Source organism: Scyliorhinus canicula, chromosome 5 (assembly GCF_902713615.1).
Source record: "Scyliorhinus canicula chromosome 5, sScyCan1.1, whole genome shotgun sequence".
NCBI classification, from domain to species: domain Eukaryota; kingdom Metazoa; phylum Chordata; class Chondrichthyes; order Carcharhiniformes; family Scyliorhinidae; genus Scyliorhinus; species Scyliorhinus canicula.
In genome coordinates, this window is record NC_052150.1 from 14066480 (window position 1) to 14354837 (window position 288358).

The window sequence follows — 288358 nt, forward strand, 5'->3', positions numbered from 1 at the left end:
GCGATTGGTAAATGTCTGCCGTCGGTGCCATTCTGCACCAGGGGGATGTCCACTATCCTGACAAAGCCGAGCGTTTATTCTGTCTATTTCTCTCTGGCAACTGAGCATGAAATAACAATGCATTCAGCTGTTCTTGAATATTGAGGCTCAGTGATCTCTCTTAAACAATAGTGGTTGACAAACTGTGGAAGGTTAGAGGTATTATCTTCTCCAGCCTGAAAGGAGTCTGCATGAAATGGTTCAGTGCCTTTACTTGGAATGCCGTGCTTCCCCTGTGCTGATAGGCTACAAATCTGTAACAGATTACAGTGAGTGCCTCCTTAGGAAAATAGAGAGGTTGCCTACACTGTTGCTCACTGGGACTCAGTACGGAAAATTGCTGCCTGACGATCCTGAGTAGATATGGCCTCTTGCCCTTCTCCGCACCCTCCTCCTCCCTCTTCGAACAGCTTGTCCTTCTTTGTGTTGCCTCTGCTCGTTTCCCCCTGACCTGCAGTGGGCTGGGGGAGATGGAAACTACAGCATCCATGACTGGGAGCAAGTGATCTGAGCAGAAACCAGCCTCACCTCTCCATGGAGACTCCAACAATTCTGAGTGCCTGTGGAACCCTCCAAAGACCACTACTAAGTCAGAAACAGCTTGGAGAAATTAACAAATCAGCAATCTTAGAATTTACAGTGCTGAAGGAGGCCATTCAGCCCATTGAATATGCACCGGCCCTTGGAAAGAGCACTCTACTTAAGCCCATGCCTCCACCCCATCCCCGTAACCTCACCTACCTTTTCGACACGAAGGACTATTTAGCATTCCGAATCCACCGAACCTGCACATCTTTTTGGACCGTGGGAGGAATCCGGAGCACCGGGAGAAAACTCACGCAGGCACAGGGAGAACGTGCAGACTCAACATAGACAGTCACCTGAGGCCAGAATTGAACCCGGGACCCTGGAGCTGTGAGGCAGCAGTGCTACCCATTTTGCCACCGTGCTGCCCTGTAGGTAACCTGAAAGGTCAGAAACAGCCTATGTAAAACCAAACCAATCTTACACACTGACGCCCATCACGATCTGCCTACTCTGCAGATGTGCAGTGCACAGCCCCAACACCCCAGTTATATAATGACCTATCAAAAATGGACTCTAGTGCATCTGCAATGATAGCAAATACACTCGACACTGCCACTATTTGGCACCGGAAATGGCACCCAGAGCTCTGAGAAAAGCTCTGGAACCTCGGTTTATTCAACAAGGCTGCATCTCATCAATTGGTAAACAACTTTTTTGCATCGATCTGCAGCCTAATCGGTGTTGTGAAATTGCAGGCTGCACAGAACCAAGAGGCTCCGATGAGGTTAACGGAAAGGCAGCAATTAACAAATGAACCAGCATAGCAGCTCTACGTTCTCAATCTTCGGATTGCGAGATTTTGACACTTTCTGACAAATAATGTTTATAATGTTTTTATAAATTTAGAATACCCAATTCATTTTTTCCAATTAAGGGGCAATTTAGCGTGGCCAATCCACCTAACCTGCACATCTTTGGGTTGTGGGGGCGAAACCCACGCAGACACGGGGAGAATGTGCAAACTCCACACGGACAGTGACTCAGAGCCGGGATCGAACCTGGGACCTCGGCGCCGTGAGGCAGCAGGGCTAACCCACTGCGCCAGCGTGCTGCCCTATAATGTTGCATTTTACTGCCATTGCAATGAAACCATTTGCCAGATTGGGGGCATTAATTACACCTCCTGCTTCCAGTTATTTTCCACATTTCTGTAGCTTCAATCTGATTTGACAATTTATTTTGTTTAAAATACTGACGAAATGGCAGCGTACCTCCGATCTGGAACACTATTGTCGTAACAAGGTCAACAGCCGCAGTAGCTGTTTGTGCGACAGCCCAATAGAGGCTGCACTGCCTGAACATCCCCCAGTGCCGGTGGCCCAGTTTTACAGGGAGACAATTATTCATTTTGTCACTTAGCTGCGAAGTTACAGAGACCTGTGATTGAATTTCCAGGATAAATAACAGCAACCAGACGCTTATAATGATAGGGAGAGACAGGGAGTTACTGGAATGTATGTGTGAAAAGAGAGGCAGAGAGAGAGAGAGTTAATGATAGTAAAAGGAATCTTTAGATAAAGGGGTGGAAATTTGCCTGGGCTGTTTATGAGCCTTTCGTGAGCCAACGTCAAAGACCTTCCAATCCTGTGCACTCGACCACCTAGAAGAACAAGGGCAGCAGACACATGGGAACGTCCCCACCTACAACCCTCCAACTCACGAACATAAGAACTAAGAGCAGGAGAAGGACATTGAGCCCCTCCAGCCTGCACCTCTATGCAATAAGATCATAGCTGATCTGATTGAGACCTCAACACTTTCCTGCTTGTAGTGATCTCTGTATATTAATAGACATGATCAATGTATGTCAATGTAGTACAGTCAATTCGACACTAGATGTCTCACTATCAGATGGTATAAGAAAGACTTTCCCGCTCTGAGAGAGTGAACAGACAAGACATAGAGAACCTAGAGAGAGAAAAGTTACGTTATTTCATTATTACATTGTGTAGTTAGTTAGTTATCTTTACCGTATTTCATTTCTTTTACCAGTTCAGTATTAAGTACAAAGGACTCACAAAATATTATTTATATTACTCATTAAATTAGCTCATCTTTAAAAGACTATTCTTTATTTAATCAACTCGGTTGTTTCAAAGAGTAATATATGTATTACATGAGGTAAATAACACTGCCCAGCCCCATAACACTTGACTCCCTTGTCGATCAAAAGTCTCTCTCTCTCAGCCTGGATTATATTGAATGACCCAGCCTGCACTGCTCTCTGTGGTCTGCATCGGCCACACATTCAGGGAGACTTCCTGTTGGTGTTCTCGATGGGGAGAAGACAGGACTGCCAATGATGCCGTGCCCTTGAGGAAAACCCAGCGATGTGGACAAATGCGAGTGTTCTCTCCCTAACAGCCCTGCGTCAAGAAGGAGAAGGGAGGCTCCCCCTCTTTAGAGAGTATCTGCTTGATGGCTGTTTGGGCAGCAAACTGACTGATGTTGTGGAGATCGCCTGGAATGCATCTGTAGCATCCCAATTGAGAGCCACCTTCACTTTCCCAGCGAGCGCCAATGCTGCGGGCACCATAATGTTTCGTTCCGATTTCTGAGAGTTGGTACAGGTCAAAGACAGACAACCTGATGGAGCGGAATCTCCTCATGCACTGTTCCTGTATTATATTCCAGTGTGGCCGACCCAGCACTGGTAAAAGCCATTGTACCCTCTTCTTCGAGCCTCCACAGGCCTGAGCTGGAATGCATTGTGGTGGCGTTGCTCCCCCTGGTGTTGAGGCCTCAATTGCAATCTCAGAAACATCCCCGTTTTGTTGCAGCACACCTGCAGTCCATGAAGTGGAAACAATGCAGCTGAGACCTGCAGCGTTAGAAAATGCCCAAATTCCACCAAAACAGTCAAAACATCGGGCAAAGGTCCCAGCTGCTTAAAACCACTATTGAGAGATGGAAGTTAGGGTGATAATCCCGTTAAATGGAGCTGCTGCCGTCTGTGTCCTGAGATCTCTTGCCCTGTTTTGCTGGGTGGGTTTAAAAATTAGCACGAGTTCCCTAAAAGGGTCCAAATGCAAGTTCAGGACCCCCATCTACAAGTTCAGGACCCCCATCTACATAATTTAATGAGAACCGAGATTTAATTTCAGACAGCACCTGGGACACTAATCGTGGACCTTAACCAAATGGCCACCAAATTTTGATGCTCTTCCAATCTGCTAATGGCCCACTGCGAAATTGGCACAGCTGACTAACTCCTAAAACGTGGACAACGTGCTGTTATCTACATTACCGGGTAAAACTGTTACTCAATGTACTGAATTCTCCCAGGTGCAGTGTAAATTCAGCCGGTTTCCTGTATTTTGTAGACTGCAAATGAGTCCGGGTCGAGTAGAACATAAAGTTTGGTCTATTGCAAAGCAAAGCTAATTATAATATACATCACAACCCAGCCGGGTCTGTCCTGTCAGTTCCAGACTTGGCCGATTTTACACTGAACTTAACTGCGAATGATCTTGCGTTCTCCGGAGCTTGTATTCAGCGAGATTCTTGGGGAGACTGATTGCTCAAACTCCAAGTCTCGTGCAGATTATAACATCCCTACCCCACACCCCTCCCAAGTCTAAAGACTCTTCTGAAGACTGTGCCTCCAAGGCATTGTTTAAGTCCCTCCAAGGCATCGGCCCAACAATCAAAGCTGAGGAAGAGTAAGTTTAGACTCAATAGGTTAACTCTGTTTCTCTCCCCATTGATGCTGCCAGACCTGCTGCTTTTTTTCCCATCAGCACTTTCTATTTCATATCAGCATGATCTCTGGGTTACTTTAACAAAAGCAAAATATTGCAGGTCATGGACTAAAAAACCGACAGTGCTGGAGAAACTCAACAGGTCTGGCAGCATCTGTGGAGAGCGGAGGAGAGCTTTTTTTTTATAAATTTAGAGTACCCAATTCACTTTTTCCAATTAAGGGGCAATTTAGCGTGTTCAATCCACCTCCCCTGCACAACCTTGTGTTGTGGCGGCGAAACCCACACAAACATGGGGAGAGTGTGCAAACTCCACACGGACAGTGACCCAGGGTCGGGATTGAACCTGGGACCTCAGCGCCGTGAGGCAGCAGTGCTAACCCACTGCGCCACCGTGCTGCCCTGAGGGAGGAGAGTTAACGTTTCGAGGCCAACGACCTCAGCGCCGTGAGGCAGCAGTGCTAACCCACTGCGCCACCGTGCTGCCCTGAGGGAGGAGAGTTAACGTTTCGAGGCCAACGTGACTCTTCTTGGGACTCTGGATGGTGACTCCGGTGAACCGCGGACCATCTCCCCAAATCTTCCTTTGAAGACAGGGAATGTTCTCTGAGCTTTCCCCACTCCCCCACCGTAACCCTGCGGGGGTGGGTGGGGGGGGGGGGCAGAAGCTCAGTTTATGCAAAATAACACATTCGCCTAAGTAAAAAGAGAGTATCCCAGAGGAAATTCGAGGCTGATGTTCCTGCCCAGTAGTGAGTCAATATTGCTTATTGATACCGTCTTTCCTCGGCGATTGCATCTTGTCAGGTGTACAGCTCCCGGGTAGCATAAATATGCCCCCTTGGCTTTTATTGATCGTGTCCTCTATGTGCTGTTTGATTACAAGACGCTGCCGATTTGTAATTCCACGATTGATATTCTGTCATTCCAACATGTGGAGATATGCACATGCTAATGAATATGGATCAAATCTCTGCCTTGACGCTACGATAGTTCATTGCCATGCTTAGGCTTGTACGTCTTAGTGTTTTGCTTAATGAAGCAAATCTCCATCATTTTAGATGTTATGTTTGAATTTGTGTTCTCCAAATTATGCATTCAGAAGAACTCATTAGAAAATATGCTGAGTCTGTGATTAAATGCTATTTTTGCAATAGTTTATTGCAGCTATTTTTGCACGGAATATTACCCTTTGATGATTTCATAGCCAGGAATATATTGGAATATTTCAGCAACTGTTTTTTTTCTGAACGCTCGTCAGTCTGTGATGGGAAACGCTTTCGAATTCTCTGCACTATAATCACCTTCTTTCCCTCTTCCCTTTCCCGATCCCAGGAACTGCACACTGTTTGGGGTTTTGAGGATATAATGACGGCGAACCTTTTAGCATTCGGCATCATTATTTCTCCGAAACAAATAGCAGCAACAACACGGAGTCCACACATGTGCATGGTAACACAGAAATCCAGATGTGATTCTGCACTTCTCCAGAGGGTGCTCCGCAGAGTGCAATAAATGGGAATCTGTTGAAGGGAGCCTCCAGTTCTGTGTCAGTTGCAGCTTGGTTGGTCGCATTCTTATCTCAGAGCTGCAAGTTTCCAGGTTCAAATCCCACTCCGGGACTTGAGCACAGAAATCGAGGCTGACGCTCCGGTGAGAGAGTGCTATATTGTTAGAGGTGCCACCTTTTTTGAATGCGATGGTAAACTGAGGCCCCATCTGCTTACTCAGGTGGATATAAAGGACGCAGCCTACCGGCAGTTCACGCTGGTGAGATACTCCGGTCCCAAACCGGTGCAGGGATTTCCCAGCGACGGGGTGAAGTCACCGGGAAATCCCACTGACAACGACGGGGTCGGTCAATCCCGCTGGCAGGCTGCCTCCGCCGTGGGTTGGTCGGTAAGTCCAGCCCATAAGATCGCTGGCAGCATTTTGATGAAGAGCAAGGGTGATATCACCAATCTGCTGGCCAATACTCACCCTTCAACCAACATCACAAAAACAGGGTATCTGGTCATTGCCACGCTTGCTGTTTGCCGGAGCGTGCTGTGCACAAATTGGCTGCCACATTTGTTACATTACAACAGTGACCACACTTCAAAAAGTATTTCATTGGCCATAAAGCGCTTTGAGACTCCAGGTGGTTGTGAGCAGTGGTTTATAAATACAGGTCTTTTGTTCTGTCTTCTTATGCTGTTCATCTCACTGCAAAAAAACCCAGAAAAAGTATCACCCTGTTTCCTGAGGTGCTGTGGGATGTTAATGATGAATTAGCACTGTCGTTAACTCGTTTGATTGTACTAGAGCCTGGGATTTGCTGAAGAAATACATTTTATCAAAGCTTTTCAGCTTGCACTTATCAGGACAACCAGTGTCAGGAGGATAACAATGTTATACTGTGTGATAAGAGAGTGCTGATTAGTTGGCAAGTGGACTCGAATTGGTCGAGGCATTGCTCTTTCTACATGTACACATTGCGCCTGCTTTAGATAAGGAAAATAAGTGATAGCCATTTGAAATTAAATGAAAATCACTTATTGTCACGAGTAGGCTTCAAATTAAGTTACTGTGAAAAGCCCCTAGTCGCCACATTCCGGCGCCTGTTCGGGGAGGCTGTTACGGGAATCGAACCGTGCTGCTGGCCTGCTTGGTCTGTTTTCAAAGCCAGCGATTTAGCCCTGTGCTAAACAGCCCCTAGCTGGTTCATTCCTCAGGGCAATGCCTTGACCAATCAAAATCAAGTTGCCTGGCTTAAATTTTCAAACAATGCTTGGCAGTCAACTGGCAGTAATCACTAATTGGTGCATTCTCCTTGGCACCAGCTCTGTCAATCAGCACTCTCTTCACATGCTGTATAAAGTTGTTGTTTCCCTTCACATTGGTAATTTCATGGTTGTCCTGATGAGTGCAAGATGAAAAGCTTTGACAAAATGTATTTTTTCAGCAATAATCATCATTGCTGCAAAATAGCCTCACTGATCCTGAAAAGGCCATTTTATTTTTATGGAATATCAGAATTCTCAGTTGTGCGGTATTTCCAATATATTCTTTTGAACTTTGCATGTCTTTATTTTACCTTCCTATCTTAATCCAATGAATCATTTATTTTCCTGTCTGAAATTTTAAATGAAGAGTTAAGGATATTGTGGTAGCGTGGCCCCTTTAAGGGGCGTGTCCTCACAGTCATGTGATTGGCTCGGGGCCCATTGTGCGGGCGCTCGCAAACCCCGACCAATGAGGGAAAAGCGCGGGGCCCGGGAGTGGGGTCTGAGTCAGAGTGTTAACACCTACATTAGAGACTCTGGACTTGTACATAAGTTCTCCTTGTTAGTTGCCAATAAACACTTTGTTCTTCATGACTACTACCATCAACCTGGTATTGCCTCCAGCCGCCACATTGAAGATGATAATGAACCGGATCGATTGCAAACCCGCGGACGTCAAATTCAAGAGAGGAAGGAAAAGCTTCCAATGTGAACACAGAGTCAGAAAGTACTGAGAACAGTAATTTGGGGAGTTAGACCCATGATTGGGGAGTTAGACCCATTTGATCAGGGGGTCGAAGACTGGAGCCAGTATATTCAGCGGTTCCGTTGCTTCCTCACAGCAAATTAAATCATGGGGGAGGGTAAAGAGAAAGTTATCCTATTAACAGTTTGTTGGCAACAACCCACAACCTGGTAAGAAATTTTACCTCCCCAGGGGCTCCTGACACAGAATCATTTGACCAGTTGATGAAGCTGATCAGAGAGCATTTCAACCCCAGACCTTTAATCATACTACAGTGATACCTCTGATGGACCCAGGAGAGATTATCTCCGCCTTGGATGGCAGGATCAGGAAAATGGCTGAGCACCGCTAGTTTGGTGCAGCACTGGACGACGTGCTTCGTGGTCGTTTAGTATGCGGTATTAACAACATCACTGTGTGAAAGAAGCTTCTGCCTGAAATGAAGATTCCTCCAGACAGGGCAATTGGGATCACCCAGGTGACCGAGTGCGCTGAGAGGGGCGCATCAGAGCTTCGAAGCATGCAAGAGGGCGAGTTGAACCAGCTGTAGGTTGGTATGGCTGGAGGGCGCTCAGCCAGATCGGCAGGCACAGTGGAGGTTCAGCCAAGGTCCCAGGAACAAGATTGTAGTCAGTGACCAGGAAAGAAATTGCGTCCTCAGCCCAGGAGTCAGGATGACTGTTATCAGTGCATCCCCAGGAATCGTGCCACTGTACAGAGTATTGGTTTTGGGTGCAATAGGAAGAGCCATAGCCAGGCATGCTGCTTTGCCCATCAGAACGTGCCAATACTGAAATAAAAGCAGCAAACCACAGCACCGATGAACAAAGTGCACACAAATTCAGATATAGAGCCTGAAACATACAGCTTAAACGTGGTGAGAGTGAGCAGAACATCCTCTATTGAGATAGTCCTCACAGTAAATGGAAGACTACAAGATGGAGGTTGAGACCGGGGCGTTGGCTACAGTTGTGGGCGAACAAACGTTTCAATATCTTCGAGGAGGTATTCAGTCTTTGGACTTCAGTGAGACTACAGCCAAGTTGGTGACATTTATGGGGAGACCCTGAAAATTTTGGGAATAACCATGACCCCAATGTCATATCAGCAACAAGATGCCCAGTTACCAATGATCATTGTGGTGATATGCATCACTGTAAATACACAAGGGGTTAATGTAAATACACTATGACTAAGTAAACACTAGAGGGAGCACCAGAGACGTCATGACATGCAGACATACAGCTAATGAACACATAGAATAGGACACAACCAATGGGCAGTCAAGACACCCAGAGGTGACACTACCACATGGGGGCATGACACAACCCATATATAAGGAGAGGGCACACATGCTCTGTCTCTTTCCACAGGTGACACTTAGAGAGTAGGACAGGAGCAGATCAGAAGCATCACACCCACCACTTGGCATAGAGCAGACTGGTTAGTTGGACTGAGTTACTATAGCAAGATTAGCAGGAGAGTCAAACTCATAGAGAACTGTGCTAATGCGTCAATAAATCACATTGAACTTACTTCAAAGTCTGGAGCATCTTTTGGTCAAAGCTGCATTGAGTTACATAGAATTTTACAGTGCAGAAGGAGGCCATTCGGCCCATCGAGTTGCAGCCTGTGTTATCCCAGAGTACATAACACATCAATCATTGTCGAGGGACATTGACCAAGCCGGATGTGACGAGGTTGGTTACATTCAATCAAGTTGAACTGGTTGAAATTTTTAAATCCTCGGTCAGCATCTTTCAGAAAGTCTTGAACGGATACAAAGGCTTGTTTCAGAATGAGTTGAGTCGGACACTGGTACCCCTTTCACTGGTGAGGACTTCCAGCATTTTGTTAGAATGAATGGCATTCACCATACCAGGACAGCCTCCTATCACCTGGCTTCAAACAGGTTAGCAGAGAGAGATGCACAAACATTCAAGGCGGCTATAAAGAATCAATCTGGATGACCACTACAGCTTAGGTTGGCCAACTTTATTTTGTCCTACATTATGACCCCCCCCCCCCCCCCCCCCACCCCCATGCTACTACGGGCAGAACACTAGCAGAATTGCTGATGAGCCGTTGTTTAAGGACCCGGTTAGATTTGATCTTCCCTAATTTGGCGGGGAGGATGGAGGTACGGAACAATCATCCCCTTCGCGAAATGAGGACAGACCTTTCCGAGGAGGTGACCTGCCCATTGTCAGAACGTTTGCCTCAGGCTCACTATTGTTACCAAGCCAGATCGTGTCCAAGCCAGGGCCAGTTTCATATGCAGTCGGTGGTAAGACAGTAAGGAAACAATTAGACCGTGGGAGAAGCCGGGAGGCCACGACCCCAATCTCGGAGCGGTTGGAGCTGGCGATAGCACCACTGTTGCTGTGGTGGAGCCGGAACAAAGGGGATTGCAGCAGACTGGTTTGTCAGTCTGAGTAGCTATAGAAGGATTAACAGTAGAGGAGAATCCGAGTAGGAGAATTGTAAATAGTTCAATAAACGTGTTGAAGTTATCTCCACGTCTGAACCTTCCTTTGTCAGAGTGAACATCAAGGAAGCCGCTTATGCTACGCCAAGAGCATAACAAGACAACGCTTAGTCATGATATTCGTCTGGAGAGCCGGTGCAGACAGGATGGGGCAAATGGCCACCTTCTGCAGTGTAACAATTCTGTGATTCTGTGATCAAAGAGGTCATTTTCAAATTTCCTTTTGACATCAGGGGAACCCAGTCCATTCCAATAATGGACGGCCAATTTCAGCAGTAGCTCGAAAGTTATTTCCTCTTTTCCCTTCACAAAATTGTGACCATTGCAACGTCATTTCCTGATGCGCCAAAGGAAACAGGGGAAGGGGGACGGAGGTTGGGGGTGGATGTACCTGAAACAGCTCCTGCTCCACCACCATAACTTAGTCGGCACCCTGACATGGGGAGTGAATCCAGATCCCAGCCACACCCCCGTGACACTATCTGGAGCCTGGCGCGAATTTTAAGGAGTTAGCTGGCCAGTGACCAGAGGGCGTTCCGACCATCCGACAGGAGGCTCTTCCTGTTGATAGAGAGGCATCCACATTGTGAGGGGTGGGCACTGCCAGTGTGGGTAGGGGAGGGCACCTCAAGCTGGATGTGTCCTGAGCGGCTCTCACCATTTCTCAAAACAAAAAAGTGCCCATGTCCGCCAGATTGCTAGCGTGGCGAGGGAGACCCTCCGCAGCACAGCCTGCGGGCCTGGTTCTGACCATTGTAGCTACAGGAGAATGGGTTTAAAACATTGCTGGAGAGTTGCTCTCGTTTCTCCACTGCACCCAAACACCCCACCAAGTCGGCCTCGTAGCTTTGGCCTCAATATGGCCCTTGAGTTGCTGTAATAGGTTACCCACCACTTCTGGGCGGGTATCAACCAGTCACAACCCGCCACCCCCTGTGACCACCTCTATTAAAATGGGCCAGAGGGCAGGAAGGTGCCAGCAAACTGACTCACCGCTTTTCCGATGCCATAGGAATCATCGCAGGAGGGAAGGAAACGTGGGGCCGGGTTTCTCCCGGAATTGGCGGGGCGGCCAAAGAGTGGCGTGAACCACTCCGGCATCAGGCTGCCTGGAAGTTGCAGAATGCTCCTGGAGGATGGGGGCTGGAGGGATTGGCGCTGCGCCAACCGGCGCCGAAGGGCCTCCACCGGCCGGCACGAGTTGGCGCATGCGCAGGACCGCCAGGTGTTTCCTGCGCATGCGCAGTGGGTTTCTTCTCTGCGCCGGCCATGGACGAGCCTTATAGAGGCCGGCGCGGAGGGAAAGAGTGGGCCCCGATCGCGGGTCAGGCCAACGTGGGGGCCGAATCCCCCTACGCCCCCCCCCCCGAGGACCGCGCTAACCGCCCTCCAAGCCAGGTCCCGCGGTGTGGACCATGTCTAATCCACGCCGGCAGGACTGGCCGAAAACGGGCAGCCGCTCGGCCCATTGGGGCCCGGAGAATTGCCGGGGGGTGGGGGGGCAGCTGCCAACGGCCCCCGACTGGCGCGATCCCCGCCCCACCCGAAAACCGGTGCCGGAGAATTCAGCAGCCGGCGTCAGAGCGGAGGGGTGGGATTCACGCAATTCTCTGACGCGGCGGGGGGTCGGAGTATCCCATGGACCGGCTAACGGTCCTTTGACTGAGGGCAGGAAAATCACACCCTCGGTGTGTGTGGACATTGTGAATTCTCCCTCCGCGTATCCGAACAGGCGCCAGAGTGTGGCGACTAAGAGATTTTCACAGTAACTTCATTGCAGTGTTAATGTAAGCCTACTCGTGACACTAATAACAATTATTATTATTATTATTATTATTATTAATTGTGCAATGCCAAATTACCACCAAAACTCGAGCAGCTGTGAGGAAATTTGCAGTCATTGCATTTAGAATTTAATGGTTCGTTACACCTATCAGAACAAGCAAGAAACCACCAATTTATTATCACATTAACCAGAATGCGTTCTTAATGTTAATGCACTGATATCATAATATAAGTGGCATTATGGTTCAAAACAATGAGCATAAATGAGCATACGGCTGATCAGAGCACAGTTGCTGATTCCATTGTGTTTAAAAATGATCGAGGAAATTGAAATCAATAATAATAATATTCAGTGGTGCAGAATAGATACCTGAAGGATATAGAGCTTGCAAAGCGTTCAGTAGATGATATCCATAGAACCGGAGCACCCCTACAGTGCAGAAAGAGGCCATTCGGCCCATCGATTCTGCACCGCCCCTCTGACTAGGCCCACTTCCCCACCCCATACCCGTAACCCCACCTGACCTGCACATCTTTGGACACTAAGGGACAATTTAAGCATGGCCAATCCACCTAATCTGCACAGCCTTGGGCTGTAATATTATGTATTACGCATAATATATATATATAATATATAGTTTGTTAAATGCTTTACAACATATAATTTATAATAGTATATACAATATTTATAATAGTACATACAATACTTATAACATTACATACAATTATATTGTACATATATGGTCTATTATAAAATAACATTTTCATGTTTAACATTTAATAAATTCATCAAGGCTTACCTTTGTCAGTCACGTATGCTATTACATTCACCACTGTACTGTGTTGTATTATGTTGATGCCCCTGTGGGCTCCGCCTGTGGCTCCGCCCCCTCGGAGGTGGTATATAAACCTGCAGCCTGTAGGCGGCACTCAGTACAGAGCAGTCGCAGGCAGGCACAGGTCTAGCTGATTAAAACCACTGTTCACTTCTACTCTTCGTCTCGTGTGAATTGATGGTCGCATCACTGAGATGACCAAGTTTTCAATGCAGCAGGGAGAGTGCTTACAAATTTGTATGTGCCTGCTGGATACAATGAATGACCAAATCAATGCCCAATGCTCAATTTTGTCCCTCCCCACGGAGGCTGCCAGACCCGCTGCGTTTATCCAACACTTTCTGTTTTTATTTCAGATTTCCAGCATCCGACAGTATTTTGCTTTTATTTGATAGGCCCCGTGCCTCGTGTCCATGAGACCAATGAGGACCAAATTGTAAGACGAGAAGATCAGGCAACTGTAAGGACTCCAAGGTGGGTCTTCGGCACGACAGTGGGCCTGCAGGCAGAGCAGGCCTGCTCCTGCCATTTCCACCTTCAGGCAAGTTTTCTTTTATTCAGAAGCTTACCTTTTTGGGATAGCCTCCAAAGAACACTTTAAAATAAACCCCATTTTTTTCAATGCAGCCCAATTAGGCAAAGGGGGACTTCAAACAGGCAAAGGGATCTGCATAAACTAAGGGGTTATTCAGGCACAGGGCTGGACGTCTCTTTCTCTGCTTTCGTCAAGATGGCGGTGTATGTGTGTATGAATGCTTGTGCCCTGCCCACCACATTTGAATGCCTAAGTACCTGAAAAACGTGTCATCAATTCCAGGCAGGTGTATCTCAAAGCACAAAACACAGTTATACTGAATCTGATCCTATCCTCTGCTGTGTTGTAGCACCTTCCTTCCTTCCTCTCGTTCACTAAGCAGGTTCTTTGCCTCCTCAAAGACCTCACGTAGCTTCGGCTTATCATGAGCAACTTACTTACGGGACTCGAGAGCAAACTGTCAAGGTCTTGCCAGCTAAGTCAGAAGGTAGGAGCAAACGGCATCCACTCTCTCACCCGCCGATGGCCTGTTTTCAGGGTGTGACCGAGAAACCCTATAAGAGGATCTGCAGCTGAATCTTCAAAGTAACGATAATGTCAGAGAAAGAAAAATGATGATTTCTGCCGTAAGGATATTTCTGCCATGTTGAGAAATTGTGACCCCTGGCCCTCTCTCAATTGAGATGTTTAACTGAGGCACCATCTCCCTGCTCAGGTAGATGTAAATGGCACTATTCCAAAAGAGAGCAGGGAAATTCTCCCTGGCGTCCTTGCCAAAATTTATCCATCAATCAACTTCACTAAAAAACAGGTTATCCGGTCACTATCACTTCGCTGTTTGCGGCAGCTTGCTGGGCAAAAATTAGTGGCCACCCCTTTCATTCCAACAGTGACTGCACTTCAAAAAGTCATTCATTGGTTGTAAAGCACTTTGAGACATCCTGTGATTATGAAAGACATTGTAGAAATGCAAGCCTCTCTTTTGTTGTTAAACCATTGGAACTATTGACCATAAGGACTGTCATATCTATACATCTATGTATATAATGAAGTGCAGACAGGCAGTGATTGACACACAGGATGACCAGTAAACACACAGAACACAGCAGCCAATCACCAGACAGGACACGGCCACTGTAAAGCCAGAGGGCACCAGCTTTCCTGCTCTTTCGGGATCCAGCCTCTGGGATAGTCAGAGCTGGTAAACATAGTCAAGGCACACACCATGTGGCAGTCAGCAAGTCTGATCAGGCTAGCCTCAGGTCTCCAGTCAAGTCAGCATAGTGTCAACCCACAGTCGGATATGTAAATAGTTAGCTATCTAATAAAATCGTGTTGCATTTCATCGAGCGTTGGAAGTCTGTCTCTTGCTACACTGCACCAAGCGCAGTCCATCCAGACCCAGCCTACACAACACATCAAGGACCATAAGGCGTTGGAGCAGAAGAAGGCCATTCGGCCCATCAAGCCTGCTCCGCCATTAAACAAAATCACGTCTGATTTGATATGATAATCTCCAACTCCACTTTCCCACTTTATCCTCATAACCCTCAATTTCCTTACTGATTAAAAATCTGTCTGTCTCCGCCATGGACATACTTAACGACCCAGCCTCTACAACGTTCTGCGGTAAAGAATTCCACAGATTCATGACCCTCTGAGAGAAGATCCTCCTCATCTCTGTCCTGGTCAACATTTGCAATCAAACTGATGGAAAAGGGCCTGCAATGTCATTGGTGACAGCACTCTTCAAGTCTTCGTCAATCATACCTCCCAGTGAAAGATTTCTCCCTCAATTCTGACAAGTACAAAATCCTGAAGGGCAGCCTGGTTATTGACACAGTGAGGGCTTTCTGAACCAGAGAAAACATGGGGTGGGATTCTCCCGTACACGGCGGGGGGTCCCGGCGGGACGGAGTGACAAGAACCACTCTGACGTCGGGCCGCCCCAAAGGTGTGGAATCCTCCGCACCTTCAGGGGCTAGGCCCGACCTGGAGTAGTTGGCGCCCCGCCGGCCGGCGGGATAGGGGCTTGGTGCCACGCCAACCGGCGCCAAAGGGCCTCCGCCAGCCGGCGCGTGTCGGCGCTTGCACGTGAGTACCAGTGCGTGCTGGCGTCATCCCGCACATGCGCGGGAGGGTTCATCTCCGCATCGGCCATCGTGGAGGACCACAGCGGCCGATGCGGAGGAATAGAGTGCCCCCATGGCACAGGCCCGCCCGCGGATCGGTGGGCCCCGACCGCGGGCCAAGCCACCGTGGGGGCACCTCCCGGAGCCATATTTCCCCGCGACCCCCCAGGAACCCCGGAGCCCGCCCGCGCCGCCAGGTCCCGCCGGTAAGGGACCTACTCTAAATTACGCCGGCAGGGCCGGCTACAGGCGGGTGGGACTTCGGCCCACCACGGGCCGGAGAAGTCGGTCGGCCCCGGCGCCCATTGAGTCGTGCCGGACCCCGCTATTCTCCGAGGCAGGCGGCACGACTAACGGCAGGCCGGTTTTTGGGGGGCGGGAGAATTGGGAGGACGGCGGGATTCACGCCGACCCCCGGCGATTCTCCCACCCGGCGGGGGGTGGGAGAATCCCGCCCCAGATTACCAAACTAGATCAGTGAAGACAACCCTTTAATTCATTGGAAGAGGTCCAACAGCACACTGTGCAATGGAAACCCTGTTATGAGTTTGAGAATTTATCCTGATTGAGTGCTAATTTTCTTTAATTGTTCTATTTATTCAAACAGCCGCTTAGTGATGTTATTCACAGACATGGAAAGGACAGCTTCATAGCACAGGTGTTAGCTAAATGGTGACAAAATCATATTTAACTCCAGCAGTGGTGTAACAAATAGGATTTACTTGCCCAACATGCTCGGAAAAGAGCTTCTCTATGTCAGAGGGGCAGTGACTTTCTCCGAAACCCCTGGAGATTTATGTTTCAAACAGATAGCAGCCATGGGGAGAGATTGGGTAGGCTAGGGTTGTTTAACTTGGGATAGAGGAGGCTGATTAATAAGGGAGTGAAAGGTTATCGTAAGGAATGAGGGGTTGCGGTTACAATCTGATCGGCATTGATTTTATTGAAGGCTCGAGGGGCCGAGTGGCCTACCCCTGCTCCTCATTCGTATGTACGTAAGAGGCTAAGGGGGTGACCTAACTGAGGTGTATAAAATTATGAGGGGACTAGACGTAGTAGACAGGAAAGACTTGTTTCCCCGAGCTGAGGGGTCAATCGCCAGATTTAGGTGTTTAAGAAAGACTAGGAGGGAGAACATGAGGAAAATGCGTGAGTCTGGAATTCAATACTTAAGTTGGTGGTTGAGGCCAAAATGCTCAAATCATTTAAAAGGTACCTGGATCTGCATCTGAAGTGCTGTAACCTACGGGGCTGCGGCCCAAGTGCTGGAAAGTGGGATTAAACAGCAGGCTACTTTTTTTTGTTTTAAGGGAAAAGCAAATTACTGCGGATGCTGGAACAAAAACAGAAAATGCTGGACAATCTCAGCAGGTCTGACAGCATCTGTGGAGAAGGGAGATGTTTCGAGTCTGGCTGATTCTTTGTCAATGCTGGCACGGCGGGCTGAATGGCCTCTTTCTGCACCGCAATGGTTCAACCGACCTGTTTTCTAGTTTATCCAGCAGCTTACCAATATGCCTCCCGACATCAATCCCATATAAAACTGGGAGGTTTGAGAGTTCCTCTTTGACCAAATTCCCAAGCTCAAGCACGTGGTATAACTGATTAAAAGAAAGGCCAGGAAGGGACTGCATGTTAATCACGTGATTAATGATTTCTCTGCTCATGTTAAACCACATTGATCTTCAGGTTACACCTCAATCTGTCTGTGAGCAGAGTTTGGGATGGTTGAGATTTAAAATGTCCAGATTAACTCCTCATGCTTTTCAAATTTTCGCCAACATTTGGATGCCAAACCCAAACCTCCTCAAGGACAATCAAAGATGGGAAATAAATGCTGACCTTGCTAGTGATGTTAATATCCCATGGATGAATATAAAACAAAATACATTTGTTCAATAAAACATGCGTAAACTCCTGAGAAAATTTCCTTAGCAGCAATAGTTCAACCAAACTCAGAATGTCTTCTGCTGCGAGATTCGGTTAAATGGCTATGCACCTGTTACACGGCTTCTCTCTTTCGGCCTCCTGCAACTGGTATGCTTTCAGAGACTCCAAAACTCATTTCCAAAAAGAATTTGCCAGGACCTTATGAGATGGAAATCTATCCTACTCGAGCTCCTGTTGGAGGGCAATCTCTCAAGTTGGAGATTGAACCCAGACTCTCATACATGTGAAGCACAAACTCGTGCATGTGAAGCACACACTCATGCATGTGAAGCACACTCATGCAGGTGAAGCACACACTCATGCATGCGAAGCACACTCTCACGCAGGTGAAGCACACACACATGCATGTGAAGCACACACTCATGCAGGTGAAGCACACACATGCATGTGAAGCACACTCATGCAGGTGAAGCACACACTCATGCAGGTGAAGCACACACTCATGCATGTGAAGCAGACACTTACGCATGTGAAGCACAAACTCATGCATGTGAAGCGCACACTCATGAATGTGAAGCACTCACTCATGCATGTGAAGCGCACACATACATGCATGTGAAGCACACACTCATGCAGGTGAAGCGCACACTCATGCATGTGAAGTGCACACACATGCAGGTGAAGCACTCATGCATGTGAAGCACACACGCATGCATGCGAAGCACACTCATGCATGTGAAGCATACACTCATGCATGTGAAGCACACATGCATGCATGTGAAGCACACACTCATGCAGGTGAAGCACACACTCATGCATGTGAAGCACACACACATGCATGTGAAGCACACTCATGCAGGTGAAGCACACACTCATGCACGTGAAGCACACACTCATGCATGTGAAGCACACACTCGTGCAGCTGACGCACACACTCATGCATGTGAAGCGCACACTCATGAATGTGAAGCACACACTAATGAATGTGAAGCGCACACACACATGCATGTGAAGCACACACTCATGCAGGTGAAGCACACACTCATGCATGTGAAATGCACACACATGCAGGTGAAGCACTCATGCATGTGAAGCACACACTCATGCATGAGAAGCACACACTCATGCATGTGGCGCATACACTCATGCATGTGAAGCATACATTCATGCATGTGAAGCACACAATCATGCATGTGATGCACACACTCATACATGTGAAGCACACACACATGAATCTGAAGCACACACTCATGCAGGTGAAGCACACATTCATGCAGGTGAAGCACTCATGCATGTGAAGCACACACTCATGCAGGTGAAGTACACACTCGTGCATGTGAAGCACACACTCATGCAGGTGAAGCACACACTCATGCATGTGAAGCACACACTCATGCAGGTGAAGCACACACTCATGCAGGTGAAGCACACACTCATACATCTGAGGCGCAACCTTCGATTATCTGCTGAAGGAGAAAATGACTCCACAAACCCCACAACAGGAACAGATCCAAAGAGTCAATAATGATGAGTCCTAGAGCTTCCTTTGCCATTGGATTCCTTGCCCATCCTGCACCTCCTCTGACAATGACATGGTGCAGCTTCATTGATGGATCAGGGACCCCTTCGTGATCTTTTGTGGTTATTTGCTTTCTTGCTTCCTCTGGTAGCTCTGCGGCACAAACAAGCTGTTTAATCGCTGCTGCCATGCATCACTTCTTCCCCTGTCGCCCCAAGGGTAGCCAGAAACACTGTGTGGATCTGTCTCATTATCTGAAGTCGCTACTAAATCCAATATTCTGGTCTGGCCACAATTGGAGAAAGAAACCATATGTCCCATCAATTAAATTAAACTGGAACTGAGCATTCTTTTGCAAAATAAAAAGCCACATCCTAATCAGTTAGGAACGAAGAGCCTGCTAAGAACTTTTATATTGATTTCAATAAGTTGTTTGCACAAGGTAATTTGAGAACTATTTCAAGAAAAAGGGGATGCACACATGAATGGTTTGCTCTTAACCAGAAGCTGAAGATTTAAAACGATAATTGAGATTCATCGAGTGTTGGTTCCACACTCATCCAAGCAATTCAGGAGTTTGATGAAATATTCTCCACTTGCCTGGATTAGTGGAGGACCAACAACACTCAAGAAGCTCAAGACCATCCAGTACAAAGGAGCCCACTTGATTGCTGCACCATCCACCAGCTTAAACATTCACTCCCTCCACCTCCGACGCATGGTGGCAGCTGTGTGTACCATCTACAAGAAGCACCGCAACATTTCACCAAGGCTCCTTGACAGCACCCTCCGGACCTGGAACCTCTACTACCTCGAAGAACAAGGGAAGCAGACTCATCGGAACATCACCGCCTGCAAGTCGCCATCCTGACTTGGAATTATGTCATCGTTCCTTCGCTGTCGCTAAATCAAAATGCAGGAACCCCCGAAAGATAACTGGCAGGGATACAGGAGGCAGCTCACCTCACATTCCCAAGGGTAGATAAATGTTGGCCTAGCCAGCAACGCTGACACACCGAGAAATAATAAAAAAATTAAAACATGGGTGACACGGTGACACAGTGGTTAACGCCGCTGCCTCATAGCATCAGGGTCCCAGGTTTAGTTCGAACCTCGAGTGACCGTGTGGAGTTTTTAACATTCTCCCCGTGTCTGCGTGGGTCTCCTCCCACAATCCATCGATGTGTGGATTAGGTGGATTGGCCACGCTAAATTGCCCCCTCGAGTCCAAAATGTTAGGTGGGGTTCCGGAGTTTGGACGGGGGAGTGGGCCTGGGTGGGCTGCTCTTTTGGAGGGTCTGTGAAGACATGATCAGCCGAATGGCCTCCTTCTGCAGTGTACGGATTCTATGATTCGATGAAGAATTTAGATTCACTTAATTCTACATTTAGACTTGAAAGAACAAAAGTACTTTGTAAATGTTGACGGGAGGGGAGCATGACTTAATTAAAAGGTAAGATTGCAGGACTGCATTAGACGCTTTTGTCTACTTTTGGCTGAACCGATAAAGTGTTAACCCCTTCCCTGCCACCAACACTGCCTCCACGCCACGCCACCCCCCCCCCCCCGCCCCTTCTTCCTCCTCCTCCCCCCCGCCCCCTTCCGCCCCCCCCCCCCCCCCCCCCCCCCCAGTGCCTCGGTGTCAAATGTTATTTGACAAGCCTCGAGTGAAAAGCCTTGAAACATTGTACCATGTTGAAGGTACTGTATTAACGAGTGATCTTATTCTTCTGGTATTTATCCTACTTGACGTGGCCTGAAATATGTCAGAGTACATTCTATCAAAAGCTGAGTGCCATTTCTTGTCAACTTTCTTTTCTTTTGATGCAATTCTGTAATCTTACATTTTGGTTAAATCAACCCCCCCCATCAACACTGACAAAGTAGGAGCCATTAAGGAGTGGGGCAATTTAAAATCAATTCATTACTGTTCTTTTTCCTTTAGGTTTAAAGCAAACTCACACAAGCTCCACCCGATGTTACTGTGACTCCAATGTTATTGGAAGCAATACAAGCTGCCGGTACCAATTCAGCACTTCACAGTTGATAGCTCAGTCTCTCGAAGGGTTTCTGACAAGCGCTGGTTGATATTAGCCCACAATTGTAATTCTTTGCAGCGATCTTCAGGAATTCCCACACGGAAAGATATATTTGGTCCAGGATTCATGGCCTACCCTCCAATATCAACCCAGATATGTTGACCCTCAGTTTTAATGAATTCACTTGGAAATGGAGGAGCTGTGGACCCACGATTGCCTGATCCTTGTGAGTGCTGCATTGGCTGAAATCAGGGAATCTGTCTTGTGTGGGTCTGCTCACTAATATCATCAACAGGACTTCCTGATCCAAAGTGCTGAAGGTGGTGCAAACTGTGGCGTTTCCGGCTTGTTATCCATCAACGTTCCTCCCCAGACTGTAACATTCTTGCCTCGTTTTTCTCTACCTGCCTTTGTGTGATTCCACAGGAAATGCCTGAAGAGTATTATGAAAAGAAGACCATGATAGTGAAATGGCAACAAGAGGACACATGTTTAAAACCGTTACACATGCATGTAAGGTGGGTCAGACAGCAACTTTTCACAGATAAAACGTGGAAATCTCCGATATTAAACCGTGGTGGAGACAGAACCCATGAATCCAGTTAAGTAGAGAAATTAATCAAAACATGAAAGGGTAAAGGATAAATGGAGTAAACAGGAGTGTGGGTTTGGAGGAGCTGCCTCAAGTGGTGCAGGTTTTATGTAGGAAATCACCAGGTGCCACTGGGAAGTTTTATGTAGCATGCATGGAAAGTAAATCAGTTATAAACTCAAGGATAATATCAGGAATTGGTTGCATGTCAATGTTTGATTTTGTATATTAATTATGCTTGATTGTATGCAAGTCATGAGTTTTAACTGGGGATTCACTTGAGCTCCAATATATAGACAAGGCCGAAATTACAATCATAGAATTCACAGTGTAGAAGAAGGCCATTCAGCCCATCGAGTCTGCACCGGCCCTTGGAAAGAACTCCCAACTTAAGCCCACACCTCCATTCTATCCCCGTATCCCAGTCTAATCTTTTTGGACACCGAGGGCAATTTAGCGTGGCCAATCCATCTAACCTGCACATCTTTGGACTGTGGGAGGAAACTGGAGAACCCGGAGGAAACGCACGCAGACACGGGGAGGACATTCCTGACCTCGCTGAAGACTTCAGAGCAGAGGCAGTCTTACACTTTGGGGGGCATGCACACTGTAGCCATCTGAAATGGCCACCTGCAAAGGACCATGGGAATTATGGCCAACCCAGGACTCAGACAGATACAGAGCTTGTGTGTGTATTTGCAACCCAGATAGCTCTGATCGAAACCGCCGCTTGTTTGCATTTTAATGGCCCATTTCCCCAGAACAATAGGCCTGACCTCAAGAAACTGGTGCAGCCACAGACTGATCGGCGCCACTCCCTTTACTCAGAGAGCCCAACTGCCAAGGTCAATGACCGCTAAGGACCCGCCCAGCCACCAAGGCACCCGCCCCTTTATTGGCCGAAATCGAAGGCAGTGATCGAATTATTGGGTCCAAGATTAAGGACCACCCCAAAGAGCGCGAAACCCAAGAGGGATAAAAGAGGACACAGCCATGTGTTCTGCCTCCTTTGAATCCGGCCTGTGCCAGCCTCCTTTGAACCCGGCCTGTGCCAGCCCAACTGCAGCATAACGATCAGACAGCCAAGTTCAAGACCAACGATCGCTACCTGACGGATGAGCCCAGCAGAGACAGAGCTATTTCTTCAAACCAGCCAGGTGATCAAGATAAAGGCCTTATCCACTTGCACAGTGCCGGTCGCCTGAAGTTAAGAATAGGTTATTGTAGTTGATAGGTGTAGTTTAACCTGTAGTATATTGTGCTTGCATGTCGAAGTAACCCTTGTGTGTAAATAAACCATTTTAAAACTTGAACTGACTAACTGGTTGTGTGGTTATTTGACTGTTCTACGGGAAAGCCTTGTGGTTCAATAAGAGAAATAGAAACACCCACAATATTGGCGACGCTGTTGGGACATAACATCATATCATAAAAAGAGCCTCAGTATCATATTGGCGACTCTAAAGAGCAACATTATTATAGTGTTCCATTAAATTGGCAACAACACCCACTCTCTGTATGGGCCCCCCCACCATTGGTCGCGGCCCACGCTGCAACGCTGTGTATTTCATTGTAAGTCCGCCTCTGTGGGGAGGTGTAAAGCGAGTCTCAATCTGCCTCTGGCCCACGCTAAATCTAAGCTGAAAATGTATGACTTCCCTTCACTTAAACGTTCAATTGTACGAGCAAAGTTGTACAAACTTCCTTTCAGAGTGACGTCCCTTGGCTCACACTTGTGAGAATTCTGCCCAGTTGATCTTGTAGTCGCTCCTTGTGCACGAGACCCACACTGAAGGAGCAGGAGACCCTGAATGCGATCTGAAGTGACGTGCACACTGACCATTTCTTAACTCTGTGTTTGCCATGTTCTCAACACAAAGCGATCAGAGGCCAACCTCTCGCTGCAGAGTTGAAAAACAAGAACCACGGTACTCCACACTGATGAGCGTAATGGTACACGTAACCGCTCACTTTTCCTTAGAGAAGATAAGCGCTGATTGCCTACCCTCTGCTCTACAGGATAGCATTATATCCGAGGCCTAATTTTACGATGCCTGCCTACGACACTGAGGCTTCACCTGTCCAGACATCACAGCCACAGAGCTGATAAGCCTCTGCCATCATAGTATATTGAATTCCGAATCAGTATGGATATAATATCACAAAGATTTGTATCATCTGTGAGTATTAAATATCATCAGCTCATTTCCATCTGTTTGCCCTTCTCACACCCACATTAATGCAGGTAAATTAGAGTTACAACATGGATTTAGAGCCGATTTTGTAAAGTTACGGATTGCACACGGTTCTACACTGTAATGAGTTTGCATTGCGAGCTCAATCCAGCCAAGGTGATAGTCCCCGAGATAGCAGGCTGGTTATAAATCCTGTCAAGCCAGTCTCTTATCACATGAATTACTAGGCACTCGATAAATGGAGCTGCCAGTAGCCAAAGTAATTAAACGGAGAGAGGTGAGCCACTGCTGACAGCAGCGGCGTTCTGAGCAGCCGCTAACAGGTCACATCCCCCCAAACACAAATCCAGCTGCCACAGCTAAAGGAAACGCAGTGGAGGAGAATAGGAAAGGCAAGAGAGTGGAAGGTGGAGATAATAAATATCCATGCAGAAAATTCAATTCGCAATCAAAAGAAAAGGACAGGGTGGGGGGGATTCTCCGGCCTCGCTCGCACACCCGCAAATCACGTTATGGCCGGAGACTCTCGCAAGAGGGTCATGACACGATTGCAGCCGGGAGATCTCGTTTTGAGATTCTCCCCGCCCCCAGCTGGCAACATGATCTGGTTCACTCCGAGCGAGGGCCGTGACCCAGATTAGTAGATTGTCACGACAACCTGGGTTAGCGCGCGGTCAATTCCAGCCCCACTTGACCCAGCGGCGCAACATAGGTGAAGTTAGATTTTACTGAAAATAGCCGAGATCCTTGGTTGAGCCCATTGAACCCATGGGAACCGATGCAGGAAGTTGGAAGGTAGTAAAACAGGGACAGAAGCAAAAGGAAGTAAGGGGAAAAGTGCAAGGCAGAGAAGACATAGTCAGAAATCTAAAAGGGCGACAGTACAAGGTACAGTGACTGAAGGGAGCACAGTGAATAGGTCCAGTAATAACAAAAGGAATAAAACTGGAGATGTTAAGATTCAAAACAGAGGTAAAAAAACCAACATAAGTGTACTTTACCTGAATGCTCGTAGTATTCGGAATAAAGTAAATGAGTTGATGGCACAAATCATCGTAAATGACTATGATTTAGTGGCCATTACTGAAACATGGTTAAAGGATGGTCACGACTGGGAGTTAAATATCCGAGGGTATCAAACTATTCGGAAGGACAGAGTGGATGGTAAGGGAGGTGGTGTTGCTCTGTTATTTAAGGATGACATCCGGGCAATAGTAAGGGATGACATCGGTGCTATGGAGGATAAGGTTGAATCCATTTGGGTGGAAATCAGGAATAGTAAGGCGAAAAAGTCACTGATAGGAGTAGTCTATTGGCCACCAAATAGTAACGATATGGTGGGGCAGGCAATAAACAAAGAAATAACTGATGCATGTAGAAATGGTACAGCAGTTATCATGGGGGATTTTAATCTACATGTCGATTGGTTTAACCAGGTCGGTCAAGGCAACCTTGAGGAGGAGTTTATAGAATGTATCCACGATAGTTTCCTAGAACAGTATATAATGGAACCTACGAGGGAACAAGCGGTCCTAGATCTTGTCCTGTGTAATGAGACAGGATTGATTCATGATCTCATAGTTAGGGATCCTCTCGGAAGGAGCGATCACAATATGGTGGAATTTAAAATACAGATGGAGGGTGAGAAAGTAAAATCAAATACTAGTGTTTTGTGTTTAAACAAAGGAGATTACAAGGGGATGAGAGAAGAACTAGCTAAGGTAGACTGGGAGCTAAGACTTTATGGTGGAACAGTTGAGGAACAGTGGAGAACCTTCCAAGCAATTTTTCACAGTGCTCAGCAAAGGTTTATACCAACAAAAAGGAAGGACGGAAGAAAGAGGGAAAATCGACCGTGGATATCTAAGGAAATAAGGGAGAGTATCAAATTGAAGGAAAAAGCATATAAAGTGGCAAAGATTGCTGGGAGATTAGAGGACTGGGAAATCTTTAGGGGGCAACAGAAAGCTACTAAAAAAGCTATAAAGAAGAGTAAGATAGAGTATGAGAGTAAACTTGCTCAGAATATAAAAACAGACAGTAAAAGTTTTTACAAATATATAAGACAAAAAAGAGTGGCTAAGGTAAATATTGGTCCTTTAGAGGATGAGAAGGGAGTTTTAATAATGGGAGATGAAGAAATGGCTGAGGAACTGAACAGGTTTTTTGTGTCGGTCTTCACAGTGGAAGACACAAATAACATGCCAGCGACTGATAGAAATGAGGCTATGACAGGTGAGGACCTTGAGAGGATTGTTATCACTAAGGAGGGAGTGATGGGCAAGCTAATGGGGCTAAAGGTAGACAAGTCTCCTGGCCCTGATGGAATGCATCCCAGAGTGCTAAAAGAGATGGCTAGGGAAATTGCAGATGCACTAGTGATAATTTACCGAAATTCACTAGACTCTGGGGTGGTCCCAGTGGATTGGAAATTAGCAAACGTGACGCCACTGTTTAAAAAAGGAGGTAGGCAGAAAGCAGGAAATTATAGGCCAGTGAGCTTAACTTCGGTAGTAGGGAAGATGCTGGAATCTATCATCAAGGAAGAAATTGCGAGGCATCTGGATAGAAATTGTCCCATTGGGCAGACGCAGCATGGGTTTGTAAAAGGCAGGTCATGCCTAACTAATTTAGTGGAATTTTTTGAGGACATTACCAGTGCAGTAGATAACGGGGAGCCGATGGATGTGGTATATCTGGATTTCCAGAAAGCCTTTGACAAGGTGCCACACAAAAGGTTGCTGCACAAGATAAAGATACATGGCATTAAGGGTAAAGTAGTAGCATGGATAGAGGATTGGTTAATTAATAGAAAGCAAAGAGTTGGGATAAATGGGTGTTTCTCTGGTTGGCAATCAGTAGCTAGTGGTGTCCCTCAGGGATCCGTGTTGGGCCCACAATTGTTCACAATTTACATAGATGATTTGGAGTTGGGGACCAAGGGCAATGTGTCCAAGTTTGCAGATAACACTAAGATGAGTGGTAAAGTAGATTTAGGACTGAGTTTAGGAGGAACTTCTTCACCCAAAGGGTTGTGAATCTATGGAATTCCTTGCCCAGTGAAGCAGTTGAGGCTCCTTCATTACATGTTTTTAAGGTAAAGATAGATAGTTTTTTGAAGAATAAAGGGATTAAGGGTTATGGTGTTCGGGCCGGAAAGTGGAGCTGAGTCCACAAAAGATCAGCCATAATCTAATTGAATGGCGGAGCAGGCTCGAGGGGCCAGATGGCCTACTCCTGCTCCTAGTTCTTATGTTCTTATGAACTAGTCACCAGGTTTGTAACTTTAAAACACAAGTTACTTTTTATTAGGTATGGTCTTGTAATTAAACAGAAAATTCAACTGACTATCTACTACCCCTTCCCAACCTCCCCCTTCGTAACTTGTCCCACTCTTTACACACACACACAAACAACATAGAGGGGAAAGGATGGTGGAAAGGGAAAGAAAATACCAATAAAAATCAAAGGATCAGGATCTTTGAAGTTCAGGATTTTGTTTTAGTGCTTCTTCCTTCTAGGTTTGAGATGGTTTTCTCTGGCAAGGTTGTCTACTTTCTCAGCAGACTCAGCATCATTTCAGGGTTACAGCAAAGGATGCGTTAGGCACTCACTGCTTTCAGAACAATGGAACAAAGGAGAGAGAGTGTGAGAGAAACAGAGAGTGAGAGAGAAACACCTCTGCCAAGTTCTCTCAGAAAGCATCAGACAGGAACCAATCACTGACCATTGTCAGGCAGAACAGAGGCCGGGATTCTCCGATCCCACGGCCAAGTTCTGTCGCCGGCGTCAAAAGCGGCGCGAGCCACTCGGGCGTCAACAGGCCGGAGTGGTGTCCGCTACTCCGGCACTCAGAAGCCGGCAGGCCACAGCCGGCACGGGTCCGCGCATGCCGCCATGGCCGGCGCTAATCCGCGCATCCACGTGGATTCCCGTCTCTGCGCCGGCCCCCCGGGCAATATGGCAGAGCCCTACAGGGACCCGGCGCAGAGGAACATAGGCCCCCCACGGAACTAGCCCGCCCGCCGATCGGTAGCCCCCGATCGTGGGCCAGGCCACCATGGAGGCGCCCCCCCCAGAGTCAGATTCCCCCCCCCCCACCAGGACAGCCTCCGCAACCAGGACCGCGAGGTCTTGCCGGGTAGGACCGTACGTAACCCACGCCGGCGGGATTCAGCCGAACTCGGCCGGCACTCAGCCCGTCAACGCGCGGCGAATCGCCAGGGGTGGGGGGGTGCTTTCAATGGCCCCCGACTGGCGCGGCGGCAATACCGCGGGCGCCCGAGAATCGGTGCCGGAGAATCGGAGGGCCGGCGTCGGAGCAGCGTAGCGCAATTTCGCACCACCCCCCCCCCCCCCCCCCCCTGGCCCCCCGGCGATTCTCCGGCCCGGCATGGGGTCGGAGAATCCCGCAAACTATCCCTGGCCAAACCACTGGTTTCCATTTAACCAATCGAACCGACTCCCTCCAAATCTACCTGGTGTCGAAGAGTCATAGAATCGTAGAATTTACAGTGTGGAAGGAGGCCATTCGTCCCATCGAGTCTGCACCGGCCCTTCGATAGAGCACCCCACTTAAGCCCACACCTCCACCCTATCCCCGTAACTCAGTAACCCCAGCTAACCTTTTGGACACTAAGGGCAATTTAACACGGCCAATCTACCTAAACCTGCACACCTTTGGACTGTGGGAGGAAACCGGAGCACCCGGAGGAAACCCACGCAGACACGGGGAGAACGTGCAGACTCCGCACAGACGGTGACCCAGCGGGGAATCGAACCTGGGACCCTGGAGCTGTGAAGTAACCGTGCTAACCTCTGTGCTACCGTGCCGCCCAAGACTTCTCCTCTCCCAAAGACAAAGCCTTGGAACACCGTGTTCTGGCGCACAGGCTGTTTCAACTGTGGAGTCTTCTGCTTAAAGGGACATCCTGATTATGGGTTCATGGACCAGAACCATAAAACTAAATAAATGGGAACGAAGAAAATAAGCAGGAAGGACTCTTACAGTATTTAAATCTCCATTAACATATGGAAATTCATCATTAGCCAAATTTACCGGGTCCCTTCAATTCTCCCAGCTGCCAATGCAAGTTGAAGCCACCTGAAATCACTACTGCTCTCCATGCCGGGGGGACTCGGGGGCCATTGAAGCCCCTGGGTGGTCAATGGGAGCCTGCCAGGATGCCAGGGGCAGTACACAGTTGGCACTAACAAGGGGTGGGGCCTGAAAGGGGTACTGGGATGGTAGGCCTGAGAGGGGTGTCATAATGTAGACCAGTATATCATGGTGCTGACACACACTGATGGACACACACAGGGACCAATCAACATGTACAAACACCGCAGCCAATCACCAGTTAGAATACACACACTATAAAGGCAGAGGTCACCCCGGTTCCCGCTCATTCTGGGTGCTGCCTCTGAGTATAACAAGAACTCATCCAGCCCAACACTGACTCACAACACGTGCTGAGAGAATCAACTGGTTCGGACAAGGCTTAGGTCTCTAGTTTAAGTTAGCATCAATTAGACCCACAGTCATCGTGTGTTAGTTAGTTAGAAGTAGTTAATAAAATTGAGTTGAACCTTCATCAGTGTTGGAAGTGTCTGTTCATCTCTCAAGTTTACACTAGCCAACACTTCAAGGGGGACCCTGAAGGGGGTGAACTTACGCGGCCCCATAGCATGGTGTCGCTCACTCGGGGGAGGGGGGAGGTGCCTGATGACAGTAGCCATGCCGGAGGGGGTGCTTCTGTACGATTGTCCTAAGATCGCAATACCCTTTATAAATGGTGAGCTGATGGTGAGGAGAAGCTGGCTTGCCAACACCTTGAGGTCCTGCATGACACAAATCACCCCATCCTCCAAATAAATGTGGAAGTGTGGGTGGATCCCGATCTGGATCCCGCCCACTCGCCCGGCAGGAATCTCACCACACTTCCCGCCAGAGGCTACGCTTAAAAACATTTTTGGGAGAATTGCACCCAGGATGTTTCAAATAAACATTGAGACGCATGATACAGAATTAAGTTTTAAAAGTCTAGGAGTAAGAACCGATGAGGCCGCTGGATTATTTAGGAATCAGGCGTCCTTACCATAGTCTGGCCTATTTGTGACTCCAGTCCAACACCAGCACCATTGACTGAAGCTGCTCTTAGCGCTGAGCAAACAGTGGCAAAGGCGGGATTGAAGAAGGACAGTATGGAAAGGGGTGGCAAAGGCAGGAGAAAGACAAATTCACATTTGGGGCCGGTTGCTAAGACCCACTATCCATTAGCGTATCCCAAATCGAGGCTCATATGGGCCTGGATTCTCCCATTCTGCGGCTACGTCCACAGTATCGCTCTGGTCTTATGACCAGAAAGGCGGAGCCGGCGCCACCCCAGAACCAATCCTCTGTCCGGTGGGGGGGGCTAGCAGCCGTGCAGCATAAAGCCCCCGGCTTCGCCTGCAATATGTGGCCGGAGAATGGCCGGGTCCGTGGCCGCGCATGCGCAAGGTGGCAGCCGCACACGGACAGGGCCTGTCAAAACCTGCCCCGTGACCAGCCTTGCCACCCCAGGACCACACCCCACCAGTCCCCCAGCCCGCGATGAAGAGCCCCCCGCCAGTGGAACGGCTCCCCCCCCCCCCCCGATATGGCGGCGCTGGACACAGTCCGGAGCCACCATGCGAGGTCCCCGAACGGTGTGAGCACACGTGAGCGACGCCGTCGAGGACTTGGCCCATCGGGGGCAGAGCATTGGGGGGGGGGGGGGGGGGGGGGGGGGGGGCTCAGATATATTGCTATTTTTGAGGGGGCGGTGGCGGGCGGAGGGGGGGGGGGGTTGCGACACGGGCAGTAGGGTTTTGGATGACCTCAATTTTTTGAAAGGTAGAATGTGGGAGAGTAGCCAGATGTGCAAATAGAAAATAATAGATACAGAAAAATGAAGTTTGTAGTGATCAGCGGACTATTAGAATCCAGTCTGTATCTGTTCATGGGCTGATGTACAAGAGGTGGCGCTATTTGACTGTCTATATAACCTCTATGTTTTGGGGCTAATATTGCACAGTCACTGACTGTTACACTGAGCTCTGCTACCTCAGATCTGACTGCTACACACCTGTTCGTATTTGTAACACTGCCGTCTGCTTACACACACATGGATCTCAAGCAGCCAAAGGCAATTCCTAAGTAAACTGGCAGATTCCCTATGACTGACAGCCAGAAACACAAACAGGTCTCCTCAGTCGACAGGCTCCAGATAACTGGAACTCCGAGGTAGTTCTGGCTGTGGGAGATTTGGAGTGTTAGTTGCCAGCAGTGTTAGCAGAGTCTGAAATCCAAGGTGAAAGTAGTTCTCATTTGTTCTCACGGGCTGCGGCTCCATGGTCAACTTCCCAGCATTGGGAACGGCAATGAATCCTTCTTAATATTGTTTTCTATTCATGAGATGTGGACGTCGATGGCTAGTCCTGCATTTGCTGTCCATCCCTAATTGCCCTTGAGCAGATGGGGAGATCAGGTATGATTCTGACAGTTCAGACCCGGTTGTAATTAACCACGGCGGTATTCCCCCCCCCCCACCTCCACGCCGGGTGGGAGAATCGCCGGGGCGCCGTGCGAGTAGCGCCATGCCGCCCTGACAACCGCACGCGATCCTCCCACCCCCCCCCCCCACCCCCCCGAAACCAGCACCGCGAGAATCGCCGCTCGGAGAATCGCCGCACGCTGTTTGCGGCGATTCTCCCGGATGGACCAGGTGGCTGGCGAAGAAAATGACAGTCACGCCAGCGCCGTTCACCCCTGATCGATGCCAGCGGAAACTGTGTGGGAACCGATGGGGTCTGGCTTGCGATCGGGGCCCACCGATCGGCAGGCCGGCCTCTCCCCCCCCCCCCCCCCCCCCCCCACTCCCACAGGGCCTAGTTCCTTCCGCAGTCGGCCCCAGAACCCCGGCGCCATGTTGGTGAGGGGCCGGCTCAGGTAAGAAGTTCCCCGCGCATGCGCAGGATGGCGCGGCCCAACTACACATGCGCACGAATGAGCAGCCTCAACTGCACATACGCGGGTTGGCGCGGCGCCCATTTGCCGTTGCGTAAGGGGGCTGGAGTGGCGTGAACCACTCCAGCGCCGTGCTGGCCCCCTATGGGGGCCCGAATAGGTTGTGCCCGGGCCCTGTTCGTGCCGTGGTGAAATGCGACGGCGTTCACGACGGCGCGGACACTTAGTCCCGGGAGCGGAGAGTCCCACCCCTTTAATCTACTTGATCGGGGCTCAATTGCGGTCAACAAAAGAGGGCGTTCCAGGCTCGTGACCCAGTGACACTGAAGCAACGGCCGACATATTTCCAAGTCAGGCTGGTGAGTGGCTTGGATGATGTTACATATTGTAACCCAATACGTAACCCAATGCATCGCTGTGTAGTGTGTCACATGATTACGTGGTGACATTATCAGAGGCACTTGGGAATATTCCCTCTCTTTCACCTCAGACTGTGAGCAAACAACACCTCTGTAAGTAATAAAGTCTGACTAACAGGTAAAGTAACCTACGGTGCGGCAATATTTCCATCCTTCCTCTGTACTGTGAAGAAGAGCAAAACCCCTAAAAACATAAAATTAAAGACAAAGCTGGCGACGAAGATGGTTTTCCAGTTAAACATCCAGAAGAAACAATTCCGAACTGGACCTTGAGGCAAGGAATGATTTTAGGGAGACTCCTCCACCAGCGATTGAAGGGCAGTAAATCTGGCTGTTGGACATGGGGTTTTACTAAGGGTGTGCATTAATTTTTAAATTGACAGAAAACACTCCGGACCATCCCTTAATTTTTTTCTCCTCGACCGTGACCCCCGGGAGCGCTCGGCGAGTCAGAGGGGAGGAAGGAAACATTTTTCTAAGCCAGCGCATCGACGGTATTAGTGGCCGATTAAATAATCGATGGGCTCAAAACCCGCTGGAGAAGAAGAAGCAAAAGAAAACATCGGACCCCGAATCTCAGTGAGAGAGGGAGACCTGCTTTTGGACAAACACATGCTCAGAGTGGAGAAAGAAATAATAATAACCAAGATGAAGCAAAATTAAAGCTGAAACCTTCCCGTACTAAAACAAATTGGTGTTTGAAAAAAATATACTTTTTTTCGAAAGCCACAGCCTAGCTAAGAAAATAAATTAGAGGGGGGAGAAGTTAAAGGAAGTAATACGACTTAAGGACAAGGTAGCGCAATGGAGCCATTCGTTGAGAATGCTTGGAGCTCCGATGAAGTGGTGGTCCCTCATCTTATCAGCGCATAATTACGGGATTAAATACAGAAGATGTGAGCAACATGCGAACGCCATTGCTCCATTACATTTACCAATGCAAGACAAGCTGAACCACAGGAGAACTATATCTACTTTTCCTAGGTTGATACCTTTTACTGCATCTCTAGTGCAAAGGTACATGAGGTCAGATCCGCCGATGGAGAAGGTCATGGACATGATCTTGAAAGGAGGAATGTGAAATGGAAGCCGAACCGAACAAGGGGACTTGAATTAACGGTACAAAAAGGAGGACTTCTATGTGGGATCAGGGTCATCATTCCTCCATGCTTGCAGAAGCATACACTGGATAAGCTCCCGGAAGGACATCCAGGAATCGTACAGATGAAAGATCTAGCAAGGAGTTAATTTGGTGGCCAGGACCAGACTCACAGAATGAAGAAAATGTAGGTCAGTGTCAGTCTTGTGCTAGGATACAAGATACTCCAGCTCTTCAACCACTTCATCCTTGGAATCGGCCAAAGCAACTGCGGCAGAGGGTACATATCGATTTTGCTGGACCAATTGAAGGATATCTTATAGAATTTACAGTGAAGAAGGAGGCCATTTGCTCCATCGAGTCTGCACCGGCTCTTGGAAAGAGAACCCTACCCAATGTCAACACCTCCACCCTATCCCCATAATCCAGTAACCCCACCCACCACAAAGGGCAATTTTGGACACTAAGGGCAATTTAGCGTGGCCAATCCACCTAACCTGCACATCTTTGGACTGTGGGAGGAAACCGGAGCACCCGGAGGAAACCCACGCAGATACGGGGAGAACGTGCAGTCTCCGCACAGACAGTGACCCAAGCCGGGAATCGAACCTGGGACCTTGGAGCTGTGAAACAATTGTGCTAACCACCATGCTACCGTGCTGCCCATAAATCTTTCTTGTCCTGGTGGACACACATTCCAAGTGGTCTGAAATAATGATAATGAAGTTGATGACTACGGAAAAGACAATCGAACCACTGGACAAAGTGTTTGCACAGTTTGGCAAACTGGAACAATTAATTAGTGATACCGGAACCCAGTTCACATCAAAGGAATTTATGGATAACTGAGAAGTTATGGCATACAGCAAATAAAAACTGTGCCTTATCATTCTTCACCCAATGGATTGTCGGAGAGGTTGGTACAGTCATTGAAGAATGCCAGCAAGGCTTCAAATGACGAAGGATCATTGGGTAAATAAATTTGGGTAAGTAAATAAATTTCTCATATCGTACAGAAACACTACCGGCAAAGAAAGCTGAGATCCAAGTTTGATTTGCTTGTACTGCCTGACATTTGCACCGGTGTAGACTGACAACAACAAAACCAAGTTATTCACCGTGAACAAGCAGCAAAACCAAGATGTTTTGATCACGAGAAAGAGTTGGGCAGAAACAACTTGTCAAGTGAGAAGTGGGGACCTGTCACAATACTCGTAATATTTCATATATGGTGCAAACTGATGACCATAATACATAGGAGCAGAATTAAGCCATTCGGCCCATCGAGTCTGCTCTGCCATTCAATCATGGCTGATATGTTTCTCATCCCCATTCTCCTGCCTTCTCCCCATAACCCCTGATCCCCTTATTAACCATGAACCTATCTATCTCTGTCTTAAAGACACTCAGTGATTTGGCCTCCACAGCCTTCTGCGGCAAAGAGTTCCACAGATTCACCACCCTCTGTCTGAAGAAATTCTTCCTCATCTCTGTTTTAAAGGATCGTCCCTTCAGTCTGAGGCTCTGCCCTCGGGTTCTAGGTTCTCCTATTCATGGAAACATCCTCTCCACGTCCATTCTATCCTCGCAGTATTCTGTAAGTTTCAATGAGATCCCCCCTCATCCTCCTAAACTCCACCGAGTACAGACCCAGAGACCTCAATTGCTCTTCATATGACATGCCCCTCATTCATAGAACATAGAACAGTACAGCGCAGAACAGGCCCTTTGGCCCTCGATGTTGTGCCGAGCAATGATCACCATACTCAAACCCACGTATCCACCCTATACCCGGGTAACCCAACAACCCCCCTTAACCTTACTTTTTAGGACACTACGGGCAATTTATCATGGCTAATCCACCTAACCCGCACATCTTTGGACTGTGGGAGGAAACCGGAGCACCCGGAGGAAACCCACGCACACAGGGGGAGGACGTGCAGACTCCACACAGACAGTGACCCAGCCGGGAATCGAACCTGGGACCCTGGAGCTGTGAAGCATTGATGCTAACCACCATGCTACCCTGCTGCCCCAGGGTAGCATGGGATCGTGGGATCATTCCTGTGAACCTCCTCTGGACCATCTCCAAGGCCAGCTCATCCTTCCCTACGGGACCCAAAACTGCTCACAATATTCCAAATGGGGTCTGAACAGAGCCTCATATAGCCTGAACAGTACATCCCTGCTCTTTTATTCTAGACAAGAGAGTTTGGAGGAGACACACTGATCAAAACCTCTCTTCCCGTACCAGCCTCCCCGGACAGGCGCCGGAATGTGGCGACTAGGGGCTTTTCACAGTAACTTCATTGAAGCCTACTCGTGACAATAAGCGATTTTCATTTCATTTCATTTTCATTTCATTTCAAAAGTAGAATTAGCAGAGTCAGTATCCAAAATCGTAGAATTATACAATTTACAGTGCAGAAAGAAGCCATTCGGCCCATCATGTCTGCACCAACCCTTGGAAAGAGCGCCCCACTTAATCCCACACCTCCACCCTATCCCCATAACCCAGTAATCCCACCGAATCTTTTGGACACTAAGGGGCAATTTATCATGGCCAATCCACCTGCACATCTTTGGACTGTGGGAGAAAACCGGAGCACCCGGAGGAAACCCATGCAGACACGGGGAGAACGTGCAAACTACACACAGACACCCGAGGCCAGAATTGAACCAAGTCTCCTGGAGCTGTAAGGCAGCAGTGCTAACCACTGTGCCACCACGCCGCCCAACACCTGACACTCAAGGTTTGGAAATCCCTGAACCTATGATTACAACTGAGTCGAATTCAGATTCTACACCAGTAGAACCAACAACATCGGTAGAAGCTGAAGAAGAATCAACTTTATCAGATGATGTGCTGGAGCAAAGTGTGGAACAGACCACCGAGAGTGTGAAAACAAAGGTTCCTGAGTGACAGATTCTGCCTAAGTGAAACAGACACCCACCTAAAAGACTCTCATACTGATTGTGTGTGTGTGTGTGCGCGGGTATATATATTATATAAAAACTGTGCGCAATAATACTTGGTAAAATAATCACTGTGCATAGTGAGAAAGAGTTAAAAGTTTTTTTTATAAATTTAGATTACCCAATTATTTTTTTTCCAATTAAGGGGCAATTTAGCGTGGCCAATCCACCTACCCTGCACATCTTTTTGAGTTGTGGGGGTGAGACCCACGCAGACACGGGGAGAATGTGTAAACTCCACACGACAGTGACCCTAATGTTAGTTATTGTACTACAGGAGTAAAGGGAGAGGGATGGTATGTATTGTAAACCAATGCATCGCTGTGTAGTGCCACATGATTATGTGGTGACATCATCAGAGGCATATGGGAGATTTTCCCTCTCTTACACCTTAGACTGTGAGCAAGCAACACCTGTGTAATAACATCTGACTAACTGGTGAAGTAACTGGGGTGCGGCAACCTTTCCATCCTTTGCCTCTGTTGTAAAGAAGATGAGAACCCTTAAAAATTTAACAGAGGGGAACTTGCAAGTGTCGGTGTTCCCATGCATCTGCTGCCTTTGTCCTTCTAGATGGTTTGGAAAGTGCTGTCTCAGGGATCAAGGATTAAGCTGTGAGCATGATCCAATGCTAGCATTATCCCAAGACCCAACTATTCCAATGCTCTCCTGTCTGGCGATCTACCTATAATTACCTTTCCAACTCGTGATTAAATATCTCCCTGGAGGTTTCACCACAGGCCTTTGCCCCCCACGCTCCAGCCATTATTCGGCCAACCCATCCATCCTTGTGACGTACTGCTTTTCTACACCAATCGGAAAGCAAGGCGACTCATTACCCAACTGGACGTCACTTGACTGTCAGTCGAACAGCCTTTTGAACTTCCCATTTTCAAGATTTTTCTATCTAGAGCACAATCCTTTTTAACGTGCTGATGATTTGTCCCCAGGGCAGTGTCCTGGAGATTGACCCTCAATTCCTGAAGACTCTGGGCCAATCCCGGCGGGTTGGCCGCCACATCCACGATCCCAGCTGCTTTACGTTTAGAAATAAAGGGGCTGGTTTAGCACAGGGCTAAATCGCTGGCTTTGAAAGCAGACCAAGGCAGCACGGTTCAATTCCCGTACCGGCCTCCCCGAACAGGCGCCGGAATGTGGCGACTAGGGGCTTTTCACAGTGACTTCATTTGAAGCCTACTCGTGACAATAAGCGATTTTCATTTCATTTTTCATTTCAAATACTCTGATCTTCCGAAGATCCAATGACGGCGACCTCATATTTCCTGACACTGAAGTTCATCTGCCACAGTTTCACCCACTCTCTCAATGTACCTTTCTGCTTTCACCTACATTGTTTACCGCCCCACCAGATTCAGTGTCACGTTGATGATGTTGTGGTGGCGGCTCTGGCTTTGGTGGACGTATATGGAATTGAATCGACCGAAGAACTGACAGCACTCTTTCTGTTTCACCGTGACTGTTGCAACACCATTCATGGTGTATGTGTGTCCTCTAATCTCCCATTGACAATGCACCTCTTTCCGCCTGCCTGCCTTACATTTCATTTGCCACTGTTCTGCCCACTCGCCTAAATTGTGCTTCTGTAAGAGATCTGTATTTTCACCGTCTGAAGCAAAATTCCATAAAAATGCATCAAACGGTTGCAAAATGAAGCAAAATGGAAGCCCACTTACCTTGTGAATCTCTCACATATCTGACAGTTTCTTCCTCCCCTGCGACCTTCGGCCACTTTAATGCAGCCGGCTCTGCCGTTGATGTTCAGGGAGAATCATCCTCATCTCTTAAATAAAAGAATAACCCTTCTCTTTGGGACCCCTGGAAGCGAGTTCTGTTGGTGCAGCTGCTCCGCTTGTTTGCCTTAATTGATGTAGCCACCGTCCACCCTGATAAACAAGACAGCTTTAAGGGCAACCAACGACCCTTCAAAGGCTGCTGGCACTTTTTTAATAGAATTTACATTGCAGAAGGAGGCCATTCGGCCCATCGAGCCTGCACCGGCTCTTGGAAAGAGCACCCTACCCAAGGTCAACACCTCCACCGTATCATAGAATTTTTACAGTGCAGAAGGAGGCCATTTGGCCCATCAAGTCTGCACCGGCTCTTGGAAAGAGCACCCTACCCAAGGTCAACACCTCTACCCCATCCCCATAACTCAGTAACCCCAGCCAACACCAAGGGCAATTTTGGACACTAAGGGCAATTTATCGTGGCCAATCCACCTAACCTGCAGATCTTTGGACTGTGGGAGGAAACCGGAGCACCCGGAGGAAACCCACGCACACACGGGGAAGATGTGCATAAATGAGCTGGCTTTCTACCAAAAGTGTAAGGCGTAGGGTGCAACCCTGCATCATGGTGTTGGGGCTACATTAGGAGCTCCATAATGCTTCCTAAACTTTGTCATACCTGTGATGATATGCATGTACACATCAATGTATATAGTTAACTATCTATGTATACAGTTATCGATATGACCTCTGACCAGCAGGTAGCGAGAGATCCACCAAGTGACTTGAGAGATCGGCACTTGGTAGTAAGTTGTACCAGATGAGAGTCGCACTAGAAATAGCTCCAGGAGAATTCACTGAATTCAATTATTTATATTAAAGATGGTTAGTTAGCTTTCCACATGTTCACCTTGCTAATAAACTATCTAACTCGTCAAAGAACTAGATGTTCTGTGTAGATCTTTACCTCTGCCATAACATAACCGTTGGCCATAAATAGATTAATTTATTGTGGCACATAATTTGTTGTTGTCCAGGTCTGCACGGAAAACAGCATCTGCGATTATTTATCCCAAATTGCAGTCCTCCATTATCAAACGGTATCCACGTTGTGATCAGAGCAGAAATTCACAGCATGTTTCACTTAGCCAGATGACTAACATCAGCCAGGAGAATTTAAAGTGATGTTGCTGATGGCTTCCCTTTTGCACTCGTGGTATCCTGTCTGATTTTGACAGGGTGATGTGCTTCCTTTAGCAGTTTCTGCTCTGCTAACTTTGACAGCTGTCATTGTGACAACTCTTCCTTCTCCTTCAACCTCCTTTCTTACATCATTTGTACAGTGTTTCAGGACAACATTAATTCAGTGGATATAATTAAATCTCTCAAGATTGGGTAACTGGGAAGGACGGAATGAGCTGGTCGCTAATTAAAGAAAAGAGAGCGATTGTGATTCACTATCAGCAGGCAGCAAGGAAAACAGAAAAGACAAATTGGGCGAGAGTGGGAAAATAATTGCAGGGAATGAAAAATGGAGCAAGGCTGGCAGTAATTGCTGACTGCAGAAACATGTAGAGGAATCACTGACAGAGATCATGAGGAAACAACACAGCTACGATCTGCCAAATGGATAACAATTTAGAAAGCACAGATGCATTAGCATTCCTATATTCAGTGAGTTCCAACACTGAATCGAGTCTCCTTCATGACAGTCTTGGTAGAAGATGATAGATGAACAGTCAGTTTCCATCCCTTATATCGAGAGCGCACACTCAGCCAATATCATAAACAGGCTTTGCAGCGCTATCAAACAGCAGCAATCATTTAGAGGTGCCTGAGCATAAACTTGCTCAGCAACGGCAACAATAATCATGCTAAGCCCTTCACACTCAGAAACAGTGATCCCAATAGTTTGACTGCTGAGTCCTTAGCAAACTAGAAATGAGAAGTTTTAACAAAGTGCATGGCAGCTTGTAGTCTCACACTATCTCATCACAACGAGACAAACATCGTCCACGCTTGCTGCATGAAGAAACTGTGCCATAAACCACCTGTTTTCAAAGCACAGCATGGGCCGAAAAATCTATTAGACTCTTCCACGATTGGGCGAGTTGTCTTCCGAGAAAAGGTTGGGGAGGTTAGGTTTTTATCTATTGGAGTTTAGAAGAGTAAGAGGAGACTTGATCAAAGCTTTTAAGGTCCTGAGGGGTGATTGACAGGGTGGACATGGAGAGGATATTTCCTCTTGTCAGAGAATCTACAACTGGAATCATTGGGCGGGATTCTCCGGCCACGTGCGCCCGGCGACAGAACCTCGCCCGAGTTCAACGGGCGTCTCCGTTGTCCACGTCTCAACCAGTGGCGTTCTTGCGACGGGTGGACAGAAGAATCCAGCCCACTGTTTAAAAATAAGGGATCGCGCATTTAAGACGGAGGCGAGAAGAAATGTTTTCTCTCAGAGAACCGTGAGTCTCTGGAACTCTCCTCCTCAAAAGGCAGCGGAAGCAGAACCTTTGCATAATTTTAGGGAAGAGCTTGATAGATTCTTGATTAACAAGGGGGCGAAGGGTTTTCGGGAGCTGGGCAGGAGTGTGGGGTTGATACGACAATCAGATCAGCCATGATCTTATTGAATGGCGGAGCAGGGTGGAGTGGCCGCGTCCAGCTCCTAAGTTTGTGTGTAAGTAAACGTTTGCTATACACACTGATATGAACAGAGGTACTCATTTTCCCTTCTGTTGTTCAATAAGAATCGTGACAGCACTGCCCTTAGCCTGACTGTCAATTAGGTGAACAGATGAAGGGGTCACCACAGCAACCCATCTACTTATTGCAAGAATGAGTTAGTGTGTGCATATGGGCCAAATGACCATATCCCGCCCCTTCATCAGAGCTGGTGAAGGAACCATAGCTAAAACATTAACTTCTCCTCCCTGACTAACCTGCTATATCTTACCAACATTTTCAGATTTATTTCAGGCATTACGCTGTTTTTTCCTCTTCATTTTCTAGGCTTGTACTGCGCTTATCTTAAAATGATGCCCATTGAGCACAAACCATCAATTAGTCCAAACTCCAAATTATTGAACCGTTTCGTATTTGTCACAATATGTCGATTTTGTAAGGAACATAAGCGGTTAATGTAATGTTATACTCGAGTCACTAGATGGTGCTACAGGGCAACCATATAAATATCACGGGCACAGTTCCCCCAAAGGGAGACAAACAGCCGACGCCGGAGTGAAACCCGGAGTGTTTCACTCCGGCATTGGAGGCCGCTCCTCACCCCGTTCTCCCCCCCGGGGGCAAGGAGCGGCGGCGCATGAATTCCGAGCGCCCGGCCTTGACGCTTGCGTCAAAGTGGTGCACCAGGAATGACGTGGCCGGTGGCGCTTAAGTGACGTCAGCAGCACGCGAAGGTTGGCCGGCGCCAACCCGCGCATGCACGGTTGCCGTCTTCCCCTCTGCTGCCCCGCAAGACATGGTGGCTTGATCTTGCGGGGCGGCGGAGGGAAAAGAATGCGTCTTTTAGAAACACCGGCCCGACGATCGGTGGGCACCGATCGCGGGCCAGACACCTCTTGAGCACGCCCGTGGTGCTTGATCCTCCCTCGGCCCCCCACAGGCCCCACACACACCGGTCGCGTGCTGTTCACGCCGGCAGCGACCAGGTGTGGTTGGCGCCGGCGTGAACCGGTCGGGTTCAGGTAACCTCTCCAACCCAATACGCTTTTCCCATTACCAGTTCCAACATAAGCACCATGATAAGCTCGGCCCATCCGGGCCGGAGAATCGCCGGTCACCGTGAGAAACGGCGAGCGGCGATTCTCCAAGCAGCCTGTCGCAAAACGCGACACGCCATTTTGGCGGGGGTGGGAGAATCGGGGGGGGTACCAGGTCGGCGTGGCGTGAATCTCCCGGCCCTCCCGCGATTCTCCCACCCGGCGTGGGGGACGGAGAATCGCGCCCCACATGCCTCCTTGACTTCTGGGAGGGAGACGAGAGAGAGAGACAAGAGAGTGGAAGGGAGCCAGACTCAATGTTGTGAGATAGTTTAGCTGACAGCATAGTTTAGTATTGTAGAAGTGTGGTGTATTCTTTACTTATCTATTAGAGCTTTGCCCCTGTCCACCCTCTGCTGTTGCTGCTGAAAAGAAAAAGTGAAGAAACAGGAAGAATCTGAAGAGTCTGACGATGACTTGGGCTTTGGTCTCCTTGATTAAACATGCCGTGCAACAACATTGTTACAATTTACAAAAATGAATAAAAATGGTATATAAAAGCCGGCTGCTGCAGCTGAAGACCATGAATTTGCGCAATCGGAGACGCAGAAGATGATAATTTTTTAATTCTACGGAATCTTCCTGTCTGAGGGAGGCAGAGAGCAGGTCGCGCCCCCCCAAACGTCGCCATCACGTGCTTTGGGCGCGATTGTGATTCCTCCATTTTGTCAGCAGCAAACAATGTAAGAGAAAATGGTGGGTCGCAAAGGTCGGCCGGCGTGGGTGGCGAAGGTCAGCCAGCGTGGGTCGCAAAGGTCGGCCAGCGTGGGTCGCGAAGGTCGGCCAGCGTGGGTCGCAAAGGTCAGCCAGCGTGGGCCGCGAAGGTCGGCCGGGTTGGGTCCCGAAGGTTGGCCGACGTGGGTCGCAAAGGTCGGCCAGCGTGGGTCGCGAAGGTCGGCTAGCATGGGTGGCGAAGGTCGGCCGGCGTGGGTCGCGAAGGTCGGCCGGGTTGGGTCCCGAAGGTTGTCCGACGTGGGTCGCAAAGGTCGGCCAGCGTGGGTCGCGAAGGTCGGCCGGCGTGGGTCGCAAAGGTCGGCCGGCGTGGGTCCTGAAGGTTGGCCAGTTGGTAAAAATGGGTCCCGGAAACAAAGTTTGAAAAGCACTGCTCTAGGGGGTGGCAGAGGTAAGTATAGCCCCGGGGGGGAGGGAGAAGAGGAACAACCTGTGCCAGGGGCAGACCCTTGTGGAATGACCCATGGGGGATGGAATCCTTGGAGGTGGGTGGGGGAGGGGGGGTGCGTGGGCAGTGAGGGGGGAACTTGCAGGCATGGAGGGGAAGTAGACATTGTGAGGAGGGAGGGGGTGGATGCTGACGATGCTTCTACGTTGGTGGCGACCGATGATTGCCCCAGGGAGTGTCGATGTTCCCGGGGGCGCGGGGCTGCAATACCTCCGTGGTCAGGGCTGGGGACTGGTGATCAGATACTCTGGGCACAAAGGTTCAAATCCCACCACGGCAGCTGGTGGAATTGAAATTCAATTAATTAGCCGGGAATGTAAAGCTCGTCTCAGGCAGTGACCATGAAACTATTGTCACTGCTTGTAGAACCCGTCTAGTTCACAAATATCCTTTCAGGAAGGAAATCTGTTTTCTGCCCACAACCCATGAAAAACAAAAGAAAGATAGGACTTGCATTTGAAAGTGCCCTTCACATCCTCAGGATATGCCGAAGCATTTTGAAATCAATCAGTTACTTTTGGAAATGCTGGTAAATACTTATGTCAATCTGCAGTCAGCAAAATCCAACAAACTGTGGAACAATATGAATGGGGATGAGAAAGTATCAGCCATGATTGAATGGCGGAGCAGACTCAATGGGCCAAGTGGCCTAATTCTGCTCCTATGTCTTATGGCGTTATGGTCTTGCAACACATGACAGGTTCCATCCACAGAGCAGCATGTTAAATTGATTTTGATGCCAAGTCAATTGACTTTTTAAAAATTCGCTCATGGGATGTGGGCCTCGTTGGCTAGGCCAGCATTTATTGCCCATCCCTAATTGACCTTCACAAGGTGGTGGTGAGCTGCCTTCTTGAACCGCTGCAGTCCCTGTGTTGTAGGAACATCCACAACACTGTTAGGAAATTCTTCCAGGATTTTAACCCAGCAATGGTGTAGGTGCTGCGATTTATTTCCAGCTCAAAATGGCGTGTGGGGAAGTTTGCGACCAATGTCCCTCTGTGCGACAAGAGGTCACGGGTTTCGAAGTTGCTGTCAACGGAGCCTTGGTGAGTTCCTGTAGATGGTACACACAGCTGCCACTGAACATCAGTGGTGGAGGGGGTAAATGTTGAGGGTGGTGGACAGGGTGCCAACCAAGCTTTGTGCTGGATGGTGTGGAGCTGCGCGAGTGTTGTTGGAGCTGCACTCATCCAAGCAAGTGGAGCCTATTCCACCGCACATCTGACTTGGTGGACAGGCTTTTGGAAATCAGGAAGCGAGTTACTCGCGACAGAAATCCCAGCATCTGATCTGCTCTTGTAGCCGCAGCATTCATACGGCTTATCCAGTTCAATTTCTGGTCATTGAGAACCCCCAAGATGAGAGGGTTTCAGTGATGCTAACGTCATTGAACTTCATGGAAAGATCATTAGATTCTCTTCTGTTGGCACTTGTGTAGTGTGAATGTAACTTGCCACATATCAGCCCACACCTGGATATTGTCCAGGTCTTGCTGCATATGAACATGGACTGCTTCAGTGTCTGAGGGGTTGCAAACGGTGCTGCACATTGTGCAAACATCCCCACTTCTCACCTTATGATGAAGATAAGATAATTGATGAAGCAGCTAAAGATAGTTGGGCCTAGGACACTATCCTGAGGAACACCTGCAGCGATATGCCAGGATTTGAGTTGATTGCACAAAGAAAATACAGCTACAGGAACAGGCCCTTCGGCCCTCCAAGCCTGCACCGACCATGCTGCCCGTCTAAACTAAAATCTTCTACACTTCCGATGGTCCTCCAAGAACCACAACCATCTTCCTTTGCGCCAGATATGACTCCGACTAGTGGAGAGGTTTCCTCGATTCCAATTGGCTCCAGTTTTCTTTGGACTCCTTGATGCCACAATTGGGCAAATGCAGTCCTGATGTCAAGGGCAGTCACTCTCACCCCACTTCCTGAGTTGTAATGAGATCAGGAGCTGAGTGGCTTGGGCGGAAGCCAAACTGGATGCTAGTGAGCAGTTTATTGTTGAGTAAGTGCCGCTTGGCAGCACTGTCGATGATACTTTCCATCACTTTGCTGATAATGGCGAGTCAACTAATGGAGTGGTAATTAGCTTTTTTGTGGACAGGACCTATCTGGGCAATTTTCCACATTGCCGGGTAGTTGCCAGTGTTGTAGCTGGAACAGCTTGGCAAAGAGCGCGATTCTGGAGCACAAGTCTTCAGTACTATTGCCGGAATATTGCCAGGCCCCACAGCCTTTGCAGTGCCTTCAGCCGTTTCCTGGTATCAGGTGAAGTGAATCAAATTGGCTGAAGACTGACACCTGCAATGCTGGGGACCTCAGGGGAGGCCAGGATGGACCTTCCACTCGGCACTTCAGGCTGAAGATGGCTGTGAATGCTTCAGCTTTGTCTTTTGCACCGATGAGCTGGCCCCCTGCATCGTTGAGGATTGGGATAAAAACAGAAAATGTTGGAAATACACAGCCGGTCTGACAGCGTCTGTGGAGAAAGAAACATTTGAGGTCTGAATGAATTTGTCTTCAGAGCTTGGAACTAACCGTTTGTGGTCACCATTAGACTAGTTTTTAATTCCAGATGCATGAATTGAAATTAAATTGCATCAGCTGCTGTGGTGATATTTGAACCCATGTCCCCAGAGCAATAGCATGGCCTCTGGATTACTAGCAAACTGTGCCATTATCTCCCCCATTGATATCCCTGTAATGTCTCAAGCAATTAACATAAGAAAGGTTAAGCAAAATATGCCAGATTAATGCCCCCAATTACACAGAATGCGTATAATTGAGATATTCCACTCAGGCAAAATCCTCCATGGCTTTGGTCATCTCTATCTCTGCAACCTTCTCCATCTCTACAACCTCGCCAAATCTCAATGTTCTTCCAATTCTAGCCTTGTGAGCATTCCCAATTTTCATTGTTGGCCGCACCTACAGATACCGAGGCACAAAGCTCTGGAATTTCCTCACTTAACCTCACCACCTCCGTGACGGCCTCCTGGTCAAGGGTCACTTGGAGCCCAGGTGTAGACCGACGCGCAAGCGTGTGGTGGCCAATCCAGGCCCACAGCGCACCAATACAGCGCCTCACTGAACTCTCCGGATAAAATGTGTGTTTGGCATTTTACTCCGTGAAAATTGACGCATGCCACATTCTGAAAGATGAAGGCTTTTGCCCAACTCTGGTTTTCGGACACCGGGATTTTGCCCCTCCTCTCGCCCGGGGTGTGTTTTGCGGTGGCAGCAGCAGCGTGCCACTTGCGGGCGGTGGGACCACACCCTCCCCTGCCTGCGGGGGACCTGCGGCCGGGGGGGGGGGAATCGCCAGAGGGGCCAGAAGCTCCCGCCGTCGAGAGCAGCCGGGAAATTCCTGCCTGTATCTCTATCGCCTTGTGAGGCTCAAAGCCAGGTACAGTATTGTTCGATGAATTTCCAAGTGGAGTATCTTTGGAGGCTTTACTGTACTGAAGGCCCTATAATAAATGCAAATTCCTGCTGTTAATATAATCAAATCCGCTTCGTTTTCGGGAAAGCATTGACGAAGCCTCCACCAATTTGGATTCCGTGTTCGTCCTGAATTAGTTACAGCGAAACAAAACATGAAAAATAGCAGGGATATATATAAGGGAACATGGGATTTGATTACCTTCCCTGTCATGTCATATTTTACTGACAGTGATTTTATTATGCAAATCTGCACCACAGTTATCATTTCATTACTGCATTATGCCAATAGGTTTTGTTTTCGCCAACACAAATAAGCTCTAAACACAAAGAGATAAATCGCTCAACTTCTGCATGAATGGTTATTATTTCCAATTTATACCACAGTGACGCTTGGGGGGGTCTGAAAGAGAGATGTAATTGGGATACAGATGCTGCTGTAATACGTTGGGTGATTCATTCTCCATGTGTAATATTTCCGGTAATTGATGATTCCATCAATCATCACGTCGAAAAGCAGGAGGCCAACATTGCATCACCTTTCTCAGCTGGTTGTCTGAGGTAGCAGCCTCTGTTTGCTCTTGCAGACAGGTACTTATAGCTTAGCCATGGAGTTTTTAAACTGATCCCTCAGCTCCAGTTTTGCTATCGCGGAGAGGTGCACCTCATCCGGCCCGTCAGCAATGCGTAAGCTGCGTACCATCGAGTACCTGAAAGACACCACAACTTGGTGGTAGTAAATAATAAACAGGGAGGGTGCCGACCAGCATCTGTGGAGGGAGTAACAGAGTTAACATCTCAAGTCCAATTTGACGCGTCGGGCTCGTCCGAGGTCTTGGGCCGGGGGGGTTTCGGTAGATTAGGAAGAGGCGCACTGGTGGGGGGAGGGTTGGATTTAAGGAAGGTAGCGGGTAGGGAGGAAAGGAGGGGTTCAACCTAAGCACTCCTCCCCCCCACCTCCCCATCCCCCTCCTCCCCCCCACCTCCCCTTCCCACCTTCCCCTCCCCCTCCACCTCCCCCCACCTCCCTCTCCACCTCCCACCTTCCCCCCTCCCGCCACATCCCCCCACCTCCTTTCCCCACCTTCCCTCCCCTCTTCACCTCCCCTCCACCTCCCCCTCCACCTCCCTTTCCCCCTCCACCTCCCCTTCCCCCCTCCCCTTCCCCCCTCCCCCTCCCCTTCCCCCCTCCCCCTCCCCTTCCCCCTCCCCTTCCTCCCTCCCCCCTCCACCTCCCCTTCCCCCCTCCACCTCCCCTTCCCCCCTCCACCTCCCCTTCCCCCCTCAACCCCTCCACCTCCCCCTCCCCCTCCCCCTCCCACCTCCCCACTCCACCTCCCCCCTCCACCTCCCCCTCCCCCCTCCACTTCCCCCCTCCACCCCCCCTCCACCTCCCTCCACCTCCCCCCTCCACCCCCTTTCCCCTCCACCTCCCTTTCCCCTCCACCTCCCCCTTCCCCCCTCCCCTTCCCCCTCCCCTTCCCCCCTTCCCCCCTCCCCCCTTCCCCCCTCCCCTTCCTCCCTCCCCCCTCCACCTCCCCTTCCCACCTCCACCTCCCCTTCCCCTCCACCTCCCCTTCCCCCCTCCACCCCTCCACCTCCCCCTCCCCCTCCCCCCTCCACCTCCCCCTCCTCCCTCCACCTCCCCCTCCCCCCTCCACTTCCCCCCTCCCCCCTCCACTTCCCCCCTCCCCCCTCCACTTCCCCCCTCCCCCCTCCACCTCCCCCCTCCACCTCCCCCCTCCACCCTCCTCCACCTCCCCCCCTCCCTCCCCCTCCATCCCCCCTCCACCCCCCCTCCCCCCTCCCCCTCCCCCTCCACCTCCCCCCCCTCCACCTCCCCCTCCCCCACCTCCACCTCCCTCCCCACCTCCACCTCCCCCTCCCCCCACCCTCCCCCCTCCACCTCCCCCCTCCACCTCCCCCCTCCACTTCCCCACCTCCCCCCTCCCCCCTCCACCTACCCCCTCCTCCCCCTCCCCCCTCCACCTCCCCCCTCCTCCCCCTCCCCCTCCACCTCCCCCTCCCCCTCCCCCTCCCTCCCCCCCTCCACCTCCCCCCCACCACCACCTCCCCCCCCCCACCTCCCCCCTCCACCTCCCCCCCTCCCTCCCTCTCCCCTCCACCTCCCCCCCGCAACCTCCCCACCTCCCCCTCCCCCTCCACCTCCCCCCTCCACCTCCCCCCTCCACCTCCCCCTCCCCCCTCCCCCCTTCCCCTCCCCCCTCCCTCCCCCTTCCCCCTCCCCCTCCCTCCCTCCCCCTCCACCTCCCCCATCCACCCCTCCCCCCCACCTCCACCTCCCCCCCTCCACCTCCCCCGCACCTCCCCCCTCCACCTACCCCCCTCCCCCCTCCACCTTCCCCTCCTCCCCCTCCACCTCCCCTCCCCCTCCCCTCTGTGTTTGCCTTCTGTTGGGAACAAGGGCATCAAACGTATCCTTTCTGGCTGACCCAATGTGTGCTCCTCATACTTTGCCTCACATCTTTGCCGTTTGCGCATTTGTTTTCTTTTTCTAATGATTACATTAACTTGCCGCAGCTAAACTAGCCCCCCCCAGCAGAACTATTCCACTCGGAGACTCAGAGGGTGCTCCGTGACTCATCCTTTTTCCATCTCCCCCACCCTCCTCTTTCCAACACGCGGCCCTCTCATCGCACGGACCAAACACGTAGGAAAGGGGCATTTGATTGTGGAAAAGGAGCTGACAAACCCCAAATGAACTTTTTGCTCTGCACTGCTGGGGAAAGACTTCTCACATGCGGGCAAGCAGAGGGAATGTAAAAACAAGCAAATGTTTTGGAGCAGAGTCGGCTGATTTAAGGGAAACCATGCCCGGGGCATCACCACTCCAGCAATAAAGATGTCTGTGCGTGCGAGAGGGCAGGGAGTGTACTAGAAACCTTGTCCTCACATCTGTCCTGCTCAAGGCTGTATTCATCCTCAGCCCTTTATCTCGGGAAGAGAAAGGAGGCACCAGCACCCCTGCCGTGCAAATGGAGGAAAATATTATTTCTCTGGTCTTCAGTACGTTATCAAATCTCTGGCCGGATCTTAAAAGTGATTAAAAGCCAAATCAGCCTACGCCGTCACGATATTATCATATATAATTTACAGTGCAGAAGGAGGCCATTCGGCCCATCGAGTCTGCACCAGCTCTTGGAAAGAGCACCCCACCAAGGTCAACACCTCCACCCTATCCCCATAACCCAGTAACCCCACCCAACACTAAGGGCAATTTTGGACACTAATGAGAATTTATCATGGCCAATCCACCTAACCTGCACATCTTTGGACTGTGGGAGGAAACCGGAGCACCCGGAGGAAACCCACGCTCACACGAGGAGGATGTGCAGACAGTGACCCAAGCCGGAATCGAACCTGGGACCCTGGAGCTGTGAAGCGATTGTGCTACCCACAATGCTACCGTGCTACCCTTGCATTGATATATTGCATTGCGCAAATGTCACAACGCCATCCAGGAGCTTCAACAGCAACTCGTGGTGATTGGAAGGATTCCTCTCACCTGCTCTTTGATACTCACATATGTGCGAGGGGGAAATCCTCAGAGACGCCACCTCCTCCGTGAACCTGGATGGCACAGTCCACCACTTTACAGGCCATCCGTGGAGCCACCACCTTGATCATGGCGATCTGAGGCGAGACAAACAGCGGAATCAGACAAACCCACACCGGTTCCTAAGGCACAGTAATCGGCCTTTGGGCCCATCATGTCTATGCCGGCCCTTTGATATTGTATATTAATTATGCTGAACTGAATGCAGCTGCTGGCCAATAATTGGGCTTTCACTTGAGCACGTATAAAAAGGCCATTTAATGGAATTGTGGTTAGGAACCTTATGCTTGTAAAGTTTCACTCCACAAATAAGACAGAATAAAGGTTGGCTCTGGTATTAACCTCACAAACTGCCTTCCAAAATAGTATTACCCTGCTCTTTCCTCGTAAATGTTTCTTTTTCAATATCCATTCAATTCTCTTTTGATGGTTATTACTGAATCTGCCCCCCTTTCAGACAGGGATCGACTGGCAGAAGGCAGAGAGTGGGGATAACGGGATCTTTTTCAGGATGGCAGCCGGTGACTAGTGGTATTCCGCAGTGGTGTTGAGACCATAACTATTCACAATGTACATTATGGAAGAAGGAACTGAAGACACTGTTGCTAAGTTTGCAGATGACACAAAGATCTCGAGAGGTACAGGTAGTATTGAGGACGCGGGGAGGTCACAGATGGACTTGGACGGATAGGGGAGTGGGTAAAGAAGTGGCAGATGGAATACAATGTGGAATAAATGTGAGGTTATGCACTTTCAAAGGAAGAATAGAGGCATAGACTATTTTCTAAATGGGGAAAGGCTTCAGAAATCTGAAGCACAAAGGGACTTAGGAGTCCTAGTTCAGGATTCCCTGAAGGTTAACATGCAGGTTCAGTTGGCAGTTATGAGGGCAAATGCAACGCTAGCATTCATGTCACGAGGGCTAGATTACAAGACCAGTGATGTACTTCTGAGGCTGTAAAGCCCTATTTGGAGTATTCTGAGGTGTTTAAGGCCCCATTTCTAAGGAAAGATAATCTGGCCTTGGATGGGTCCAGAGGCGGTTCACAGTGATAATTCGGGGCTTGTCGTATGAGGAGCTGTTGAGAACTCTGGGTCTGTACTCGTTGGAGTTCAGAAGGATGAGGGGGGGGGAATCTTGTTGAAACTTACAGAATACTGAGAGGCTGAGATAAAGTGAACATGGAGAGGATGTTTCCACGAGTCAGAGAAACTAGAACCCAAGGGCAGAGCCTCAGACTAAAGGGACGATCCTTTAAAACAGAGATGAGGAGGAATTTCTTCAGCCAGGGGGTGGTGAATCTGTGGTGGAACTCATTGCTGCAGAAGGCTGTGGAGGTCAAGTTACTGAGTGTCTCTAAGGCAGTGATAGATAGGTTCTTGATTAATAAGGGGATCAGGGGTTATGGGGAAAAGGCAGGAGAATGGGGCTGAGAAACGGCAGCATGGTAGCATGGTGGTTAGCGTAAATGCTTCACAGCTCCAGGGTCCCAGGTTCTGTTCCCGGCTGGGTCACTGTCTGTGCGGAGTCTGCACGTCCTCCCCGTGTGTGCGTGGGTTTTCTCCGGGTGCTCCGGTTTCCTCCCACAGTCCAAAGATGTGCGGGTTAGGTGGATTGGCCATGCTAAATTGCCCGTAGTGTCCTAAAAAGTAATGTTAGGGGGGGTTGTTGGGTTACAGGTATAGGGTGGATACGTGGGTTTGAGTAGAGTGATCATTGCTCGGCACAACATCGAGGGCTGAAGGGCCTGTTCTGTGCTGTACTGTTCTATGATCTAGAAACATATCAGCCATGATCAAATGGCGGAGCAGACTCGATAGGCCAAATGGCCTAATTCCGCTTATATATCTTATGGTCTAAGTCCCACATTCTAATCCCTCCGTGGGTAAAACTTGCTGATGTGCTTGAATAAAAACAGTGGAATCACAGCTGGCCATGTATTCTTTTCCACTCTGTACATTAGCTCAAGTAATTTGTGTTGCCTTAATGATGCATTTAATGCAATCTTCATTCATTCCACACTTAGTTAAAGGCAAGTGTGAGAATGTTCCGCACTAATCCCTGTGAACCTCGTCTTAGTCAGAAAGTAAAGATCCTGCTAGCGTCCGGTCTGTGCACCAATGTTTCCTCCTGGCAACAGCGTAAGGAGTCGGAACCAAATTAGTAATTGTTCCATTCATGCCAGCTCACTTTAAAGCACAGTGGGTTTGCACACTGGCTCTCGCTCACAGACGGGTTTCTCCTCTAGAGAGTGAGAAACCTTAATCCAATTTTACTGGTTCTGGACGGTCGCTCAGTGCTTCTCCGACGGTCAATTTCTTTTTAAAAGTTATTTTAGAGTGCCCAATTCATTTCTTCCAATTAAGGGGCAATTTAGCGTGATCCTGCGCATCTTTGGGGTGTGGGGGCAAAACCCACGCAAACCCGGGGAGAATGTGCAAACTCCACACGGACAACGACCCGGGGCTGGGATCGAACCTGGGATCTCAATTCCATGAGGCAGCAGTGCTAACCCACTGCGCCACCGTGCTGCCCTAACAGTCAATTTCTGAGCTCTAAATTGGCAAAAGAAACTGCTGAGCAGAGGCTGGGAGGCTGCTCAGTTGGAGCCACTGTTCATCGTGATCCTACTTTCTGGTTATGGACGGTCTTTCGCCTGGTTTACAATCCCCAGAACAGTGAGAGATCATAGTAGGAGTGTCGCTCCAACAGCTGGATTGTGAACCCATTCAGGGCTTATTCCAGTTTGACAGATTTGGGTGGACCGGAGGACTTGCCGTGAAGCAACATTAGAGTAGGAATGACGACTCTCTGCAACACTCGGAACAGCAGGATGGGCCAATTTATAACTGGCTGAGATTGCTTCATAGAAGATCAGTGGATTAACAGATAATGTAAACACACTCAAATGCGATCACCTGGCCAAGAGTCAAATGCCTGAGGGAAATTTTCCAGTTCTGTTTTTACCACATTGCTCTCATTTTGTTCCTTTCCTTCTGCCTCTCCAGGGAGATTACATGGCTGCTGGGGTGGGTGAGGGGTTGGGGAGGCGGGGGGGGGGGGGGGGGGGGGGGGGAGCTAGGCCAGGGGAAGGAAGTGTCTAGCTCTGATGCTCCAGCCATCAGGAGCGTGGGCAAGGCTCAATGCACAATGTCTTGTCGATTTCCTGTCCTGCTGGTTAGCTCCTTATGTTCATAAAATTAAGAGGTGAGGCTGGAAAGGTAACCATGATTCACAACAACATTTTGTTAATGGTTGAAAATAGAGACATGTTGCCAAAGTTTTTCATCTTGTACTCATCAGGACAAACACAAGAACACCAAATTTCAAACGCTGACAATTTATACTACACGATAAAAGGGCGCTGATTGGTCAGCAAGCTGACACTGATTGGCTGAGGCACTGACATGGAGAAAGCAATGGGGAACCAGCTTCCCGGGTAATTCAGTAAATGCGCAAGGCTTGAACATATTCCTTTTGTTTGCTGAGAGCCAGCCCCTGTGTATGGAGGCAGGATCCAATGGCTACGGTAAACCGGAAAGTCAGCCCGCGCAAGTGCAGAGTGGCCGATAAAAACCGGGAGACGCTGCGATGTAAATCCTGCCTATTGTGGGCAGATTACATTTTGGCAAATCTGCATATTAGAGTGAGACAGCTAGCCTCACTCTAATGTGTATATTCCTGGGGTACCTGAGGCTTTGGGATTCATCCCTTTGCCTCACAGACCTCAGGCAAGTATCTTTCAACACAAACAGGGACCAGATGGAATGCAACTCATGGGGGTCTTCCACGAGATCGGAGGCCCCCAGCTGCATGTGCTGTGGGCAGGGTAGTGCCCTGGCAGTGCTGCCTTGATGCAACCTGGCAATGCCAAGGTACCCAGATGGCACTGCCAGCTAGCATGGGTTGTACCAGGTTGGCACTGCCAAGGTGCCATGCTGGAATTTCTTGCACGGGTGCAATCAGAATAGGAGTGCCTGGCATGGGTGCTGGGGGTTGCGGTGGAGGATACAGGACCCTCTCATCGTGCGTTCATGATGGGGGGGAGGTCGGGCATCGTTTTGGCAGCCTCAGAGTTCGGATGCCATTTTATCTCTTGCTACAGCAGGGTAGCATGGTGGTTAGCATAAATGCTTCACAGCTCCAGGGTCCCAAGTTCGATTCCCGGCTGGGTCACTGTCTGTGTGGAGTCTGCACGTCCTCCCCCTGTGTGCGTGGGTTTCCTCCGGGTGCTCCGGTTTCCTCCCACAGTCCAAAGATGTACGGGTTAGGTGGATTGGCCATGCTAAATTGCCCGTAGTGTCCTAATAAAAGTAAGGTTAAGTGGGGGGGGGGGGTTGTTGGGTTACTGGTATAGGGTGGATACGTGAGTTTGAGTAGGGTGATCATGGCTCGGCACAACATTGAGGGCCGAAGGGCCTGTTCTGTGCTGTACTGTTCTATGTTCTACTGTTCTACACTGGGGAGTTCCGGCGTGCAGAGCTTTTCCCGTACAGGCCCCATATACAACACACGGGTCGCGTTGAATAGCCATGTGTTTCTTGGCACTGCAAGCGCAGGGAAACACCTGGCTAAACGCGCTCGCTGGGGGACTTTGTTCCCTTTTGGGAGAATCGCGCCCTGAATATATCTAGTTCCCATGAAGCGTATGGAGGCATGCCATGTTATGAGCTCAACTGATGATCTTAAATTGGTTGTGAGTGTAGATGTTAGCGCACTCAGGATTGCTCAGCAAGTGCTGCCCGATCGCAGAATCACATCTCTAGCAGCGGACGTTTTGTTTTGGGATTTTGCCAGCCGGGGCTGGTTCTGTTTTTTACCTCCTTTCTGGCCGCTGCAGTTCCCAAAGTATCGACTGCTCTGGCTGCTTCAAGTGTGAGAAGCCGGGCTTGCTCGATGGCAATGCGACACTCCGCTATCCAATGCGCAACTACTTCCTGCGGACAGGGGAAAGTGAAAAATCCTGAGTGACAAACTGTGATATTCGGCCTTCGCACATTCTGACCTGGCGTGATAAACCCAGCAAAACGGGTGGAACATCTGTCTCAACATGAACTTAGTCAACCAGTTCCAGCACTAGATTGGAGTGGGGGGGGTGGGGGGGGGGGGGTTAGGGCACATCGGTGTCGACACGTCGGAACTAAAATTCCTTCAACTTTTTCCAATTGGCCACAGAATTCAGTGATTCCTCCCTGCCCGCCCAGCCCCGCGTCTCCCACATACTGTCACGCTCCACCCATTTCATCTCCTCAAACGAGTAGGTGGTGTCAGGAGTGGAGGGGAGGGGAGGTTAAAGTCATTATTGTGCCTGGTTAACGATGTTGACACGTGTGAAAACCTGTCGGGTAATTCTGACGGGAGGTCACAGACCTGAAACATTGAGCGGGATTTTCCAGCCCTATGTGGAATCATCCACTCCCGCCAAATCCAGCCCATTAGCTCCCTTTGTCCCTCCGCAGATGCTGCCTGTCCTGCCATCATTCCCCAGCACGTTCTGTTTTTACGCCAATCACTCTGCACCAACCCCGCCAGCAGCGATGGCTCTGTGACTGTGGGTGGAAAATGTTAATCAGGTCCAGCTGAGCTCCCATCTGTCCCCAATTTTCCCCTTACACAGCTTCAAAAGAAAAGCAGAACGACGACCTTTAATCGTTTAAACACACGTTATTCTGTCCTCAGCACGCCAGGAACATGTTTGTACAGCCAGAGCTTCACCTGGCACGCACCTCAGGCTGAAATATCTCTTCCACCCCTTCACCTTAGTCGTACTCGCACCCCCCCCCCCCCCCCCCCCCCCCCCCGACCTGATCAGCTCACTGACCAACGGGAGACCCAGCCAGTTTGGCAGCATCTGGCGGTGTAAATCAGCCCAAGCACCCTGCTCCCCTTCTCTGAACTCCTTTTCTTTAGAATTTCACGGGATGTGGGCGTCGCTGGCTGAGCCAGCAGTTATTGCCCATCCCTAATTGCCCTTGAACTGAGTGGCTTGCCCGGCCATTTCAGAGGGCAGTTAAGAATCAAGTGGGCAGCACAACAGCACAGTGGTTAGCACGGTTGCTTCACAGCTCCAGGGTCCCAGGTTCGATACCCGGCTTGGGTCACTGTCTGTGCGGAGTCTGCACGTCCTCTCCGTGTCTGCGTGGGTTTCCTCCGGGTGCTCCGGTTTCCTCCCACAGTCCAAAAATGTGCAGATTAGGTGTATTGGCCATGCTAAATTGCCCTTAGTGTCCAAAAAAGGTTAGGTGGGGTTATTGGGTTACAAGGACAGGGTGGAGGTGTGGCCTTAAATAGGGTGCTCTTTCCAAGGGCCAGTGCAGACTCGATGGGCCGAATAGCCTCCTTATACACTGTAAATTCTATGATTCAACCACTTTGCTGCAGGTCTGAAGTCACATTACCGCGGCCATTACTGAGGCACCATTACTGAGATCAGCTTTATTTTCACCATTTATTAATCAAACTTAAATTCTACGGCTGTCCTGGTGGGACTTGAACCATTGGCCCAAGCCTCGGGATTACTAGTCCAGTTACTAGCCCAGTGATACTACCACTACCACTCGTCTCCCTATCGCTCACATCCTGTGACTAATACACTCCACAGGCCCTTCGTTCTTGCCGTTCATTCCCAATGCTAGTAGCCCCATTCTGGTGAACAGAGTGGGGAACTCTTAGAAGGACTAGAGGACACAGGCTTGATTTTTAGCCCCTGCCAGGTCGGAGAGCAGAGACACGGGCGATAGGCTAGTATTTTATTTCAAAGGGATAGCAAGGGCTTGGGACCCCAGAGGGAAGGTCCGACCCTCCCATCTCAAATGGGACCATTGGGGTGATGAGTGTGTGGAGCAGTGGCCTGTCCAATGCATTAGCCATTGGGGTGATGAGTGTGTGGAGCAGTGGCCTGTCCAATGCATTAGCCATTGGGGTGATGAGTGTGTGGAGCAGTGGCCTGTCCAATGCATTAGTCATTTGACTTGGATACGAGCAGGCGGGGAGAAGGGTGAATGCAAGGGAAGAGCAAGGGAAGTGGGGGAGGGTTAGAAATTCAAGAATGAATATGTGGGGAAAGAATTAAAGGAGAGGGAAGAATATAAAGGTAAAATAAGAATACATGAGGTTGGAGAGGAGAAGGTAACAGGAGATATATCATTATCCACTGTGGGGGATTACAGTTCAGAAAAAGGGAAGAGAGAGGCCAAAGTGAACGATGAGATAATGAGGCTGGGGAAATAATAATGGGGAACCAGGAAATGGCAGGGGAGTTGAACAAATGCTTTGGGCGCGATGTACTGGTCGAATCCCACCGGAATCAGGACGGGACGTGGCCTGTAGATCCCGCAAGTGGCTTCTTCAGGGATTCCCGACGGTCGTTACGCCTCGTGAGACCTCACGAGAGCTTGTTAGGTCCACAATGCGCTGGACCGAAATCTGCAGAGGGATGTCAGATCTAACCGGCCCCCGGGAACTACCATCCCCACCAAGGTGGTCCCAATCGGGCACCATCTAGCACAGGTCCCCACAAGCAAGGATCAGGTGAAACAACACTTGGGGGGGGGGGGTTCCAGGCAATCGGAGGCCCCCGGGTGGTTGCTTTCTCGGTAGGGTGGCATCCGGGCACTGTGGATGCCACCTGGGCACCTTGGACGTGCCACCTGGGTACTCTGGCAGTGCCACCCGGGTGCCAACTCGATACTGCCATGGTGCCAATGTGGCACTGCCAGGCTGACTGGGGCACATCCAGGGTGCCAGGCTGGCAGTGCCAAGGTGGCATTTTGTCCATGCCAGTATCAGGCCCAGGGGTGCCCTGTCCATATGAGGTGGGGTGCAGGGAGGCTCGAGGACCCCCCCCAACAGATGATTTCTGGAATTGTGGGTCGAGGGGTCGCGATGGGGGGGAGGGGTCGCAAGATCAAGGCACCATTTAAAAATACCACCCCGGTCTCTTCCTGCCAGTGGATCTCCTCAGTGCAGGAAATGTGACTGAGTGCGGTCTCGGTGGAGCGTTCCCCACTGAGGTGTGAAAAGAAGAGTGACATTAGATAGCAGGGTTGTTCCCACCCCTCTGATCCCGGTCAGGGCGGAGTCTGATTGATTTTAGTCAATTTCGGCCTTTATGTCAGTCTTCACGGTAAAAGACACTAATAACATTCCAAAAATACTAAATAATTAAGGGACAAAAGGTGGGGAGAAAATAAGTGCAGTAACTATCACTAGAGGAACAGAACTAGGGAAACTAATGAGGCTAAAGGGCCACCGGACCTAGTGGATGCACTGGTCGTAATTTCCAAGAATCATTCATTTCTAGAAAACCCCTCGAGGGCTAGAGACATAAATACGAGACTACAGGCCTGGGGGCTTAACATCGGTCAATGGGAAAATCTTAGAGTCCATTATAAAGGAAGTAACAGCAGAGCGTTTAAAAACACATTATATAATCAAGCAGAGTCAGCAAGGCTTCATGAAGGGGAAATCATGTCTGACAGATTTATTAGAATTCTTTGAGGTGGTAATGAGCAGGATAGATGAAGGGGAACCAATAGATGTAATATACTTGGATTTTCAAAAAGTGTTCGATAAGGTGCCTCACAAATGGCTACTTAATAAGAACCCATAATGTGTAAGGTAGTATATTAGCATGGAAAGAGGATTGGTTAACTAATAGAAGACAGAGAGTTTGGATAAGAGGTGCATTTTCAGGATGGCAATCTATAACCAGTGGAGCGCCACAGGGGTCAGTGAATGCAGCCACAATTATCTACAATATATATTAGTGGCTTGGACGAGGAATGTGAATTGTATGTTTGCGATGACACAAAAATAGGTGATAAGGCAAGTGGTGAGGGTGACACAAGGAGCGTACAGGGGGATATAGGCAGGTTAAGAGAGTGGGCAAACATTTGGCAGACGAAATAAAATGGAGAAAAATGTGAAGTTATGCACTTTGGTCGGAAGAATAAAGGAGTTGAATACTTTTTAAATAGAGAAAGACTGCAGAAAGCTGTGGCACAGAAGGATTTGCATTAATCACAAAAAGTTAGCATGCAAGTTCAGCAGGTAGTTGGGAAGGTAAATTGAATTTTGGCCTTTATTTCAATAGGAATGGAGTACAAAAATAGAGAAGTTGCGATAAAACTATACACGGCACAAGTTAGACCACACTGGGAATACTGTGAACAGTTCTAATCCCCTTATTTAAGGAACAATGGCATTGGAGACCGTCCAGAGAAGGTTCACGAGGTTGATCCCGGGTTTGGAGGGATTTCTTATGAGGACTAGGTGAGTAGGTTGGGCCTGTACTCATTGGAGTTCAGAAGAATGAGAGGTGACCTTATTGAGACACATCGGATTCTCAGGGGCTTGACAGGGTGTAGATGCTGAGAGGTTATTTCCCCTTGTGGGAGAGCACAGGACCAAACGCAATAATCGCAGAGTAAGCGCCATTTCAGACAGAGATGAGCAGGAATTTCTTCTCTCAAAGGGTAGTAAATGTGTGAAATGCTTTACCGCAGAGAGCTGTAGAGGCTGGGCCGTTAAGTACGTTCAAGGCTGAGACAGACAGATTTTTAATCAGTCAGGGAATCAAGGGATATGGGGATAAGGTGGGAAAGTGGGCTTGAGGATTATCATATCAGATCAGTCATGATCTAACCGAATGGCAGAACAGACTCGATGGGCCGAATGGCCTAATTTTGCTTCCTTCTGCGTCTTATGCTCCTATGGTCCAAGCAACATGGGGGGGGGGGGGGGGGGATGGGGGAGAGGATGGGGGGATGGGGGGGGGGGGGATGGGGGGATTCCCCGTTGCGGCTGATGTGGATCTGGGTGCAACGAGTGAATTGTGTGAGATCCTCAAACCGTGTTCCGTGCTGGACGCTGGGCCAATTGCAAATCATCGGACTCGCTCTGCCCGGCGCAATATTAATCTCCCCCTGTCACCTGGGCACCAGCGGTATTGCCATGGTGTCTGGATGGCACTGCCAGGGTGCCAGACATGCAGTGCCAGGCTGGCACTGCTATGAGTCGGGCCCAGGGGGGGGGGTTGGGCGGCCTTACCAATTGGGAGGGGGGTGGGGGTTGATGGGGGGGGGGGGGGTGACAGGCGGTTCCCAGGGGCCTCAACAAGATTGAGGGTTGGGGGGCAGGGGGCTAGAAAGCAGGGGTGGGGGGCCTGAAGGCGGGGGTGGATTTAGAGCCGCCGCTCAAAATGGTGCCCCGATCTGGTGTCATTGCTGCTGGCGAGCTGATCTCATCAGCAGGAAATCGTCGACTGTGGTCTGGGCGGGGAGAAACTCTCCAGGGCCAAAAAAAGCTGCCAAGTGCCATTGGGTAGCGAAGTGATTCCTGGCAGTGCAGCCACCGAGAAACATCCCTCCAAATGGCCCTAAAGCTGACTTGGCTTTAAGTCTGCTGAATCCTCCCACCCCCATTGTGTGTGTGCAGGCTTCAAACACTTTACAATTCCTCATCTTTTGGCAATAAACATCGAGTTATTGACAATAGAGATTGCAGCAAGGGTGAGATATTCCCGCCACTTAAAGACGTCAATGAAGGAAAGTCAACATTTCTCTCTCGTTGTCAAAACATCTCCGACTGAGTTGATCCTTTAGAGCCTCAGCTCAGCTCTCAGCCACACGTGCAGGGTCGGTGCCTGCGAATGCTCTGGGATCAACTCCAGCAGCTCAGGATGAACAAAGCTATCGGACTGGATTCTCGGTCGGCGGAATCCTCCGTTTCGCCGACAGCGCACTCACGCCCGCAGATTTCCCGACGGCGTGGGGGGGGGGGGGGGGGGGGGGGGGGGGTGCCCACAATGGGAAACTCCATTGGTTGGCTGCCCAGACGGAGGGTCCCGCTGCTGGCGGGGGCGCGCCGCACCAGGTTGTTTGACGAGAAGTTTTAAGCCAAGGTCATTGGCACCATCTACCGGAATGGGGACAGAATTCCGTAACACACACGATTAGCCGGATGTTTCCCGGCCCTCGGTCCCCTCACCTAAATTCCTCAGTGCAGTGCGACTCTCCCCCCCCCCCCCCCCACACCCATGCAGGGCACCACTGGCCCGATCCCCACCACGTGGAAAGTGCCAGCTTGGCACCTTAGCAGTGCCAGCCTGGAATCCTGATAGTGCCCCTGCCTGCTGGCAGTGCCACCTGGGCACCTTGGCAGTGGTGCACAGGTGTCAGGTGGCACTGCCAGGGTGCCAGGCTGGCAGTGTCAGGGGGCAGGCACCTGGGGGCCTCCGATCCCCTGGGCGATCCCCACCAGTGCCGTTCCGTCTGGTCCCCGTTGGTAGATATAAACACTGAACGGCGCTCGCCCGAGGTCTCCAAGGCCAGCGGGTCAGATCCCACCCCTTGGTTAGATCTCGGGAACAAATATTGGAGCGAGACTAGCTGTCTCACTCTAATATGCAGATTTGCCAGAAAGTGTTCCCATCCACAAGGGGCGGGATTCACATTGTGATGTTTTACGAGGATGTGTTGGATCTCGTGAGGCGTGGCAAGCCGGGTAGACCCCGGGAGTGGGGTCTCCCAGCATCTACCACCGCGTCGCGCTGCTTTTCCGGCGCAATGCGACCAGTAGATCTCGCCCCATGCGCGGCCTCGTGAGCATCAGGGTCCCGGTGAGCGAATGCGCAGCCAAGTGCCTCCCCCTAGTCACTCAGAGGAAGACCCATCAGGTTGGGTGGGTGACCATGGCCATGAGAAACAAGTGGCCCGCCAAAGAATAGGACCCTCACTGGATGAAGCCAAAGTGCTCAGCAAGGACCGGGGTCTCCAAATGCGAAGGCTGAGCCTTATCGTGAGGTTCCCAGTGGGAGGAATATGGTGGTCTTCATGTGGTTAGTGTTACTGACAGGATTGTGTGTGATAATACGTATGCTCTCAACACTGGTGGAAAACAATCAGATCCCAGAAGGTAGGGGATGCCCACATCTATTGTTTCACTTTGTCAATTGTTGTACCTGGCTGAGGAACAACTTGAAGACCCCCCCCCCCCCCCCCCCCCCCCCCCCCCCCCAATGTCCACACTGTACCTAGTACTGTGTTGTGCACTTGGAGTTGGTAAAACCCAGTCACGTTTCTACACTGGAGAGCGCCCATTAATGGCCAAGTTCATTCACTGGTTAAAATAGCAGTCAGGCCCCATGGAGGCCCAATTGGCACCTTTAAAGAAGGACCCCAGTAGGTGCCCTTGCTGCCTGTTCAGAACAGCAGGTGAAAACAAATGGCGGCCGCAAGTCAGTGGGGAAATCAGGCAAGGTTAAAATCACATCTAACACACCCTGAACTCGTGAACTCGGACAACCCAGTCCTCCCTCACAGAAAATATGAGTGTTTGGTCACGTCCGTCTGCCAGAGGGCACTCATTCAAAAGCTTTGGCTCAGCTGTCATCCATTCCAGAACAGCCATCTGCAAAGAATAACCACTGCATATTCTGGTTGGAAATGTTGCTCTCTCCCCCCCCCACGGCAACTGCAAATATTTCACATTCCTTCCATCTGACCGGCTTGGAGGCACCAAGGAAAAACCCACATTTCCAGGAAAACAGAACAGCGCCGTGCAAATGCATCATCTTCTGTTCCAATAGCAGCTTTGTGAATGGATAGAGCAGAAGGAAACTCTGCAGGCCTGCCAGAGAACACCCCAGCCAACATGTCAAAGCGTGGCCCTATTGCTGACTGCATCCACCAAGGCCTCACCATATAGAGGCTCGTCTGATACGGCAATATAGCCAGAACGGAGGACGTAGCTCAATCCTGACCGCCCCACCTCTCAAATGTTGCAGGTTTCCTGTGGTTGCCCCGCCTCCCGCTCCGCCTTTGAGTATTTCCTCAAGTGACTTAAACATAATCGTTTCATTTTTGACTCCTGATTCAGATACTTCTGAAGATAACGGGCTGGATATTTCCACCCCGCCAGCCGCAAGAACGGCACGGGCGGGACGCGGACAATGGAGTCTATTGACCTCAGGCGGGATTCTCCAGTCCCCAGGCGGACGCCACCGGAGATTCCCGCCCAAAAAGCTGGAACTGAAAGGGGCATATATGTCCAAGGGAAGGTGGCAGATCAGGTTAAGCAAGTGGTTAAAAGACACACGGGATTTCAGGTTTTAGAGAAGAGTACAAAGCATGGAAGCTTTGATGAACCTTTATAAAACACTGATTCGGCCGCAACTGGAATACTGGCTGGGATTCTCTCAAAACGCGGCTAAGTGTTGACGCCGGCGTAAACGGAGTGTTTCACGCCGGCCCCAATGGGCCCCTTGGCCCAGCGATTCTGTAGCCCACAGGGGCCCGGCACGGCGCCAGAGTGCTCCGCGCTGCTCCAGCTGCCGTATGCGGCCATGCACTGCTCGCCGCGGGTCCACGCATGTGTACGGCGGCCACTTCCATGCCGGCGCCACGCAACATGGTGGAGCCACACAGCGGGCCGGCGCAGAAGAAGGTAGGCTCCGTCAGATCGCGCGTGTCCGCCTATCGGTGGCCCCCGATGTTGGGCCCCCCCCCCCAGAGACTGATCCCACGCCCCCCACCAGGATGGCCACCGCAGCCGTGACGCCGAGCTCCCGCCGGGTGAAACCATACGTGAACCACGCCGGCGGGAACTCAGCTGGTCGACCACAGAGAATCGCCGTGGGGGCCTCTTTCAACGGCCCCCGACTGGCGCCGCATCGACCACGTGCGTGCGACTGCCGCCGATCCTCCGGTCACCGCAGGTTCGCATCCCGGCGTCGGACCCAATCGCGGGTCTGAGGCCCCATTCTCCGACCCCGCGCCGAACGCGCCATTTCGGCATGGAGGCTCGGAGAATCCCGCCCAGCGTCACACTTCAGGGAAGCGGTCAAGGCTTCCGAGAGGGTGCAGAGAGAATGTAGAAGAATGGTTTTAGGAAAGAGGGACCTCGGCTTTGTGGATAGATTGGTGTAACTGAAGCTACACTCCTTGGAGAAGTTTGAGAGGTGCAAAATCATGAGGAGCCTGGATAGTGGATAGGGAGAAACCGTTCCCATTGGCGGAAAGGTTGAGAATCAGAAGGTATTGATTTAAGGTGATTGGCAAAAGAACCAATGACGTCATGAGGAAAAGGTGTTCAGGAGGTGAGTGATTAGGATCAGGAAGGCACTGCCCAAGAGTGTGGGAGAGGCAGATAATGTGGCTCCGAAAAGGGGACTGGATAAGCCCCTGAATGGAAACAATTTGTCGGGCAACAAGGAAAAGGGGGGAGTGTGGTATCGACTGAGTTGCTCTTTCAGAGAGCCAGTACAGACACGATGGGCCAAATGGTCTCCTTGTGTGCTGTAAGTATTCTACAATTCTATCAGGTAGGTAGAGAGAAACTACTTCTGCAAGTCTAGGACTCAGGGATATATGCTAAAAATGGGAGCCATGCTTTTCAGGAGTGTAAATGGAATTGCTAAATGATGACATCGCCAAGATATGAAATTGATATATCTATGGGTTAGGGTATTAAAAGTTGCCAGGGATGGCTGAAAAATGGTACCACCCAATATTAGGCTGGAGACCAATCAGGTATACTTTGGGCACAGTGTGTACTAACGTCTGGGCGGGTTGTTGAGAAATCCGTGGGATCTGTCTTGGTTGCAACTGCAATTTATTGTGGAGTGTAGTGTGTTCGACCACAGCTTGCCTGTTAATCCACATGTGCAACTAGGCTATTGTACTCATTTTATGCCCATACAACTGGCACAAGGCAGTCCATGCCTACCCTTTGATACTCGTCTCGTTATGATGGAAGAGGAAAACTAGGCAGTTAATGTTAATGCTGGTAGACGTCTTGCGTAGGAGTTGAAAGCTGCATTTGCACGACCCCTGAAATGCTACAACACAGTAGTTCACTTTACGCCAATACACTAAATGCAGCCTGAATCTAGGACACCAAGTGATTCTGGAACAGAGCAAAGTGAAGGAATCAGGGCGAGTCTTAAAGCGACAGACACACTAAATAATTGTGATGTCAATATAGAGTGAGAACACTCGTCAAAGACATTAAACTCATGGCTCCATATAGAGTGATACCACAATTTCCAGTTCATACAGAAATTAGGTCATTCTCCAGATATAGGTATGTTATGGTGATAATTTGTCATCTAAAGCTCTCCCTCACTCGCTATAATTTTCTGGCGGAATAATCAATTTGCATTGGTGACACGGTAGCACAGTGGTTAGCACAGTTGCTTCACAACTCCAGGATCCCAGGTTCGATTCCCGGCTTGGGTTACTGTCTGTGTTCTCCCCGTCTCCCTGTCTCTGCGTGGGTTTCCTCCTGGGGGCTCCGGTTTCCTCCCATAGTCCAAAGAAATGCAGGTTAGGTGGAATGGCCGTGCTAAATTGCCCTTAAGTGTCCAAAAAAGGTTAGGTGGGGTTACGGGGATAGGGTGGAGGTGTGGGCTTAGGTAGGGTGCTCTTTCCCAGGGTCGGTGCAGACTCGATGGGCCGAACGGCCTCCCTCTGCACTGTAAATTCTATGATCTATGCATAACTTCAATATTCCTTCACTCGTTGCATTTTATTGGAGAAACCCTCTGCTTTTCCTGGGAGACGGTGCAGCAGTTTCTGTTTGTTGTACGTCGGCGAGAGTCTTTTTAAATCAACTGAGTCGATGTTCCTATGAAGTAGGCTGCTGGTTGTGAGCTCTGCCACAAGTCCGTCCCCATGTCCAATTGATTGGCTGACAGATTGGTGCTAGTATTTGGGGTAGAAATTTAAGGATGACCAGCATGCCATCCTAAGAGTCGGCATGTAACACGCGACTCCCACCAACGCTCAGATGCCCTTGACCACTTAACACTCATTTGAGCATTGACCGGGTGTGACTTCTTTTCATCCAGTATAAATTGTTCTTTCCGGGGCAGCACTGTGGCGCGGTGGTTAGCACCGCTGCCTCACGGCGCTGAGGATCGGGGTTCAATCCCGGACCCGGGTCACTGTCCATGTGGAGTTTGCACATTCTCCCCATGTCTGCATGGGTCTCACCCCCACAACCCAAAGATCTGCAGGGTCGTTGGACTGGCCACGCTAAATTGCCCCTCAACTGGAAATTTTTTTAAAAAATAGATAAATAAATTGCTCTTCCCTTTGAAATTTGGTATTCTTAAATTTGTCCTGATGAGTACAAGACAAAAAGCTTCAATAGCAATAATTCAATTTAACTTGCCTGCCGCAGGAATAGAGTGCGGCCAATAAAATGGTGAAACACTTCCTTTTATGATGAGGTTTAAGGAAATATTATGACTTATCTGTGAATTATCCATGGACAATTCTTCATTATTCAAGAGAAAAGTTAAAAACAGAATTGCTTGCGCGGCAAGATTGTTCATCACTGACTATTAGCTTCACTGCTCTTGTTTTTAATAGCCAGATATTCCATTTAATGGAGACAGTTTGTCACTGCAGAAACATAAACATCATCTGTTCTTCCTCCATCAAACTCTGAAATTATACTCACCAAGCTGTAGCATCTGTTAAAATAATTATCATTTGAACAGATGCTGCAAAATGATGTATGTCTGTTCTACCTGATCATTAGCAGCCTGCTAAGAGACCTACTTCCTCATTCGGTATCTTTGGAGAGCATTGCGGTTACGGCCTTAACAGCTGTGGCACCATAAATTCTTCAGAAGCTTGCTCGGAAGTCCCTCCATTCCGTCAAGACTGACCTTGAAAGTTGTCAGCAACCAGTGTGCAAATTAGCTGTTTGTTACAAGCTCCGACTAGATGGCAGATGTGCACCAAGTTGCGCATACACCTAACTGTTCACATAACATCATGAAACTCTATTTTAGTTCACTTATAATACCTCGTAGCTGTCCTACCGACACCCAGGGTCCAACAGGATCATTGACAACTGTAAAAGAATTACAGATAAGGGAAAGTTTCCTGTTGTTGATCTTTTAGGCCCGAGTTCTACGTCCCCCCTCTCCCCCCCCCCCCCCCCAACCCGCCCCGCCTCAGAACCCACCAGGGGTAAGGGGGGAGAGGGAGAGCCAGCCCTAATATCAGGACGGAGTGAGCAGGGCCTTGGGCGGGACTGAACTGTTAGATTGGCGAGCACCTGTCAGAGCAGGGTGGGGAACTGAAAATGTTACAATCCATCTCGGTCGGGAAGCCTCAATCTGAAGGCCCTTTCGATTTGGGGGGCCCGCCCCTTGGGGACCTTGGAGCTCCGGCCCTCTGCCGCCTTCCCTCCCCTCCAACCTAATTAACCACCCAAACACTGAGATCACACCCCCCCCCCCCCCCCCCCCAGCGCCCCAGGGCATCCACTACCTTCCGCCTCTGGGACCACCGGTACTTACCTGAAGGGTAGCCCCGGTTCAGGCTCAGGCACTGGGCTGCTGTACCTCCCTGGCCACTGCACCACTGTGCCTGAAGGGGCTGGAGAACTGTCAGCCAATCCGATTGGCCGAAGGCTCTCCAAGGCAGGACTTTCTTTCCAAGGGTGGACAGAAGCCCCATCTGCTGTCAATCAACGCTCTATTGAAGGTGAAATGGCAGCAGGCCTGTTGGGGTCTGTCGGGGCCTGTCAGGGATGAGTGTGGGCCTGTTGGGGTCTGTCGGGGCCTGTTGGGGTGAGTGTGGGCCTGTCAGGGCCTGTTGGGGATGGGTGTGGGCCTGTCAGGGCCGGTCGGGGTTGGCGGGGCCTTATGGGGCCGGCGGGCCTGTCGGGGATGAGTGTGGGCCTGTCAGGGCTGGCGGGGCCTGTTGGGGATGAGTGTGGGCCTGTCGGGGCCAGCGGGGCCTGTTGGGGATGAGTGTGGGCCTATCGGGGCCAGCGGGTCCTGTTGGGGATGAGTGTGGGCCTATCGGGGCCAGCGGGTCCTGTTGGGGATGAGTGTGGGCCTGGCGGGGCCAGCGGGGCCTGTTGGGGATGAGTGTGGGCCTGTCAGGGCTGGCGGGGCCTGTTGGGGATGAGTGTGGGTCTGTCGGGGCCAGCGGGGCCTGTTGGGGATGAGTGTGGGTCTGTCGGGGCCAGCGGGGCCTGTTGGGGATGAGTGTGGGCCTGTCGGGGCCGGCGGGGCCTGTTGGGGATGAGTGTGGGCCTGGCGGGGCCAGTGGGGCCTGTTGGGGATGAGTGTGGGCCTGTCGGGGCCGGCGGGGCCTGTTGGGGATGAGTGTGGGTCTGTCGGGGCCAGCGGGGCCTGTTGGGGATGAGTGTGGGCCTGTCGGGGCCGGCGGGGCCTGTTGGGGATGAGTGTGGGCCTGGCGGGGCCAGCGGGGCCTGTTGGGGCCAGCGGGGCCTGTTGGGGCCGACGGGGCCTGTTGGGGCCTGTCGGGGCCGACGGGGATGAGTGTGGGCCTTAGTCCCAAATGGCCACCCAATTTTGAGACGGACATATTTTCAGCAGTCATCAAATCTTGCCATTCCATTAGGGTGCCGATCGAATTAACAGAGGCACTCATAGCAGGGATTTCAGCCTAAAGCCCTCAGACACAAATATAAACAGGATTCTCAGTTGTGTCCATTCCATATTTCACACACTTGTGCGCTCACCCCTTCCTCTCTCTCTCAATAGCATGGTAGGGTTGCTCCTGTCTTCACCTTCCACACTCAGTGGATGGTCCCCACCATTTCCCCACCTCCCCCGCGAGACCATCTCGGAGGAGAATTCCGGGGATGCCACCGTCGATGCGTCACAGCTGCAATCCCCACCCTCCACCAGCACAGATACACGTACCTGGGTGGGAAAGGTTAGTGGGCAGGCTTCTGGGGCACAATCTGGTGAGTACCGCACATCAGGTGGGGGCAGGAACCCCCAGGCGAGAGAGCAGTCGGAGGTCTGCTGGATCCCAGGACCCAGCTGGGTCCCAGTCAGATGCTGAGCCTCTGGAACAGGGTTCCCCGGAGCTGGTGGAGACATTACAGAGCGGTCGGGATACTCAGAGGGAAATGTCAGTGACACTCCAGCAGGTCCATAGCCGATTGGAGGAGTCCCAGATGCTACGGGCACAGGAGATCTCGCCCGCAATGCGTGGCACCGAGGGCAACACTGCTTGGGTGGCTACCGCAGTGGAGAGCCTGGTGCACAACGTCGGCACCATTAGTGAAGGGGTCCAAGGCGTGGCGCAGTCGGTGACTGCCATGGCTGAGGGCCTTGGCAGAATGTCCGACGCGATGGGCACGTGACCCAGTACCAGGCTGACCTTGAGGTGATGTGGGACATCTCCCACTCTCAGATGGGAATGGACGAGGCACTGCGGGGTTTGTCCTGGTTGCAGGTGGGCATTGCCGAATTACTGCAGAGCATGTCCCAGTCACTGAGGAGCATCGCTGAGGAGCATCGACATCTTGGTGCCGGCATCGGGGAGCTGCCAGGACTGGCAGAGCCAAAAGCTGCAAGAGCAGCCGGGACTCAAACTAGCTGCCCCTCCATTCCGAGGTGAAACTCAGGGCCCTATTGGTACCGACCGGGAGGAGGGGACGCCGGGTGGCAACCCAGACACGTCCTTTGGACTAGCGACGATGGTTACTAGCTGCCCCGAGTTCCACCCCTCTGATCAGGCCGTGTCTCGCAGTCAGCACCCGGAATAGGGCGGCATGGCTGTGCACCGGGGCCCTCCGGCCCCTGAGGACGCTCGCCAGGGGCATCAAAGGTCACAGGTCAAGGTAAGCAACTGGCTGCCCCCACATCTGATGTGCATCTTGGGGACACACCTAGACGTAGTGGTAGAGATAGGAAGGCCAAGCACATCGAGCATCACTGAGGGTACTGAGGGGGGAAGACGAGGGCAGGTGGGGGTAAGGAGTGGTGTGTGCGAAGGGGGGAGGGGGTGGTTGGTGATAGTGGGGCAGCACCATTCGGATAGTGGGGCACTGATGGACACAGGTACAGGGAACATTAAAATACCATCCACACAACCAGTATGACTCCTCTGGCTCTTTGTTCCACAATGCGGGCCAACCACTAATCCCATGCGCCCCCCCCCCCCCCCCCCCCACCCCCCCACCCCCCCACCCCCTCCGGTAACGCCCTGCCCATGCACACCCAGCTGTGGACATGTGACAGGGCTGGGGCCCATCTCCTGGGTTATTCAGAGGTTGACTGCTGCGTGTGTGGTGTTGCCTCCCGCAATGTCCAGGCATCAAGGTGTGATTGGGATGCTGGGCAATGACTCCCACATGCTACATGGCCCGCCCACCCACTTTGGTTGTGTGAAGTGCTCACTTAACCATGATTGCCACTTCCTTATTAGCAATAGCCTTCAGCCACACGGCCATAGGCTTTGGCAGTCAGTGGGAGTTCAGGGTGGTCGTTGGGGCAGACAGGCAGGGGCTAGGGTTGACCCCGGCATGGGAACACACGGTACAAGGGTTGGCATGGCGGACACACGCACATCTCCCCAGCCCCAGCCCCCATGGTGGCCCACCCCTCGGTTGCTCCCCCCTCCCCCCCCCTCCCGAGCACAGGGGCAGCAAGCCCAGTGCCCCGCGTTCATTACCTGTGAGGAGAGATGGCCACACCTCCTCGGCTCCCCGCAGCAGCCCATCTTCCAGGTTCAAAAGGAGTACAACTCGGCGCCAGCGTGACCACTTGCTGGGGAGGCCGCTGAATTACAGGAGGCCATTGGATATGGGGTGGCTCTCATTAATTGTATGGAAATAGGGCTCAAGTGGTGATAATCGGTTTCTCGCCACGCTACGGCGAGATCCCTATTTCGCCCACGGACGCCAGCCGGTTGTATCGCAGTTCTCATTTTCCGCCTCTCCAGTTACTCACCGGCTTAATCCCGCTCGAGCAAGAACACAACGAGGCCGGAGAATCGTGCCCCAGATGTTTCTTGGCCGAGGATAAATGGACTGATTTTTTTTTTTTTAAAGCAAGACCTGCATTTATTTGGCCTCTTTCCTAACCCCCAAATGACCCAAAGCACTTGACAGGCAGTGTGATGCTTTTTGAAGTGTAGTCACTGTGGAAGCACAGCAGCCCAATTTGCACACAGGAAGCTCTCACACACAGCAATGTGATAGTGACCAGATCATCTGTTTTTCTTGCTGCATCGAGGGACCAAGGTTGGTCAGGACACCGGGGATAACTCGTCTAATCTTCAAAACAATGCCATGGGATCTTTATGTTCACTTGAAGGAGCAGACCAGGCCTTGGCTTAAGATTTGATCATGGAATCATAGAATTTACAGTTCAGAAAGAGGCCATTCGGCCCATCGAGTCTGCACTGGCCCTTGGAACGAGCACCCGACCCAAGCCCACACATCCACCCTATCCCTGTAACCCAATAACCCCACCCAACCTTTTTGGACACTAAGGGCAATTTAGCATGGCCAATCCACCTAACCTGCACATCTTTGGACTGTGGGAGGAAACCGGAGCACCCGGAGAAAACCCACGCACACACGGGGAGGACGTGCAGACTCCGCACAGACAGTGACCCAAGCCGGGAATCGAACCTGGGACCCTGGAGCTGTGAAGCAACTGTGCTGACCACTGTGCTACTGTGCCCCCCACCCCCCCATAAGTCATGATCCAAAAGACATTAAAGCAAATTATAGAACTACACATAAAGCAGGTTTGTACTTCTGAGAAAGTATGTCACCAATAGTGAATAAGCCCAGGAGCTCTGATTAGAATAATCAGTATCCCGATCCAAACGGAGGAGACCCACAGAAGAAATGGGTGGTTCAGCCCTTTTTGTGTTTCCAAGTGGCTTTGCTTTTTGGACTTATTTCAATGACTCATTTGTTTCCTGCTGTAAGTAGCTGCATCTGTGAATCGCAGATGGTGGTTTAGTGTCTGGATGGGAATGATATTAATCATTCTATGGAAGGACATGTTGCACAGTGGGGGAATGCTGTGGAAATCCAGAGCTGGCTCCATTGTTTGGCCAGAACGTGTTATCTACAATTCCTTCGCGCCACATGGTTTATTTTCGCTTTGGAGGAAGTAAACGCTTATCCAAACATTTGCTGAAACTATTGTTTGTTATCACCCTTTGAGGAGGGCAGTTCCATTCTATGCAAGGTTTTTATCCAGATTTAGAATTTCACCTTGTACTTAAAAACAGATTGCTAACAGAAGCCCAGGTTTAAATCGGTCACGATTTGATCCACAAAGTTAAAAAGACGCCATTAATTTGGGCCTCCGATAGTTTCAGGATGGCCTGAAGAATTTTGCTGCGAACAACTAGCTTTGGAAGTGGAGTTACAGAGTCATTATGACTCTGAAGGAGGCCATTTGGCCTGTCAAGTCCCTGCTGGCTCTCTGTGGTGGGTCTGGTCAGTCCCATTCCCCCATTCTAAACCCGTAGCCCTGCACGTTTACTTCCCTCAAGTGCCCATCCAAGTGCTTTTTGAAATCACAGATCATCTCTGCTTCCGCCACCTTCGTAGGTAGCGGGTTCCAGCTTCACTATCGCCCACTGAGTCAGGTTCTCTTTCAGAAATCCCCTCCCTACATCTCTTGCCCGAATCTGTGTTCCCCTCCCCCACCCCAGCCCACCCAAAGTCCGTGTGCAGTCAGCTGATGGGAACAGCTTGACCTTGTCCCTGTAAATCTGTCTTAATCTTGTTCACCTCTATCAAATCTCCCCTCAATCTCCTCGCTGTCGTAATGTAGGGATGAAGGCAGCCAATTTATTGCCCAACAGGATCCCACAGAAAGGAGATAAATAACCATCTGTTTTAATGGTGTTGGTAGAAGGATTGATCACCTGTTTGAACGGCGTTGATCATGGCACTTTGTCCACCATAGATTCATATCAAACAATTTCCTCTTCCGATTTGAAATTAAATTGATCCTTGGGTTCGTCGCACTGTTTCCCTGCAGGATTTTAGCTTTATTCCTCGTTGAGTACAGTTCCTCGTCATAATTTTAAAAATTAATTGTACTCTGTTTTTTTTTGCTAATCATAAAAATTAATTGGGCTCTTCCTTTTGACTGGAGCGGTGCAGTCCAAACGAGCAGTGTTGGCATCGACTCAGCCCGAGCTGCTGACTTCTGACAGCTTCTTTAACGCCAGCGCCATCACCATCAGCAAGATGGCGTTTGGCGTCAGTCAGTCCCGAAGGGGAGGGACACCATGTTGGCACAAAAAGGAAGGAGGCTTGAATCAACGTCTTCAATGCGGGTCATAGATCATAGAATGTACAGTGCAGAAGGAGGCCATTTGGCCCATCGAGTCTGCACCGGCTCTTGGAAAGAGCACCCTACCCAAGGTCAACACCTCCACCCTATCCCCATAACCCAGTAACCCCACCCAACACTAAGGGCAATTTTTGGACACTACGGGCAATTTAGCATGGCCAATCCACCTAACCTGCACATCTTTGGACTGTGGGAGGAAACCGGAGCACCCGGAGGAAACCCACGCACACACGGGGAGGATGTGCAGACTCCGTACAGACAGTGACCCAAGTCGGAATCGAACTAGGGACCCTGGAGCTGTGAAGCAGTTGCGCTATCCACAATGCTACCGAATGGATAAAAATGACACTGAGTTCTCGTGGCTGGGGAAGCAAGAAGTGAGTTAAATACATAAATCCTACACAGGATCTGTGCTACGGAAGTGAACTTTTAACCTTCTGAACTGATAAAAGTGTCCAGTTTCAAGAGGCCTTGTCACAGGTCACCTCGCTCACACATAGACAGACAGAAAGAAACCCATTTGTTGCACAAAATAAACCCAGAGGCTTGTCCTAATGTGTTTATGATGTGGCGATGCCGGCGTTGGACTGGGGTGAGCACAGTAAGAAGTCTTACAACACCAGGTTAAAGTCCAACAGGTTTGTTTCAAACACGAGCTTTCGGAGCACTGCTCCGTCCTCAGGTGAATGGAGAGGTATGTTCCAGAAACATTTATATAGACAAAGTCAGAGATGCCAGACAATGCTTGGAATGCGAGCATTTGCGGGTAATCAAATCATTACCGGTCCAGAGATAGGGGTAATCCCAGGTTTGGACAATCAGCAGGCAGGAATGTTCCCTTCCAGTCGGGGAACACTTCAACAGTCCAGGGCATTCAGCCTCTGATCTCTGAGTAAGCGTTCTCCAAGGCAGCATTCAGGACACGCGACAACGCAGAATCGCCGAGCAGAAACTTATAGCCAAGTTCCGCACGCATGAGTGCGGCCTCAACCGGGACCTGGGATCATGTCACATTACATTCACCCCCCACCATCTGGCCCGGGCTTGCGAAATCCTACCAACTGTCCTGGCTTGAGACAATTCACACCTCTTTAACCTGGGGTTACCCCTATCTCTGGATCTGTAAAGACTGAATTACCTGCAAATGCTCCCATTCTAAGCATTGTCTGGCATCTTTGAATTTGTCTATATATATGTTTCAGGAACATACCTCTTCATTCACCTGAGGAAGGAGCAGTGCTCTGAAAGCTAGTGTTTGAAACAAACCTGTTGGACTTTAACCTGGTGTTGTAAGACTTCTTACTAATGTGTTTAAGACAAGTTGAAGTCAGTTGAACGATATAACTGGTGTTCTGAGCATTTCACACTGGCCGTTAAGGTTGTACAGCATTTTAAAAAAAAATATTTTACTGAAGAGAGTTGTACAGCATTAACGTGAGGATTATATTTCTGGAACATTAGGGATTAAAAACATATTCTTGCCTACTTACATGTTCAAAGAGTTTCTTCCCAAAAGTCTTCCTCTGGGTTGCCCGTTGGCACATCATCTCCAAGGCACGTTCTGCTGTTCCAATTGTCCTCATGCAATGATGGATTCTTCCTGGTCCTAGTCGGCCTTGTGCTATTTCGAATCCCCTCCCTTCACCTAGATCGATTTTGGGGGGGGGGGGGAGGTGAGAAACCATTTCTTCGCTCAACTGTGTTTAATTCAAAAACCTATTCAAAAACATGTACATAGAATTTACAGTGTAGAAGGAGGCCATTCGGCCCATCGAGTCTGCACCGGCTCTTGGAAAGAGCACCCTACCCCCTACCCAAGGTCAACACCTCCACCCTATCCCCATAACTCAGTAACCCCACCCAACACTAAGGGAAATTTTGGGCACTAAGGGCAATTTATCATGGCCAATCCACCTAACCCGCACATCTTTGGACTGTGGGAGGAAACCGGAGCACCCGGAGGAAACCCACGCACACACGGGGAGGATGTGCAGACTCCGCGCAGACAGTGACCCAAGCCGGAATCGAACCTGGGACCCTGGAGCTGTGAAGCGATTGTGCTATCCACAATGCTACCGTGTTAACATTGATGCTGATTCTCCAGGATAATCTCTGCGATGGTTTCCCACACAGATTCTTTAATCCTCCACTCCAATCCCTTTGCAATAAAGGCTAAACGCTTACTCTATCTGCAAGCTAACTCTCTCCACTATTTGTACCAGCACACCCCCAAGTCTCTTTGAACGTCAACATTTACAAGTTTTGGATCCCAGTATTGGATTTTAACTGTGTATCTGCATCCACTTACTGTCGCTAACAGGACGGCGGACACTAAGATGGCATGCTAAACAATCACTTCCCGTAAGATTTTGTCGGAGTTTAAAAAGCTGAAATGAGCAGGAACAACACCGGGAAAAGATTCCAAGTTCTCTATAAAAAAAAATTGTCCAGAAGATTGCGATCTTCCTGTTTGTAGACTCACCTAACAGTATGTTGGATACAGGAACACGAACATTGTCGAAATGTATCTCAAAGTGCCCACCGTGAAAAGCATCTGCCAGGATACAACAAAGTCACATCACTCTCCATACTGTTTAGCACAGGGCTAAATCGCTGGCTTTGAAAGCAGACCAAGCAGGCCAGTAGCACGGTTTGATTCCCGTAACAGCCTCCCCGAACAGGCGCCGGAATGTGGCGACTAGGGGCTTTTCACAGTAACTTCATTGTGACAATAAGCGATTTTCATTTAATTTCATTCATTCATACACAGGTTCGGAAAAACACAATGGCTCAGGTTTACAGTAACTTGCCAATCCTGGATTGGAGATACTCGGGATGACAACTATTTCATGTTTCACTATTTCAAAGGGGTAAAGAGTTTCGCTCTCGGCTGGAATGAGAAATTTCACTCAAAGGGCACTTAGAATTTTCACTGGATGGGTCACAGTACAAGTCTCCGAGAAGGTGAGAAATAGGGGCAGGGGTAGGCCACTCGGCCCATCGAAGCTGCTCCGTCATTCAGTACGATCATGGATGATCTTGGACTCCGGTTTCCCGCCCGCTCCCCATATCCTTTGATTCCCTGAGAGATCAAAAATCTGTCCATCCAAGTCTTCAATATATTCAACGATGGAGCATACACGACCCTCAGGGGTGGAGAAGTCCAAAGATTCACAACCCTCTGAGTGAAGGGATTTCTCCTCATCTCATATCCTAAGACCGGCTAAAGCTGGCTTAAACTAATCACAGGTGGAAATTCTTTGTGACCCAGCATAATGGTGATGGTACAAAATTGTTTATTTTCTTTCCATTAATATGTATCCCTTGGTGTATTTGAGAGCGGTGGTCAGGTGCAGTTGAATGAAATTGAGCTGAAAATGGGTTTGTTGGCAACAATTGCTGTGTTTAATAGGCGAGTCCGGTCCTCTGCCTGATTTTGACATGACTTTAAACACATGTTTAATTTCCGTCTGAGGACATTATCCCGCCTCCGCTTCCACCACCCTCACAGACAGTGAGTTCCCTATCCACTCGCTGTGTAAAAAGTGTTCTTCCTCACATTCCTCCTGCATCACTGGCCCAAAGCCCAACTGGCCCGTGTACCATCAGCTACTGGGAACAGCTTTTCTTGGTCTATCCTATCTAAACCTGGCATTATCTTGTACACCCCTTATCAAGTCCCCCCGCGACCTCCTTTGCTCCAAGGGGAACAATCCCAGATTCTCCAACCCTCGCCTCCCAGCTAAAATCTGTGAACGCATGCAAAGGGAAAGGTGCATGAAATCTGTCAGGCCCACCAACGTCTACCCCTCCACCACCCGACCACCCACTCCCCCACCCCAGCTGTCAGATCGGGCAGCTTTGTGTTCCCAATTCCCTGGGGTGTTAGCTCCCAGCGAGGTATGTGGCCTATTGCAGCAAATATTCTGGCAATTTCCCCGGTGCTCCAAATAGGTGCTCACTGGGGAGAATGACTGCACCTCTTCAGGCCAGATCCAATTGTTGAACTGAGGCAAAATGATTCAGAAATGTGCTATTCGCTGACTTAAACAATGTCAGAATGGCACCGGACACGTGTTAGCTGGAATGGAAACACTGATATCGAAAATTAGTAGACATTTAGTGGACAAAATGCTGTGGGAGAGAGAATTTAGGGGTGATTTTCTTAATCCCGTGTGCGACATATTAAGTACTGCTGTCTAGAATCACACAGCAGCAGTTCAGCACGAGGACAGACGTGTTCAAAATTACATTCCCGGTCCGGAGCATTATCCTCCAGAGGCAGAATTTCACACTCCGCCAGCAACAGTTTGCAAACGGGAATCCGATGAAAGTGCCCGGGTGACCTTCCTGCTGCCCTCCTGCCCACCCTACACCTGTGGGCAATGGAGCAGGGGTGGCTTTATCGGGTGGCTCTCCTGCCAGTGTCACAATCGAGGCTGTGAAGCTGGAAATGTCACCGATGAACGAGTTCACGATGCCCATGGCCTTTGGAGAGATATTCCAGTGTCGGAGTGAACCTGCTTCATCGCTATGGAGATGGAGATGGAGTAACTCAATCCTGAGTCTCCTCCTCTTCGTGCTGCCCATTGTGGAAATGGTCGACTTTTTCTTTCCCCCACCCAACATCACGTTCAATTTCAGAGCTGCTTTATAAACTCTTCCAACGATCCCCTAATCCTTCCCCAACTCCGGGTGGTTCTGCTTAATTAGCAACTTAAATCATGCATTTCACAAATTCAACATTAACAATCCCGGCATCCCACAATGATGCCTCTTAGATCAGAAACTCTAATGGTCATTCTTAAAGGAAGACTAATCCTGCTGAAGTAAATTATTATGTATCTTACCATCATATCCGAACACTCTTAGGGGCCTGGTGACCTTTACCCCTGGTGTGTCCATGGGAACAAGAATCATACTGTGTTGCTTCTGCCTAAGAAACAAATATGGAACGTAACAAATTTACAAAAAAAAACCTGTAATTTAACAATTAAAATGTGTCTGTGAATTCCCACTCACAAATTTAACAACACATCTTACATTCATCATAGCTTGAAATATGTAAATGAAGTCAGGCCGTCCAATCACCACATCCCAGCCTGACTTAAACTGCACTGCACAACTTTCTGAAGGGGGTGCAGGAACGGAGTGACCTGGGGATGTGTGGGTGCAGAACTTTGAAAGTGGCAGGTCAGGTTGAGAAGGTTGTTTTTTTTTGGAAAAGCGCATTAGATCTTGGCTTTATCGATAGAGAGCTGACAAAAGCAAGGGAATTCTACAAAACCTTCAGGAAAGAAAATCACTGGTTAGGTCTCAATTGGAATACGGTGTACAATTCTGGATTGCCACACATTAGGAAAGAAGTCCAGATCCTCTGAGAGAGTGCAGAAGAGATTTCCTAGAATGATAATGTCACGACAATAGATCATAGACACGCATTACTTGTCGATATATTGAGATTTTAAATACAACATGTGTTTTTAAAGAAAGGACCAGCAACAGCTGCCTGAGACTGTAAAGTAACCACCACTGGAAAATTCCAATGTGGATTACACTTGACCAACTTGTCTAGAGAGAATGGGACCCCCGCCTTTTTAAGACAAAGGCACTTCAAAGGAAGAGACGCAATATAAAAGTTGAACTGTAATGTCCTGCAGAGATAATGGAGACTGATTGCCATCTCAACAGAAACCATCTCCTGCGAGTCATATCCCAGACTATTGGCACGATGTACACAGAAACATGGAAAATAGGAGCAGGAGGAGGCCATTCAGTCCTTCAAGCCTGTTCCGCCATTCATTATGATCATGGCTGATCACCCAACTTAATAGCCTAATCCCACCTTCCCCCACATCCTTTGATCCCCTTCGCCCCCAAGTGCGATAGCTAATTGCTTCTTGAAATCATACAATAATTCCACAGGCTCACCATTCTCCAGGTGAAGATATTTCTCCTCATCTCTTTCCTAAATGGTCAACCCCATATCCTTAAACTGTGACCCCTGGCTCTGGACTCCCCTGCCATCAGGAATACCAATCTCGCATCTACCCTGTCTAGTCCTGTTAGAATTTTATGTGTTTCTATGAGATCCCCCCTCGTTCTTCTGAGCTCCAACAAATAAACTGACTCAATCTCTCCTCAAACGTCCATTCTGCCATCCTAGGAATCAGTACGGTAAACCTTCGCTGTGGTCCCTCGAGAGCAAGAACATTCTTTGTCCGATAAGTGGACCACACAATATTCTAGGTGTGGCCTCGCCGAGGCCCTGTATAGCTGCAGCAGGACATCCCTGCTCCTGTACTCAAATCCTCTCTCTATGAAGGCCCAACATACCATTTGCCTTCTTTACCGCCTGATGCGCCTGCATGCATACCTGCACCGACTGGTGTACGAGGACACCCAGGTCCCATTGCACATCCCCTCTATCTCTCATTTTGTAGCCATTCAGATAATAATCTACCTTCCTGTTTTGCTACCAAAGTGGATAACCTTGTATTTATCCAAATTATACTGCGTCTGCCATTAATTTGGCACTCACTCAACTTGTCCAAATTACACTGAAGGATCTCTGCATTCTCCTCGCAACCCACCACCCCCTCCCTCCAACTTTCTATCATCTGCAAATCTGGAGATATTACATTTAATTCCCTCATCCACATCATTAATATATATTGGGAATAGCTAGGGTTCCAGCACCGAACCCTGCGGTACCATTGGCACCGCCTGCCATTTGGAAAAAGACCCTTTAACTCCTACTCTTTGTTTCCCATCTGCCAACCAGTTTTCTATCCATCTCAACATACTACCTTCAATGTCATGCCCTTTCATTTTACACACTACTCTCTTGTGTGGAACTTTGTCGAAAGCCTTCTGAAAGTCTAAATAAACCACCTCCACTGGCTCCTCCTCGTCAACTCTACTGGTTACATGCCCAAAGAATTCCAGTAGATTCGTCAAGCATGATTTCCTCTTTATAGATCAGCTGACTCTGTCCGATCCTGCCACTGTTTTCTAAGTGCTCTGCTATAAAACCTTTGATAATGGATTCTAGAATTTTCACCACGAACAACGTCAGGCAGATTGGTCTATAATTTCCTGTTTTCCCTCTACCTCCCTTTTTAAATAGTGAGGTTACATTAGCTACCCTCCAATCTGTAGGAACTGTTCCAGAGTCTGTGGAATCTTGGAAGGTGACCACTAATGCAGTCACTATTTCTACAGCTATTTCCTTAATTACTCTGGGATGTCGATTATCAGACCCTGGGGATTCATCAGACTTCAATCCCATCAATTTCCCCAACACCATTTCTCTATTAACACCGATCTCCTTCCGTTCCTCCCTCACACTAAACCCTGTGTTCCTTAACATTTCTGACGTGTTATTTGTGTCCTCCTTTGTGAAGACACAACCAAAGTACGTATTTAGTTGCTTCGCCATTTCTTTGCCCCTATAATACATTCCCCTGTTTCTGACTCTAAGGGACCTACATTTGTCTTCACCAATCTTTTTCTCTTCACATACCTACTGAAACTTTTACAGTCAGTTTTTATGTTCCCTGCAAGCTTACTCTCATACTCTATTTTCTCCTTTGAAATCAATGCCCTGGTCTTCCTTTGTTGAATTCTAAACTTCTCCCAATCCTCCGGCCTGTTGTTTTTCTTGGCCAATTTGTATGCTTCTTCCTTGGATCTAATATTATCTCCAATTTTCCTTGTAAACCATGGTCTGGCCATTTTTCCCATTTTACTTTTGCGCCAGACCGAAATAATTGTTGCAGTTCACCCATACGATCCTTGAATGTTTGCCATTGCCTATCCACCGTCACCGCTTTTAGTAAAGTTTCTCAATCCATCACAGCCAACTCACACCTCATATTGTTGTAGCTTCTTTTATTTAGATTCAGGACTCTTATCTCAGAATCAAATATGTCTCTCTCCACCTTGATAAAAAATTCTATCATATTATGGTGGCTCATTGCCAAGTGGTCTCGCACAACCAGATTGCCAATGATTCCGTTCTCGTTACACAGCAACCAGTCTAGGATGACCTGAAGTCTAGTTGGTTCCTCAGCGTATTGGTCCAGAAAACCACCTGCAGATACTCCAGGAGTCCCTCCTCTCAATTAATTCTATGCCCTTTTCGAGCAGGAAACCATCAAACCGATGTCAACAGCCCCAGCAGCTTCGCACACGCCCGTACCTACCGTCACAGCTTCTGCAGTCAGATCGGTCTGCTTGAAAGTGAAACTCTCAGAAAGCAACGAGTCCTAACAGAGTCCTGGTTGTACACTCAGATCATGCACGGACATCTTCAACCTCCGCCTACTTCGTTCCGAGTTTCCCACCTGCTTCAAGAAGACGACCATCATACCGGTGCCATTGAAGAATTAGGCAGTGTGTCTCAATGACTACCATCCGGTGGCCTTGAACATCTATCATTATGAAGTGCTTCGAGAGGTTGGTCATGAGTACACCAACCCCATACTCCCACAATGCCTTGATCCACTGCTATTTGCATACCACCACAACCAGTCCGCAGCGAACGCCATCTCCCTGGCCCTACACTCATTCCTGGAGCATCTCAACAACAAGGATTCCAACATCAGACTCCTATACATTGACAACAGCTCCACCTTCAACACCATAATCCCAGCCAAGCTCATATCAAAACTCCAAAACCTAGGACTTGGCTCCTCCCTCTGCAACTGGACCCTCGACTTCCTGACCTATAGACCACAATCATAAGGATAAACAACAACACCTCCTCCACGATAGTCCTCAATACCGGGGCCCCGCAAGGCTGCGTACTTAGCCCCCTACTATACTCCCTATACACACAATTGGGTGGCAAAATTTGGCTCCAACTCCATCCACACGTTTGTTAATGACATGACCGTAGTGGGTCGAATCTCGAACAACGATGAGTCAGAGTACAGGAGGGAGATAAAGAACCTAGTGGTGTGGTGTAACGACAACAATCTCTCCCGCAATGCCAGCAAAAATAAGGAGCTGGTCATTGACTTCAGGAAGCACAGTATCGTACACCCCCCTGTCTGCATCAATGGTGCCGAGGTGGAGATGGTTCTCAGCTTCATATATATATTTACACTGTGGGCAACGCGGTGGCGCAGTGGGTTAGCCCTGTTGCCTCACGGCGCCGAGGTCCCAGGTTCGATCCCAGCTCTGGGTCACTGTCCGTGTGGAGTTTGCACATTCTCCCCGTGCTTGCGTGGGTTTCACCCCCATAACCCAAAGATGTGCAGGCTAGGTGGATTGGCCATGCTAAATTCCCCCTTAATTGGAAATAAAATGAATTGGGTACTCTAAATTTATTTTTAAAAATAAAAAAAATGTATTTACATTGTGTATTTATCATATGTCCCATGTTTTTTCTGTCTGGACTGTACACAGAACAATACTTTTCACTGTAACTCAGTACACGTGACAATAAATCAAATCCAAATCCTCTTTCTGCACAAGACCCTCCCGTGCAACATTTGGAAAATGGGGGCGGGTGGGTTTGCAAACTTCCCCAACTATCTGTACTTCAGCTGCAAGACTGGAAGTAACCCCTTTCGAGTCTTGTAGCGTAACCGGGCCAAATTCCCAGCTATTTGTCCCTTACCTTGGAAAGTCCTTGTTTTCTGTCCTGCCCATTACAATCGCAATTTTGCAATCCGGATTCCCAGCTCCTGTAAAAAGGAGAGAAATAGGAAAATAAAGGTGAATCCAAATTCGGGGCCCAGGTACCGGGAAACCTGGCGTATAAGTCACATGCGCAGTTGTATCCTCTTTATATAAGGAAGGAATGGGTCTTGCTGAAATGTACAACAACCTGAAGGGGCTTGACCGGGTGGGCACTGGGAGATTGTATCAGCTGGTCGGGGAATGTAAAGCCACTGGGGGGGGGGGGGGGCACAGTCTTAGGGTATGGAGCTGATCATTTGGGACTGGGACGAGGAGAAACCGCTTCACTCAGAGGACCGTGAATCTTTGGAACTCTCAACCCCAGAGGGTTGAGGTTCCCCATGGTTCGAGCATGCTTAAGGCCGGGACAGACAAGTTTCCGATCTTCGGGGAATCGAGAGGTACGGTAAGCGGGCAGGGAAGTGTAGCTGAGGCAGAAGATCAGCCGTGATTGCACTGAATAGGAAAACAGGTTGGAGGGGCCGAATGGACTAATTTTGCTGCTATTTATTATGTTCTTGCGCTGAATTAATCAGGTGAAACTTCCAATCAGCATGAATATTTAAATACGTTCTTACTGCTTTTGCACACACACAGGTTTTACACAGATGCTGGGCAGAAATATCATTTACAAACTGCATTTAACAATATTGAAGATTTGAGTATCAGTGGTCACAGCAATCTGTTTCCATAATCGGCAGTCACTTTACAAAGCTTTTTGTGGCACGTTCCTATTCTCTGATCTGCACCCTGTCTGCGGCCAAGAAACAGGCAGCCGGCCCACCCCAATTCTTTGCCCCGAACTAGCTACCACTAGGTGTGCAGGGTGCTCAGGGCTGAGTCTCCGGGTTCTCCTCCGTATCTTACGCAAGAAGAGTTCAGCTTTCGCCTAAACCAGCATGACTGTGTGAAATCAGGGACACAATAATGTTGTGTGGCCAGGGAGGCAGGAACACCTCTCTCAGCATTCTGCAGTATAGGAACAAGAGGAGGCCATTCAGCCCCTCGAGCCTATTCCACCGCTCAATAAGATCATGGTCGATCACCACTCCCGTTGGCGCGTTGCCAGCCCCCCCCCCCCCCCCCCCCCCAAAGTGCCACCCCATTCTGTTGTGAGCTCTTTGCACTTTGAAGCTATCAATACCTTTTCAGATACATAACATGGAAACAGCATTCAATGCAAATCAGACAATGGTTATTAATTCCAATGATAGCCCAGTCCTACCCCCTTGGCAGACCTAGACACACTGCCTGCACAGTTCCTGTCAGGGAGCGCCACATGGTGACAGGCCTTGATCAACACCACTCTCAGGCCGGACCTCACCACATCCAGGTCACAGGAATAAAACAGAGACCATACAGGGCTGAGACCCAACACATTGGGCGGTACTTATAGAGCCAATGACGTCTCAGAAAGTAGACAATAGCTTTGCATTGTCTCTTACTGCCCACCACGTCAAATGCCAGCCTGCTGCCGGCCTTCCCTAGAATATGGACCCCAAAGGTGAAGGTCTCACCTGCTGAGAAGTGCCGGTCACTAATTGAGTGGCAGCATTATCATCAGCGGTGACTGGCACCACACCCACCTGAGGCCTGGAACCGTGAGTGATGGTGGGAAGACAGGGGAGTGAGTGTCACAGGAAGGAGTAAGGGGATTGGCAGCAGGGGCTGGGGTTTTTAGCTCTCAGCAGGCCTCCCCTTCTGATGCGGAGGCCCACGATCAGAGATTAAGGCCGGAATTTTCCCAGCGGTGAGGGGTGTGTTCAACGGCAGGACCAGAAGACCCTACCACCGGCCGATGACTTGCTCAAAGAGGTACATTTTTTAAAAATATTTTTATTAAGGCATTTGCATCAACATTAAATACAAACCAACACAAGAGCAAGAACAAAAAGGAACCCCAGAGTAAATAAATAAATAACCAACGCCCCCAACCCCCTGACATTCTCTTCCTCTGCCTTCCCCATTTTAGCCCCTTTAACCCCCCCCCCCCCCCCCCACCGGACTCCCAGGTCTTCCGACACACTAAATATCGCCACATCTGGACCCGGGACCATCTTCACCCTCAGCACCTCGGGCATTACGTCCGCGTACCCCTGCCAGAACCCCATCGGCTTCAGACATGCCCAAAACATATGGGCATGGTTCGTGCCCCCCCCCCCAACCCCAACACACACCGTCCACACCGGTCCTCTACCCCCTCAAAAAATCTGCTCACCCCCCTCCCCCCACACACACACACCGTCCACACCGGTCCTCTACCCCCTCAAAGAATCTGCTCACCCTGGCCGCTGTCATGTGGGCCTTATGGACTATTTTGGATACGGCTGAGCCTCGAGCACGACAAGGATGCATTCACCCTCCTCAGAGCCTCCTCCCACAACCCAATCTCCATTCCCCCCGCAGTTCCTCCTCCCATTTCCGCTTGACTTCCCCTATCGGGGCTCCCTCCGTTTTGGGCATGTCCCAGTCCATTAGCTCCTTGTAGATTTTGGACACCTTGCCTTGGCCCCACTCCTTCCCTCAATACCACCTTATCATGCTGTCTGGAGGGCGTTAAATCAGGAAAGGATGGCTCCTTATTCCTCACAAAGTCCTGGACATGTAAATATTGGAACCCATTCTCACTGGGCAGCTCATGTTCCTCCTCCAAGTCCCCTAAACTCATAAAGCTGCCATCCACAAATAAGCTCCCAAACCGTTTGATCCCTGCCTAACACTACCCCCAAAACATCGCGTCCAATCCCCCCCCCCCCCCCCCCCCCCCAGTGGAGTTTAACTTCAGTCACCTCTACACCTTTTTTCACCAAAACGTTCGCCCAGCAAACGGGGGGAAAGGACCAATAAAGTTGCCTCGAGCGGGAGCTGTCAAACACGGGCCAGCGGAGGGGGTCAGAGAGCGAGAGAGACAGGGTGGAGGTGGGGTGTGGGGGATGTGTGTGAGGAGTTAAGGGGGGTGAGGGTACAATCTCAGGGACCCCCTCAACAGACCCCTTCCTGTCTGACAGCAGCCCAAACAATGAAGGCTGCCAGGCCCCACGCCCCCCCCACCCCAACCCCTTGCCTCTGCTGCATGCACAATAGCATCCGAGGTTGAATGAGGCCATTAAGTGACCATTAGTTGTCCAGTTAAAGGTCTCAATAGGCCTATGTGTGGGTGGACAAGCTGCCTGATGTATTTCCCGCCCACCACAACATGGGCGAAAAGTCAGCAGTGAGCAGAGAGGTGGTGGGATGTGAACCAGCATTATTTTCTGAGCCCCCCCCCTTTATTCAATACAATACTTGGGAGGGTTTGGGGGGGGGGGGGGGATGCCATAAAATCCAACCCCATGTTATGCTTCTGTTTTACATCATTGTCCATATATAGATATATTCAGTACCCCTGAATATCGGAACAAATATTTTAGCCAACTCCTGATGGGCTAAGATGGGCGGCAGGGGGCACAGTGGTTAGCACTGCTGCCTCACAGCGCCAGGGATCCGGGTTCGATTCCGGCCTCGGGTGACTGTGTGGAGTTTGCACTTTCCCCCCGTGTGTGCGTGGGTTTCCTCCGGGTGCTCCGGTTTCCTCCCACAGTCCAAAGATGTGCAGGTTTGGTGGATTGGCCATGATAAGGTTGCCCCTTAGTGTCCAGGGATGTACAGGTTAGTTGGGGTTACTGGGATGTGACGGGGTGTGTTGGCCCAGGTAGGGTGCTCCATCCGAGTACAGACTCGATTGTGGGCTGAATGGCCTTGAGGAAGTGAGCAAACAAATCTGATGGACAGTAGGACCCTGAGGGTATTGTGTTCACAGACAAAGAACAAAGGAATTTAGCAAAGCCTGGCTAGAGACCCTTGGGGGAGCTTTGCCTCATGGGGAGAATAGTGAAAAGGATGCTGGGTAAAAAGGGGCCTAGGATAAGTGAGCCAATTAGGATATATGACCAGGTCAGGAGGTGTGTAAAATGACCAATGGGAAGTTTGTATGCGAATCGTGATGTAATTTGAAGTATATCTCCAGTGTTCCTTTGTTTGAGGGTCTCTTTATCCTGGGCTCTGCAGAAGACAGTGTGTGTGTCCTGAGGTCCTATGGATTGAGTCAGCCTTGCAAGTTAGTTATTATTAAATGATATGATACCTGCAAATCCATCTCAGATTTTATTGAATCTAGACTGACAGCAAAATAATCAGGGATTAACAGCCTCCTTCTGCACTGTAGGGATTCTACAGATCTACACCATGCAGGGGATGAACCAGGGGCTGAGAATGGTGGCCCCTCCGAAGCCATATCCTAACTTACTTTCGCAACAGTACAACAAGTATAACACGCCAACTACAATGAAGCTGCTAACACTGGAGCAGGCCTGTGTGAACTGAGACAGTTTAAAATGTTCAGCTAACCGAGAACTACTTGCGGTCCATGGGCAGCCGTTCAAAGCAGTGTAAGGCTATCCCTTTCGGGACAATCATGTTCTGCCTCAGTTAAGCCACGTCCGGCTGTGATTTCTGCAGTTATGCTGCGGAGTCCCTCTCTGAGCGGCTGCTCTTTCTGGAGATTCTGCTTCCCTCTAAATCTGACAGACAAACAATCGGGTTCTCTGTGCCTTGCAGTCACCATTCGGTGCAGGGCATGACATTTGCAAAATCATGACAAGAAACTGAATCGAGTCATTTCAAAGGAAAATGCCTGAAGGCATCAGAAAGAAAAAAAACAACTTTCAAGTGAAGTTGTGCCATCATGTCGGCCTGAGTCTCCTCCTACCAGCCTCCTTCCCGTACCAGCCTCCCCGAACAGGCCCCGGAATGTGGCGACTAGGGGCTTTTCACAGTAACTTCATTGAAGCCTACTCGTGACAATAAGCGATTTTCATTTCATTTTCATTCATTTCATTTCATTTCATCTGCCATGCCTGAACCAAAATGTCACCAAGGCTCCGATTCTGGAAATCCACCTCCAAACACGACACCTACCGTCCAATTTGTGTTCACAGATCTGCAATACCCTCCTGACACCCCTCCAAATCCCAACTTCATTTCCCTCCTTTAAGATATTCCTCAAAGCCTAACTCTTAGACCAAGCTTTTTGCTCATAATATCTCATTACGTGGCTCGGTGTTACATGTTCTGTTGCAATGTTCCTGGAAAGCATCTTGGGGCATCTCATTTTGTCAAAGGTGTTGCATCAATAGAAGTTGCTGCTGCTGTCGAAGTGCTCCAACTGGGAATATTACTTTTGCCGTAACCTCCCCCAGGGCCACAGGGAAACCGTTGTCGATCTCCCCACGGGATTCTCGGAGTGCGAGCTTCCCGGGTCAGGGGCGGAGGGAACCCGGCTGGGGCTTGTTAGAACCGAGCATAAATGGCGGCCCAAACAGGGACCGGCAGGTTGGTTGTCCCAATGGGGGCGGGACAGTGATTGTAGATAGTTGCTGCCGTGGGCAGAGTATTGATAAAAAATAAATCTTTTGCTTCAAGCCGCTGCCTTCCTTGATCATTAAAATTTCCAAACAGAATGCGGGTATTAAATAGCTGTAACCCAGAGAGTGGTTACAATGTGTAAATCACTGTCACTCGAGGCGAATAGAATCCTGGAACAGAAAAAGCCCATTCTGCTCATCTGTCTATGTGCCGGCTCTTTGAAACAATTATTCAATTTGTCCCAAACCCCTGCCGTTTTTATTAACCTGATAAGTTTGTCCCTTCAAGTAGAACAAAAATCAAAGAGAATTACAGCACAGGAACAGGCCCTTCGGCCCTCCCAGCCTGCGCCAATCCACATCCTTTATCTAAACCTGTCTCCTATTTTCCAAGGATCTACTTCCCTCTGTTCCCCGCACGTTCATTTATCTATTTAGATGCATCTTAAATGATGCTATCGTGCCCGCGTCTACCACCTCCGCTGGCAAAGCATTCCAGGCACCCACCACCCTCTGCGTAAAAAACGTTCCACGCACATCTCCCTTAAACTTTCCCCCTCTCACCTTGAAATTGTGACCCCTTGTAATTGACACCCCCACTCTTGGAAAAAGCTTGTTGCTATCCAGCCTGTCCATTCCTCTCATAATTTTGTAGACCTCAATCAGGTCCCCCCTCAACCTCTGTCTTTCAAACGAAAACAATCCTAATCTACTCAACCTTTCTTCATAGCTAGCACCCTCCATGTCAAGCAACATCCTGGTGAACCTCCTCTGCACCCTCTCTAAAGCATCCACATCCTTCTGGTAATGTGGCGACCAGAACTGCACGCAGTATTCCAAATGTGGCCTAACCAAAGTCCTATACAACTGTAACATGACCTACCGACTCTAAAACTCATTACCCCGTCCGATGAAGGCAAGCATGCTGTATGCCTTCTTGACCACTCTATCGACCTGCGTTGCCACCTTCAGTGTACAATGGATCTGAACTCCCAGATCTCTCTGTACATCAATTTTCCTCAGGACTCTTCCATTGACCATATAGTCCGCTCTTGAATTGGATCTTCCAAAATGCATCACCTCGCATTTGCCTAGATTGAACTCCATCTGCCATTTCTCTGCCCAACTCTCCAATCTATCTATATTTTGCTGTATTTTCTGACAGCCTCCCTCGCTATCTGCAATTCAGACCACCTATACCTTCGTCCAGATCATTTATGTATATCACAAACAACAGTGGTCCGAGCACGGATCCCTGTGGAACACCACTAGTCACCCTTCTCCATTTTGAGATACTCCCTTCCACCACTACTCTCTGTCTCCTGTTGCCCAACCAGTTCTTTATCCATCTAGCTAGTACACCCTGAACCCCATACGACTTCACTTTTTCCATCAACCTGCCACGGGAAACTTTATCAAACGCCTTACTGAAGTCCATGTATATGACATGTACAGCACTTCCCTCATCAATTAACTTTGTCACTTCCTCAAAGAATTCTATTAGGTTTGTAAGACATGACCTTCCCTGCACAAAACCATGCTGCCTATTTTCTTCCAAATGTGAATAGATCCTATCCCTCAGTATCTTCTCCAACAGTTTGCCTACCACTGACGTTAAGCTCACAGGTCTATAATTCCCTAGATTATCCCTGCTACCCTTCTTAAACAAAGGTACAACATTAGCAATTCTCCAGGACCTCACCCAAGCTCAAGGATGCTGCAAAGAAATCTGTTAAGGCCCCAGTAATTTTGTCCCTCGGTTCCCTCAGTAACCTGGGATAGATCACATCCGGACCTGGGGACTTGTCCACCTTAATGCCTTTTAGGATACCCAAAACTTCCCCCTTCCTTATGCCGACTTGACCTAGAGTATTTAAACATCCATCCCTAACCTCAACATCCGTCATGTCCCTCTCCTTGGTGAATACCGATGCAAAATACTCATTGGGAATCTCACCCATTTCCTCTGACTCCATGCATAAATTCCCTCTTTTGTCTTTGAGTGGGCCAATCCTTTCTCTAGTTACCCTCTTGCTCCTTATATATGAATAAAAGGCTTTGGGATTTTCCTTAACCCTGTTAGCCAAAGATATTTCATGACCCCTTTTAGCCCTCTTTATTGCACGTTTGAGATTTGCCCTATATTCCCCGTATTCCTCCAAAGCTTCATCAGTTTTGAGTCGCCTCGATCTTCTGCATGCTTCCTTTTTCATCTTAGCTAGTCTCACAATTCCACCCGTCATCCATGGTTCCCTAATCTTGCCATTTCTATCCCTCATTTTCACAGGGACATGTCTCTCCTGCACTCTAATCAACCTTTCCTTAAAAGACTCCCACATTTCAAATGTGGACTTACCCTTAAACAGCTGCTCCCAATCCATATTCCCTAGCTCCTGCTGAATTTTGTTATACTTGGCCTTTCCCCAATTCAGCACACTCGTCTTTGTCCATGAGTATTCTAAAACTTACGGAATTGTGATCGCTATTCCCAAAGTAATCACCGACTGAAACTTCAACCACCTGGCCGGGATCCAATTTCTCCAATTTTCTCTTTGAACAGTATCACAACATCATGCTTCCCCCACCATTTCAAACCGTGCATTCCAGGTTATAACCACTCACTGCTTAAAATGCCGTTGCCTCTGGTTTTCTCCTTGGCCAATTACCTCAAATCTCCCACCTCTGGTTTCTCCTCATTGACTCCATCTCCTCATTTACTCCATCAAAACTCTCCGGTATTTTGAACAACCTCTATCCATAAGACCATAAGACATAGGAGCAGAATTAGGCCACTCAGCCCATCGAGTCTGCTCCACCATTCAATCATGGCTGATATTTTTCTCCCCCCCCCCCCCCCCCCCCCATTCTCCTGCCTCCTCCCCATCACCCCTGATCCCCTTATTAATCAAGAACCTATCTATCTCTGTCTTAAAGACACTCAACGATTTGGCCTCCACAGCCTTCTGCGGCAAAGAGTTCCACAGATTCACCACCCTCTGGCCAAAGAAATTCCTCCTATTTCTGTTTTAAAGGATTGTCCCTTTAGTCTGAGATGGTGTCCTCTGGTTCTAGTTTTTCCTACAAGTGGAAATATCCTGTCCGCGTCCACTCTATCCAGGCCTCGCAGTATCCTGTAAGTTTCAATAAGATCCCCCCCCCCCCCCCCCCCCCCCTCATCCTTCTGAACTCCAACAAGTACAGACGGGATAAATGAAAGTGTGGGCACTGGTGTGGAGTCACCGGGATGCTAATCCCTCTGAAACGGAATGAGAACTTTTTCAGAACTGCAGGGACTGAAGCAATTGAAGGTGGGAGTGTAGTTCCAGGCAGGAGCACAAGACACAGATAGATGATTCTGTTTACCTTCTGCATGAGTGACTATGGGGAATGTACAATCTGCACTGAGGTGAATTTAGTTCCCGATCAGTATCCCTTCCGATAATCCTTTTGAACTCTGTGAATAGAAGTTATGACGGATAGTGTACGAAGAACAACCTTGTCTTTTTCTTAAACAAGGCTGTGACTATCTGTCTTGAAGTCTCCGAGATGGGGAGAATCAGGTCAGTGTGTCAGGGCTGTGCAAAGTTCATCCGTGAGGCGGATCCCCCCCCCCCCAGGTGGCTTATAATGTTCACCAGACAGCCTGAAGTTTTCACTCGATTTGGAGATTCGGAGAGAAATGTTACTCTTCTTACATCTTGGAAGTTTTATCTTGTCAAGATTCACCTCTCGTGGGACGTTAATTAAATTGAATGGAATTCACGACCGTGTGCAATTTATTAGATTAGTTTGGGCAGATTTACAAGATTGTTGCCAGGGCCTGAACTTTGCAGCTGCGAGGAAAGGTTGGGTAGGCCGGGGTTGTTCGCCTCTGAACTGAGGAGCCAGGATGAGGGGCGACCCGACTGAGGATTGTGAGGGGCCGCGATAGAGAGATCAACTGTCAGATTTGAGGTATGTGATGAATGCAAGAATTTTAGAAATTATGGGCACGATCTTCCCGAAAGGGAACAAAGTCCCTGAGCGAGGGCGTTTAGCCGCGCGTTTCCCGCTGCTCGCAGTGCTGAGAAACACATGGGTATTCAGCGCGACTCGCTTTGAGAAAAGGTTCTAAAATGGGGAACGTGCGGCCAAGGTTGCACAGAGCCCCGTTCAGCGGACCTCCCTGTTGGAGCGAGAGATCGGGACGCCATTTTTGAAATGTCAGCCAGGTCTCCGAGGCCCTGAAAGAATCCCTGACCTCCCTCCCCCCCCCCCCCCCCCCAAGCCCGAACACAACATGGGAGAGTCCCCCGGCCCCGCTCCGCAACCCCAACCCCACGGCAGGTAACCCGGGCCTGATCGCGTGTGCGCAAAAAGCGGCAGCTTGGCACATTGGCAGTGACAGTTTTCTGGTGCGGCACGTCGCCACCGGCAGTGGGATTCTCCATCCCGCCAAGCCGGCCTATGGGGTTTCCCATTGTGGTCACCCCCACGCCGTCAGGAAATCCCCAGGCGTAGGTGCACTGCTGATGTAACAAAGAATCCCAACAGCAGGGAATCCAGCCCCATGAAATGCTGGTTTGAAAGGCTGCTCGGCTTATTGGAGACAGGTGCAATTAAAGCATCGTAAAAGTTCGAACGAGTGGACTTTTGTTTATAGAAAGAGGACTCCCTCAGGAGTAGATAATTAGACACGTTGGACGGGATCGACCGGTCACGGTCAGTAGATGATTCCGGGATCTACCCAGCTCGCCACCCCTCACGTGCTTTTTAAAAACATCTAGAGTACCCAATTGTTTTTTTTCTAATTAAGGGTCAATTTAATGTGGCCAATCCATGTACCCTGCACACCTGCTTGGGTTGTGGGATGAGAGCCACACAGACACGAGGAGAATGTGCAAACGCCACACGGACGGTGACCCGGGGGTGGGATCAAACCCGGGTCGTCAGCGCCGTGAGGCTGCAGTGCTAACTACTGAGCCACTACCTCTTGGGGTCTAACGCAATCTCGCTAGTCTCACTCAAATATGCGTTCCAGAGATTGAACCAAGGCGTGAGATCCAGCTTACTCGCTTTGGAGACCTCGAGGGAGCGCCGTTCAGTGCTGGTCTCCACAAACGAGGACCAGACGGAACGGCACTCATGGGGGTCTCCCAGGGGGTTGGAGGGCCCCAGGTGAAGGCCCTCTGGGCAGAGTGGTACCCTGGCACTGCTGGTGGCACCCGTGCATCCTCACACTGCGAGCCCGGCAGTGGCAACCTGGCACTCAAATAATGCCACCTGGGTGCCAGGCTGGCATTGCCAAGGTGCCACGCTGGCAATTTTTTCACGGCAGTGATCGGGTCAGGGGTTGCCCTGAATAGATGTGTGGGGGGCCCGGGAACCCCCTTATATTTGGGGCTTGGGTGGGAGGATTTGGGGGCCACATGGGGCGATCGAGAAATCGGGATGTCATTTAAAAATGTCCGAAAACGGGGCTAGGTGCGGCCTTCTTGTGCAGTTCCCAGCTGAGGACCTGATCTACCCAGATGGGTGTTAGATAGCGGGGTATTTCTCCACACTCCGAGCGCCAGGAAACACCCGGCTCATATCGTGCTAAGGGACTTTGTCCCCATTCGGTTAGATGGCGTCCACTGAGTTTTAGCTTAGTGTGATGATGTAACTAATAGGAGGAGTCAGGGGCGGAAGCAAAGGTTGCAGTTTAAGAATGTTGGGCAGCACGGTGGCGTAGTGGGTTAGCCCTGCTGCCTCACAGCGCCGAGGTCCAAGGTTCGATCCCGGCTCTGTGTCCCTGTGGCGTTTGCACATTCTCCCCGTGTCTGCGTGGGGTTTCGCCCCCACAACCCAAAGATGTGCAGGGTGGGTGGACTGGCCAGGCTAAATTGCCCCTTAATTGGAAAAAACAATTGGGTACTCTGCTCTGGGTACTCTGCGATTGGGTAAAGCACTGCTCCTTCCTCACCTGCGGCCTCCTTGTGCAGTTCCCAGCTGAGGACCCCATCTACCCAGATGGGTGTTAGATGGGTGTTCCTCACCAGAGGAAGGAGCAGTGCTCCGAAAGCTAGTGTTTGTAACAAACCTGTTGGACTTTAACCTGGTGTTGTAAGACTTCTTACGATAAAGATAGCCGTTAGGATTGTTTCATTGTATTGTTAAGCATTGGTTAACATGTAATTGAAAGCTAGTTGTCTTGATGACGTTAAAGTTAGTAATACTGTTTGTTTAATATACCATGGGCATGATCTTCCATGAGCACGACACGGCCAGTACATGCCAGGAGACGCTGCCCGCAGGCTTCCTGGCAGTCAGTACGCCTCGAGAGATCTACCCAGACCTCGTGAGGCATCGCGATCAGGATCCCATCCACAATGGGCGTGATCAAGCCTTGCGTGCCTAAGTGGGTTTTAAACCCCCTTGAGTATGCTCACCCAAGATCTACCCGACTCCCGATATCTAACGGCCCCAGCCGGGCGTCGTTCCGTACTAGTCCAAACAACCGTGGACCAGGTGGAACAGCACCAGGGGGTCACCCAGACCATTGGAGGTCCCAGGGTGGTTGCTGTTAGGGTGCCAGTGCCAGGGTGCCCACGTTCCAGGGTGGCATTGCTAAGGGTTATGGTCTGGGGGAGCTATGCCCATGAAAGGAGGGTGGAGCCGTGGAGAGGGTAAGGAGAGGTCTCTAGAAGGTTGGAGAGATTAAGGGTAGGGCTCCTGGAAAGGGAGGGGGGGCTGGAAAGAAGCATGGGAAGGCCTGAAAAGTGGTGGGCCCTCAGCTGGGTGCCATCACTTTGAGGGGGGGGGGGGGGGGGGTGAGGTAATGTCCATGTTGGGGGGGGGGCTGACGTTGCCCATTCGTGGGAGACCCACAAGCTCACTTATCAGGGCACCCTTTCAAGATGGCGCCTGATCTCCGAGGAGCCGGTCTGGCCGGTGAGTTCAGCTCCCCAGTGATGAAACTAATTCAAAGAGTGGGCTTGACCAGGGCCCAAAAGTGGTTAGATAGCTGTGGGGAACTCACCGACAGAACCGGAAAGGAACTCCCAGCAAAACCCACCACAAATGACACTTAGAAACATTTCTGTTTGATTGCGTCCCATATTTCTATTTGTGCGTGAAATCACTCCTGCAGCAAAGTATCCTTTCCTCACAGTCTGACAAAATGTAAGGGTTTCTGTCCAGTATCCCAGCCACTATTGGGGTCTTGTGCTGGATTGTACTAGGCGATTGGTGGAAGGATTAGAACGAACATGAGGGGAAACGTCTTCGCCCGGAGCATAGTGGGTGTTTGGAATTCGCTGCCTGGTTTGGTGATGGAGGCAGAAATCCTGAAAAAATTTAAAAGGCACCGAGATCAACAGCGAAAGTGCTGTAACTTGCAGAGCTACTGCTGGAGGGCGTGATCAGAATGGGCAGTGAGAATTTTTAATTTATCTTGTGACTGGCGCAGACACGATTGGCCGAATGGCTTCTTTCTGTGCTGTAACTTTTCTGAGGTTGGTGCATTGAGTAACTGTTGAGTAAAAGCAACATAGAAACCTACAGCCCAGGAGGATGGCCATTCAGCCCACTGCTCCTGTACCTGTGACAAACAGCCATTCAACCTACTCTCACTTTCCGCCTCTTGGTCTCTTGCCCCTTAGGTTATAGTAGCTCAAGTGTATATCCAACTGTCTTTTCTTTAAACACATTGGGCGCGATCGAACGGCCTTGTTGCGCCCATCTTGGTGGCTCTGCCAGGGTGCCCATGTGGCATTGTTAGGCTGGCAGGGGCAGTGCCAGGGTGCCAGGTTGGCAGTGCCAAGGTGCCTGGGTGCCATCTTTCCCGTGTCGGGCATCAGGCCTGGGAGTGCCCTGCCTTTATGAGGTGAGGGGGGGGGGGGGGGGGGGGGGCTTGAGGGTCCCGCAACAGGTAAGTAGGGGGAATGGGGAGGGGCTCCGGAGGCCATGATGGGGTTATGAGAGATTGGAACGCTGAGGCACAAAAAAAAGAGAGTCCAATTTGATAGCGGGGTTGTTCACGGTGCCCAAACGGCTCGCTAATCATGCCCAAAACGGGAATCTGTTTTTTTCCCGTTGAATCGTGCCGGTTGTACAGGATTTTCCAGCCCATCCCGCCAGCGGGATCTTTGGGTCCCGCTGAAAGCGAGCCCCCAGCGACTGGTTCCCTGGCGGCAGGAAAGGTGAGCCGTGGGCAGCACAGTGGCACAGTGGCTAACACTGCTGCCTCATACTGTGCTCACCCCAGTCCAACGCCGGCATCGCCACATCAACCCAAAAGATGTGCTGGGTAGGTGAATTAGCCATGCTAAATTGCCCCTTAATTGGAAAATATGAATTATGTACTCATAAGACTGGCGATCAAATAGAATCCGATCAGGACACAGAATACACAAAGTGTCAGGGTATCAACTTCCGGGAGGAAGTCTTCTGAAGAAAAATCAAGATTACCATTCAAATTGTTACAATCAAAAGCAACATGCCGTTAAACAGACAATGGAATGCATTCGCCACGGGGGTGATTGTTACACTAACAACAATTAAAATTGTAACAGCTATCGACCGTAGTCGGCAAGGTGTGAGTAGAGCTGTCAGCTCCTCGTGTGCGTTTTGCAAGCGTGAGGCAACATTGCTAACTTGCTGGGGCTTAATGTGGCCAATGGCCAGTAAATTCCCCAGCTAAAAATCCATCATTCCCATGGAGTTAAATGAACGACAAATAAATATTTATCTTGAGTTTGACGGCACGCCGGGCAAACGCAGCAAGTTTACAAAAATGAAAATGCTGGAAAATCATCTGTGGAGTAGGGAACGGAGCTAATGTCTGGGTGATACTTTGTCAAAGCAAGTTTACCTTTGGGTTGGCAATATCCCCATTAATACTGATAAAAGGAAATAGCTACGTGAATCCAGAGGGCTGACCTTTTACCTGTCTCTCCCCCCTACTTGAGCAATACCATACTGTCCACAGGACAGGCGCTCCATGTTTATGTGCTGCACATGGCTGACCAGAGTTATCTCGATCTGTTCCGCCATAGACACACCCAACACCTGGTTCAATGCCTTATCTAACTTTCGTGGCTTAGAAGATATATCAATAGACACAATTAAATCAACCTCGACTCGCTGAGAAGCATGATTATGGTCATCAAAATAAAATGGGAACGTAGCCAGCGAATATTAATTCCCTTATCTCCCAAACTTTTGAAATGGTAAAATGACACAGAAAGGCATTGTTGAACACAAAGACTGTTTTGGCTACTCAACACTGTTATTGAATAAACTGTCTGACCAATATTCAGAAAGGGAGTGAAAGCCAAAAGTCGAAATAAATTAACTGTTCGTTGCCCTCTCTGCTATCTGTACGTTCTCCCTCTGCCCTAAATGGTGGCCATATTTGTCTGGATTGTTCCAACATTAAACTGTTCCGGAGTCATAGGGCTGAATTTTCCCAGCTCATTGACAATGGGCTGGGAGTAGGAAGGGAATCCCATCGTCTTCCTACAGCCGCGCCGTATTTCCAGGGATGGGAAACTTGACGGGAGACACTTGAGTCATGTCGGTGGCCAATTTTAAGGGGCGCTTCCCACTTCCAAGGGCATCAATAAGGCCCACTGTCACTTGGGGAGACCACCCAGTAAATCTCCATAAGGCACAGAAGAAGGCCCTTCAGCCCATCAGGTGCAGGGTGGATATGTTCCATGTCGATGCCCTGCTATAGCAAAGATATGACCCAATACTCCCATCAGCAGGCATATGGTTAACTCACCGCGAGACAAATCTTTCAATCTCATTGAAGCGCAACACCACTAAAGTATGCACAAACATGTAATTATATGTCTGTGCCTCACCCTGTTTTTCTGCCTGCCAGACAAACGTTTAGGAGCAATGTTTGTATATTGTGTTCCTGGTCGTTAATTGTAGTTTATGTGAGGGAAAAATAGGTTGCTGGCAGTTGAACGTAGGCAAATTTCACACTCCTGCATCCGACACACAACTGTGCTTTACTCCTACCACGGAAAGTGACGGTGTCTTTGCAGCGATGCAAGAAGCTGAGGCTATTGTTCGGGAAATTGGACCTGACTGCAATCCAGGCATCACCAAACAGTTCATCAGAGTTAGCAAACTTTTCAAGACGAGATGGCGTTCACTTAAACTGAAGGTCAAGCAGAGTTAATGATTTCGCTAACTTCTCAATAAATGCCTGTATTTTCCGTGGGCGCAGTGGGATCGCGTCCAAGTGGGATGTTCATGAATCACGGTGTGACTCACCGTCTTGAGTCTTTGCCATGGTCGTTCGCAGGGCGATCGTTTGAAGCCGGCGGTGATATCTGACGATGAAGTAATGTCTTTAACAGAATCGGGCAACACCCTGAGATTTTGTGACTGGTTTGATTGTCCTCCAATGATCCTTTGATGTTTAGGCTTCCAACGGAGGGTTCCGTCAAAGAGTTCAGAGTTCAGTAAAATGGGGTTATCAAGGGGTCAATTGTGAAATATGTAACACTCCCTCTGCAGAAAGTTATAAAACCCCTACCGTCTCTCAAACCAGAATATGGGGAAAAAAATCTTACGTCGGTCGACATGCGCAATCTCTTCCCTTAAAAATTGGTGTGGTCTGATTTGTTTTCGATGGGAGATTTCATTGTAAACTTGTCAGTTTGGGGGGCAAAGTCTTGCATTTATTTAAAACCTTTCACTACCACCGTTTTACAGCCAATGAAGTGCTTTCGGAAGTAATTGAGTCAGAGAGATCCACAACACAGAAAAGGCCCTTCAGCTCATCGCCTTTGCGCTGACAGTCTAATCACTGTTCTGAAGGTCTTGTGGCCCTGTGGGTGGCGTCCCAACCTCTGGGCCAGAAGCTGCAGGTTCAAGTCCCACTTCAGGACATGACGGCCATGGTTGGTGAACTACATTCATAATGAGGCCGAACAGGTTGATTACCAGCCTGGAAATACTCCCAATAGCACATGATAGCAGGAGGTAAGAGCGGGGGACATTCCTGGTCAGCTACACTGCAGAAAGCAACAGCAAATCACTGCTATGCTCTGCCAAGTGTAATCATGGACCAATCCAATGAACGCCCCCGGTCGCTTACATCCTCTTCAGGCCTGGCAGAAGAAAAGAGAAAGCATTGTGGTAATGTAGGAAATGTGGCAGCCAATCTGCAGACGTGTTTCCCACACGCAACAATGCGATAACGACCGGATATTCTGGTGATGTTGACTGAAGGATAAATATTGGCCAGGACTCCCCTGGCCTTCTTTAAAATGGAGCCATGGGGTCTTTCACATCCAGCCGAGGCACGGTAGCACAGTGGTTAGCACTGTTGCTTCACAGCTCCAGGGTCCCAGGTTCAATTCCCGGCTTGGTTCACTGTCTGTGCGGAGTCTGCACGTTCTCCCCGTGTCTGCGTGGGTTTCCTCCGGGTGCTCCGGTTTCCTCCCACAAGTCCCGAGAGATGTGCTGTCAGGTGAATTGGACATTCTGAATTCTCCCTCTGTGTATCCGAACAGACACTAGGGGATTTTCACAGTAACTTCATTGCAGTGTTAATGTAAGCATACTTGTGACACTAATAAAGATTATTAGTATTATTAATAAGCACATTGGGGGTGGGGGAGAGGGCTCAGTTTAACATCTCGTCAGAAAGGCGGATGCAAAAGGGGAAGAACGGTTGACTTTTTGTTTGTTTGCTAAACACGGAGCGCAATGATAAAACTATGTCAAAAAATATCACTTGTGCCAGAGATCAAAATAGGTGGTTTCCTGCTGACCACTCCTGAAGACAGAAGTCTGTCCATGAAGACAATTAATATCCCCTTAAAGGACACAGGCGCGGTTTTAATGTCTCATGTTGCAGTGTGTGGGTTTTGTAGCCCGGTTAGATTACACTCTCGTCAACCATGCCGAGCTCAAAACCTGCAATGCTTTTCGCCTCTTGGGGACTTTTTCAACCCAGAGTCTCGCTCTTACAGCTCCCTCTGCCGTGCAATGTTAAAAAGCAGCAATTGTGTTAGCAAGGGAGAGGAGGGGGGGGGGGGGGGGGGCTCGATTCACCGGCTCTTAAGACAAATAGCTCTGTCATGGGAGCAAGGTCAAGGAACACAAACATCCACTAGGGTCGGCGGGGGAGGAAATGAACCGACAAAAAGAGGGCATTCCGAGGGACACACTGTATTGTGTGAAGCAACTACGAAACATGCTTCAGGCACAGCTGCTGCGAAGCCATTTCTCTGGTTGGTTGCCACTCCAGCAATTCTGAGAAGTGACAGGTTTCCCTGGAAACTTGCAATAAGACAGGGCAGCAGAGCTGAATCGCAGGATTCAAGTCTGGAACTTGCCGAGCGCGCAGTCTGAAGCAGGGACGGTGATTCTTTTAGAGGGGGTCGTGGGGAGGGGGAAAAGACCTCCTGACCAGATTTTATAAAAAGAAAGAGAGAGAAACCTACCAGACAAGTAAGTTATTTTCTTTCAGGGCTATTTCTAATTTAAGGGGCATTGGGAGAATAAAACTTCACAGAATTAAAAAGTGTATGTGTGTGACTTAGGGTTATTCTACTGAATATAATATTGTTGCAATTCTGTTCTCCATGTATGTTTTGTGCATCAACTGTAAAGTTTTAAGAAAGGCACAATTAGAAAGGAACCCTCTCCTCAATATTGTAAATAATGCTATTGATGTGAACAACAAAAGTAACTCCTTGAATAACAGAATTTTTAAGTTGGCGGTCTGTACTTCAGTGATGCCAAGGATCAGTATCTGGATTTCAGCTACTTAACAATCCGTGACAGTGACTTAGAAGAGAGCACCAAATGTAATGACACAGAGCTAGGTGGGAATGTAAGCTGTGAGGAGAGCACAAAGGTGCCGCAACGTTTTATAGTCAGTTAAGTCAGAGGGCAAGAGCATGGCAGATGGATGGGGCAAGTATGGAGTTATCCACTTTGGAAGGGAAGAGTAGAAAATGAGAATGCTGGTATACAGAGGGGGCTCAGCTATCCTTGCATATGGATCGTAGAAGTTAACAGGTATAGCAAGCAATCAGGAAAGCAAATGGTCTGTTCTTTATTGTGAGAGGATAGGATTGTAAGAGTGGATATATCTTACTGCAATTGTACAGGATGTGGGGTGAGACCATCCTTGAGGCATTATATATTATTTTGGACCCCTTACTAAACAAAATACATACTTGCTTCAGATGGAGTTCAACAAGGGTTCACTGGACTGATTACAGGCATGAGGGGACTGGCCCATGAGGAGAGATTGAGTGGACTAGTACTGAATTCACTGGAGTTTAGAAGAATGAGAGGCAACCTCAGCAGAACTTAACATTCTTAAAGGATTTGGCAAGGTGGATGTTTGAGGGATTGTTTCCCCTGGCTGAGGAGTAAGTAGAAGGGGTCAGCCATACAGTATAGAAATGTGGAGAAATGTCTTCACTCAGAAGGCTGTGGATCTTTCCAATTCTTTATCCCAGTGAGACATGGCTCAGTGCTAAATGCGTTCGAGACTGAGATCAAAAGATCTTCAGATACTGAAGGAATTAAGGGATATAAGGTTAGTACGAGAAGCTGGATTTGAGGCAGGCTATTGTTTAGGGCGGCATGGTGGCATAGTGGTTAGCGATGCTGCCTCACAGCACCATGGTTCAATTCTGGCCTCGGATGACTGTGTGGAGTTTGCACGTTCTCCCCATGTCTGCATGGGTTTCCTCCGGTTTCCTACCACAGTCCAAAGAGGAGCAGGTTTGGTGGATTGGCTACGCTAAATTGCTCCTTACAGTCAGAAAGGTTGGGTGGGGTTATGGGGTGGGGCGAAGGGGTAGGGCTAGTTGCAGAGATGGTCAGTGCAGACTCGATGGGCTGAATGGCCTCCTTTTGCACTGTAGCAATTCTATGTTTCTATGATGATGGAACAGGTTTGAAGGGCCGAATAGCCTGCTCCTGCATCTATGTCTTATGTTGTAAATACCCACAAGAATACGTATGATATACCTCTCATGAGTAATTGTAAATTCAGGCTTGTTGTAAATATTTCCTTGTGTTCAGTGGTGTCATTAACTCCATTTCCTTAAGTTCCACAGTGGACTCACACTACTGAACACTTACATGGTACTTATTAAACTGTTACATGACAGTAAATTCCATGTATAAAAAGGATATTATATCCTTCGCATGAGCCCTCTTTAGTGTCTCTCCAATCTTTCCTTAGGTGGATTGTTTAACGTTTAGTGAATGAGGTCAGAATGAAGTATTAAGCTGTTTATTTCATAGTGAGCCAGTGGAAATAGATTAAGGTCAACCCCATGTAATACAATCTGTTTTCAGTGTAATCTTCCTCAAATCAGTACGCTGCCTTGTTCGACTTTTAAAATATAGATTTAGAGTACCCAGGGCAGAATTCTCCTTCTCCGCTCCCCACGTGGCGTGGGAGGGCCTCCCGACATTTTTTATGGCGCCCCCAGCGATTCTCCGCCCCCCCCCCCCCCCCGGGCTCGGAAAAATCGGCACTTGCCGGTTTCACGGCGAGTCTCCGAGCCCGATGGGCCGTGCGGCCGGCCTTTCACGCCCGTTTCACCACAGCAGCAACCACACCTGGTCGCTGCATTCGTGAAACGGGCGCCATCTAGGGGACCAATTGGGACGGGAGCACTGCGACTGTGCTCGGGAGGGGACAGGCCCGTGATCGGTGCCCACCAGTCGTCGGGCCAGCGTCCAAAACGCACGCACTCATTCCCCTCCGCCGCCCGGCAAGATCAAGCCGCCACGTCTTGCCGGGCGGTGGTGGAGAAAGGCGGCACCGTGCATGCGCGGGTTCGTGCCGTCTGCGCGCTGATGTCATCCGCGCATACACGGGTTGGAACCGGCAACCCGCACATGCGCGGATCACATCAGAAAAGTGCCGTTTCCATGTCATTTCCAGCACGACAAGGTCGCGGCCGGGAACGCGGGGGCCCGCTCCTAGCCTCCCGAGTGGGGGTGAATTAGGTGCGGCGAGCGGGCCCCGAGGCCGTCGTGAAGCTCGGCCGATTTCACGACGGCCATCCCGATTTTTATCGGGAGCAGAGAATACCACCCCCAATCTTTTTTCCAATTAAGGACAATTTAGCGTGGCCAATCCACTTAGCCTGCTCATCTTTGGGTGGTGGGGGTGAAACCCACACAGACACGGGGAGAATGTTCAAACTACACACAGACAGTGACCCGGGGCCGAACCCGGGTCCTCAGTGCCATGAGGCAGCAGTGTTAACCACTGCACCACCCTGTCTTGTTCGACTTCAAACAATATTTTACCCTCTTGCATAGATTCTGAATCTGTGGCAAAGTCTGGCCTGAACAGCTTTGGTTTTAAACACGTGGCTTTCAGCATATCCCTATTTCATCTTACCACACTCACAGAGCCCTGAGCTGACGTCTGACAGAAACACACAGGACCAAAAGTGCAGCTCATTAGCATGGCGGCATAGTGGTTAGCACTGCAGCCTCACACCGCCAGGGACCCGGGTTCATGTCCAGCCTCAGGTCTCTGTCTGTGCGGTGTCTGCACGTTCTGCCTGTGTCTGCGTGGGTTTCCTCCGGGTGCTCCGGTTTCCTCCCACAGTCCAAAGCTGTGCAGGCTAGGTGGATTGGCCAAGCTAAATTGTCCCTTAATGTCCAAAGATGTGGGGGTTAACTGGGGCTGCGGGGATGGAGTGGGATGTGGGCCTAGATAGGGTGTTCTTTCAGAGGGTCAGTGCAGACTCGATGGGCCAAATGGTCTCTTTCTCCACTGCAGGGATTCTGTCGATTTCACCTCGGTGTAGGGTGTAATGATGCACTTTCACAGACTTCATTTGAAACACTAAAGGATTTATTGATAAGGATTGTACAGCAGCCACACGGCTGCACCTGGTCCCCTATCTGTCCCCTGCCTCAGAGAGGCCTCCACCCCTCCCTCCTGGGGTGATTACCCCACTCTGAGCCCCCACTGCTCACCACTCGCCAAGCCAGGTGACCCTTACGCTGCTCCATTGCTCTTAATGGGTTTCTTTTCAAAAGTCTGTGCACTTTATATTACATTGCTTTAAATCTCAACATTTAAATAAATCGCTTCTGCAAATTTGTTTGTGGAATTATACCCAAACAAATCATAAAGAGTGACTATAACATCCTGTGTGTGAAGTACATTTAGCTAAATCAGCTAAACGCTGACTTCGATGTGGCACAGAATTATTGTTGGCATTTCACCCCAGGATGCCATTATCACAAACGGAAAATGTTAGAAGATCAGGGGCTGGATTCTCCGTTCTGGAGACTAAGGGCTGGATTCTCCGCCGTCGGGATTTTCCGTTTTGCCGGCTGCCCGGGGGGTTTCGCCACAGGCGTGGGGCTAGAATTCCGCCCTCAGTACTGCTGCAATGGGGAATCGCTACTGGTCTCCGCTGACGCTAGGAATGGTGCCTCGGGTGCGATTCCCTCTCCTTAACCGTGCTAATTTACACATGGAGGTGTGCTCGCCCGATTAAATCGGAATCCCGGTATCGGGCCGCCTTCTTGAGCAGGCGGCCCGATATCGAGGTCCACACCCCCCCTCCCCCCCACACACAATGCAACCCCCCCCGCCCCGCCCACAACACGGGACCTTGCTGGCCGCTATTACGAGAGGTTTTTGAGTACAGAAGTAAGGGATGCCTTACTGGAATTATATAGAGCCTTGGTGAGACCGCACCTGGAGCAGTGTGTGCAGTTTTGGCCTCCTTACCTCAGGAGGATATACTTGCCAGAGAGGGCGTGCAGCAACGATCCACCGGGCTAATTGCTGGGTTGGAAGGATTGTCCGATGGGAAAAGATTAAATAGGCTGGGCCTTTATTCTCCCAGCTCGGAAGAATGAGAGATGATCCCATTTAAACATACGCAATTCTGAGAAGGATGGACAGGGTCAATGCACCAAGGATGTATCCCCCCGGCTGGGGGGTCCAGAACCAGGCGAACACAGTCATAGAATAAGGGGCAGGTCATTTAGAGCGGAGTGAAGAAGAATCTCTTTACTCTGAGGGTGGTGAATGTTTGCAATTCTCTACCCCGGAGCTCTGGGGAAGCTCAGTGATTGAGTATGTCAGGGGGTCAGGGACCCCTGGGTGGCCGGGCTCTGCGCAGAGTGGTACCCTGGCCAACCTCGGAGCCATCTGGCACCCTGGCAGTGTCACCTGGTGACTGGGTGGCATTTTGCCCATACAGGGGATTGGACACGGGGGTACCCTGCCCTTATTAGGTGGGGTGTGGGAGAGCTCGATGACCCCTTTATTGGGCTGTTAGGGGGAATCCGGGAGTCATGATGCGGGGTCTAGGGATGGGGGGGAAAGACATTTAAAAATGGCGTCCCGACCGCTTCCTGCCCTGATGAGCGGAGTTCAGAAACACCCAGCTGTGCGCGCCCGACACGGGACTCATTTCCGTTAAATCGCGTCCCTGGTCTGTGAGAATCCACTTCTGTACAAGCCTTTGTACTGAACAAATCAGTAGATGTCCTGTAGAATTCAGTATGATTTAACATGGTTCTGTAAAGCGAGACTTTGGCTGCCCCACCAGGTTTCATATGGCGTGGAATTTGGTGCTTCGATTTTACCTGGCACGCTCCAATTCCTTCCAGGCTGACTGATTTTTTTTCTTCAAGGAACTGGAATCAACTGAGAATTTTCCAACACAGACGTGCCCAGTTGGCATAGTTTCTGTGTCAGTTTATAATTACAGAACTGCAGGTTGTTATTGGGCAGCACGGTAGCACAGTGGTTAGCACGGTTGCTTCACAGCACCAGGGTCCCAGGTACGATTCCCCGCTGGGTCACTGTCTGTGCGGAGTCTGCACGTCCTCCCCGTGTGTCTGCGTGGGTTTCCTCCGGGTGCTCCGGTTTCCTCCCACAGTCCAAAGATGTGCTGGTTAGGTGGTTTGGCCATGATAAATTTTCACTTAGTGTCCAAAAAGGTTAGGTAGGGTCACGGGGATAGGGTGGAGGAGCTTAAGTGGGGTGCTCTTTCCAAGGGCCGGTGTCGACTCGATGGGCCGAATGGCCTCCTTCTGCACTGTAAATTCTATGTTCTATGTACCCACCAGTGTTGCAATTTTGTGCTGAAGTCGTACTCAGGGCAGATCTGGACTGGCAGTCCCCGTGCAGTATCGAGGGAGCGCCACACTGCCAGAGGATCGGTCTGTCAGATGAGCCATTAAACTGAGGCCCAATCTGCCTGCACGGGTAGAGGTAATAGATCCCATTGCCATTATTTCACAAGGAATTATTCCCTCGGCACCCTGGCCAGTACTTGTCCTTCAATCAATATCACAGAAACAGTTCCTCTGGTCATCATATTGCCGTGTGGGAGCTTGCTGTGTGCAAATTGGCTGCTGCGTTTCCTGCAGTACAACAGCGACTACACTTCAAAAGTCCTTCATTGGCTGTGAAGCACTTTGGGGTGGCTGGTGGTTGTAAAAGGTGCTGCATAAATGTAAACGGTAGATCTAGTGGGGCAGTGAGTAGCAAACCTACCTCTAAGCCAGAAGCTCTGGATTCAAGTCCCATTCTGAAACTTGATGGCCAAGAAAGGTGTGCTAATAATGTGGTGAAACAGGTTGACTATCCACCCCGATATCTTTCCAATAGCTCTATGAGAGGCGATAAGAGTGGGAGAGTTTCCTGGTCAGAACCCCACATGTGGTAGCTGCAACGCAACAGTATCCCCATGTAAAAGGCACCAGGTTCTTGCCACGGCTCTACTGTGCGTGACAAGCATCCTCCTCGTTCAAAGGAAGCTATAAGAAGGAAAAAGCAGCTCATTGCTTTTCATGTAAACTACTAGCAGCACTCAGACAACTTTGGATGTGATTTTCCGACTACGTCCCGCTGAAATTGGGACGGGACTTGGCCTGCAGATCCCGCAAAGAGGCCTCTTCCCTGATTCCCGACGGTCGTTACGCCCCGCGTGATGTAACGAGATCTCACGAGACATTGCGATCTGAATCCTGCCCATTTTGGGCGGATTCCAGGCTTGCATAGAGCTCACTTATCTCTGCCGAGGCCAGATCTAACCCCCCCCCCCCCCCCCTCCCCTCCCTCGGATCTACCGGCCATGCCGAGGAGACCCCAGCCAGGGGCCACTGAACACTGGTCCCATAAACGGGGACCAGGCAGAAAGGCACTTGGGGGGGAGGGGTCTCCCCCAGGCGATCGGAGGCCCCTGGGTGGTTGGCCTCTGGGCAGGGTGGCACCCCGACACTGCTGATGCCACTCAGGCACCGCCAGGCTGTCATCATGGCAGTGCCACCTGGGCACCCTGGCAGTGCCACATGGGTGCCAGGCTCGCAGTGCCAAGGGGGGGCATTTCCTGCTAAGGCCCAACAAAAATAAGAGAGTTCCATTAGTGCCGGGAACGACCCCGCTACGCCCTCCCAAAATGGGACTCTGTTTTCTTTTCAATATATCACATAAATTGCTTTTTGTTTCTGGGTCCCGTTTTGTTCCCTTTATCATTTTGTGGGGTGTGGGCATCTTGTTCCCATTTCTAATTGCACTTGAACTGAGTGGCTTGCTCAGTCATTTCAGAGAGCAGTTAAGAGCCAACTATATAGTTTAGTCATGGGTAGGCCAGACCAGGTGAGGATGGCAGATTTCCTTCCCTAAAGAACATTAGTGAACCAGATGGGTCTTTACAACATTCGATGGTCACCATTACTAAGATTTATTTATAATGTAAATTCCACCAGCTGCCGTGGTGGGATTTGAACCCATTTTCCCGGTGAATTTGCCTGGGCTTCTAGATTACTGGTTTACGAGTTCATAAGCTCATAAGGTACAGGAGCAGAATTAGGCCATTTGGCCCATCGTGTCTATTCTGCCATTCAATCATGGCTGATCTCATCCTGGACTTAACTCCACCATAACCCTTCAATCCATTACCAATTAAAAATCTGTCCAACTCCTCCTTAAATGTCCCAGCATCCACCGCACTCTGGGGTAGCGAATTCTACAAACGGTACAATAATATTACAACCATCCCACCATTTCCCCCTAATCAATCCACTAAAAACAATGGGGCAACCAGATGGAGCACATTTTATAATAATAATAATCTTTATTGTCACAAGCAGGCTTACATTAACACGGCAATGAAGTTACTGCGAAAAGCCCCTAGTCACCACACTCCGGCGCCTGTTTGGGTACAGAGAGGGAGAATTCAGAATGTCCAAATTACCTAACAGCATGTCTTTCGGGACTTATGGGAGGAAACCGGAGCACCCGGAGGAAACCCACGCAGGCACGAGGAGACACCAGGACCCTGGCGCTGTGAAGCGTCCCGCCATCCCAGGAATCAGTCTTGTAAACCTTTGCTGCACTCCCTCCATAGCAAGAACAACCTTCCTCGGGTCAGCCCTGCCTGACTCACTGGTACGTCTGTGTGTACAACACATGACACAAAAACATTTTCTTTTTCTCTGTGTTCAACCTTCTCACGCCCCAGTTTATGGGAACTGGGTGTGATGATTCTTAGAAACTCAGAGGAGTCTTGAAAGCTTGCGATGCTCAGCAATTTCAGAATGCTTTACAGTCAATAACACGAGCCTGGCGCACTGTGCTTTCCCATAGCTTCAGAGGAAGGATTTTGCAATTCTTCCAACTCTCGAGATACCCTCTGCCCAGCACACAGTACAATTAAAATATTTTTTTCGACAAGTGAGCTGATGTAGACTAGAACTAAGAAAATTAATAGGCAGCACGGTAGCACAGTGGTTAGCGCTGTTGCTTCACAGCTCCAGTGTCACAGGTTTGAGTCCCAGCTTGGGTTACTGCCTGTGCGGAGTCTGCACGTTCTCCCTGTGTCTGCGTGGGTTTCCTCCGGGTGCTCCGGTTTCCTCCCACAAGTCCCAAAGATGTCCTTGTTAGGATTGGATTGGATTTGTTTATTGTCACGTGTACTGAGGTACAGTGAAAAGTATTTTTCTGCGAGCAGCTCAACAGATCATTAAGTACATGGGAAGAAAAGGGAATCAAAGAAAATACATAATAGGGCAACACAAGATATACAATGTAACTATATAAGCACTGGCATCGGATGTTGCTGGCATTGAGGGAGAGATTATTGTCGCTACACCACTCCATTAGGTTCTCTATCTCCCTCCTGTATTCTGACTCGTCGTTATTCGAGATCGAGGTAATTTGTACATTCTGAAAACTTCCTCTGTGCACCCGAACAGGCACCGGAATGTGGTGACTAGGGGCTTTTCACAGTAACTTAATTGCAGTGTTAATGTAAGCCTACTTGTGACAATAATAAAGATTATTATATGAGGAGTAAATCAGTTAGGATTATATTCATTGGAGTTTAGAAGAGTGAGAGGGGGCATCTCAGAAATTTATAAAATTCTAACAGGATTAGACAGGGTAGATTCAGAAAGAATGTTCCCGATGGTGGGGGAGTCCAGAACTAGAGGTCATAGTTTGAGAATAAGGACTTTTAGAACTGAGGTGAGGAGAAATTTCTTCACCCAGGGAGTGGTGAATCTGTGGAATTCACTACCACAAAAAAGTAGTTGAGACCAAAACATTGTGTAATTATATAGCTCTTGGGGCTAAAAGGATCAAGGGATATGGGGAAGGAAGGTGGGATCAGGGTATTGAACATGATCATAATGAATGACGGAGTAGGCTCGAAGGGCCGAATGGCCTACACCTGCTTCTATTTTACATGTATGTTTCAATATATGAAACACTAAGGATAATTTCTATTGCAGTATTTCTGCTACATTGGATACTTAGGGAGCAAAATTAAATCCTTCTGTGCCTTTTTTGAGCACAAAATGCAGACAAAAAACACCAATTTTGTGAGTCTACGTCTCATGCAAGATGGTGGCAGAAGTACGTGTGATGTCAATTCTGGCTTGTCAACATGTAGGTGTCCCTGGCGGCTGCCTGCATGGGGCAGAAGTCCCCTTGCATTGAGGATCCTAAAACCTGTTCATAAATATGCCTCCCCCCCCCCCCACTCCCCAATCCAGAAGGGCTGAGCACAGCCTCCGCTCAGTCTGTCAGCTTTCTGTGTACCCACGGTCACCAAAGGGACAGCAGGAGAACGTCAACAAAACATTAACTTGTTTCTGTTTCGAAGTACCTTCTTTTTTGCATCGCAAGACTACAGGTCGCTGGACCGCCCACCCCCACCCCACTCCCCCAACATTCTCGCCTCGTCGCCTCCCCAGGGTGTGGCTGCCAGCCGCCAAGATCATAACCAACCCAAATTGGTGTGCCGGGCCGGGCCGGGGGAAGCTACCTCTTGTGTGCCCATTTGGCATCTGCAGCTCTGCCCGATTTGGGACGGTCTCGGGATTCTGCCTCGTGCATTGAGGGCCCAAGAAAACGGGCCCAAACCAATTTCTCCCTCATTCTTCCACCTTGGACTCCAGATTGTAGCCATTTATCAGGACTGTAAACTCCAGCCTTTTCAAAACACTCAGCAGCAACGAAAGAGACGGAAAGCCAGTGAGTGAAACACTTACAGTAAGAGGAAAGGACAAAAGATTCATTCACTGTGGCCTAACTAATTGAAAATCAAGGAAAGCTGTAACAATGGAAGACAATGCAACAAGTTCTTATCTGTTCACCCTCCACACAAGCTGATTGTGCCAAATTCCTCCAGGAAATTGGAGTTGTACAAATGGTGTTGAAGCAGGTTTAGCGGCAAAGCCTTTAAAAAGACATATTCCCAAAGGAGTGTTCCTCCCGGCTTGGATACTGAATGCAGCTTCAAACATGGTGAATGAATAATTCATTTCTCATTTCCAAGCTTTAGGATTGTTCTGGAGATTCCATACTCCGAGATTTAATTACCTTGTAATTAATGTACGATCTAACCAAGGAAACACTTATTCGGTCCAGATTGGTGAGTTGGGGCGAGACGTTTGTCTCTGGCGGTGGAGTGGTATGGGGTGTGAGAGGTTTAAGGCCGTTCGCTCTTTCCAATCCCAAAACCAGTGTAAGAAGCTTCAGCAGTGATTCTCTCCCACAGCCAATAACCGTTTCACATTCCCTCAGTGGGGCCACTTGAAATACTATTGTGATGAATGTTATCAGTAGCTGCTGTAACGGTACCTTACCTTTAATGCATTGGCCCTTTAAGACCGGGCTTGGAACCCTGGGGGACTCCGCCTCTGGCTCCGCCCCCAGGAAACGGTATATAAGATGAGGCTCACTCGGCTGCATGTGATGAGCACACTTCTCGGCTGCTGTTCAGTTCTCAGATGATTAAAGCCTTTGAATTACCTATCTTCTCTCCTGTGTCGTAATTGAGGGTATCTCAACTATCCTGAGGGATGTTTTTGGAGATGTGTTACGCAGCCATATCGCAGCAATAAGTCAGGACCTTCGCAGGAGACAGTCAGAAGGAGAGAGACTCGTCCATCGACCGGACAAGTGCAGTCTAAGCCGAGCATGGGATCGGCGTGGGCCGAGTCAAATTGCATTTGCTTAGTCTGTCAAAGTTGCTGAGTAAGAATCTGGGTCAACCCCAAGATTTGCAATGCGAAGCTCACTTGTTTTGTTTGATGAGCCGCCTCCACCAGCACTGTGGGCCAAGATTCATGGAATAATGATCAGGTGGTAACCGGGTGACAGCCTCTCGCCCCTCTCTACACCAGGGATGCCAACTACGGCCAATGTCTGAGCTACGGCTACAACGCTGACCAGCTATCAATACTGGGATCTTCCTGCACGCGCTAGCTCGCTCCCACATTGGTCTGCGGGGGTTAGACATTGCCTGCAACCACCTCTCCCCCAACCCCGTGAAATAGGTTCTCCTCGTGCCTCCATTGATTCTTCTGTCAATTACCTTAAATCCGGGCCCTCTCATTAATGGCCTTTCCACCAAGGGGCACAGTTTTTCGCCCTATCTGTGCTGCCAGGTCCCTCATGATTTTGAATATCTCGGCCGCTAAAAATCCTGGTGTTCCTGAGCCTCACCTGGCCAGGCGCCTGCTTGCCGACAAGTGGGTTTGGCAATGTGGAGTTAAAAGTTGCCTCCCAAGACCCGAATATTTAAATATTAATGAGGTCTCTCTGCTTGCAGCAGGCAGTGCAACACTGTCAGAAACACCGGCAGTTGTCACGGCAGCAGGCAGGAGTGTGTGGCGAAGGCAGCGGGCAGGAGTGTGTGGCGAAGGCAGCGGGCAGGAGTGTGTGGCGAAGGCAGCAGGCAGGAGTGTGTGGCGAAGGCAGCAGGCAGGAGTGTATGGCGAAGGCAGCGGGCAGGAGTGTGTGGCGAAGGCAGGAGTGTGTGGCGAAGGCAGCGGGCAGGAGTGTGTGGCGAAGGCAGCGGGCAGGAGTGTGTGGCGAAGGCAGCGGGCAGGAGTGTGTGGCGAAGGCAGCGGGCAGGAGTGTGTGGCGAAGGCAGCGGGCAGGAGTGTGTGGCGAAGGCAGCAGGCAGGAGTGTATGGCGAAGGCAGCGGGCAGGAGTGTGTGGCGAAGGCAGGAGTATGTGGCGAAGGCAGCGGGCAGGAGTGTGTGGCGAAGGCAGCGGGCAGGAGTGTGTGGCGAAGGCAGCGGGCAGGAGTGTGTGGCGAAGGCAGCGGGCAGGAGTGTGTGGCCAAGGCAGGAGTGTGTGGCGAAGGCAGCGGGCAGGAGTGTGTGGCGAAGGCAGCGGGCAGGAGTGTGTGGCGAAGGCAGCGGGCAGGAGTGTGTGGCGAAGGCAGCAGGCAGGAGTATGTGGCGAAGGCAGCGGGCAGGAGTGTGTGGCGAAGGCAGCGGGCAGGAGTGTGTGGCGAAGGCAGCGGGCAGGAGTGTGTGGCCAAGGCAGGAGTGTGTGGCGAAGGCAGCGGGCAGGAGTGTGTGGCGAAGGCAGCGGGCAGGAGTGTGTGGCGAAGGCAGCGGGCAGGAGTGTATGGCGAAGGCAGCGGGCAGGAGTGTATGGCGAAGGCAGCGGGCAGGAGTGTGTGGCGAAGGCAGGAGTATGTGGCGAAGGCAGCGGGCAGGAGTGTATGGCGAAGGCAGCGGGCAGGAGTGTGTGGCGAAGGCAGGAGTGTATGGCGAAGGCAGCGGGCAGGAGTGTGTGGCCAAGGCAGGAGTATGTGGCGAAGGCAGCGGGCAGGAGTGTGTGGCGAAGGCAGCGGGCAGGAGTGTGTGGCGAAGGCAGCGGGCAGGAGTGTGTGGCCAAGGCAGCGGGCAGGAGTGTGTGGCCAAGGCAGGAGTGTGTGGCCAAGGCAGGAGTGTGTGGCGAAGGCAGCGGGCAGGAGTGTGTGGCCAAGGCAGCGGGCAGGAGTGTGTGGCCAAGGCAGGAGTGTGTGGCGAAGGCAGCGGGCAGGAGTGTGTGGCCAAGGCAGGAGTGTGTGGCGAAGGCAGCGGGCAGGAGTGTGTGGCCAAGGCAGGAGTGTATGGCGAAGGCAGCGGGCAGGAGTGTGTGGCCAAGGCAGGAGTGTGTGGCGAAGGCAGCGGGCAGGAGTGTGTGGCCAAGGCAGGAGTGTGTGGCGAAGGCAGCGGGCAGGAGTGTGTGGCCAAGGCAGGAGTGTGTGGCGAAGGCAGCGGGCAGGAGTGTGTGGCGAAGGCAGCGGGCAGGAGTGTGTGGCGAAGGCAGCGGGCAGGAGTGTGTGGCGAAGGCAGCGGGCAGGAGTGTGTGGCGAAGGCAGCGGGCAGGAGTGTGTGGCGAAGGCAGCGGGCAGGAGTGTGTGGCGAAGGCAGCGGGCAGGAGTGTATGGCGAAGGCAGCGGGCAGGAGTGTGTGGCGAAGGCAGCGGGCAGGAGTGTGTGGCGAAGGCAGCGGGCAGGAGTGTATGGCGAAGGCAGCGGGCAGGAGTGTGTGGCGAAGGCAGCGGGCAGGAGTGTGTGGCGAAGGCAGCGGGCAGGAGTGTATGGCGAAGGCAGCGGGCAGGAGTGTGTGGCCAAGGCAGGAGTGTGTGGCGAAGGCAGCGGGCAGGAGTGTGTGGCCAAGGCAGGAGTGTGTGGCGAAGGCAGCGGGCAGGAGTGTGTGGCCAAGGCAGGAGTGTGTGGCGAAGGCAGCGGGCAGGAGTGTGTGGCCAAGGCAGGAGTGTATGGCGAAGGCAGCGGGCAGGAGTGTGTGGCCAAGGCAGGAGTGTGTGGCGAAGGCAGCGGGCAGGAGTGTATGGCCAAGGCAGGAGTGTGTGGCGAAGGCAGCGGGCAGGAGTGTGTGGCCAAGGCAGGAGTGTATGGCGAAGGCAGCGGGCAGGAGTGTATGGCGAAGGCAGCGGGCAGGAGTGTATGGCGAAGGCAGCGGGCAGGAGTGTGTGGCCAAGGCAGGAGTGTGTGGCGAAGGCAGCGGGCAGGAGTGTATGGCCAAGGCAGGAGTGTGTGGCGAAGGCAGCGGGCAGGAGTGTGTGGCCAAGGCAGGAGTGTGTGGCGAAGGCAGCGGGCAGGAGTGTGTGGCCAAGGCAGGAGTGTATGGCGAAGGCAGCGGGCAGGAGTGTATGGCGAAGGCAGCGGGCAGGAGTGTATGGCGAAGGCAGCGGGCAGGAGTGTGTGGCCAAGGCAGGAGTATGTGGCGAAGGCAGCAGGCAGGAGTGTGTGGCCAAGGCAGGAGTGTGTGGCGAAGGCAGCGGGCAGGAGTGTGTGGCCAAGGCAGGAGTGTGTGGCGAAGGCAGCGGGCAGGAGTGTGTGGCCAAGGCAGGAGTGTGTGGCGAAGGCAGCGGGCAGGAGTGTGTGGCCAAGGCAGGAGTGTGTGGCGAAGGCAGCGGGCAGGAGTGTGTGGCCAAGGCAGGAGTGTGTGGCGAAGGCAGCGGGCAGGAGTGTGTGGCCAAGGCAGGAGTGTGTGGCGAAGGCAGCGGGCAGGAGTGTGTGGCCAAGGCAGGAGTGTGTGGCGAAGGCAGCGGGCAGGAGTGTGTGGCCAAGGCAGGAGTATGTGGCGAAGGCAGCGGGCAGGAGTGTATGGCGAAGGCAGCGGGCAGGAGTGTGTGGCCAAGGCAGGAGTGTGTGGCGAAGGCAGCGGGCAGGAGTGTGTGGCGAAGGCAGCGGGCAGGAGTGTGTGGCGAAGGCAGCGGGCAGGAGTGTGTGGCGAAGGCAGCGGGCAGGAGTGTGTGGCCAAGGCAGCGGGCAGGAGTGTGTGGCGAAGGCAGCAGGAAGCGCCCAGCCACCATTTTAACACACTCCTGTTTGGGATGTCCAGGGTTAAATTCGGGGCCCGTGGAACTTGCACAAGAGGAGACTTAAAACGTGACATTCCGCAACCAACTCCCCCCAAGGCCGGCGCTCAAGGAAATGTTTACGCTGCAATTTTTGACAGCATTTTCTAAACAACAGATTATCTGCTCATTCAAGCAATGGTTTTATTACATCACTAATCATTATCCAAGTAGCCATCTCCTCGCACCATCGCAAAAGCTCCGATAAGCAGCAACCAGGATAAATTACTCCGTGTGGTGTCGGGTGACTGCTCAAGAGGAGCGGCAACCAACATTTTCACTGAAGGTTTAATGTTAACGTTGATTGTTTCTCTCTCTCTGTAGGTAGCAGATCGTTTTATTCCCTTTTCCAATGGCTGGCATTTGATTCACTCATCTAAGCGGTAGCTGGGCCTACAAGCGTGGGGTCAAATTCAACTTCATCTGTGAACCACAAATACAGTCTTTTCCCACCCCTATCCAACAATCTGAAGGTCAGCTTGCCCAGCCGCCAGCCACTGTTGTTGAATAGCTTCAAAGGAAAGTGACACACCCCAAAAAAAAACCTGCCGGCCCACAAAAAGTACAATTGAGAGGGAGCAGAAAAGATTCCTGGGAACGGTTCCAGGGATGAGGGACTTCAGTTCGATAGGTAGATTGGAGGGGTTTGGACTGTTCCTTCTGGAGAACGTAAGACTGAGAGGATATTTGATAGAGGTATTCAAAAATCACGGAGATCGATACATTGCAGAAATGAAAATGAAAATCGCTTATTGTCACGAGTAGGCTTCAATGAAGTTACTGTGAAAAGCCCCTAGTCGCCACATTCTGGCGCCTGTCCGGGGAGGCTGGTACGGGAATCGAACCGTGCTGCTGGCCTGCTTGGTCTGCTTTAAAAGCCAGCGATTTAGCCCATCGGGGCTGCACTGGCTTCTCTGAAGGAGGATTCTAGCTCATCCCACTCCCCTGCCTCATCCCCGTAACCCTGCACGTTCTTTCTTTGCAGACACCAACTCAATTTACCCTCGCAATACCAAATCATGAGCAGTCCGGAGATAGAGTGAAGCTGGTCCCATTGTGACAGGATTGTGACCGAGACAGCATGGGTTTAAAGTAATTGGCCAAAGAATCAATGGGGACATGAGGAGAAACGTCCTTCGCACAGGGAGTGGTTGAGGTTTGGAAGGTGCTGCCTGAGAGAGGGTGGTGGAGGCAGATTCAATCGAGGCGTTTGACTGGATTATTGTCTGACAAGGAAGGCAGAGCAGGGTTGCGACGAGAAGGTGGGAGAGAGTGTCACTCGGGTAATTGTTCATTTGGAGAGCTGGCACAGGGGTGATGCGCCGAATGGCCTCCTTCTGTGCTGTAACAATTCTCTGATACCTGGAACTGCAAGCACCAACGTTCCCAAAACATCCACTAAAAATGGGTTCCAACTCCTGCATGTTTGAGTTTTTGCTGAAAAGAACGGTTTGTTTTTGTTTCGTCATGGTATTTGGGCATCGCTGACCGCACCAGCATTCACTGCCCATCCTTACTTACCCTTGAGAAGGCGGTGGTGAACTGCCTTCTTGAACCGCTGCAGTCCATGTGGTGTGGGGAGGGGGGGGGGGGGGGGGGGGAGATTCTGGGATTTTCATACAGCGACAGTGAGGTTTAATGGATAAACTTTCCCACAAGAAACAAAATAGATTCCGGACTCCGAAACAACAAGAACAGAAGGCTCTGTAAAAGCTCAGAAGGGTTGCCAGCGTCTGTGAGGGGAGAAACGGAGTTCACGTTTCCAGTCCACAGGCTCTCAGTCTGACCTGAAAGGAGGGAGAATGTGTTCGAGCTGGAGAAAATTACCAACAAAATGTGGCAACTTTAGGAACAAAAGGTGCGAGGGGGGGGGGGGGGGGGGGGGGGGGGGGGGGGAGGGGGGGTTTGAACTGAGGCAATAAACGTATGGAATATTTAAAAACAGGGAAGAAAGGTCGGGGTTTAAGATGGAGGAGAAAGGTCAAATAAAGTTGCCGAACTCAAAAGAGTCCCGGGGGCTGCAACGTGCCCAGCCGGAAGATCAGCTGTTACCTCTCCAGCTCGCGATGGGCTTCACTGGAGCGTTGCAGCCGGCCATGTGGGCGTGAGAGCAAGGTGCTGAGTCGAAAGTGGCAAGAGGCAGGAAGGCTGGGGTCACGCTTTCTGAGCTTTGACGCAAATTGCTTTCCTGCTCCCCCCCCCCCACCCCCCCCGCAAAAAGAGACACCGATTGCGGCACCGTTTCTGACCCCTTGCTTTGGGCTTTGTCTAAAGCGCAAGCAAGTCCACTAGTCCTGCGAAGATAATGCATTCAGTGCAGTCTTCCCAAAACGGAATTGACAATAAATGCTCCCCCCCACACACCCCTCCCTCCTCTCCAGAAGGTGAAGACTCATAGTAGATCACGGCTGTAACCTCCCACCGTTCACCAGTGGGCTGTTTCTTCATGAGTTGGGGGAAGGGGGGGGGGGGGGGAAAGAGTCCTGGCACCATGGGACTTTCAGGAATGTGAACACTGGCTGATTTATCCCCATTGCCCAGAAAACAACGAGCCCAGTTCCATCATGCATGGTCATTCAACACCACACCATGGTGCCACGGTCAGAGGGTATTAATACCCGAAGGTGGGCATTTTGAAAAAAATGAAATGAAAATCGCTTATTGTCACGAGTAGGCTTCAATGAAGTTACTGTGAAAAGCCCCTAGTCGCCACATTCCGGCGCCTGTCCGGGGAGGCTGGTACGGGAATCGAACCGTGCTGCTGGCCTGCTTGGTCTGCTTTAAAAGCCAGCTATTTAGCCTGGTGAGCTAAACCAGCCCCTTGCATGCGCCCGTCAATCATTAATATTATTAAATTGGAATCCAACGGAGGGAACAGCTGAACCATTCCGCCACTGCCCCGCTTCCAATCAAAGTGACTGGAACAAAAAGTTCCAGCGCTCTCCAGCGTCGGAACCAGCCATGAATATCCCACGAAATGCCCTCTAGATATCTGGGAACTGCGAAGAATGATGCCGACACAAGTCCTGCCATGTCCAGAGGTTTAATTCCTTAGCAGTGGAATGCTGCCCATTTTTGGAGGGAAGACAGTGCACCGATCCTGGGCAACATGCGAGCAAGAAGTCAGGGTCGGCCATTCGGCCCCTCAAGCTTGCTCCCCCATTTTCTAAGACCATGGCCGATCTGATTGTGGTCTCAACTTTATTTTCCCGTCTTCCCTCATGACCCTTTGACTCCCTGGTCAATCAAGAACCTATCAAACTCAACCATAAAAACATTCAAAGACCCAGGGCCCACCGATCTCTGGGAGAGAAGATGTCCACAGAACAACAAACCTCAGAGAAAGTACTTCACCTCATCTCTGCCTTAGATGGGAGATCCCTAAATTTGTAAACGGTGTCCCGTAATTCTAGTCTCTCCCACAAGGGGAAACAATCTTTCAGCATCCACCCTATCAGCATCTTGTGATTGTGCCCTTACGGTCGGCTGCTCTGGGAACTCGCCAAGACTGTATTGTTCTGAGTAAACATTTGCTCTTTTAGTCCAGGGCGACATGGTAGCACAGTGGGTAGCACTTTTGCTTCACAACGCCAGGGTCCCAGGTTCGATTCCCGGCTTGGGTCACTGTCTGTGTGGAGTCTGCACGTTCTCCCCGTGTCTGCGTGGGGTTTCCTCCGGGCGCTCCGGTTTCCTCCCACAAGTCCCGAAAGACGTGCTGTTAGATTTGGACATTCTGAATTCTCCCTCTGTGTGCCTGAACAGGTGCCAGAATGTGGAGACTAGGGGCTTTTCACAGTAACTTCACTGCAGTGTTAATGCAAGCCTACTTGCGACAATTATTATTATTAAAAGTGGAGGTAACCATTGACAGTTAAACAATTGGTGCATTGTTATGTCTCACCGAATGGAAATAGGAACTTCACAACTATTTAACGAGTGCATCTCATGTGCTAAGCATTACAGCTATGGGGTAAACTATTTCACTGTAACGCACACTAAAAATCACTGAACTGACGAGAGTTTCCACTCTTACGCTGTTAGTCCCTCAGCAAAACCCCTTGAAAAAGTTACATTTTGTTGAACAAAGTGAAGCATGCTTTTTAGCACCTGATTTAACTTCACCATTACTGCTGAGCACCCTCACTGGCCCCCAAAAAAAGTAATCTTACTTTTGAGTGCCACATTTCTTCATTGTGATTTTAAAAATCTACTTATTTTTGAAACAATGTGTTTTTAGTTTCTACCTTAATCGGAGGTCTATGTCCCAGTCTCGCTATCAGCCAAATTTAAATCGAAAGCAGGTGTTAGTGAGGCCACACCTGGAGTATTGTGTTCAGTTTTGGTCTCCTTACTTGAGAAAGGACGTACTGGCACTGGAGGGTGTGCAGAGGAGATTCACTAATCCCAGAGCTGAAGGGGTTGGATTACGAGGAGAGGTTGAGTAGACTGGGACTGTACTCGTTGGAATTTAGAAGGATGAGGGGGGATCTTATAGAAACATTTAAAATTATGAAGGGAATAGATAGGATAGATGCGGGCAGGTTGTTTCCACTGGCGGGTGAAAGCAGAACTAGGGGACATAGCCTCAAAATAAGGGGAAGTAGATTTAGTACTGAGTTTAGGAGGAACTTCTTCACCCAAAGGGTTGTGAATCTATGGAATTCCTTACCCAGTGAAGCAGTTGAGGCTCCTTCATTAAATGTTTTTAAGGTAAAGATAGATAGTTTTTTGAAGAATAAAGGGATTAAGGGTTATGGTGTTCGGGCTGGAAAGTGGAGCTGAGTCCTCAAAATCTCACTGAATGGCGGAGCAGGCTCGAGGGGCCAGATGGCCTACTCCTGCTCCTAGTTCTTATGTTCTTATGAAAGCGAAGCTTGATCACTGCATTTTACTGCCCGCTTGGCTGTCTGTGAGAATTCCTCAGTGTGATTGGCTGTTTACTCTGCTTGCTGACATCACTGCTGCTGGACATCTGGAGGTCTTCGTGGCGTAGCGTCAGATTCAAACTAATGTCAGGGAAGGGGAAATCTATTTCACAGAGATTGCAAGAGTTTTGTGGGCATCTTTATTCATGGTCAATGGCGAATGTCACCATCACTATATCTTTCTCTCACTCTTTCCATTGCATCACTTTAATCCAGTGGTGGGCAACCTGCGGTCTGGGGGGTCACGTGGCCTATCTGGGTTCTGAGTGTGGCCCACGAGACATTTCGTTGACTGTCGCCCACACGCAGGGTTGTCTCATTCTGCTGATTTCCGTCTGCGTACTTTTTTTCCTACCGGAATGACTGAAGTGATTGGCACATAAAGCGAGGGCGAGTGAACTGAGGTGTGTGCTGATTGCTCACAACATTGTCTGCGAGAACCATTTTACCATTTGAAGGTTTTTTTAAATTTAGAGTACCCAATTCATTTTTTCCAATGAAGGGGCAATTTTAGCGTGGCCAATTCACCTACCCTGCGCATCTTTGGGTTGTGGGGGTGAAACCCACGCTTATACGGGGAGAATGTGCAAATTCCACATGGACAGTGACCCAGAGCCGGGATCGAACCTGGGACCTCAGAGCCGTGAGGCAGCAGTGCTAACCACTGCGTCACCGTGCTGCCTTTACCATTTGAAGTTGATGACAGTTTTACTAATATATAAACGATTAGGCATTTTTTATAACTCCTGATGAAATATTCGGCATGAATAAATTTAATCTTATTCACGGGGTCACGGTTAGTGAACAAACCCCAATGTCAACCTTGCAGCCCACTGGGATGAAGGAGGACCACTCCTGCGGCCCCCTCACCAGCAAAGTTGCCCATCGCTGCTCTAATCTGTTGAAGATCTTTCAAGACATTTCATCAGGCAGTACCACCCCTTTAACCCTCTTAATCTGAGGGAGCCAGCGCTCAGCGAAATATCTAAAATCCTTGTGCGTGTATATATCTTTAACTACGCTATCAAAGCACACCAACAAACAAACTCAAAACAAATGTTATAAGACTTTTAAACACAGTAAATTTTCACTTTTAAGCCAACAACACATTACAAAATCTGGCTTTTCAATCTCTATTAGAAGCAGGCTCAGAACTGAAAAGCTAATTACAACACTCCCATCCCACGGCAGAGTGTCCACGCCGTCGTACGGGCCGCTCCCACGTCTAATTCTGGCACCAGCGCCAACACGTGCACGTGCAGTGGCCTCCTTCAATGCGCCGGCCCCGATGCAACATGGCGCAGGGCTACAGAGGCTGGCGCGTCGGAAAGGAGGCCGGGGGACAGAGAGGCCGGCCCGCCGATCAGTGAGCCCCGATCGCAGGCCAAGCCACATCGGAGGCTCCTCTCCTGGGTCGGTGCCCCCCTTCCTGCCCACAGGCCGCCACCCAACCCTTGCACGCAGAGTTCCCGCCGGCTGCGAGCAGGTGTGGACGGCGCCAGCGGGACTCAGCGTTTTAACTGTGGCCGCTCGGCCCATCTGGGCTGGAGAATCAGCGGGCCGGCAGCGTAGAGCGGCCCCCGCCCGGCGCCGCGCCAACCACGCCGGCCCCAATGGTGCCGATTCTCCACTCTGCGTGCCGGCATCGGGGAGGCGTGGCCTGGTCGCGGGGATTCTCCGGTCCGGCCCAGGGCTGGGAGAATCCCGCCCTAAAGACCTATTCGCCAAGGCAATTATTGCTATATGCCATTTTATCAAGTGGAATAAATGTACTTGCTGTTAGTTCTTATTAAAAGTGAGGCTGTTAAAAATCACAAAATGAAAAAAAAAGTGATTTTAATCAAAAGATCTGCAGCAGAATGCTTCTTCCCGTGACCCTGGGCCATAAATATCCGCAGGCCCAATCTCACCCCAGGACACCAGTACAAGATTACAGGAAGAATAGAAATCCTCTGGAGAGGATGCAGAGGAGATTGACAAGAATGTTGCCAGAGCTTAAAAATTGCAGTTATGAGGAGAGATTGGGTCGGCTAGGGTTACTTCCCTTAGAACCGAGGAGGGAGAGCGGGGGGGCCTAATCGAGGTGTACAAAATTATGAGGGGCCCGAGATAGGGTAGGCGAGAAAGACTCGTTTCCCCTCACTGAGGGGACACTTAGCAGGGGGCATAGATTGAAGCTGATTGGTAGAAGGAATTCGCTGCCTAAATTGGTAACTGAGGCTGAAACACTCAACCCGTTTAAAAAGGTACCTGGATCTGCACCTAAAGTGTTGTAACCTGTGCGGCCCAGTCCCCAGAAGATGGGATTAAGAAGAACGGCTAGTTTATTTTTTCTCTTTGTTGGCCGGCGAAGACACGATGGGCTGAATGGCCTCGTTCTGCATATTGGTTTTCAGATACTAAGTATAAACTAATGTTACGAGAGCCTAACCCTGGGCGAGCTATTGTTTGAAGTCAATAAAATGGTTGGAAAAGTAAGATGCATCATTGAATAATAAGTACAGGCTCCCTGTGATAGGTTTCTGTATTGACATGTCCGCCACAAGAACCGCGACGTAAACAGGGCAGACAAACAACTACGGCGGAATTCTCCGGTCCTGAGACTAAGTGTTGACGCTGGGGCAGGATTCGCGGAGTTCCATAACAGCAAAACTGGTGCAGCACCTGGACCGATTCAGCGACTGTTAAAGGGCCAGCACCGGCACCACGTGGAACACAATCAAATCCAATGAGAAACTGTGCGGGATTCGCCGGGTCCATGATTGACACTCAGGAGGCACACTTCACTCCCCACTCGCACCGTCCCAGCCAACAAGATGGCACTGGTTGCACTGGAGTGCGCCCATCCCACTGACGGGGCGGCTGGGGCCAGAGGGCACCAAGAGGGGTGACCCATACGACCTGTGGCCCTAAGTTCACAGTGCACAGTCAGCAGCGTGCGCAGCTGCATGGCTACCTTGCCAGCTGCGGCCATGGTGCTCCGTCTCCGTCCACCCTGACCCGACAGCCCAGCTCCTGGCTACTCGCCCCGCTACTCTCCCCAGCCCTGGCAGAAGCCCCCGGACCAGAGGCACAACCAGCAGCTATCACAACTGAACACTTTCCGTACCCCCTCTCTCCTCCCCCCCCCCCCCCCCCCCCCCTCAGCAGCCATGGTACCGGTTTCACAATTTTTATAAGGACACATGGACCTCACTGTCAGGAATTTTCCCCAGTGGAGGTGGAGCATGGGGGAGGCCCCGGAGAATACCAAGTCAGGGCTGCTAATGATATGCCAATGGCGTTTACTGTACGTGTGTCTGAAACGCACTGATGCCGCTGTCGAGGCACCGGAGAATTGCGATTGGCGTGAACCACAATTTTGGCGTGAAAACCATTTCTCCGCCCAATCGCGTTTCCCGATTCCGGCGTCGGCCGGAGAATCCCGCCCCTGGAGTCCCTGTGCTAAAAGGTGGTGAGGTTCAAAAGAAGGGCAGGTTGCGGATCTGTTTGCCTTTACAGATAAATAACACTTGACCTGCACTCAGGGATTTTGCTACAAGCTCCCCGATGAAGTCAACAACGTTTCACTAAATGTTCACCTTAAAGCTTTTATATTGATCTAGAAAGACTCCCCAACATTCGCCAATATAACAAATTAGCTGCTCTTATCCTGAAACATCTTGGAAATGTGTTTAGCAACGATAAATGAAAGTATTTGCACTGAGTTTCAGCTGCAAGTCATGGTGTTATTGCACATCCTTAGTTATTTCATACACCCACCCCAAAAATGTACAAATCAGCCACGCTCTGGTGAGATAATTTGCAAGCGGGGGGTTGCGGGGGAAGCAAAGAAAGAAGTTAGCTGATTATTTTTTCTCTGTCACTTCTTTCCCCTTGTAGAAAAAAACACGAGTATTAATAGTACCAGCAAGGGTCATCTCACCCGGACTTTACAACTGAGAGCTTGCTCAAGCCAGTCATTCGGAAATCAGTCACTAACTGCCTTCTCCAGAGTTTGGCTGCAAGCTATCTGCTGACAGTAAATCTGCTGGAGCCCTGTGCTGCACAGGGCATGAACGATAGGCTGGCTGACAGAGGTGCAAACACGTCTTTTGTACCAAGTCCACAAAACGTTTAAAGTCACATTCGCACTTCACAGCAGCTGTGGTGGGATTTGAACCTCTGTCCCCGGAGATTTGCCTGGGCTCCTAGATTACTGGTTCAGTGATATTACCGCCATGCCACCATTTTCCCCATAACCAATCTATGGGTGGGTTAATGCAAGGCAGTGGAGGGAAAAATGTTAACATTTCTAGACCAAATCACTAAAAATAATGGGAGAGCCGGCTGGAGCAGAGTTTAATTTTCTTAGTTGAAAAATGAAATGAAATTAAATGAAAATCGCTTATTGTCACGAGTAGGCTTCAATGAAGTTACTGTGAAAAGCCCCTAGTCGCCACATTCCGGCACCTGTTCGGGGAGGCTGTTACGGGAATCGAACCGTGCTGCTGGCCTGCTTGGTCTGCTTTCAAAGCCAGCGATTTAGCCCAGTGAGCCAAACAGCCCCTGTTCTAGTCCACATCAGCTCACTTGTCGAAAAATATATTTTAATTGTGCTGCGTGCTGGGCAGAGTGTCTCCCAAGAGTTGGAAGAATTGCAAAATCCTTCCTCTGAAGCTATGGGAAAGCACAGTGCGCCAGGTTCGTGTAATTGACTGTAAAGCATTCTGAAATTGCTGAGCATCACAACTCTACAGGGCTCCTCTGGGTTTCTAAGAATCATCACACCCAGTTCCCATAAACTGGGGGGGGGGGGGTGAGAAGGTCGAGTACAGAGGAAAAGAAAATGTTTGCGTGTCATGTGTTGTACACACAGACGTACCAGTGGGTCAGGCAGGATTGAAACACTGAGCATAATTTCCATTGAAGGATTTGTGCTGCACTGGGATATATTCAATACTTAGGGGGCAAAATTAAATCCTGCCGTGCGTTTCTTGAGCGCAAAAGGCGGGGGCGCGGGGGGGGAAGCACCAATTTTGTGGGTCGACCTCTCAGACAAGATACAAGATTGTGGCAGAAGTATATCTGGTGTGAATTTTGTTTTACTCAACATGTGGGTGGCTTCCTGCACATAGGGGGCAGTCCCCTTGCATTGAGGATCCTAAAACTTGTTTAATGCCAGGCCCACCATCCCCAATCCAGAATTGCTGAGCACAGTAAACGCTCAGTCTTTCAGCTTTTTGTGCAGCCTAACCCACGGTCATGAAAGGGGACGAAGAGGTTTCGAAGAACCTCTTCTTTCCATAGCAAGTCTACAGGCCGCTGTCAGCCCCCCCCCCCCCCCCCCCCCCCCCCCCCACAGAGCCGTCCAGTTATTCCCTCATTGCCTCCAGGCCATTCAGGTATTGATCGAATTTTCTTTGCAAATTTCTTGTTGAATCTGCTTCCTGCTCAGGCGGCGCGCTCCACGTCACTTCAGCTCACACAGTGTGAATGCTTCGCCTTCTATTCAGATTGCTATCTTCACCTCAAGGGCAGCATAAAGTGTTCCTCAGCAGAGGTGCAAAGTTCACGTTTGCTTGAGAGGTTTCGCTTGGCCCGAGAGTGTGTGCGAAAAGTCAAAGCACAAAAGACAGAACCAATCCAATGAATATTCAACAATAGCGCCACGTCTGACAGCAACTCCGGCTTTTGAATATTCAGAGTCTCTCCACCTTTAAATAAGCCCAGTAAGAAGTCTTACAGCACCAGGTTAAAGTCCAACAGGTTTGTTTCAAACATTAGCTTTCAGAGCACTGCGCCTTCCTCAGGTGATCATCAACTCACACAACATCCACATGCAAATAAATTGCCTCCTCTTTGAAGGAGGTTTCGGAAAGAATGTGACAAATGCATGAAGGGCACCTCTACAGTCACTGGGCAGTCTCGAGTTCCCAGTGCTCCACTCGGCAAATGGTTTTTGATTTTTTTTTTTGTTTCCTCAAGGGGGGTCAGTAGCAGTAGGATTGTCCACCCGACTGGCTCCACAGAACAGTAGAGATGCCCCTTAAACGTCACTATCGTCACTAAGGGGCAGCTTTAGCATGGCCTATCCTCCTAACCACATCTTTGGACTGTGGGAGGAAACTGGAGCACCCGGAGGAAACCCAGGCCGATACGGGGAGAAAGTGCAAACTCCACACAGACAGTGACCCGAGGCCGGAATTGAACCCGGGTCCCTGGAGCTGTGAGGCCACCTGGTTACTGGCCTCCCTCCAGTCACCACCGCCCACCCCACCCCCGAACTTAGTCCCCTCAGCTGCTGCCAAAATGCCTCGGGAATCATCTCCAGTGCAAACTGTTCGCATAGAAGGAGGCTATTTGGCCCATCGCGTCTTCACCAGCCCTCCAAATGAGCAATTCACTTTGTGCCATTCTCCCACCTTCTCCCTGTAACCTTGCAAATTCCTCCTTTGTAGATAACAGCTGAACTCCTTTTGGAATGCGATTGAACCTGCCTCCACACAGGCTCGAGCTGCGCATTCCAGACCTTAACCCCTTACTGAGTGAAACACCTTTCCCCACATATCACTGTTGCTGCTTTTACCACTTATTTTAAATCTGCACCCTCGTTTCGATCCTTTCGCAAGCGGGAACAATTTCTCCCTGTGCCCCCTCATGATTTTCAACACTGGGTGGCACTGTCTGTGTGGAGTTTGCATTTTCTCCCCGTATCGGCCTGGGTTTCCTCCGGGTGCTCCAGTTTCCTCCCACAGTCCAAAGATGTGGTTAGGAGGATAGGCCATGCTAAAGCTGCCCCTTAGTGACGATAGTGATGTTTAAGGGGCATCTTGATAAAAACATGCATCGGATGGGAATAGAGGGATATGGACCCCGGAAGTGTAGAAGATTATAGTTTGGACCGGGCAGCATGGTCGGCACAGGCTTGGAGGGCCGAAGGGCCTGTACTTGTCTCTGTTCTTTTGTAATGGTCTCCTTCTGCACAATAGGAATTCTATGTTCCATGTCTATGACCTCTAAAAAATCTCTAATCTATCTTCACAGCTGAAATTTCTCATCTCTGGAACCATTCACATGAATCTTTTCAGTACGTCTCTCCAATGCTCTGTCATTTATGGCGCCCATCTTTGGGCACAGGGATCATTTCCCCGTGCCCACTAGGTGCCTGTAACACAGACCCAAAGTGACATTCCAGAACAGTTGGCATCACTGGCGATGATACTGATATATACTGAACGTGATCATTATTTAACTAGACATATTTCAGTTTGACTGAGCGAGTGCTGCATTGTCAGTGGGGCTGTCTTTTGTGAGGGAAGTGTTAAACCATCTGCCTATTGACATAGAAAGAAAATACCCGTTCAGACCACAAGAAGGTAGTTGAAACGTTAATAAAGTTACAAGCTAATCTTCTTTAACATAGAAAGGTGTGGTGAATGTAACGTAGAAATTCACACTGTATTTACCAATACCATTGTAAGTGCAGTAGCGTTATCCGACCACTAGGGGGAGTAGCTCTGGGAATGCTGAGTAGTTTGTACAGGGCTCCACCCACGACTCCTCCCCCTTGACTGCTGTATAAATAACCGTGTCCAGAGCCAGCCTGCAGTTCATCGAGAGTTCAAAGGGTAACAGGCTGGCTCTGTAGTAAGTAGATTAAAACCATTGTTCATATCTTAAAGCACGTGTCTCGTGAATTGATGGTTCCATCAAAAAGTAACAAAGTTTAAAATACAGTATGGACCCAAAAGGGAGCAGCTAGCTAAACATCGAAACAACAGTGACAGGAGTGAATTAGAACTTCCAGCAGTTAAATACGAATATATATTAGGCAATAACAACAACACCAGAATGATGTCACAGCACTTCCTGCTGACATCAGCAATGGATTGAAATAAGAAGATGTATAATAATAACACTCTATAGCAGAAAGAAAATACCCCATCAAACTAGAACCGGGTGTCCCCCTATTCCCCTGGCCAATATTCTTTTCTCAATAACAACCAGCAAAACAAAAAAAGATCAATTTGTGGAGTCTTGCTATGCCCAAATTAAGTGGTGTGTTTGGCTTCAGAGCAATGAGTTTGAGGGTGATTAATTGGTTAAGAGATGCTTCGGGCTGTTCTGGATGTTTGATATCATGCCAGGTAAATGAATTTCCTTCCAATAATACTTTTCCATTTTACGGATGTATTACTTGAATAACGTGATTGGTCTTCAATCTTTTCAGGTACCATGGAGGATGAGGAAATCTATTTTGACATCGAGAATTACTTTGACAATGGGAGTTATGGCGACTACATGAATGACAGCATCGACTATGATGATTATTACTACATGTGTGAGAAGGGTAATATCAGACAGTTTGCACAGTATTTCCTGCCAGCGTTCTACACGGCAACGTTGATCCTTGGACTTGCTGGGAATTCATTGGTGGTGGCCGTTTATGCCTATTACAAAAGGATCAAATCAAAAACGGACTTGTACATCTTGAATCTGGCCATTGCTGACTTGCTGCTTCTGGTCACTCTCCCCTTCTGGGCGGTCTACGCAGTCCATGGATGGATATTAGGGGTGGCCATGTGCAAAATCTCCTCGGCTTTCTTTGTCATGAATTTCAGTGCCAGCATGCTCTTCCTAGCCTGCATCAGTGTTGACCGATACGTCGCCATCTCCAAGGTGACGGGTCCGCTCACCGTAGGAAACAAGGACAAGCTGACCTGCTTGTGCGTCTGGGTGGCCGCCATACTGCTGAGCGTCCCCGACTTTATTTTCACATCAGTGCACCAGGCAGAAACCAGGGGTTTGTGCATCTCTGTCTTCCCCCCGCACATGGCCCAGCCGGCCAAGGCAACCATCCAGGTCTTCGAAATCCTCCTGGGGTTTATCATCCCGTCTCTGGTGATGGTGTACTGTTACTCTGCAGTGGCCAAGGCTGTGTGCAAAGCTCCGATTGGGAGGAAGAAACACAAAGCATTCCGGGTGCTCCTGGCCGTCGTGGGAGTCTTCTTCTTGACCCAGCTGCCGTACAACATCGTCAGGTTCTGCCGTTTGCTCGACATGGTGTACTTGTTCATAAAGGACTGCGGCAGCAGCAAGAATATGGACATCGCCATCCAGGTGACGGAGAGTATCGCTCTATTCCACAGCTGCCTTAACCCCATCCTGTACGCCTTCATGGGAGCATCATTCAAAGGCTACATTATGAAGGCGGTCAAGGAGTACAGCTATCGCCGCAGGCATCAAAACCAGTCCATCTCCCTGGAGTGCTCCTTCGCTTCCCTGTCCCAGTCAGATCATACCAGCAGCTTCAGCATCTAGATATCCAAATGCAACAAGTCTTTGCCCACAGAATCTCCCAGAATTGCATGACTCCGCCATGGTAACTCCAGGGGTGCAATGGAAAGCCACGCTCCCTCCCACCCAGTTTCTCATCGCCCCATGTTCGGTCATTTTCCTGGTAGCCCGAGTCAGGTTGTTGACACCGTGTCACCTCTTCCCCTCGCCTCCTTCAGACTGGCACCTTAACATTATCCACCACCTCTGGTTGATCTTCTCCCTCTCCTGTTTTTCCCTTCAGTTGCTCCTCCAGTTGTTGCCAGGACCAGGTTGTCCATCTTCATTTCCAATGTCCGTACATGGCCATTTATCTCTCGCTGACTGTATTTAGCAACCATGTTGGATTCTGAACTTCTGCACTTGATCTAACCGATCATTTCCCGGTCTGTCTATCCAGCTGATTCAGAGGATCCCCTTTCAAACCCACATTACAAAAGCTCTTCCCCTCTCACCCTCATCCTTCGGAGTCCAACACCCATGGAGAGCATTCCACACTGGCGACAGGACATTTTCTCAGCTTCATGTTGAAAAAGTTGAGTTCACCCACCGCGATTCAACAGGAGGAAATCAAATTCTGCTCAACGCTGTCGCTGTTAAGCATTTTCTCTAACGTCCACCCTCCTCTCTGATCGGAATCAATGTCTCTCGGGCCAACACACAAGGCAGTTCATCGGGAAAATCAACATGCACGCAAACTGCCTTGTGGGTCAGGATTTTCGTTAAAATACAAAATAATATTTTGCAATAACTTTACAAGTATCAGGCAAGTAGGGAGAGTCTAACCACCTGCCCTGGACAATCAACAGCGTTACCATCATTGTATTCCCCACCGTTAATATCCTGGGGGTTATCATTGATCAGAAACTGAACTGCACCAGCCATATAAATACATTGGGAACAAGAGGTCAGAAGTTGGGAATTCTGTGGCGAGTAACTCACCTCCTGATTCCCCAAAGCTTGTCCACCATCTACAAGGCACAAGTCAGGAGTGTGATGGAATACTCTCCACTTGCCTGGATGAGTGCAGCTCCAACAAACTAAGGACAATCCAGGACAAAGCAGCGTGCTTGATTGACACTTCGTCCGCCCAACATAAACATTCACTCCCTCCATCACCGACACACGTTGGAAGCTGTGTGTACCCGCTGAAAGATGCACTGCAACAACTCACCAAGGCAACTTAGGCAGCACCTTCCAAACACATGACCAATGTCAACCAGAAGGACAAGCATATGCTTGAGAACTTCACCACCTGCAAGTTCCCCTCCAAACCACACACCATCCTGCCTTGGAACTATATCCCATTCCTTCACTGTCACTGGATTCCTGGAACCACCTCCCGAACTGCACTGTGGGTGTACCCACACCACATGGACTGCAATGGTTCAAAAGTGTGGACCACCTTGTCAAGAGCGATTAGACGCATTCAATAGCATTGAGTGAACTTGCAAACACTAACCTACACAATTTATCTACAATGTATACAAATGTGTTATGTTTCTGCAATGGTTCTCAGATATTTATTCTTTCTTTTTGGAAGCTCCTGACTGTAATGTAGCTGATATAGTCTAATGTCATTAGATACTTAGTATTTCAAAATTAGCTTTAAATGTTTATGGCTTTTCTCAGTATTCAAAGAAAGATCAAACCATGCTTATACTTTGTGAGATTGCAAAATTAAAGATATTTATGTACATGTATTTTTCATAACGTATGATTTGAAGAGCATGACGTTTAAATTGAACTGTAACACGGGTTGAAGTTTTACTGCCGTCTCCACCTGGGGGTGAAGGGTAAAATTGGGCACAGTAACATTGGCCCCAGGCCCATTGCCTACCTACCCCTGTTGCGATTTTATCAGCAGCAGGGGAGGTGTCGTATTGCCCGCTGGTCCGTGGGTCAAAGGTGACCCTTAAGTGACCAATTAATGGGATTTGACCCATGGGCAAGGGTCAATGCAAAGTCTCCAGCCCGCCTGGTGAAACCTGGCTTTCTGGGGGCTGTGCAGGGTTTGGGGGGGGGGGGGGGGGGGGGGGGGTGTTGGCCGTCCTTTTTGGGCAGCCTGTGCTGATTGGAGCCCCCCTCCCCAACCACGAAAAAAAGGTCATTCGCATCTACCCCCGGGGTTTCCCTTCCCACCCCTTCCCTGGCGATTCTGGCCCCCACCCCTTCACCTACCAGGCTTGCTCCAGCGAGGCCCCGGACATACCTTCGAGTCCAGGCTCCATCACGTTTCGGGACTGCTGGCTCTCTGATTGGCCAGCAGCTCACAGAAGGAGGCCTACCTCTACAATAGGGACAGAAAGCCACCTTTAAGCTAATTAACGGCTCAATGGTCACTGCAGGACTGCAGGTTAAGCAAAGGTTTTTACATCATCAGCCTATGATGTTCTTTGTGAGTGTACAACTTCTCTTTGACAGGTTTCTACATATTGTCCCACCCCACTTGCGGGAGTGTTGTTCCTTGTTGGGATTTTGGTCAGGAGTGTGATGGAATACTCCCCACGTGCCTGGGTGAGCGCAGCTCCAACAACACTCAAGAAGCTCAGCACCATCCAGGACAAAGCAGCACCGCTTGATTGGCACCCCATCCACAAACATTCACTCCCTCCACCACCGACAGACAGTGGCAGCCGTGGGCACCAATTCTCCGAGACATCATCTTCCAAACCCACAACCGCGACCAGCTAAAAGGACAATTAGGGCAGCAGACGAACGGGAACACCGCCTCCTGCAAGTTCCCCTCCAAGCCACTCGCCATCCTGATTTGGAAACGTATCGGCCGTTCAATCACTGTAATTGGGTTAAAATTCTAGAACTCCCTCCCTAACAGCACTGTGGGCGTACCTACACCATGTGGACTGCAGTGGTTCAGGAAGGCAGCTCACCACCACCTTCTCGGGGGCAATTAGGGATGGGCGATGATTGCTGGCTCAGCCCACATCTCATGAATAATTGCAGTTGGACAGTTGATTTTTCCTCAGCTTCACATGGGAGTCTGGATAGTGAGCATCAGATAACTATTAGATTCTGGAATGGAGGGGGCATTGGGTGGCGCAGTGGTTAGCATTGCTGCCTCATTGCGCTGAGGGCCCAGGTTCAATCCTGGCTCTGGGTCACTGGAGTTTGCACATTCGCTCCGTGTTTGCGTGGGTTTCGCCCCCAAAGATGTGCAGGGTACGTGGATTGGCCCCGCTAAATTGTCCCTCAATTGGAAAAAATGAATTCGATACACTAAATTTACTAAAAAGACAAAGATTGTGGAACGGTAATCCTGACCCTCCCTTTAATACCAGCACGGTGGTTTCAGTGGGACTCAGTGAATAAGGAATCCTCTTTAATTATTCCCCCTTCCCCCACCTTCCAGGAAGTTGGAGCCGATTCCAACATCTCAAGTGCCTTTGGTTGCGGCCACTCAGCTGAACTCAGCCCAGGGCAGTTATCCAGCCCCAGGATGAGGTGCCATTCCTGTCCTTGTTGTCTTGGGTTTCATACGTCTCTCTTTGTAGGGCCATGAATTGGATTCAATTTGAACTTGAATTGGTTTTTGGGGCAAATAAGGACACAGATTAAGGGCTTGCCCCGTCCATTCTGCCCGTTGACTTTGTAACTTTGAGAAAGGAAGAAATATGTATTTTTTTAATTCTTCCCCCTCCGCCCCCCCCCCCATGAGACATTTGGGAGCTTTTACACCGGGGATGCTCAAGGGGCCAGAATTAGCGGATGCAGATATCTCGGAGAGTTGTGGGTTGGGAGGAGATTACAGGGGTAGGGAGAGGGCAGGCCGCGTAGGGATTTGAAAACAAGAATGAGAATTTCAAAATCAGGACGTTGCTTGACCGGGAGTCAGTGTTGGTCAGTGAACACAGAGGGTGGGAGGGGACTGAAACTTGGTTTGAGTTAAGACACGGGCACAGAGCTTTGATCAAACAATCAATCCCAAATGATTGGCCTCATCTTGTTTGCTCGCTGGTTTGTCCATATTATATCCCACCCTCCTTTTTGCTGATTGTATCAATATGACGACAGGTCCACACTACTTGAAACTGTCAATGTCCAAACGGTCATTGTCAGCTCTCCGCAGAGGTGCTGATTGAGCGAGAGCATCTCCTCAGCGTTCCTCTGCTCCCGCAGTCGAGGGACAGCAAGAAAAGGACTCAAACAGAAGAGGAATATTTTGCGGGAGGGCTTTGGGAAACAGACTTAACAAAACCGTGTTGCTAAGTTGACGGCTTTATATGAATGGGGTAATGAAGCCAGAATGTTCCGCCGACTTACTTTGGGATGATTTTGAGGGGAAGCTGGAGGGATAAAGAAAAAAGAACGGTTGGATGAAGAGGGGCGGGAGGAGGCTCATGTGGAGGATAGTCCAGCTGGTTATTCATGAAGGCCCCGCCTTCGGGCAGCACGGTGGCACAGTGGTTAGCACTGCTGCCTCACGCGCCAAGGTCCCGGGTTCGATCCCGGCTCTGGGTCACTGTCCGTGTGGAGTTTGCACATTCTTCCCATGCTTGTGTGGGTTTCACCCAACAACCCAAAGATGTGCAGGCTAGGTGGATTGGCCATGCTAAATTTCCCCTTAATTGGAAAAATTGAATTGGGTACTCTTTAAAAAAAAATAAAAAACAAGAAATGGCCTTCTCAATCTTGTCCCTTGCCTGAGGTGTGGTGATCCTCAGGTTAAATCACCACCAGTCAGCTCTCCCCCTCAAAGGGGAAAGCAGCCGATGGTCATCTGGGACTATGGCAACATTACCTTAACAAGTCCAGCTGAGCAGAATGGTCTGCTTCTGTGCTGACCCCCTGTTTACATAATTTCTGTGAGACTCACTATCTATTCCATGGTTGCATTACTGCATCTCCATGTGAATTTGTCTTCCATTCAATTATAATCACATCGTTTGGCCGATTGGCAAGAGGAGGTCATGGGACACCTTGTAGATCTGAACCTGCCTGGGCAAAAATGGCCAACACTGGGCACAGGGTCAGGAAATAAATCAACATCGGCCACGTTTTGGGAGGGCTGCCGATCAGAGGGGCCAAGTGGCCTACTCCTCCTTTTCATACTCCTCCGCATGTTCGTAATTTGTTGCGGTTTTGCTGCACAGCACACGCGTGGATATACAAACAATGTTGCCGCCCTCCTGAAACAGGGCACCTCTCAGGCACAGGAGGGTACTGTCCTCCAGTCACTGGCTTAAGTCGATGGTCGTTGTCAACTGTGCAGTTGTGAGTCACAGATAATTTAGCGCCACGCGTCAAGGTCTTTGAAAGTCTGAGCCGGCATTTGCCAACCATTCTTCTTTGCCGGGCACGGAGGTTGGTTTGAGCCTTGACTTTTTTTTTTTAAATGCAGCCTACCATAGAACGTGAGCATTTGTTGCCCATTCCTAAGTGCCCTTGAAGTGAGTGGTTTGCTGGGCCATGAGCAGCAGCCTGGGCCTCTGGATTACTAGTCCAGTGACATTACCACGATGTCTCCCCTTCAGGTCGCGTAGTTCATAAAACATCCTGATTCTCAGAATAACACAATCTCCCCACCCCCTCCCCATCCCAAATATCCGCGGTTAAATCAGTGCTTCCAGTTCATCGACATTCAACATTTATGTCGGGCGGGATTCTCCGGTCACTAGCGGCGGGAATCCCTCTTCCTGCTGCTCGTCAACAAATTTCCCACTGGAGCCACACCACCCGGCCGGGATACCCATGGACAGGAGTGTGCGGGCAATGGGAAAAGAAATCCCAACACCCGAAGAAGTCCGGTCCACATCTTTAACCAAGGACATCGGAGAAGGCCATTCAGCCCATTGCATTTCTGCCAGCCCTTTCCAGCAGCTATCCTACATTAAACGCGGGGTGGTCGCTTTTGAGCCGTTAGGTTTTGGGAAAACCCAACATCAGTGAAAGTAACTGGTTTCAGCAAAAAATCCCCACACACATGTTTTCTTCATCAGCAACAGTATGGATTGACACAGTGCCTGTGCTGGCTTTTTGACATACAAATTGATTGTCTTAGCAACCGAGTGGGCCATTAGCAACAGGACTGCCATCTGGGAGGGCAACTGGCATGAAAGTAACAGGCCGGCTTAATGCCAGCCTCGTAAGCTTTAACCCGGAGATTGGTCAGAGTATAGGTGCCTCTCGTACCAATGGCAGCGTGCAGCCACCCGCACTGTGTTCAGGTGTGCGGGTGACCCTGGTCAGCCGCTGCTGCTATTGGTGGGGAACGTGCAGCATCCAGAACTCAGTTACTCACCACTGGTCCACCACTTCTTGCCAATGATCACGTAGCTTTCTCCATCCCGGTGAATGCTGCACTCGATGTTCGTCGCATCACTGGAAGCGACGTCTGGCTCTGTGATGTCCGTCAGAAAAACAAAGGTCAGAAATTAAACTTTCCAAATGAACATCAGCCTTTAACAATAGGGGTGGAGGGTGCTGACAGCGTCAATCAGGGGCCTCGGTGACCAACTGCTCAAATCAGACATTCCCATTTGCATTCTGGGAATCTGGTGGAACAGTGCGTAGCATCCCTGCCCCAGACGCGGAAACTCAGTCCCACTGCGGGACCTGACGGCCAAGGAAGGTGCATTAATAATGCGGCCAAGAGGTTGAATATCAACCTTCAAATCCTTCCGACACACACCAACAGCAGGTGGCGAGGGCGGGGTCGATTCCTGGCCAGCCGTGTGATGGACAGAACGCTGGGAGCCTCCACCATCACTGTCCATCACTCCAGACTGCAACATCCGTGTAACCACCCGTGTTATCGCTTATGTTGCTACGGCAACTTGAGTCCCCCGTGGGGATGACCGGCTCAGTTGGTTGGACGGCCAGATCAGATCGGACTGGCGCCAACTTCACGGGGGTTCAATTCCCGTTCCCGCTGGGATGGATCGGGACCCGACTCCTTGGCCTACCCAAGGTGGAGATTGTGGCGCGGTGGGTCGGACCGGCCTTCGGGCAGAGAACATAGAACATAGAACATAGAACAGTACAGCACAGAACAGGCCCTTCGGCCCTCAATGTTGTGCCGAGCCATGATCACCCTACTCAAACCCACGTATCCACCCTATACCCGTAACCCAACAACCCCCCCTTAACCTTACTTTTATTAGGACACTACGGGCAATTTAGCATGGCCAATCCACCTAACCCGCACATCTTTGGACTGTGGGAGGAAACCGGAGCACCCGGAGGAAACCCACGCACACAGGGGGAGGACGTGCAGACTCCACACAGACAGTGACCCAGCCGGGAATCGAACCTGGGACCCTGGAGCTGTGAAGCATTTATGCTAACCACCATGCTACCCTGCTGCCCAACTCCAGAAGCAGTTCACACTGTGCAGAATATTCCAATCATTTGTCTGTGAGTGGCATCAGTCCAAACGTCTAAACTGGCACAGGTTGGCAGGATAGGCACCCTGCCATCAGCTTTCTAAGCAGAGGCGATAGACAAATTGCATTAACATATCGGCTTTGACATTGAAGTACGTCCCAAAAGGTGTCACAGGAGTGTCACCAAAAATAAATTTGACACAAGGGAATTAAGGCAAATGACCAAAAGCTTCATCGAAACTGGATGTTTTAATGTAGGAGAGGGAGGGAGGGAATTCCAAAGTTTGGGGTGTCAGCAGCTGAAAGTGTGGCCGTCACTGATGGGAGTGATTTGGATTTGCTGAAGTTCAAGAGGCCAGAATTAAAGGAGTGCATATATCTCCGAGGTCGGAGGGCTGGTGGAGAGTACGGAGCTGGGGCGGGCGAGGGTCAGGTCGGGATCGGAAAACAAGGACAAGAGTTTCAAAACAGAAAACGATCAAAAGCCGAATGGATCTGGGCTGATCTAATTACCAGTCATGCAGAAACAGGAGTGGATTTCTCCGTTAAGCAAGGGCTCCAGCCATTTCTTCTTCTGTTCTTCTGTTCCGTACAAGTGCAATACCTCCATGTTCCCCGTGTCTGCAAAACAAGCGAAGGTGGACAAGTGGTCAGATGGAAAATTGCCTAATTCTGCAATTTAATTCTACTACTTCTTACAATGTTGTTTGACGATGGGCAGTTCACACACCACCCTTATGGATCAGTTACTGAGTGTTGGTTGGGGGGTGGGGGGGGAAAGAGAAGTATTTGAGGGTCAGGCAATTATTCCCGGTGACACTGACTCGGATCCATCCTTGCTTCCCTCACCGTCGCTCAGGGGGTGAGGGAGTAGGTGATTGGGGTAGGAGAGTGGGAGAAGAGATACCAGGATCGGCAGTGGGGCTGGTAGGGGTGGAGAGAGCACGTCGCCACCTCTTGGCCCACAAGGAGTGCTGAAAAAGTCACTTCACGTCTTGAGCCATTTTCGTCCACCTTTCTTTCACTGTCAGGTATCTAGAGAAACCCAGGCAGGAGCTGTCCTATTTACATCAGGCTCCCAACTACACTGTGGGAACCGGACTTAAATATGTTAATCAAGTGTGTCGCCAATACAAAACCCATCACTGTAAAAATGGCGGCAGGGGTGCGTAAACCTGGTTGGGAACGCATTCCTTGTTTTCTTTCATTTTGAAACCCCTCAGCACTCTCCCTCTGTTGGGTGAAGTTTAATGTTGAGACCAGGACCCTGTCAGCTTGGCTCAAACTCTCCCGCTGCTCTCTACTGTTATGGGCCAGGGTTTAGAGAACCCCAAAGTGTATCATGGAGTTCACCTGACCCACAACTTTTAATAGACTGTGGTATGGGGCACACACGGGCCTACTCTACAGGTGTGGTACAGCAGAAATGGAAAAGTATTTTTTAAAGCAAAACAATGTTTATTCTATGAACTCAAGTTAACCTTTTTAAAAAACATACAGTGAACATCTTAGCAACCATCAATTCAAATACAGCCCCCAAAGGCTACAACACTAAGTAATCCTTTAAGCTTTCCTTTTAACATCCATACTACTTTAAAAAAAACACCTCTAACAGAAGCACATCAGGTTAAAGTCACTACTGAAAACATTTATAACTCTGAATTCACCAAATGATCTAGAGATAGTCTTTTGATGGCAGAGAGAAAAGCAGTACACCTGCTTGGTCTGGCTTCAGCTCCAACACTGAAAACAAAACTAAAACACACCCTGCAGCCTGCTCAAAAACAAAAGTAAAAAGCCAACAGACTTCCCAGCTCCACCCACTCTCTGACATCACTGCAGTAGTAAACACCCATTTCTTAAAGTTACTCTCACTACAGACATTTATAAACACCCATTTATAAACACCCATTTCTTAAAGGTACTCTCACTACAAACATTTATAAACACCCATTTCTAAACACCCATTTCTTAAAGGTACTCTCACTACAGACATTTATAAACACCCATTTCTTAAAGGTACTCTCACATGACACTACCTTCCATTGTCTCCATGCTGTCAAACTCCTTTTCTTAATTCCAGCCTTGACTGGACTACAATTAACTCCAGCTGAGTATTGGGAAGGCCGTACCATCACGCTGCGCACCCTGGTTACCGATGCCACCTCCTCCCTTATCAACTGAGGCCTCCTGTTTAATGCCCCCCCAACCTCCCCCCCAACAGACTGTGCCTCACACCTGATATCCTCGCCAGAGAGATGGCCTATTTCCATCTCTGTCTCCTCACTTACCACCCATACCACTGTCTTCAGTTACTCAGATTCACCTCCACTCGATTATACAAGTGTTTTCCTACCATTCCTCCACAATTATCAGCTGATCTGAGACTCTGCTGCCTGATCCCAGCCAATTCTAAAGGCAGATCTTTGCACCCCCACCCCTGCCAGTGGAATTACATGAAGTGGGGTATAACATGCCCTGGATGACCTTCCCACCGTCCTCCTACCCGTCCCGATCTGTACACAACTGCACAATGAAACAGGTGAGGCTTAGGCCTTCCCACCGGCCTTTTCCCCAATTGAAGCCTTGAGAACTGGGCAATTAATGACCACCCACAATTTTGAGGCTGGCAGGGGCAGTTCAGGAGTAGGGGGAACCCAGCAGGTCACTCTGCTTGGGCTTCGATCTGGGAGAGGAGGGCACCTCCTTCACCAGCCTCCTTTCCAGATCGGGCACAAGGTCTGCCCTCACCCCCAAATCGTGGCTTCTCCTCCCACCTCTGGCCTCTCCATAAAAACACCCAAACCCCCTCTCCCCATATCCCTGGGCCCCATTACCCCTTTGCTCCATTAGAATCCCAGTATGTCGTTGGTCCTGGACTTAGAATCTGGGGGCTGCTTGTAGTCCCACTCCTGGCCACTGCTGCCGGTGGCGCTGCTGGGGCTACAAAGCTGCCAGCCAATCAGATTGGCCAGTGGCTCTCTTGAGGTGGGGAACTTCCTCCCAAGCGAGCAGCGGAAATCCCATCTCAAGCCAATTCAGGGTTCTTGGGAGTGATCAGTGGGAATCCCAACCATCCGAAAAATCCTGCCCTCGGTCCAGTTTGCCCAGTTCTGGCTGTCCTAAACTGGATCCCAGTCAACGAACCCTAGCCACCTTGTTGACCACCCCCTTCCTAACATCACTCACTCTGGCCTGGCATCTAGTGCTTTGTTCCTCACATCACCGCCAAGTGCCCTGGGACGGGTTTCCCTGCCAAAGATGTCATATTAACAGCAGGACTTTTGTTCCTGTCAACTTTCCTTCTCATTTAAATCTCACCGTCCTTGAGCGAACGGTGGCAAGGGCACCAATTAAATTCAGCAATTAAAACGCAAACTCAATGTTGGTGCCCGTGCCTTCATTGCTGGCAATCTACCTGGAGCCTGGCAGTTGAAAATCTCTGGCGCAAAGAAGCATCTTCCAGTTTCTTCAGCAATGAAAGCATAATCCAGCTGGCTCAGGCCACTGACTGCTGGCAGGAAGAGGTTCCAGAGGCCTAAGGCTTTCGCTTTGTGCTGCCAGAAACAGTAAACAAAGAAAAAGGTTCAAATCCTCAAACACTTCAAAGAGTCACAGAATGATACAGCTCAGCAGGAGGCTGTTCGGTCCATCCTTTCGGTGCCAGCTCTTCAGTAGAGCTCTTCAATTAATCCCATATCCCTGCTCCTTTGCAGGGCAGCACGGTGGCCTAGTGGTTAGCACAACCGCCTCACGGCACTGAGGTCCCAGGTTCGATCCCGGCTCTGGGTCACTGTCTGTGTGGAGTTTGCACATTCTCCCCGTGTCTGCATGGGTTTCGCCCCCACAACCCAAAAAATGTGCAGAGTAGGTGGATTGGCCACGCTAAATTGCCCCTTAATTGGAAAAAATAATTGGGTAATCTAAATTTTAAAAAAAAAATCCCAGCTCCTTTGCCAGTGCCCTGTAAATTTTACCCCGACAAGAATTGGCCTCCTTCGCTTTTGCGCGTTATTATTTAATCTCTTTCCACCATCCCTTTCAGGCAGTGTGTTCCACAATCACAACAACTCGCTGTGTAAAGAACCGTTTTCTTCCTGTCCCCTCTCTTCTTCTGCCAATCACCACAAATCGGTGCCCTCTGGCCCTTCAGACACCGGAAAATTTACTCTGTCATAACCCCCCATGAGGACTGCGAGGAAACCTTAGTTGATCTCCCCCTTGGGACCCGTGGAGTACGAGCTCCCCAGGTAGAGGGTGGAGGCCTAACACCTGGGGCTCGGTATAAGCAAAGGTTAAAAGCAGGCCCAGATCAGGGCCTGGTAGATAAGGCGTCCCAGCTAGGATTGCACTGGGAGTGAGCTGCTGCGTTATGCAGATCCTTGTCAATAAATATATCTTACGTTTACCGTCAACTTCCTCTGCATCATTATACTATCAAAAGCTCAGTGGGCTCAACAGCTGGCTTGTAATGCAGAACAAGACCAGCAGCATGGGTTCAATTCCCGTACCGGCCTCCCCGAACAGGCGCCGGAATGTGGCGACTAGGTGCTTCTCACAGTAACTTTATTGAAGCCGACTTGTGACAATAAGCAATTATTATTATTATTAAAACCCATCATGATTTTGAACGCCTCTATTAGACGTACCCTGCATAACTCCAATTTCTCAAGTCTCTGTGTTACTCTGTCTCACATTCCCAGTGCCATTCTGAAGTGCAATCTCTGCTGGAACGCAGGAAACCTGGGTCGGCAATTTGCGCACAGCAAGATCCCGCAAACAGCACTGCTAAATCAAGCTGATTCCTGATTCTTGTGCAATTGGTTTTGGGATAAATATTGCCTCCCCCCACTCCCGTTCTTCAAAATAGAAGCCATGAGATCTTTAATATCCACCCCTAGAAGGTAGACGGGGCCTCGGTTTTACGTTTCATGCACAAGACGGGATTTCCAACAGTGCAACGCTCCCTCACCATAGCAACTGGAGTGTCGGCCTTGATTTGTGGGTTTAGGTCTTGGAGTGGGGTTTAAAAATGACAGAGGTGGGGCAGCACGGTGGCCTAGTGGTTAGCACAACCGCCTCACGGCGCTGAGGTCCCAGGTTCGATCCCGGCTCTGGGTCACTGTCTGTGTGGAGTTTGCACATTCTCCCTGTGTCTGCGTGGGTTTCACCCCCACAACCCAAAAATGTGCAGAGTAGGTGGATTGGCCACACTAAATTGCCCCTTAATTGGAAAAAATAATTGGGTAATCTAAATTTATAAAAAACAAAAAATGACAGAGGTGACACACTTACCCAATGAGCCATGGGTTGAGGTGACGACCACCCATCATCCCAATGGTGGGGCAGATGGCTTACCCCACGTCTCTATTTTTAAAGTTTTTATGTTCCACCCGGCTCGCGGAGACTGTTCTTACTCAGTCTGGCTGATAACCAACTTTTAACAGACCTCGGAAATCGCCTAGCATGGATGAACTCACCACTACCTTCCCAAGGGAAGTTAGGGATTAGCAATGGCTTGGCCAGTGGCACCTACATTGAATGAATAATTAAAAAGAGCTCTTGACCAGCAGAGTGGTCATCAAGATGGGAGGGGAAAGATTTCCAGTTGAAAGCTCCAAAACAAACTGGATAATCATGCCAATAAATACACTCCGCAAATGGCACAGTGTCATGAAATTGTTTCGAAGTCTGTATTTTTAATTTTTTGAGACCAGGTCCTGGTTTCTTAATTGGTTTTCCTGGCTGTAGCGTCACTTCCAAGAAACCAAGTCAAGGGGTTTCAGCCTGTGGAGAAAGTCAGGCAGTGATATGTTTCAGTTCAGCAAAGAGAACTGAAATGGACAAGCCAGCGGAGAAAACTAAAAGCATTAAACTGCGGGAATGTGCTGCAGAGCAGTTTCTAACAGAGCCAACCACACCATGGAACAGGGTAATTGGGAGGGATTCAATGGAGGAGAGTTCAAAATCTTCGCCATCAGGTCTGTCATGACCCGAGAGCGAAACGTTCTACAGAAGCGTGCCATGTTGGAGTTAACTGTATCCATGGATACCAGAGGGAGCAAAAGTGGTTCATGCAAACTTCCTGTGGATTCCCAGCGTGACAGAGCAGTCCAACTCTCAAGTGAGAGCTTTGGGGACTGCATGTGGTGTCACGTGTTGCCAGAGACACATGTGAGATTTAGCCCTGTTGTATCAGCTAGAAAAAGTTTTGTTTATATTTTTGTATTGAGCACACTTTGCCGGTTAATTTTTATTTCACCGATGTTGATCTTGGTTTGATTGCTACAGTAAAAGTTCTGATCAGAAATGAAAACTTGCCTACCCGGTTGTTTCTATTGTGGTCTTGTAGGAGGTTTGACTCTTTGATGTTATTTGTCTCCATAGGGAACACAACAATAGTCACAAAGGACAAAAATTGCTTCACATTACCTTCAATGTCTCTACAATGGGGGGTTTCTGCCATCTGAGAGCTGAGTGTTCATTCCCAGCATAGAACTCCGCAACCTCCTGGATAAAAGACAAACATTGTTTGAATGATGGAAAGATACGGTGTACAATGTTGATTATTCATCAAGCTTCATAACATACAGGGCGGACTGTCCACCCATTCCTGCCTCTCCCGCTATTCACCGGCCTCGTTTCGCTTGAGCGAGTGCGTAACAAGGCCGGAGAATCACGCCCCCTTTGTCAAACTATGGTAACATTCCACCCAGTTCAGAGGCAGTCCTGAAACATCGAGAGCAAACAGGAGACTGTGCATTGAGTGCCACCTTGTGGCCAGCTGTGTCTTGTACACGTTACACACAGATCCGTTGAGTAAAATCTACTCTCAGAAATCAAAACAAATTCCACCTATGGAGATTAATAAGACAACAGTGAATTTCTGTCAAAGAATCTGAAGCAACAATCAATAATGGAGTGAGGATGGCCAGGGAAGATTGAAGTCTCAACTTTAAAAAAATCATTTGTTAGATGTGGACGTCTCTGGCTAGCCCAGCATTTATTGCCCACCGTTAATTGCCCCTTGATATGCTGCCTGCATAAACTGCTGCAGTCTACACCATGTAGGTACACCCATCGTGCTGTTAGGGAGGGACTTTGGTGCTGTGCTCCCTCAGTGCTGCCTCTCCAGTGATGCAGTGCTCCCTCAGTGCTGCCTCACCAATGATGCAGTGCTCCCTCAGTGCTGCCTCACCAATGATGCAGTGCTCCCTCAGTGCTGCCTCTGCAGTAGTGCAGTGCTCCCCCAGTGCTGCCTCTGCAGTGGTGCCTCTGCAGTAGTGTAGTGCTCCCTCAGTGCTGCCTCTCCAGTGCTCCCTCAGTGCTGTCTCTCTGGTGATGCAGTGGTGCCTCTCCAGTGATGCAGTGCTCCCTCATTGGTGATGCCTCTGGAGTGGTGCAGTGCTCCCTCAGTGCTGCCTCTCTGGTGATGCAGTGCTCCCTCAGTGCTGCCTCTGCAGTGGTGCCTCTGCAGTAGTGCAGTGCTCCCTCAGTGCTGCCTCTCCAGTGCTCCCTCAGTGCTGCCTCTCTGGTGATGCAGCGCTGCCTCTGCAGTGGTGCCTCTGCAGTAGTGCAGTGCTCCCTCAGTGCTGCCTCTCTGGTGATGCAGCGCTGCCTCTGCAGTGGTGCAGTGTCCCTCATGTTATGAAGCCACAGAAGCCACTGAGATGGGTCAATGGACTTGGCTACATCCAGATGCCTCGCAGCTCCACCCGATTGCTCCATCATATTGAGAGATGGATTCTTCCTCTCTGCTGTTCTCACCTTGAGATACACAGCAGGGCAGGAAGAGCTGGTCACCTCATACTGACGGCGGCATAGTGGTATTGTTACTGGACTAGTAATCTACAGACCCAGAGAAATGCTCTGGGGACCCGGGTTCAAATCCCACCACGGCAAATGGTGAAATTTGAGTTCAATAAAAATCGGGAATTAAAAGTCTAATGAAAACCCATCTGGTTCACTAATGCCCTTTAGGGATGGAAATCTGCCACCCTTACCTGGTCTGGCCTACATGTGATTATTGAAATATCCTCTGAAGTTCAAGGGCAATTAGGTTTGGGCACTAAATACTGGCCGAGCCAGTGACCCCCCATGTCAATTAATCAATTTTTTTTTAAACTGCTCCCGAGGTCCAGCGATCTACATCACCCGTGTCCCTGGACCCGACCTCATACGGCACCATCCAACGACTAGGACAGTCCACGATCATCACGCGTTGAAGGAATTTTTCACAGCCTTCCTCCCATATCAACCAAAGTGACAATTCACCCGCACCCTCTCGACAGTGGAAATGGCAGGACCGCTGAATAAGTGGGAGATCACAGCAGGCCAGAGCAAACTGAAATAGGCCGAGCCTTCGCTGCTACGTTACAAGGAGCTGAAGAACTGTTGAGAGCCCACTGCTCCTCACATGTGCCTGGGACTGATTCCCTGGATAGCCTCCCACTGCCCCCCTCTCCATCCCTCTCCCAGCCCTCTCCCCAGCAAGAGGAGCTGATCTGTGCATAGTCCGTGTGCCTCGAGGCAAGATGGTGCTACACCGCGGCAACTGGGATTTTACATTGCTCATCACTGGTGATGTATTTTTCCTTCCTCATTGAGTGTGGTTTTTAACGAGACAGCAAAATACCCACAATGAATTTCCAACGGCACAATTTGAGCAGCGCTCAGCCTCAGCAAATCTTCACCACAGAAGCGGTAAACCGACTTAATCTGCAAAGTTGGTGCGTTTGATGTCATTGAACGTTTGAAGGATTTGTTTCTGGGGGAGCTGGGATCTCTCAGTGTGCGATGCCCATGTCGTGTGGGAGGTCTGGCCCGCTGTGTGTCCGGGATATGGGGAGTGTCTCCGGCTGCTTTCCCTCAAGGTTTTCCGAACTCAGGGATCAGCAGTTGACCTTCCACGACACACAGACCCAGGTGAAGGGATCCCGGAGCTGGTCATCTCGTAGGCCACAGGCCTGCGCACTGCGACTCGTTAAGGGGCAGCAGGAGACGCTGATGGTCATTGTGGCCATCAGAGAGGTTGCAGGGAAACATTTACGAGAACGGTTTTCAGGATGAGGGTTGTGTGGATAGATGGGGGAAGCTGGAATTCCTCTCTTTAGAGACGATTGAGGGGAGAGGTGTACAAACTGCTGAGGGGTCTAGACAGAGGAGATAGAGAGAGAGAGAAACTTCCGGTTGGCGGAAGGGTCGCAAAACAAAGGTCATCGATGCAAAATGATTGTCAAAAGAAATAAAGGCATCACGAGGGAAAAGAAACTCTTCTTCTGGAATGCATGGCCGGAGAAGAATTATTAGAAGATCAAAATTAGGAAGAGGAGTTGATCACCCGGGCCAGCTTTCAATAGAGATATTGGGCGAAGAGTAAACTGTACTGCCAGAGGGAAGGGCAGGTGGAGGGGTAGGGGAAAGTTCTGGTGGGGGGGGGGGGGGGAGAGGGGGAGAGTAGGCCCAGCTGAGTTCTCTGGCAGAGAGTCAGCACAGATACACTAGGCCAGGGGTGGGCAAACTACGGCCCGCGGGCCGCATGCGGCCCGCCAAAGGTCTTTATGCGGCCCACCAAGATCAAGTCATAAAAAATAAAAAATAACATTTTTTAAAAAAATTTTTTATATTTTTGTTATACGGTTAATGGGGGGGGGGGGGGGGGGGGGGGGCTGTTGGGTTACTGGTATAGGGTGCATACGTTTACTTGAGTAGGGTGATAATTGCTCGGCACAACATCGAGGGCCGAAGGGCCTGTTCTGTGCTGTACTAGAACATAGAACAGTACAGCACAGAACAGGCCCTTCGGCCCTCGATGTTGTGCCGAGCAATGATCACCCTACTTAAACCCACGTAACCCGTATACCCGTAACCCAACAATCCCCCCATTAACCTTACACTACGGGCAATTTAGCATGGCCAATCCACCTAACCCGCACATCTTTGGACTGTGGGAGGAAACCGGAGCACCCGGAGGAAACCCACGCACACACGGGGAGGACGTGCAGACTCCACACAGACAGTGACCCAGCCGGGAATCGAACCTGGGACCCTGGAGCTGTGAAGCATTGATGCTAACCACCATGCTACCGTGAGGCCCCCGTGAGTACTGTTCTATGTTCTATATGAGGCGCCCAGAATCATAACCGGGTGAAGCGCCATTTTTGAAAAGTAGAGAAAAAGAGGGCTAAAGGCAGGATGCCGCCGGGGGAAGTGCTGAGGTATATGCCGCACGCTAATTGGTTACAACCGGGACTATTAATTAATATACTATGCGGCCCTTTAAAATTGTGAATTTCTGAATGTGGCCCTTGCACGGAAAAGTTTTCCCACCCCTGCACTAGGCTGAATGGCCTCCATCTATACTGGGCCTCTTCCACGATTCTACATGTGTCGCCCCTGAAACTGTGGCTGGAGCCTCTGACGGTGCGAGTGGACCCCAGGCTCTGCCATTCGTTCACCCTGTGGGAGATAATGTCGGGTTCCGTACCTGCTCTGCTGGGTACAGCTGCTGCTCCATGAACTCTTTCAGCTGCCCGAGGACGCGCTGCCCCTCGACGGACGGCCGGAACAAGCTTCTGGTCATGGAAAACAAACCCGTGTTCCTAGATCGAAGAGAGGGCACGATTTAGGATGAGTCACCTCTCTGAAAGAGTAGGAAATCGAGAGAGATCTCAGTTGGTAATGAGCATCAGCAGGGATGCTGGGAGATAAAGTTCATTCTGCTGGTAGCCAAGTCAAACCGAGAACAAAAGCGGATCGCAAAATGGGCAGCTGGAATTTTGTGTCCTCGGAGAAAAGTCCAGGCTGCTCTGCTGGGCAATTCTTGGAAAAGTGTGGACGTACACTGAGAAAATCCCCATGTGTCGGAAGAAGTCACATCCGAGGGACGTATGGGTCAGAGAGGCAGCAATTGTACTGTTGCACTAATTCAATAACCTGCAATGCCACTGAGCATGACCCACTGCTGGAAGTCCAGAGTCAATCACTTTACCTTTCCAAACGTTATCTGAGACAGTCTGTCAATTTATCATAAACAGAAAAAAGTTGCAGCATTTACTGGTCTTTGTGCTGTCTGCAATCAAAGCAACCTGCCATCGGAATACATTAGGAATCTAACAGGGGTAAGAACCGGTCAAATAGAATATAAATCTAGATGAGAAACTGCAGACAAAAACAGGAAATGCTGGGCAATCTCAGCTGATCTGACAGCATCTGTGGAGAGAGAAACAAAGCTGACGTTTCGAGTCTGGGTGACTCTTTGTCCAAGCGGATGAGTCATCCAGCCTCCAAGCGTTAGCTCCCTTCTCTCTCCACAGATGCTGCCAGGCCTGCGGAGATTGTCCAGCATTTTCTGGTTTTGTTTCAGATTTCCGCATCTTTCGAGATGAGAAACTGCGAAGGTGGCCGTGATATGAACGTACAAACATGTGAATAAGGAGGAGTAGGCCATTCAGCCCCTCGAGCCTAGTCATGGCTGACCGGACTGTAACCTCCCCACGTCCCGCCGACCCAGTTAGCCTTTCACCCCCTTGTTAATCAAGAATCTGTTCGCTCGGCCTTAAAAATATTCAAAGATTCTGCTTCCACTGCCTTTTGAGGCAGAGAGTCCCAGGGACTCGCCCCCTTCTGAGAGAAACAAATTCTCCTAATCTCTGTCACAAATGACTGACCCCTTATTTTTAAACAGTGACCCCTCGTTCTAGATTCTCCCACAAGAGGAAACATCCTCTCCACACCCACCCTGTGAAGACCCCTCAGGATCTTAAAAGATTTCAATCAAGTTGCCTCTTACATTTCGAAACCCCAACGAATAGAGGCCTAACCTTTCCTCATAAGACAGCCTGACCATTCTTGGTATTAGTAAACCTTCTCTGAACCGCTTCCAACGCATTTACATTTTTCCTTAAATAAGGTGCCCAATACTGTACACAGTACTCCAAATGTGGTCCCACCTACGTCCTCTCCAACTGGAGCAAACCTCCCTACTTTCTTATTCAATTCCCCCTCAAAATAAATAACATTTTAATTGCTTTCCTAATCACTTGCTGTAGCTGCATATTAACCTTTTGTGATTCATGCACTAGGACACGCAGATACCTCCCGAGTCCCAGAGTCACCATTTAGATAATATGCTCCCTTTTTATTCTTCCTGCCAAAATGGGACTTTTCATATTTGCCTTGTCCACTTGCTTAACCTGTCTGTGTCCCGTTGTAGCTTACTTACGTCCTCTTCACAACTTACTTTCATACCTCAAGGTAAAGTCACCATAGTCCCTGATGACCACAGGCTGCTTTCCCCTTTGAGGGAGGAGAGCTGACTGGTGGTGATTTAACCGGAGGATCGCCACATCTCGGGCAAGGGGTCTTCATGAATAACCTCAGCCGGTACGGGAATTGAACCCACGCTGCTGGCCTCGCTCTGCATCATGAACCAACGGTCCAGCCAGCTGAGCTAAACTGGCCCCCATCTTCCTATCCTACCTATCTTTGTGTCGTCAGCAAATTTAACAACCCTACCTTCAGTCCCTTCATTGGCGTTCCAGCGCTGACCCATGTGGCACTCCAAAAAAGGCTCATTTATGCCACCCCTTTGTTTCCTGTTAGCTAGCCAATCTTTAACCCATGCCATCTTGGTGGAGGGAGGCGCGTTCATAACGCGATCAAACAGGCCGAGTGTGTCGACCTGCAAATCAGTCCAAACACGCCAATGGCTGGCGGAAAGGGCGAGAGATATTGGTCAGCCATATTCGATGTGAAGTGGCCCTCTCTCAAAGCTATAAACCTCCGCTGACAGACTAGTGAACTGTTCCGGGAATTACTAACAATGGGAACAGGTGAAGGTCTGCCTCAGTGAATTGGAATATTCTTGGGTGTGAATAACGTGAGTTGTATTGTGGTGTCTCTCCTACACGTGTTAGCAAGTCAGGAATCCACTTGCTGCCTGTTCAGTTCAGATCGGATTAGACAGCTTTGTGCTCAGGTACAGGATCAGGTGAGCAGTGGCGTAGTAGTGGGGAGACAGTGGTGTAGCGGTATTATCAATGGACTAGCAAACCAGTGACCCAGGTTAATGCTCTGGGGACCCAGGTTCAAATCCCACCACTGCAGATGGTGAAATTGGAATTCAATAAAAATCTGGAGTTAAAAGGCGAATGATGAGCAAAAAACCATTGCCGATTATCGTAAAAACCCATCTGGTTCATCAATGTCCTTTGGAGAAGGAAGTCTGCCGTCCTTACCTGATCTGGCCTAAATGTGACTCCAGACCCAAAGGTGACTCTTAACTGCCCCCTCAAGGGATGGGCAATAAATGCCTGCGACACCCACATCCCATGAACAAAGTTTTTAAAAAGTTACCCACAAATAAGTCAATTTGGCAACACGGTGCAAGTTCAGCCCAGGCTGAGATAATGAAGTTTACAAATCGAAAGCAAAACTTGCCGCTGAAATGTTAACCTCATCACTGGCAAGAAAATTGAAACAAGACGATTACAAAAAGAGAAATCTAGAGTTAAAATCCTGTGCGCAGTTTGCCAATGCTGATGCTCTGCTGACTGAGGTGATGGTTTGAGGTTGTTCTCTAACTGCCCACTTACCCATTTGAGACTCGCAGTCCAGCTTCCGCCAGAGGCTTTATGGTTTCACCATACAAGTGTGCATTCTCGGCGCTGGCATTTCCGAGCAGGGATCGAGCATACACACCCTGGAGTGGGAACCAAAGAAGGGAAGATTATTGGCAATAAGGAGCATTTGAATTCATGTAAATGATGAGATAACATGGGAGGGGATTCTCCCGTTTGCTGACGCTGAAATCGGGAAACCCGATTGGGTGGAGAATAGGTTCCGACGCCAAAATCGAAGTGGGCGTCAATTTGACGCCAAATCACGATTCTTGTCACCTCGACAGCGGCGTCAATGAGTACCGGAACAGTAAACACCGTTTGCATATCATCAGCGGCCCTGACCCAGTATTCTCCAGGGCCTCCGCGATGCTCCGTCTCCGATGGGCCGAGTTCCCAACGCCACGGTTCACTTGAGCTTTTTAAAAAATTGTGAAACTGGCATCGTGGCTACTGAGGGAAAGAGAGGCGGATGGAAAGGGTGCAACGTCACCATAGTTTTCACACAGTCGTGCTGCTGGCCAGGGGGGCCTTCAGCCAAGGCCGGGGGGGGGGGGGGGGGGGGGGGGGGGGGGGGGGAAAGAGTGGCAAGGTGTGGCCAGGAGGTGGGCTGTGGGGTCGGAGGTGGGTGGGCATGGAACACCATTGCCGCCGCTGGCAAAGCAGCCATGCAGCTGCGCACACTGCTGATAGCTATAGGTGTCGTATAGGTCCCCCCCCCCCCCCCCCCCCCCCCTCCCCAGGGCACCCCTCTCGGCGAATCCTGCATCAATTTTCATTCCTGGGCTGTTGTCCGCAGATTATTTTCCCCTGGAATTTTTCATCCTTTCCCTCAGTCTCCTGCGTCACTTTGTCGCTGTATCTGTGACAGCCGTCGTTCAGCTGACAGCACACTCCGTCTTCCGGATGAGATACTGAACTGAGACCTCGTTCGCCCTCTCAGGTGGATGTAAAGATCCCATGGCACTGTTTTGAAGACGAGCAAGGGAGTTCTCCCCGGTGACCTGGCCAATATTAATCCCTCAATCAAAATCACGAAAAACAGGCTATGTGGTCATTATCACACTGCTGAGTGTGGGAGCTGCCTGTGCGCAAATTGCCTTTCCCCCATTACAAACACTGGCTACACTTCAAAAAGTACTTTATTGGCTGTAAAGGGCTTCGAGATGGTCGGGTGGTCATGAAAAGAGCCTTAGAAATGCAAGTCTCCCTTCGCCCTTTCATTTAACTTCATTTTATTCATTCACCTGACCAGTTCTTCACGGGAAGTCGAACCACAAGATTGTTTTTGAAAGTATCAAGGGAAGTGGGAATTAAGGTACGGCACATTCTTGGTGGAGAGAAATGCATTCGTAACGTGATCAAACGGGCGGAGTGGGTCAACCTGCAACTCTTTCCAAACACTCCAACGGCTGGCAGTAAGGGTGAGTGAGACTCCCGGTCAGCCATACTCGAAGTGAGTAGCTCACTCCAAGCTACAAACCACCGGTGACAGACTAGTGAACTTTTCCAGGAATTACCGGCTTTGGGAACAGGTTGGCCTTCGAGCACTACTCCAAGCGGGAAGAGAATTATAATGTTGGCCTTCGAGCACTACTCCAAGCGGGAAGAGAATTATAATGTGAGTTGTATTGTGTTGCCTCTCCTGCACCGTGTTAGCAAGTCAGGAATGCACTTGCGGCCTGTTCAGTTCAGATTGGATCAGACAGCTTTGTGCTCAGGTGCAGGTTCAGATGCTGTACCCCCAAGAAGGGGTTTACTTTACAGGGAAACGTTTCCTCAAGTTGACCCTGTCCCTCTCTGTTCCCGCAGTGACAGGGTTCAGTTTCGTTCAGCACAGTGCTTTGATCCTGCGAAAGCCTCGCAAAACTTCCCCTCCGTCTCCCACCTACCACCTCTGGACGGGAACACCGGTTTGGTTTTTGTTTGCTAATTGTTTATTTTCCCCGACTCTGCTGACTGGGACCTCACTGATTTGCATGACTGACGATTCTCCAGGAATCGGCACAGCAGCACAGTGGTGAGCACGGTTGCCTCACAGTGCCAGGGGCCCAGCTTCGGTTAGGGCCTCGGGGTGACTGCGTGGAGTTTGCACTTTCTCCCCGTGTCTGCGTGGGTTTCCTCCGGGTGCTCCCGTTTCCTCCCACGGTCCAAAGATGTGCAGGTCAGGTGGATTGGCCATGACAAATTGACCCTCATGTGATGTGCAGCTCAAGTGGGGTTACGGGGATAGAGTAGGCATGGGTAGGGTGTTCTTTCCGAGTGTCAGTGCAGATTCGATGGGCCAAAGGGCCTCCTTCTGCACTGTAGGGGTTCCATGGAACTTCGCCAAGTGGCTATTATTCACATGGGCTTAGCAGTCGGCATTTTAAGCTGCCGTTCAGTGCTTCCCACGTGCAGTTTCTGTCAGCACACCACTTGCCGAGGGAATTCAGTATTCCGCTGTCTCTGACACATCTTGCTAAATCACCTTGGAGCCCGCCCAGATGTTGAGTGGATCTCCCCAACTACCCAGGGGAGGGGAAAATCAAAAAAGAGATGCAGAGCCAGGACGTTATGGTGCATCCGTCTACGGGACGTTTTCAGACTAGGATTGATGGCAGACTAGTGGCAGCATTGGGCACCCATACCATCTCCATCTCCTGACCAGAAATGGCACACAGGGTAACAAGTCCCAAATAATCAAGAAATATTCTGGGTTTGGGGCCGCCAACTCCCTCCTCGATCGAGTGTGGAGGGAAACAGAGGCTTGGTGGCAGCACAGGCCTTCGTGCCAACAGCTGGTGATCCAAACGGTGGAACCGCCCCAGCTTATTATCAGCAAGGACCCAGTCTTTGTGACTGGGAAGGTTTCTTTCTCAGTGGCCGACTTTTCACTTCAGTATCTCAAAGACGCGTCTTCAGCCCCTTTGCAGATCAAAATCCTTACCTGTACTATGGACGCAATTTTAAAAAAGGACAGAGCCAGGAAGAAGTTCCAGTTGAGGAGAGGAGTAGACAGACCTCGACAACGTCTGTACACAGCGATCAGCTCCTCGCAACTTGGAATTCCTGCAAAATAAAGATAGCGGGGAAACTTGAAGCAAACATTCCTCCATCGACTCCCACTCAAAGGCCTTGTTACAGACTGATCTCTACTTCTATCTGAATTGTTTGATCTCCATTCTTTACCTTTTGTTGTGCAGAATCGCACCCGATACACCCAACCTCCTCCAAATCAGGATTACCAACGCATGGCAGCTAATCGAACACAAGCACACACACACAATGTCAAACCACGATCCCCCCCCCCCCCACCACCCTCGCTGTCCTTCCCCCGCAGCTAGTGTCACTTCTGGCTGGGCAGATTAGTGGCAGCATTGGGCACCCGTACCACACCCATCTCACAACCAGAGATGGCGCACAGGGTAACAAGACCCAAATAATCTAAAAATATTCTGGGTTTGGGGCAGCCAACTACCTCCCTGACATTTGTTCATGCAAAAGACGAAAGGGGGGGGGGGGGGGGGGGAATCAGGCATTTTACAGTGAGGTCAACATTGTGAGTCGTGAACACAGCCCAGTCCATCACACGAACCTGCCTCTTATCCATTGACTCAATCTACACCTCCCGCTGCCGGGGGAAAGCGGGCAGCATAATCAAAGACGCCTCCCATCCGGCTTACTCACTCTTCCAACTTCTTCCATCGGGCAGGAGATACAGAAGTCCGAGAACACGCATGAACAGACTCAAAAACAGCTTCTTCCCCGCTGTTACCAGATTCCTAAATGACCCTCTTATGGACTGACCTCATTAACACTACACCCTGTATGCTTCATCCGATGCCGGTGCTTATGTAGTTACATGGTGTACCTTGTGTTGCCCTATTATGTATTTTCTTTTATTTCCATTTCTTTTCATGTACTTAATGATCCGTTGAGCTGCTCACAGAAAAATACTTTTCACTGTACCTCGGTACACGTGACAATAAACAAATCCAATCCAATACTGCACGGAGTTTGGCAAAACAGGGCACCTTCTCTCAGGTTCAAGGCTGACAGAAATGGCCCATTTTCAGGGCCTCTCTAACTAAATATAACTAAACTATTCAACGGTATGAGGATATAATGCTCCTACAATAACTTACCCTTCACATCCTGAAGAACACTATTCTGTCCTGGAAAAGACGTTCCCCTGGGCCAATAAAAGGGCATGCAGGCATAGGCCAGGTCCGCAATAGGATTTCCAATGGTAGAGAGCTCCCAGTCTAACACAGCAATGACTCGAGCCTGGGGTTTAAACACGTAACTTGTTATGGTTAAGCAAGTCAACTAAACACAAACGGTGTGTGTATATATGTATGCGCACATTATATGAGTAAGTTTCAAGACCAAAATGAGCAAATTCTGCGTAGGTGTCCCTCTGTCTTTGGGAATGTAGAAGATCGTCGGTAAAAACACAAGAAAAGGGGGGAGTAGATTATCCGGCCCTTCGAGTCTACTCCATCATTCAATAAGATGGTGTTACATCTTCTACCTCAAATCCAATTTCCCACACTGTCCCCATATCCCTTAATTCTCACACTACCCAAAAACCTATCGACCTCCGTCTTGATCTCAGTGACTTGAGTAGCCACTGCTCTCCGAGGTAGGGAATTCCAAAGATTCCTTACCCTCTGATTGAAGAAATTTCTCCTCATCCCGAGAATGTTGACCCCGTGTTCTCAACACTCCAACCAGGCCAAACGTTTTCTCAGCATCTACCTTGTCAACACCTTAAGAATGTTGCACTTATGAATAAGATCACCTCTCACTCTCCTAAGCTCAAGGCAATATCAGCCTCGCCTACTTAACTCTTCCTCAGAGGACAATCCCCTCTGTAATCAGTCCACTGAACCTTTGTCGTGCACACTCTGGAGCAAGGCTCTCCTTCCCTGGGTAGGGAGACCAAAGCTGGTCCAGATGTAGCCTCAATAATCGCAGATATATGGCAATTATGCTCGGAATAACTGGAGATAGAATGAGGACCGTGAAGTACTCCAAAACTTGCTAAATCAGACACGATGGCCTGAGTTTCCCAGCCCCCTGCGGGGAACCGGCTGTGGAGAGCCCTCCAAGCCTTGGTTGACTTCGACCGGACCGGAAGATCCCAATCGGTGGGAGGGGCCTGGAAACTCCGGCCTCTGAGGGGCCACATTGAAGGTAAGGGCAGAGCAGGAGTTAGAATTTAGAACAGTACAGCACAGAACAGGCCCTTCGGCCCTCGATGTTGTGCCGAGCAATGATCACCCCACTCAAACTCACGTATCCACCCTATACCCGTAACCCAACAACCCCCCCTCCCCTTAACCTTACTTATTAGAACACTACGGGCAATTTAGCATGGCCAATCCACCTAACCCACACATCTTTGGACTGTGGGAGGAAACCGGAGCACCCGGAGGAAACCCACGCACACACGGGGAGGACGTGCAGACTCCGCACAGACAGTGACCCAGCCGGGAACCGAACCTGGGACCCTGGAGCTGTGAAGCATTGATGCTAACCACTATGCTACCCTGCTGCCCACACCGAGTTACCTCAGTGGGGTGAAATATTAAGTTTTCAATCCGGAAGTCGCCGTGGACTATCGTTGCTTGCTGTTCGTTGTCCGGCAGATTGTTGGCCAGCCACTCTGCTAGCTCGTTCATGGCAGGAATGTCAGCAGTAACTGCAGCCTTGTACTGTGCCGTCCATGTTAAAACCTGAGTTCAGAGAGAGAGAAGATTCAGTTTGTTTCCTGTGCTCCGACTGTACTTTTAAACAGGCCATCGGTGCACCATTCTCAAATGACAGGGAAATGTGTTACCCAGGCAGTGCTTCCCAAACTCTTTTCCACTGTGACCCCATTTTAACACTTCAATGGGAAGATGGCCACAGAAAACAGCAAAAGCAAAAACAGCAATAAAGTAACATTCGGTTGATAATTGTTAAAGCTTGCCGAGTATGGGCCAACAGGAAATAATACATCATATAAAATTGGTGTTCTCCCATAACTGCAATGAAGGTGGATCTGATGCCCTCACTGTTAGTATGTACAAAAGCCCGGCACACAGAATATACATTTGGATTCACTGACCTATATACTTTTTTTTAAATTTAAAGTACCCAATTATTTTGTTTTTCCCCAATTAAGGGCCAATTTAGCGTGACCAATCCACCTAACCTGCAGATCTTTGGGTTGTGGGGGGTGAAACCCACACAGACATGGGGAGAATGTGCAAACTCCACACGGACAGTGACCCAGGGCCGGGATTCGAACCCAGGTCCTCAGCGCCGCAGTTAGGGGCTGATTTAACTCACTGGGCTAAATCGCTGGCTTTTAAAGCAGACCAAGCAGGCCAGCAGCACGGTTCGATTCCCGTATCAGCCTCCCCGGACAGGCGCCGGAATGTGGCGACTAGGGGCTTTTCACAGTAACTTCATTGAAGCCTACTTGTGACAATAAGCGATTTTCATTTTCATTTTTTCAGTGCTAACCACTGCGCCACATGCCGCCCATCTATATACTTCTTTGTTAATTCAAGGATATGGGTGTCACTGGCTAGGCCAGCATTTATTGTCCATCCCTAATTGCCCTTCAGAAGATGGTGGTGAGCTGCCCTCTTGAATTGCTGCAGTCCATGCGGGGTCTACCTCACAATGCTGTTAGGGAGGGAGTACCAGGATTTTGATCCAGGGACACTGAAGGGACGGTGATATATTTCCAAGTCAGGATGGTGAGTGGATGCAGGGGAACTTCCAGGTGGTGGTGTTCCCAGGTATCTGCTGCCTTTGTCCTTAGATGCTAATGATCGTGGGTTCAGAAGGTGCTGCCGCAGGAACCTTGGTGAGTTCCTGCAGTTCCTCTTGTAGATGCTAGACACGGCTGCCACTGTGCATCGGGGGTGGAGAGAGCGAGTGTTTCTGAATGTGGTGCCAATCAAGCTGGCTGCTTTATCTTGGATCCTGAAATGTATTACCGTTCCTTTACAGACACTGGGTCAATATCCTGCAACGCAAGATACCTTTGAGTGTTGTTGGAGCTAGACTCACCCAGGCAAGTGGAGAATATTCCATCATACTCCTGACTTGCACCTTGTAGATGGTGGACAGACTTTGGGAAGTCAGTTACTCGCTGCAGAATTCCCAGCGTCTGACCTGCTCTTGTAGCCACAGTATTTATATGGCAGGTCCAGTTCAGTGTCTGGCTAATGGTAACCCTTAGGATGTTGATTATGTTGACTGATCCCAGTTGGGGCCGGGGATGGGGGTGATCGGGTCCACATTTAGTCTCAGAGGTTAGCTGGGATTCAACACACTGTTGAAAAGTGCGTGTGTGTAGGGTCACTGAAGGCAAGAGGAGTTTGAGCTATAGCCCGTTGCAGTTTACTGTTTAGCATCACTTAAGAATGGCCACTTCAGCCGTGGGTTGTCACCATCGCTAAACCTTCACCCAGGAAAGAGTCACTAAAGAACCTGTGTTAAACGGCAGCTAATCGGTGAAGTTTTCATTCTACATTGTTCCCATATGGGTATGAAAACGGTCGTGTGTTATATACGGTGATACGGCCAGTTTCATTTTCCTTCAATGGAAGTCATGTTGCAAATTATATTTTGGGCGGTTCACTATATTCGGAAAATTATAGTAACTGATTAAAATGCATAAGTTTCCAAACAAAAGACACTTTCAGTTGGAAGACAGACCTGTCTCTTGGCGTAATCATGCTCTTTGCCATAACCTTGCAGTCCCAGGGCCTTCCAATCGGTGCAGTGAAGCCGAGCAAACGTTACTATCATGGCAAAGTACAGGGATGCGCGTTCTGCTGGACTCACACCCGGAATGGTCAAATCTCGGAATATCCGCCCCTGGATCATAAATACACAACAGTCAAAAAAAAATAACAAAGGGAATCGGTGTCAAAATTGCAACTCTTAGGCCAAACTGATTTCATTAGACAGGGTAGCTCGTGCAGCCTGGAACTTTTATTTCCAGTCTCGGAATTCCCCCAGGTTAGGGAGGTCACAGACTCATAGAATAGGGCAGAACAGAAGGGGGCCATTTGGCCCATCCAATCTGCAGCAGCCTCTTCCAAAGAACAATTCCATTAGTCACATTCTCCTGAATCTTTCCGCATGCAGACCTGCAATTTTCTTTGTTCCCTCAGGAAGTCATCCAATTCCTGTTTGGAAGATACTGTTGAATCGCCATCCAGCACCCTTAAGGCAGCGATTTCCAAATTCTGACCACTCGTTGAGGAAAAGGTTTTTCCTTGTCTCACCTCTGCCCTTTGATTCATCACCTTCGACCTCTGCTCTCTTGTAATCGATCCTCCAGCCATTGGAAACCGTTTCTTTCCATTTATTCTATCTGAACACTTCATCATTTTAAATGGCTCCATAAAATCTCCACTCAGACCTCCCTGCCTATTAGGAGGAGGGCCTCAGCTTCTGCAATCGGATCCAGCCCCACACTGAGTGTTTCCACATCTAGAATGGTACAGCTGCTGGCCATCCAGTGTTAATTCCTGTGACCAATGGAGGATTTGGGGAATAGTGGGTTACAGCTACCATCAATTAAAGGGCTAAAAGCCTGGGGTTAGAGCGTGTTTGACTGCAGTGGTCATGTTTTTTTTTTAAAGAATTCTATTTTGCAGGGCCTGCGTGCTTTCAGGAGCCAGAAGGTGAAATTGGCCGAGAGGAATGCGTTTGTCAGTCTGGGCTAACGCACTGTGGTTTGACGAGGACTGTCCCCGAGGAAATAACGTGCTTTCAGTTCCTGGAGAACTCATTGGTTTTTCAGCTTGGGGAGGTGATGTCATTTCTGGGGGGGAGCTAAGTGATTCAGAGAGAGATTTTGTTTGAGAAGGCTTTTGAAGAGGTCTGATCTGACTACCGCAGAGCCCACAAGTAAAGACAATTTTCTTTCCCAGTAGGATAGTTTTTTAAAAAAGTGTAATAATATTTTAAAGCAGAGCAGTCCAGTCTGAAGACAAGGAAGAGGCTGAAACAACCCAGTTGAAGCAGCTATTTGAAGATATTCAGCCAGAGTCTGAAAGGGTTCAAACCAGAGCCAAGAATCTGTTCTGCAAAGTATTATTCCATACCTGCTGATTTTAAACTAGATTAAAGGCTGTATGTTTATTTTCTTGCTGTTTAATGGGGAAATTGAGTAGTAGTGTTTCTGGGCAATCGTTCGCTGTTCTTTTCGGGTGTGAAATATTGTTTTCATAATAAAGTTTTGTTTGAAAATAACAAAACCCTATGTTTTCATGCAATCACTCCTGGAGCAAATCATTCTTTCTGCAGAGTCTTACAAAAAACTAAAATATTGGGGTTTTGGTCCTGTATCCTAGCCACTGCTGAGGCCTGGTTTGGGGCATAATATTTCAATAATTGAAGTTGAGGAAGAATGAATTAACCTTAAACCAGATTTGTTTTCTAGGACAGCAAAATAAAGTAAAACAGCGGGCTGCCGCTGCTGGGGGGGGGGGGGGGGGGGGGGGGGGGGGGAGAGATCCAGGCCATTGTAAATAAAAAGCATATTGTAACTTAAAAGTTGTTTGAACCATTTGCTAAGCTGTGAAGGGTTTCTCTCAAAATGGGAGTCATCCATTGCCTCCTTCTGCACCTCCCGCTGCCTGGGGAAAGCGGGCAGCATAACCAAAGACCCCCTCCCACCCGGTTTACTCACTCTTCCAACTTCTTCCATCGGGCAGGAGATACAGAAGTCTGAGAACATGCACGTACAGACTCAAAAACAGCTTCTTCCCCACCGTTACCAGACGCCTTAACGACCTTTTATGGACTGATCTCATTAACACTACACCCCTGTATGCTTCACCCGATGCTATGTAGTTACATTGTGTACCTTGTGTTGCCCTGTTATGTATTTTCTTTTATTTCCCTTTCTTTTCATGTACTTTTTAAAAAAATATATTTTTTATTCGCCTCCTTTTTCACATTTTCTCCCAAATTTACACCCACCATCAATAAACAATAATCAGTAACAAATTTGTCAATCCCCAAATCAATAACAGCGATCCCATCCTTCCACCAAACCCCAAACAGTAGCCCGCATGTTCACATAAACAAATGACCGGACCTCCTAAGCCCCTCACGTTCCACATGACTATCCTAAATGGGGGTCTCTCACCACCCCCCCCGCCCTTCTTATCCACCATCATACCACCAGGCCCTGCCCCATGAGCCAGATTCACCCCTATTCATTATTAACATCGAACCCCTACCCCCTCCCAAAAATCCCCCCACATTTCCTCCCGAAAAAACATCTCCCGGCATCAATCCCTTCCCCCCACCACCCTTGCTCGCCTCGGAGGCCCATTGAAACTGCTAACCAGGCTCCAATGTCCGCAGCCCTCCTCTCTTCTCCGTTCACTAGCCGATTTTGGTTAGCTAGCGCGGGTGGCTCCCCCGCCAAGGTATACCGTCCCCTCCCACCCAGTCCCAGTGAAAGAAAAAACAGAAACAACAATCCAACCCGTACCATTCACTAAAATAAGATAGAACCGTCGCAAGGAGTCCTCTGTTGACCTCCACCACCCTCCGCAGCTCGTCCCCCAGCGAGGGTGAACTGGTCGCTGTGCTGCGACACAGCCTCCTCCACTTCCTTCACCTTCTCGCCCTGCTTTCTCACCTCGGCCGATGCCTTTGCCATAGCTACCCTCACCGGGGCGAATTCCAGTGAGTTCAATGCGACCGCCATCTCCTTCCTCAAAGCCTCCATGTAACTCGCAAACTGCTTTTCCAGCTCCACAGCCATCTCCTCGGTCATCTTCTCCACCGTAAGCAGTGCGGCCCCACCGTGCGGTCTGGTATCCGCCATCTTGTCAGCGCTTTTGCTGGTCCTCTCATTCAACGGCGAGCCCGCGTTTCCTCCCTTCTTCAACGCTGCTTTTCGCATCCTTTAACAACTTATTATTTTTCCTTTTTTCCCCCCTTCTTTCCTTCGTCAATCTTTTTATTTATAGGAAAACAAAAAAAATTCTTCCTTCAAAAAAAAACTTTCACCAAGTTTCTTTAAAACTTCTTTCTCATCTTTTTTGTATTCCTCAAGAATTCCCCTGGGATCGGACTTCAGTCTTCTCACAACATTCTAGCGGGAGCCACCCGATGTGGGACATCTCACCTACATCGGGCCCTGGCTTCGGGCCTGCCGCCGCGACCTGTTTGGCTCCGCCCCCGCTGCTCCGACCTCCACGCGCACTGGGCCCGATGTGTCAGCTCCAGCCGCCCGACACCCGTGCGGGATTCCTCGCCGGTTTTCAAACCGGCCCCGCTTGACGCCTGGGACGGCGACTCTGACAACAATCGGGAGGGGTAAAGCAAAGAATCAGGGAAACCCCCGAAAGGGCCGGAAATAGTGGCCACCAGCGGGAGCTCCTCTCGATGCGGCCGACCCGCTCGCAAACGCCACCGGAAGTCCTTCTTTTCACGTACTTAATGATCTGCTGAGCTGCTCGCAGAAAAATACTTTTCACTGCACCTCGATACATGTGACAATGAACAAAATCCAATCCAAAATCCAAAACACGTGCTCCTGTCCTACATACCTGCACGTGCTCCATCACGTAGAAGTCAGTGCCAATAACGGAACAGTCATCGACAAACAGCAAAGGCTTTGGGACAGGAAATCCCACCTCAGATAACGCCTTTTGAACTCTGTATTCTCTCCCCACCTGAAAGAGAAAGAGACCGCGCACGGTTCTGAGTTACTCCCTTATTTCCACCTGTGAGCAGCACTCGCAAGGACAGCATTTATTGCCCATCGCTAGCTGCCCTGGAGAAGATGGTGACGAGCCACCTGCTCGAACCACAGTGCTCCCTGCAGCAGTTTCATACAACTGAGTGGACTGCTGGGGCAATTCAGAGGATGGATCGGAGCCAACCCCGTTGCTGTGGGGCTGGAGCCACATGTAGGCCAGACCAGGTTAGGACAGCAGATTTCCTCCCCTGAAGAACAATGAACCATTTGAGTTTGGATGACAATCCAGCGAGGCTCATAATTATCACTGAGACTGGACCATTGTATTCCAGATTTATTAATTAATTGATTTGAAGTTCCCCGCGCTGCCACGAGTGGGATTGGAACTTGGTCTCCAGAGTATTAGTCGGGAGCACAAGTAGATAGCACTGTGGCTTCACAGCGCCAGGGTCCCAGGTTCGATTCCCCGCTGGGTCACTGTCTGTGCGGAGTCTGCACGGAGTCTGCACGCTCTCCCCGTGTGTGCGTGGGTTTCCTCCGGGTGCTCCAGTTTCCTCCCACAGTCCAAAGACGTGCCGGTGAGGTGGATTGGCCATGATAAATTGCCCTTAGTGACCAAAGGAGGGGTTATTGGGTTACGGGGAAAGGGTGGAAGTGAGGGCTTAAGTGGGTCGGTACAGACTCGATGGGCCGAATGGCCTCCTTCTGCACTGTATGTTCTATACTCTATGTTCTACGATCTCTGGATTACTAGTTCAGTATAGCTGGTCTATACTTTAATCTATTTTACTACATCTTGTGTTTTACTTTTTCATTCACCCCCCCCATAATGTGTGTGTTTTTTTTCATTTGATTTATATGCCTGGTTAATTTCATCATCCTCGTTTGTCTACGTTAGGGAAGCTGTGATGGAATGCACATCTGCGTCTGTTTCCTATTCTGAGTGATGTGATCCAACTGCAATAATCTTGCTTATGAATAGCTAAGCTGATGAATCCGTAGAATCCACAGAACTCCTACAGTGCAGAAGGAGGCCATTCGGCCCATTGAGTCTGCATCTACCTAGGTCCACTCCCCCACCCTATCCCCGTAACCCCTCACTTTGACCATGGTCAATCCAACCTCCAGATCTTTGGACTGTGGGAGGAAACCAGAGCACCCGGAGGAAACTCACGCAGACACGGGGAGAAGCCGAGTTAGAATTTCCATTTGACTCTTCCTCAACGCTCAAACCATTAACCGTCTCTCTCCGCAAATGCTGCCAGACCTACTGAGTTTATCCAGCATTTTCTGTTTTTAGTTCAGGTTTCCGGCATCTGCAATTTTTTTCTTTTCTTCACAGTTTATCCCAGAGTGTTTCAGGAAATGGAGAATCGACTAACTGAGCCCTTAGCCCAGAAACCAGGCTGGACTACCCCTGTAAATACTCTGACCACATGAACAGGGAATTCTAAGGCGAGTAACTCATCTCCTGACTCCCAAAGCCTGTCCACAATCCACAAATCAGGATTGTGATGGAATACTCTCCACTTGCCTGGGTGAGTACAGCTCTAAGAACACTAGAGGAGCTCGACATTACCCAGGACAAAGCAGCCCCCTTGATTGGCACCGCATCCATCAATCTTATCATTTTATTCCTGCACAGTGGCCGCAGTGCGTACCATGTACAAGATGCACTGCAGCAACTCACCAAGACTCCTGAAACAGCGCCCTCCAAACCCAAGGCCGGTATCGCCAAGGACAAGGGAAGCATGTGCATGGGAAACCCACCACCTGCAAGCTCCCGCCAAAGTCTCTCACCATCCTGACTTGGAAATCTATTACTGTTCTGTCTCCAACGCTGGGTCAAAATCCTGGAACTTCCTCCCTAACAGCACGGTGGGTGTACCTACACCACATGGACTGCAGCAGGTTCAAGATGGTCGCTCCACCACCTCAAGCGAAATTAGGGGTGGGCAACAACTGGCAGCGCGTCTTTCGGGATTTGTGGGGGGGGGGGGGTGGAGCACCCGGAGAGGGCCCACGCATGCACGGGGAGGGCGTGTGGGCTCCGCACAGACAGTGGCCCGGGCTGGGGGTCGAGCCTGGGATCCTGGCGCTGTGGAGGGACGGTGCCAACCACTGGTTTACCGTGCCGCTCACTAGAAGGTCCACCTCAGTTCTCTGGGACTTCACCCCAGCTATTTCAGCATCGTGAGACAGCAGTGCTTACTACTGCGTCATCCTTCACCCAATAATCCTAACCTTGTTCTATATATTGGCTATCTTGACCAGCTTTATAGCCCCTGTAACTTTATAATCTTAGTCTGTCTTCTGTTTTAGTCTATTTGTGGCATTAGACTTGAAGAAGGCTCCTTTTTATATTGTGCTTTTTGCCCTAGTGCGGCACAAAGTGTATCAAGGATATAGTAAAGATAAAGTCACCATAGTCCCAGATGACAATCGGCTGCTTTCCCCTTTGAGGGGGAGAGCTGACTGGTGGTGATTTAACCTGAGGGGCACCACACCTCAAATGAGGGACAAGGTTGGGAGGACGTGGCTAACAGGGGCTGCATGGCAGCACAGTGATTGGCACGGTTGCTTCGTGGCTCCGGGGTCCCGGGTTCGATTCCTGGCTTGGGTCACTGTGCCGAGTCTGCACGTTCTTCCCGTGTGTGCGTGGGTTTCCTCCGAGTGCTCCGGTTTCCTCCCACAGTCCAAAGATGTGCAGGTTAGGTGGATTGGCCATGATAAATTGCCCTTAGTGTCCAAAACAAAAGGTGAAGTGGGGTGACTGGGATAGGTTGGAGGTATGGGCTTACGTGGGGTGATCTTTCCCAGGACCGGTGCAGACTTGATGGGCCGAATGGCCTCCTTCTGCACTGTAACTTCTATGATTCTATGAAAGGCTGACTTCTCCAGCAAAGCTCACATCCCAACGAAGAATTTTTATTTTTAAAGTTCATGCCTATAATACTTAATTGACGAGGAGACGCACCATGTCAGGATTGGCTGGGTATGACGGGTCCGATGATCTTTTCCCATTCTTCTTCCCATCCCTTAACGTTTTCTCACCTTCACCCTGACATACCTCTGACCATAAATCCTAAACCATTTTCAATTGTATGACACTGAGGCTGAGCTTCTGGGATTACAGCTTGTGGGGTGATAACTGGATTTTGAGGCTCATTTCACTTAAAAACCTAAAAGTGTCAGAAAGAGAAAAGTTTAACCCAACCTTATGTATCTAGGATTTGAATCCACTCTCAACGTGCTACCAGAGAAATGCACATTTCATTCAAGCTCGAAGGGTTGGCTCTGAGGTAGTTTAGGGTGTGTTCAAATTGGGGGTGAAGGCAACTTTTGATGACTAATGTGCTTATTTCTTCTCACCTCCGGACGTTCGGTGTCAGCTGTGGCCCAGTTGGTCACACTCTTACCTTGGAGTTAGAAGGTCGTGGGTTCAAGTCTCAGGTTCCACTTGAGCACAGGAAAATCAAGGCCTTCACTCCGGTGCAGGTACTGAGGGAGGACCGCACTGTCAGAAGCGCTATCTTTCAAATGAGACCTTAAACTGAGGGCCTGTCTGCCCTCTCAAGTGGACATAAACAATCCCGTGAGCACTGCTGCTCCCTCAGTTAACATAGCCAAAAAAAAAGAAAAGAGATTGTCGGGTTGTTATCACACTGCTGTGTGCGGGAGCTTGCTGTGCACAAATCCTGCATGACAACAGTGGCGTCACTTCAAAAGTACTTTGTTGGCTGAAAAGCATTTTGGGATGTCTGGTGGTTTTGGCGGGGGCTGTATAAATACAACCATTTACTTTCAGGATAACTCACCAAATAAGGAAAACTGTGAAGTCGTTTTGAAGTGCAGTCACTGTTGGAATATAGAGAAAGCGGCAGCCAACGTACACACAGCAAGATCCCACACACAACAATTTTTAATAACCAGAAAACATTTTTTTTTGGAAAATTGGTTTTGATTGAGGCGCAAGTGTTGGCCTGGGTGTGGTGAATGTAATTCACACTGTAATATATATGATACCATATTATTGTAAGCGCAGTTGCGTTGCCCGACCACTAGGGGGAGTAGCACTGGGAATGCATAGGAGTTTGTACAGGGCTCCACCCTTGGCTCCGCCCACGGCTCCTCCCCCTGGACTGCTGTATAAAGATCGATGCCCAGAGCCAGCCGACCAGTTCATGCAGGGTTCATCGTGTTACAGGCTGGCTCTGTTGTAAGTAGATTAAAACCACTGTTCATATCACTGGTCTCATCACTGGGCTACCCTGATCTTTATCAAATCAGAGCACCAGAGTGGCAGCCTCGAATTTCCCCCTGGTCTCTAGGGTGAGACATCAACCAATGTTCTGACTTAAGAGGCCCAAGTGTGGCCAACTGAGCAACGAACGGCTAATCAGGAAGGAAGCATTGATGCCAAGCAATGGCCTACCACACTACGGTACTGGGATACCACCATGTTATGCCTCCCTCTGTTTTCTTTCTTAGAATACCTTCAGTTATATTTTTAGAAACACACTTAAACCCACTACTTACTTCCCTTTGACAAGGATGAGATAGTTGCAACTATTATCAGGAGCTTTAATACAAAACGCTGTAGTTTGACAGCAAGTCTCTGTTTACGCGGGGTTAACGTACCTGATGTGCGCCTTTCAGGAGAGCCCAGGGGGTCTCTTCCTCAGCACATACTCTTTGCTTCCCTTCTGAATGTGGAATGTTGGGTTGGACTGTCCGCACCTGCAGCAACATACCAGGAAATATTACAAACACATTATTACAGCAGAGACATTTTCTTAAAAAAAAATCTTTTTGGGACCAACCTAATAATTTTTGCAACAATAAATGTTTCGCGCACCTTCTCCAAATAACTTCAACAATGTTGACCTGTTTGTAGTGGAATGATTGTAAGCAAAGGTGACCGAGAATGGGCAGCACGGTAGCATGGTGGTTAGCATCAATGCTTCACAGCTCCAGGGTCCCAGGTTCGATTCCCGGCTGGGTCACTGTCTGTGCGGAGTCTGCACGTCCTCCCCGGGTCTGCGTGGGTTTCCTCCGGGTGCTCCGGTTTCCTCCCACAGTCCAAAGATGTGCGGGTTAGGTGGATTGGCCAGGCTAAATTGCCCTTAGTGTCCTAAAAAAATAATGTTAATGGGGGTTGTTGGGTTACTGGTATAGGGTGGATACGTGGGTTGGAGTAGGGTGATCATGGCTCGGCACAACATTGAGGGCCGAAGGGCCTGCTCTGTGCTGTACTGTTCTATGTTCTAATGTTCAATTGTGCAATTTCAGCAAAATCACTTATTTATAGAAAGACGTACATTTATATAAACGACGTTTTCCAAATGCACTTTACAGCCAATAATGTACTTTTTGAAGTATAGGCACTGTTGCAGGAAGCACCATAGCCACTTTATGCACAGGCAGCTCCCATGAACATAACAAGAACCGGATAAACTATATCAGTAATGTTGATTGAGGGATGAACGTTGGCCAAGACACCATGGATCTTCTTCAAAATAGTCCCACGAGGTCTTTTACAAGCTCCTGAGAGAGCAAAATGGGCTTTAGATGACATCTCATTCACAGGACCTCGGACAGTACGGCACTTCCTCAGTACTGCACTGGGAGTGTTCACCTGAGGACGGTACAGTGACACACTGCTGCCTCACAGCACCAAGGACCGGGGTTCAATTCCAACCTTGGGTCACTGTCTATGTGGAGTTTGCATATTCTCCCACGTCTCTGTGGGTTTCCTCCGGGTGGTTTGGTTTCCTCCCGCAGTCCAAAGGTGTGCAGGTTAGGTGGGTTGGCCATGTTAAATGGCCCCCTCGAGTCTTGTTAAGGGGAAGCCCTGCTCCTTTAATGGGGAAGTTCATTCTCTACTGAGGTCACGGGGAACCTGATACTGTAGTCCGTAACCCGTGACTCTGTGAGGGTCGTAACAAAAATAGGTGTGTAACCAGCAAATGAACTTCACACTACATAAATGTACGGTGGCACATTTTGGTGGCTAGAGTAAGGAGGTCACATATCTCATTGGGAAATAACTCATAAAAGGGGTGGAGGAACCAGGCGTGGAGATACTCAAATTATTACAAGTAAGGATAACTGGTTATTGTAACAAGTCCATTAATTTTAAAAAAATTAAACACTGGCATTCATTTCTATCAGGAGACGATTGAAAAAACAGGGAACTTAGGGGTGGTATGGTGGCAATGGTTAGCACTGCTGCCTCACAGCTCCAGGGACCTGCGTTCAATTCTGGCCTTGGATGACTGTCTTTGTGGAGCTTGCACTTTCTCTCTGTGCCTGCGTGGGTTTCCTCCAGTTGCTCCGGTTTCCTCCTACAGTCCAAAGATGTGCAGGTTAGGTGGATTGGCCGTGCTAAATTGCACTTAGTGTCCAAAAGGTTAGATGGGGTTACTGAGTTACGGGTATAGGGTGCTCTTTCCAAGGGCCGGTGCAGACTCAATGGGCCTCCTTCTGCCCTGTAGGGATTCTATGAGGATAAACTAATATTGAACTTTCTTAGGCCACCCTTGGAGTCATGTGAACAGTTCTGGTCCCCGTGTTAACACGGAAAGACTTGCGTGTGTCATGTGATCAGATGTCACATGATCAAGTCGCCACAGTATCTTCCTGAGTGGCAATGTTCACGTTTGCTTCCCCAACAACAAACTCAAAATTGAAGCTTTCCTGGAGCTATACACCAGAGCAAATCGGAAACCAATCACATTAAGATGCTATTAAACTGAAATATTGCGCCTCCGACTTTAAAAATAATTAGCACTTGCAGGCTGCATTTGGAAGGAGTTAACTTAGAGGCAGTTAAAGACCCAAAGTGTTCGCAGGAATGTGAACACTTTATGATGCCAAATGGCATTTTGGTGCTTTGCGGTTTGTCTGAGGCAGCTGGGGAAAGCCCCAATGATTCCCAGAAACAAATCATTCTTGGATTCCGCGTTCTCGTTCATTGCAAATTAAATATTCCGCTCCAAAGTAGCCAGTTGCTTGTCAGTGACCCGGAGTTTAGAGAGTCTGCTGTTACCTGTACTGTCTCACGGTGAAGGCCTCCCGCGGGTCTTGTGGAAAGCCTGCGATCCGCGAGGATAAAAATCTCTCCATTGCCTCTTCATCAAAGTTATGATTGCCCCGGACTGGAGTACTGTCAGCCATGGCGCTGGGAGACACACACACAGTTATCAGAAACCAGACTCGCCTACTCAAAACAGCCCCACTAGAGGGAACCCGTAAGGCAGAATGTGAAGGAAGCTTTTCACATCTATAGATTGAGTTCAGACTTGCAGACTGGACGGTTTCTTTTCTCGGGAAATGCAACAAGTTCGGTCCTAAAAGGGTCCTCGTGAAAGTTCTGCTTCAACAATGCACAGAACCTGTAAAAAAAAATATGTATCTAGGTGGTCAGAGCAAATTTCTACAAGTGCTCACCAGAATACTGTGTATTTCTGACCTGTTGTGTTTTGGGATTTGTAGTTATCTTCGGGAGATCTATTTGCGCATGATGCAATGTAACAACAAGCTGCATTTATATAGCGTTCCGGGCTGGTTCATTACCTTAAATGTGTTGGCGAGTTGGAACAGCCATAAATGATGTGGCTACAAGAGCAGGTCATAGGCTGTGAATCATATGGCAGTAACTCACCTTCAAACTCTGCCTGCCCCCCCACCCACCCACCCACCCAAACAAAAAAAATGTCCACCATTTACAAGGCACAATCAGGAGTGGGAATGAAATACTCCACTTGCCTGGATGAGTGCAGCTCCAACAACACAAAAGAAGCTCAACACCATCCAGGACAAAGCAGCCGGTTTATTGCTCCCCCTTCCACAAACATTCACTCCCTCCACCACCGGTGAACAGTGGCAGCATCCGTTTGTACCATCTACAAGGAGCACTGCAGGAACTCACCAAGGTTCCTTCGGCAGCACCTTCCAAACCCATGACCACTACCATTTTGAAGGACAAGGGCAACAGATAACTGGGAACCCCACCACCTAGAGGTTCCTCTCCAAGGCACGCACCACCCCGACGCTCAAGATATCTGTGAGGGTATTCCAACTTGAAACACCAGTTCATGGGGGTGTATAGGTTGTGTTTGGAATGGTGGGAGGGGTTACATGGAACATCAGTGAGAAGACGCAGCTCAGTTGCTGTATAACAATTATTAATGACCATTTATTCAATTAAAGAAATGCCAAATACACACAAACAGGACTACACTACCCTAAGACAATTAAGTAAATGAATCACTAGCTTATGTAGAACATTCACCTTGTTAAAAAATATATCTACGATTGCGAAACTGCTGAAGACTTCCCCTTTCCCCAAACAACATTCAAATTAAATAAATCTTCAAGTCAAATCCAGGTTTATAGTTACCATACAATCTAGGGCTGATAATAAAGTCTGGGAAATGTATTTTCCTGGTCCAGTGAAGATTTTAAACTGCCGTTATGAAAGTTTCTGCACTGCCTTGGCTCTAGGACTTTGATGCAGCCTAGCATCATTGATGTGAATTGTGGACTTGCCTCCCATATGTAAACTGGCCTATATGCTTCTGAGGGTGCTGGCAATTATGCTATATTTCCTCTTTGATTATTTTTAAAATAAATTTAGAGTACCCAATTCATTTTTTCCAATTAAGGGGCAATTTAGCGTGGCCAATCGTGGCAGAGAAATGGCAGATGGAGTTCAATCCAGGCAAATGCGAGGTGATGCATTTTGGAAGATCTAATTCAAGAGCAGACTATATGGTCAATGGAAGAGTCCTGGGGAAAATTGATGTACAGAGAGATCTGGGAGTTCAGGTCCATTGTACCCTGAAGATGACAACGCAGGTCGATAGAGTGGTCAAGAAGGCATACAGCATGCTTGCCTTCATCGGACGGGGTATTGAGTACAAGAGTCGGCAGGTCATGTTACAGTTGTATAGGACTTTAGTTAGGCCACATTGGAATACTGCGTGCAGTTCTGGTCGCCACATTACCAGAAGGATGTGGATGCTTTAGAGAGGATGCAGAGGAGGTTCACCAGGATTTTGCCTGGTATGGAGGGTGCTAACTATGAAGAAAGGTTGAGCAGATTAGGATTGTTTTCGTTGGAAAGACGGAGGTTGAAGGGGGACCTGATTGAGGTCTACAGAATTATGAGATGTATGGAAAGGTGGATAGCAACAAGCTTTTTCCAAGAGTGGGGGTGTTAATTACAAGTGGTCACGATTTCAAGGTGAGAGGGGGAAAGTTTAGGAGAGATGTACGTGGAAAGTTTTTTACGCAGAGGGTGGTAGGTGCCTGGAACGCCTTGCCAGCGGAGGTGGTAAAGGCGGGCACGATAGCATCATTTAAGATGCATCTGGACAGATATATGAACGGGCGGGGAACAGAGAGAAGTAGATCCTTGGAAAATAGGCAACAGGTTTAGATAAATGATCTGGATCGGCGCAGGCTGGGAGGGTCCTGTTCTTTGTTCAATCCACCTATCCCGCACATCTTTGGGTTGTGGGGGCGAAACCCACGCAAACACGGGGAGAATGTGCAACTCCACACAGTGTATTTGGCTGTCTGCCTCTCTCAAATTCCTGGGGTTTGGATACATGACTTTGCCCCGCCCACCCCAACTATTGATGGGCCGGCACATTGCCTTCATACACCAATTGGAAAACCAAGTCTCATTATCCCATTAGGGGATGTTTGATTGTCAAACAGCCTTTTTGTTTCAATGTTTTTATATCTGGTACAAAGAAACGTTCAAACAAAATAGAAATATTTTAAAACATCGCGATGTTTTTTCTGCAGGAGTTGCACACAGCACCGTCCTGGAAATTGATCAGCTCCAGGCCAATCCTGGAGGGTTGGCAACACGTGAGTAACTAAGCAGCCCATTGTTACATGTTTTTTTTATCCAATCACTGCCCGCCCTCCTGCCTTGGTTTGTTACACGGCGTTTGATCCTTTGTGACGTCGCGTTCCATGATGTAACGACGTTCCATTCGCACTGCGCTGCTGATGTGATACGTGGCCTTCAGCCGGCGCTGGCCCGCTTCCCCCGGGGAGGAGTTGTCTGGACCAGGGCGATGGCGACCGTACCGGAGCTGCAGGCGAAAATCCGAGCGCTGGAGGACGAGCTGGCGGGGGAGAGGGCCAGAAAAGCCGGCTCGGGGGAGCAGCAATGCCGGCGCAGGATAGAGAAGATGAGCGCAGAGGTGGTGGATTCCAACCCTTACAGGTGATGCTGGCCTGCGGCCGCCTGTTTGATAGCAGCGACACACTACTCCCCCCCCCCCCCCCCCCCCCCCGGATGCCAATGCCCCCCCACCACCACCGGCTGCCAATGCCACTGGCCTGCCCCCCCTGACTGGCAATGCCCCTGGCCTGCCCCCCTGACTGGCAATGATCCTGCCCCCCTGACTGGCAATGCCCCTGGCCTGCCCCCCTGACTGGCAATGCCCCTGGCCTGCCCCCCTGACTGGCAATACCACTCTTCTCCCCCACCCCCTACCCCACGGCTGGAAATGTCCCTGACATTTGTGGGCAGTAATGTGTCTCTGAAGCAAACTAACCATGAGCTGTCAGTAACCAGGTGGTGCTTTGCCATTCCCAGCCCCACTTCAGCCAACAACTTCTTCATTTTGCCCTTGCTGCGATGTTTAGTAGATCTCTGGTTGCTTCACAATTTTTTTTTAATGAGTTTACCGGCCTCCTATCTTCTACCCTCTGTAAACTCTGCTGGTGACGAACTGTCACCAAGTTCGGTTCACTCATTACCCCCTCTGTACTCACTGAAACAGGAGGAAATCCATAGAATGGAGTAACACGTGAAAGAATGAGTCACACTGAGAAATCTAGTTAGTAATTGTGCACAGAATGATGGGCTGAGACACCAGAGTTGTTTGTAAGCATCAGACCCATTTAGAATCGCTGCACGATTGGTTGCCAGGCCTTCAGTTACCTCGGCCCTGAGCTCTGAAATACCCTCTCAAGGTTTCTGCCCCTCACTATCCTGCTTTTAATATGCTCCTTAAAACGTTGACCAAAGTTTCCAGTCATCCGTCCTCCTGTCTTTGTGCCAACCTTTTCCTGTGAGGAGTTTTGGGATGTTTTACTACAGTCAGGGGCTATATAAATGCAAGTTGTTAAGAGGATTTATTGGTGTCTCAGTGACTGGACTCTCTTTGCACCCGTACTCCCCCCAAGATGCCGAGCACCTGGCATGATTGATGGATGCAGTAGGTCATCCGGTGGGAAGACTGATGTCAAAACAGTTGTGATTCTCAGCGCATTGTCCGGGAAAGTGGGATTGAACCATTTTCCCATCGTTCCAGTTGCCCGCCACAGCCTTGCTTCAGTCCGTACCTTTCTGCCTCTTTTGAGAATCCTGAAGGTTTGAACACTTAATTTTAAACAGCGACTTGCATCGTATAGGGTACAGGATCTGTAATGACCCGCAATATCTTGAGACACCCCTTAGATCGGCTGGAAATAAGGAACGAGCTAGTGAGTGGCAGGGGGAAGGCGTGTTGAGGGTTGGGAGCACGGATTTCCTAAGTTAGGCTCAAGTCCGACATGTTTGTTTCAAACACTAGCTTTCGGAGCACTGCTCCTGCCTCGGGTGAAGCAGTGCTCCGAAAGCTAGTGTTTGAAACAAACCTGTTGGACTTTTACCTGGTGTTGTAAGACTTCTTACTGTGCTCACCCCAGCCCAACGCCGGCATCTCCACATCTAAGTTAGGCTGAAAGCGGTGCTCCTGACCTGTCGGAATAGGGATGGGAGAAACACGGTAAACTGGAGGCTGTAGGGCTGAAAACTGTCACAGAAATGGGGCGGGAACCATGGGGAAACTTGTCAAGAGTGAGACGTTTAAAGTTCATGCACCAAGGAGTGAGGAGCCAGTTGTGATCATTAAATAATCCCAGATTCATAGATTGGTGGGGAGGGGGAGGTTTTAACGGGTATGATGGACTTTGCGCAATCCTGCCTGAGCTGCTGTATTTGTTGAGTGGAGCCCAATGGTCAACGTAATTCAGATTGGAGCACTCTCACATTCTCCTAGTGAGTGACCACCATGGCCCAGTTGGTGGCACTCTCGCCACTCAGTCACAAGGTTGTGAGATCAAGTCCCGCTCCAGGAGTTGAGTGCAAAAGTAAGGCTGGCACTCCAGTGCTGTACTGAGGGAGTGCTGCGCTGTCAGAGATGCCGATTTTCAGATGAAAAGAGGCGCCCCGACTGCTTGCTTAGGTGGATGTAAAAGATTCTCTGACACTTTTACCTCCACCATCCTGGCGAATATTTATCCTTCAATCAACACGACTAAAAACAGATTACCTGGTTGTTATCGCAATGCTGTCTGTGAGAGTTTTCCATGTGCAAATTGGCTGCTGAGTTTCCTACATCGTGTTGACGTAGAAAATCAGCCATGATCTAATTGAGTAGCAGAGCAGGCTTGAGGGGCTGAATGGCCTATTCCTCCTATGCTCCTATTATTATTAGACCCGGGATCACTCTTCAAAAAGTACTTGGTTACCTGTGAAGCACTTTAACAAGTCTAATTTCTTCACCTCAATCTACACCGTCTCCTCTGCTTCAAGCAATAAATTCAATCTAATTTCTCTCTCTTCATCCCTATTTTACACTTCCTCTATCTGTTTTGTTGGGTCTATTCTTTTGTAGTTTCTCTACCCTAATATTCTAAAGTGCTTTGGCTTAAGGTGGCTCCATCCTAATTCTATCGCAGATTTACTTCAGTATAAAGTTACATTGCGTTCATCTATCTTTGATTATTTTCTCTCTCTTCTTATACCCAACACTGAAAGCACTCTCTTATGGGGAATAGACAAGAAATATAGGCTTTCAACCCTCTGGTTTGAATTCACAAAATAAAAAGCTTTAGTAATCTTTCCCGATACGATTCTACAACGCTAAACCTTTAACTTCCTTTCTGACTAATCTCGCTTTGTTTCTAAATAGGGTCATTTTAGTGGAAAATTGATCTGTGGCAATAGCCGATTATAACTTTGGTCAGTTACATTGGGAACATCCCAAGTTGCTGCTGCCCGGCTAATGTGTCATTTGATAAGAACTTAAGAAATAGGAGCAGGAGTAAACCATTCAGCCCCTCCAGTCGGCTTCTCCTTTCGTTGTGATCATGGCTGATCTTCCGCCTGAATTCTATTTTCACACCCACTTCCCCTATCCCACTCTCTATTCCCCCAGAGACCAGAAATATGTCCATCCCAGCCTTAAATGCATTTATTTATAGAGCATCCCCAAACTCTGGGATAGAGAATTCCAAAAACTTCACAAACTTTTGAGCAAAGAGATTTTTCCCCATTTTAGTCCCAAATGATAGACCCCCCTCTCTGAGCGCGTGATCCTGGGTTCTCTATTTCCCCCACCAGAGGAAAGAACCCCTCCGTTTCTCCCCTCTCGAGCCCCTCTGGGGTGTGGTAGGTTTCTGTCATCACTTCTTGTTCTCCTGAACTCCAGATAGTGTAAACCGAGATTGGTCAGCCTCTCATCATAGGACAGCATCTCCCCCACCCCCCCCATCCCAGGAACCAATCTAGTGAACCTTCGCAGTACCACCTCCGATGCAAGGACACCCTTCCTTAAATATGGAGGCCAAAACTGCGCGTAGTGCACTCGCCAAAGTGGCTGTGATCTCGCTGAAGCCCTGTGCAATTGCTGAGAATTGATCAAGCGTTGTTTGCACTCTCTACCCCTTTCTAACTTGTTCCACAATTGTTTCTATTTCACCTAGCCGCCTGATGGCTCTCAAACGAATGGGAATCGTTGCTGATTATGAGGTGAGCTGAGTTGGTAAAGAACCGGCGACTGCTTTTCATGTGCGATAACCTTTCATAACGAATGCGACTCGAGTGTTTCTTCTTCTGATTTCGTGTACAGAAAATCCGGACGTTCACGGTGGTGGTTGTGGGTGTCGGTGGGGTTGGAAGTGTGACAGCGGAAATGTTGACAAGATGTGGCATTGGTAAGGTAATGCAAACCCTCCACTTTCCTCCGAATAAAACTATAGGATGGCAAAACCATCCAGCACAGATTTGGCAACATAGAACCAGCTGGAGTATGGGTGCGAGATATTGAAATATCTCCACAACCCAGTTTCTATCATTCATAGGCAGCAGATCACCTTGTCTTTCTCTTGAACCGTAGAAAGCGTTTTTGGAAGAAATTGTTCAGAGCACGTATCTTGTAAAGCGGCGCAGCATAAGACGTCCTTTAGCACTGAATTACGTAGGAAGATGTTGCACTTTTAGACCTAAGAAAAGGGAGGAGGCCGTTCAGCCCCTCGAGTTTGTTCTTCCATTCAATGAGTTTATGACTACTCTGTGGCTGACCTCCATATGCCCACCTTTATGCCATATATATCCCTTATTACCATTGCTCGGCAAAGTACTATCAATGTCTGATTTAATATTGACAATTAAATTGAGCATTCATTGTTAATTGTGGAAGGGACTTCTAAATTTCGACTATCCATTGTGAGAAAGAATATTTTCTAATTTTATTCCTGAGAGTTCTGGTTCTTATTCTTAAATTCTTCAACAAGTGAAAATTGTTTCTCTCTCTATCAACCCTTTCTAATCCCCTTAATAATTTGGAAACTTCAACCAACTACAACCTTTTAAATTCCAGGGATCACAACTGTAATTTGTGTCATCCCTCCTCAGTGAGGGGCCAGGGGTGTCAGAGAGGAGGGTCAGAGAGAGAGGGAGGGAGTGAGGGTGGGTGGGAGGGAAGAGCAGTGGAGGGTGTCAGAGAGGGAGGGGCAGTGGGGGGGGGGAGAGTCAGTGGGGGGGGGGAGTCAGCGGGAGGGGGGGAGTCAGCGGGAGGGAGGGGCAGTGGAGGTGGGGCGGGGTGGAGGAGTCAGCGGGAGGGAGGGGCAGTGGAGGTGGGGCAGAGGGAGGAAGGGGGACAGTGAAGGGGTCAGAAGAAAGGGCAGTGAAAGAGTATCGGAGGGCGAGAGGGGCAGTGAAGTGGGTGATCAGGGAGGGAGGAAGGAGCAGTGAAGGGGGAAGGTACCAGAGAGGGAGGGAGCAAAGGACAGTGAGGAGGATTGGAGAAGGAAGGAGTGAGGGGCAGTCAAGGGGGGAAACCAGAGAGGGGGCAAGCGAGAGGCAGTCAGGGGGGGTCAAGAGTGGGTGGGGGGAGAGAGAGAGAGAGAGCGAGGGAGAGAAGGCAGCTGATGGTTATCGGGGGTGGACACAGCAGTGGAGTTGAGGCCACAATCGGGTCTGCCTTGAACTTATCAAACAGTGTTGCAAGCTTGAGGGACAAAATCCTTGTGTGTAGATACGTAAGTTAATAATTGAACTATTAAGAGACCAGATATGATTGTGGTAAATCTAAACTCTACTACCTCCATGAATAATGAATCCTTCCTAAAGTGTGGTGCCTAGAAATGTTCACAAAACTCCAGGTGTACTGACCTGCTTTGAATATGTTTTATATAAACCCAATACGTTATGACAACCCTATTCAAGGTGCTGAGACTCACTCTGTATCACCCATGAATTATACAGTACCCATGGTCCTCCTAATGCTAGTTTATTTGGGGTTATTTGCTACTTTTTTTTTCTTTTAAAATTTAGATTACCCAATTAATTTTTTCCAATTAAGGGGCAATTTAGCATAGCCAATATACCTAACCTGCACATCTTTGGGTTGTGGGGACGAAACCCACGCAAGCATGGGGAGAATGTGCAAACTCCACATGGACAGTGACCCAGAGCCGGAATCAAACCTGGGACCTTGGCGCTGTGAGGCAGCAGTGCTAACCACTGCGCCACCGTGCTGCCCATTATTTGCTCATCTTGATTCACAACTGTAATTTGTGTCATCCCTCCTCAGTGAGGGGCCAGGGGTGCCTGAGAGGAGGGTCAGAGAGGGAGGGAGTGAGGGTGGGTGGGAGGGAAGAGCAGTGGAGGGTGTCAGAGAGGGAGGGGCAGTGGGGGGGGGGGGATTTACGGCATGGTGGTAATGTCACTGGACTCGTTACCCAGAGACCCAGGCTAATCCTCTGGGAGGAAGTGGCAGCTAGTGGAAATTAAATTCAATTGATAAATCTGGAATTATAACGCTGGACTTGGTAATGACGACCATAAATCGATTGTTGTAAAAACCCACCTGGTTCCCGAATGCCCTTTAGCGAAGGAAATCTGCCATCCTTACGCGGTCTGGCCTCGATACGAGTCCAGACCCACAGCAATGTGGTTGCCTCTCGCAAGGGCAACAATTAGGGACGGACAATAAATGCTGGTGACACACACGTCCTAGGATTGAATTATTGATATAGTCAGAGTCTGAGGTACTGGTTGACCAACGGGAATGTTGCTTCGCGCAAACTGATTCTGAGGAGCCGGGTGTAGGAGCGGTTTCAAGGCCTGTGTATTGAGTCGGCTTCCACGTGGGCTTTTCTCCTGTGGCTCAACTCAGTACAAAGAGCAGCAGACACATCAACAATCTGAAGACGGTTTTATTTTCTACAAGCTTGCATTCATGTACATGAGAGATGAGACCTGGATAGCTGCCAAGGTCCTTCTACAGAACAAAGACACAAACTCAGCACATATACAACTTTCAAAAATCAATAGCCCTTCCCCATTGGGCGCGATCCAATCCCTGAAGTTGCTATGTTCAAACTTCACCCAATAGAATCGCAAGCAATGTTCAAACTTCACCCAATAGAATCGCAAGCAACCCATGATTGATGTCAGGATGCTCATCCTGACAGCCGTGTACAATCCCAGCAGCCTGTGCTGATTGTTTGTGAGAAACAGAACAACAGAACCAGCACCCTGGATTGTTTCACTGTTGATTACTTATTACTGCTATGTCCTAAAAATACATGTTTAATGGTTAATAGTGATTACTCGGTCGTCTTCCTATAATTCATCTCAATCCTTAATAAAGTAGCTTATGTAAAACTACTCTAATGGCATGCTCACTCTTCAGTTTTGAGAGGTATCATTGCTGTACCCCCCCTTCGCCGGGTCTAATGGGTTGAAATCAAAATTGACTTGTTGGTCAAATTAGCCAGTTAATCGGAATGTGATCATCTTCCTTTCTAACTTTCAGCTCTTGCTGTTTGACTATGACAAGGTGGAACTAGCCAACATGAACAGACTCTTCTTCCAGCCTCACCAAGCTGGCCTTAGTAAAGTGGAAGCAGCTGAACAAACACTGAGGTAAAGCTAATCGCAATTAACACCGCGACAGTCTCCTCCCCCCCCCCCCCCCCCCCCCCCTCCCCTCCCGTGAAGTTATGCCATTGTCTGCGGAAAGAGGTGGAAAATCGCATCTTGTATCTCTATTAGTGCCACAATGGGAAAGCCTTTGTGAGGTTAATAGATGGTGACGTGGAACCGAACCGAGCGATAAGGGTCGCAGGATAATGGTTGTCATTGACCCAAGACGTTAACTCGGTCTCTCTCCACCGATGTTATCTGGCCTCTGGAGTATTGCCAGAAGTTTCTGTTTTTATTATTATTATTATTATTATTATTATTGGAGCAAAACGGGCATCCAGCCAAATTTTGCCCAGGTGTGTGCTGAGTTGTGACGGCAGGTCCACAAGTTTGAGGAAATTTGCATGTATAGTAGACATGGAGCGGATGCTGCTTCTTGTGGAACGAGAGGTCATAGTCTCAGGATAAGAGAGAGCAAATTTAAAACCGAGTTGAGGAGAAACTACTTCTCCTAAAGGGTTGTGACTCTGTGGAATTCACTACCCCAGAGTGCGGTGGATGCTGGGGCAGTGGGTAATTTAAGGAGGAGTTAGACCGATTTTTAAATTGGTAATGGGTTGAAGGGTTATGGAGAGCGGGCAGGAGGTCAGGATGAGAACAGCCATGATCGAATGATGGAGCAGACTCAATGGGCCGAATGGCCTAATTCTGCTCCTGTATCTTATGAACTTACAGGGGATGATCTGATCGAGGTCTTAGGATGATGGAATAGTTTGGTAGGGTAAGACGCAAATATTTTCGTGGATGGGAGATCACAGTTGGGGGTCATCAATATAAAATAGGCACTAACTAAATCCAGTCGGAAATTCTGGAGGGCCTTTTTTAGTCAGAGAGCGGAGAGAACGTGCAACTCGCCGCCACGACGATTTGAGGTAAATGGCACAGAGGCATTTAGGAGGATGCTGGATGAAGATTGGTGGGACAAGGCCCGTGGGGGAACATTGACCAGGTTGGGCCTGAATGGTCTCGAGACCTATAGACTCGCTGTCTAAGCAGCAGAACTGTGAAAACCTCATTAAACCCTGAGCCAGCTCAACTTTCTGTTTTTAACCATTTGACCCGAAACTCTGTATGAAGAGCCACTGGATTCTTTCGAGTGCAAGTGAGTCGCCCCTTGAGCTTTGGGCAGAATGTCTGCAATACAGGTCGAGTCTCCTTTATGTGAAAACATCCAAACAACCCCACTTTTTATTTTTAACCTCATCAGTGTTTAGTGCGGGGAGTCTAGTAGTTTGTCGGCACTGTTTACCGCGTTTTTTTGTGATGAACATGTCAAACAGAAACTTATTACAGGTACCCTGTCTTTATTATTTAGTGACTCGTCTTAATTTACTCGCCATTTTTTTTTTACTTTGGACTGTAGCCAGCCTAGGCGATTGTAATGTACCACAAACATTACTCCTCCTGCTCCTATTTTCTGCGTTTGCATTCCACATCCGGGGAAACAATATGATCCGAAATGCAGTTGGCCCGAGGGTTTTGGATTCTCGACCTGTAATGTCGCTGTCGATGTTGCTAACTGAGCTCGTTGCGCAGCCCATTGGGAGCTGAATGTAATCGCCCTGTCCCTTGCTTTTGCAGGAATATTAATCCCGACGTTCATTTTGAAATTCACAACCTCAACATCACAACCATGGACAACTTTCAGCATTTCATGGATCGGATCAGGTTGGATTTAGGATGCGACATCCGGAGGCGCGGTCCTCGTTTTCCCCGGTGCCACTTGAATATGCTGCTCTCCTGGGTCCTTGCAACAGGAAATGAGGCCATTCAGCCCATTGTACCCGTGCTGGCCCTTTGAACAGCCTATTCAATTTTTCTCACTTTTTGCTGCCCTTCCCCAAACCCCAGCAAATGTATTTATTCCAGGGATTAGAAACTGGAGTCACGAGCAGGCCAGACGGATTTTGAGGGTGGGTGGCAGGTTCATGGCCCTGAACGTCAGGAATATCCCGGGGAAGAATCCGCAAATTTCCTTGGTCAGACAGAGAGTTGGAATGGTCTTGAATGTGCTGCCTGAAAGAGGGGCTACGGAGGCAGATTTAATCACTGGTCCTGAAAGACAATTAGATAGGTACTTAACCGTGAAAATAAACATGCACACCCAGGGGAAAGGGCGGCACAGCGGTACGAGCTGGATTGCTCTGAGAGCTAGTATAGATTCAGTGGCCTGAATGGCCTCCGGTGATGTAGGCATTCTATGATCCTATTACCAGATCCAATCAGTGCCACACATGACCGTTCTATTGATACTTGGTAACAATACTGCTTCTGAAGGTTCCAATTAGCACCTTTAAAAGATGCCCTTCCTCATTGTCACCAGATGTCGAGATTGTTTTCTGCCTTTGTGCCAAGCAGCCCTGCCCACATGTGTAGGCCGGTGCTGACCGGCACACAACACTCCTCAAACATTGCTAAAGGCAAGGTGGGGGAGGACAAAGGTGTCTTTCTGTTTGAGTGTCAGCTTTGGAGGAACGGTTTTGCACGGAGGGTTTGCGAGCCAGTAGGGTGCTCTTTCTCACGGTGTTAGTGACTGAAGTGGAGACTGACAACATTTAGGAATAAATGAATGAAGGAAATGGGGTCGTTAAAAGGACTGAGGGCTGCTAAACGGACTTGGGACCTACTGCTCATGCGCTGTTTAAACACCATGACGGCGTGTGTAAACATCATCACAGCACGTGTTCCCTTCTTGTAGTTGCTACATAATTGGTCTGCAATATAAACCACGTGGACTCCACAATAAACTTAAATACTTGGATGTATATAGTGTCTTTCACAACCTCTGGATTTCCCAACTACTCTATTGTGTTACGCTGCTTCGTGTAGCGTAAGCTGCTTCCTTGATGTATGCTTTGACAAAGGAAGCTCCAGACTATGAAATGAGTTCAACTTGTTTATTGAACTAGTAATGCAGTTCTTAAATGAGTTCGACTCTCTGCTAATCTAGCTGTAGTAACTCAGTCTAACTGTACCAGCTTGCTCTAAGCCATGTGCTGGGTGTGATGCTGCTGATCAACCCTGATGTACTCTCTAGATGTCTGTCTGTGGAAAGAGGCAGAGCATGTGTGCCCTGTCCTTTTATATGGGTTGTGAAGTGCCCCCTTGTGGTAATGCCACCTCTGGGTGTCCTGATTACTCATTGGTTGTGTCCTGTTGTAATGACCCATTGGCTGTATTTCTGCATGTCTTGACATCTCTGGTGCTCCCTCTAGTGGTTACTTAGTTGTAGTGCATTTACATTAACCCCTTGTGTATTTACAGTGATGCATATCACCATATGCTCTACAGGCAGTGAGAAGCTTTTTGAAGTGTAGTCATTAGTGAAATGTAGGAAACGAGCCAGCCAACTTGCACGCAGCAAACTCCCACACACGGTAAACAAATTATGATCTGTGATGTTGATTGAGGGATAAATATTGGCCAGGACACCAAGGATAACCCATTACTCTGCTTCAGAATAGTACCAAGGAAGATTTGACACCTACCTGAGAGGGCGGGTATGGCTTCGATTTAATATCTCGCCCGAAAGACAGCACCTCTGGCAGTGCAGCACCTCTGGCAGTGCAGCACCTCTGGCAGTGCAGCACCTCTGGCAGTGCAGCACCTCTGGCAGTGCAGCACCTCTGGCAGTGCAGCACCTCTGGCAGTGCAGCACCTCTGGCAGTGCAGCACCTCTGGCAGTGCAGCACCTCTGGCAGTGCAGCACCTCTGGCAGTGCAGCACCTCTGGCAGTGCAGCACCTCTGGCAGTGCAGCACCCCCTCAGTAATGTCAGCCCAGATTGTTGTGCTGAAGGGTTGAGCCTGAATCCACAGCCTTCTGACCTGGAGGGACGACCTGCTGCAAACTGAGTGGCGGCTGCCGCCTCTTCAGGAAGAGGTTCCTTCAGTGTCGCTTTGGGGGGGGTGGGGGGGGGGGGGGGGGGGGTGGGGGGGGGGGGGGGGGGGGGAGGTTCAACATCCTGGAACTCCCTCCCCAGCAGCACTGGGGGTGTACCTACGCCAGATGGATTGCGACGGTTCAAGGAGGTGGCTCCCGCTCACCACCTCGGGGGGGGGGGGGGGGGCAATTAGGGACGGGCGATGAATGCTGGCCTTGCCAATGCCGCCCACAACCCATAAACTAACTTTTTCCAAGAAGCACTGCGAGCAGGTGAGTTAATGGCCCGCCCTCGGATAATGTGACTGATTTTGCCGAGCGGCTGTTTAGCTCAGGAACCGCAATAACCCTCCCTCCCCAAACCTCCGCCAGTGGCCAAGCGTGAAAGCCCACTGCTGAAGCTGCTGCTGAATTAACCGCCAGCAATAATTCCTTTCGGGGAGAGCTTCGCTCCTGCGATTGACCTCGCTGAAGATTCACACGTTTCAGGGTGTCGAGTGGGGCAAGATTTGTACCTGGATAAATTTGTTTTCTTCAACTTAAACACGTTTCCTGGATTCCTACAGAATTCCCCACTGTCCCTCCCCTTTAGTGAAGGCCCCCTTTGTAGCTGTGCCCCTTCGCAGACAGCTCTCCACTGAAGCCTTTAACTCGTCTCTGTGATTGGATTTTTTTTTAATAAACAATTTTATTGAGGTATTTTTCGCATATAAAACGATGACTTGTGATTTTATTTTAATTAGGAAAGGCGGATTGGAGGAAGGAAAACCTGTGGATCTAATACTGAGCTGCGTCGACAACTTTGAAGCCCGGATGGCAATAAATACAGTGAGTGTTTAACCTGCAGTCGCCCTCACAGTAACTGGTGAGCTTAACGTGTGTTTTTCAGTCGTCCGTGATTTAAAATTGAGGGGTTCTTTTTTTTTTTTTTGGCAAAGATGTATGTTTCTCTCCTCCCTGTTGTGCACCTTTTTTGAAGTTTTATTTTCTTGATTCCAGGCTTGCAATGAGCTTGCTACGGTGTGGATGGAGTCTGGGGTCAGTGAAAATGCAGTCTCGGGGCATATCCAGCTTCTCATTCCAGGCGAAACTGCCTGCTTTGCGGTATGCCCATTGCTGTTGATTGTGCTTCTAGCTTCAGTTTTGCAAATAAATCTTCACCGAGCAAAATGGGTTCTTGGCATCACCAAGTTGTATTTAGGGTTAGTTCAGCGAAGATTTTTTTTTTTTTATAATTGCTTTGCAAAGATACCTGAATCATGGTTGAGGGATACCTGTTTGGTACCTCTTAAGGCGGACACAGTGCGAGACATGAATGTTAACCCCTTTCTTCCTGGAAGTTTTGAACCCATTTGTTCAAGTTCAGAGAGTCTCCGTGTGCTGCCACATGTATCGCACTCAGTGAGACTTGATGGTTTTTACGGAAACTCTGAATGTCAACAATATATTTCTTTACGGTGCCGTTAAATCGTGAGGAGCCCGGTTGGAGTAGATGGGGAGAAACAGTTCCCATTGACCGAACAGGCTGAGAAATAAGGGACAGTAATTTGGGGTGACTGGGAAGGGTGGGGTGGAAAGATCTCTCAATGCAGCGAGTGGTTAGGGACTGGAACGCACTGCGGGGGAAGCAGGTCCAATTGCCTCTTTCGAAAGAAAATCAGATCATTTATCTGAAGGGGGAAATATTGCAGGAAGTACAGGGGAAGAGGTGGGGAAATGGCACTAGTTGACTTCCTCTTGCAGAGGGTCAGTATGGACACGATAGGCTGAATGGCCACAATCTATGATTCTGTCTCTTTGCTATATATATATATATATATATATATATATATATACAGCTGAAGAGAACAGGCTTGTTTGTATACCAGGATTCCTTTCTGCTAGGAGTTGGGTAAATGTCTTTGTGTAGTTGATACATCACGTTTTTGAAACATTTGAGGGTGGCCAGGAACTGGGATGGGAGCCATTCTGCCAGGCTGAATGTAGCAGTGCAGAAACCCCGTCCTGCTACCATTGACCACAGTTCCCATCATGTTTTCTGTGCAGTAGGGACTGGCTGATTGTCAGTCCAGCAGCACCTACCCCAATTGGCCACCAGTCCTCTGAGGGTGTTCCCATTGTAGGGCTGTTTCTGTGGTGGGAGGACAGGGGTAGGGGTGTTCCCATGGCGGGGGCGGGGGTGCAGGGGTAGGGGTGTTCCCATGGCGGGGGTGCAGGGGTAGGGGTGTTCCCATGGCGGGGGTACAGGGGTAGGGGTGTTCCCATGGCGGGGGTGTAGGGCTAGTGGTCATCCCATGGCGAGGGTGCAGGGGTAGGGGTGTTCCCATGGCGGGGGTACAGGGGTAGGGGTGATCCCATGGCGGGGGTGCAGGGGTAGGGGTGTTCCCATGGCGGGGGGGTAGGGGTAGGGATGATCCCATGGCGGGGGTGCAGGGGTAGGGGTGTTCCCGTGGCGGGGGTGCAGGGGTAGGGTTGTTCCCATGGCGGGGGTGTAGGGCTAGTGGTCATCCCATGGCGAGGGTGCAGGGGTAGGGGTGATCCCATGGCGGGGGTGCAGGGGTAGGGGTGTTCCCATGGCGGGGGGGCAGGGGTAGGGGTGTTCCCATGGCGGGGGGGCAGGGGTAGGGGTGATCCCATGGCGGGGGGGCAGGGGTAGGGGTGTTCCCATGGCGGGGGTGCAGGGGTAGGGGTGTTCCCATGGCGGGGGTGCAGGGGTAGGGGTGTTCCCATGGCGGGGGTGCAGGGGTAGGGGTGTTCCCATGGCGGGGGTGCAGGGGTAGGGGTGATCCCATGGCGGGGGTGCAGGGGTAGGGGTGATCCCATGGCGGGGGTGCAGGGGTAGGGGTGTTCCCATGGCGGGGGTGCAGGGGTAGGGGTGATCCCATGGCGGGGGGGCAGGGGTAGGGGTGATCCCATGGCGGGGGTGCAGGGGTAGGGGTGTTCCCATGGCGGGGGTGCAGGGGTAGGGGTGATCCCATGGCGGGGGTGCAGGGGTAGGGGTGATCCCATGGCGGGGGTGCAGGGGTAGGGGTGATCCCATGGCGGGGGTGCAGGGGTAGGGGTGATCCCATGGCGGGGGTGCAGGGGTAGGGGTGTTCCCATGGCGGGGGTGCAGGGGTAGGGGTGTTCCCATGGCGGGGGCGGGGGTGCAGGGGTAGGGGTGTTCCCATGGCGGGGGCGGGGGTGCAGGGGTAGGGGTGTTCCCGTGGCGGGGGGGGTAGGGGTAGGGGTGTTCCCGTGGCGGGGGGGTAGGGGTAGGGGTGTTCCCGTGGCGGGGGGGTAGGGGTGTTCCCATGGCGGGGGTGCAGGGGTAGGGGTGTTCCCATGGCGGGGGTGGGGGTGCAGGGGTAGGGGTGTTCCTGTGGCGAGGGTGTAGGGGTGATCCCATGGCGGGGGTAGTGGTGTTCCCATGGCGGGGTGCAGGGGTAGGGGTGTTCCCGTGGCGGGGGGGTAGGGGTGTTCCCATGGCGGGGGCGGGGGTGCAGGGGTAGGGGTGTTCCCGTGGCGGGGGGGTAGGGGTAGGGGTGTTCCCGTGGCGGGGGGGTAGGGGTGTTCCCATGGCGGGGGTGCAGGGGTAGGGGTGTTCCCATGGCGGGGGTGCAGGGGTAGGGGTGTTCCTGTGGCGAGGGTGTAGGGGTGATCCCATGGCGGGGGTAGTGGTGTTCCCATGGCGGGGTGCAGGGGTAGGGGTGATCCCGTGGCGGGGGTGCAGGGGCAGGGGTGGTGGTCCTGTGGTTGGGGGGGGGGGGGGGGGGGGGCAGAGATAGGGGTGTTCCCATGCGGGAAGGGATTTCCTATAAAATTCCTACAGTGCAGAAGGAGGCCATTCGGCCCATTGAGTCTGCGCCGACCATCTGAAAGACCACCTTACCTAGGCCCACTGCCGCGTTACCCCATAACCCCACCTAACCTGCACATCTTTGGGCCAAGGGTGTAAAGTGGAGCACCCAGAGGAAACCCACGCAGACACGGGGAGCTCGTGCAGACTCCGCACGCTCCACCCAAGGCTGGAATTGAAATCGGGTCCCCGGCGCTGTGAGGCAGCAGTGCTAACCCCTTGTGCCGCGTTGGGGAGGAGGTGTCCCCAACCCCAGGAAGGTCCAAGAAGAGAAAAGCCCTACGCAGTCCGATGAGAATGTTTCCAGGAGAATGGATCCCCGCTTCGAGATGCTGAAGCCTTTCTCAGACTTGATCAGGTTTCTCACCAACTGTCCGATGTTTTGACCCCCAATGAGGTTTCAACGGGATCAAATAGGCAGAGTTTCCAGATGATTCCTCAGGAAGGTGCCCAGGCATGGGGGGAATGAGCAGGGAACTACAATTTGGGGAGTTACAGATGAGGTGCTGTAAAGAGATTCTTCCCGAAGTTCCCATCACCTCTGTGGAAACCTCCACCCGTGCCTCCTGAGGCCATAGGGATTCCCGGCTCCCTGTCCTCTATGAACCTTAATGGAATAACGGGATTGCGGCCTCGCGCTATGCGGCTGATCGATTGCAGTTGTTTAGGTGCTGGGAATGCCATTTATTCAAATGACCACTAGGCAGATTTTCAGTCGGTTTAAACATCTATTCACCAAACCCAGGTTACGCCTTGAAAAGATTCCGTGTTGTGTGTTCCTGTTGCAGTGCGCCCCCCCACTCGTGGTCGCCGCAAATGTTGACGAAAAGACACTGAAGCGTGAAGGGGTGTGTGCCGCCAGCCTCCCCACCACCATGGGAATCGTAGCAGGACTTCTGGTACAAAATGTCCTGAAGTAAGTAGGTAAATATTAAATAAATAAATAAGCACATGTAGGAAATGGGGTGGAGACTGTGTATGTTTGCGACGTGTCTGCTGTGGCGTCCCAAATGGTGCACCTCCCACGTGAATGGCTGCCCGAATTTTCTTAAGGCATGTTCGTCCCAGTCAACAAACGTGACTTGAACTATCTGAAGATCAAATCCAAGATGGCTACATGCCTGGCTATCAAGTGGGTGATTCAATGTTTTTGTTTTGCTTTTCCAGGTATCTTTTAGGCTTTGGCTCTGTGAGTTATTACCTTGGCTACAACGCCATGCAGGACTTCTTTCCAACAATGACCATGAAACCAAATCCCAGTTGTGATGATCGGAGCTGCAGATTCCGACAGGACGAATACAAGGTGCTCCTTCCGTTTATCGCGATAGTCAGTCCTACGGGTGCACCGCACTGACAGTTTTGTCATGCTGTTCCGGCTCCCCACACACACGTCCCTTCTGCTGTTTATTGTCATTTATTTTTCCTGGCCCTTGCACATAGATCATAGAATTTACAGTGCAGAAGGAGGCCATTTGGCCCATCGAGTCTGCACCGGCTCCTGGAAAGAGCACCCTACCCAAGATCAACACCTCCACCCTATCCCCATAACCCAGTAACCCCACCCAACACTAAGGGCAATTTTGGACACTAAGGGCAATTTATCATGGCCAATCCACCTAACCTGCACATCTTTGGACTGTGGGAGGAAACCGGAGCACCCGGAGGAAACCCACGCACACACGGGGAGGATGTGCAGACTCCGCACAGACAGTGACCCAAGCCGGAATCGAACCTGGGACCCTGGAGCTGTGAAGTGATTGTGCTATCCACACTGCTACCGTGCTGCCCACATCATGTGGCCCAAGAAGCGGAAAGTTTACCAGCTCGTGATTGCCTCATTGGAAGGCTCTTGAAAGTTGGCAATTGACGACTGTCTTTCAATTCTTCCTTCCCTGACAGGACTGCAGTTTATACCAAGAAGATTGGGCAGCACGGTGGCTCAGTGGATAGCACTGCTGCCTCACGCCGCCGAGGTCCCAGGTTCTGGATCCCTCACTGTCCATGTGGAGTTTGCACATTCTCCCCGTGTTTGCATGGGTTTTGCCCCCACAACACAAAGATGTGCAGGTTAGGTGGATTGGCCATGATAAAGTGCCCCTTAATTGGAAAAAAATAATTGGGTACTCTAAATTGTTTTTTAATTTTTAATTAATTAAAGAGCTTGGAAGCTAGCTCTTTTATTCATTCCTGTCAATGTGCACTTTACTGCACTCAAAGGTGAGGAACTGCTCGTTGAACAGACAGTTTCCTCTTGGCGGGGGATGGCACAGAGGTTCGCACTAAATTGGCCATGCTAAATTGCCCCTTTAGTGTCCAGGGATGTGCAGGTTACGTTACAAGGTTATGGGGGATAGGGTGGGGGACTGGGTCTGGGCAGAGTGTTCTTCTGAAGGGTTGGTGCAGTCAAGCACACATTGACAGGGATGAACGAAATGGGCCGAATGGCCTCCTGCACTTTAATATTACATATTAAATGTGTAATAATTGCTTATTGTCACGAGTAGGCTTCAATGAAGTTACTGTGAAAAGCCCCTAGTCGCCACATTCCGGCGCCTGTTCGGGGAGGCTGGTACGGGAATTGAACCCGCGCTGCTGGTCTTATTCTGCATTGCAAGCCAGCTGTTTAGCCCACTGTGCTAAACCAGCCCCTGTTGATGACCCCGTGTTGGGGTGGCCTCACTGCAATCCCCAGTGGACACAACACGTTACCAGTGAGTTGAGAAAGGCCATTGTCGGAAATGGTAAAAATGCCATTTTGGTCTGACCGAGGTTGTGGGAAGCTGGTGGTCGGAGAGGAGGCTTCTCTTCCCAGATGGGGTTTTGGGAAATGGCGTGCCAACTTTGCCATCGGTTTCTCTAATGACGACTTTGACACAGGATAAAGTCCCCCTTGCTCTGCTTTCAACCAAGTAGCTCCGCCCCCCCCCACCACAGGGGAACACCCTTCCCTTACCCCCACAGACTGTCACACCAATGTGGCATTTTTACCATTTCCCACACCAGCCTTTTTAAGTAAGGTTGCCAGCTTGGTGGGGGTCAGTTGTGCCCACTGGAAAACAGTGAGGGCACCCCAACATATTTCACATTGGAAACCTTCCAGTCAACGAGAGCGAAGACTGTCACCCCACCAATCCCAGAACTCATCCGGAATTGAGTCCGAGTACCGGAGGGGAAAAGAAATGGTTATTTTTATCCCTTTTCCATCGCTTCAACCTTTGGCCAGAAAGTATCTACTGCATAAATAATACTTTGTGGAAGAAGAATAAACAACGTGCCGTCTCTCTAACAGCAAAAAGAAGTAACACGACCAAAGCAACAATTAGTGGAAGAGACTGAAGAGATCGTCCATGAAAACAATGACTGGGGTAAGACCTGATTGAGTGTGTGGCTGGTTTTATCGTCGTAAATATTTAATTTTACTCTTAAATGGTTCAAGTCGCTGAGGGTCCCAGGTGCTTCTTGAGGAGGGGCGATTGGGAAGGTGGCGATAATGAAAATTAATGAATGAACTCCTCCCAGCTGAAGAGATGAAGTGTTGAACGTGGTGGCTTATCTCCCCTCTTGGGTTGTTAAAATATACGGTGCGGAAGGCACACCGATTAAAATAACTGATGATGGAGGCCACAGGGGAGGAGGGTGTTATAGCTTTACTAAGACTGGAGAGTAACGGAATGATTCAGTGCATCTCGTCTTTCTGTGCTGCAATGCCTCCCACGCCTTCCTCATACAAACCTCAACTCATTCAGTACCCCACGGCTTGATGCCAATCCTTGGCTGATAGGTTAGCCCCTGCTGATGAATACTGACTCCCTATTCCCAAGGTATTAAATACAAAATCTCAGCTTTGTTTGCAGAATCGTCCAGTGTCTCTCCCTACCCTACCTCAGCAACTGACTCCGGCTGTATGTCCAGACGTACATACACCCTCTTTCTCTCTCTCTCTCTCTCTCGTGACGGTCGTTCTGGGTTTGCAGTCTCAGGATTTCCTCCTTCCGCTCCTTCAACTTGCATTGATCTCAACCACCTTTAAAAGCCTGTCATCAAATCTATCTTTTTTTCCCCCCCGACAATCATCATCTTTAAATTTCAGGGCGGCGTAAAGGTTAGCACGGCTGCCTCACGGCACCGAGCATCTGGGTTCGATCCCGGCCTCGAGTCGCTGTCCGTGTGGAGTTTGCACATTCTCCCCGTGTCTGTGTGGGTTCCACCCCCGCAACCCAAACAGATGTGCAGGGTAGGTGGATTGGCCACGCTAAATTGGGTATTCAAAATTAATTTTCAAAAATCTTCCTTAAATTTCTCCCAACTCTTGAGTGGCGGCACGCTGGTACAGTGGTTAGCACTGCAGCCTCACAGCGCCAGGTTCAATTCCCTGCTGGATCACTGTCTGTGCGGAGTCTGCGTGGGTTTCCTCCGGGTGCTCCGGTTTCCTCCCACGGTCCAAAGACTTGCAGGTTAGGTGAGGTTACGGGGATAGGATGGGGGAGTGGGCCTAGGTAGGGTGCTCTTTCAGAGGGTCCCCGCAGACTTGATGGGTCGAATGGCCTCCTTCTGCACTGTGTAGGTATTCTATGATTCTATGGATAACCTACACCATTGTTTAATATTATGGTGTGGGTCGCTGGATAAATCTGTATAAGTCGATAAGGAGTGGGCCTGGCTATCTTAGCTGCTATCTTAGCCAGGCTTCTGTGGAGAAGTTTCCACAAGGAAGACAGCACAATAGTCCCCACAAGCAACCCAACCACTCCCTCGCCCCCATCCCAAATTCTTCTTCGAGCAAAAACATTGTATGTTTTCAAGAAGCAGATGTAGCTGTTGGGGGGCAAAGGGAACGCAAAGATATGGGGGTAAGGGGGGGACCAGGCTATTGAATTGGATGATCAGCCACGATCGTAATGAATGGCGGTACAGGCTCAAAAGGGCCGAATGGCCTCCTCTTGTTCCTATTTTCTGTGTTTCTTCTCCATCTCTTTCCTGTCACATCTGATTCTCCCTCTCTCTTCCTGCACAATTCTTCCTCTGCTCTCCCGACAGTCCCAGGGTCCGCCCCCCCCCCCTCCCTTCTGCCTTGCCGTTTGTCGGCTGTACTCTCCCGCCGTAATTTCTCACTTCCCCATTGCAGTCTGTCGGTAAAATTTAATTTCCACAAGGTGCACGCACACCAAAGCATCTTTCTTGGTGTTTTATTACACGGCAATATTAAACCTTTTGTGCCTTGGTGTAATCCACTAGATCCTATTCGCGCTGGCAATCGGATCTGCCGCCCAGGGCTAGAATCCATTTCTCCCCCCCCCCCCTCCTTGGCGTACCTTCACACGCTTTTCCTTTTGGGGAATAGTGGGGAAGCGGTACAAGGATTTGCCAGCTATCAGCCCATTGAATGAATATCTCAACAGAACATAGTGGAACATTCCATGGGGAGGTGCAAAAGGGACCGGCGCAAACCATTTCAACGCTTAACTGCGGCTACCTAATTTCAGCTCCAAGCTCCTGCTCGAGGACTTCAGTTCATTTATTTTTTTTAATTAGCTGGAGGCTAATGGATGATAAAACTTTGCTTCTCATTTTGTGAATCACGTTGGCTGATGCCGGGAATTATGTGATGTGATTGCTTTTCACAGTAACTTCATTTGAAGCCTACTTGTGACAATAAGCGATTTTCATTTCATTTTCATTGCTCCTTCATTCGGGGCAGGGATCGAGTTGGTGTCCGAGATATCCGAGGAAGAATTGAAAGCTGCTACCGGCCCCATGCCTGACCTCCCGGAGGGAATCACCGTCGCTTACACTCTACCTGATAAAGTACGTCCAAATGTGAACATTATAATAACACAACTTGAAATCGTCACACTCGAAATGGTGACATTAGATTTTTATTAAGAAGTACCATTATTCCCTGTGTCTGCGTGGGCTTCACCCCCACAATCCAAAGATGTGCAGGGTAGGTGGATTGGTCACGCTAAATTGCCCCTTAATTGGAAAAAATGAATTGGGTACTCTAAATTTATATTTCCTCAGAAGTCTATGGAATAATGTTGAAAGAATATTGATTTGAATAGTTCTGAAATGTAAATGGTTCTTCATACAAGACCTTGTTTGTATTCCCTAGTAGGTTGTTTATGCGAGGCAGAGTCTAGACCGTACTCCACCAGCCCACGTTTGCAAAATCTAACATCTTCTGTGAGATGTGATTCCACAATTGGGCAGCACTTGTTGAACAAACCTGAGTACGCTAACCAATTTACAATGATAAGTTGAGCTAACATGACTCATTTACACTCACCTAGAAGTGACATCCATTCATACGCAGGGACCCGTTCTCTGCAAACAAAAGGCATACGTTCAAGCCTGGAAGCATAGGATGCCTGTTGTTCACCTTTGCTTTCCCCATGGCAGTGCCTCAGCCAGTATCAACCCGCCAATCCATCTCCTGCAGAAGTATGAATTGTGATTGTTTGAAATTTTACATTCTTGCATTTACCCTGATGAGTGCAAGATTAAAAACTTCAGCAACACGTCTTTCTTTCCCAAAATATTCAAGCTCTGTTCTATTTGTGTGCTGTCCTGCCCCACTTCAGGCTTGTAAGGTTGGTTTGGATGGCTGCTTTCAGACTTCACTCCTTTACCGTAGGTATAGCCAGCTATTAAGAAATATGATAATTATCTTTATTGATGGTGTCTGACCACACTTCACATTCATTCTTGCTTGTTGTCTGTCCTGTAACCAGGAGGCCGACACGGATACCACTGGAAAAACGGTGCAGGAGACAGAAGAAAGTCTGGAGGAGCTCATGGCCACGATGAAGCGCCTTTAACGGTTTCGCCAACACAATCGAGTTTATCGCTCCGCTGGCAAATGATTTGGACTTTTTTTTAACCCGAGGGCCTTGTGCCGTGCAGCCGACTCCTGGAAGTAACTGGCATCAGTTAGAGTAACCAGAATGAAACCACCATGTTTTAAATGCTGGTCTGTTTTTTTTAACCCCCCCCCCCCCCCCCCAAGAATAATAATTTATCCTCTTTGAGGGCCACAGGGCATTGTCGTCACTCTTTATTCTTGGGAGCTGCAATGTTGGCGTAAACAAATGTATGTAATTAAACAATGCAAAATGAAGTGACACTGAGTTGCAGATGTTTAAAATTCTAGAAAGTTAGTATCTTTTAAAGGAAGATAGAACCTCGATTATTCACACTCAAATCTCCGTGGGAATTAAGAGAGTCAAAGTGTCCAGGATTTATGTGGACCAGCTGAATGCAGTTGAGTGTTGTACTTCATGTCTACACATCTCCGTGGACTCTGGATTCTTGATCCAATGGGAGGTGATTATATGTTGTCCGGATATCCAGAACCTGGCAGAATTCACATTCCGCGCCTCTCCGATATTCGTTTCCTGAGCCAGGAACCCAGCCAACCTCGGGCATCCGATCCAAGATTGGGGAGTTTGAAACTAAAACAGAAAAAAAGCAGCGGTGCGCTCACTGAGGATTTGACCGTCACAAGCTAGAAACTTACATTACGAATGGGAGATCTGCCAATTCCCATTATCCAGATATCCCCGCCCCCCACCTGACCTGCTCCCTTTTTATGTGTAATGGAGCGATGAACCAGCAAAATAGTTAAGTCCAAGGGAAATGTTTTTTTCTCAATTCATCTTTGATACCTTTAACATTCTTGCTACATATAGGCATGGTGCACTGTAGCACAGTGGTTAACAGTGCTGCCTTCACAGGATACCCAGGTGAGTGGGCCTGATAGAGTGCTCTTTCAGAGGGTCAGTGCAGATTCGATGGGTCAAATGGCCTCCTTCTGCACTCTAGGGATTCTGTGGTTTGTTGCTGCTGTTTTACACTTTGAACTCGATCCTGTAACCTTAAACTAAATTTTGACCATCGCATTGGGTTAAATCTAATTTGTGTTTTTGTCTTGACCAGAGTCAAGCTGCCTAGTTTAAACTTTCGGACAATTCTTGGTAGTTAACGGTCAGTTAACAATAACTGGTGCAATCTCCATAGCAATACCTCTGCCAATCAGCATTCTTCTGCATTAAAGCTGATGTTTCCCCTGACATTGGTATTCTCGCGATGGTACTGATGAGTGCCAGGCGAAAAGCTTCGGCAAAATTATTTTTTCAACTTTGGATGAGCTGGGACTAGTGTGCACTTTGTATGCTCTGCCCACGTCTCTGGGAAATTTGTCTGCGAAGCGGAAGCTGTATCTTCGCACTTAAACAGCATTCTGACTGTTTTGGGTGGAAGCACTGGACACTTGCTGGCAAATTGAGTCGGATGAGTGCAAATGGTGTCCAAGGTCCCCACCAGGTTTTTCTTTGCTTTCCAAACTAGGGAGTCGCGGGTTCTGGGGGGAAAGTGGAGTTGAGACCACAATCGGATCAGCCATGATTTATTGAATGGCGGAGCAGACCTGAGGCACTGACTGACCTACTCTCACTCCCAAGTCTAATGTTCCTTATACTTAAAATGATTGGGGCAGCACGGTGGCCTAGTGGTTAGCACAACCGCCTCACGGCGCTGAGGTCCCAGGTTCGATCCCGGCTCTGGGTCACTGTCCGTGTGGAGTTTGCACATTCTCCCCGTGTCTGCATGGGTTTCGCCCCCACAACCCAAAAATGTGCAGTAGGTGGATTGGCCACGCTAAATTGCCCCCTAATTGGAAAAAATAATTGGGTAATCTAAATTTATAAAAAAAAATACTTAATGATTGGTAGTCATCTTTTTTTTTCTTAACATTAGGGTACCAAATCCATTTTTTTTTCCAATTAAGGAGCAATTTAGTGAAATCCTGGCAAGGTGTCCCAAAAAAGTCTTGTGTTGATCCTTATTAATGCCATTTCTCTGAGGCTTCTGATAAAGTTGTCGTATTTTGGGTGTAGTGGAGAAAACTCCCACTGAAGTTCTCCTTCACCTATTCAAGTTCCTGGAGGATTGTTTTGCATTCTTGTTCCTCGATTGGGATTTAGGCTGCAGACGCCATTCTCATCTCCTCTGGCAGAGCACAATGAGGCATCATGGAGTCCCGTCACCTCCAGTCTGTATCTATTCCCAAATGTGAACCAAAGTGTTGAACATCTGTAACCGAACGAGTTGGAAACGCGCAGTCAGTCTACTCTGTCCTCGTGGACCATCCTGGACCTGACACACTGACCCACTTCTGTTTTCTCCACTTGTGCTGCTTTATCTGCTGAATATTTCCCTTTATCTGGATTTATTCTTGAGTTCCAGCCATGGTGGTGATTTTCTGAAACTCAGGCCAATTGAATACCAGAGTCTTTATGTCAACAATACCATTTTGGATGCTTAATTTACTACAACAGACAGGAAGTTGGAATGAATTTTAATGTCTCCAGTTATGCAAGATTGTATCACAGAAAATAGTGCAGAAGAGGCCCATCAAACCTGCACCGACAAAAAACACCTGAGCTGCCTACCTCCCTACTCCCATTTGCCAGCACTTGGCATGTCTAAACATTCACGGCTATGGACTAAGTGCTCATCCAGGTACTTTTTAAAGGATGTGAGGTAACCCGCCTCTACCACCCTCCCAGGCAGTGCATTCCAGACTGTCACCACGGTTTTTTCCTCTCATTTCCCCCCCACCAAAACCTCCTGCCCCTCACCTTGAACTTGTGTCCCCTCGTGACAGACCCTCCAACTATGGGGAACAGCTGCTCCCTATCCACCCTGTCCATGCCCTTCATAATCTTGCACACCTCGATCAGGTCACCCCTCCATCTTCTCTGCTCCAGCGAAAAAGCAGCCAAGCCTATCCTACCACTCTCATAACTTAAATGTTCCATCCCAGGCAACATCCTGGTGAATCGCCTCTGCACCCCTTCCAGTGCAATCACATCCTTCCTATAATGTGGCAACCAGAATTGCGCACAGTACTCCAGCTGTGGCCTCACCAAATTCTATATAACTTCAACATAACTTCCTTGCTTTTGTAATCTATGCCTCAATTGATAAAGGTATCCACAGGTTCTGCATAAACATAATAAAAGCTTGTGGATTTCATCACTGCACTGAGTTATTCCATGCTACAAAGGCACTAAATGCTATCGCATTCTTTCCTGCATTTTCATTTACGATAGATACTTAAGAATTTTTAGAATTTAATAGCTCATTTCTTAAACTGTAGCCCAACATTACATATGTACAAAAATCCAAAGCCTTCATCTAATAAATTTTTCTTTGCTTCTTCGCACGTGTTCCCATTTTCCCCCTTTTTTGAAGGGAAAAGTCCATGATGATTGTGTGGGTCAAAATCCATGCTTGTGGAGGACTTCAGGATTCACATTTTAGCACAAACATATGTATAAGAGTTAAGGACAATAGCTTACATTTATATAAAGCCATAATGTGGAGATGCTCCAAATCACACAAGTAGAGATCAGACTGAATCAAAAAAGGAAACGGACCAAAACATGTTCAGAGGTAGGGCTGAGGGTTGTATCTGAAGGTGAGAGATGATGTAGCAAAGGGATATAGAGATACAAACTGCAAGAGCTGGGTAGGTGTGTAGAGCAGTTTGCAGCACACAAACAGGCCTGTGTTTATGCTCATGAACCTCCTACTACCCTACACGTCTAACCTCATCCACATGTCTTTCCACTCCTTTCAAATGTATGTGTGATATTCACCTCAACCACTCTGTCTTATAGCTAATTCCATATTCTAACTATTCTCTGGAAAGTTTCTCCTCAGTTCTCTATTGGATTTGAGGGACTATCTTAGATTTATGGACCCTAGTTTCAAATATTCGCACAAGTGGAGATATCCTCTGCACCCTATCAAACTCCATAGTCCCATATCCAATCACATCACCGCTCTCTTTCTGGGAACGAGCTCCAGTCTGTTTAATCCTTACCAAAAAGTTCCAAATTCTCAATTCTGATCATCCTCGTAATTCATTTTTTCTCACCTTCTCCAGTGAGTGCCTGTACTCTTTTTGTAACATGCAGACCAGATGTGTTGACACAGTCATCTTCTGGTCTAACAAAGATTCGATATAAGTGTAACATACCATCTTTGTTTTTCAATTCTGTCACGCTAGAAGCAAAGCTCAGTCCTTTGCATTCTTTAGGCCTTATTAACCTGTGCTGCTTATTTTAACAATCGTGGCACGAGACCCATTGTGCCCCACCCTGTAACTCATTTTCTAAGGGTTCGGATTCTGTATTCTATGTTCCTCATACCACCTCACAATTATCTATAATGAAAATAATTTCCTAAATACACATCCATCCACAAATTTATTAACATACTTTTTATTGCAGGCCTCAGTATTAAGAATACCCCCCCACAAATGACCAGGTTTACCTATTAACCATGCCCATTTAACCAGAACGCAGCACGGTGCTTGGCACTGCTGCCTCACAGCACCCGAAACCTGGGTTCAATTCCAGACTCGGGTGATTATGCGGAATTTGCACGTTCTCCCGGTGCCTGCGTGGGTTTCCTCCGGGTGCTCCGGTTTCCTCCCACAGTCCAAAGATTTTTTAAAAAGTAAGAGTACCAAATTCATTTTTTCCAATTAAGGGGCAATTTAGCGTGGCCAATCCACCCACCCTGCACATCTTTGGTTATGGGGGTGAAACCCACACAAACACCGGGAGAATGTTCAAACTCCACACGGACAGTGACCCAGAGCCGGGATCGAACCTGGGACCTCGGTGCTGTGAGGCAGCAGTGCTAACTACTGGGCCACCATGCTGCCCCCCCACAGTCCAAAGATGTACTGGTTAGGTGGATTGGCTATGCTAAAATTTCTCCTTGGTGACCATGCTCAGTGTCCAACGGTTCGATAAAATTACTGGGTTACGAAGATTGAGTGAGTGGGCCTACAAAGCTGGGCTCTTTCAGAGTCGGTGCAGACACTGGGCTGAATTGCCTCCTTCTGCAACGTAGGGACTCTCTGACCTTGCAATTCATCAGTGCATTGTCAGTGAAGTGAGTTGTCTGACATTAGTCTGCATGATTGCAATATCAAAATAAAGTTCCCTACCTCGGAGTACTATACCAGAGGTGCTGTCCTTTATGTGAACACCAAGAGCACAACACTTCAAACCAGAACGGGAAGAGTGGAGGATGCAAGCTGGGTCTCGGGTACAGAAGTGAGGCCATTGGAGACAAGATGGAGGATCTGAAGACTGATAGATTGCAAGACAACGGAGGTCAACAAGGATGGTGTTGACAGGTAAACAGGATATTTTGTGGGATAGATGCAGATGGGAGGATGATTGGATTTGGGAAAAGTTGACTGAGACAAAGACACAAATTTCGGTGGCAAAACCGGTGAGAACACCAAATGTTTAAGTGCTGTATTTAACATTGAGGTACTGCGTGTAAAGAAATATATGTCACGACCCTTTTGTACAGCCTACTTCACGGAGGTCTCGGGAAGCTGGAAGTTTCCTTCAAACATGTTTTCCCTTCAAAGGAAGAAGGATATTTCATGTTCTATTTAAGTGAGACTTTGAGAAATTTATATTCAATAATAAAACACTGATATACAAAATTAGCACTGGTACAAATGTCAAAAATGCTCATGGGAAATCTGGTTTCTTTTTACAAAGCTGTGGTATTGTATGAATTCTTCATTTATAAGTATGTTCAGCCAATTCAAGACAGAAGTTGGATAACGTGATCCCAGTGACTGGCAGAAAGGACTTTGTCTTCTCTCCAATGTGCCAAAGGCTTGTCCTTCATTTTTCGTTCTGATACATTTCTTCATGTTCATAGATACATAATTACTTCAGTTTCATGGAAAATTTCCATTTTAAACTTAAATATAATTCAGGCTTGGTGCAACAACATACTGTGTTCAGGGCAGCTGTAAATACAAAAATGACACTTTGTCCCGAAATGGTTCACATGTCCAGCTTCTGCTGTCCGTTCCTTTCTGCAGGTCACCTGTATCCCAATTCCAGGTAGGGGTTAGGACCCAGAGCATTTCTTAAACTGAAAGTGTCTCCAGTGGATGAATGCCTTGAAAGAGCTTTCCCACCCACCACCGAGGCCTCCGCTTCCTTGATATCCATCGCTCTCTTGTACAACTCAGCAGCCTTTTCAAAATTGGCCTCCTCGTAGCTGTGAAGTAAATTGCAAGGTAACATCAGTCTCCTCGTCTGGTACACTAATGCGAAAGGGGATCTGAATATCACTCATTTGGTGCACTTAGGTTTTGCAAATAATCAATATCACATCAAACCAAGTCAACTGTGCAAAATTCTCTAATTTACATCCTTTTTCTCAGACATGGCAGGTCACCAGTTCACACCCATGATTTTCAAGAGTATCCAATCGGAATTTACATTTAGCTAATTTAAATTCTGTGAATTCATATATCAGATTAGGTTTTATTTTGATGATGCCATTTTGATAGTATAGCTAATGTATAGGGTATGCATATCATAATTTACAATTGTAATGTCACCTCTCTCTATCTGCTCTTCTCCATTCCTCACACAATCTTCCCTCACGACGTGATCTAAGTAATCTGCCCTCCTGCACACCTTGGCCCCATGGACCATTGAAATACTGGTCAGGAAGCCACGAATGCCGGCAGAATCCTATCCGATTATTGCTTCCCGGCCTTTTGGCTAAGATCAAGCTTGGGATCAGGTGTAATGCCTGGATCTGGTATGTCTCTCTTGTGGGGACCACAAATTGATTCAATTTGAATTTGAATTGTTTTTTTGAGCAAGCAAGGAGCTGGATTAGGGGGTTGCCCCTGTCCACACTCTGATCTCTGCCTTTGTAACACAGAAAAAGTAATTAAAAAAAAAAAAGAATCCTGTCCAATTTAGGATGGCAGACAGGTCCTTAGTCTGAAGGGCCAATAGGAAACCATCCAGCACCAACAGACTGGCAACCCTACCATCAAGAGGTAGAAGCTGCCAAAGTAGTTGGGAGGTGTAAGGGTGCCTTCGTTCCCGGTCTCCAGCCACAAAGTCAAAAGTAAAGGGCAAGAGGGTTAGGGTCTTCAGATATCAAGGGGAAAATGCCTCCCCGTCCCCGCACAATAACAGGCACTGCTGCAGTGGTAGGCAATTTGCAGAGCAGCACATCCCAAAGAGATTCTACAACTAGGAGAACACCACAGTTTAATGACCACCTCGGAGTGCGGTGGGTAGCCGATGTGCCAGGTTGAAAATTTGGTTGGCTTCAGGAGTGCATCCTTAAGCCCTTGGGGAACTTTTAAAAATAAACTCAGAGTATCCAATTATTTTTGTTTCAATTATGGGGCAATTTAGCATGGCCAATCCACCTAACCTGCACATCTTTGGGTTGTGGGGGTGAAACCTCGCAGACACTGAGAGAATGTGCAAACTCCACAGACAGTAACCCGGGCTGGGACCCACTAAGGAACTTAACTGGTTAGCTCACATATGTGGGCAAATGTCCAGCACACAGGGCCCACCGTCTCTTCCAAAATCAACAAGGTGCCACAGTGGTTAGCACTGTTGCCTCACAGCTCCAGGGACCCAGGTTCAATTCCGGCCTTGGGTGACTGTCTGTCTGGAGTTTGCACTTTGTCCCCGTGTCTGGGTGACTGGAGTTTGCTTATTCTCCCGTGTCTCTGTGGGTTTCCTCCGGGTGCTCCGGTTTCCTCCCACAGTCCAAAGATGTGCAAGTTAGGTGGATTGGCCACGCTAAATTGCCCCTTTGTGTCTAAAAGGCTATGTGGGGTTACTGGGATAGGGTGGAGGCATGGGCTTAAGTAGGGTGCTCTTTCCAAGGGCCCGTGCAGACTCGGTGGGCCGAATGGCCTCCTTCTGCACTGTCGGCATTCTTCTATGATTGAGGCAGCGCCGCCTTGTAAAGTCTGCTCTCCAGTCTTGCCTCATCAGCTAAACGGAAACACAGCCCAGTGTGTCATGCCCGTCTTAAATACCTGAAATGTATCTTGGCAACATACCATGTGTTACAGAGCAAGTCAGACCGGGGTACAGTCATCATGTAAAAGCAAATACATGGCCAGGATGTCTTTCTGCCTCTGACAACTATAAAGACGGAGCTCAGTACAGCTTTCATCCTTACCTTAACACTGCTAAATTCTTCAGTGTCTCTCCCACCCTGGGATGGCAACGACCCAGGCTGTCCTCATAGATCTTCAGAGCACGTTCGTACAGTGGTAAAGCTTCAGTGTGCTTTTTCTGCAGGATACAGACACGTTTATGACATTTGTTTCTAAAACCAAGGGCGTAAAGATGCCTTTATATCAAAATTGCTCATAGTTTTATTAATGAATGGAATTATTTGTGCCTCATATGAGCAATGATACTCTGCTACAATGTTTATTCCGCACACTATCGTTTAGTCTCAGAATATCACTCATTAGCATGAGAAAACATGTTCTCAAGGATAACACTGTCACAAGGACTAGTCATTTTACAGAAATTGGCAATGACCATTTTGGGCAACTGAACATGCACCTGAGTTAACAGATCACCATTTAAATACTCACTACTGATGAACACACACAGTACAGAAGGTGCTGCACGGTCACAGGTGATCTTTTACAGGTGAAAATCTTCAATCCTTACCAGGTCTCGCCTATATGTGCTCACTTTGTTGATTCTTAATTGTCCAGTATAGTGTCCCACCAAGTCATATCACATCTTCCTCGGGCAAACCAGGTAGGACGATAGATGACATCCTTGCCAATGATGCCAACATTCCAAGAGTGTAAAATAACTCAATTTTGAAAACTTCCATGAGAATCCCCTTTAATTTCCCCTGGCATAAGCTAATTTTCCAAACTTTTTGTCACAAGTTTAACCTATCAAATCTGGTACCCTGCTAATGGGTCTTTCCATAGCTCAATGTCCATCCAATAAATGGACCTGTCTCATCCCTTGTACAAATGTATAATCTCTTTTGCAATGTGCCAATATAGATGTAAAACTATGACCTGAAATTCATCGTATTCATTGCAGAAAAATTGTGAACCCCTTCCTTCTAATCATCCGACATCTTGCGAGCACAGAAAACCTTCCTGCTCTATTACATCCTATTGGAAAATGTGGAAAATTATGGGAGGTGTATGTTCAAATTCCAGGGGCGGGATTCTCCGGACCTCCGCACCAAAATCGGGCTTGGCGCGGGGGGCGGAGAACGGGCATCAATGCCAAAATCTGGCCCTATGCCACTCCTGCTATTCTCCGATCCCCGGTGAATCGCCACCAACCACACGTACCAGTCGGGGGCCATTGAAAGAGGCCCCTGCACCGATTCTCCGCAGACAACTGGCCGAGTTCCCGCCGCGTGGTTCTCTCATGGTTCTACCTTGCGGGTACTCGGAGTGGCGGCAGCAGTCTCAGTCCGCGGCTTCCCTGGTGGGGGGGGCGATCCTTCACCGGGGGAGAGGGGGGGCCTCCAGGCAGCCAGGCTCGCGATCGGAGGCCACCGATCGGCAGGCACACGCAATCTCAGGGGGGGGGGGGGGGCCTATATTGTGTGGGCCGGTCCGCTGTGTGGGTCCGCCCTATTGCGCGGGGCGGCCGCCTGCGTGTGCATGCGTGGACACCCGGCCGGTAGTGCAGGGCCCCGTATCAGCAGCCGGAGCTGCGAGGGCTACTCCGACGCCCTGCTGGCCCCCTTCAGGTAAGTGAATCACTGTGGAATGTCTGGAAAAAAGTCCAGAGTGATTCACGCCCGTTTCCTCACGGGCCCGGGGACATCGCCCCATTATCAGAGAATTCCACCCAGATCTGTACTCCAGGCAGGTGAGGCATGAACTCATAACATTATCCCTTATTACTTGACCTAGCCTGGTTACTTTCCTGATTATTCATCTTCAGCTTTTATTCCCCTGATCTGCCTTCTCTGCCCCACCTCGAAAAACGTGGCAGAACGTTTAGTGCCTTGCTCCTCACAATAATGTATCTAAAGTCAGTTGCATTCAGCAAGTGCCACGGTAATAAAGATTTTTATCTTGCCGTATCGGCATTTCATTCAAAACTGCCTGTACTGACAAGTTGCCCGAAATCCACTTTTGCTGTTCAGCCTTACCCAATATAGTGCAAACAGTTCTACACTTTATAACCACTTAATAAATAATGGAGCAGTCAAGTGTAGTGAAGCCAACAGTCAACATACCAACTGACAGTACAGCACAGCCAAATTCACCAGGGCAGTGGCCACACTCGGGTGCTTTGGGCCAAAGGATTTCTGACGAATTTCAACTGCCAGTTGGCATAAAGGAACTGCCTTTTCCAATTTTCCCTGTAAATTAAGAACAAAGGATTAACATGTGAGGAGACAGTTCAGCATTCGTGGCAAAACAAGAAACATTTCATGTATTTTACTGCCTATGGGTTAGAAGATTTATTGTAATCTTTGTTTCATGAAACCCTGATCTTTTGATAAGGTACCACATCAAAGGTTATTAAAAGCTCATGGTGTAGGATGTAACAGCCTAGGTAGAGGATTAGCTGGCAGGCAGCAAACAGAGTGCACATAAATGTTTTTTTTCTGATTGGCAGTATGTGACGAGCAGAGTCCCGCAGAGGTCTGTGCTGGGACCTCAACGTTTTACATCAATGACTTAGATCAGGGCAGCAAAAGCGTGGTAGCTAAATTTGCAAACGACACAGAGGTAGTAAAGTACGCTGTGAAGACATACGGAGTTGCAGGAGGTCACAGATCGGTTGAGTGAGTGGGAAAAAGTGGCAGATGGAATATAATGTGGGAAAGTATGAAGTTGTTCACTTTGGCAGGAAGAATAAAAAAGCAGAGTATTACTTAAATGGAGAACGGCTGCAGAATGTGGAGGTGCAGCGGGATCTCGGTGTTCTCGTGCATGAGTTACAAAAAAGTATTCAAGTGCAGCGTATAATCAAGAAGGCTAATGGAAAGCTATCCTTTATTGCAAGAGGAATTGAACATAAAAGTAATAATGTTATGCTTCAGTTATACAGGGTATTGGTGAGACCGCATCGCGTCAAGTTGTGGTCTCCTTATTTAAGGAAGGACTTAAGTGTGTTGGAGGTGGTTTAGAGGAGGTTTACTAGATTAATACTGGAATAAACAGATTGTCTTATGAGGATAGGTTGGAATGGCTGGACTTGTCGCCACCTGAGTTTAGAAGAGTGAGGGGTGACTTGATTGTAGTATACAAAACCCTGAATGGTATTGACAAGGTAGACTCAGAAATTATTTCCCTTCTTTCGGGCGAGTCCAGAGCTAGAGGGGGCACTGTTTTGAAATTCCCTGCTCCCGCCCCCCAATAGGATGGTGATGGGGAGAATGTCTTTCTTTCAGAGGGTTTTGCGACTTTGGAACGTTCTGCCTCAGAAGGCGGTGGAAGCAGGACCACTGAATATTTTTAAGGCAGAGATAGATTGATTCCCTTGCCCAACAAGAACCTACGGTTATCAGGGATAGATGGGAAATATGTAACTTAACACAAACAGGTCAGCTGTGATCTGACAGAATGGCAGAGCTGGCTTGAAGGGCTGAATGGTTTACTCCTGCTCCTAATTTGCATGTTCTATGTTTATAAAAGAAATATCACATCCTACCACATAAGTCTACCCGCTGTCACTGATTCAAATGAGTATTACACATTGTTTCAATCAAGTTATAGGATTTTACACTGCAAAATTCTATTAAAACCTCAAACATTCACTTAGCCAAATGTCGCACATCCACTCACACCTTGAAGAAATAACTTGCAAAATAGTCCCTAACACTTCCTCATGATGTCTTAAAGTGCTTCACAGACAAAAAATTACTTTCACGTGTAGTCATTTGATGTTATGTGGCCTAAAGCGGCATACAATTTTCACAAAGCAGCCATGTAAACAGTGATGAGAAAATTGATCATTATCGTTGGTGACTGTTTCCTTTTGTTACAGAACATGGCTGTTTCTTACATGTGTAGGGTCATCTGTTGTGTATTCTACACCTGCATGGCTTTCCATAATGCTGGCAAGGATGAATTGTTGAGCTATCCAGTCCTTGGGCAGAATCCTCAGACCCCCCCGCAGGGTCGGAGAATCGCCCGGGGCCGGCGTAAATCCCGCCCCCGCCGTGGCCGGAATTCTCCTCCACGTGGGAATCGGCAGGAGCGGGAATCACGCCGCGCCGATCGGCGTGTCCCCCGCGGCGATTCTCCGGCCCGTGATGGGCCGAAGTCCTGCCGCTAAGAGACCAATCACGTCGACGTGGTGGCCACCTCTGGTGGCGGAGCAAGCGGGCCCCCGAGATCCTGGGGGGGGGGGGGGGGGGCGATCGGACCCCGGCGGGTGCCCCCATGGTGGCCTGGCCCGCGATCGGGGTCCACCGATCGGCCTGGGGGCCAGTGCCGTGGGGGCACTCTTTTTCTTCCGCTGCCGTCACGGCCTCCACCATGGCGGAGGCGGAGGAGACCGCCTACCGCGCATGCGCCGGTGGTGGCGTCAACGGCCGCTGACGCACCGGCGCATGCGCGAACCGGCGAAGGCCTTTCAGCCAGCCCCGGCGCCGGCCGGCGGACGTCAAAGGCTGTTGCCGCCGGTTTTGGCGCCAGTCGGCGTGGCGCCAACTACTCCGGCGCGGGCCTAGCCCCTCAATGTGAGGGCTTGGCCCCTAAAGGTGCGGAGAATTCCGCACCTTTGGGGAGGCCCAACGCCAGAGTGATTGGCGCCACTCCGCTACGCCGGGACCCCCCGCCCCGCCGTGTAGGGGAGAATCCCGCCCCTTCTAGCTTTCCCTTTGTCTTTAGCTGCCTGTAATCTTCGCTGTTCAAAGGAAGCAACACCACTACTCAGGATCGCTCCACAATAGTTATTTCTTGTGGATGTTTCTCCCAGTTAATGGTAGACATGCCATATTTCCTGAAGTTCACCTTCAAGGAGTCATAAATTTTTAAAAATAAATTTAAAGTGCGCAATTATTTTTTTTCCAATTAAGGGGCAATTTAGCGTGGCCAATCCACCTAACCTGCACATCTTTGGGTTGTTGGGGTGAAACCCACGCAGAAACGGGGAGAATGTGTAAACTCCACATGAACAGTGACACAAGGCCGGGATTCGAACCCGGCCCTCAGCGCCGCAGTCCCAGTACTAACCACTGCGCCATCGTGCTGCCCTTTCAAGGAGTCATGAATGATAAATTCATGTGTTTTTAACATGTAGTGGTTGAGGAATAAATTCTCCTCTTTTGGCTTGATCCAAAAATCGGCATCTCTGACAATGCAGCACCCTTTCAATACTGTGGCGATTATGTGGCCATCTCCTGCACTGGTACCTGGGCCCACGGCCATCTGTCTCAGAGGTGAGATTGCTCCGCTGAGACAAGCTAAAACGTAACGACACTTTCGCCTTAATGGGACTAATGTGGGAACAGCAGTGACTTGGGTCTGGAGTATTTTCGTGTTCGGCAACGTAGGTATCGGCTGCAGCAGAACCCTAGGGACATGAATTATTGGAAAGTCCAGCTGCCAATAAACCCCAGTGATGCTGTAAGGTCATTTAAAGGGAAGTATAAGAGATTTATTTTGCTTTCCTGAAGCAAAACTGCAACCGAATAAGAATGGTGAGACTATTATAGTCTAATGTGTAAATTTGTGAATTTACAAATGTCTCCTCGATGCCTACAGAAACAAACAAGGATTGCATTCCCTGGAATTTAAAAAAATGAATGAATGATTTTATCAAAGTTTTCAAGGTATGAAGGGGAACTAATAGTGTAGATGGAGAGAAACTATTTCCACTGGTTGGGGAGTCCCAAGCTATGGGCACATAATTTCAAAATAAGAGCCTGACCTTTCAAGGTTGAAGTTCCGAAACACTTTTACACACAAAACTTGGCTGGAAATTTGGAACGGTCTTCCACAGACGGCAACTGTTGCTGGCTCAACTGCTAAACTTAAAACTGAGATTGGTTAAGATTTTTATTATCAGAAGGTGTTAAGGGGGCAGCACGATGGCGCAGTGGCTAGCACTGCTGCCCCACAGCACCAAGGTCCCAGGTTCAATCCCAGCTCTGGGTCACTGTCCATGTGGAGTTTGCACATTCTCCACGTGTTTGCGCGGGTTTCGCTCCCACAATCTAAAGATGTGTAGCGTAGGTGGACTGGCCACGCTAAATTGCCCTTAATTGGAAAAAATGAATTGGGTATTCTAAATTTTTTAATTTTTTTTAAAAAAAGGTTTCAGGGATGCGGGGCACAGACAGCTATGTAAAGTCATGTTCCAGGTTAAACACAATCTCACTGAATTTCAGCACCGGTTCCAGAGGTTAAATGGCCTCCTCCAGTTCCTAACTTCCAACAAAACATCACAATGCTGTTTTAGTCATTTTCATGGAGACCTGCCTCCTTGCCTTGCCTCATGCTTGCAGAGTTATACCCCTATGTCTCCCTCTAATGGAAAGAGATGCCTCTGTGAACTGTAGCTAATTACTGGTCATGTTCATTTTGAAAATCGCTGCTTTAAATGTTGAATTATAAAGGAATACATGTTTATCACTTGGGAATAATGATGCACTTTAGTTTTCTGACTTCTGCAGCATCATTCTGCAACATACATTAATTCCTGAATCAGGTTCATTTTCAATCTAACTGATAGATAAAGCTAATGCGAAATCAGTTGAAGAGAATTCGAAAATGTAGCTAGGGGACATGATTTGGTCTCATTCAGAAATGGGCAATTATGCTGCAGTTTGCTGTATTTGTGCCAGTGAACTCCACTACTTTCAGGATCCGTCACAGCTCGCTGTGTTGGGAAAAAATTGTGGGAGACGGAAAGAATCCAGCGTCGGGCAAACTCACTTTCTTTTTGTACAACACCGCCAGATGTTTGATGGTGTAAGCCACAGAGGGATGATCAGGTGCCAGGGCGACACGGCGAATGTCCAGTGCTCTCTCGTACAGCTCCTCAGCTTTCTCATGCTCCTTTTTCTCGTTATACAAGGCTGCCAGGTTATTCAAGGACTGTGCGCAATCGGGGTGGTCACAACCAAGAGTCTGTTCCCTCATTTCCAATGATCGTTTAAAGAAGGTTTCTGCTGTCCTATATTGAAAAAGAAAATCCTCTGTAAGGCCTGTCACCACTATTTTTTGACATATTAACTCGGGACTAGGATGGCAACATGTTTATATTCTTAATTCAATTTAAAGAAGTACGACAATTTTACTCCCATTTCCTTCGCAATTTTATTGCACAGGATGCAGATTGTTATCCTGAGTTAGAAAATGACGTACACAACTAATGATGTGTTGCCTTTTCCCTTGTCAAAGTTTAGCGAGAAATGTGCCCAACTCGCTGAAACTCTCAGATCAGAGCATTTGACGTTCGAAGCCAGCATCTCAAGAGCATCGCGTTTCCAAATCAGATAGAACATTAGAACATAGAACATTACAGCACAGTACAAGCCCTTCGGCCCTCGGTGTTTTGCCGTCATGTGAAACCCCTCTAAAGTCTCTCTACACTATTCCCTTATTGTCCATATGCCTATCCAATGACCATTTGAATGATGGTCAGAAAGATGGGAGAAATAGTCCACAAAATAAAATTCAAAGCAAAATTCTATTCAACAACCACAACTTGTATTCATTTAACATCACAACACGCTTCACAGGAACAACCATTCAATTACTTTGGACACCGAGTAGTATTAGGACAAGTTGGTCACAGAGGTGGATTTTAAGGATATCTTAAAAGAGCAGAGATGGAATTCCAAAGCTGAGAACCAATGCAGTTGGAGGCACAGAGAAGCGAAAGGTTTGAATGCATTTTGTATAAATCCCGAATGTGGTGCTTTTTGTTTCTTTTACCGATTGATTTTTAAAAAAGAATGTCATTGAATTGTCAACACTTAGCCCTAGACCGAAAGTACCTTATCACTAGACTTCTACACTGTGAGAGGAGGTTGTAACGACATTGCTCAGGTCTTTGCCCGAGTACTGACAGGGTGCAGGTGGTCACACTGTTGTGCTACGTTGAGGAGGTAGTGAGAATTGGAATCTGCATTTTGAAACTGATGAGGCTTTTCAGCATTGTCCACTGTCAGATCCAACACCTCTACTCACCATACAGTCATAAAACAAATATCGTCACTCAACCAATCATGATCTATATAACAGGAGGTATCTACAATTTTAGATGTTTGTCTATTAACATGCCATTGTGATATAAAGGAACCGAGAAGCGGTTTATTCTTAAAATAACCAGGAGTAAAATTATTTACTGTTATCGCGAGATAATTAACACTGAAATTAACATTAGATGGTTCTCCTTACCACATATTTCGATACATCATTCATGACATCCACTTACTCAATGTTATTTTGAAGATAGTAGAGAACTCCCAGTTCATTCAGTATCCGAGCAGTGTCCGCTGACTCAGTCCCGAGGGTAAGCTCCTCCAACTGCAGAACCCGGCGGCGAAGAACAGCAAAACCATGCTGAAGAGTGAAATGTAAATGTTAACATAACTGACCAGTCACTGTTTAAACATCACCATTATGCAGAAATGCCTCAATACAGTAGTAATCATCCCAAATTTCAAAATCCCCTTTCAAGGGATAAATATTTACTTCAGCCAAAGTATTTTCCGTTAAGAGTAGATACAGTTTGGGTGCTCTGTGATCTATTCACAAGTTCACCTCCTGACCCTACTATCCACAGGACTTAAGTTAGGAGTGGGATAGCAGATTTGTCGCTTGTTGAGGCTGCACTACACTAAAGTTTGATACCATCGGGGTCAGAGCTATCTAGTACATCAGCATCCTTGCCAACTAGATCACCACCAGTGTACCGTGTCAGGAGTATGACGAATGTACAAGTATACAGCTCCTGCCTTCTCTGCAATCACTACCACTGAGAAGAACAAGAGCAATAATGTCATGGGAGCACCTCAATGTTCCCCACCAACACACACACACACCATCTAAACTTGGAAATACATCACCATTCTTTCATTGTTGTTGGGTCAATATTAACCATATCCAATAGATCAGGATTGTAACGGTTACTCAACACTTTGTTTGGGTAGAAAAGGGGCCTAAATTATCCAGGGTATAATCTATCTTCATAAGGATGCACTTTCTAGTAAACTGTGTTGTACTGCACTTCTAGTGACTGTGTGTCAGTCTATTGAACGAACAGCAAGTTGACAAGATTCCATCTTTCTACAAATCCATTTGTCCATCCATAATAAAGACTTCAAATCCCCCTCACTATTTCTGTTGTTATGGTGATGAAAGCACAGTATCCTAGAGAATAGCAGCATAAAAGACCAGTCTGCGTAGGGCAAGGAATGTAGGCAAGATTCTATACCAGGGGGAGGAGACTACGCAAGAGTGAAAACTTTATTTACATTCAGATCAGATTGGAGTCCAAGATCCTTTGAACAATCTTAAGTGGGCACAGTAAGAAGTCTTACAACACCAGGTTAAAGTCCAGGTTGGACTTTAATCTGGTGTTGTAAGACTTCTTACTGTGCTCACCCCAGTCCAACGCCGGCATCTCCACATCATGGCTACAAACTTAAGTGGAGGCGATATAATTCTACATGTCAGTAATGTCCTCATCAGCGAATAGAGATTGTGGGGGTTTTGAAAAGTAGTAACTTGTAAATACCTGTCTGTTAAAATCTTTAGATTCATAGCTTAACTATAGTTGTACATTAGTGCTGGTAGATTAAGTGGCATTCAAAATAAAAACAAAAAACAGTTTATCTGAATTTACACTGGGTGTTTTGGGCATTTAAGATCAATTTTGTTCCCTTTGTTTGTCCTTGGAATAAAATTGAAAAACAATGGAAAAATTGTGTTTCTAAATTGGCAATAAAAACAGGCTCCATAAGAGGACCCTAACTATAATCTGCTTCCAAAGCAGGAGAATATCGATAATGATAAAAACTTCCTTTTATTCCAAGCAAATACTGTACAGATAAATGACATAGGCATTTAAATGGCTATTCTTTAATGCAAATATGCACCTGACATTATGTCAGCACACAATACTAACTCAGTTATATTGGTTACATCATTCATTCCTTACCACGTTTCCTTTTTGCCTGGAAACCTTCTGCCTGATCTTCATGGACCGTTTCCTCAATGGTTCCACTTGCTCGTACCTCAAAATAGGAAACAGCGTGTATAAAATTGAACGACAGTAAACTAATATTACCGTGTCTCAGGGAATTTTAAAGTAAAACTAACAATCTAATTTGGACACTTTTGAGTATTCCAGAGATTAACACGTGGCAGTCTATCCACAGCAGTGTATCAGTGGGTCAGTGAAGATTGTAGTCACCCCAAGTTAAAAGGAGGGATTGGGGAAAGAAGAAGAGAAAGAAACGGAAGGAGGAGGAAGAGGAGTAGGAGGAAGTAGAGGAGGGAGAGGAGAATGAAGAGGCAGGAGGAGCAAGTCATATATCCATAACAGCATACAACCTTATAACATCACTGAAGTTGAAGCATATGCATTCAATATTTATGAATAAATGACTTTAATTTATTGATAATGCTTTCAAATTATAATGTCGTGCAACACGTATGGAGAAGAAATTAGCGTTTGATTTCGGTAACCAGCATTTCTACAAAAAAAATCTTCTGGAAAGATAGTTAAGGCTTTGAACTTCCTGGCAGCAAAATACAATGGCAAACTACTCGTCGTAACATTTGCTAATGTAAAAGGTACCCTATAGTAATCAAGAACTTACTTATTTTGTTTTTGATAAAGCATCGCGAGAGCATCCAGCTCCTGAGCGACCCTTGGATGCACCGAGCCGTGGGCATTTTCACTTATTTCCAGTGCCTGCTTGTACAGCTGCTCTGCATTCTCAAACTTCTTCCACTGCACATACACACCAGCTAGCTGGTGCAAGGACTGAGCCACACTGGGGTGATCTGGATCCAGTGCACTCTCTCGGATCTCCAGAGAACGCTGCAAGGGTGCAACAGCCTAGATATGTGTGGAAGATTGCAAACAGTTAAAATATTCTGCTCGTGACCCAAACATAATAATAGATCAGGTAAGGGGGCGTTAACATTTACCTGGTTTGATTTATTATACAGTGATGGCCATATTTACTGCTGGCCAGTTAGGATTACAGGCTGTCTTTTGGCATTGCGGCATTAAAATGAATGTTTTACTGGATGGCATCAAATTTAACCAGAAAAAGTCAAAAAACATTACAATCGAGATGTTGCTATAATGGAACAATGACAATTACTAGCATTTATACAGCATCGGTAATGTAATGCAAGAGTTCTAAAGTGTCTACAGAGACAAGTGGGCTCTTAGTGATGGGAGGCAAGGAGGAGCACGACCATTGAGACTTCTAGATAAGGACTAGGGCTTGTGAATTTGATATTTCAGGGGTAGGGAACAGATTGAGGTGATTGTGGATAGGGCAGATATAGAACGGGGATGTACTGTGAGACATAATGCAGACATTCCACATTTTTGCACAATGTTTGGCTATGTCAGTGAAACTCAGCAGCTTGCAGACAATTTGCAGGAGCACCCTATAGGTGGTGATGGTGGGGATAAAATTTCGAAAAGCAGTGAAAAGGAGGTAGGAGCAGAGTGAAGCAATGTGGTGGAATTGAAAAAGGCAGTCTTGGATGTGTAGTTTAAAGCTCAGATTAGGGTCAAACTGGCCACCAAGGGTGGGTATAGTGAAGCAGGGTAGTGGAATGGAACGGTGTGATTGGGGTTGTGACAAGGATACAGGCTCGGTAGGAGTTTCAAAGAGGAGCGGTAAAACTCCCCACATGGCCTTCCCACTGCCCTCCTTCTTGTCTCAAACTGTCCACAGTTTTACAATGGAAAGGGCAAACCCAGGCCAGCACACCCACCTTGCTCCAGTTGAAAAATCACCCTGCTCAGGCCTCGGGTGGGAAGGCAGAGTGGGGCACCTTTATCCACAGCTTCCTTTCCACAACATGCATCCCTTGAGACTACGGTTAACGTTTTGCCGCCTCACCTTGATAGGACTCAATATAAGTACCTGACTCAAAAGACCCAAGTCTTTCAAAAAGCGCCCAAGCGTTTCATAGAGATCTGCCAGCCGTGTGATCATGTCCTCTCCTTCACAGTTCTTCTCAAACTGCTTTAAAGACTCAAAGTAAGCAGCAGCCATTGAACTTTTGTCCATTCCTACATATTGCCAGTAATAAAGCAGCTCTGCAAAATGGCCCCTGCAAAAAAAAAAACAGATTACTCGAACGATGAACAAGACAACTGCCCCAAACTAATAGGAAACCACTTCTTGACAGAAGGACGGAAGCAAATTACTGCGGATGCTGGAATCTGAAACAATAAGGATGAAACTGAAACAGAAGGATGAAACTAGTTGCTACAACTCATTAGCAATATAAACAGTTATGAAGAAAATTACATCCTATTTCCCCAGAATTGTCACAAGTGTCCAAGAAGTGTTTCTACAATCGATTCAGAGTGCAGAGTTGTCAATTACTTTAGCCACTTACCACATATGACAAAATGACAAACTGTCTTTCTGATCAGTGAGCAACGTACACAGCTATAGGACATGTAATTTTAAAATTCATATTCAGATGACATATCCATGCGAACGTTAACCTTTGCGTGTTTGTTGGCAAAATGGTAAACTGAAAGATAATGGGGCGTTATCTGATGATTGTGTGATTTAATTCCTTGTTAACAAAAATGGCGATAACTGTCTGTTAAGTGTGTGTACAAATTGTGTAAGACTGAGGAGTTATCTATTAAAATCAATACACAGAATCCCTACAGTGTAGAAAGAGGCCATTTGGCCCTACAACCCTCCAAAAGAGCACTCTACCTAGGCCCACTCTCCTGCCCTATCCCCATAACCCCATACATTGATCATGGCCAGTCCACCTAATCTGCACATTTTTGGATTGTGAGAGGAAAGAGGAGCGCTCAGAGGAAACCCACGTAGACACAGGGAGAACATGCAAACTCTACACAGACAGTCACCCAAGGCTGGAATCGAATCTGGGTCTCTGACATTGTGAGGTGGGAGTGCTAACGACTGTAAAATGTGGCTAAAGCGATGTCACCAAAGCCATGCTGTGGCTAGTTAAGGATTTATAATTGGCAACACCGATATCCCGCTCTTTAACTCTGAAGAGTCATACAGGCTCGAAACATTAACTCTATTTTCTCTCTCCACAAATTCCTCAAGTGGAAACTGTATTCTCACGTCAAAATGATTCTTGGCTCCCAAGAACTTGTTTCCTTTCTTTTCCTTCTTTCTTAGCCGGGTAGCCGCCTACTGCCCGAATGGACTTTCTCCCTCTAAAGCTAGGCAAATCTTCCAGTTTTGTTTAAACGCTCACAAACGCAGTATCTTCAATCTAAGCATCAGCTTTCACTTACCTTTTTGCACGGTGAACCATAGAGACTTGCTGTATTTATCCCTCTGCGCGCTCTCACTCTCTCGGATCCTTGCAGACTGACAATGTCTATGAGGTTTATTGATTTTTAAGAAAACATCCCGGAGGCTGTTTCTACAATAGCTTCCTATGGACTCCCTCCCTCTTAAAGCATACCTCCATGGTACCGTGAATCACACAGGCCTTGTAGTCAGGTAGAAATGCTAATTAACTATCCATTAAAATCACAATTTAATTCTATCTTTAAACAAAATAGTCAGTTTAAACTACAATTGTTTATAAAACCTGACATTACTAACAACTTCCTGGGTCTTTGGAGACTAATAGTCTATCCCTCATCAACATGGTCCTTGTTCACAGGCTTAAACACCTTGCATCTGCTTCCCAGTAATACAACCTGCCCCCCCCCCCCCCCGCCCTTTAATCTTTACCAACCATGCCACCCAGGCTGGTCACCAGCAGAATGCAGAACAGGTCACATGCCCCCCTCCCCCCCTCATTCCTCCATTTTACCATAAAGTAAACAGACATTCCAAAAACACAAACAGTATCACAAACCTCACATTTGTAACATTGAGCCCCGACTACCTATGCCTTCAGTAACACCTTAGCTTATCTAGGTAAACTTTCAGTCATTTGTGGCTGGGATGACCAAGAGCCTGTGAATGATTTAATTTTAACCTACAGATCTTGTTCTTGTGCCTCCACGGAACCACCCGTCAGTTCTTAATAAGCAATAATCATAATTGCATACCATTCCTTGTTTAAACAAACAAATTTATTAAACAAATGATGCATATGTAACACATATCTATAATTCCATTACATTTCCACCTAAAAATAAATTAGCCATGATTTATGCACAATAATGTGTCAATAAATCATCTTCTATCTTTACTAACGGCTCGTTTATCTTGTCCTTCTACAAACAGTCTGATTTATTCCCATCTGCTTCTGCTTCTTTTTAATACCTTTCGAACAATTGTTGAGGTTGTTAGAAATGTCATAGTTGCCATACTAATTAGAAAAAAAAATAGCAGGCTGTAACTACCACAACTGAACCAGTCACAAAGTCTGTTTATATTTGAAATCACATTTGTTCCCCTGTCAAGCTTTTTATCCACTAACCAAAAATTATACATTTTTCAATGCATGTCAGTTAGAAGAGACTTGGTTAATTCTTTAGGTTTTCTATCCTAAATTAAAGGGGCCATCAACAAAAATCAGAACAGACTTGACTCACGTTTCTGGCAATATCATGCATTTAAAATGTTATCAAGGGCATTAGCCAATTTAAATGAAAACCTGTTAAAAAGAGGACAAAGGTGGGCAGCACGGTGCCGCAGTGGTTAGCATTGCTGCCTCACGGCGCCGAGGTCCCAGGTTCGATCCCGGCTCTGGGTCACTGTCCGTGTGGAGTTTGCACATTCTCCCTGTATTTGCGTGGATTTCGCCCCCACAACCCAAAGATGTGCAGGCTAGGTGGATTGGCCACGCTAAATTGCCCCTTAATTGGAAAAAATGAATTGTGCACTCTAAATTTATTTTTTTTTAAAAGAGGGCAAAGGAATTTCATCTGACTACATTGCTGCATTCGCTCGTAAGAAATCTACTTCAGAGTAGATCTTAAACCTAGGAATTTTAAAATCAAGACATCCTCACGAGTGGCGGGCGTCCCAACTGGGTCCCATTTCCAAAAGGTCCAAACCATTAAGACTTGACTTTGCAACTCTGGTCTTAAAGAGATTGCCCCAAATAAGGTTCAAACTATTTTGAAAAGGGTGGGGGGGATGATAGAGTAGTCCAGTTTCCTACCTCTTGTACAGGTTCTGAGAGACAAAGAGGTTTAGGAGGCAGTTGTGCAGTTTCTGTTTGTCTCCCTGTTGTTGGAAGAGCCAGGGAAGTTCATCAGCACCACGCCAGGTTACTCTGCCCTGACTGAAAAAACACAGGTTAACCTAAATCATATGTGCCAGTCCATCACAAAGAATAAAATATATTCTAAGCAGCTATCAAATGGAAATACGCAATTAACTAATTTAACAATCCATTCTGCTACAATCTATTATCTACAAGATTTATAATAATATTAATTATATACATTTATCACAGTGGAGCAGTTTAGTATACAAAGATTCATATCTGTGGTTCTATGTGTCAGGGTTGCAATCACACTACATTTGGAGCGGTGGTTACTTAGTCAAGCTTAGTGCGTCTCTACAAGGAGCGTGGAAAAATAAGACAGTGAATGACTACATCTTACATCGTCCAGCATTTGGTTACAAGGAAGATTGGTTCAGGAATTGAACAAAGTCGCCTACCCATCCCCTCTTTTGGAGGCACTTAATGACAGAAGAAAGTTTTTTTTTAAATAGCAAAGGAAGAAATTTAAATAAACTCCGAGTTGAATCACTAGATGTACTGGCAATTACCTGTAGGACTAATAAATACCTAATTTGTTGTGAAAAATATTGCACAAGTTTTTCTCTGTACTGAGTGATGGTATCCTTTTCTTCTTTCTCCATATACTGCAATCTCACTGCTTCCCAAGCCTTGAAATAAGATCATAAACATTAAACATAAAATATATATTATTTTATGAGAGCTTTACCCATAATGTAAGTTACTGCAATAACATGAGGTGCATAACCCTCAAACAACAGGGTGAACACGTAGAGAAAGGAGCCATTTTGCAATCAGTGTTGACTCAGTGGTAGCACTCTCACTTCCCACTCAGATCGTGGATTCAAACCCCACTCCAGAGACTCGAGCACATAATCTCGGCTAACAGACCAGGATAGTATTGAGGAAGCACTGCACTGTTGGAGGGGCCATCTTTTGCATTAAATTTAGGTTCTGTCAACCTTCGCAGATGAACTTATCATAGATAGATCATAGAATTTACAGTGCAGAAGGCGACCATCCGGCCTAAGGAGTCTGCACTGGCCCCCGGAAAGTGCACCCCACCTAAGCCCAAGCCTCCACCCTATCCCCGAAATCCAATAACCCCACCTAACCTTTTAGACACTAAGGGGCAATTTAGCATGGCCAATCCACCTAACCTGCACAACTTTGGATTGTGGGAGGAAACCGGAGCACCCAGAGGAAACCCACGCAGACATGAGGAGAAAGTGGAAACTCCACACTGACAGTCACCCGAGCCTGAGACCCTGAAGCTGTGAGGCAGCAGTGCTAATCGCTGTGCCAACGTGCTGCCCAATATCTTAAAATATCCCCTGGAACCATTCAAAGAATAGTGGCCGGGGGGGGGGGGCACCTGGTTCCGCGGCCAATGTACGTCCCTTAAACAAATCACTAAAGAAAAACTGTTTAATTGGTCATTCATCTCATTATATGTTTGTGGGATCTTGCTGTGCACAAACTAATAATAATCATCATCATCACTGATTGTCACAAGTAGGCTTCAACGAAGTTACTGTGAAAAGCCCCTAATCGGCACATTCCGGCGCCTGTTTGGGTAAGCCGGAAGGGGAATTGAACCCGTGCTGTTGGCCTTCTTCGGCGTTACAAACCAGATGTCTAGCCCACTGAGCTAAACCAGCCCTACACTCTTGGCTGTCATGTTTTGTTATGTTACAACAATAACTTAATTGGCCTGTGCGCCAATTTGGGATATCCTAAGATTGTGAACAGCTCGGCATAAATTCAAATAATTTCATACCCAACAAAGGATTATTCCATGTACTGATAACTAAGGATATTTACTGCAAATCAGCTGTTTATTTACAAGTTCATCAGCTATTGTCAAATATGTTGTAAGATATGAGCGCGGCCAGAAACCCATTGGTTGGTTTTGTCAATTGTGGGCTCTCCTAATGAGGAAGTGCTTATTCAATGTTGTACAAACCGGTATAGCTAAGTCTTTGCGTGCCTTAACCGCGAGGAAAAGGTAGATTCATGCAATTTGAAAATAAGCAACCTTACCTGAAGATGCTGAAACTTCAGCAGTCCACAGCTGTATGCTATCACGCATGTGCACTGCAAGTTATAAAGGAGAGAGGCTAACACAGACCAAGAAAGCGCTGGGCAAATCTCCAACAGTTCACCTTCACTCACACCATTGTGACTCACATGGACTAAACAGAGAATCTGAAAGGGAATAAAAGACGTTAGACAATACAGACGCATATAAATTTAGAACACAAGAAGCTTTTACTTCTTTTTACTAAATCTCATTTAGTAAAATCCACCTGGTTTAATATAATTTAAATACAGTAGTTTTTTTTTAAACTTAAATATGTAATTCCAACAACTCATTCTAACTCATGCAACTTCGTCACGCTCATGAGCAAACATTCACAAGCTTTGGGTTTGCATTTTCCTAAACAAAGAAAGAAATACTTAGCATAATCATTTTAAATAATGCAAACATTTGAATGGGTTGTAATTGAGTTAAGAGAATATAAGACACCAGATTCACACTTCCTTCCCTCCTCCAAAAATATTTCCAAATCAACAATATATTTTTGCCTTCAAGAAATGCAGGCTTAAAAATTGCAGCTTTGGCATCCTAAATCAGACCAGCGGATATGTATTATTGAGGTGGATAGGGTTAAAAGCAAATCCAAAACCATTACCAGAAACAAAAGAAGTCAGCCATTTTTAAAAAAAAATTTAGAGTACCCAATTCATTTTTTCCAATTAAGGGGCAATTTAGCATGGCCAATCCACCGAGCCTGCACATCTTTGGGTTATGGGGCCGAAACCCATGCAAACACGGGGAGAAAGTGCAAACTCCACACGGACAGTGACCCAGAGCCGGGATCGAATCTGGGATCGCGGCGCCATGAGGCCACAGTGCGAACCCACTGTGCCATCGTGCTGCCCTAGAAGTCAGCCATTTATGATATTTGTTGTTAATAATGCTCTATTTGCACATCTCAAGAAACTCTGCTGCCTCACGGCGCAGAAATCCCAGGTTGGATCCAGGCTCTGGGTCACTGTCTGTGTGGAGTTTGACATTCTCCCCGTATTTGCATGAGTTTCGCCCCACGACCCAAAAGATGTGCAGTGTAGGTGGATAGGCCACGCTAAATTGCCCCTTAATTGGAAAAAAATGAATTGAGTTCCCTAAATTTATTAAAAACAAAAAAAACCTAAATTGTAACTTTAAAATGGCATAAGCAGGGTGGCACGGTGGCACAGTGGTTAGCTGCTGCCTCACAGCACAGAGGACCCAGATTCAATCACAGTCCCAGGTCACTGTCCGTGTGGAATTTGCACATTCTCCCCATGTCTGCGTGAGTCTCGGCCCCACAACCCAAAAATGTACAGGGTAGGTGAATAGGCTAAATTGCCCCTTAAATGGAAAAATGAAAAAAATAGTAATTATAAAATAAGATGGCATAAGCGTTAAAAATCTATGGAGCTTGCCAAACTTGCGTGCAATGGCTTTTTGAAAACATTAAAATTGCAAATTTAACTACAAGGCAAGTGGGCTCATATTAGGGCATCACAAGGTGTTTCGTGGCCAACTCATCATTCTTTGTACCCTGGGAAGCTTCTGGCTACATTGCATAGCAAGGGACTCTAACAAGCAAACCAGTTTCTGGGGGCAATTACATTTAATCCTTTTATGTCGATCGCCGCAATGTGTTTTTGGATGCAGGTTCACAAATTGTGACAGTGGATCTGAAAAAACTGTCTGACAAAACATAATCGAAGGGGTCCCCATAGTGGATTTCAAATACATCTTCATTGCCCACCTGCCATCACTTAACACATTTTAGCTAATAACATTCCAAAAGTATTCGAAAAGAGAATTACACAGTTATTAAATATATGCAGCCCTATTAATAACATATTATGGTTCTCCATAAATTCAAGAAAAAAAATTGCCATTTTATTCGGAAAATTTGTTTCAGCTACTATTTCGATGTGTGGTTTATTGTTTCTATTTTAATCTAATACCTTGCTTTTTCCTCGTGTAACTATATTTTCTTTAACTTGCAGCGATCAAACTTTACATTTATTCTCTTCTCTGAATTAAAATCTGCTAACTATTGCTAAAAACTCCTGTATATTTTCTCACCTCTCTCATCAGCTGTCTGTCCTCCTCAGTAGGCAGAGATCGGTGAACAGATTGTAGCACAAGCCTGTACAAAGATACCGTATCCTGACACTGAAAACATTGCTGCAGAATATCGTCGATATCTCCCAGGCCTTTGACACTGAACAAAGACAAACACAGTTAAAGGTCAGTATCAGCACTGTTTCAGCATCAAAATACGTTGAGCTTTTCCTGAACTGGGAAAAAAATAAGAGGTAGTCTGGGTGAGTTGGGTAGTCAGGGGGGAGGCTGGGGCTGATCGAGTCTGGTCAGGAGAGTAGTCAGGCGGAGGTAGTCGGATCAGTCTGGTTGAGTTGGGGGCGGAGCGGGTTCAGTTCAGGTCAGGAGTGGGATAGTTGGGGATCAGGCATGTAGTCAGACAGTGAGAATGAGTGATTGTTGTGGAGTTACCTAGATGTTAGACTAGGTTTTAATCTCCCTAAACCCTTCTGGGTAACTATTTAGTTAAGTCCCGCAGGACAGTTCCCGCAGGACAGTCCAAAGATGTGCGGGTTAGGTGGATTGGCCATGCTAAATTGCCCGTAGTGTCCTAATAAAAGTAAGGTTGGGGGGGTTGTTGGGTTACGGGTATAGGGTGGATACGTGGGTTTGAGTAGGGTGATCATGGCTCGGCACAACATTGAGGGCCGAAGGGCCTGTTCTGTGCTGTACTGTTCTATGTTCTATGTTCTAAGTCTCCGCCTCTAATTCAGAGTCAGAGACATTAGCGGAGGGTGCCGAGGAACAGAGGAATTGACAACTGGACACATTAGGGCTTCCAGTACCCCAATACACCTCTCAAGAATACGCTGAACTCTAATGAACTGGAGACAGGAAGATTTGGCCCCAGATCTTAGTGAGGACTCTTCAATCTGATTTTTGAGGAGACACATCAATGCCCATCCTGCCCACATAAGCCACAGATCACCTGTAGAGGGAATTACACTGAGAGAGATAACTAATGAATGTAAGTTGCCACTCAAAAGTCCACAAAGTTTCTGTGGGCAGCTATGTGTGATGAGAGGTGGACACCATTCCTTTGCAGCTGACCAAACAAACCTGGCTGTAATGTCCATACTACATCACATAGGGCGAACAAGACATAGAACAAAGCTCACATTGATGAGTAAGAAGCAATACGTGACGAAAATTAAAACTAAAAGCCCTGCCTACATTTGCAAATTATTTAAAGTACAGAAACAGGCCATATGATTCCACAAGCCTCCTTCCACAAGTCTCCTTCCACCACATTTTTCATCTAACCCACACCAGCACTGCCTTCTATCCCATTCTCTTTTGTGCTGACCTAACCTCCCCTTGAGTGCATCAACTGCTCCCTGTGGTGGCACGTTCTATATTCTAACCAGTCTCTGGGTGGGCCAGTTTCTCCTGAATTCTCATTTTGATTTATTACATTGGGCGACACAGTGGTTAGCACTGTTGCTTCACAGAGTCTCAGGTTCGATTCCGGGCTTGGGTCACTGTATGTTGATTCCTGGCTTGGGTCACGTTCTCCCCGTGTCTGCGTGGGTTTCCTTCGGGTGTTCCAGTTTCCTCCCATAAGTCCGTGCTTGTGAGGTGAATTGGACATTCTGAATTCTCCCTCTGTGCACCCGAACAGGTGCTGCAGTGTGTGGCAACTAGGGGATTTTCACAGTAACTTCATTATTGCAGTGTTAATGTAAGCCTACTTGTGACACTAATAAAGATTATTATTACTTGCCGTCCTATATCTGTGCACTAGTTCTGATTTTGGCCACAAGCGGAAACCTCTTCCCTACATCTGCCCTATCAAACCCTTTCATAGTCTTGAAGAGCTCCATCAGGTCACCCACCCAGCCTGTCCAATCTTGCCCAATAAGTGTAACCTCTGAGTTCTGACATTATTCGAGTGATTCTTTTTTTGCAACTTATCTTGTGCCCCTATCTCCTTTTCCTCCATAATGGACTCTGTCCCCAGTACGCCAACCAAAGTGCTCTGTAAGTTTAGAATAACTTCTCAATTTAAAAATGGTTGCAGGAGAATTTCCCACTCATTCAAAAGCACGTGAAAATTCAAATCGCTTTCCAGAACAAACACAAAAAAAAAACCCACAACATATAAACACACAAATAATGCCTCTTACCTTGTGATCATTTTGCCCAGAAGTGTAACATATAGTGCATTACATGTTGTCGCAGATCTACAATGTTTTTCCAGCTTCTTTTCCTACAATTCATTAATGGTATTCAAACACAAGTCAGCAAGCATTTAATTTCCTCACCAATATTTTATCTATTCCTCCCCAAAACGCACGGTTCATCAGGGGCTACCGCAACCAAGTGCACATGCAACCCGAGACAACAACTGTCAGGTATTTGAGCAGAATGGATGTCCTGTCGAGTCCAATCGCGCCCTCAATGCTCCGACAAACACAAACTGCAGCAATGAGCAGTGCTCACAACACTGCTCTGACTGAAAGCATTTGACTCTGCCGAGACCAGGGACCAAACCTTTGGAGAATTGGAGAATTCCAAGCAAACGTTTCTAACTAAAACAAAGTTTCGAGCTACTTTTGACTTGAAAATTATCCATTTAGTTAAGTCGTCAGAGTTGGAATTCTGAGCAGCAATTTGAGGTTAGTGTGGTAAACAGCAGTGGTTCCTCCTAATTTCGGTATGCAGCCAGGCAGAAATCTGGAATGGAGAAAGGAAGGAGTCAATCTATTCGATCAAAGTCTTTGTTGCACAAGGATGTGGAAGGTTTAAGCAAGCAATGGTGCGTGACTACTGCCACATGTTTCCAAGAGTTGGGCAGTGCAGATAGGCCTACTGTTGTGAAAAGTGTTAACGAAAGGAGGACTTGCATTTATTTGGCTCCTTTCACATCAACAGGACATCCCAAAGCATTTGACAGCCAATGAAGTGATTGGAATGTTGGATAAGTGGCAGCCAATTTGCACACAGCCAGCTCCCACAAACAGCAATGTGGCAATGAGCAGATAATCTGATTTTAGTGATGTCGATTGAGGGATAAATGTTGGCCAGGGCTCTGGGAATAAATCCCCTGCTCTTTTTCACAATGGTGCCGGGGGATCTTTATAACATTCACCAAAAGGGACAAACAGAAAGAAAAGTGGCAGGAACTGGGTTGCAATGCACAATCGGGTCATATTTGGACTATGGTGTCTGTTCTATTGCCACACCATTAAAAAAAAGATACTGAAAGGTGCAAAGAGAAGTAAAAGATTGATCCCCAGTCGAAGTGGGTTATGAGGAAAGATTAGGGAAGCTCCAGACTCAAAAATAAGGTATTTTTGGGCGGGTTGGGGGGGAAGCATTAAGGTACATAAAACATCAAGCTTTCCTGTTCACCTCTCCACCAAATGTTTCACATTCTCCTCCCTTTTTTTCAGCCTGATCGTTAGCCCATGGCAGTACACCCGAGGATTCAAGATCAAGAGTAGTCTGCAGATGAAGAGATGGACTCTGTGGGTTAACTGGACCAGGTCCCTCAGATGTAATTCATTCCATATTTTAAAGTCATGCCTTCTGTTGTTATTTTGTTTTACAAATATGGATATTGAGAATGATGTCAAATTGCTGATACATGTTTGTCATTAAATTTGTCTTCAGCTCCTCCACCAGAGGATAGTGTGTGTTTATAGCAGGCCCATGTTTCTCCATCTTTCAGCCAACCTCCTGCTTCCACTTTCCAGCCAGGTTATGCAGCTGGCCAGATGTTGGACAGACTTCTGGGTGTATTATTTAAATGAGATGGTGGCATTAAGACTGGTAGGACCTCTATATCCCTGATCCATCCAGGTATTCTGTCCACTACACCCTTCCCACGCACTCCCCATCACCTTCCGACCACCACCGTCCCACTCCTATAAAACCTATAAAAATCCACGTCTATGAATTTATTGGACAATTCCAGCAACTCTATTCGCATTACCAGTAACTCCGGTTTCCTGCTATTGCCCCTACGAAGGAGTCACCTACTTCTCACGTATCCACTATCGCTGTGTTCTGAATTGTCCAATACTGCTGCTTTGGTAACCACGTTCTAGACAGTACAATCCAGAAACAACTCAGTGGCTCAGACGGGTGCCAGAAAATTGATTCCCAGCTTAAGGAGCCTCAGTTTCTCAGACAAGCTGAAAAACCCTAGGTCAATTTACTTCAGAGCAGCATAGACTTAGAGATGGACTTCGATATGGGACTCAATATGTTAACTTGGTTTCTCTCTCCACAGATGCTGCCAGAGTTTTACAGCACTTGGTTTGTATTTCAGATCCCCAGTGTCTGCAGCAATTTTCTTTTATTTTAGACTTAGAGTTGACCTGATTTGGAGGCAGATCACATAATGTCAGTGACTGCAACCCCATTGAGAGATTATTTCAGTTTGAAGGATCGGGGGTTTGTGTTTAAACTCTGTGCAGGTAGGAAGAGGCCAGGTGCTAGGCATTTCTTCTCAGTCCTGAGGGATTAATGTGTTGCCCGCTGCTGTTGTGTGTGTGCTGATTTGTTACATGCCTTCAATAAGAGGTGAGCTGGACTGGTTCCTGGCCCGGGCAGACATTGCATCATATGGATAGTGGACTAACAGATATCGTGCGCCTGTATGGTCAGACCAATCTCCTAGATTGACTTGGATTGCCCAAGGAATTCAGAGAGGATCTTCCTCCCCCTTTTGGCTCTGTTTTAATCTCTCTAAGGAAATTGTGTGGCTATGGGGAGAGTACCAAGGGTCTAGTCATGATGTTCTGACCATCACGAATGAAAGACTGGCTTCCCGTCATTGTTCGTAGCCTCCCTGATGAGACTTGAAGAGTTTAAATGCCCTTCAAGCAGAAATCAATCCGCTCAAAAAACTCAATTTTCCAACAAACCACATTGCTGCTGGATACAAGGATTAAACTCTCTAGACAGTGAGGATATCCCATCCATCAAATTCCGGTACATTTGATTTTAAAATACAGATGTGATGACTTATGTCGCACCGGCACCAAACTCTGTTAAATGTCAAACTCGAGTTGCTGACTTGACACAAGTATTAACTTGACACAAGTATAAAAACACTCCTGCTCCTATATTTTGAGGCTGACCTCCAGCTGAGGTTACACTGCACATTGCTCTGGCCTGGCCTTCAACACTCCGCTAGTCTCGGCAGCCCCGGGCCGAAATCTCGTTTGGCGCGCGGGCGGAGAATTGATGTTCACGCAGGAATCATGCCCAGAGAATCGCTTGCGCGCGGATTACACGGCGAGGCTGAAGGGCCATTGACAGAGGCCCCCCCCCCCCCCAGCGATTCTCCGGGCAATACTGGCCGAGTTCCCGATGGCATGGGTCTAACCACGTGTTGCCGGTCGGGAACCTTGGCTGGAGGCTGCGGATTCAGCCCTGATGGGGTCGGGGGGATCGAGCACGAGGGGGGTCCTCATGGGCGGCCGGGGCAGCGATTGGGCGGCTCGGATCTGCGGGCGCGCCATCACGGGGGGGGCGGGATCCTAAATTGTCCATGCCGTGCGCATGCGTGGACTCCCGACCGGAAATGCGAGGGCCCATATCCACAGCCAGAGCTGCGAGAAGCACTCCGGGGTCCTGCTAGCCCCCAGCAGGTAAGTGAATCGCTCTTGACTTTTTTAAGGAAAGTCAAGAGTAAAACGCCAGCATCTTTACGTCGGCGTGGGGACATAGCCCCATTTTTGGAGAATCCAGCCCCATATTTCATTTAAGATTTATTTTTTCTTAACTTCATGGTGCAAGGAAAAGCATTCTGGACACAAAAGCTTGGCTACATTGGAAAACAAACCTGTTCTCTAGTCAGCTTCACATCAGCGTTGCAGCATTCCACATTAATCAAAGTCTTGACATCCTTTGGGTTCAGTGGATCAAGATGTAGTGTTGGCCATAATCTGATTGAAAGGAAATTACTAGTTGCATAAATCGTTCTAATTAATCTTCTGATGCACAGTACCAAATATCATACTCTCTCACCAGATCTTTTACAATAACCTCATATTACTAGTCTATGCCAATATTTTAAGCTCCACTTGAGCCTCCTCTCATCTATGACCCCCCTATTTATTTTTCCATCAGATGTTTCTCCAGTGTCCTCTTAAATGCATCGACACTATTCACCTTGACCCTGTGGTTGTGCGTTTCACATTCTCACCCACTCTCTGGGTAAAGAGGCTTCTTCTCAATTCCCCATTGGATTGGTTGGTGACTATCTTACATCAATAGCCTCTACCTTTGCTCTTCAAGTGGAAACATCGTCTCTACATCTACTCCACCAAAACTTTTCATAATTTTAATTTGTAGCTAAAGTCACAGGTGGGCAGTGACATTGAGGTGCGTGGTAGAGGGAATCAATAGAGAAAACCAGATGGTTGACACAGTCAAATTAAGGAGGGAGTTGAAGAAGTACAATATAGCAAACCATGACGATAGTGGCAAGACAGGATTTTGAGGATTCTCTGGGAGGGTTGGGAGCTGGATCTGGGAGGACTCCAACAGGAAATGATGAGATAGATAAGCACATATTTGACCAACGACAATGTGTTCAAGGATCCCAAAGAATGTCAAGCTGGAAATAAGGCCGTAGTTAGAGGGAGTGCAGGAATTGAAGGTGGGTTTTTTTGGTGAAGGGGTAATGATGACACCTTTAATGGGGTGGAGTGTGTCAAGAGGTTCAGAAAACATCGACAACATCTGCAAACATACGACCGAGGAGAGGTAGTTACAAGTGGCAAGTGTTGAAGGAATGGTGGTTTCCACTGAAGGGAAGCTATGGGTTGCAGCTAATGGAAGCCAAGTTGGAAGAGTAGAGGGCAGGGTTTAGAAGAGGAAGCCAAGTTGATAGCCTCAATATCGGAAACAAGTAACTCCGTTAAACCTTCACATTTAGTATTAAAATTGAGGATAGGATTTATAGGTTGGAAATGGGCTGTCTGGCGTTACAGTGGTTCGCACTGTTGCTTCACAGCGCCAGGGACCCAGGTTCGATTCCTGGCTTGGGTCACTCTGTGTGGAGTCTGCAAGTTCTCCCTATGTCTGCGTAGGTTTTCTCCAGGTGCACCAGTTTCCTCCCACAAGTCCCGAAAGATGTGCTGTTAGGTGAATTGAACATTCTGAATTCACCTTCCGTGTACCCGAACAGGCGCCGGAGTGTGGCGACTAGGGACTTTTCACATTAACTTCATTGCAATGTTAATGTAAGCCTACTTGTGACAATAAAGATTATTATTCTTATTAGCTAGGATGACTCATGAGATATTAGGATTAACTAGTTAGTCCACAGAAAACAGTTCATCAAATATAAAATGCAAAAATAAAGTTGGTAATGTTTAATTACTAGATTTTAATAAAATCAGTATTACAAATTATAATTTGGGAAAAAAAGACAGACACTTGCTAAACATTCAGTTACTAACCTCCATGCCTGAGGACAGGTTTCCACATTTACAGAAACTATTACCCTCACGTTAACAGGCAATGGATCAATCAGCCAATTCATATGCCGTTCAGCTTGCTAGAAGCACACAAATGCGACGATGGTTTTACAATTGATAAAGCACTGTTTCACAACGTACCAAGAGCATAATCCTTAGCTCAAACCTAACTGTAAGATTGGTCTGGTTTAAAAAAGGTCAATGACGGTGTGTACCATTTTACGGTAGGGTATGTCCTACACCAGAAAATGCCAAACAGATTAATGCACAAAATAAATTGTGGGTGACACCCTAAAAAAAGAAAATGCTGGGTAAATTCAGCAGGTCTGGCAGCACCTGGGAGAAAGAAAACAGAGTTAATGTTTCCAGTCCGTGTGACTCTTCTTCAGAGTTGAAGAGTGGGGGAGAGATGTGGTGGATTATACAGTTGGGAGGGGGTAGAGCAGAACAGGTTAGGGATAGGTTAGAGCTAAGGAGAGATTGATAAAGATGTCATTTAACCTGGTGTTGTAAGACTTCTTACTGTGCTCACCCCAGTCCAACGCCGGCATCTCCACATCATGAACACAAGCCAAAGGGAAAGTTAAAGGCAGCATTAAGGACTGAAGGAGGTGCTGATAGCGGCATAAAGATAACAAAGGTCAGTGATCTGTGAAAGCAAAACTTAAGAAGTGACAGATGGTCCGGTGGAGGTGGCGTGGGGCTTCGCGTTGGAACAAGCAAGGAAAACGAAAAGGAGGAAAGGTGAAGAATGTTCACAATTATTGTTTTGAAGTAATAATGTACTAAGAAGGCACCACAAAGATCACTGACACACACGCAGCGCTATATTCGGTCAGATTTTACTGAAGCGAGCCATTGTATCCATTCACAGAGTTATTCGTGCATGTTTAGATTTTAACATTCCTCCCTCCTCCCCCCCCAACCCCCAACACACACACACACACACACACACTCCGAGTGTAGCAGGAAGTGCAAGCTGATAACGATGCAGTGAGGGACACAGTGCATTTGGGACCTTGATGAACAACAAAGCAAATAGTGCATCTCCTTTTGAGAAATAAATAGAAGGACAGAGAAGGAATTTGAGTGGTTGAATTTAATGCCGAAACAGATACAAAGAGTGAAATAAAGGGAAGGAAAGAGAGATCAGACTAAGACCGAATGAAAAAAGGTCCAGAAAGGAACATAATAAATGCAAAATACTCCAGATTCGTGAATCTGAAACAAAAACAGCAAAAGCTGGAAAATAAATTTGGAGAAGAAAAGTCTGAGGAGAAGTCATACGGACTCAAAATGTTAACCTATTTTCTTTCTGCACAGATGTTGCCAGACCTGCTGAGTTTTCACAGCATTTTCTGTTCGAGTAAGAGAAACAAATCTGGCGTTTTTAAAGCAAAACCCAACCTGGAGGACCAATATTCCGCAATTACAACTACCGTATATACTCGCGTATCATTCGATCTCGCGTATCATGCGACCCCTAAATTTTCGTCCCCAAAACATGATTTTATGGTATACCTCATGTATCATGTGAGTGAGTCACTTTTTTGAAAATTAATTTTGGAAACTAAAACTTCCAAATGGTATCATTGTGTGTGGTTTCTGCTGTGAAAGCTGTTTGCGATTTGAACAGCTTTCCAGCTGGCTTTACTAGCGTCGTTCAGCCACTTGCCGTTTCCATTCATAAAAACATGAATGGAAACGTCAAGTGGCTGAACATCTTCCCATCAGAATGCTGGAATCAAAATCTGAAGAGTAGTATTCTGATGGGAAGATGTTCAGCCACTTGACGTTTCCATTCATGTTTTTATGAATGGAAACGGCAAGTGGCTGAACGACGCTAGTAAAGCCAGCTGGAAAGCTGTTCGAATCGCAAACAGCTTTCACAGCAGAATCCACTCTTCCCATCAGAATACTACTCTTCAGATTTTGATTCCAGCATTCTGATGGGAAGATGTTCAGCCACTTGACGTTTCCATTCATGTTTTTATGAATGGAAACGACAAGTGGCTGAACGACGCTAGTAAAGCCAGCTGGATGCTATGTGACTTATCTTGGCCAGCATTTCACACCCGCGATTTTTGTACCTCGCGTAACATGCGACCCCCGAAATTTAGGCTTCAAATTAGGTGCTCAAAAGTCGCATGTTACGCGAGTATATACGGTATTTATTTTCTGAGCAAGAGCGGATAATTGGCAATCATTAACAATTATCACAATTTTTAAAGGGTAGCCATGCTATTATTAGATTTAACTTTCAACTTTAATTGGTAATTAATGTGCAAATTCAGCAACTGCATGAAATTTCATGGAAAATAAAAGCATAAAATGCCGCTAGTGAGGAAATCAGTCAGCAAACTGTGATGATTCATACACTGTCTTTTTTTTCAGCAAAACTTGGCTTTTTACCATTAAATAAATCTATTAATTACAGCGCCAGAACTGGGCATACAGAAATTCTCCATTACTTCAGCATAAAAGAGGCTGAAATTATGTTGAGGGCCTTGAGTCTTGTTCATACCTCAATCTGGTCGATGGAGTCGATGATTATGATGATACTCCCTTGGTGGTGTGCAGATAGTTTCTCCAGCCATCGAGGGAACTCTTCCAGTAACTTATTTGGATCTAGTGCTAGGGCAGACATGGACCACGAATGTTGCAGCAGCTAGAAGTGAACATGGAAATAACTTGTGTGTTATTTCAGGCTACATGTTTCAAGGTTGTACTCTGGCATGAAGCCTTGCTCTACAGGAGAGCAGACTGGAAGATTGACCACAAAAGTGAGCGCACCTGAACTGCAGAGCCCCAGATCTTCTGATAAATCAAAATATTTGGTGGATGACCCTTGTTTCTATGATGTGCAGTGCCCCCGAGGACTCTCGCACAGCCTTGTGAAATTTATCCCTCTATGAATACAGACCAGTAGGTGGGTGCACATTTCAGTGAGAAGCAATGCCCTTCATGTGGTAACTTGTAATCTCAGCACGGTAGCACAAGTGATTAGCACTGTGGCTTCACAGCGCCAGGGTCCCAGGTTCGATTCCCTGCTGGGTCACTGTCTGAGTGGAGTCTGCACATTCTCCCCGTGTCTGCATGGGTTTCCTCCGGGTGCTCCGGTTTCCTCCCACAGTCCAAAGACGTGCAGGTTAGGTGGATTGGCCATGCTAAATTGCCCTTAGTGACCAAAAAGGTTAGGACGGGTTATTGGGTTACGGGGATTGAGTGGAAGTGAGGACTTAAATGGGTCGGTGCAGACTCAATGGGCCGAATGGCCTCCGTCTGCACTGTATGTTCTATGTCACAAAAGACGTGAAATCACTGAGAGGAGAGATTATTTACGCATTCAGCAATGTAAATAACTTTCTATCTGTGCTCTGACATTTTTATTAATAATGAACACTGTTGTGACCCTGAGATGTTGGGATGTTCACAGTTGAAGTTTAGTTACAAACTCAAACAAACAAAACTGACATTTTTTTTGAATGAGTAAAACAAGATAAATGCAAAACTTGCAAAGCAGTGTTTTCTCAGAGTTCAGCAAGCCATTAGTTTTGTTGCAAAATATTTCTGATGAAGGCATTTGTCCATTCAGCATTCATTTGGGCTACAGACTGCTCTCAACTCAGTTACTTAACTCAAATTATTTGAGAATTCAACACAAGGTTCAGGGGAAGGGGAGTGAATGTCTAATCGATGCCTCGTTCTATTTTCTTCCATTTCTTAAGTACCCGACAGAGTTACAGTCGAAGTATCCAATTCTTTACCTTCACGGTGAGTCGTTTGATTATTAGTGCTGGCTCAGAGCTGGTAGACAGAGGCTTTCCCACAAAGTGATATAAAATCAAGGTGTTTGGGGAACACTTCTGCTGGTGTTCAATCCTATAAAAACAAAAGAAATTTAAAACAGCAAATTATAAACTCAAAGATCATACTTACTATAGGTCTCGCCTCCTTCACCTGCCCTGTATTTGCAAAGGGGAATAAAGGAGAGGCAGCAAATCGGTGTACTATCCACCAATTCTAGATTGGGAACATAATATGCAGTGTGTCTTGCTCTTCACATTTTGAAGTTCACAATGTGACTGCACCTGTTCAGGGTAAGTGGGATATAAAAACTGTTATTCTATTCATCTTAGCTACATGCTCAGAAGTGCAGAAGCAGAATAGTGAAGGTGCAGAAAATCTGAATTAAAAACAGAACATTCTAATAAAACCTGAAGCGTTAACTCAGTCTCTCTCGCCACAAAGGCTGCCTGACCCGCTGAGTACATCCACCATTTTAGTTCAGAACTGTGGACTTGTTTTATTTCGGATCAATTTGCATAAATTAAAAGTTAGTCAAGTATGAAAAGTGTTCATTTCCAATTTAGTAGCCCCCCCCCCCCCCCCCCCCCCCCCCCCCCCCGCCCAACTCCTCCGTTTTCTACGTAAAATAATAGTTTACGATGGTCCGGCTGGAGAATTCAGGACATGTAGAATTTAAAGGAATTAGAAATATTTTACATGAGCGTTAAAGTATAAACGTACCATTTAGATAGCAGGAGAGATTTGCCAGACCCCGGTCCACCAGACACAAGAAGCGGAGGTATAGGTGCAGGAGCTGTCACCAAATCGTTCAGCCGGTCATAATACTAAAAACAAACAACAGAGAGTAAAAGTTTAGTGTGGCACGGTGGCACAGTGGTTCACTGCTGCCTTACAGCGCCAGGGACCCGGGTTCATTTCCGACCTCATTTTCCCCGTGTTTGCGTAGGTCTCCTTCGGGTGCTCCGGTTTCACCCACAATCCAAAGATTATCAAGTTAGGTGGATTGGCCGTGCTAAATTGCCCTTTTGTGTCCAAGAGAAAAGGTTAGGTGGGGTTACAGGTTTAGGGCGTGGGCCTGGCCGGGATGCTCCTTCGGAGAGTCGGTGCAGGCTTGATGGGCCAAATTCTATTCTGTTCTAAAGTGCATTCTTTCATGCGGACTGAATTTCGGTTTACACATCTGAGCTTTGAAGGTTTCATTGTTTCTGAAAACTATTCCAAATGAATGAAAAATATAAACCAATGTATACGTTACATGAACAACTTACATCATTAAACCTTCAGGCCCGTGGAATTGTTTCTGCAGCGAGGCAAAAACCTATTTCATCAAAAGCCCGTGAAGTAAGATTTGTTTTTGCTTTCGATAGGTTTTAATAATTTATCATGTTTTACATACAGGTTTTCAACTGGATTACAATGTTTGCATACATTAATATATTTCCAAGGGCCGGTGCAGACTCGATGGGCCAAATGGCCTCCTTCTGCACTGTCGAGATTCTATGATTTACATAGGAAACGGATATGCAACGATTAAAGAATTAACCACCAATTTGAAAATGAGTTGTGTGTAGTGAAATAATAAACCTGCTCTTTGCGAACAAATTTCCAATTTAGCGCACAGAATAAATCTTCCCAATTGTGCATTATTAATGACAATCTCCAAAATGCTAACAAAAATAACTGAATATGCTATCTAGATAGCTGTTTGGAGAAGTACAGTTTAAATGCATCCCGTGCACAGACACAATTGAAATTACACGTTAATAGTTTGTTCACAAATAAATGCTAGAAGTGCCATCATAAGATACCAGACTAAAATGAAAACAATGAGTTTGTTTGACAGGTAACTACCAAATGTACTTTGGTTTCATATTTATAATAGTTAAAAACAATTTGTATAGAAAAAGAGCACAATCTAAAATTTGTTAAACAATGTGACATTTTTATACTGACATTTAACATGATTTTGTAATGCTCCCAATTGCATATTTTTGTTTGGATGCTGGTTAGCACACACTAGGTTAATACATCTCTTTCCGTGGTCTGGACTGAGGGATGCTGTTTTATGCTGGTTTCCCAAGCAAAATAAAATTCAGGCCCAGGGAGAGTGAGTGCCCACAGCACAAAATTGTAAGTAATTTGATACAAAATGGTTGGAAAATAAAATTATAGTCTCACTTGCGAGGGGGCAGCAATGACAACTACATATACTCATTGCGTTGGGGTAAAGGTATTGTACCATTATGCATATATCCTCATGGCTCATTTCTAAAACTTTTAAACTGGATACTGGCCTTTTAAAATGGCTGAATCCAGGTTTGGCTGTGACCCTTGAATGATTAAGAGCTATTTGGCAGTACCTGTACCTCGTTATCCCCAAAGATATGCTAGCAGCTCTATGAGCTGCAGAGCCCAGATTCAAATGGAAGTTACACAAAGACCATCTACATTTCAGAAGCCAAGCCTGGCCAACCAACAGCAATCTGTCTTCTTGGACCGACGATCCTGCAACCTCCCATTAAGACTTAATGTTTGGAACATTAACCATCTCAGGAACCCAGGCAAGGTACTTTGTCAAAGTAAAGTGCAGAAGTGAGAGTCATGAGACATGACCCACCTAGCTGGTGGAACCTGTAATGTTGCCTTGTGGAGCTGCAAAGCTCAGTCTGCCGTCTTTCCATCTACCAAGGAGCAGCAGAGAAAAGGGGCTCGTCCATGTTTGAATGTCTGGTCCCATCTACACTGTTTCTACTGGAACTTCTGAACCATCGCCTGCAAAATTAATTCAGATCTGCGCACCTATCTCATCGTGGAAGTCATCTCTCCTGGCAAAGCAAATTATCCAGCATCAGTTTTCAACCTGCCAATCTCTGTGAAGGAACGCATCACTGGATTTTTATTCCAAACTCTGGACACACGTGAAACAATTGTTTTTTTCTCTGTGGTCTTTGCCCTGTAAATCTTTCCTTCTCTATCTCTGTTACTGGATGTGTGAAAAGGAGGCAACATTGTGACCCTCCTCCTGAGTATGACGTATGTAAATAAACTAGCCCCTTTGTGTTCGTCCGACCTCAAGTTGGCTGTGGGATTATTAATAGAAATTGGATCACACCAAAATTGAACGGTTAGGAAATATGCCACTCACTCAAAAGGGCAGGTAAATCAAAAACACCTTTCTGTTTATGATCAAGTGGTGAGCAAAGAAATCAGGGGTGTTTAAATTAAAAACCCCGTCCATAACAGTACAATGTCAAGGTAAAATATTGAGAATTTTACAAGGACAGTAAGCCAGTCCAGCGAGCAATGGGTGACACCATACGAGTTGAAATTATACCATGAAACTATAATACAATGGTAATTTTGTTCATATGAAATTCTTTTCCTGCTTTTTTTAACTAAGACATGAAGCAGATATTTGGCCAACACCATCAGGTACGGCTTTACTCATCAATCATCTCATTGGGTTTTTTTGGATCTTACTGTGCATAAACTAGCTATCATTTTATTCTATAATGCTGTTACTACATTTCAAGTTCATTCAACACATGAAGCACTTTGAGACCAAGAAACTTGATACTTTGCATTGATGTGCTAACACGTTTGTTATTCGCAGTGCTCATGAGTGGGCTACACACACAGATTCACTTTTGAAAAGCATGAAGGAGCCTAAGTGAAGGGCAGTACGGAGGTTAGCATTGCTGCCTCAGAGTCAGGGACCTGGGTTCAATTCCGGTCTTGGGTGACTGACTGTGTTCAGTTTGCAGGTGCTGACTGTGTCTGCGTGGGCTTCCTCTGGGTGCTCTGGTTTCCTCCAGTCCAAAGATATGCAGGTTAGGTAGATTGGCCATGCTAAATTGCAACTTAGTGTACAAAGGCGCGAGGTCGGGCTATGGGGATAGTGTGGGGGAATGGGCCCCGTAGGGTGCTCTTTTGGAGGGCCGATGCAGACCTGATGGGCCAAATGGCCTGCTTCTGCACTGTAGGGATTCTATTCTATGAACATGACAAGTTTCAACCCAATCCATGTCAGACAAAAAACTCACATGACAAACTTTACTCGAATTCTAAAAAATCCCACTGGTTGGATAATGAATTAACAGGATCATGAAATGCCATGTGGGCTAAACTACCTAACACATTGCATCTGTCCCAAACTATTTAAACCCTGTATAAAGAGAAAATAATTCCAGTCCACTGCAGGGTGATCTTGATGACCACAAACCACTTTTATTCCATTTTAAGTTACAATTTCTAACTCCCTGTGTGTTCGCTGTGATGGTTGTGATTTATCATGAGCATAAAGCAAGCAATACCTTCTCAAATCCCAGTTCACAGGTTGATCCAACTGCTGCTTGAAAAGCTTCCAACTGTTCCTGTTCATCATGCATATCCCATATCGCATCTCCAAAGTCCTCCTCTTCCCAGTTGGTGGAATCATCCTCGATTCCAGAATCTTTGTTTTCAAGGTCTGTGCTTTCCCAACCCAGCAATTCCTGGACCAAGTAAGAAATATTTTAACAAAGACAGGAACCTGATTGCTCCTCCTTACAGTCAGCATTGTTGCTGTAGAAGACTAAAGATAATTTAAATAAACAGGATTATGCACTTCAAAGTGTTACGAAAATTCTGCATTCACTAAATCCACAATGTGTACAGCACCTGTTTAATGATCCTTTCTATTTGGGAAAAAACTTTTTTTGCTCCCTCTTCTGCACTTCCATCGTGCTCAACAATCTAAAAAAAAAGATCAAGAATATCTTGATGTTACAGTATATAAATAACAAAAGCCCCGTGCAATATTGTGTGTCTAGACCTTTAATAGGCCTCGACAAGGTGCTACACAGAAAGCTACGACTTAAAGTTAAGTTTTATGGGTCAAGCAACATCCATGGGAAATCAGCAGTCGACACTTCAAGCTGTGGGTCCTTCACAGATGCTGACTGACCTGCAAAGTGTTTCCAACCTTTTCTTTTTTTCCCCAAACAGTATTTTACTCACTTTTTTAATACACTGAGTCCTGTGTGATTGAGGAGCGGGTTTTAGTTTGCATTCCCAATGACGGTCGGTAGTCATTAAACTTAATCATTCCACACAGAGGCCAATTTCTAGTCGCGTCAGTGTTAGAATCGAAGTTGGTCATTTTGTCCACAAATTAGATGAAAGCACGGAGGGAATTTATGCACAGGTTTGAGATTAACAACAACATCCTACATTTATATAACACATTTAACATTGTAAACATGCCATCATAATTCAAGGAAATGTAGGGAGGAATCTTATGGCCCCTCTCACTGGCAGGATTTTCCATCCTGCGAAAGTCAATGGACCTTTGATAGGTTCGCTGCATTTTAGAGGCTGTAAATCTCCACTCCTAATCAAACACAAGGGAGTGAGTTAAAGGAAGAGAGTTTAGGGGAGATGGCCAGAGAGCTTGTTTCAAGGAGGACCTTAAAGGAGGAAATGTGTTTTAAGAAAGGAATTCATGATTACGGAACCCAGACTGCTATGGCTAATGATGCGTAGGCACAAGAAACAAGTGTCAGAGGCATGAAAGAGTTCTGTTGGCGGAAATTGAGGTGTTGTTGATCTGAAGACCACAGAGGTGGAATTGTGCCAGGCTATGAAGGAAATTAAACACAGAACGAGTATTTTAAATTGGTGGGTTTCAGTAACGGGTGAGCACAGTGGGTCAGCAAGGAGAGGATTGCTGTGTGAGTGGGACTTGGGTGAAGGATAGGATTTCACACATCGTTGGCTGAGATATCCTTTGGTAGATCTGCCAAAAAAAAATTGCAATGCTTTCTGTTTGGAGGTGATAAAGACATGGATGAGGACTGTTGAGGTAGAGTGGAACGAGGTAATGTCAGATGGAAATATGCAGTCATTGTGAGACAGCAAATATGTCAGGGCAATTCCAAGCATTTGTACATTAATGCAAGGCCGTGTGCTCACAGTTATTGAGCAAAAGGAGGACTTGGGGCTGATAACGCATTTTATTGAAAAATACATGACTAATACCTTGCAGGTTGTATATCATTGAATATGAATTGGGATGTATTTTCAAGTCAATTAGATATTAGAAATGTCTATTTATATGCAATGCCAGGATTGGACAGTCTTAATGGACCAGCTGATTTTTCCTGTCATTTTTTCATATGCTTGTAAACTTTCTGCATTTAACACAAATGCATGAGGCATATTTTCATATTGGTGTTAACCATGCTTCCCCAAATTTCAACTTTACACAAAACAGTGAAATCCATCGGGCGGAATTCTCTGCAAGGCCCGCGCCGTTGTGAAACCTGGAGAGGTTCACGACGGCATCGGAAGCCTCTCCCGGCCCCTATTCTCCCCTACCCGGGGGGATAGGCAGGCCGTACCGGGAAACTCGGCGGCCGGGCCTTGTCCCTGGCTTCAAGGTCCGGCGCGCCAAGAATGACGCCGCGGCGGAGCCTAATGACGTCAGCCGTGCATGCGCGGGTTGGACAGCTCAAACCCGCGCATGCGCAGTTGCTGTCTTTCCCCTCAGCCGCCCCGCAAGACGTGGCGGCTTGATCTTGCACGGCGGCGGAGGGGAAAGAGTGCGTCCCCTTGAGACGCCGGCCCGACGATCGGTGGGCATCGATCGCGGGCCAGTCCCCTCCCGAGCACGGTCGTGGTGCTCGATCCCCGATCCGCCCCCCCTAGGCCCCACACTTACCTTGCGTGCCATTTTCACGATGGCAGCGACCAGGTGTGGTTGCCACCGTCGTGAACAGGTCGGGAACGGCAGGCCGCTCGGCCCATCCGGGTCGGAGAATCGCGGGCCGCCGTGAAAAACGGCGCCCCGCGTTTCTCCGAGCGGCGTGTCGGAAAACTGGACACGCCATTTTGGGGGAGGGTGGGAGAATAGCGGGAGGTGAGAATCGCGGCCCACGTGTTGGAATTACAATGCAGACAGAAATCAGCCAGGTCTCAGAGAAGCTGTGTATAACTAGAACTAGCAAATCCAAAGATGTGCTCAAACATTTGACAGATCAGAACACTCTCAGAGTCGTCCCTACAGTATATTCAAGCATGTTAAATTGTATGACTGGATGATGCTTAGGAATATATATAACATTTGTTTAGAAAATGCATACCATAAATTCATCCAGGCTGCAGCAAAAGACAAATGTTTGAATGTTATTTCAGACATATGAAAATTAAATATAAAGTACAGTTGCTAGTTCCTCCAATTTTAGTATCACAGCTGCAGTTTTCAAGTTCCAAAATTAATTTTAGAAATAATATCCAATTAATTGAACATAAGAATATGCTTTAATCTATTTTACCACATTGCGGTTTCTTTGAACACCACAATTAGACTTTTTGAACCACTTGTTTCTCTGCCATTTCCTTTCTGCCTGAGTGTTTTAGTGTGTACGCTGTCTCAACACAAACGCAGATCGTAGACAATATTTCCATTGTCTGCCCTTCATTAGAAGGGATTCAAACCTCTACCTTTATTGAAAAAAAACTCCCATGTTTTATGAACTATTTTTAAAATGTTCCATAAAGATAAAAGGGGCTTTTCACAGTAACTTCATTGCAGTGTACTTGTCATCCTACATTGTCAGCCTACTTGTGACAATAAAGATTTATTAAATGGTTGAAATTGTTGATAAGCTAAAAGATAATGCAGATTGTGCTTCACTGTGGTCAACCAGGGATTTTCTCTATGCATGAAGCTTATCAAAATGAGCCACCATCGAGACAAAGACAAGACTATTCTGTCCGTGCTACACCCTCCATGCATTTAAAAAGTTGTAAAGGATTAAAATGAAAGGTTTTGTTCCGCCTCGTCTCTCTTCCTTTGCCGAAGGATGCACTTCCATGGACATTTTATCTCCCAGGACAATCATTGATGAATCCAGAGTAGTGTCCGCTGAATGTTTCATCCGCAGTGGGGACACCTGGAAGGCATTACAGCTAAATCCAACTGCCCCCAATGTCCCTAAAACCCTGTTGCTGTGCACGGTCCCTTTAATACTGGCACATATGCACGCGTGTGCACATTGCAAAGGGATCGTTACTTCTACATAGCTGTTTGAACACTATGCAATACATTCCTGACAGGCACAGTGCACAGCTTAGAGTGACTATTGGTCGCCCACTCACACAGCAATCATTGGATAAACGAGGGACATTTCCTTGCTCCAGTTTGGAGATATAGACGCTGGTTGCTGCTGTCCAGCTGATGCGCTTTCCAGTTAGACTGAAAGGTCAAAATTCACCACAGCTAACAATTTAATACAAGTATCACATTTGTTCCTCATCTTCAGAACCCAAATTAAAGATCAAAACTGCAGCTGTGAGCAGGGGACTTCAAAATTACACAAGTACTGAATGAGTTCAAAAGGCCAAAGCAGAATGAAGGTGAAGAGTCTTCAATTAAGGCAAATAATTCCACATACTACCTTTGCTTTTTGGGGGTGGTTTGCATCAGATACTCTGTCAATCATGTGGAGTGCTAAATCTGAAGTGTCACTGCTCTCCTCCAATCTGTGGTATATTATCAACGGTCTAGTCTCACCACTCTTCAGGAAACTTTCTTCACAGTCCTCTTCCATACACCTTATATTAAACACAACAGTGCTGGGGTTACATACGAGAGCTGGTAACAATGACTATTCCGCTGCATTGTGCATTCATAATCTGAGAATACTCCTTTTGGGTTGAATTCAAATATTTGAGATGGAATTGTTCTTACAAACATTGACATTTGAAGGCCATTATGTACTTGTGTGCAGTGTGACCACATCAGTAAAATATTTCATTTTGCAAGCAAGGAAATCTGTGACCTGGGATTGAGTTGGGTGAAAACATCCGCCACTTCACTAAATATACCCAAGTTCTGTCTTTCTCCGATATGCTGTGGGGGGTGGTGAACAATGAAAAGTGACTGCTCTCCAGGCAGGACGATTTACACATCCATTTTCCACTGTACTTTGCTACATTTTACAGACAAAGAGCTGAAGACTGCATAATTGCAAGAAATGGCCAAACTATGCTTCAAAAACAAAAACACAAGTGGACTTATATCAACTGAATCATTGGATGAATGCTTTCCCTTTTCATTGGGTCTTGACATATATAATGGGCTACATCAGGAAATGAATGACAAGTAGCATAATTTTCAACTTTTTATTTCATCACAAGACTGGTATTACCAAATAGAATTGTTCCTAAATGTACTGAAAAATGCAAACGGCCTTTATGTACATATGATGGAATAAAAAACATGCACATATACAGACCACTATATATGAGGCGATGGGACTGTAACATTGTGGCTATGTTACTGGATTAGTCATCCAAAGGCCCAGGCTCGTGATCCAGAGACGCATGTTCATGATGGCAGTTGGGGAATTTAAATTCAGTTCACTAAATAAATCTATAATTCAGTAATGGTGACCATAAACATAGGACAAGTAGGCGACTTGGCCCATCGCATCTGTTCTGCCATTTAATGAGATCATGATGTGATAATCCTCAACTCCACTTTCCCACCTTATCCCCATAGCCATTGATTACAAATCTGATCTCAGCCTTAAAAATACTTATTGACCCAGTAAAAATAAAATCCTGATGGAAGGATCCTGTACTTGAACTGTATTCAACCTGTACTGAACTTGACTCCAGACAGTAATGCAGCCGACCACCTTCTTAAGGGCAATTAGAGATAGGCAATAAATGTTGTCCTCGTCAACAACACCCAAACTTAAACAATAACAGCAACACCACATTCTACCAAAACAGAGTTAACAGCTTTCCATTTCCCCCTTTTACTCCCTCCCTCCCATCTCCCCCAGCAAGACACAACTCCTCAAATACCGTCATAATGGTCTCCACCGTACCTCAAAACCCTCTTCCGGCCTCCATGTACCTCAAAACCCTCTTCTGACCCCCCTTAACGCAAACTTAATCTTATCCAACCGGCGAAAATCGTACATATCCCCCAGCAAGACACAAGGCTCCTCTTCCAACCTGATCCACTCCACAAACCCCCCCCACCCTCCTCCCCACCCCGCATACCACTGCTTCATCTACTCCACATTCACTGCCCAATAGTGGTGCAGCAGGTTTGGGAGCATCAACCCCCTCCCTGCCTCTGCCCTTGTAGCGAGCCCTCCTCACCGTCGGCACCTTCTCTCCCCACACAAAATCTGAGACCAGCGCCTCTACCTTCCAGAAAAAGGCCGTAGGAAGAAAAGATCAAGAGGGACTGAAAGACAAACAGGAAATTTAGGAGCACATTCATGTTCATCACCTGCACCCTCCCTGCAGCGCTACCCACATCTAGTAAAACTTGTATGAAAAAAACATGTGGCGATAAGCCCACATGTAGCCTTTAAGTTGTTGAGGAATCAAAGATAGTTTAAGGGATTTATATTTGTTTTGGAAAACATTAAAAATCAGTTATAGTTTTAGGTGCGTTTAATTTAATGTTCCTGCACCTGGATTAATGCTGGACAAAGCTGTTTGTGTATGGGGGGGGGGGGGGGGGGGGGGGGGGTTGGTTAGGTTCCAACTGCGTTTCGGGGGTGGCCCAGTGGTGCAGTGGTCAGTACTGCTACATCATGGCACCGAAGATCTGGGTTTCGATCCTGAACCCGGGTCACTGTACGTGTGGAGTTTGCACATTTCTCCCCGTGTCTGCGTGGGTCTCACCCCCACAACCCAAAAATGTGCAGGGTAGGTGGATTGGCCACGCTAAACTGCTCCTTAATTGGAAAAAAAGAATTGGTTACGCTAAATTTATTTAAAAGAATAAAAGTTCCAACTGCGTTTCTATTGTGATAGAGGCAGCTACAGCGTGAAGAGTAAATATAGTTGCTTGGCAACTAGAGGTTCTTGTAAGAGAACTTTCCTTTGTTCTTTAGTTTTAACTGGACGTCAAGGCTAATAGTGCAGAGAGACCGCCACAGAGGGAACTCCCACAGCTCTGCTAATAGCAGTTGGAGTCGGGGAGAGAGCGAGAAGGCAGCTCTCATAGCAATGTTCAAAGTAGTAAACTGCAAGAAAACCAGCTCCAGAGGAACTAAAGGGCAGTTTGTTCTAGAAACCTGGAAATAGAACAGGATTATGTTAATGGACAGCACAGACAGAGCTGAGAAGGGATCGGTTGGTGAGAAGCTAAGTTTCTAAACCAATCCTGAAGGTGTACTAAAGTTTGAAATGTCTTATTACAGTCTCTGAAACACATTTTAATGTAATTGGGATGATTGTACCGGCTGGATATCAGAGTTTGTGTTCACAGTAGAAGTCGGTTGAGACAAAGGAATCTTAATTGGATTGGTGTAAAATCCTGGACTGGATTCGCCAGTAGATGTGCAGAAAAAATTATGTTCAAATGAGTCCTTTGGAAAATGAGGAGTGGATTTTGGAATGTAACGTGCTAATAGAAAGCCTTACTTCTAAAGTTTTAAAGCATGTTTTCGGGAGTGGAGTTTGGAAACTCATGTGACAATCATCTGGGGGAGGGGCAGGATTCTGAGGAGAAATCCACGGAAACTAACTTGGGTTCAGAGAGGAGTGTATGTTTGACTACAGCCATTCCGTATGTTTTAAAAAAGAACTAATGACACCACTGTAGCTTCAAATGTATTTTACCATTTATTTAGGGTGGAATTCTCCGCTCCCCACGTGGCGTGGGAGAATCGTGGGAGGGCCTCCCGACATTTTTTCCCCCCCCGGCGCCCCCAGCGATTCTCCCCCCCCCCCCCCCCCCCCCCGGGCTCAGAAAAATCGCCGCTCGCCGTTTTTCACGGCAAACGGCGATTCTCCGAGCCCGATGGGCCGAGCGGCCAGCCCTTCACGCCCGTTTCACCACGGCAGCAACCACATCTGGTCACTGCATTCGTGAAATGGGCGCCTGATGCCCGTTTGGGGCATCATGGGGCCCGATTTGGACGGGAGCACCGCGACTGTGCTCGGGAGGGGACAGGCCCGTGATCGGTGCCCACCAATCGTCGGGCCAGCGTCCAAAACGGACACACTCTTTCCCCTCCGCCGCCCGGCAAGATCAAGCCGCCACGTCTTGCCGGGTGGCGGAGGAGAAAGACGGCACCACGCATACGCGGGTTCGTGCCGTCTACGCGTTGATGTCATCCGCGCATGCGCGGGTTGGAACCAGCAACCCGCGCATGCGCGGATTGGAACCGACAACCCGCGCATGCGCGGATGACATCAGAAAAGCGCCGTTTCTGCGTCATTTCCGGCACGACAAGGTCGCGGCCGGGAACGCGGGTGCCCGCTCCTAGCCTCCAGAGTGGGGGTGAATTAGGTGCGGCGAGCGGGCCCCGAGGCCGTCGTGAAGCTCGGCCGATTTCACGACAGCCATCCCGATTTTTATCGGGAGCAGAGAATACCACCCTTAGTCTTCACATCGGTGTATAATTGTTAACCTAAGGGTGTGTGGGGGGGGGGGGGGGGGGGGGGGGGGGGGTATACAGGAGTATTACTCAATTTTCTTTTCTGCTTAATAAATGTTTTTTTCTTATTACTAAAACTAATTATTAGTCTTTTGATTCTATTCCCTCTACGTTTGATTTTTTTAAAAAGTACAGTGTTTTGAACCGTTCCCGTCCAATTATAGCATCAACTGGGATTATAATGCGGGCAGCACGGTGTCACAGTAGTTAGCATTGCTGCTTCACGGCACTGAGGTCCCAGGTTCGATCCCGGCTCTGGGTCACTGTCCGTGTTGAGTTTGAACACTCTCCCTGTGTTTGCGTGGGGTTCGCCCCCACAACCCAAAGATATGCAGGGTAGGTGGATTAGCCACGGTAAATTGCCCCTTAATTGGAAAAAATGAATTGGGTACTCTAAAAAATTTTTTTTTTTTTTTAAATTGAGATTGTTACAAACTGAAGCAGTGTTATAGGTTGGGGGGGGAAATTGACCAGGGCACAAAAATGTAACTCATTCCCAACTTTAAATTGTACATTCTGTTTGTATTTTCATATCTTTGGAATATAAAATCCAGATCTGTAATTACAACTGTCCAAACTTGTAATGTTATATTAATCCTCTCCGATTGTAAGTGGCATTGAGCTCCCTCCACTCATAATATAGCATAAGATTTAGTAAAAGCATACAGCAACGTTTTTGAACTGTGAATTCTGGTTGGTATGAATACTCTGTCTGATGTTCCCTGCCCCACTCCCTTCACCCCAAGACCAGAGCGCGTCTATGCACACACAGACAAGCCTCTTTCCTTTTCTTCCTACATATTACACAATGTAAATTCTATTCAATAAAGCTTTCGGAACCTGGCCTCTTGCTTTTCAAAAGCATTTGAGGAAGTCTTGCTGATCAGTCAGTGCCAGAAACTGCAAAAATAATTTCATCAAAGCAACTAATGGGCCAACAATGATCCCCATCAGGAAATTTAGAACTCTGCACATGCTCAGACTGGCAGAGTGGTTAGCACTGCTGCCTAACAGCACCAGGGACCCGGGTTCGATTAACACCTTGGATGACTGTCTGTGTGGAGTTTGTGCGTGGGTTTCCTCCGGCTGCTCCGGTTTCGTCCCACAGTCCAAAGATGTGCAGGTTAGGTGGATTGGCCGTGCTAAAAATTGCCCAAAGATGTTAAGGTTAGGTGGGGTTACAGGGATAGGGTGGCGGATCGGTCCGAGCTCGGGTTCTCTTTCAGAGGGTGGGTGCAGACTCTATGGGCCAAATGGGGCCAAGTTCTGCACTAAGGATTCTCCATTCACTACTCTGGAGCAAAATATTTAAATCCCAGCCCATTTCTTTGAGAAGGCAAAGCTTTTCAAATGCAATTGCTAATAAAGACATCAAAAGAATGTCACAAGAATCAATGGGTATTTTTATGTTGTGAAAGTGTGCTTTTTATATTTTTTGTTTAAACCTTGTTTTTGATGTTCGCAATTTCAGCTGCTATTGGGGAAAACTGCAACGAAATGCAAAAAAGGTCAGAAAGCATTATGAGCAATTTGTGAAATCCCACCGAGCAGATTGATCATCACCAAGTGATGAGCTTGCCCAGGTAAAATTCATTGAAATCCAAACATTGGAATTTATCGGAGTAAAAAAGTTATAAAATGTGGCAGAGCATCACTGAAAGACAATAATCAATGGCATTCTCATACAATATTGAAAAAGCGTACATCAATTACCTCTCTGCATTACTTCAACAGAGATGTCAAACCTTAAAATAAATGGGTTAGTGCCTTTGTTAACAGCACCGAGTGGAATTCAGTATGAGCGAACTAAGCATTCATAGGTGGACAGAATCAACCACAATTTCTACTTTATATCACGGATACTGGAATCTCCTTACCGAGGCAAGGTGGATCCTAGAAGGAAGAGGCACAAGGAGCTTTTCTCAATCTCTCGCCTCCTCTCTGCTAAGTATTGACTCGAACACTCCACTGGGAATTGTACTAGAAGGAAAAAGTGTCCAAGACTCTCGCATGTCATTTGCAGCTTTGGTAAGTACTCCTACCAAGAAAAAGACACCAAACATTATCATAAAAATCAAACCTTCAAACCAGAAAGAAAGTGGTCAAATTGAGCGCACTCATTTGAGGATTTGTCTAACTTTGAAATGTAATCCTCGAGTGAGGATGACTCTCACCCGGAACAAAAGCTACAGCCATTTACTCTTGCCATCATCATTGCTTTGCCTCTGGTGAATAAAACAAAAACCATCTTCTAAAGCAGTGTCTGTGACTCCAGAGGTAGGCAGGCCCTAATATTTATAGTGTGGAGGAATTGCCAATATTCTTGTGTCCTGGACACTTCTACATAAGATAGAGCAAACCTTCTGAACACACACTATAGGAAGTTTATCGATAGAACATGTTTTTTTTACTTAGTTATGGAGTAGCCACAATTTGTAAAATTTCAAGAAAGTAGTTTTGTGTGAAGATAGTTGCCAAATTGCAGTCATGATGATGACAAGGGTCCTCCTGTACCTCTCGAAGTTGTTCACAGGTGAGCCTGGACATGATGTGCCGAAAGGATATGGAAGTATAATGTTCATTGGTCCAATTGTCACTCGATTATATATTTTTTTAAACTTAAGAGACAGAAGTCTCCTGGATGTTAGAGCTGCCACTAGCTGGAAGTGCAGGTAGTAATGATCCATATCCAGTTATGAACAAAACAAAGAAAATTACAACACAGGAACAGGCCCTTCGGCCCTCCAAGCCTGCATCGACCATGTTGCCTGTCTGAAGAAAACCCCACACCCTTCTGGGGACCATATCCCTCTATTCCCATCCTATTCATGTATTTGTCAAGACGCCCCTTAAAAGTCACCACCGTATCTGCTTCCACCAGCCCCCCGGCAGCGAGTTGCAGGCTCCCACCGCCCTCTGTGTAAAAACTTGCCTCGAACATCTCCTTTAAACCTTACCCCTCATGAAGTTAGTAATATCTGCCAGGGCAGTGGCGGGTTGCTGCAAACAATCACCACACTATCAGCTTAGGGAGAGGGAAGGTTTGCTTCAATCCATTGTCACAGATGAACACTTTCTCGCCCATATATTATCCATGTACTTGCCAACATTAATCATGTGGTCTTGGCACACTCAGTTCGACAATAACACATCCATCAATTCACTAGCTGAAATCAGTGCACTCAGAACAGATCAGGGACAAAGACAATGTCTTCTTTCTCTGTAATGGTTCAGCAGTACTTTATGCTTCGCCACAGAGCCAGAAAAGAAACCTGAATAACCACCTAAATCCTTTGAGTCACTCTACAGTTAAGTTACTTAACTAATGGCGAATAATAGTTGCCTTACTTGGAAAATCAAGTCCACTTCTGGCTGTGTGTCTGCAGTATTCATAAGATAACAGCGCATTGTATTGCTCCAAAGGGTCGGAGGAAGAAACGGTGTGACCTGCAGTAGGCTAGCCACAGCTGCATCCCAGTCATCTGGCAAAGACAACAGAATTAAATAGATCATCTCTTAAACATGGAGCACACATACCACTATTCATCCACCTGGTTATAAAACAATTGTAAAAGAGAAAAAACACATTAAAATTCATGCTGCATTTTAGACTATGTTACAATTATGACATTTATGTGTATATACTATTTAGGGCTAAAGTTTTAAATTTAGGTTAAATGAAGAAAATCATGTAACCTGTTCTGAAGTCTGCCTACAGTAAGCCTAGGTGGCTTGATTGCCAGAGATAAAAGGAAGCCTTAGATTAGTTTACTAAGATGAGGATGCAAAATATTTACACTTAGAAACAATGGCAGCAATCTCTGGATTTGTACTGAGTACAATCGGAGTCTCCCAAAGTCACAGAAAGGTGTCGACGGTTGTAAACAATTGTGCTGTAAACTGTACACTTACTTCCGACATGAACGGAAGTTAGGATCAAAGATAAGCAATTAGCATTTTCTACCTCGATGCAAGATTAATGTGTTTCATGTTGCTATGGGGATGAGGGCAGATGAATCCCTTCTGAGATCAGGTAACTGGCATCCCAGCAGATCAGTGAGTATTGCATCAGTATTGTGTGGTCAGCAGAATGAAAAGGCTATTTGGCTTTGTGAGCTACGACAGTCGGATTTGGAAGAGATATGATCTTTACTCAAAGAGAATTATCCAACAGCTTTCTAAGGATTCCAGGAGATTAATCTCCAAAAGAGGCAGCATGGTGGCGGAGTGGTTAGCACTACTGCCTCACAGCGCCGATGACCCGGGTTTGATCTCGGCCCCGGGTCACTGTCCGTGTGGAGTTTGCACAGTCTCCCCGTGTCTGCTTGGGTTGTACCCCCGCAACCCAAAGATGTGCAGGGTAGATGGATTGGCCACGCTAAATTGCCCCTCAATTGGAAAAAGAATTGCGCACTCTAAATTTATTTTCAAAAGCTCTCCAAAAACAGAAGAAAGCACCTAGAGACGGTCACTCAAAACTACTACTTGGGGAAACAGGCATACCGGGATCATTGGGAGCCAGGAGCAACTGCGGACTGTTTGCTAAATGGACTATAATTCCGTGAACAGTGCGATGGGTGACAAGTATAAAAGAGGAATGCTCTTTTCTGTTGTTTAAAGTATAAGTTGCCTGCAAAAAGAAAGTGTTATGTTAACAGTTCTTTTTTTAGTCATCTGTTACAGTAAAAGTTTTAAAACATGAAATAATCTGGCTGTGTCATTTTTTTCACTCAATCGCTGAATTTCACACATCTTTAAAATAATCGTCTCCACCGAGATTAAAACTAACATACAATTTTCACAAGTCATGCTCAAATGACATAACATCATTGCAGTGTTAATGTAAGCCTACTTGTGACACTAATAAAGCTTATTATTATTAACTCTAAGTTATTTGCTATTCCAAGTATAACTGCTTTCTCCGACCTTTCTTCAAGTTAATCTGGGACTCGCTTTGACATAATTCCAAAGTTATGTTGCTTTAAAAATTAGTTATTTTACATCTTCTCAGGGCAGCACGGTGGCCTAGTGGTTAGCACAACCGCCTCACGGCGCTGAGGTCCCAGGTTCGATCCCGGCTCTGGATCACTGTCTGTGTGGAGTTTGCACATTCTCCCCGTGTCTGCGTGGGTTTCGCCCCCACAACCCAAAAATGTGCAGAGTAGGTGGATTGGCCACGCTAAATTGCCCCTTAATTGGAAAAAATAATTGGGTAATCTAAATTTATTTAAAAAAAAAAAAAAAAAACATCTTCTCTGTGCTTTACCAGATAATCAAGGATCCCTCCCACCCGGCTTACTCACTTTTCCAACTTCTTCCATCGGGCAGGAGATTCAGAAGTCTGAGAACACGGACGAACAGACTCAAAAACAGCTTCTTCCCCACTGTCACCAGACTCCTAAATGACCCTCTTATGGACTGTCCTCATTAACACTACACCCATTTCTGCTTCATCCGATGCCAATGCTTATGTAGTACATTGTATATATTGTGTTGCCCTATTATGTATTCTCATGTATTTTCTTGAATTCTGTTCAATTCCCTTTTCTTCCCAAGTACTGAATGATCTGTTGAGCTGCTTGCAGAAAAATACTTTTCACTGTACCTTGGTACACGTGACAATAAACAAATCCAATCCAATCCAATCCAATGATCTAGCATACACAAGGATCCCACCGCAGGAGGAAATTACAGATGAGAACCCCATATCCTGCTTTACCTATCAAAGCACACATGTAAACAAATACTTCACAGCACTAGCCCTTGTCCCATAATTTGCTGACAGGGTGACTGTGTGGTTTATGGTGATTTCTGTTATTTAAACATAAAATGTATAGCAACTCAGGCATGGGCAGATGTGACGTATCTTATTCTGGAAATCAATTGAAATGCAACGAACATCATGAAGTTCCTTGACTCACATGGTAGATATAAACTAAACTAACCACAGAAAGATAAATTATCCTTTTAACAACATGATAAGCATCATATTCTAGCACTGAAAACAAGGGTGAAGTCTCAATCATTCAGCTTTTAAGCATTGTTTATTTAAAAATGTCAAATGCTTGTGTTTCTTAAACTTTGCCTTTCTGATTCTTCCCTCCTCATCCATCTTTTCTTTCCCATCCCTTTATTTTTCTTTCTGCACTCATTTTGACATTAAATTTATCTTCTAATTTACAACATCTTCCCGGTCGAGCGCAGTTAATTTCACAGTGCTTCAATCTGATTGGTTAAGGAGATACAGTTATTTGCTTTGTTCACTCAAGTTACAGATTCCTAGTTCCTCTAGCTGTGCGGTCATCAGTTCACACTTTCAACATTTTGCCACGCAAATTTAAAAAGGTTTGAGATGCCCTGGCTGCTACTGAAAATTGCAGACCAATATATTTAAATGCTAAGAAATAAATATTATCTCAGCACTAGCAACGAATAGTGTACCTCGATTGACATTGGCAAAAGGTCCTTCCACGTCTATTGAACTTTGTGCAAACTCTGGACCTCGGAATGTCTGCTGAAGCTGCATCATGCTGCCCAAAGATGGCTCACTCCCCAGGACCCCACCACTCCAGTAATCACACTGAGCGCCTGTAGCTGCAAGATTCAAAGAGACATCACACTTTAAGGAGGCATAACTCATAAAACAATTGAAACATGTATTCCAATTTCAACAGAACCAAAACGAAACTTATAATGTTGCCATACTCAGTCACCAGATTAATGTCACACAGGCAGCACCAAAATGAAGTGCCTATATAATCATATCTGCACCAAAACGCAGTCCTATATTAAGGTTGTTTGTAATGAAAATTGAGGTCCCGCAGCCAATGTTTGCAAGTACTCCCCTAGATCCCTGCCACTCTGCCTAAGTATCGACTTAGCTTTTCCTCACACATCACAGGAACAGGAATCATTGAGTCCTTTGAACCTGTTCCGCATTCAATCTTATGAATCGTCAGCAACCTAACCATACTTGCCCCATTTCCCACCACCATGTTAAAATAAAACACGTTGAACGATATTCTTATTTCCTTAAGTTTCAATTTGCTAAATGCAAATCTATGTACAGGTTCAGCTGCCATTGCTTCAGTTTCCATACATGCACAAAGCTGTCATTTGTCTCTACTTCTCTGTACATTAATTCAAACCCTTCCCAACTCCTCCTTGAGTGGTGCAAGAAAAAACATCAACTGCCACCCCAACCACAAGTTTCTCTTTCATTCTGTTTCAGAGAAGAGCAAGAAATGAAATGAAAATCGCTTATTGTCACAAGTAGGCTTCAAATGAAGTTACTGTGAAAAGCCCCCCTAGTCGCCACATTCCGGCGCCTGTTCGGGGAGGCTGGTACGGGAATTGAAGCGTGCTGCTGGCCTGCCTTGGTCTGCTTTAAAAGCCCTGTGCTAAACCAGCCCCAGGCAGAGAGACAGGGAGTGGGGAGAGAGAGGATGGGAACATGCACAGAGAGAGGGGGAAGGAGGCACTAGCAGAATGAGTGGGAAAGACAGTCAGAAAGAGAGTGATACAGTTAGCAATACCAGCACAGAAAAACCAGACCATACTCAACCAGCTTGCACTTGTAAAACCCAAAACAAAACGTCTACTGTTAGACGTGATTCTGCAATCAGGCAGCACTTACTCAACAATCCTGAGTGCGCTAATAGCTACACTAACAATCAATTTAAGAAAATCAGTGAAGCTCGTAACAAGACACTTAATACTCACTGGAAGTGACATACATTCATACACAGAGACCCGTTCTTTGCAAACAAAGGGAATATGAATAAGCATTGAACTATTTTTGAATTGTCCAGGAACTTGGGAAGTCTCCAGCTCCTTGTTGCTTTATCCATGGCAATGACTTGGCCAATCAGGCTCGAACTGCCAAACAATAAGCACCCTTTTCTCCTGTAGTAGTCTGAAATTTGGTTTGTCTTGATGAGTACAAGACAAAAAATTTCGGCAACACGTTTCTCTTACCAGCAAACAAAAAATAAAAGTTTAAATTTTCCATACATTGCCACGGTCTTTGATATTGCTATATTACAAAATGGAGTGGCGAAACATATATAAATCTCTCAATTTCAGCTGTAAAAGAGAAGATGCAAAGAGATTAAACATGTGTACTACAGTCTTACCTGTGACATCAGTATGATTGTCATCTGAGTCAGAGTCTGCTGGATCAAACACTTGAATCCCCTGAGCCTGTAGTCTCTGAAGTTTGGCTTCTAGTTCCCGTTTAGCTCGCAATAGGTCTTGAATCTCCTTCTCCTTGGTTTCCCTGAAAATCTGAAATAAAACAGTGTTGCATTTATAGCAGGTACTAAAGAGATTCATACAACTTTCATTTTATAACATTAATAATGAAGGTTGCAAAAACTGCTGATGAACTAAATAATCTTACCTCTCTGAGTAAAGGTAACGAAACAGGAAGGAAGTGAAAAATATAACAATAATCACACTTCTCCACTGCTCTGCCCTGGCGATAGAACATAGAACAGTACAGCACAGAACAGGCCCTTCGGCCCTCAATGTTGCGCCGAGCCATGATCACCCTACTCAAACCCACGTATCCACCCTATACCCGTAACCCAACAACCCCCCCAACCTTACTTTTTTTTTTAGGACACTACGGGCAATTTAGCATGGCCAATCCACCTAACCCGCACATCTTTGGACTGTGGGAGGAAACCGGAGCACCCGGAGGAAACCCACGCACACGGGGGAGGACGTGCAGACTCCACACAGACAGTGACCCAGCCGGGAATCAAACCTGGGACCCTGGAGCTGTGAAGCATTTATGCTAACCACCATGCTACCCTGCTGCCCCTTTAGAATCCCTGTTGATAGCCTTACGGTCATCCACACTGCACCGTGTGTCCTTATATGCTGATAACCCCATATTATATACCACTAATCCTATTGCCAGTGTTGATGGCATAATGAATATTTTCAGCACCTTTGTTCTCTGGCTATAAAATGAACAACAAAAATGAGTGTTCCCATGCAACTCTAGTGCCAAACAAATCCTTCCCTGTCTGAAGAGCTTTGCAGTTTCATGTATCTGGTGTTGGTCTTTGCTATTTAGGTGTGAGCGTTAATGCACTCTCCTGCAACTCTTCATTAGAAGAGATTACATAGAATTTACAGTGCAGAAGGAGGCCATTCAGCCCATCGAGTCTGCACTGGCTCCTGGAAAGAGCATCCTACCCAAGGTTAACACCTCCATCCTATCCCCATAACCCAGTAACCCCACCCAACACTAAGGGCAATTTTGGACACTAAGGGCAATTTATCATGGCCAATCCACCTAACCTGCACATCTTTGGACTGTGGGAGGAAACCGGAGCACCCGGAGGAAACCCACGCACACACGGGGAGGATGTGCAGACTCCGCACAGACAGTGACCCAAGCCTGAATCGAACCTGGGACCCTGGAGCTGTGAAGCGATTGTGCTATCCACAATGCTACCGTGCTGCCCTTACAAGTCTGGTCACCAAAATTAAAGGGGATTTTCAGCGCTGGAATAGTTTATCTCTTTCCTTAGCTGACAGAATTCAATCTATAAAAATGAACATTCTGCCCAGATTCTTGTTTCTTTTCCAATATCTCCCTATTTTTCCACCAAAATCATTTTTTGTTATGGTTAATGAGCTAATATCAACATTTAACTGGGCAGGCAGGACTCCTAGAGTCCGTAGGGCGATACTCTAAAGAGGGAGATGGGTTGACGGGCAGGCTCTTCCTAATCTACTGTACTATTATTGGGTGGCCAATATTCAGAAGATTTTAATTCGGTGTCATGTTTAAGCTGGTGTTTTATGGCAGCACACTCCTGCTGCTCATCCTCTCTTCCTGCCTTAATTTGTGCCCCGCTACTCCTTTCCCCCTCTACATACACGTCAAACCCCGTTGTACTTTCTACTTTAAAAATAGCTAAATAATTTCATCAGCATTTTAAACTTTCCATTCCTTCATTATTAGGTCCAATTTGTAATAACCACTTATTCTTGCATTCCATGCTTGACCCGCCTTTTGCCTTGTGGAGGAAGCGACTCAAACGTTTTACTGATCGATTTTGTGTGTCAACTTTAGCAAGCTTGCAGCCAGATATAATTTACCGCTATTTTCAAGCCCATTTATTCACTCGCACAGTGCACCCTTTCCTCGACTACCTGCAAGTATATTGTTGGAAGCGATTTTGTCATTGCCTCAAACCAGCACTGGTTTTATTTCAAGGTTGTACAATCTCATAATATCCTCTGGACCCTCCTCTTTCCATAAGAAGATTGGGAAGTAGAGCTTGGGTTTGACCGTAGGGATGACTGGTGGGAGGAGGCCCATTTTAGGGTCAACTCCACATTCTCCTGGGCTCGGTTAAGCTAATTCAGATTAATGTTCTGCACAGAATTCACTTTGCTAAGGTCAGAATTAGTCGGTTTTTCTCCAGCACAAGCAACAAACGCAACATGTACTCACTCACCCCGGCAGACCATATCCACATGTTCTGGTTGTGCCTGAAGTGGCTGTTTTGGGGTCATCCTTCTTTGACACTCGTTAGATATTGATCTACATCCTTGTCATTTGAGAGCCATATTTGGAGTTGCATCTGCAGGGGGTCAGTTTCACTAAGACTGAGGCAGACGTCATTGCATTTGCTTCATGAATTGCCCGCAAATGGATTTTATAAACCGGAAGGCTCACAAGCTAGCCGATGTTTCAGCCTGGTTGGAAGAGTTCATGTCTTTTCTATATTTGGAGAGGATTCCGTTTGCCATAAGAGCGTCCACTGAGAATTTTTTTTTTGTAGATGGCCACCGTTTGTCTCTTTCTTTAAAGAGTTCATTACTGTTGACTTAATGTTATTTTTTTTTGTATAGTTTTTGCTTGTCTGTTTATTGGAGGGAAGTTGCATAATGGTACTGCATTGTACTTGTTTACCTGCTGTTTTGCTCTTTTGGAAATCAACAAGAATTTTATTTTTAAAATCACACTTTACTTTAAACTTGGCTTGCAAGAAAGGTTCCCAAAAAATGGCAGGTTGAAGCTTAGATATGTGAGAGGCAAAACTGTATCTTTAAATACATGTAGAAACCGAGAAAAGCAAATCTGTTTCAAATGAGGGCTACTTGGCAATCTTTTACAGATTTCATTCAATACATGAGGTGGTATATAAATAAAAATGAAGGAAATGCCACAACATTGTTTGACAGTAAATTTATCCCGTACCTGTTGCACCTCAATGCATCTTTTAAATGCTCTAAATAAAGGGAAGCAATCTGACAAAGGAAAGCTTTATTTTATTGAAGTGAAAATCGTAATCCAACATGCAGAATTTTATATAATGGAAAGAAAAATGTGCTATATTGTAGCTTTTTTTTGCTTGAAAAAGCATAAAAGAAATCACAATGATATGTCATGTCGAGTATGGTTTTTCAAACTGCTAGTCCCCACCCGTGGGTGGGTTGCAGGGGGTGCCAGGAGAGCCACGGAGCGATCGGTCGCGGTGATCTCGATCGAGGGAGAAGTGCAAAACGGCCGCAACGGCTTTTCAATTGAGAACACCGGGCGCAACTGGCTTTTAAATGCAAACGATTCAGTCTTCCCATCAGAAGCGGCGGCAGAGAGCATGCAACGCAGCCAGCACATACACTGACGACACATGCTTTTGCTGCAAAATCAGAGAGAGATTCCTCCATTTTCTAGCTGCGAGCAAGCAAGGCAACAGGACTGTGAAGAACTGAAGATGGATCGCTTTGTTATAAGGAAGTGCGGGCCAGAGACACAAAAAGGCCTGGATCTCGCAAGTAAGTCTGCTGCAGGGAGCTGCACAGGAGAGTCCACGGCAGGACAAAGCAGTGCTAGTGTGACCTGTATACAGAGCTCCTGGGCCTTTGGTGAACAGCCTAAGAAAATCTGAAATCGGGAACAAAGCAGTATAAAGATGATTTATTGAGGTATGGCTTTGTTAATTGTGCCAATGCAAATCAGAATGCAATGCCCACATGCGTTAAATTCAGTGAAGGACTGGCAAATAGTTTAACACCCTCAAAACTTCAAAGGCATTTAAAGACGGCATGCCGAGTTAGAGGACAAAAGTCTTGAATTTTTCAAAGGCTTTAGCAAGAACTTAAATTGTCAGCTGAAGTCATAGAATCATAGAATTTACAGTGCAGAAGGAGGCCATTCATCCCATTGAGTCTGCACCGGCTCTTGGAAAGAGCACCCTACCCAAGGTCAACAACTCCACCCTATCCCCATAACCCAGTAACCCCACCCAACACTAAGGGCAATTTTGGACACTAAGGGCAATTTTGGACACTAAGCTCAATTTATCAAGGCCAATCCACCTAACCTGCAAATCTTTGGACTGTGGGGGGAAACCGGAGCACCCGGAGGAAACCCACACACACACGGAGAGGATGTGCAGACTCCGCACAGACAGTGACCCAAGCCGGAATCGAACCTGGGACCCTGGAGCTGTGAAGCGATTGTGCTATCCACAATGCTACCGTGCTGCCCCTTAAGTCCTTAGCAGAAATGTAACATTGAATGACATAGCACAATTAGCCTCTTACATGTTAGCCTACCGTGTCGCCAAAGAGAAAATATTCCACACTGTAGCAGAGATTAATTCTCCCTGCAGTATTAGTAGACATGGTTCATACAGTCCATGATGAGAGGTCAACTAAAAACTGAAATGCATCCCTTGCTGAATTTGTGATATTGCTGAGAATTTAGAAGCCTAGCTTATTTTGCGTTTAAAGTCAGAAGGACAGGAGTTCTCAATACAACTGGATGAAAGTACAGACATTTCTGATTGTGCAACATTGCTAGTTAACGTTAGGCATGTTTAGCACAGGGTGGCACAGTGGTTAGTACTAATGCTCCATGGCATCGGCCCTGGGTCATCTATTGTGGAGTTTGCACATACTCCCAGTGTCTGCGTGGGTCTCACCCCGCAACCCAAAGATGTGCAGGGTAGATGGATTGGCCATGCTAAATTGTCCCTTAATTGGAAACAAAATGAATTGGGTACTTAAATTATTTTTTAAAAACATATGTTTGGCACAATGAATTTGTTGAGGATTTGCTGTGCTGCCTGACATTACCAACCAGCACGACTGGCGCAGAGATTTTGAAGCATTGAATAGTCAAGTATTTGGAAAGTGCCGGCTCGACTGGTTCATTAGAGTAATCACAAGAAATGGGGCAGCCAACATGACTGGGAAAAACTGTGGAATCGTAATAAGGTTTAAGGAGGTAGCTGGTTAGGACAGTGTTTTGAATCATTGTTTAATTCACCATGAGACATTGGCATCGAAAGGAATTCCATCCTATCTTGAAGTGGTGTCGAAAGGTATTGTGAAAGTTCTGAATTTCATTAAACGCAGCGCACTCAATACCAGACTTTTTGAGACTATGTTCTGATATGGGGGCCCAGCACACACATTTATTGTTCCACAAAGGTACATTGCCTGTCAAGGGGTCAGGTGCTTGTCAGAGTTAACGAACTGAGGTATGAAATCCACGTTTTTCTCTTTGAGAAATCATCCCCTCTGGTTGATTTGTTTGGTGATTAAACTTGGATGCTAACTATGTCTTACCTCGCAGCCATCTTTTCAATTCGAAAGGAACTGAACCTCAAATTGCAAAGGAAGGATGATGATTGCTTTCGGCACTCTGAAGAAATAGATGCTTTTCAAAAGTCATTGAAAGTTTGGCATGTGCGAGTACAAAGCCAGAACTACATGTTCCCCACACTACTACGACACACCAAAGAAAACGGTGTTAGTTAGGGAACTGTCAATAGACTGGCAAGCCTGATTCAGTCACACTTGGCTTTGCTGATCAACGGTTTTTGTTGCTACTTTCCAGAGGAGATTCAGATTTTGAAAAAGAGGTGGGTGAAAAATCCTTTTGGATTAATTAACTTGCAGCTGACTCCAAATGAAGAGACTGAACTTCTGCGCCTCACCTGTGACAGTACATTAAAAACACGGCACAAGTCTATGTTTCTGTCAGCATTCTAGAGTACCGTCTCTGAGGGGTATCCAGTGCTGAATAAAACAAGCATTCTGTTGCTTTTGCCATTCACAACAACCTACATGTGTGAGATTGGATTTTCCATCCTCACAAAAGGTGAAGACAGCACAAACGAACCAGCAGAACTCTGCACTTGATATGCACATTACCCTCTCCTCCTGTGAACCTGACTGGAGTGAGATTGTGGGGACCAAGCAGGCTCACCGGTCACATAAAGGTAAGCGGAAATGGTGGGCCATGCGAAGGTCAGCCAGCCTGGGTCCCAACAGTCAGCTGGCCTGGGTCCCGGGGGAAAAAAACTTTGAAACACACTGATGTAGAGGGCACAGCAGCCCAATTTATGCACAGCAAGTTCCCACCAACAGCAATATCATAATTATCAGATTATCTGTTTTGATGATACTGATTTAGGGATAAATAGCAGCCAGGGCACAAAGGATAAGTTCTCTGCTCTTCTTTAAAACAGATCTTTAACATGCAATTGGGAAGGCAGACGGGTGCAACTTTTCATCCAATAGATGCCGTCAGTTCCCCCTCATTGCAGTACTGGCTTATCAACTTTTATTTTTATGCTCAAGTGCAACTTGAATGCACAACTTCATGACTTCCAGACAAGAATGATCCCAATGTGTTGGCAAACAAGAGTTACTCCAAAAGTGAGATGCAGATGGGCCAACCTTGCTTTAGAATGACAGTTTTGTGCCACTGGTAAACACCTTATGGCGCTCCCTACAGTGCCCCACCTCAAATCGTGCAGCCAAGGCATTGAAACAGGCTGCCTGAGACAGATCACACCAACAACATGATCGAAAGAGCTTTCTGAATGTAATTGTGTAAATTCAACAATGTTATTTTTACTGCATATTGAAGAATTTAGATGTGTTGTTGAATCAGCAACCTTTTTATTTCCATCTTTACTGACTTCCAAAAATGTCCTCAAAGGCCTGGTGCTTGTTGGCTGCAATTGATTACCTTAAACTGCCTTTTTACTTTATCCCTGTCATGTTCAAACGTAGCAGCTCTCTCCATGGCCTGGTATTTTGCCTCAAGGGCACTTTCCTTTTCTCGAAGTATCTTCTGGTAGGTTTTCTGGAGAGCCTGTAGAATACAGCATCACATGGATTAAAAGATCTTTTTTCCTTCTACATGGTGAGGGGTGGACTTGCCATTTTCGATTTTAAACAATACACATGATTTGTTCCGAAGGTTTCATGTTGTTCTCGAAGTGAAAATAAATGAGAATTGAAAACATGCATAAAGGATCGTGTACAATGCAGGTTTAACATCATAAGAAAACAGAATAGCATATGAACCAAGCACGGGGATCTTAATACAAAATCAAAGTACTGCAGATGCTGGAAATCGGAAATAAAAACCTAAAATGTTGGAAACAATCAGCAAGTCGGGCAGCATTTATGGAGAAGCACAGTTAACATTTCAGGCCAATGATCTTTCATATCTTTCAACGATTAAGTTCTCACCTGAAGCTCTGCCCTCAACCTTTTGTTTTCCTTGTCCAGTTTCGTTTCCTTTTTCTGCATGGAGGCAATCTCATTATTTTTACTGACGCGAAAGATTTCATATTCTTTCTTCAGTCGCTCGTATTCTGCAGTATATTCAAGGTCAACTGAAGCTGTTGATTTAAAGCTTGCCCCAATTACACGTGGGCCCCGTCTAAAGGAGCTACGCAACAGTCTGGCCTTGGGTTTGACTTCCACTGGAATCTCGCAAGCCTCCCCTCCACCACCATCCGTGTCCTCAATTACTTCACTTGCGCCAATCAGCGAAGATGCCGTTCCCATCTTGCAAATGGGTTTGGACTCGTTTAGCCCATAGTCCCTTCACAGCTACGGCTGAGAATTCATTTCTGTAAATAAATGATATAAATAGCAACAAAAATAAAACTGGTTCAAATTATTTAAGTTAAAATGCTGGATCCCAAAAATTTCAAAGAGCTTTGCTACTCAGAAAAATCAGGCTCCAAATGTTGGAAACTTCCACCTCCAAGCATTTGAATCAAGCAAAGGAAATAACACTGCAAACAATGAAAAATGTATTTGCACACTGCAGTTAGAATATTGCACCCAGCTTTCCCTCGCCTTACTCCAAGGAGAAGGTCAAGATCATGTAGGGGATACAAAAGCAATTCACCAGGGATAAGAGGCTGTGAGCAGAGATTAGAGAAACTGAAACTTTTCCATTCCAAGAGAAGGCGAGAGAAAAATGATAAATATGTTCAGCGTTTTGAAGTTTTCATAAGATAAACAAGGGGAGAAAGACCAGATTAGACCCCAATTTATATCCGGTAACTGGACGAGACCCTAACAATTTTTCAATTTGTAAACTGTGAGGAAAGGATACTTCGCTCCAGGAGTGATTCCACTGACAAATAGGGATCTTTTATATTAAAACAAACTTTAGTATTAACACAAGATTAACCCCATTAACTTCCAAGGAATAAATAACAATTCTAAAACAAAATAAGAAAAGTCTTTCAGTTTACTTTCCCATCTACTTCTAAAATGTCAATTAAGCAAAATCCACACACGCTGGGCAAATGCCACATATAATACTCAGTCGCTTACAGATTATTCAAAAGTCGTTGGGAGAAGCTTTCAGAAGTCGCTCTGAGAAACACAACTCCTTTCTTCAGAATCCAGAGCAGAAGTCTAAAAATGGAACTAAAACCTGACACAGGGCGGCCATTGCCGCCCTTCAAACGAGAGGAAATTTGGCTGTGTGCAGTCTTTGATAGAAACACCTAATTCCTAAAATGCAGGAGGCCATTCAGTCCATCGAGTCTGCACTGACCCTCTGAAAGAGCACCCTATCTAGGCCCGCTCATCCCCCCCTTCCTATCTCTGTAACCCCACCTAACCGGCACATTCCTGGACATTAATGGGCATGGTCAATCCACCTAACCTGCACTTATTGGAACCATGGGAGGAAACCGGAGCAACCGGAGGAAACCTACGCAGACACAGGGAGAAAGTACAAGCTCCAGACAGTCCCAAGGACAGAATTGAACCCGAGTCCCTGACGCTGTGAAACAGCAGTGCTAACCACTATGCCACAGCAGTGCTAATCACTGTGCCGCCATAAACTGGTGTTTGAAATTATTCCAGTTAACATCACCTTTACCCGATGTCCTGAATTGGTTTGGAGTCTGCAAACCCTCCATGAAGCTTTGACAGGGCAGTTTTTTCGACGCTACTGGCTTCCACGAGGTCGTTGTGATCGGAGCCTAGTTTAGTTTCTTTTCCGATCTTCGCACGTTTTTTCTTTCTCTCTCTAACCCTTTCTATACTACCTTAGGAACTACTCCTGGAACCATATGATGTTCTTTGTTTGGATGTCTTGAATGCGTTGAACAAAGAACATCAAGCTATGTAAATTAACAGAGCTGATTTATTAACACTACTTAAACTAGATTTGAACGTATTCCTAAGTAAAGGGTTGCTAAAATAAACTATGCTATGACTATCTCTATAGAACCCTCAATTACACAACTACTCCCTCTCATGCCTAAACACCTTCTCCCCAAATCAAGGGTTATCACATGATATATATGTGACTGCTCTTGATCATCATCTGGTGGTAAGATGTACGTGAAATTGTTAATCCTTCATCTCCCATACAATATCCATATTGTTACACTAACCACTAAGCCAATGTCACAGCAGACTCTTCTGAGTGTGTTCTCAGTCCTTAATAAAACAATGTCCATCACCTGTGTATCTTTAACAGCATAATCAACCAACCATGAAGATATTCTATCAAACCTTCACAATCGTATAAATGGGAAAATCTGTACAATTTTTCAGTCACCTTTATTATTATGATTATTCATGAGGCCATATCAGACAAAGTTCCAGACAAACTTCTCTTTACAAGATACAGAGTTGTGCATATTCAGTTGTGTCTCAGTTGCTTGACCAGATCATAAAACGACACCTTGCGATGACCTACAACATTGTAATGCCTGGGTCTTAAAACAACTATTGACTGTAAAAGATAAACCTTCCCAGATCAGCCTGATAAGAAACTGTTTACTCTGTACCAGCCACATCAAAGTCCTCTAGAAAATCTAAAATCATCTGTACACCCTTGAGAAGGTTATGGAACAGCTCAACCTTGGGAGTGAAGAAATACGAGCTCAGACCAGATACAAATTATTGCCTCCCACATGTGAGTGTATATATCATAGATGCATCCATACCTATATTAAAAAGCCTTTATCTAAAAAAAAGCCTTTATCTGAGAACACTTGCCCTCTGGACCATTTAAATTTCTGTTGTCAGGATTTTGCCCATTTTCCCTATTATACAGAAGTGACGAATAAGGACAGGGAATCTAATGTAAGGGTATTTAGGGCCTATGCTTGAGGTGGGATATGTTATTGCGGGGTGTCGGTATTTGTTGGATCTCTTTTGTTTAAAATGTTACAATTATAAATGCCTTAATAAAATATTTTCTAAAAAATAAGTATCCTTTATGTAATGCCAGCTAATTACTTCATCTATTTCGGGAGATAGAAAAGATGAATGTGAAACAGATTCTAATCTCCTAACTATGGGGAGAGCAGAAAGCACACAGAGAAAAAGGCAGAACAGAGGTTTATTTTCTCATTTGATTTTACTCGTTTTTAAAAAGCATAAGTTTATTTTTTAACGTATAGGAGAATTGGTGAAAAAACGGCCTGAGGGCTGTCATCATTTGCCCATGGACGGGGCAAAAGATTCTGGAGGCAACAAAAGCATGGATGAAGATTTCAGCATCTGGTGGGGCAGAGCATGATAATATTACAGAGGTGGAATTAGGCAGTCTTAACAATGGAAGGATATTGTGAAAAATAAATTGAAGATCAAGGTCATGAACATTTTGGTTTCGCATGAGGTCGCAGCCAGGAAGGAAGAAAGAATCGGAGACAAGTGACAGAAAACTGCAGGTGATTGAGATCTGGATGTTGGACAAATAGGCTAATGTCAAAGAGGCAGTGGAGGGGTTGAGAAAGGTGGGGTGAGGTAGAACTGGTTTTCATTGGTGCCTATGTGGAAACTGATGCCATGTCTTTGGATGGTGTCATCAAGGTGCAGCATGTAATTGAGAAAACGGAGAGGGCCAAAAAGATAGATTCTGGAGACAGGAAAACTGTTATAAGAAATTCTCTGGCTATGTCCATGTGGGCAAGACAGAACCAGTGAGTGCAGTCCCACTCAGTTTGAAACTGGAGGCGGCAAGCTGGAAGAAGATGGTATGGCTGAAGTTATCAATGTCTGAAGGACTGTCATGAAGTTAGAGGAAGAAGATGTCATTTGCGGCTTGGATTAGGGCTGCTTCAGGGCTTTGACAGGATAGAAGGTTAATTGGAAAAGTTCAAACATGGAGCTGAGGGAAAGATTGGAAATGATTTTGAAGACAACAGCACATTCAAAGGCTTACAACTGAAGGGAGTTAAATGAGGACAGAGAGGGAGGCAAAAATATATGGATCGAGGGTTAGGAGGAAAGCCTGAGAGAGCGACCAGTGAAAAATTCATCCTGTAATCCTGAAAGGAAAGAAAAATACAGAACATAATAGAAGAGACAGAGAGACAAGAGAAAAGGCAGAGAGAGAATAGGAGTAAGCCACTTGGTCCCATGAGCCTGCAACACCATTTAATAAGATCATGGGTGATCTACCTGAACAGCACATTCTCACGCAATTCCAATTTCCCACAAGTGCTTAGGAATCTATTTATCTCTTAATCGAATATATACTCAATGACTGAGCATTCACAACTCTCTGAGGTGGAGAGTTGCAAGAGGGGGCTTGACAGCGTAGATGGTGAGATGTTTTCATTATAAGACCATAAGAGACCACAAGACATAGAAGCAGAATTAGGCCACTCGGCCCATCGAGTCTGCTCCGCCATTCAATCATGGTTGATATTTTTCTCATCCCTATTTTCCTGCCTTCTCCCCATAACCCCTGATCCTCTTATTGATCAAAAACCTATCTATCTCTGTCTTAAAGACACTCAATGATTTGGCCTCCACAGCCTTCTGCGGCAAAGAGTTCCACAGATTCACCACCCTCTGGCCGAAGAAATTCCTCCTCATCACTGTTTTAAAGGATCGTCCCTTTAGACTGAGATTGTGTCCTCTGCTTCTAGTTTTTCCTACAAGTGGAAACATCCTCTCCACGTCTACGCTATCCAGGCCTCGCAGTATCCTGTAACTTTCAATAAGATCCCCTCATCTGTCTAAACTCCAATGAGTACAGTCGCAGTCTTCAACTGTTCCCCACACAACAAGTGGGAGAGTCTCAAACAAGGAGACATAGCTACTAGATAAAGGGCCAATCATTTAAAACGGAGATGCGTAGAAACTTATTCTCGCAGAACTCTCTGCCCCGGAGGGTGGTGGAGGCTGAATCATTAGAAGTATTTAAAGTGGAGGTGGATAAATAGAAAGTGGGCAGCATATTCAAAGACCCTACCCAGCCGAGTTATTCTCTCTTCCAAACTCTTCCATCGGGCAGCAGATATAAAAGTTTGAGAACACACACCAATTTATTCAAAAACAGCTTCTTCTCTGCTGTTACCAGACTCCTGAATGGCCCTCTTCTGAACTGAACTTTCTACGCATCTTCTCGACAGTTGTAGCACTAAATTCCGTATACTGCACCCGATGTCCATGTTTACACAATACTTTTCACTGTACTTCAGTACACGTGACAATGAATGTAAATATTTGATAAACTGAGGAATAGAGGGATATGGGGAAATGGCACAGAAATGGAGTTGAGGCCGGCATAGATCAGCCATGATCGTTTTGAATGGCGGGGTAGGTTTGAAGGGTATTCGAGAGAATTACAAAGATTCACATCTTGAGTGAAGACATTTCTCATTCAGGTCTTATTTGGCCGACTCCTTACTTACCCTGACCTTAGGTTATAGTCAGTAAATCCCAGGTGGTAACAAGACTGGCAAGAGAGGGAATGTGGTCTGACTTACCCCGTGTAACATCACTGCTAACTGTCCATGTCTCTGATGCACCGACTGTCAGTCATCAGCAGCGACTCATCGCACTTTCTTGGGGGCTGGGTGGACGTCCATCACTCTGGGGACACCTTACAGAGCAATAAGATAAGATAGACCTAAAGGAGCTTAACCCGCAAATAACTGTGATGCTGCTGCTGCCGAATAGCCAGGGCATTGCCTACACCGTGCAACCCATGAACCAGATGGGAAGAGCAGCGTCAGTGAGGCCTTCCTCAGACCTGGAGTGGTGAAGGGAGAGAGTGGGGGGGTGAGATGTGGTGTTTAAAGTGGCGGTGGCTCTGGGAGGGTCAGAAGAGGCCCCTCAGCACACACTCCGCCATCTTGCCCCCACCGCTGCCCCTGGTTACGCAGATAGCGTCACCACGTCGCACGCATGTGTACGGCGTCAACGTCAGACGCATGGCCTCATCACCCGCAATACGTCAGACGCAGGCTCCTCTCCAGTGTCCCTCCGACCGACTCGCCCCATTGCGATTAGGGGGGCGGGGCCTGGGGATGTGGTCGGACGGGGCTGGAGTGAGGGGGCGGGGCTGGAGTGAGGGGGCGGGGCTTCAGCGGCCAATTCCCGACCACCTGACAACTTCCATCCCCCCCCCCGTTTCATTTTTCCAAAAACGATACCGATTTCTGTTATTTGTCTCCTCGCCCAGCCTTTGCTCATGCAACTGAAAAATATCGGTATATTTTTGTTTAAACCGCGCTCGGTGGAGCCGTTGACCTTGGGGGGCGGGTCTGACCTTTGCCCCCCCTCCCCGCTGGGTGCCCGGATGGAGAGAGACGCCATTCGGAACGGCAGAGAACACAGACGGAGCTGCTTCCCCGCTCACACACACATACAGCGCCATGGGCAGGCTCCCTAACCTCCTCCTATTACTGCTGCTGGCCTTCCCCCTCAACCTGGTGCAGCAGGGCCCGGGTAAGAGAATTGTGGTGTGCTCGGCGGGGGTGAGTGAGTGTGGGGGAGGGGAGGCTGCTGACCTGGCGCCTCATTAACTGGCTCCATTTTAACCCCCCCGGCGGTGCAGCCCACCCTGAGCTGGGGGGGCAGCAGGGCACGCCGAGGCCCAGGCTGTGTTTGAAGTGTGTGAGGGTGGGTTATTGGTGGAGGTGGGGGGTGTGGGGGTGTGACTGGGCCTCTCGGCTGCCGCCAGCTTCGAGCTGACGTGTCAGTCAGTTGGGCCTCCCTGGCTCCAGTGTTGATTGCAGGAGCCGGCCTCCTGCACTGTCACCTCCAGCTCCTTGCTGAGCTTCAATGAACAGTCGCCCAGATTCTCTGCACAGCTATTGTCACATATATTAGTATACAGTGAAAAGTATTGTTTCTTGCATGCTGTGCAAACAATGCATACTGTACACAGGGAAGGAGAGACAGCAGAATATAATAATAAGTCTTACAACACCAGGTTAAAGTCCAACATGTTTGTTTCAAACACGAGTTTTTGGAGCACTGCTCCTTCCTCAGGTGAATGAAGAGTAATGTTCATTTGCCTGAGGAAGGAGCAGTGCTCCGAAAGCTGGTGTTTGAAACAAACATGTTGGACTTTAACCTGGTGCTGCAAGATTTCTTACTGTGCTCACCCCAGTCCAACGCTGGCATCTCCACATCATGGCAGAATATAATGTTACAGTTATAGCAAGGTGTGGAGAAAAGTTTCTTGTTCCTTCTACCGAGCCCTTTCTTTGTGCGTCCCCATGGTTTGTAATTCACCCCCCCCCCCCCCCTTTCTGACACACTCGCCCACCTTCGCCTTGTCAATTTGCAGAAAAGTTTAAATTCAAACCCCTGGCAGGGTGTATCAGGGGCACAGGGGTCTTGCATGGGGCTCCTTTTAAAAACAATTCCTATTTATTTGACGTTTGGATTGCGAGCCTTTTCACTGTCCGAGATCTGTCTGTAGGTTTAATATAAAAGCTGAACACGGGATGCTGGCAATCTGAAATAAAAACGGAAAATGCTGGGCAAACTCAGCAGGTTAGGGTTAGGCAGCATCTGTGGGGAGAGAAGCTGGAATTCCTTGTACATCCTCAGATTAGTTTTCAACCTTTGCTTTGTCCGGTACACACAACCTGTTATAAACATCAAACAGTTTTTAAACAATCTAAGCATTTTCACTCTCCCAAAGTAATTGTTAAATTGGAGAATTCAGATGGGTTGTGTAATTTAATGGGTGTTTTAATCCATTGATTTAGCTATCAAGTAAATTACAGCAATACATTACCTAACATGTGTGATTTTCTTGCTTTACTTGCGGTCTCTTTTTAATCATGGTGCTACTCCATATCACAGTGTAGAAGATTCCCTTCGGCCTGTGGAGTCTGCACCCACACGTGAAAAACACCTGACCTACCTAATCCCATTTACCAGCACTTGGCCCATAGCTTTGGTACTATTAATAACTGGTGAGAAAACAGTTGAGTTGACACTCTTAAAATGTGGCGGTATAACACTCAACTTTTGTGTGATAAATTGACGTTGGCTTTGTGATGCCCTCTGCCTGCTGGGTAGTCGAAAGGCAATGTTTGCCAACTTGGAGGCCTAACCAGAGTCACCAACATTACATGTGGTGACTGGCCCCATTGTCTTAGCTCCTGCTCCCTTCTTTTGCCTGTTTGTAGTGTTCATTATAGTTGCCAATGTAGTTCTGACACACTTGAGATTTATACGATAGTTTTGGGACTGTATTTAAGGTAAATTGATGGGGATCATGTGACTGTTCTGAAGTCTGCCTGACAGCTAGAAGCCCAGATTGTTTTACTGGGGAGGTTCAAAAGAGGCCCAGATTGTTTTACTGGGAAGAAGATGCAAGGTGTTGATGCTCGGAGATGATGGGAGCAACATGTATGCTAACTGTGGATAGACAGGGAGTCTCATAAGTCTCAGAAATGTGTTGCGAATGTTAGATTGTAAACAGCTATGCTTTTGTCGTTTAGTTAAGTTGAGCTCTGAAGGATAGCTCATCGGTGTTTTGTACCTGGATACAGGGCCTATGTGATTCACTTTGCCATGGAAATGGGCTTTGAGTGGGGAAGCTTTTGTAAGATATCCATGAAAAGGTCTGCCAGGATATGGGAGAACGGCTCGAGTCAGCAAGGTGCTGTTGTTCACCTTGCAGGAATGTGGGTGGGAGCACACCAAATTGAATACCAAATTTGTGAGGAGTTGAAACAAGGCTGAAATATTCGCCTAGTTTTTCTTTATTTTTTCATGAAAGTGTGGACAGGTTAACATTTGCTGAACCCTAATTGCCCATCAACTGGTTGGCTTGCTGGGCCACTTCAGAAGGCAGCCAAAAGGCAACTACATTGCTGTGAATTTGGGATCCTGTTGGTGGGACCAGGTAAACGCGTCAAATGTCCTTCCCTCGGGACATTAATGAACCGGATGAGTTTTTACAAGAGTCAATGGTTTTGTGGCCACCGTTACTGAGCCTAGTTTTATATTCCAGATTTATTACATTATAATTTATTGTCCTGGTGGGATTTGAACCCTTGTACCCAGAGCATTCGCCTGGGCCAGATAGTTCTGAGATTTAATATTCCTAGGCGGAGAAAGAAAAGGAACAAATAAACCCACAAGAGCTAGGAATCACTATAGACTGGTTTTGTGAAAATTGAATGTCTTTTGAAACGGACAGTGTGATTTACATCTGATGGTATGATTTTTGGTTGTGTTAACAGTCTGTAGTTTAAAGTATAGTTGCCAACAAAAAGTAGTGTTTAGTCAATAGTGCTTCTAGTCTGTTTCTTAGAGTGAGCAAAACACATGAATTCTTGGGTCATCCGTTCAGCTACTAGCTGGAGGTCCAAATCTTAGTTTTCAGTATCTATGGGGATCACAATTCTCCACCTGCCCTTCTCTGAAGCACTTGCTTGAGGTTTGTTCTTGCCTCCGCATTTTCAGTTGAGTGCACCTCTATTAATGCTTTCTATTTGCTTCTCAACACTTTGTCTCTTGACTCCCCATGGTACTCCTCATCGTTATGTTTCCCTCCATTGGTATCATCTGGAGGTATGTATCACGCAATGGCAATGGTACCAGATCCTATTTCTCAACTACTTACCTGCTATTGGACCGATTATTCTGTACTCAGTTTTGAACGCACTATAGCTCCACCAGCGCATTGTTGGGAAAGCCGAAGCCATCATTTACAGCCCCAGCCGCTGACCTCAGCACCTCCCCAATCAGTATCCGGGATTTAGAGACAGTTTATAATCTTGGTTTCCCTGTTTTATTGGTAACTTGGGCTTCACCTTCAACTTAGGACTGAGTTTAGGAGGGACTTCTTCACCCAAAGGGTTGTGAATCTATGGAATTCCTTGCCCAGTGAAGCAGTAGAGGCTCCTTCATTGAATGTTTTTAAGATAAAGATAGATAGTTTTTTTGAAGAATAAAGGGATTAAGGTTATGGTGTTCGGGCCGGAAAGTGGAGCTGAGTCCACAAAAGATCAGCCATGATCTCATTGAATGGTGCAGCAGGCTCAAGGGGCCAGATGGCTGACTTCTGCTCCTAGTTCTTATGTTCAGGTCCGAGATCCTGCTCCATCACATGGCCTATTTGCTGCCACCTCTACATTTACTCCACATGTCCCAGCTCAGCTTCTTCATTGTTGAAACCCCGTACATTCTTTATCATCTCCAGCCTTGACTAATTTGCCATTTGCAGACCTTCCATCCTCAAAATAAGGTGCATATAAACTCGTCATGTCCTATCCTCCAAAGCACTGTTTGCCCATCATCTATACTGGCTCCCCATTTCACATCTTTGCTTTTGTCTTTAAACCTTACCATAGCTCTGTTCCACTTCGCTGCCGCAATTTATTCCAGATTTAAATCTAATCTTCCCTCCTCTCTTTCCCTGCTTCAACCTTTTGCACATCGTGCCCTTCACCCCTCCAGTTGCGGCAGAGCTTTTGGATTCTTCTCTCCGGAATTTCACTTGGGAGTTCCCCTTCCCTTTAACCTCTAATCACTTTAAAATCATCGGTAAAATTGAACTCTCTTCAAGCTTTTAGCCACAGTGCTAATAATTCCACAGCCTGGCTTGGCATCCACACCCTTGGAGATATTTCTTTATCAAAGGTGTTGCCTAAATGTGAGTTGTTATCCAAAACAGAGGTACCAGCCAACAATTTCCAACAGTAATTGTGCTGTTAAGCAGAAGTTCAAGTGTTCCACAAGGAAGAAACTCTGATGCTGGTCATGTGAAATGAAAATCAAAATTGCAGTAATACTAAGTCGTCAGTCAGTGTCATTAAAGAGTGCTTGGTACACCTACCTTCAGTTGTAATGAAGAATGTTGAGTCAGTCATTGCAGCACAGAATGAGGCCATTCAGCCCATCGAGCCTGCTCTACCATTCAATATGATCATGACTGATCATCCACTTCTGTGCCTTTTTCCCCACACTATCCCTTTGCCACTAGTACTTCGAAATCTATCGCTCTGCTTTGTACATACTTGAAAAGTTGACCTTCCTCATCCCTCTGAGTAAAATAATTTCTCCTCCTCAGCCCTAAATAGCTGTCCCGTTATGTATCCTGGTTCTAGATTCCTCAACCAGGGAAAACATCTTGGCTGTGTCTACCCTGTCTATCTGTTTAAGAATTTTGTAGATTTCACTGAGATCATTCTCTCATCCTTGCAGCTCTAAGGAACATAGGCCCAGTTTCCCCAACCTGACAGTCCTGCCACCCTGGGATCATGTCAGATGCACCTTGGTTGCGTATTCTCTATAGCAATAATATCCTTCCTTGGGTAAGGGGACCAAATCTGCGCACGCTACTCCAGGTGCAGTCTAACAAAGGTTCTCCACACCAGAGGAAACACTCCATGCAAATCCATCATGGCTTATATTTTAAAAACCTCTTTTAAACCTTGACTGTCCCTGAAGTACTGAACTCATTCTGGTCTCTCAACTGTCTCCTTGTCCTTAGTTTTTAATCTTTGATAGCTTAGCAAATCGACATTATCCCTGACATTAGTATGCTTTTTATGATGGCTTGTCCGTAAACCAGATATTGCTCTGTGATCTAATATTAAGATATTAATCATTGTCTCTTTGTCCTTTAACCCAGTTGGTGGGGACAGTCTGAGGGGCTCTTCTTCAAAATCCTCAATCCTGTTGAATTTTCCTTTATTTGTTTTCCCTCGCATTTTCGAGTTACTTACACAAGCTCGAGACTTTTTCATTTGCACCATTCAGCATCTTTGTATTGTATATATATTTGCACTCCTGTTGTACCTCCTAAGAGGCATAACCTCAGCAGGTAAACTTTAGATTTATTAAATTCAAGAAATCTTATTCAAAAATTAGTTGAAAACTGGCCAGAAATTAAAACTCCAGTACAAGCTTCATTTAGAATGTCCTCCGCAGACATTCAGGAAGAAAGCTGAGAGCACCAGCATTATTATGTTGCTGCTCTCGAACAAGCTTCTGCATAAAGAGCGGAAGAAATTGAGAAAAAGTGTTTCTATTTGACATAGGTTGGTGTTTTTCGCAGTAACATTTCATGGGCATGATGGCCCATTTTGTCGCATTTCGATCGGGATTTTGCAGAACAGAAAGTCATGAGCCATTCGCCCTAGGTTGCTTGATCTTTCGCCCCAACCACCTTCATCTTCACCATTGCATGTTTTCTCTCTTTGTATTTCTGTCTGAAAATTTCCAACTGCTTTTGAGAAAATGTATAATTGTTTTTCAATCATTGATAATTCACTAAGGAGCCAGTGATTTACTCGAGCTCATTTCAGGTGTCCAAATTTGTCTTGAAGGTGTTTATTCATGAATCCAAAGCTGAGATTTGAAAACTGCACAGTCACAGGCCATTTTTAGAATATTGTGTGCAAGTTGAGGCACGCTGCCTTCCTTCCAAATGAGCATGACGTAAGAGGTTTATAAGCTAGCAGTCAGGATATTTCTATTTCTTAGCAGAGACTCTAGATTGTATTGAGAGGCTCATGGGAACTGAGCTCTTCTATTGGAGAATAGGCTGCGAGGAGATGATTTCACTTTTTGGAGGAGTGGTTATCTTTACCAAGTTCTTTGTGCAAGATGACATTTTTGTGATCTAATTTCTGGTAGGGTATTATAGTGCTGGATTTTTTTTTTAAGTTTCTAAATTCTCCAATTCCAGTGACATTTAGACCGTGCGTCGACTGAACTGCCCTCTGCCAGGGAAGGAAACCTGACCGTGGACTTGCTAAATACCGGGGCAGGTTTGGGCAATAACTCTCTCAAATGTTGCTGTCTTTTAAATTCTGCCAATTGCCACCGGATTCAAAGATTGGTTGTCTGAGCCGGTTTCATTTCTTCAAGGAGCAATTGAAAACAGATTTTGGCCCACATGTAAAGCAGCCTTGTCTGCATTAAAGCAAGCTGATTGGAAACTGCTTCACCACCGGCGAAACATACCCATACGCAATTGTATATTTTGGGTTTGAAGCGATTGTGTGATATTTAAACTCCATTCTGCATGAATTTGTCCAGTTTTGCAATGGAATCCTGCTGGATTTGCAAGTGAAATCTTGTTTGTTCCCTAAGTCTAGCTTGCTGTTCTGCTGCAAACCTGCAACCCACAGTTTTCATTGCCTGGCAACTGAATCAAGTCTTTCCTGTTTTCTTGATCACAAAGCATGTTGCTGTGAAATGGGGTCGCAGGAAAACCGACTGACAGGATTGCAAAGTGCTTTAGATTAATAGCTATGTCGGTGCTGATAGTCACTTCTCATTTAATGGTATCTTCCATGCCTCACCCACTTCCCAGCACAAGCTGCTGCAAGTGAGAAAAGATGAATCAAACTGCAGTGATGTGAAAAATACCCTGGTAGTTGTAACTGAGAACTAATTGTTTTTTCTTCATGGAAGATTGTTCAGTACTCCTGAATACCACGCTTTGAATTGATGTCGGCCAGCTGTTGGAAGGCAATCAGTACCCCTGGACGTTAAGGCTTTTGGAAGCAAGAGCAACGTTAAGCCTTTGGGCTTCTGTTTGGCTGGTCTTAATGGCATCAAAATACATTACAGATACCCTGTACTGTAGCAAGAATAGGCAAATGTTCTGATCCCTACTACAGTACATAGCTAAATATTCTACTTCATTGGATTCTGCAAATATCTTTTCTTCCTGGATGGGTTGAGCCTTCTCTGCCACATCTGCACTGCGTGGGATGGGGTCAAAGCTCGCTGGGGCGCAGGAGCATCAGGCGTCAATGCTCAACAACTCTGAGCTGGATTGGGTGGGTGGAGTTCACTGGAGTGCAAGTGTGGCTTTTGGACACTGCTGATTTTCGGGGACACAGGTATTCTACTGTACAGTGTAATTGCTTGGATTGATCGAGAATAAACTTGCAGTTTGCAAACATTCCCACTAACAATTTTACGCAGTCTGAGGAAATAAGCATTGTCACCAAATGATCCACTTAAAAATAGCTTTCATCTCTGCAAAATCTCAGTCTCTAAATGGAAAATATTGTCTGTGGAAGTAACTAATGATACTTTTTCTTTGTGAAAATAGGTGCAGGACTTTTAGTCGCTGCAGATGACCCAACAGAGGATGAGGAAGGTATCGATGATTCTGTGGTGGAAGATGAAGATGATGAAGCAGAAATAGAAGAGGATGAACCAACAGACGTTGTGAGTTCTTCAGTTCTGTTTCTAATTAACAAGGGCGGCAGTGTTTTCAATAGTACAATTTAATAGTTGCCATGATGTTTCTGTTATGCAGTACTGTTTGAAGATGTAGAATTTAATGTTTGTTGAGTTTATAGTACATTCTGTGCTGTTATTTTGCACTGGATTGGGTTTTTATTTAACATTCCAGGGAACAGATTTTCCTTTTTTTTAAAAAAAAGCATATAATGAGTGCAGGCTCCAACTAAAGCGTCTTTAGGGGCTTTTCACAGTAACTTCATTGAAGCCTTGTAACGAGCTATTATATTTTGTTCTATATGTATGGAAGAAGTGGTGGCAGAGTGATAATGTCATTGTACTAGCAATCCAGAGGTCCAGGCTAATGCTTTGGGGACAAATCCCATCCTGGAAGTTAGGAGATTTAAAATCAGTTAATAAATCTGGAGTATAAAATGAGTGATCAGTGATGGGGATCATGGCAACTGTCATTGATTGGCATAAAATCCAACTGTCCTGGAGGGAAGGAAATAAGATATAGGAGCAGAAGTAGGCCATTTGGCCCATTGAATCTGCTCTGCCATTTGATCATAGCTGATGTGTTCCTCGTCCCCATTCTTCTGCCTTTTCCACCTAACCCCTGATCCCCTTATTAATCGAGAACACCAGATTTGTACTTGAGATACAAAGTACCTGTTACCGACAGGGCTACAGACCAAGAGCTGGAAGGTGGAATTAGACAGAATTGTTCTTTGTTGGAACATAAGAACTAAATCTGTTGCAATCTGCTGTCCTTGCCAGATGATGCAATGGCAGTATCATTGACTCTTAAAATGTCCTCTGAAGTGATCAGTTCAAGGGTAATTAGGCAACAAATGCCAGCAATGCTCACATCCCATGAAAGATTTTTTAAAAACAAGATTTCTTCACCATTTGTCACAGTTAATACTCACCTGATTTTTTTATTTTTATTTAGATTACCCAATTATTTTTTCCAATTAAGGGGCAATTTAGCGTGGTCAATCCACGTACTCTGCACATTTTGTTGGGTTGTGGGGGCGAAACCCACGCAGACACGGGGAGAATGTGCAAACTCCACACGGACAGTGACCCAGAGCCGGGATTCGAACCTGGGACCTCAGCGCCGTGAGGCAGCTGTGCTAACCACTAGGCCACCGTGCCGCCCACTCCTGATTTGTTTTAATCTTTCTAACTAATTTAAAATTTTAGATTTTTTTGTGGTCATCATTCAAAATGCTGCAACTATGGTACCAAACAATATTGCTTTGATTGACAGCATCATTGTGTGCTCATTTCTATTTAACGGATGTTTAACATTTTAGTTTTTAATAGTTTTTATTAGTACCCATCGTTCAGTTCTGAGGATGTTCTTGTCACGGGGACACTTGTGCATGTTGTTGGGCAATTTCAAACGCTGTAACTAATCATTTGTAATATGGTGTGATTTTGTTTGTCTCTGTAGATAGAAGATGAAAAAGAAGAGGAAGAGGAGGAGGAAGAAGATGACTTGACTTCTGGGGAACCTAAAGCTTCTCCCAATGCTGACACAACTATTCTGTTTGTGAAGGGAGAAGGTAGGGAAAACAATTGTAAGCATAAAATACATTGTCATCTTAATCTATAAGCTCAAAATATGGTATTTAGTTTACGAATCCAATAGCAAAACTGTCCTGTTTTATTTAAATGTCTATTCTGCATCCCTTTTAACTTTATATTCCTTGACTGGAAGCGAGGCAAATGACTTGTTAGACTAAATCTGTTAGAAATGTAATCTCTTTTAAAATACATCATTGTTGAGTTTTTCAGCCTTTTGGCTTCCATATTGTTATGCACATTCTCTCAAACAATGGCTCAGAGTCAGCACACTCTCCTCCCAGTCAGATGGTTGTGGGTTTAGGTCCATCTCCAGAGACTCGAGCACAAAATCCTGGCTGACGTTGCAGCGCAGTACTGAGGGAGTGCTGCACTCGGAGGTACTGCCCTTTTGGAATGAGAAATTCAACCAAGGCCCAGTCTGCTCCCTCACGGGACGTAAAAAGATCCCGTCACATTATTAGAAGAAGAGATAGAATTTCTTCTGGCGTCCCAGTCATTTAAAAAAATATATATCCCATTGTTAAAACTGGTTGCTTGATCATTGTTGAAATTTGATATGCACAAATTGGATGCCATGTGTTTTAGATTACAGCAGTGACTACATAGATACTACCTAAGCATTCAAATAGAATGAGAAAATGGGGAATACTCAGATAGTCAGCAAGTATCAGTACAGAGAGCATAGATCCTTCACCTTAATGTTTTTTCATCAGAACTGGGAGAAGTTGAATTAACTATTTAAGAGCAAGTGAAAGGCCAAGAAAAAAAGGTGAAGGAAACAACAAAGGCAAATCTTTGGTGGGGTCTGCAGTCTTTGACACAAGTTGATTGTACCATCCTCCTTCAGTGCTTTTCTATTGTTGAGTCCAGCTACACTCTACCTGGTTCTAATCATAATCCTCCTCCTCTTGAAATTAAATGAAAATCACTTATTGTCACAAGAAGGCTTCAAATGAAGTTACTGTGAAAAGCCCCTGATCGCCACATTTCAGCACCTGTTCGGGGAGGCTGGTACAGGAATTGAACCGTGCTGCTGGCCTGCCTTGGTCTGCTTTAAAAGCCAGCGATTTAGCCCAGTGTGCTAAACCAGCCCCTCTTGCACCGTTGTCTCTGGTGTCACCCAAAGATTGATCACTTCCCCATTCCTAATTCTCAATGACATGCTGTCTTTTGGCGACATCGCCTAAAGACACAGTAGTAGTTTTCATAGGTACACTGACAACACCTAGCTCTACCTCACCACCAGCTCCTGCTCTGTTCCTCCACTGTTGCTGAATTATCAAACTGTTGATCCAATTAAATATTGGGGGACTGAAGCAATCATTTCAGTCCAAACTCCATTCCCTAGCAACCGACTCCATCTGTCTCCCTGGCAACAGTCTAAACCAGTCTGTTCGCAATCTTAGTGTCAGATATGATCCTGAGATGAGCTTTCAGCCTTATTCATGCCATTTTTTAAATACATTTAAGAGTACCCAATTTTTTTTCCAAGTAAGGGGCAATTTATCGTGGCCAATCCACCATGCTGCCCATTCATTCCATGATAGCCTGATTCCAGCTCTGTAAAATTGCTAGGATTCACCGTATCTGAGCTCAGCTGTTGCAAAACCTCTCTGTCACGCCGTCATTACCTCTGGGGTCATCTATTCCAACAACCACCTGGCTTATCTCCCACATTCTGCCCTCTATAAGCCTACGGTCATCCAAAACTCTATCCATATCTTAACTTGCACCAAATCGGGGAGGCACGGGGGCACATTGGTTAGCACTGTTGCCTCGCAGTGCCGAGGACCCGGGTTCGATCCCGGCCCCCGGGTCACTGTCCGTGTGCACGTTCTGCCTGTGTCTGCGTGGGTCTCACCCCCACAATCCAAAGATGTGCAGGGCTGATGGATCAGCGACGCTAAATTGCCCCTTAATTGCAAACATTTTGTTAAAACTTGCACTAAAGCCTCTCACCTCCTCCAGCCCCATAACATAGAACATAGAACAGTACAGCACAGAACAGGCCCTTCGGCCCTCGATGTTGTGCCGAGCAATGATCACCCTACTCAAACCCACGTATCCACCCTATACCCGTAACCCAACAACCCCCCCTTAACCTTACTTTTAGGACACTACGGGCAATTTAGCATGGCCAATCCACCTAACCCGCACATCTTTGGACTGTGGGAGGAAACCGGAGCACCCGGAGGAAACCCACGCAAACACGGGGAGGACGTGCAGACTCCGCACAGACAGTGACCCAGCCGGGAACCGAACCTGGGACCCTGGAGCTGTGAAGCATTTATGCTTGCTACCATGCTGCCCCGAGCTTCTGAGAGCCGTTTGTAACCAAGCCAGGTCTAGGCTGAGCTCCCTAATGGCTCAGCAAGTTGATCCAGCAAGTAATCAAGCCGCATGGAGCAGGCAGCTTCCCAGTCTTTTTGTGAAGGAGTGTTTCCTGACATTGCTTCTAAACGACCTGACTAATTATAAGATTATGCCTCAAGAACAAAGAGAGCACACTTTAAAATTAGAACTTAGTTATTAAAGGGTGATGTCAGAAGCACTTCCAAACAGAAAGGGTGATGGAAATCTGAAAATCTCCCAGTTTCAAACCAGAGATCAGTAGGCACGGGTATTTTAATGGATATGGTACCAATGTGGAAAAGTGATGATATAGAGATCAGCAAGGATTTAATTGAATGCTGGCACAGGTTAGAGAAGCGAAATGGTCATCTCCTGTTCCTGTGTATTTGTCGCTGCAGTGCCACACTGGACCATGGGGGCAAGGTGCACAGCAATTTGAGCTTTATTTGTTCCTTGGACCTTCACAGCAACATCGAAAAACAGCCACTTTCTCCCCTGCCCAAAGACTTAACTGAGCCTTGATAAATGGAATATTTTGTAGCATTGACGCTGAAACTGGTGAAAGGGATCTCGGCCACTCGTGCTTTGGTTCTGTTCTATGGAGGGAGGGAAATGTCCTGAATTGGTTAATTTTTCCAGCTAGTTTGGAGAGGGGGGGGGAGAGAGAGAGAGATAGAACTGGATTACCCTGCGGCTGAGTATAAAGTATCTATATTTCACGTCTATTGCCTCTCCATCGTTCTTTGAGGTTTCACAGAGGTGTACCCTGCATTTTGATCTGCAAATGAAGGAGTTGCAATTTTTTGGGGGAGGTCGTGGAAGAGGACGGCAAGCAAATAAAAAGTGCTCCCTCTTGGGAACAGCTGCATTCCAGCAATTTTCATTCGTTACTTTGAGTGCAAATGCAGATCTCAATTAGAGTAATAATCCACCCACCTCTGTTATAACCTCTCTTATTACGTGCCAGTTGTTGGCAGCAGAGTCCCACTGTTTCCTTATGGTACGTATTTTGTTGGAATTAAGAAGTTGTATTTATATAGTGCCTCGGATGCCCAACACACTTTACAGCCAATGAAGTATGCTTACTGTTTGTAGTGTGGGAAATGCAGCAGCCAATTTGTGTACATAAAAGATCAAACTGCCAGTATTGCTACAAATATCTTTTTACGGTGTTGAAGGATAAATATTGGCCAGGTCAGTGGGGCGAACTCTCCTGATTTTTAAGTACCGCGTCTTCCCAGAAGGCCTAAGAGGGGCATGGTAGCACAGTGGTCACACTGTCGCTTCACAGCTCCAGGGCCCCAGGTTGGATTCGCGGCTTGGGTCACTGTTTGTGCGGAGACGATCTCCCCTTGTCTGCGTCCGCTTTCCTTCCACGGTCCAAAAATGTGCAGATTAGGTGGATTGGCCATGCTAAATTGCCCTTGGTGTCCAAAGGGGTTGGGCTGCTGGGTTATTGGTATGGGTAGGAGGTGTGGACTTAAGTGGGGTGCTGTTTCCAAGTGCAATGCAGACTCGATGGGCCAAATGGCCTCCTTCTGCACTGTAAATTCTATGTCATAACCTTTGGGATATCTGTGCTCCTCAAAGTCTGGCCTCCTGTGCATCCCCAATTGTAATAGCTCCACCACTAGTGGCCATGACTTTAGGCCCTAAAATTCTGGAATTCCCTCTTATAACCCCCCTGCCTCCTCACTGCTTCTCTACCTTGCTTTTCTCCTTTTAAGATACTCCTTAGAACCGACATATTTGACCAAACTTTTGGTCATCTGACTTGATATCTCCTTGGTTTGGCCTCATAATTTTATGAATTTAAATTTTATAATTGTCCTTGTGAACTACATTGGGACATTTCATTGCGTTAAAGGCACTGAAATCTAATAAAACAGCAAGTGCTGGGAAAACACACACAGGTCTGGTAGCATCTGTGAAGAGAGAAACAAGGTAATGTTTCTTGTCCAGCTCAGGAGTTCTTGAGCTCCAATGAAGTCATACTGGAATCAAAACTTTAACTTTGTTTTTCTCGCTCCACGGATACTGCCAGTCCTGCTGAGTTTTCCCAGTGCTTTATATTTCCGATCTCTCTAAATAAATATACATTGTTTAAAGCAGGCATGATTAAATGACACAAGGAATTACTCTGTAAGACACAAAGGGGTGGTAATAGATAAATAAACAAAAGATGGCTCCAGGTGAGGTGTAGGTTATTAACAGCAGAACCATTACTAGCATCTGTTACCCAAGAAAAATGGGTGTAGTCGTGAGCTAAAGTTGTTGAACTCTGTGTTGAAGCTGACGGGCTGTAACATGCCTAATTGAAAGACGAGGTGCTGTTACCTACTCCTGTTGTATTTCACTGGAACAGTGTAGGAAGCTGAGGCCAGAGTGGGATGGAGCATTCAATTGGCAAACAAATAAAAGCTAAGGGTCATGCTTGCAGCTTTACAGTGTTGCTTAGCATGTAAATCCATCAGTTACATGGCCCTGTCACAGATGGGAAAGAATGTTATTCATGACTGATGCAACATTAATAATATAGACATTGATGATTGTATCTTTCTGTTCTACTCTCACTATCCTTGCACATTGGTTCTGGGAAGGTATTTGGATCTTTTCTGTGATGTTCGTTCTTAATTGCCTTTTAGATTTCCCAGCGAACAACATTGTGAAATTCTTGGTTGGTTTTACCAACAAGGGCAGTGAAGAGTTTGTCATTGAATCTTTGGATGCCTCCTTTCGTTACCCTCAGGATTATCAATTCTACATTCAGAATGTGAGTAATTTTATTTTTTAACAAATCCTAATCATGTTACATTAAGTACAGTTTTCCATTTATTTGCAGGATACTGGTGTTGCTGGCCAGACCAGCATTTATTGCCCATTCTTAATTACCCTTGAGAAGGTGGTGGTGAGTTTTTTTTGTTCAACCGCTGCCATATATGTGGTGTAGGAACCCCCACAACGCTGTTAGGGAAGGCATTCCAGGATTGTGACCCCCCAACACCAGTAAAGGAATGGTGATATAGTGCAAAGTCTGGATGGTGTGTGGCTTGGGAAGATCATACAGAAGGTGGTGTTCCCATGCATCTTCTGCCCTTGTCCTTCTCGGCGGTAAATGTCTTTGGTTTGGAAGGTGCTGTCAAAGGAGCCGTGGTGAGTTGCTGCAGTACATTTTGTAGATGGTACACACTGCGGCCACTGTGCATCTTTCGTGGGGGAGGTGAATGTTTATGGTGATGGATGGGGTGCCAATCAAGCAGGCAGTTTTGTCTTGGATGGTGCCGAGCTGTACTCATCCAGGCAAGTGGAGCGTATTCCATCGCACTCCTAATTTTGTGCGTCGTACATGATGGACAGGTTACAGGTTTTAGGGAGTCGGGAGATAAGTAACTCGCTGCAGAATTCACAACCTCTCACCTGTTATTTTAGCCACAGTATTTATTTGCCTGATTCAGTTCAAGGATGTCTGGGATTCTGTGATGGTAATGCCATGGTTTGACCATCTCCAACAAATGACAATCTTTGCCTGGCACTTGTGGCATGAATGTTTCTTTCCACTTAATAGTCCAAATCCGAATGTCCAGATCTCACTGCGTATAGACATGGACTTAAGTTGCTGCCAGTGGTGCTAAATGTTATGCAATCATCAGCAAAACATCCATACCTCCCTCAACTTCAGACCTTATAGAGGGACAGTAATTGAAGTAGCTGAAAATTGTTCAGCTTGGGATAGTAATCTGAAGAACTCCTGCAGTGATGTCCTTGGACGAAGATGATTGACCTCCAACAACCACAATTATCGTCTGATGTAAATGAAAACATTTAACTAATTTAGATAAAATAGATTTGGTGGTCGAGCAGTCTTGATGGAGAATGGATATTTCCTCTTGTGGGAGAATCTGGAACTAGGGGTCACTGTTTAAAAATAAGGGGTCGCCCATTTGACCAGGATTAGGAGAAATGTTTTGTGACAGACATGGAACTTTAGAATATTCTTCCTCAAAGGGTGGTGGAAGCAGAATCTTTGAATATTTTTAAGGCACAAGTAGATATGGCTCCATGCAGCACAGTGATTAGCACTGCTGCCTCACGGCAGCCAAGACCTAGGTCACTGTCCCTGTGGAGTTTGCACATTCTCCCCGTGTCTCACCCACACAACCCAAACATGTGCAGGATAGGTGGATTCGCCACACTAAATTGCCCCTTAATTGACAAAAGAGAATTTCTTTTAACGAAGTGGATCTGATTCTTGAGCAGCAAGGGAATGAAAGGTTTCTGGGGTAGGTGGTAATGTGGAATTGAGGTTACAGTCAAATCAGTCATGATCGTATTGAATGGTGGAACAGGCTTGAGGTGCCTACTCCTAATTTTTATGTTCTATAGCACTTCATTTAAACCTTTGAGTAATGTGGAATAAAGTTAAAATTCAGTTTATAAGTAATGAAGTGCCTCTTTTGCAGTTCACAGCACTACAGCTGAACACATTGGTGCAGTCCCAGCGTCAAGCTACATTTGAATATTCATTTATCCCTGCTGAACCAATGGGCGGTCGACCATTTGGATTAGTAATCAATCTCAACTACAAGGATGGCAGTGTAAGTACATCCGTCTCAATCTGCTTGGAGCGGGAGTTTGTGTGAGGTAGCTAGGAGTGTGGTCTGCAGTTTGGTTGATTTATCTGGATAACTGAATTTTGCTTTTCTCTTTTAGGGCAACGTTTACCGTGATGCTGTTTTCAACCAGACTGTTACGATAACTGAGCGGGAGGATGGGCTGGATGGGGAGACGTAAGTGTCCAGGAGAGGTTATTGTATCCCATTTCTGCAGCAGAATTATAGTGAATTTGAATGCTTTATGCCTGGTGTCCTGTGGTTTGTTACAATATTAATTTAATTATTACAATACTACTGTCGAAGTAAATTATGCCTGAGTTTTGCTTCCCAACACCTCCAATTTTCTGCAGGCATCTTCAACTGGTCATTGGGGGTTAAAAACTTGGGAGTCATATAAAAGGCAATTAATTGAGTGATATTTTCTTTTTTTTTTTAAATAAATTTAGAGTACCCAATTATTTTTTTTTCCAATTAAGGGGCAATTTAGCGTGGCCAATCCACCTACCCTGCACATCTTTTGGGTTGTGGGGGTGAAACCCACGCAAACACGGGGAGAATGTGCAAACTCCACACAGACAGTGACCCAGGGCCGGGATTCGAACCCGGGTCCTCGGCGCCGTAGGCAGCAATGCTAACCACTGTGCCACCGAATTGAGTGATATTTTCTAGGAGATTTTTCAGTTAATATGAACCAAGCCTATCATCGTCCATGATTATCTTGTGACTCTAATATTTGGTAAGTCTATTCAGGTGGAATAGTTTTTTGGTTCTGATATAAAATTGAGCCTTTTTGCTCAGTTGCATATGTAAATTTAGACCTGTTAATAAAAATACAGTTTCGCACATTGGCACTAATTCGAGTAGCTGAAATGTTTTTGTTTTTAGGGAGTGAGTCGTGTGTGATGCCTTTCCCTAAAATTCAGTCACACTCGGCATGTGACTTAGTAGTGCCTGGCCGCTTCAAATATGCACTCGGATATCCCACTGCAGATAAATTATTGGCTGGACCATCCCAATCCATGTTATAATTGGATGTGTCCACTACATTTAACTTGAAAGTGCTTGATTTCTTTTCTACAAACTATAGTCTTATTTCCATTTAATATCTGCGTTTAGCAGTTTACTTACTCTTGTAAGTCTGTTAACCAGTTCGGCTTGGAATGTATGATGTAGTTCAAAACTTTTACTAGGCGGTTTTGATCTTTGCCAGGCAGTGTCATATTTCATACACTGTGGGAAGAAATCGGCAAGATCTTGAAGTTTGATGGCAATTTTAATTTAAAATGTTTCCCCAGCCTCATGCCACAGTAGTTTGTTTAGACAATCTAGAATAATATTTTTAATCCAGTTCCACAGTAGCCATGGATTAAGTCTAAACTGAGGAATGAAATTCATATTTCTTATTTAAATAAACAAACATTTGATTACTCCTATTCGTAGTACTTTTGAATACTTTCCAAATGTCTGTAGGATTACTGCCCCTTGTCAGGCAGTAATTAATTATCCTTAATACGCTGTATTCAGTAACTTTTGGCTTATGACAATACAGGCATGCAGTCCGTTCAAGATAATAGTGCAAGTTTCACTGTCTAGGGGCCTAACTATTTATGTGAAACTGATCTGCGAAAATATTCTGGGGTGGCACATATGTTACACTTAACACAGCATGAACTCACTTTGTAGAGCAAACAATCTGTTCTGAAATCCATTGGAAAGCCGAGATTTTCTCTTTTTATGTATGTACATTTTTAATATGAAGTCCTATTATAATCTATCAATTGTAGGCGTATTCTTGAATCATATTTTAAACATTGAGTCCTTCAAAAGTTTTATAGACACCGTTTGTGGGGTTATGCGCTCAAAATCACCCGTTCCCCCACAAACACCAATTATGGATGGACTGTCTTTGTCAGTACTGCCTTTAACACACTGGTGAAAGATGTTCAAGAGTGACGATCAGATCCTTGAGTGCATCCCACATTCCACCACTCGGACGTCATTCCTAATTTATCTGTGGGTAGGGCTCTGAAACAGAGGTGAAAATATGTTGCATTTGTTTTTTCCTTCTATTCAAGGTCCAGAATTTAATATTTAACACTTCAATTTCTAGAATCTTCTTGTACATGTTCCTGACTGGTCTTGGTTTACTTGTTGTGGTTGGTATCCACCAGCTCCTGGAATCTAGAAAGGTAGGTAAAATGCAATGGATTTAATTCCTGATGTGTTCCCTTTTGGCCATCTGTTTATGAATATTTCAGCATCTGGAGTTTGATCCAGGCTGCACCTTCCTCCCACCCAGAGCGTGTTTGTTCCCTAGAGAAACGAGTATTGAAACCTAAAGAAGTCCTTCTCTGACACTATAATGTTTACATGTTGACACGGTATTTGACATGCGATTTCAGTTGCAGGGCACTTAAAAGGTCTAAGTCAACATGGTTTTGTGAAAGGGAAATGGTGTAATGTTATAGAAATTTACATTGGCCCATAATTTCCTGGACAAGTTTAGGATTTGGGGAGTATCCCAAACATGCGTTGGGGCATCCCTCTCGGACGTTCCCAAGTGAGGGTTTACCCACCAATTGTCCATAAAGGCTAACTTCCCCAGGGCAATTGCGTTGGGAACCATCTGACAAAGTGATTTAAATTGCTAACTTCAGACGGTTCTGTCAGTTTTACACCAATAGTTCCCCTGGAAGAGTTAGAAGAAATGAAAAGAACTTCTAACTTCAGTGCAATTATCCACCGGAATCTGTGCTGGAGCTTGGGCGATTGACAGTCTATATCAATGAGTTGGAGGAAGGGACTGAATGTATGGTTGCTAAATTTGCTGATAAGGTGAAGATAGTAAGTATAAGGGAATAAGTTGTGAAGAGAACGAAAGGGGCAATTTTCTCTGGCCTCCCCATGCCTTGTTTTGTGGCAGTGAAAGGCAGCCCAAAGTTGGCAGGTGGTGTGATCTCTGGTCCTGGCGCTGTCAATGAGATTTTCCATTGAATTCACCCTACATTGCTGGGAAACCCACGGTGGGAGTGCGCCATCGGCGGGACTAGAAGATCCCGCTGGCATGGGCAGCCAGATGATCTCACCCATGGAGCCGGAAAAGGGATATGGGTAGGTTTTGTGTGGGCAAAAATCTGTCCGATTGAGTATAATGTGTGTAAAGCAGACTCTTATTTAAACGGAGAGGGATCTGGGTGTGTTGGTACGTGAATTGCAAAAGGTTAGTGTGCAAATGCAACAAGTGATCAGGAAGGCAAAATGGGATTGTATCATGGGGAGGTTCACCAATGTACAAGACACTGGTGAAGCCACATTTGGTGTACTGTGTACAGTTTTGGTGTCCTTATTTAAGAAAGGAAATAATTGCATTAGAAGCAGCGCAATGAAGGTGGACTGAACTAATCCCTGGCATGAATGGGTTGTCTAATGAGGAAACGTTGGCCAGTTTGAGCCTGTATATATTGGAGTTTAGAAGAATGCAATATGATCTTATTGAAACATACAAGATCCTGAGGGGATTTGACAGGGTGGATACTGAGACGATGTTTCTCCCCCTGTGGGCAAGAACGAGAACTCGGTGACACGAATTGAAAATAATGGGTCTCCCATTTAAAACGCCGATCAGAACTTTTATCTTGAGGGCTGAAATTATATACCCCAGAGGGCAGTGGAGACTGAGTCATTGAATATTTCTAAGGCTGAGTGAGTTTCTTGACTAGGGGGTAGCTAAAACAGTAGAAACTACAATCTGATCTTTTTTAAAATATTTTTATTCACCATGTTTCCTTCATTTTCACCATACAAAAAGGAACAAAAACAAGCCCAACAATATTTTAAAAAGAGACAATTCCACCCCCACCCCCTTCAACAGTAACCAACACTTGAAAGTGCATAATAAACAAACCCCCAAGAATTGTAGAACACCCTCCTTCAACCCCTCAGCTCAAACTTTATCTTCTCCAAGGTCAAAAACTCCAGTGGGTCCCCCCCGCCACACCAACGCATATGGTGGAGAGTCTGACCGCCACCCCAACAGAACCCGTCTGAGCGATCAGCGAGGCGAAGGCTCAAACATCCGCTCCCGCCTGCAACTCGGGCTGGTCCGACAGCCGAATATGGCTTCTAGGGGGACCGGGCTCCACATCCATGTGCAAGAGCCCTGAGATGATGCTAAATACCGTCCTCCAAAAGCTTTCCAGCTTCGGGCAGGACCAAAACATATGAACGTTTTCCATGTCCATCCACCCTGACCCCCAGCCTAAAATGTTGCCTGACTGCCTCCAAATCTTCAAAGTGGCCACCACCACCGGACTCACCAAGTACCTTCCTGGAGCCATCAGAAGCAGTGCCATTGCCAGCGCCTGCCACAGTCTGATCTTATAGCAACTCCTGCTCCAAATGCGTATGTTCCACAAAGGAACTAAAAATTCATACTCGACCATGTGGAATTTTTTGTACAGAATCTAATTCTGTCCATTTCTTAGTTCTGAATTCGGGCAGTCGTATTGCAACATGGTACTTATGGTTTTAACAAATTAATGAATTTGCTGATTATGATTGACTAATTTA

General features: G+C 47.6%; 5 protein-coding genes and 1 long non-coding RNA gene across 16 annotated transcripts in view; 4 read left to right on the top strand and 2 right to left on the bottom strand.

The window, feature by feature from the left end:
• Nucleotides 1-46692: 46692 nt before the first annotated feature.
• Nucleotides 46693-169664, bottom strand: LOC119965783 (acyl-CoA dehydrogenase family member 11-like). The gene is given in 21 exon segments (XM_038796606.1): nt 46693-47209; nt 50044-50153; nt 54898-55014; nt 74684-74838; nt 75676-75747; nt 78044-78129; nt 82822-82888; nt 135919-136017; nt 137516-137623; nt 140421-140559; nt 143435-143512; nt 147489-147603; nt 150598-150704; nt 153551-153672; nt 154749-154890; nt 156180-156344; nt 158326-158487; nt 162192-162317; nt 166985-167007; nt 167010-167083; nt 169395-169664. Coding segments are annotated over 21 exon segments (2310 nt in total). The 5' UTR covers nt 169523-169664; the 3' UTR covers nt 46693-47094.
• On the top strand, nt 92219-131362 carry LOC119965784 (atypical chemokine receptor 4-like). 4 transcript variants are annotated; one of them, XM_038796611.1, is made up of 2 exons: nt 92219-92239; nt 128554-131362. In XM_038796611.1, exon 2 carries the CDS (start codon nt 128559-128561, stop codon nt 129642-129644), a length of 1086 nt encoding a protein of 361 aa, XP_038652539.1. In that variant the 5' UTR covers nt 92219-92239; nt 128554-128558; the 3' UTR covers nt 129645-131362. The 4 variants fall into 4 exon arrangements, with proteins under 4 accessions (XP_038652539.1, XP_038652535.1, XP_038652537.1 ...); XM_038796607.1 differs by lacking the exon at nt 92219-92239 and adding an exon at nt 100339-100726; XM_038796609.1 differs by lacking the exon at nt 92219-92239 and adding an exon at nt 101756-101828.
• Nucleotides 169665-172313: 2649 nt separating the features above from the next.
• On the top strand, nt 172314-194473 carry uba5 (ubiquitin-like modifier activating enzyme 5). Of its 4 annotated transcripts, none has more exons than XM_038796612.1 (12): nt 172315-172592; nt 176126-176171; nt 176272-176361; nt 179464-179573; nt 181215-181301; nt 184258-184342; nt 184514-184716; nt 188098-188268; nt 188520-188655; nt 190642-190717; nt 193051-193157; nt 194084-194473. In XM_038796612.1, exons 1-12 carry the CDS (start codon nt 172441-172443, stop codon nt 194168-194170), a joined length of 1350 nt encoding a protein of 449 aa, XP_038652540.1. In that variant the 5' UTR covers nt 172315-172440; the 3' UTR covers nt 194171-194473. The 4 variants fall into 4 exon arrangements, with proteins under 4 accessions (XP_038652541.1, XP_038652540.1, XP_038652542.1 ...); XM_038796614.1 differs by having other exon boundaries at nt 172319-172592; nt 184514-184618; nt 188141-188268; XM_038796613.1 differs by lacking the exon at nt 176272-176361 and having other exon boundaries at nt 172314-172592.
• A 5177-nt stretch (nt 194474-199650) lies between these two features.
• On the bottom strand, nt 199651-266939 carry nphp3 (nephronophthisis 3). Of its 2 annotated transcripts, XR_005460605.1 has the most exons (29): nt 266534-266939; nt 261018-261403; nt 260509-260634; nt 253628-253778; nt 251934-252086; nt 248841-248974; nt 247370-247530; nt 241476-241632; nt 237697-237771; nt 237351-237530; nt 233758-233861; nt 232995-233109; nt 231752-231895; nt 229210-229307; nt 227586-227688; nt 223915-223997; nt 221771-221909; nt 219664-219828; nt 218170-218270; nt 217534-217656; nt 214326-214515; nt 213033-213274; nt 212369-212444; nt 210641-210768; nt 209134-209374; nt 204477-204602; nt 202416-202531; nt 200192-200462; nt 199651-200151 (listed from the first exon to the last, which is right to left on the bottom strand). XR_005460605.1 is itself a non-coding variant. In XM_038796616.1 (28 exons), exons 2-28 carry the CDS (start codon nt 261336-261338, stop codon nt 200282-200284), a joined length of 3933 nt encoding a protein of 1310 aa, XP_038652544.1. In that variant the 5' UTR covers nt 261339-261403; nt 266534-266939; the 3' UTR covers nt 199651-200281. The 2 variants fall into 2 exon arrangements, 1 of the variants encoding a protein (XP_038652544.1); XM_038796616.1 differs by having other exon boundaries at nt 199651-200462.
• LOC119965787 lies at nt 244102-247363 on the top strand. Its single transcript, XR_005460606.1, has 3 exons — nt 244102-244186; nt 246964-247075; nt 247227-247363. It is a non-coding gene; the product is annotated as an uncharacterized LOC119965787 (long non-coding RNA).
• Nucleotides 266940-267257: 318 nt separating the features above from the next.
• The window catches only part of ssr1 (signal sequence receptor, alpha), a 32338-nt gene continuing 11237 nt past the window's right edge, over nt 267258-288358 (top strand). For 2 of the 4 annotated variants that reach the window (XM_038796617.1, XM_038796619.1), the window contains exons 1-7: nt 267258-267497; nt 275095-275213; nt 276691-276817; nt 281822-281949; nt 283637-283771; nt 283887-283963; nt 285900-285978. In XM_038796617.1, the coding sequence (XP_038652545.1) occupies nt 267425-267497; nt 275095-275213; nt 276691-276817; nt 281822-281949; nt 283637-283771; nt 283887-283963; nt 285900-285978 (738 nt within the window). In that variant the 5' untranslated portion in view covers nt 267258-267424. The remainder of the gene's footprint in view (nt 267498-275094; nt 275214-276690; nt 276818-281821; nt 281950-283636; nt 283772-283886; nt 283964-285899; nt 285979-288358) is intronic. The other 2 variants (XM_038796620.1, XM_038796621.1) reach the window with 1 other exon arrangement.

Coding starts and splice junctions, on each gene's coding strand:
- LOC119965784 (XM_038796611.1), top strand. CDS start 128,559: ATGGAGGATGAGGAAATCTATTTTGACATCGAGAATTACTTTGACAAT.
- uba5 (XM_038796612.1), top strand. CDS start 172,441: ATGGCGACCGTACCGGAGCTGCAGGCGAAAATCCGAGCGCTGGAGGAC. Junction 179,574..181,214: donor GCAGCTGAACAAACACTGAG/GTAAAGCTAATC, acceptor TTGCTTTTGCAG/GAATATTAATCCCGACGTTC. Junction 184,343..184,513: donor CCCGGATGGCAATAAATACA/GTGAGTGTTTAA, acceptor TCTTGATTCCAG/GCTTGCAATGAGCTTGCTAC.
- nphp3 (XM_038796616.1), bottom strand. CDS start 261,338: ATGGGAACGGCATCTTCGCTGATTGGCGCAAGTGAAGTAATTGAGGAC. Junction 229,308..231,751: donor ACTCCATCGACCAGATTGAG/GTATGAACAAGA, acceptor GTGTGCTTCTAG/CAAGCTGAACGGCATATGAA. Junction 221,910..223,914: donor CTGGGCAAAATGATCACAAG/GTAAGAGGCATT, acceptor GTCTTTGTTCAG/TGTCAAAGGCCTGGGAGATA.